Source organism: Girardinichthys multiradiatus, chromosome 21 (genome assembly GCF_021462225.1).
Source record: "Girardinichthys multiradiatus isolate DD_20200921_A chromosome 21, DD_fGirMul_XY1, whole genome shotgun sequence".
Classification (NCBI taxonomy): domain Eukaryota; kingdom Metazoa; phylum Chordata; class Actinopteri; order Cyprinodontiformes; family Goodeidae; genus Girardinichthys; species Girardinichthys multiradiatus.
This window is the reverse complement of record NC_061813.1, coordinates 34,040,096-34,328,453: the sequence shown is the minus strand read 5'-3', so window position 1 is coordinate 34,328,453 and position 288,358 is coordinate 34,040,096. Positions and strand designations below refer to the sequence as shown.

At 39.8% G+C, this 288,358-nt stretch overlaps 8 protein-coding genes across 16 annotated transcripts; 4 read left to right on the top strand and 4 right to left on the bottom strand.

Moving 5' to 3' along the window:
- Positions 1 to 30,319: 30,319 nt before the first annotated feature.
- ptchd1 (patched domain containing 1) lies at positions 30,320 to 51,415 on the bottom strand. 4 transcript variants are annotated; one of them, XM_047350323.1, is made up of 5 exons: positions 50,419 to 51,415; positions 49,663 to 50,330; positions 42,124 to 42,844; positions 33,386 to 34,089; positions 30,320 to 31,770 (listed from the first exon to the last, which is right to left on the bottom strand). In XM_047350323.1, exons 2-5 carry the CDS (start codon positions 50,077 to 50,079, stop codon positions 30,670 to 30,672), a joined length of 2,943 nt encoding a protein of 980 aa, XP_047206279.1. In that variant the 5' UTR covers positions 50,080 to 50,330; positions 50,419 to 51,415; the 3' UTR covers positions 30,320 to 30,669. The 4 variants fall into 4 exon arrangements, with proteins under 4 accessions (XP_047206279.1, XP_047206278.1, XP_047206277.1 ...); XM_047350322.1 differs by having other exon boundaries at positions 50,440 to 51,415; XM_047350321.1 differs by having other exon boundaries at positions 49,663 to 51,415.
- Positions 51,416 to 64,333: 12,918 nt separating this feature from the next.
- Positions 64,334 to 104,497, bottom strand: phex (phosphate regulating endopeptidase homolog, X-linked). The gene is made up of 22 exons (XM_047350325.1): positions 102,652 to 104,497; positions 95,401 to 95,457; positions 95,159 to 95,320; positions 93,676 to 93,759; positions 89,076 to 89,302; positions 88,087 to 88,155; positions 87,695 to 87,811; positions 86,529 to 86,612; positions 85,111 to 85,253; positions 79,212 to 79,305; positions 76,541 to 76,669; positions 76,323 to 76,424; positions 75,036 to 75,113; positions 74,313 to 74,416; positions 74,164 to 74,222; positions 73,838 to 73,892; positions 69,584 to 69,651; positions 69,356 to 69,486; positions 69,213 to 69,278; positions 68,933 to 69,037; positions 67,662 to 67,738; positions 64,334 to 67,581 (listed from the first exon to the last, which is right to left on the bottom strand). The coding sequence occupies exons 1-22, from the start codon at positions 102,773 to 102,775 to the stop codon at positions 67,479 to 67,481; spliced, it is 2,238 nt and encodes a 745-aa protein (XP_047206281.1). The 5' UTR covers positions 102,776 to 104,497; the 3' UTR covers positions 64,334 to 67,478.
- A 1,686-nt stretch (positions 104,498 to 106,183) lies between these two features.
- mbtps2 (membrane-bound transcription factor peptidase, site 2) lies at positions 106,184 to 122,463 on the bottom strand. 2 transcript variants are annotated; one of them, XM_047350328.1, is made up of 11 exons: positions 122,153 to 122,463; positions 119,754 to 119,902; positions 119,394 to 119,532; positions 118,385 to 118,488; positions 117,564 to 117,691; positions 113,948 to 114,066; positions 112,267 to 112,447; positions 110,898 to 111,004; positions 108,734 to 108,932; positions 108,368 to 108,443; positions 106,184 to 107,131 (listed from the first exon to the last, which is right to left on the bottom strand). In XM_047350328.1, the coding sequence occupies exons 1-11, from the start codon at positions 122,153 to 122,155 to the stop codon at positions 106,909 to 106,911; spliced, it is 1,428 nt and encodes a 475-aa protein (XP_047206284.1). In that variant the 5' UTR covers positions 122,156 to 122,463; the 3' UTR covers positions 106,184 to 106,908. The 2 variants fall into 2 exon arrangements, with proteins under 2 accessions (XP_047206284.1, XP_047206283.1); XM_047350327.1 differs by having other exon boundaries at positions 122,161 to 122,463.
- Positions 122,464 to 128,138: 5,675 nt separating this feature from the next.
- On the top strand, positions 128,139 to 147,829 carry smpx (small muscle protein X-linked). 3 transcript variants are annotated; one of them, XM_047350438.1, is made up of 5 exons: positions 128,139 to 128,233; positions 136,872 to 136,934; positions 140,169 to 140,255; positions 141,221 to 141,370; positions 146,742 to 147,829. In XM_047350438.1, the coding sequence occupies exons 2-4, from the start codon at positions 136,899 to 136,901 to the stop codon at positions 141,365 to 141,367; spliced, it is 270 nt and encodes an 89-aa protein (XP_047206394.1). In that variant the 5' UTR covers positions 128,139 to 128,233; positions 136,872 to 136,898; the 3' UTR covers positions 141,368 to 141,370; positions 146,742 to 147,829. The 3 variants fall into 3 exon arrangements, with proteins under 3 accessions (XP_047206394.1, XP_047206393.1, XP_047206392.1); XM_047350437.1 differs by lacking the exon at positions 128,139 to 128,233 and adding an exon at positions 128,837 to 128,979; XM_047350436.1 differs by lacking the exon at positions 128,139 to 128,233 and adding an exon at positions 128,871 to 128,966 and having other exon boundaries at positions 136,871 to 136,934.
- Positions 147,830 to 154,503: 6,674 nt separating this feature from the next.
- Positions 154,504 to 157,119, top strand: LOC124858383 (kelch-like protein 34). Its single transcript, XM_047350400.1, has one exon. It carries the CDS (start codon positions 154,573 to 154,575, stop codon positions 156,565 to 156,567), a length of 1,995 nt encoding a protein of 664 aa, XP_047206356.1. The 5' UTR covers positions 154,504 to 154,572; the 3' UTR covers positions 156,568 to 157,119.
- A 2,352-nt stretch (positions 157,120 to 159,471) lies between these two features.
- Positions 159,472 to 242,566, bottom strand: cnksr2a (connector enhancer of kinase suppressor of Ras 2a). Of its 2 annotated transcripts, none has more exons than XM_047350590.1 (24): positions 242,095 to 242,566; positions 208,929 to 209,092; positions 207,742 to 207,944; positions 199,726 to 199,813; positions 199,256 to 199,297; positions 197,373 to 197,492; positions 193,773 to 193,832; positions 193,445 to 193,513; positions 191,979 to 192,125; positions 190,604 to 190,716; positions 190,361 to 190,515; positions 189,889 to 189,981; positions 188,044 to 188,258; positions 182,270 to 182,321; positions 176,159 to 176,334; positions 175,421 to 175,494; positions 175,240 to 175,311; positions 174,926 to 174,993; positions 173,143 to 173,240; positions 172,583 to 172,801; positions 172,120 to 172,261; positions 169,782 to 170,006; positions 166,439 to 166,626; positions 159,472 to 162,635 (listed from the first exon to the last, which is right to left on the bottom strand). In XM_047350590.1, exons 1-24 carry the CDS (start codon positions 242,156 to 242,158, stop codon positions 162,414 to 162,416), a joined length of 3,069 nt encoding a protein of 1,022 aa, XP_047206546.1. In that variant the 5' UTR covers positions 242,159 to 242,566; the 3' UTR covers positions 159,472 to 162,413. The 2 variants fall into 2 exon arrangements, with proteins under 2 accessions (XP_047206546.1, XP_047206547.1); XM_047350591.1 differs by having other exon boundaries at positions 189,889 to 189,978; positions 242,095 to 242,563.
- Positions 242,567 to 249,780: 7,214 nt separating this feature from the next.
- LOC124858524 (toll-like receptor 13) lies at positions 249,781 to 269,530 on the top strand. Of its 2 annotated transcripts, XM_047350596.1 has the most exons (5): positions 249,781 to 250,017; positions 252,421 to 252,497; positions 263,217 to 265,771; positions 268,482 to 268,599; positions 268,822 to 269,530. In XM_047350596.1, the coding sequence occupies exons 3-5, from the start codon at positions 263,251 to 263,253 to the stop codon at positions 269,060 to 269,062; spliced, it is 2,880 nt and encodes a 959-aa protein (XP_047206552.1). In that variant the 5' UTR covers positions 249,781 to 250,017; positions 252,421 to 252,497; positions 263,217 to 263,250; the 3' UTR covers positions 269,063 to 269,530. The 2 variants fall into 2 exon arrangements, with proteins under 2 accessions (XP_047206552.1, XP_047206553.1); XM_047350597.1 differs by lacking the exons at positions 252,421 to 252,497; positions 263,217 to 265,771.
- Positions 269,531 to 273,110: 3,580 nt separating this feature from the next.
- Positions 273,111 to 280,668, top strand: LOC124858523 (toll-like receptor 13). The gene is made up of 4 exons (XM_047350595.1): positions 273,111 to 273,250; positions 273,409 to 275,987; positions 279,269 to 279,386; positions 280,336 to 280,668. The coding sequence occupies exons 2-4, from the start codon at positions 273,470 to 273,472 to the stop codon at positions 280,592 to 280,594; spliced, it is 2,895 nt and encodes a 964-aa protein (XP_047206551.1). The 5' UTR covers positions 273,111 to 273,250; positions 273,409 to 273,469; the 3' UTR covers positions 280,595 to 280,668.
- Positions 280,669 to 288,358: the final 7,690 nt, after the last annotated feature.

Here is a 288,358-nt window from a genome sequence, read left to right as displayed (position 1 = left end):
TGTTACTCATAAATAGGTGCCATCCCATACCTACTCTCTTCTGCACTCACCGGCTGTTAATTTTAGACAGGACATGGCGTTAAATTAGGAAAACAAGCCATTTTGTTTGGGTTTTGTGTAAATTCATACCATTTTAGGAGAATGGGATCAGGTTGACAGACATCAGAGGAAAGCAGGTCAGCTTTATTCCAGGACAGGTTGGTTGCCAACAGGGAGGACAAATCAGGAGCACCACCACACACCACTGAGGCAACAGAGAGCTCCGTCAGTAATGGTATTGGGATATTACAGGTCCTTCTCAAAATATTAGCATATTGTGATAAAGTTCATTATTTTCCATAATGTCATGATGAAAATTTAACATTCATATATTTTAGATTCATTGCACACTAACTGAAATATTTCAGGTCTTTTATTGTCTTAATACGGATGATTTTGGCAAACAGCTCATGAAAACCCAAAATTCCTATCTCACAAAATTAGCATATCATTAAAAGGGTCTCTAAACGAGCTATGAACCTAATCATCTGAATCAACAAGTTAACTCTAAACACCTGCAAAAGATTCCTGAGGCCTTTAAAACTCCCAGCCTGGTTCATCACTCAAAACCCCAATCATGGGTAAGACTGTCGACCTGACTGCTGTCCAGAAGGCCACTATTGATACCCTCAAGCAAGAGGGTAAGACAAAGAAAGACATTTGTGAACGAATAATCTGTTCCCAGAGTGCTGTATCAAGGCACCTCAGTGGGAAGTCTGTGGGAAGGAAAAAGTGTGGCAGAAAACGCTGCACAACGAGAAGAAGTGACCGGACCCTGAGGAAGATTGTGGAGAAGGGCCGATTCCAGACCTTGGGGGACGTGTGGAAGCAGTGGACTGAGTGTGGAGTAGAAACATCCAGAGCCACCGTGCACAGGCGTGTGCAGGAAATGGGCTACAGGTGCCGCATTCCCCAGGTCAAGCCACTTTTGAACCAGAAACAGCGGCAGAAGCGCCTGACCTGGGCTACAGAGAAGCAGCACTGGACTGTTGCTCAGTGGTCCAAAGTACTTTTTTCGGATGAAAGCAAATTCTGCATGTCATTCAGAAATCAAGGTGCCAGAGTCTGGAGGAAGACTGGGGAGAAGGAAATGCCAAAATGCCAGAAGTCCAGTGTCAAGTACCCACAGTCAGTGATGGTCTGGGGTGCCGTGTCAGCTGCTGGTGTTGGTCCACTGTGTTTTATCAAGGGCAGGGTCAATGCAGCTAGCTATCAGGAGATTTTGGAGCACTTCATGCTTCCATCTGCTGAAAAGCTTTATGGAGATGAAGATTTCATTTTTCAGCACGACCTGGCACCTGCTCACAGTGCCAAAACCACTGGTAAATGGTTTACTGACCATGGTATCACTGTGCTCAATTGGCCTGCCAACTCTCCTGACCTGAACCCCATAGAGAATCTGTGGGATATTGTGAAGAGAACGTTGAGAGACTCAAGACCCAACACTCTGGATGAGCTAAAGGCCGCTATCGAAGCATCCTGGGCCTCCATAAGACCTCAGCAGTGCCACAGGCTGATTGCCTCCATGCCACGCCGCACTGAAGCAGTCATTTCTGCAAAAGGATTCCTGACCAAGTATTAAGTGCATAACTGTACATGATTATTTCAAGGTTGACGTTTTTTGTATTAAAAACACTTTTCTTTTATTGGTCGGATGAAATATGCTAATTTTGTGAGATAGGAATTTTGGGTTTTCATGAGCTGTATGCCAAAATCATCCGTATTAAGACAATAAAAGACCTGAAATATTTCAGTTAGTGTGCAATGAATCTAAAATATATGAATGTTAAATTTTCATCATTACATTATGGAAAATAATGAACTTTATCACAATATGCTAATATTTTGAGAAGGACCTGTAGTAAATAACAAGTGATAACAATAAAGGCACATTAACTCATTCGATATAGTGATCCGTCGCTCGTGATTAACTTTTCCTTTTCGATGATGAGTTGCACAAGTTTACTGAGGGAGCAGCCTTTGACGGGTCCGGACATCTCCAATACCACCATGCAGCTGTAGAACCTGTACACCAGTAAAGAGAGGGAAATACTTAGGTTTATCTAATCTCTTAAATCTCAGCCCACATCAGGTTTTCAATGTGTGCAACATTCCAGCAACAGTCCTCTGGAAAAATGTTTGCCCTCTTACAACTTTGTCCTTTTTTGTCACACCTTAATGTTTAAGATAATCAAACAAATTTTAATATTAGACAAAGATAACCTAAATAAATACAAACTGCAGTTTTCAAAGAATGATTTTATTTATTCCGAGAAAAAAAGCAATCCAAACCAAACTGTCTTGTGTAAAAATAATATTTGGCCTTGTAAAAATCATGAATTACACCATGCCACACCCAGGCGTCATTCACTTAAATGGAACCTGTCTCACAACATGAAGTTGGCTAAAAGAGCTCAAAAAGCAACACATCATGAACCAAAGTACTGATGCACTGTACACCTGATTATCCTTTGTCAAGACTAAGGTATAATTTTAAATGAGTGAAGTCAAGATGCAGAGAGAGTTATTCACAGTCAAATGCAACAAATGAGAATATGGGTTCTGATTAGACTTGTTGGTCAGATTAAAAGCACCTTTAGGAAATAATAACTTTCAAGCAGGTATTAAACATACTTTTCATCAAGCCCACATTTCTGTATTAAAAATGTTTTTTTATTGGTCTAATATAATATTCTAATCTTAAATGCTTTGTTTTCATTAACTGTAGATGGAAAATCATCAAAATTAACAGAAATAAAGGCTTTAAAACATCAGTCTATGTGTAATTCATCTATACACCGGGTTTCACTTAGTGAAATGCGGTACTAAAATAAATTCACTTTTTAATTATATTCTAATTTATTGAATGGCAGCTAAGATATAAACTGCTTTTAACCTTTTACAGAACAAAGGAAATGTTTACCTCTGTGGATTCTTTTCCCCATAACATTCTAGGTGTGCGCCCTGGTTTAAAAGAACAAAGATGGAGGAGTTCAGATTTTTTTTATTATAATTAAGAGTTTAAAACAAGTTATTCATAGTTTCATAGCAGTAACATTTACCCTGTACTTTTGAATGATGTCTGAACAGTCGTCGCACCTGAAAACAAACAGTGGTTCTCATGTATAGTTGTAAACCGCATTTCATATTTAGTGTTCAGGTAATAATGGGTGTTCAACAAGTCCTTAATCTGAATACCTCTGGTTAACAGTACAGATCAGGACTTTGATGTTAGTAGACTTATATGTGGTCACTTACCGCGAGTCTGGATTGCACACTGACAAAGCATTGGGTCTTAATAACTGTCAAACAAGTTTGGAGAGTCAGTATTTAGAAGATATTTACTATAATGTATAGTTAAAGCACAATGGTTCTTACATACCAGACTTCTTAGGTGGGTAATTGTTACATTGTCACTGGTGATATTGATTTTTATAGCATAAAGCTGGCCTGAGAATAGAAAAAGAATGGATTATGACCTGAAATAAAGAAAAATACTCATATTTGTGCCATTTTTACATTTTCTCACATTACAACCATACACTTCATTGTATTTTATTGGGATTTTATGTGACAGACCAACTCAAGAAGTCAATAAAAAGTGTTAGGAAAATCCAACACTGTTTCAAATTTTATTGCGAAAGTTTTGGGCCATGCTATAGGCAAACTGCAAATGGGAGTTCCTACAGCTTCCTTTCTACAATAGCTTCCTTGTTACTGCTCTTCCAAAAAGATCGTTGAGGGAATAGCTGCTCTGTCAACAGATTCTCCCAACCGAGCTGTAGATCTCCTCCTTAGCTCCAGTTAGGAATTTTGGCTGGTCCTCTGGTTAATGCTGCCCTTGCCTAACCTTACAGTTTAGATGGGTGACCTTGTCTTGATAGGTTCCCATTCTTTCCATAGTCTTCCCATTTTCAGGTGATGGCTTGAACAGGGCTCTGTGTGGTGTGGTTGAGAGATTGAGCTTTTGTTTTATATCATTACCCACATAACCTGGGAACCAGGAATGGAGGATCTGACAATAAGTGACTGAACCATGGAGTATTTATACTGGGGAGTTTGATTCCTAAATGCTACACAGGTGATTAGATAAACAGATGAGGAACAGCTGTGGGAGAGTAATAGTACAAATCAAAAATACAATGTACCGGAATACAATGAAAATACAAAAATAAACACAAAATCATAACTAACTCTGATTTAACCTTCTCTAAAGCCTAACTATCACATACTACCCCAATTAAATACACTGACATTTTAATGTGACAAAGAAAACTTTACAGAAGTATGAACATTTTTGTAAGGCACATCAATTATCTTGACTTACTTTCAGTCTCACAAAAAGCAGAACAGTTGCAGAAGCGAGGCGCCTTCCCTGAGATGCAGAAGAACATAATGAGAAACATCAGAGGCAACATTCCACTTGATCTGGGAACAGTGTCAGAATAAACCATACAAACCATTGCAGGACTTTGTCATCTCTTGTGGAGCTGCCTCAGAGTTTGTCTCAAAGACAGAGCTGGAGAAGAAACACATTAAATAGAGTGTACAGATGTACATAGAATATACAGATTGAAATAGGAGTTACTGCTCACCATGTGACCTTAGTGGTTCTGTTTGACTGGCAGATTTCATCCAGAGAAGACGTGGACGTGCATCTCACAAAGCCACCACTAGAGGGCAACCTATTCTCACAAAGATTTCGGCCTGACGTAGAAACAAGCAGGAGAATGTTTGACTTCACTCAATTTTACATTGTTGTAGTTAATATATATATATATATAACATTCTTTTAGATTTAGCTCAATAGCTAGGCTGAATGTAATCTTACAAACATTTCTTATTGAATAAGTTGCATGTTTATGTGTAAATAGCTGGAGCTACTTTGTATTTACATAAAGGTGATTTTGTTTTTATGTTTGGATGTGTTTCCATTTGCAAAATTGTAGTCCACTTTGCATACATACATAATGTGGTACGTTATCTAGAGCTAATGCTTTATGTTTGGAGTTTGGAAAAGTGTGTGGCAACACTGGATCCCTCAGTAGAGCACAACCCATTTAATTTACTGTAATTTTCAGATATTCTTGCAGTTTCATGTCAATGTTTAAAAACACAAAATAGACCCACTATGGAAGAAGCGGTAGAAAATGACTGACTGATCCTAAAAAATATTTTCCCAAACTGTTAGCAAGGCCTCAGATGTTCTTTGTTGCAATTTCAGCTCAACAACTATTTCACTTTGAAGTCTCGCAACTGTAATATCTTCTGCATGTAATGCTCGATTTTCCATAACGGTCCACATTTATGAATAAATGAAAATAAAAATGTTATAGATTTCTTTGGATTAGGCTTATGTAATACAGTCTCCAAACCTTCTGCAATTATATCTTCAAATACAATTTTTTACATTGCTGAATGCTTTGCCTATGTATGTCTTTCTCCATCATGTTTAGTTAACATGTTTAATTCCACCTTGCAGATGCAGAAAAAACAACAACTCAAACAGAGGATAGTTCATTTGTTTACCCCTCTTTCTGGCTTTCAGTGGAAATTTCAAACATTTGCAAATCTCACCGACTCTCTCAATATTCCCTATGATGTTTGCTTGCACTGATATTCCGTCATACTGCAGTGCAGCCTCTCCAACACGCTGCAGATCACACGCTGAGATGGCATGGCTGAGGAACAGTAGCACATTGCACGCTGTTTGGCTGCAAAGCAAATATATAAAAATCAATTATGGGGAAATGCATGCTGGCATATTTGCAGAAGCTACCAGACAACTATATGGACTTCTTCTTACCTTTCAGTAGCAGCAATTTTTGCTTTGCATGACACTTCCACAACCTGCAACAAGAGAGGTAGAGATACACCCGTCTGTCAGATTTACAAGAAACACATTAGAGCTGAATAACAGAGAAGTGTTGCCATGTTTGTGGAAAAGTCTGACCTGAAGTTGTCCAGAAGCCTGACAGAAATCGATAAAACCTGCTACGCCATGTGCCGCCTTAACCCCGGTGCTGTTACAATCAAACGCTTTGGACACCTGAGTGAGAGATGGTGAGACAGGAGCAGACCAATGCAGATGCAGTGTTAATGACAATCTCAAACATTCAGTTCAAGAAAGATACATGCTTTTGGTTTCTCTCTGCAGCTGTGCACTTTGGATATAAACTGAAACAATAAGTCTAACAGATAAACCAGCAGGTTTTATGGTGGTTGCACGATTAAATTACGTTTGATCAGACATTATTTTCAGTATTTCCGCAGCTAGAGGATGTACATCTTCTCCAAAAAACAATACCAGTCTGGAGTGGAGGTTCAGGTGGAAGTTACAAGCAATGTCCGCAGAGATCCAGGTTTGTTCACCATTCCTGAACATTGTAATCCAATAAAGAGGAAATGGTTTTATTGGAAAATTCTTTCTTCTTTATTGAATCACAAAGTTGAATAAAAATGAAGAATCTGAGCCCTGCAGTGTTTTGTTTATATTGAGACTTTTGTCTCGCAATCAAATCATTCAGAGGTCCTCTCCTTTGAACAGAGGATTTAGGGAACTGTTGAACTGTTGTGTTACTTCCTGATGAGAACATAAGAGTGCACTGTCACCATGAGGTGTTTTCCCAACAGTTAAGCTTGAAAAGCTGAAGTTAGAAAAGGTGTTTGAAGCAGGTGTGAACTTTACATTTAAAAGTCTCTCAATAGAAAACTGGAAAGGTTTTCTATTGGATTATGAGTAGAGTGTAATAAATAAGATTTCCAACAACAAAATTAAACTATTAGTGATTTCAAATAGTTTTTTAATGAGTTTAATGAAGTTATTATAATAAGTAAAACATTTATTCCAGTAGGGACCTTAGCTCTCACTCTCTAAAGTCAATATTGTAGACTGACTAAATAAAAACATTAATGGGATATCTCCTAGCTTTTTGAAGTGAGTTTCGATGGAGAGATTGTGAGCAGTCAGTATCTTACCTGCAATAGGTAGATACTTACAATGCTTGCAAAAGATGTCATACTTGTTCTACCTTTTAACATTGGCCCTGTTACAACCACAAACTCCAATGTATTTTACTCTGGAGGAGCTGCAAAGGTCCACAGCTCAGGTAGGAGAACCTAACCAGTATTAGCTCTATACGCCACATATCTGGCCTTTAAGCAACAGTGGCAAGATGAACAACTTTAGTAAAAGAAAGCCTCAAAAAGTCCAGTTTGTCATAAGCTGTGCAGAGAACAGAGTAAACTTGTGGAAGAAGGTGCTCTGGTCAGATTAGAATAAAATTCTACTTTTTGGCCTACATGCAAACTCCATGTAAAGTGCAAAACTAAGACTAAAGACATCATCCCCAAGGTGATACAAGGTGGTTGCAGCTTCATGCTGTGTCTTAAGCAGATTTGATGGATTGATTGATTGATGGAACTAAATCCAGGAAAATTCAAGAAGAAAACATGTCACTGACCCGTAACATACAGCCAGACAACAATGAAATGGTATAGTTGAAGCATATACATGTACCAGAATGGCCCAGTCAAAGTCTAGACATATAGACACATTCAGTTAATTAGATTGTAAAACGTTATACCAGCTGGGAGCTCAGTATATTTATTTATCCCACTTAATAAAATATGTTTTTTTTTATTATTTTTTTGGTTTTTTTTTACACATTTTTACCAGGGGTGCAAACAAGTATGGATGGAAACAAACACACAGTCTCAACTGAAAAGGAGACACCGAATAGTGAATATCAGGGGGTGATGTCTGTACATTAGTGGTTACTGACAACGCGATGAAAAGTTGTCAGGTCACCTTAAAATTGCCTTTAAGCACATAACAGAGCAGTAATGTGCAGATGTTACGTGCTGATATGGCTCCGGTGAGACTGGTTTGTGAGAATGTGACATTTACAGTAATTAAATGTGTGATTCAGAGCAAGGATGGATGGACGAGGCATGCATCAGAAACCCATCAACACGTGCAAGGAAGAAGTTTTTATTCTCACCAATGTATGGACATTTTGTTCGGTTCTGTTGCTCTGTTGCTTTTTCACACTTATGGACATCCAGTAGTAAACACCTGAAGGAAGAAATATTAACGTGAGGTCACAAAAATACCCATTTTAAAGGTTCAGATTGGACAAAAGTGAAAGACTCTTACTTTTGTTGGAACATAATTGACTGATGTCACAGGTAACTTGGGGAGTTTCTGATAGAAAAGAAAACAGTTTGTTCTTTACATGAGTAACAAAGCTAAAGTCTCCTATTACACACATACAGAAATATGCCCTAAATATCTACTGAATGTAGACTAACCTGATGTGAATAATCCTCCAGATGTGCTTTTTACTACAGGCGGATCAGTAATTGGAGGAATGCTGGTGAATATTGTGACCTGATTGGCTGGACTGGTGTTTGGTGCTGGGGTTATCGTCAGTGGTGAAGACCTGATGTCTGGATTAACAGTATCTGAAATGAAAGAGGTCATCTGTCAAACTCTATTATAGTGTCTATTACAGCCCAAATACAGTCCTGTGTTTGCTCCATCACAGATTTAATTTGTTTATGCTTTTTATCTCACTTTTTTCCAAATGATAAAACAAATTTGCATGTCAGACAAAGGTAACCTGAGTAAGTATAATAAAGCAATTACATCAACCTGGCCTTATTGTATGTGAAAAAATAACCTCTGGTTGTCCAACCCTAAGGAGGTAACCACTGCCATCAACCATCTAGTGATGCGTCTTTTTTGCCCCTTCTCCCTTGCTCATTTATTTTAATTCAGTCAAACGTCGTTTTTAAAAATTACTGGTGTTTTTGAGGTCATGCTACAGCATCTCAATTGGATTTAAGTCCAGACTTTGACTAGGCCACTCAAAAACTTTTACACTTGAACTTAAGGTTGCCAACTAATGGCCAGGTCTTGAAGCAGCGAATCAAAACCAGATCATCACACTACTACCATTATTTTTGACCTTGGATATATTGTTCTTCTTTTACATGAGTAACAAAGTGAATGTCTCTCTTAACACCCCTACAGAAATATACCCTAAATATGTACTAAATGTAGACTAACCTGATGTGAATAATCCTCCAGGTGTGCTTTTTACTGTAGGCAGAGCTGTAATTGGAGGAACGCTGGTGCTTGGTGCAACCTGATTGGCTGGACTTGTGTTTGGTGGTGGGCTTATCGCCTGTGGTGAAGACCTGATGTCTGTGTTTGATGCATCAACAGTGTCTGAAATGAAAGAGGTCATCTGTCAAACTCTATAATGTCATGCTTTAATTTGATGGCCAGTTGAGCAGTGGTTTTCAAACTGTCGCAGTGATGCACTTGTTGACCAATGTCTTGCTGTTTGATCTAGATCATTCAGTCTACTCCATGTTGTTTAATTTGTTCATTTTATGGGATTGTTTAATTCTACAGGTCTGGTATTAATCACCCTTGGGTGGGACTGATGAAAAATACTCCGAAAAAAAATTTCACATTGAGACACAGGTTGATTTGGATAGATTTCTGGCCTTCGTAAATAAAACTATTAAATAAACTGCATATTGTATTTACACAGGTTATCTTTGTTTGATATTGAAATTTGTTTGAAGATCTAAAATATTTCATTGTGACAAAAGAGTAAAAACAAGAAATCTGTAGGTGGACAGACACTTTCATGGCTCTGTACCTTTCTCACTTCCTGTAGCAGCTAGCCATGCAGCAATGCTAACATTAGCTTGTATATAAAAAGAAACAATAGGTTTCAACTGTGCTATTTTTTTTTTCTTTACTTTTCTTTCAGACTGCTAAAACAGACAACATGTCGGTTACCATTTCACAGCAAAGAGAACAACATTTTTGTGGATTCTGGAACTTTTCTACGTTGCTATATCTGCTACCACTTCCTGTGCTGAATAGTGAAAACTGTTCAGTGGTCAGAACCAGGCTCGTCTCTGCTGTAAATCACACAAGCTGCCACAAAGAAAATACACCAGCTAATCAGTATTTAGTGAAGGAGTCATGTTCCTTTTCCAGGAAAAGAAAAAAAAGACAAATTCGGTTCTTATAACAGGGAATTTTGTTCTTGAAGCATCAAAGAAATAAAATAGTTATCCTAGGGCCATAAATTCTATCTTGCTGTTTAACAGAAAAGAAGATGTAGTTCCGATAGCCACTTTGTTTTCTTAAAAAGTATACAGATCAGGTATTTTCTCAAAGTGCAGATTTTCTCACGTTATTAACCTGATCCATGCTACTGGTGCCATCGGAACCGTGTGTTGACGCAGATTGTGGTACCATCCCACATATCTTTTACATGATGTTTACAATAACTGTAAGTATAGCAGGATGTAATATTATGGACTCCAGCAACACTTGCAGTAGAGGGAAAACACCTTTATAGGGGTGGGCGTACTGATCTAGATATCGATTGTATCTATACGAAGGTGAATATCAGTATCGGATCAATACTTTTGCTGCGGTTTTGTGAAAGGGTGGCATGACAAAACTGTAGTCTAAGATTTAAAGTGTAAACTATTATGTTTTTTTTATCAATAAAGTTAAAAGACAACAAACAAAAAACGTTAGACTATCCTAGGGCTGCCAAAGTTATATCTCCCAATAAAAAGCTTAAACTCTGCAGCACCAATTATTGCAATAAAGTATTATTTTTGTTACATTTTTCTGTATGCAGTCTATGTTTTGTTCTGTTTTGTTATTGTTCCTAAAAAAAATTTATTTTTTTATTTAAACCATCTCCAGAATAAAAAACGATGTGAACTGAGAAAAGCAGGAAGTGAAAAAAAAGGTCTTTGCAGAGTTTTATGTGGATGTGGCATTTTTCTGCACATGCACAGCTCATTCATTGCCAGCTGTAGCGAGATGCTGTGTGTGGTGACAGATTCAGCTCATTCAGTTCCTGATAGAAAAGAAGACATTTCTGGTCTTTAAATGATCAACAAACCTAAAGTTTGTTAATCTATATAAAGTTTGTCTACCTGTAACACCTTACAGAAATATGTGTTAAGTATCTACTGAATGTAGACTAACCTGATGTGAATAATCCTCCAGATGTGCTTTTTACTGTAGGCAGAGCTGTAATTGGAGGAACGCTGGTGCTTGTTGTGACCTGATTGGCTGGACTTGTGTTTGGTGGTGGGCTTATCACTAGTGGTGAAGACCTGATGTCTGTGTGTGATGCGTCAAGAGTGTCTGAAATGAAAGAGGTCATGTGTCAAACTTTATCACAGGGATCAACCATCTAGTGATGAATCAGTTTTGCCCCTTTTTCTTTGCTCAGTTGTTTTAATTCAGACAAACTTAGTTTCCAAAAAGTAATGCTGTTTTTGAGGTCATGTTACAGCATTTCAATTGGATTTAAGTCCAGACTTTGACTTCACCAAAAGCTCTCTAGATTTGGAGCTAGGCAATTTTTTGAATAAAAGTCAAGTAGGGGGTCTGAAAAAGCACTAAATCTGACAACAAAAGTGCTAATTTGGCAACATTTTGGTGTCGGATCCATACTAAAATTCCCAGTGTCGCCCACCCCTAACAGGCATAAATGGGTTGTCTTTGCGCTTTATCAGGATCATCACAAACACATATAAAAAATATCTAATCAAACAATCACATAATTCCACATAGATAGGCTGATAGGTGGTTTCTTACACATTGTGGCTGGAGTAGGGCCTGTTTAGATAGGTGATATGATTCATAGCAATAGAGTGAACAAACCAACAGTAATGCAAACTAAGGGCTTAATAAATATCAATTCCAGAAGAAAATCTGTTAGCTGCAAAAAATGCAATTGGGGCGAAGCATTTACCTTCCAACAGGACAACAGCCCTAAAACATACAGGCTGAGATATATGGTGATGGTTTAAATCGCTGCTTAAATTGCAGGAAAAGGTGATGTCACAGGGGACCGCTTGGGGGGCCTTGTTTATTTGTAAAAACAATGAAAGCCATGTTTTGTTTTCCTTCCACTTCAACTTTTCTTCATGTGCTATTTAGTCCTTAACCTCTAAATCTCAATAAAATGCATTACAGTTTAATGTTATAACCTGCCAAAGTGTAGAAAAGCACTGCAAATATGAACACATTTTTCTTTGTTAGTGAACAAAGAACAACCCCAAAAACCTGCTCCCAAAATGCATTTCCCTGAGCTAAACAGACATGACAAGATCCAGTGCATAAACAGAAATATTTTCATTTACTGCATCTTAGTCCTTTAACATGTCAATAGAAGCCTTGCAAAGTGCAGCACATAATTGTTTGAACATGCACAAACACTGAAATACAATCTAAATCAATCTCCTTCACCATTTTTTCACTTACAATTTAGTACTGTTGCAGAAATTCCCTCCAACAAGTTTTCAAAGCAAACTTTTACACAAACCAGTTAGCCTGTTTATGAACTCACTCATGTTGAGGCACACAATTGCCCTTTGTATAACGCTGCTGCTGTTGTAAAAATGGGAACAGACTTCTTTTATATAGAAACTCTTGTTCACAAAATAACGTGCTGTTTTCTAAACAAGTGATTGCAATAATGGTGGGAAAACTTAATGGTTGACATACATGCTCAAAAAATTATTCAAACCAAGTGGCAGCTTGATAATGCAACCTTTTTACTAAAGGTGTGCAGGTTGGGTAATTTGGAATAGAAATTTGGAATAGAAGTAGATTTCCCTACACACATGATATTTTGTAGGTAAGGTGAAAGACAGATAATATTAGGAAGGAATGAGTTGAAGTTAATGGTTAAGGTGAAGTACTGTGTGATGCTGTGTGAGAATAGGTAGATATTGTGTAAAGATGAGGCTTACCTGGAGAAAATGCACGACTGATTCCGGTTCCAACTACACTTGTGACTGCTGTAAGAGGGGATAAAGTCATTATGTCTGTTGCTTTCCACTTAAAGAAAGTTAATTAAGTCTATTGTTTCATATTTCTCTGTCGTCTATATGTCATGAAGTAATTTTGTTTAATACAAATAAAGCAAAGTTAACCTTAAGACTCATCTTATAGATATAGTAACAATGACCAGATCTGATCTCATATTAGTGTGTCAGATTACAAGCACAAACTGTAATATATTCTATTTATGCAATGATGAGTTATTGTAAAGAGAAAGGTAAAAGATACAAAGTTTTAGAGTCTTGTGGCATGCAAATGTATTCAGCCCCCTTTACGTTGGTACTGCTAAATTAAATCAAGGGCAAACCATTCTCTTCATCTAATTAGTAAACACAGTAATTTAATCATAGCTCGAAAGACATGGCAGTGCTAAACTGACAGGCCAGGCAAGGAAAGCATTAATTAGAGAGGCAGCCAAGAAGCCCATAGAGGAGTTGTAGGGATCCACAGCTTAGGTGGGAGAATCTATTAACAGGATAGCTTCTAGATGTAAGGCACAAATCTAGCCTTTATGGAAACGTGGCAAGAAGAAAAGCTATATAATAAGGATCTGCAGGAAGATGAGGCCACAACTGTACTTTTTGGCCCAAATCATTAAGTGCTTTTTAAAGCTAACACTGCATCATACTGAACATACCATTACCAGAGTGAAAAATGATGGTGACAGTATCATGCTGTGGGGTTGCTTCTCTTCAGCAGGGACAGGAAAGCTGGTTCGAGTTGATAAGAGGGTGCAAAAAACTTAAGTCCGAGGCGGAGGTTCGCCTTCCAGCAGCACAGCAATCCTCAACATACAGTCCGAGCTACAATAAAATCGTTTATACCAAACTATATTCATTTGCAGTGGTTATAATCCACACCTAAATAGTTCAGAATCTGTGGGAACACTTGAAAATGTATGTTTTTAGATGCTTTCCATCCAGTCTGACTGACTGTGGCTTATTTTGTAAAGATAAATTTGATTCTAGATGGCCAAAGCTGGTAGAGAGAGATTTACTACAAAAGACTTGCAGCTGTAAATCCAGTGAAAATGAAAGGGGATGAATATAAATGCACACCACACTTTTTAGATTTTTATTTGTCAAAAAATGTTGAAAACCATTTTTCTTCCACTTCATAATTAAGCACTTTGTGTTGATCTGTCACATACAACTCCATTAGGATACACTGAGGTTTGTGGTTGTATTTTAACAAAATATGAAAAAGGTTTAAGAGGCATTGTTACAAAAATATATATCAGGAAAAAAATGTATGAAAGCCAGTCACCTGAGCTCACACCGATAGTTGAGGCTGTGTCTAAACTACGTCGCCTCAATCGCTTGTGGCCTATAAGACACATAAAGACATGCAACATTCAACATGCTCTAGAACCATGCACTGCTAAATATTTAAAGGAGAAGACACAAAAATCAGTTCAGCGTTGCATGCAATGAGGTCTAAAACCCCAAAAATAATATGCAACAGTGTAGAGAAATTTAACGGGACTTCTAGGGTTTTTTTTGTTTTGTTTTTGGCTTTTCCTCTACAGCAGTAATTAAAAGTCTATTAAGTTTACAACACTTTATTTTTTATATTATGTTTAAATTAACTTGTTCCCTATTTAGTTTTCTGGCACCTTTTCTCTATTTTTGTTAGGGCTAGAGTGTTTTCAAGTTTGTTAGGAACTTGTTGAGACTAAACGGTAAACATATCTGACATTGAAAATGTTTAGTTTGCAAGCTAATCATTTAGTTTAGAGCAAAATATTTAGCTTGTAAACTAAATATTTAGCTTGTAAACTAAATATTTAGATTGCTAACTAAAAATTGTATTTGCAAGCTAAATTTTTAGCTGGTTAACTAAATATTTATTGTTAAGCTAAATATTTAGTTTGTAAACAAAATATTTAATTTGCCAAATAAATATTTTGTTTGGTTCTGTGACATTTATAAATGTATGAATGACACGGTGGAAATATGACTTTGAAATGTGAAGTCCCATTTTTTTCTCTTAAGACAGGCTAAGTAACTCAAAATATTAAGTTATTTTTCACTATGTTCACATATGTTCACATAGTTGTGTTAGGGACTTCATGTTTTAGAGTGTCTAGCTAGCAGTTTTAAGTTCCTACTTTTCCAATTTCCTTTAGCACCTAGCTGTGCTGCAATGCTAACACTAGCTCGTGCATCAATCAAAGCAAGAAGTTTCAGTTTACATCATTTTTTTCTTCTGCTTTGCTTCAGTAAATAGATCATAAACAGTCTCATTAGTCATTGCTTTACTTTTACTTAAATTATGATTTAAAATGTCTGCTTTTTTAACCAACTGAAACTAGCTAACATAATGCTAACCTGAACATAAATAGGAACAAAAAGAGTGGATTCCTCCTGAGTTAATAAACATGTTCTGCATTGTAACTTGCAAAATATACAATGAGATACATTATGGTGTGCAAGTGAGTGTCTGAATCAGCATTATGAATACAGTCTCAGTATTAGCTACTACTTTTGTCCTTTTCTTCAACAATGCTAGCTAATAACAGATTAGCTCACAAATCTTTTCACTAGTATGTCTGCTGATGAAAACATATGCTCCTATAAAGTTATCACGGATTGGAGCTGCTATGTTTAGCCATCACGTCCTGTGTTAATACAGTCATTGTAAAATGGGTCTTTTTATAAACTTGGGATTTGATTTAAAACTTTTAGAACCTGCTAGAGATCAAATTGTTAGGGCATACCATGGCTGTACTCTACATGAAGTCGTTGCCTTTATATCTGGAATTCATGAGTTCTAGTTATCATATATAAATATATATATATATTATTATCTAGTAATAATTTTAATTTATTTATGTCTAATGTCTCTTTGGTATCATCTGTTATAAAACAGTATATCAGAAAACTATTTTTCGTGGGTTATTTTTATAGGGCTTTTACTGTAAAAGCCAAATTTTAAAGTCTGTTTTATTTTGTCTTAAAGCTAAATCTTGAAAAAGTTTGAATGAAATAAGAAAAATGATGAAGAAACTGATTGCAAATCAGATGTCCCTCACATGAATGCTTTGCTTAACCTAAAACAGCATCTAATGCATTCATGGAAAATGAATTCATCAGAAATATATCCTGCATTCAGTAATAAATGCAGTTGAAACATTATTAAAGAGGATCAGTCATGCAAAAGATTCCATGCTAAAGTTAATAAATACACAAAGCAATAAAAATCATAAGGTAAAACTTGGTTTTCTTCCTTTCTGTCTCACCACATGGAAGAGAAGTGTCTCTTTCTTTGGCTTTGGGACGGGTAACGTCCCAGTAATCTGCATTCCAGCCAATTACAGTCCCGTCCTCACAGGACCTGTGTTCACCCAGATCTGCCCACATGCGAAAAAGGTACAGTTCCACTTTTCCCATCACAGCTCCGGGTGATTGCTTTCTTTGATGGCAGCCCAGCCACAAGGAACCAGAAGTAGGGATGGCCTGAGCAATGACCATCCTCTCTGCTACTATTTTGTCATCAACCTGGAACATTTAGACAGAAGGTGTTGATGGCCATTCAATAATTCTTTATGGTGAAATATTTGATCTTAACAACACTGCTATTAATTGTATCGATCAATTAATAAAAGTACACTAAAAGTTTGAGTTCATCTTATTTTTTTACTTTATTTTCTCAGACTTGACCCAAATGAAGGAGTTCCAGTATCTCTGTATCTGGGTCCCCAGTGATGGTGTTATGGAGCAGGAGATAAACAGATGGATGGGGACTCATTTGGCTTAATCGGGGCAATGCTCTGGTCTGTTATGATGAAGAAGGACTTAAGCCATAAGGTGAAGCTATTGATTTGTTGGTTTTCTCCCCATTCTCACCCAGTGTTATTAGATATGGATCATGACTATAAAAATGTGATGAGGACAAAAGCGGAATTACAAAAAGAAATCAGTTGAGGTGGTTTGTCCATCTGATTGAATTCAATTCAGTTTTTTTATACAGCACCAATTCACAACTCATGATTGATCCAATAGGTATTAAACAATGCAGCTAAGGTCTGTTTTACAATCAATTTTGTTTAAAAGTTTCGATCTAAGGAAATCCAGCAGACTGCATTGAGTTACTGACTTGCAGCATTTAGTTCTCCTGGACGAGCACTTAGAGACAGTGGACAGTTGCTTGCAGTGAGTCGTTGACTTTCTAGCCATCCTTCATACCGAGCATGCATATAGCAACAACGTAATGGAAAACTTCCCTTTAACAGGAAGAAACCTCCTGCAGAAGCAGGCTCAGTGTGAGCAGCCATCTGCCATGTCTGACTGGGGATTTGAGAAATCGATGCTTTGAGGACGCCTCCCTTTGGAGGAGTGTAGGCCACGTTTCTCTGGGATTGGATCTGGCGGCAAACCCAGAACTCGCCAGAGGAGCTATACATATCCCTTCTGGCAGGGGAATGTCCTTGGAATCCTCATGAGTAGCTTACCTTCTGGAATTAATATCAGATATGTAGAAGACAATTAGTGGATGGATAGAATTTAGCATTTAGATAGAATATGGGGGAGACTGACTTAGCACATTTTGGGCCCTGAGCCCAATGTGTACCTAATAAAGTTGCAGGTGAGTGGATATCACTAATAATCTTCAAGATTTACCATTAAATAAATAATATACCAGGGTAATTTGTTACAAAGATTATCCTCTGTGCTGTAATCACTGTGTCTGTGTAGGTCAGAGTGTATTCATGTTTGCAATTCTACCTTAAGTGTGCTTGTAAATGTGGTCTCCTTTACATGATGTTCTTATGTTACACCACCCATATTATGTAGCAGGACAAAAAGGTGATGACAAGTGTTACTGTTGGCATGCAATTTGTGTTTGTGGGTATATTTTATTGAGCCTGTTTTTTATGTGGTAAACTTCAGCACATATTTAACATATTTCCCCTTTATATTTCATTACCCTCCTTCTCCATGACTATTTGTGTTCTAATCACAAAAGATTTTCAACCATAATTTAAGACCACACAAATCAAGTTAAAACTAAACTGGTTAAAAGAAAAACATTTCTAAGGTGCGGTTTTTTTAGCATCTATTAAAGCATATGGACTTATTTTACTACCAGACCTACCGCCAGGCTGAAGGTATTTCTCCATACGTTCCTCCTTAGACACACCTTGTGCCATGCCATTGGGGACATCTTGAATGGAAATCTGTGCTGGACTTTGAGTAGCCATGCATAAATCGCTTCATTGTCCCCCTCCAGACCTAAATCTGGATTGAGTATCCGGACCGAGCTGTAAGAGAAGGCCACCCAGGGTCCAGGGACAACCACGTAAATATTCACACATATGGTCATCTGGGACAGCTGTGGAAGGGAGGTTCTGCCCTGAAGGGTCCAGTGGTCCTCACAGCCATTTATTACTGCCTTTATGCCTCCTAGGAAATATCCAACCACTGAAAAAGTAAGTAAGTTAAATGTTTTTTTTTTATAAAGGTCCTGTTACAGACACAGTCACAGAGCACTGTACAGGAAAATCACATTAAGATCTACATAAAATCATGACATGAAAGCCTAGTGGAACAAAACAGTTTTCAGTTGTTTTTTAAAAATCTCAGAGTTGGGCTGCACAGGCAATCATCCATCACTGTCCACGGCATAAAAAGGCATAAAAATGAGGGAGTTTTTACAAGGATCTTCTGTGTGAAACACAACGATTTAAAAGGCTTTCATCATTTGTTTTTTGCCAACTATAAAATCTATCTATCTATTTATGTAAAGCAGTAAATTGCATTGAATAAGCTTTGCTGTAATTCCTCATCAAACGTGTTTAAAGTATGCTAGCTGTAACATCTCTTTAACGTCAGGACTTCATGGTTGGTTTCAGTGGTTTTGTGTGCTTACAGGTAGGACGTTGCTGGCTCAAATCTATGCTGGATCTGTAACATGTAAATTTTCTCACTGTGCATGTTTGACTTTTTTTCTCAGCTCTCATCCCCAGTTATTTGTTACTGTAGAGTTCCTTAAAATGTAAGTACATGGTTGTATCATTGGTCTATCTGTTGGGCTTGCAATGGACTGCCAACCCCTCTAGAGTTTGGCCTGCGTTTGTCTGTTGACTGTTGGCTCAGGCTCCAAAAGTGTGGACATGGCTGACCACCCAGGGCGGCATGACAAGTGGGAGGGTTAGGCGTACGAGGCCTTGACAAAATCAGTCATTTGTGTTTCAAATAACTTATCTATTGGTTATCGGTGAAGAATAGGCACCTAACTATCGCTGTACATCCTGGGTGACCTATGGTCCCCAGTGTGTGTATCTGATTTTACAGCTCTGTTGTACAGTTTTTTGAGAAGAACAATTACAAGCTCACATGTTCTCTCCCAAAGGTATAGAGAGACCAATTAATCCAAGATGCATGTTATTGGGCTGTAAGAGGACTTGGAGAGAACCCATGCATGCATGGGGAGAACATGCAAACTCCCGGTGGCCCCCAGGCCGGGATTCAAATCGAGGACCTTCTTGCTTGCAAGGCAACAGTCGTGCCAGCTTAAAGTTTTAGATGCTTTTTGTTGTTTTAGCTTTTTGCTTTTGCAACCTGAACACCAAACAAGCATTATGTTATTTAGTCAGATGGTAGATGAATACTTTAAATAAAGAGAAAAGCCTTTTCTGGAACAGAATGATTTGCATAATATTCAAAACATTAGTATTATACAAATAGAAATATAACAGGTTTGTAATACAAAAATACCTTTTACCAATCTTTTTATTTGTAGATACTTTGTAGAAACCTTGGCAAATTGTTTACCTGAGGGTGGACCTGCTGCTGCCAGGAAAAACCAGATGACCTGAAGGAAACAAAGTTTCCATCTCCACTTTCCTTCAAAGAAAAGGCCACACATCCTCCTGAAACATAGGAGGATACAACATAGTTGTAGTTGTAGTAGTTTCAACATGTTTTAGGTCTGCTCTTCTTAACCACACAGTTTCATAGGCAAACACATTCAAATCAAGTTTTGGAATAGCTAAAACCATTCGTTCAGCAGCTTCCTCTTTTTTTCTGACAGTAGGCAGACAGAAAATAGGGGGGGAGAGAGGGGGAAGACTTTGGCAAAGGTCTCCGGGTCCGGGATTCAAACCTGGGACAGCTGCTTCGAGGACTGTAGCCTCCAAACATGGGTCGCGAGCTTAACCCCTACCCCACCAGCACCATGCCGAGCTTCCTCTTTTTAAGCAAGACTAATCTTTCTTCGTTGTATGCCATGTTTGTGGAAATGGCCGCAGTGGGTTACAGTAACAGTTGTGGGAAGCCTCTTTCACAGCTTGAAAGATAAAACGATTGAATATTATCCGGGCTTTTGTGCGTATGAGGGACTTGACTTCAGGGCAGGGTTGGGGAGGACACAGGTTGGATTACAGCTCACAACCTTTCAAAGAGACCAGTTATTGTTTCCAGGGCTGTTAGGCTGCTACATATATCTCAGTTCACACCTTTATTATAATACGAATTCGAGGTATTCAGCAGAGGACAATACTAATATTACACTCTTACAACATATTTGGTGTAACGCACTATGGCAGATATGGTGGCTTGCAAAAGTATTTACACGACTTAATTTGTTTTTACCATTAGTTACATTAAAACCTAAAACTTAAACATATTTATTGGGATTTTAGGTGATGGACCAATAGAAACTAGTGCATATTTGCAGTGAAGGGAAAAAGATGCATTTAAATTAAGTTTTTAAAATTATTTTACAAACAAAAATCTGAAAAGGGCAGCATTCATTTGTGTTTGACTGATGATGAGTCAAAACTTTGTAGAAGCACATTTGGTTCAATTACTGTTGCGATTTTCATCTAAAAACTGAGTTTTTGCCCATTCCTCTTTGCAAAATAGCTGAAGCTCTGTCATTGTCGTGCTGGAAGGGGAATCTTCACCTCAGACTCAAGTCTGTTGGAGTGTCAAATATTTTTTCTTGTATTTCTGTATTTAACTCCATCCATCAACTCTGATCAGCTTACCCGTCCCTGCTGAGGACAGGTGTCCCCTCACCATGTTTCACCATAGCAATATAGCGAAAAAAAACAAAAAAACAACTAGATATGTTTTGACTTTTTTCAACAATGGCTTTTCTGATGGCAGTTTTGCATTAATGCAAGATTTGTGCAGTACATGTCTAATATTTGTTCTGTGGATTTCTTTTGCTCTTCTGAAGTAAAGTATCAATGTGGGCGGAGGACCATGTCTGGGTAGGTTTGCAATTGTGCTTCACTCTTTCCACTTTAAAATGGTAAATTGAACAGAGCTCTGTTAGATGCCCAAAGATTGGGATATATATTTATATGCTAACACTGCTTTAAACTTTCTCCCTGACATTTCGTCCGTGTTCATTGACCTTCATGGTGTGGTTGGTTCTCTAATGTTCTCTAACAAACCCCTGAGATTAACACAGAATAGCTAGATATATACCAAGATTAAATCACAGACAGATGTGCACTTTTTATTTACTAGCTGACCTCTATAGATCGCTGGTTGCATTGAATTATTTTAGAGGAGTCATCATAAAGGGGCCTGAACACCAATACATGCCACACTTTTTTATTCCCACAGATTTGTTTGATTTTCCTTCCACTTAAGAACTACTTTGTGTTGGTCTATCACACAAATAAAAAAATAAAAAACACATTGGAGTGTGTGGTTAGATTGTGACCAAAGTTCAAAAGATATACATTTGCAAGCCACTGCAAGAATTATGAAAACTGTACTGACAAGCACTGTGATTTGTTTCTCTATCTATAAAAGTCAGTCAGTCAGTCAGTCAGTCATTTTCTACTGCTTATTCCATAGTGGGTCGCGGGGAGCTGGTGCCTATCTCCAGCATCTATAAAAGTATTATATCTATTTTTCTGGGGAACGTCTTACCATCAGACCCTTTTGTTAAAAGTGTCTTCCCTCATCAAGTTTCCTTAATAAAAACACAAAACATGTAGATTTACCTGTATTATCAATTTCTTTTTGCCATAACAGATCACTGAATGGAAATCGATTATTGTTACTGTGCATTCAGTGTGAAAGCCACTCTTTCAAAATCATTTTCTATTGTAATGAAAATGCAAATTTATAACTAATGACCCAGACACAGGATTATTGAACATACACTTAATTCTAGCAGGTTGAGTTCAGGTTAGTCAAGCTCATCAACAACAAAACTCTCTCATCCATGTCTTTATAGACCTTGCTTTGTGCACAGTGATGTTGGAAGAGGAGGGGGCATCTCAAAGCTGTTCCAACAAAGTTTTGGAATTGCCCAACTTTGTAAGTAGGGAATTGCCCAAAATCTCTTGGTATGCTGAAGCATTCAGAGTTCCTGGCACTGGAACTAAGGGGCCAAGCCTAGCTCCTGATAATCAAGCCACAGCATTATTCTACCAACTCTTCACCAAACTTTACACTTTCACAATACAATCAGACAAGTACCATTCTCCTGACAACTGCCAAACCCAGACTTATCCATCAGATTGCATGATGGAGAAGCGTGACTTATCACTCTATAGAACATGCCTCCACTGAATGAAGCTCTCTTCGCACTTTTCTTGAACTAATCTGAAGGCCACATGAACATTGGAGGTCTGTAGCAACTGACTCTACAGGTGTATAAAGTTTGTTGTGGACAAACGTAACTGGCCAAACCTGAGTCCTGACCTCAACCTTCTTGAACTCCCTTAGGATGAATTAGAGCAGAGCCTGCATTTCTGGTTTTCTCATCTAACTATGAACATACCCCTAAACCTTGAGGGAGATGTTTACTGAATAATTAAAGTTGTTATAGCTGGTAACGGTGGGTCTATCAGCTAATTGGACCTTAAAGATTAAGAATAGGACGTCATCAAAGGTCGTGTACATGTAGAAGTAGACGGACAAATACTTTTGTGTATGTAGGTGAGTCAAAAACTTGTCTAAATTGTCTAGACTTGAGAAAATTAAGATCATTTTTGGAACAAAATAAAATTGTTGTCTCCAGAGTTTAAGATAAATTAACATCTTGGAATTAAATTTTAACACTCTAAGAGTGATCAAATACAATTATTTAGAAAATAGGTCAGGCTGCCATTGGTTGGAGCCACTCCAAGCATTCAGCAACACAAGGTGAGTGAATTTTCATCAGTTTAGACAGAGAATCTGCATAGCACAGTATGACAACAAGTAACTTTATTGTTAGCATTTGTAGCATAATTTGAGAACCATGCGTTAAACATGTTGCTGCATATTTGCGTTAAATATGGCATCTGGGTCCTGTATGGATTTGATTCCAAATAGATGGGTGACTAGGTGGGACTGAGTACCCGAATGAGCTTCTTGTGTAAACCCCACTTGGGTTCACAATGTACAATGCAAACTCATATTAGCAAAACCCAGTGGGTACCATATGCATGTTTTAAATTGGTCTTAAATAGGCATCAAGAAAATTTGTTAACATTGTTCAACACATCTAGGATCCTACCTAGAACCCATTTTCAGCCCATTTTTCTGCCCATATGGGCCCATTTGTAAAAGTTAGCTGTATTCCATGTCACTATAATGCAGTACTTAAAGTACAGACCTTACAAAACTGACACCTTATGACAGGGCATTTAGTACATGTCATTTCATTCTCATGTTGTCAGACTTCCTAAGTCATATGGTTCTCTGCAGCCAGTTATTTTCATGCCTGAGCGCAAGCAAGCCTTAATTAGAGTCCCATCGCATCATAAGCAAGGTTAGTTGCAATGATTTACATTTTGTCTTGTTTAGATAGCTTGTGCTGGCTGTTCAGGTGCATTTGGGAAGATACATTATCTTTGGGGACAATTTGTTTTCTCTTAATTTGCCACTAAATTTGCTGATGTTTGTTAACACTGATAAGTAAGTGTTATAAAGCAAGTCCACAGAAATATGCAAAATAACCTAGATATAGTTGTTGGTTTGATCTTAGTGTCTTGAAGAATGTCTTTGACTTTTTTAACTCAATTTTGTATCATGTAATCATAAATGAAATTAATATTCAAAAACCAGACTGGCGTTATTCACTTTAATCAAACAAGTTAATAAGTCCTAAAATGCATGTAAATACAAAAGCAGTTGTATCAAATGATGATTTAATTCACGATGGCAAAAAAGTTTTCAAACCAAGCTGGCACTATGAAAAAAGTAATATCCCCTTAGTAAATCATAAATTGATTGTGCTTAAACACATTTTTTGGAAAGTTGATTCAATTTTACTTACAGTCATGCCTACTTTTTACAAGACCTACCAGAAACAGGAAATCACTTAAAGAGAATCCATATGGCCGCATGAAGTAGGCTAAAGGTCCCAAGAATCAGCACATAATGCACAGATCTACAGAAAAACAAGGTCCACAATTGGTCCAAAAAAGAACCCAGAATAACATATAAAGGACTGCATACCTCACTTGCCTCAGTTAAGTTCAGAGTTCATGATGTAACACTTGGGAAAAGTTGCATCTATGGGAGCTACAGAGCGCTATTTGCAAAAAGCAGTCGTCACAGAGACAGTTTCTTCCCCCAGGCTGTCTCTCTGATGAACACAATGAATATCTTACAGCCTGAGCAGTCAGCTACTCTGTAAAAATAACATCAGCTTCTGCGACAAAATAAGCTTTATTAGCACTATTTTAACCTGTCTTTAAAAGAATATTGGATGTACAATCATTTAAATGTCAGTCAGTACATATTGTTATTTTTTATCTATTATCTTATTTCCTGTAAAGTTTATATACTTGTCTCTACGCTATGATCATGTGAAGCCAAAGTCATATTCCTTGTTTGTGTGCACAAACTTGTGCAATAAAGCTGATTCAGAGTTCCAAGGGCGAAACCACTGCTGACCAAAAAGAACACAAAGGGCCATCTCACATTTACCCCCCAAAAAACAAGACTTTTTGGAAAGCATTTTGCAGACAGGCAAGTCAAAAGTGGACCATTTTGGACAGTGCTTCTTTTGTTACATCTGTCATAAAGGTTACAAGGCATTTCAGAAAAAGAACATCAAACATAGTGATGATAGCGTGATGATCTGGGGCTGCTTTGCTGCTTTAGGATTAAAACAACTTGCTGCAATTGATTGAACCATGAATTCTGCTGTCTATCAGAAAGGTCTGAACTAGAATCTTTAGCTATCAGTTTGTAGACATAAACTCAATCATGTTTGGCATATGCAGCAGGACAATGATCCGAAGCACACCCACAAATCCACCTTTAAATTGCCCTAAAGACAAAATGAAAGTTTTGGAGTGGTCCAGCCAAAGTCCGGACCTAAATCTAATTGAGCTTCAGTAACATGACCTTAAACAGGCTGTTATTCTGCAAAGAAGAGTGAGCCAAATTGCCAAAAGGGATGTAAAAGGTTCAAACACCTGTTGGCAGTTGTTGTTGCCAAGGGTGGCACAACTAGTTTCAGGTTTAAGAGGCAATTACTTATTCTCAGAGCCAGGTTAGATTGGATAAATGTTTTCTTCTTATAAATGAAATTATCATTTGCGAACTGCATTTTGTATTTACTCAGGTTATCTTTGATATTAAAATTTCTTTAAATATCTGACCCTTTTCGGTGTGACAACAAAGCAGAAAAAAAAGAAATCTAAAAGGGGGCAACTTCTTTTTTACAGCACTGTATGTCGACGACAAAAGACAATGTTTCTTTCATTTCTGAATTTGCATTGGTTGTCTATTTTTCCCTAAATTCCCCACAAACCTTCTTCAGTTTGTCTTTTGAAATACATGAAATACAAGGTTTTGTGTGTTTCTCTAATGAGGATTGACAGTCCGAGCAAAACTTTAAATGACTTACCTGATGCTCCTTAAAAGCATCTGTAGTCTATGGTTGTCTATGAATACCCGTGAACCCTACGGAGGAGAACTTTTCTTCTCTCAGATCCACCTGTCTCTCCATCGTTCCTAAAATCCTCTTTCATCCATCATCAGTCCAAATTTCACAACCTGCCTCAGCTCTGCTTTGACCCACTCCTGAGTTCTTTCTTGCTTTCAGTCAAGGCAACAGCATCCACGTGCGTCTACAAGGGTATGTTCAAATGATACAGTAGGCAGGTATGTTTGTTTGTGTGTGAGGTGCGTTCAGGAAATCAGAAGTTCTGCAATACAAAGTCTGCCTGCAGGACATTAGAGACGAAATAAGGAAACGCACCCACAAAGGTGCGGTAGGAGGGAGGAGATACAGAGACAAACAGGACAACCTGTTCATTGGTTTGTCTGTGTGTCTCTCTATTTTTCTTTATAATGACTCTGCATGACTGGTAGGTAACAGCTGCCAGTACCGGATGCAGGGTCAGGCCCTTCCTTCACAGAGTATTACCGTTTTGGTGGTATGTCAAAGTGTGTGTCTAACTGTGTGACGTCTCTGCTGTGTGTGTGTGTGTGTGTGTGTGTGTGTGTGTGTGTGTGTGTGTGTGTGTGTGTGTGTGTGTGTGTGTGTGTAAACTACAAAACCAATTAGAAATAAGGCACAAAAATTCCACATCTTCCCAAGTATGAAATGAAGGATTCAGGTTGTCAATCCAGTCAAACGTCTTCTATCTCCCTCTCTCTGACAAACGTAATGATGGCTTGGCAATGGACTTGAAGAACGGCATCAGACATCATCCATGAACCAAACCTAACAGTCAACAGCAGCTTTGAATTTATTGAGGCAATTTTAAAATCACTCCATGTCTTTGCTTGCCTGTGGCATGCTTGTTTGCAAAACTAGGAGGGTTCTGCTGCTGTTGACTCATGTTACTCCACAAGAGGGCAGTGCTGGGAGCAGTGTGTTTATTTTTTCCACTGTATATCAAGTGTCAGCCTTTGTTCGTTTTTACCAGGGGGAACAAAGCCGTATCAGATTAATGGAGCGCAGCAGAACTGCACGGTGTTACTGCACCCCTTCAGTGACTCAGCACTTTAAGATTTCTCCTCACACAGTTCAACATACAGCGCTGGTAAATTATTTGCCCCCTTACAGATTTGTTCGGTCTTTGCTTTTTTTTCCACACACCTTAGCGTTTCAGTTTATCAGATACATTTTAAATAATAATTTATTAAAGGAAATAAAAGCTATTCAAGCTATCCCTGGTCTTAAGTAAAAAAGTAACACCAGATGTAACATGACCCACACTTTCTAAAAAGTTCCACTCTTGTCTCATCAGTCCTCAGTATATTAAATTTTTTCCACAGAAGTCTTGGGAATCATAAAGAGGTTTTTGGTAAATAGGAGACGGGAGTTTATTTGTTTCTTTTGCTCGGCAGTGGTTTTATCAGTGAAACTCTCCCAGTGATGCAATTTTTGTCCAATGGCTTTCTTAATGTTAAATCATCAGCACTTGACTTTAACTTGAGACAAGAGCTTTAGATGTTGTTCTGGGTTCTTTTGCGACCTCCTGTGTGAGTCGCTTATGCGCTCTTGGAGTAATTTTGGTTGGCCGGCCATTCTGGCAACCACTGGTCCCTATTTTATCAATTTGTGGATAATGGATGTTACGGTGACTCGATAGTTATCCCAAACCTGTGTTTTATATTTACTCAGGGTATCTTTGACATCAAAATTCTTTTGACTATCTGAAACACGGAGGTGTTGCAACAAATTAAAAACACAAGTAATGTGTAAGAGGGTAAATGCCTTTTCAGAGTCCACAGCAAGTGTGGATTGTATTTTGTCATCCAGATTTTTCATTTTAATTTGTTTGGCAAATAATGATAAAACAATTGATCTGCCTAGCTTGGGGACATGCTCATCAAACAGTTAACTGGCAGTGAATCATGAGTAGGAAGTTTAGGGTTTTTTTCTTTCTGATGGCTGTACCGCCTTTTAAAAGCCTGAACAACAGTTTAATTCAAGAATGTGTCAAAAAGACATCAAGTCCCACAAACACACCTTCAACTTCAGCTACAAAATTCTGATTTCACCTGCAAAGAAACAGACATCAAAATAGATCAGAGCATGTATTCATGCAGAAACACTGTTTAGAGCAGTGATTTCAACCCTGGTCCTCAAGGCACTCTGCTCTACATGTTTGAGATGTTTCCCTACTTCAGCACACCAGATTTCAAATGATGGCTGACTAACAGGCCTCTGCTGAACTGCAATCATCTGAATCAGATATGTTAAAGTAGGGTAACTACTAAAACATGCAGGGCAGTGTGCTTTGAGGACCAGAGTTGAAAAACATTGATTTAGAAAATGGGAGGGACACACGCTGTGGTTTAGGTTATGCTTAAATGCCAGGTCTTTGCCAGGTAATAAGTCCTTTTAAATTAATAATGTCAGTTCTGCCAGAATCCTTTCAGAAGTTTGGTGATGGCTATAAAAGGTGGGTTTTGAGGGGCAACTTGCTAAGGGGTATAGAGCAAAATATTTGTGGGGGTAAATGTTTATGTAGTTTAGCCTTAATGGACAAATTCATGGTAGCTAACATCATTAGCATGACATTAAAGTTTTTTTTAAAAGTGGACACATTAATATAGTAAAGATGATTGGTACAAGCACTGAACCTTGTGGTACTCCATAAAATCCACAATAAATTCAAATTTTTGTACAGAGATTTTTCTTATTACTGAAGTTTCTGGTTGAATTCCCCACTGGAAATAGAAATGTTAAAATAATTTGATTCAATACAATTCAGTTTTATTTATATAACGCCAATTCACAACACATGTCGTCTCAAGGCAATTCACAAAGTCAGGTACATACATTCTAATTAATCCTAACCATTGAACAGTGCAGTCAGATTCAGTTATTTATTCAAATTGGATAAAACGTTTTTCTGTCTAAGGAAACCCAGCAGATTGCATCCAGTCAGAGACTTGTAGCATTCACTCCTCCTGGATGAGCATGTAGAGACAGTGGACAGTCACTGGCGTTGACTTTGCAGCAATCCCTCATACTGAGCATGCATGTAGTGACAGTGGAGAGGAAAAACTCCCTTTTAACAGGAAGAAACCTCCAGCAGAACCAGGCTCAGTGTGAGCGGCCATCTGCCACGACCGACTGGGGGTTTGAGAGAACAGAGCAGAGACACAAAGAGAACAAAGAAGCACTGATCCAGGAGTACCTTCTATAGGAAGGAAAAGTAAATGTTAATGGATGTAGCTCCTTTAGTCATTTCATCTAGAAAGAAAGAATAGATCAACTCTGAGCCAGTTTTCAAGGTTAGAGTCTGAAAGAGAGCATGTAGAGTTAGTCATAGTAAAAGCTCAGTCAATTGCCATGTCTAGGAGAGAGAAAGGGTTAAACACTGAAAAACAGGGCCATGTGGATCATCTGTAGAAGGTGTGCATTAAGTTGTTGCCAGCAGAGGCTTGGACGATGCCCCCCTCCAGAAAGGTGTCACAGGTAGACACAGAGTCAGGCCAGGTGTAGCTTCTAGGAAGAGAAAAGAGAGAACAAAGTTAAAAGCTGAAATAACAGCAAATAATGCAAAATTGGAGAGTAGTGTGAGAATGTAGCAAAGAGGGTGAAAGTGGTCATTATGTCCTCCAGCAGCCTAAGCCTATAGCAGCATAACTACAGAGATAGCTCAGGATAACCTACACCACTTGTAACTATAAGCTTTATTAAAAAGTAAAGTTTTAAGCCTAGTCTTAAAAGTAGACAGGGTGTCTGCCTCACGGACTGAAACCGGGAGCTGGTTCCACAGGAGAGGAGCCTGATAACTAAAAGATCTGCCTCCCATTCTACTTCTAGAGACTCTAGGAACCACCAGTAAACCTGCAGTCTGAGAACGAAGTGCTCTGTAAGGAACATATGGAACAATCAGATCTCTGATGTATGATGGTTCTAGATCATTAAGGGTTTATATGTGAGGAGAAGAATTTTAAATTCTATTTTGGATTTAACAGGGAGCCAATGAAGGAAGCTAAAATAGGAAAAATATGATCTCTTTTAATTTTCATCAGAACTCTTGCTGCAGCATTTTGAATCAGCTGAAGGCTTTTAACTGCATTTTGTGGACATCCTGATAGTAACAAATTACAATAGTCCAGCCTTGAAGTAACAAATGCATGGACTAGTTTTTCAGCGTCACTCCTTTAAATAAGTCATTAAAAGCTTGAAAGAATAGCACTATCACCTCCATGTTGAGTGTCTGTAAATGTCTGGCTGCAAATATAAGTTAGCATCTAATTGACCCTCAAGACATCCAGAATAGTGTCTTTTGAATATGATAGAAAAGTAGAGAAGTTTTTTGACACAATGGTGCACAGTGTATAAGAACAAACATTTTAAACCAATTGTCAAGCACAGTGGTGGAGGACATCATTACCGACTGCTATATCTTTATAGACTCAAATAAAACATGATTCCATCTAACATTCGAACCTTATATGTTACAATAAACAATGCAACATTGTGTTCTCTTATTCTGACTTTATTTGTCCAGCATTAAAGAAGAAATACTAAGTCATACAGAGGATCACCTCATGTCATTTAAGCTCAAATTGTGCAACATGATATGACCAAAAGAAATACAGCATTAGGCAGTAAAGGGTAAAATCTAAAGCAAGTTTTAAAATGAAAAGTGTTTTACATCCAGGCACATTTTCAATCCTGTGATTGTTTGGGAGAAAACTCATTTATACGCCACACAGTCCTACCTATAAGCAGGAAACCAAGGATACATTGCATTAAGGACCTGCCTTTCTCCTTATAATCTATGTTTGCTATTTTTTCTGTTTAATCTTCTTTATCTTTTAGCCTTCACATGTTCAAACAGTGGTAATCTGGTCCACCACTCTTGTGCTGTCATTCATTTCAACACACTCCACCTCCTGTCTCTGGCCCTCTCTCCCAGGCCGATGATCCCTGCTCTTGGAAGGGGGCAGGAAGGTGAGGAGGGTTGGCAGGAAGGCCAGCGTGTGCAGGGCCGAGCAGCCGGCCGTTAGAATGAGGCAGCGGAAAAGTGTGCGTGTAAGGTTGGAGCGCACAGAGCAGACAGGCACCAAGGCGGCGCTGTAGCACACAAGTGTCTGTAAAGAAGGAATGCCATGTCGTTCTAGCGCCAAACGAACCCAGCGAGTCCTGCTTTCACCGCGGCCTGAGGTGAAGCCACAGAGGAGGGGGCCGCTGCAGTCCGCCGAGTGGCCCAGAGCTGAGATCAGACACAGCACGGACACGCAGTCCATCTCCACGCCCCATAAAGTCATGAAGCCCAGAACCCCAAACTGGACAGAGAGAAGGGTGAGGCCAAGCCACAGGGAGACCAGCGGCTCCACAACGACCAGAGAAGACAGACCCAACAGGAAGAGCACTGCCAGCAGTGAGTGTTTGAGGGGGGAGCTGACCGCCGTTGCGTACCGGTCCAAGTACACAAAGGAGGGGTTGAATATCAGGAAGCGAACCCGAGAGGTTAGAGAAAGGCGGCGCAGCGTGTCCAGCAGCACTGACATCTCCTCGCGCTTGTTCTCTGTTGTCTTGGCGACCAAGAAGATGCGTGAGGCCGCCACGTCAGGCTCCTCCCCCTGGCCGCGCTCTGCGAAGATGATGTCGTCTGCAAAGTGGGCAAACTGTGGCTCACGCAGGAAAGAGTGGCGTAGTGTTCGGGTAAAGTTCTCACGAGGCTGGCTAGTGGACTGGTTGCAGTCTGATAGGTAGTTCAGGTACGCCTCCAGCCAGCTGATCCTCTGGAACCCTTTGGCATACTCCAACAGGTCGCGCTGCACTGAGTCGTTCCAATAGGGGGCGCTTTCATAGATGTAGAATCCAATCACTGGTGAGTAGGAGCTGAAGTAGCGCTGCTGTGTATGTGTGTACAATACTGTTGCTGTATCCATGGCAACCAGTGAACTGGGATCAGATCCCTGTGTCACCTGTTAGGAGCAGAAATATATTTGTTAGCCTGTGAACAGAAATATTCTGTAATTTGAGAAAATGTATTTATTGGGGTAAAAAAAACAACAAAAGTTGTGAAATGGTTTGAAAAGTTTCAACATTTCTAAAAACAAGAAGAATTTTTTTAATTTAAAGTTCACTTTTTAATTTGATCAGAGTGTCTAGAAGCTTTTAATTAGTTATCACTGACCTAATGTTTCAATGGGGGAAGAACATGATGTCACAGTGAGCCAATTTGTCTTTCAAAATAGGAAAGATAAGAAAATATGCCACTCAAGTAAGATCGGTGAATGTTGATCTTGATGCTTCAGAAAATGGCTAAAAAAATAGCTGCTTATGCCCATATGTACATATAGTCAGGGCATTAATTACAAGTTTAAAACAACAGGAACTGGGATAAACATGGCAGGACGAGGACTCATTTTTGTCTTGCCAGGTATAGAAATCCCCAAAGCTCACTGTCAATTATATATCAGCAACCAAGATTTTCATTCTGGGGCCTTCAAGTCTCAATAACAATCATTAGTCTCTATCCACCAACAAGTTGGCTGTAGATACCATGTACTTTCTGTCAATTAAAACTAACACTAACATTAACACTGACAGTTTCTGCAAGAAACATTCCTGGTGGCTCTGGAGTGAAACAAAGAATGAATATGCGGAAAAGCACCTCATGTCTGCTTTAACGTATAGTGGTACATCTGTGATGCTGTGGTCTAGTTTCTCACTCAAAGGCCCTGAGAGCCTTTTTAGAGTGTATGACATCATGAATTATACCAGGACATTTTACATACAAATCTCGTAGTCTCTTCTAGAAAACTGAAATTGGGTTGTCACTAGGTCTTTCAACAGGATCATGATCCAAAACATGTGGCCAAATAACAGATAAATGGTGCCGACACAAACTGAAGTTTCTTCCATTGCTGCCTTACCCCTCAGACCTAAGTCCTATAGAAAATCTGTGGGGTTTGCAAAGAGACGACCCAGGATACTAATAGAGAAGTTCTACAAAGAACAATGGCCAGAGATCCGTCTCTCTGTATGCTCTGAAACCTGTGAAACGTGTTTGGAAAAGACTAAGTTGCTGTCCTGTTGAAAAAAGGGAGTTTTAAGTGTTAATACTAAGGTTGCCTATAAGTGTGGCATCAGGGGAGTTTGTAACTTGAGTAGAAACAAACCAGGAAAAAATCAAGTTCCAACATCAACGCTGAGATATAAATGCCTTGGGGTTTTAACAAAATGACCTTTGTAGGACCTTTGTATGCTCCTCTAGCACAAAGCTGGTGATTCTGCTAGAACAATTCAGCACAAGATCAAAATTTATTAGTGACAGAAAACTGACAATAGTGCCATTGCTGTGTCTTGGAGCCGACAAAGCAACACTTAGACTGTTCAATGTAGCCCGCTACATCATCGGTTCTTCTCTATTAAAAGTCTACATGAATGTCCCTAAAATAAAGTTGTTACATTTTCACTTTGTAAACCGTTCTTAATAATCTTGATTTTCACCAACAGGTGTTAATAGATGTGAATGGGAGTTACAAAGTTTTACAAATCTAGCCCTTGTTAAGTCATAGTGTGTGTGTGTCTTACCTGGAGAAAGCCCATCAAGCCAAAGGAGATGTAAACCAGATACAGTAAAACCACGAAGGGTTTGACGTAAGTGTTAGTGATCCAGTCTCCATAACAATGCCGTACACATCCCAGCAAAAGATGGGAGTCCTGAGGATGAGGGTCCGTGACTGTTGTTGTTGAATGAGTGTTAGGGGGTGATTGCGTTTGTATGGAGTTAGCCACGTGTCCACGCACACCAGAACTGTTCACGGTTTGTGTTTCCACGTGAGTTAGGTTAGGATTTGGCACATGAGTATGACCAACTCCATGAGGTGGGTTGGTTGATTGCGTCTCATCCTGGTAACGAGTGTACATCAAACACCGGTACCAAGCCGGTTTTGAGTCCAGCTGATCTGGTTTTGGTACTCGCCGACAGAAGCAGCCATGTCTGTACCTTGTCTCCAAGTAGCCTGTAAACACCAGACAGGAACTGTAAAAGGACAGCATGTAAACGTAGCTGATGGTGATGGCAAGGGCAGCGCTGCGGCAGAAGAGCCGGACGGCCTCCATGTTTGTGAGCGGTGAGGCAGCCAGGCCCAACGTCATCAGGTGGATCATGGTGGAGCCAGAGAAACGCAGCATGACGTCCTCAAACACGCTCGCCACTCGCTCTTTCACATGCTGGTCCTCCCGAGTTCGCCTCCACGATGACAGCATCTCAAAGGAGCCAAAAAGACCGTGACCTGTGAAGAGTGCAACCGGAAATAACATCGATATCCAATTACACAAAAGATAAAAACAGAAATTGTAGCACTGCCTACTGTTAATCATGAAAAGTATACCTATGCACTGAATGAAAAAAAAACAGCAAAGAACATAGTGAAAAACATATTTTAAATTGGACTTTAAAACTCTTTAGGAACAGTCTGTCAAAAAGGCAGTTTGTTCCAATTTTCTTAAACTGTGCTATAAAAATAAATAAAAAAGATAACACAGAAACTAATATTCTAACTACTAATCTAAACGTTTATCACCAATAAGCCATCAGATAAAGACCTGGCATACAGTGGATGATACAAACTAAATAACACAGTAAACCAAAATAACAGTTTCACGGACAAAAAGGAAGATTTGAGGAATAACAAGATGATTCCAAAAACATTTATAGCTGAAATCTTTGCAATAGATTATCAAACAAGGAATAATTTATATTTTAGATCCAGTGTCATTGCTGGATGTCCTTTTGTTTAGCAAAGACACAGCTTTCACATGGCTCCGGGTCAATCTGACCCACTGACACCCACATTTCCTAAATACACATTGCTGTTTGGGCCAACATATTTCCATCTGCATACCTATAAACGGACAATTTTGTCCCAGTGTACCACAGCACTGCAATTGGTAGTATAACTATATTCATAAACAAATCAAAACAAATTACAAAAAGGCTGAAATCTCACATATAATTTAATAAATTGGATATTTTTTTGTTTTATGTTGTAAATTTTTCATTACCGTACAGTCTTTCATTCTTATTTCTGTTATATTTTACCTTGGGAGAATCTGTATGTTTCTGTTTTCCTTTCACTTTGCTGCTGGTACACCTGAGTTTCCTCACTGAGGAACAATAAAGAATATTTCTCTATTCTATTCTATGAATAGTGTTTGTGATCCCCATTTGAGTAAGTTAACTCAAATAGCAGGAGGCCGCATTACTGAGTGGCCTCCTGCTGGCAGAAATCATTTCTTGGAGTTAAATGATCACATTTTTTACAGTAAACTGATCACTGATTGTCAAAGATGGTACTAAACGGGGTTGTTGCAAAACATCTTTTAGCACAAAGTAGAAGGGAACTGTCGTACCTGAAAACGTTGTGCACGAAACCATCAAAAGTGCTAAATGGTAATTGGGGATGCAATTACCTGCCTCCATTTCAGATACTGTTTATCTCCGGCACTGGGTTTTAGGTATAGTTTAATTATTCTAACAAACAAAAAATGCTTTCCTGAGAAAAAGGTCAGATATTGGACTGAAAATAAGCAAGAAAGCAGCCAAGGTCCAAAGAAAGTCTTTAAAATACCTTCATAAAGCATGAAGAACTTCTGATGTAAATCACATTAAAAGACTACAAGAAAGTCTGGTTCTATGGAAACAAAAATATGTTAAACTTTGCTCTATAGTACTCTATATGAAGGGTAATCTTGCTCAGCTGGAAGGTAAAAAGCTGTTCACCAATAAATGTTATCCTTAGTGCCAACAACTGGTCAATAAGGTCGATTAAAGCAATATTACCTAGAACTTTGAACAGGTAGCATCAAAGCTTGCCAATACCCTGCAAGTTAGCCCCTCTGGACATTTTAGGTTCACTCTGGTTTCATATTATTTTAGACCAATCATAATGTTGCACCAGGAAGTAAAAAAAAAAACAACTGGGTTTCAATGTGTCACACCTCAATTCTGTTTGAAGCAGTGTGAAATGACAGATGTAACACACCATGAAATGCAGTTTTTACCACAACTTCAACCACGACTGAAGTGAAGCTGCAGCAAAATCTATTTAGGATACAGTCTAAATATAGTTTTATAAATATTGACACATTCAAAAACAATCTTTTAATAGAAGCCTAATGAAAACTTGTTCACTTTCCTAAATAAATCAGATTCTTTGAAATTGAAATATTACATTCAGTGTTAAGTTTTAATATTTCTACATAATCCATAAATTAATTTATGCCCAGTCTCACACGCATACATGCACATAAATATTTATACCGTATATGTGGAACAGATGGTTTTAATTGCCTTTTTTTTTACACTTTGGTTGCCATGGTGTCCGTGAGGCCCCGGTGACACACGGACACCCTTCTTCCTGCAGTGAGTTCACCATGGCAAAGCACTTAACACCTTAGCAAAGACACATTGTACTGACACTTTAATGTGGTGGCAAGGGAGAAAGTGAACCAACAAAGATCTGTAGAGTGTGTGTGTGTCAGAATGACCAAGAGGTGTTAAATCCATGTTTCCAAGAGAGACCAAAAGCACAAGAAGAAGATGAGGGACAGCGTTTAGCACAGAAGTCAGTTTTAAGCTGCTTCAAGTGGACACAAAAAGACGAACAAAGATGGCATTTAAACAGAGGACTGTGGGCAATTATAACATAAATTTTCAATAAAAACATTAGTAGGAAATACTTTCTATATGAATCTCTGTTTTAACCAATGTCATCAGCAACATAGTCAAAACAACTGAGCACACTCACTACAATAATTTGATTTGATTGCCACATACAAAAAATACTAAATAAATCATAAAAAATACAATGACTTATAAAATTACGGATTGTTTGAGATATGGATTGGATGGTGTTTAAAAGTGCATCTTCTCTAACTTCCTGTGATTCGATTGCAATGCTAACACTTGTTTGTACATAAACCACTACAAGTGAATATTGTTTTAGCCATCTTATTTATACTTTTCTCCACCTTCTATGCCCCCCTCTAGCAAACAATAATTCACAAACAACCCCACAGTCTTTGAAACAATCGTTTATAGGAGTATCACTGAAATATCACTAGCTGTAGCAGCTAGCTGTGTGCTAAAGTGCAAACATTAGCTTGTATGTAACCATTAAGGCACTGGGTTAATTTGTGCCCTCATTTCATACCTATGCCTTGCCATTTTGTCCCTTCCTACTTTAGTGTTATACCTACAAACAAACCATTTTTACCCATGAAATGAACCTATAGAGTATGAGTTTGGTTTTCACCATTATGTATTTTTTATGAAACATGGAGATAAATGGTCATAAGTCTTATGTGTAATTTAATGTTGCTGTGTATTGTTTTCTGAAAACATTGTATTACACTCTATTCCCATTTAATTTGGTTCTGATCACTGTTTGGCACACTTGACTCATAAAATAAAAAATTCATGGCTATTGGTCAAACGCTAAAAAGCAGCTGTTTTTCTAACTCCCTGGAGCAGCTAGCTGTGCTACAGTTTTAACACTACCTTGTCTGTAAACGGGAACAAATGGATATTCGGTTTCAGCTGTATTTCTTTTATTTCTGTCATGCTCTAAAAAGTGCTGAAGTTTAAACTGCTTTTGAAAATAATTATGGTTTTTGCTGCTGCTTCGGAAACGTTACCATTAAGTTAAGTTGATACATCTTCAAGACACCATAAGGAAGCTTGCAGCTCCAACAATTTTCTAATGACTGCTCATTTGTATCTCTTTCTAATCTTTCTTCTCACTTCATAACTAAATTAACTGCCAAGATAAGCCCCATCACAGCCTGCATTTGGATGGATTAATATGTCATGTAGCATTTCAGAGAAACTTCCTGTTTTTGTTCATGCATTTTTCTTGCTTATTCTGCTGTTGTTCAAAACCTCACTTTAGTATCCAATAACTTATTTTGTATTCTGTTCCGTTGCCCCCAATGTCATTTTGTAGAGGTAAATAAACCAATTTAGCATGTTAATTTAAGATCCAGTCAGAATACACTTTATTTGCCAAGTTTGTTAAACCAACAAGGAATTTGACTTAGGTTCCACTTTGCTCTCATTATAAATATAAATATATAAGGGAAATAAAAGTAGAAGGTTTTTATATGTACACATAAATAGGTACATCTCAAAAAAATTGCCAGTCATCTCAGAAAGTGAAACTCATATTATATACAATCATTACTCATATAGTGATATATTCCAAGCCTATGTTTCTTGTAATTTTGATGATTATGGATAACGAAAACCCAAAATTCAGTGTCTCAGAAAATTAGAATATTGTGAAAAAGGTCATTATTGGAAACTCATTGTGTCACACCCTAATCGGCTAATTAACTCAAAACACCTGCAAAGGTTTCCTGAGCTTTTAAACGGTTTCTCACTCTGGGTCATAGGTTACACAATCATGGGGAAGACTGCTGACTTGACAGATGCCCAGAAGGCAGGCATCAACACCCTTCACAAGGAGGATAAGCCACCAAAGGTCATTGCTGAAGAAGCTGGTTGTTCACCGAGTTCTGTTTCCAAGCATAATAACAGAAAATTAAGTGGAAGGAAGAAGTGTGTTAGGAAAAGGTGCACCAGCACCAACATTTGGAAATTAAGGTCCCAGAGTCTGGAGGAAGAGTGAAGAGCCACAGAATCCACGTTACTTTAAGGACAGTGTGAAGTTTCCACAGTCAGTGATGGTTTGGGGTATCATGCCATCTGCTGGTGTTGGTCCACTGTGTTTTCTGAAGTCCACAGTCCAGGAAGCCACCTACCAGAAAATTCTAGAGCACTTCATGCTTCCCTCTGCTGGCAAGCTCTAAAGAGATGCTGATTTCATTTTCCAACAGGACATGGTACTGGCCCACACTATCAGAGGTACCAAAAGCTGGTTAAATGACCATAGTGTTCCTGTTTTTATTTGGCCAGAAAACTCCCCTGACCTAAATACCATAGATAATCTATAAGCTGTTGTCAAGAGGAAGATGAGAGACATCAGACCCCACAAGGAAGATGACCTGAAGGCATTACACCTACGCAGTGCTGAATGCCTCTATGCCACGGCGCAATGATGCAGTAATTCATGCAAGAGGAGGCCCAACCAAGTATTGAGTGCATAGAAATGGGCATACTTTTCAGAAGTTTGACATTTGTGCTTAAGAGATTCTTTTTTGATTAGTCTAATGTGATATTAGAATTTGATCATGAATTCTGGGTTTTCTTTACCTGTAAGCCATAATCATTAAAATGACAATGAATAAAAGCTTACAATATTTTACTTTATGTGGAATGAATAACTATAAAATAACCGTTTAACTTTCTGAAATGACTGGCAAAACATATTGCACTTTTATGCAATATTCTAGTCCCTCTACAGTGTTTTTACAAAAGAGAAGGACAAAGCTAAATTAGTGCAAAATATCCATGTATTTTTAATAAAAGTCAAACAAAAGGAGCAGTGTGGTAAAAACTAATTTTAGCTCCCCAACATGCACTGGGAAAAAATGCAAAGGTCGACAGATTTAAGAGTTTCAGCAAGTTTTTGATCAGACCTTCAGGAGATGCAGAAATTGTAATAGTCTGTGATGTGTTGAGGAACTACATGCAGTGAGGAGCTGGCAACAGGTGAGAGGCAGGTAGAGTGAAGTGAAATGAATCCTAATAAAATGGCCAAGTTCAAAAACTTACAAAAGTAGAGAGCTTGGCAATGTGAAACTCAAATAAGCAACACAGAAGACCACAGGGTGCACAAATGAACAAACCAGGAGCAAGCAAAGGAGTTGACAAGGAGTGGGTGAAAACAGGGCACAAATATATGGGGACAGGGATCAATGGATGGAAAACAGGTGAGCGGTTACAAATGTGAGGGGAGCAAGAGGTTGAGGCAGCTAAAGAAAACTTGGAGAAAATGGCTTGATTCAAATAAACATGGGAGAAACTGGGATAATAAAAACTACACCTCCACAAAATAATGTAGACACAAAAACCAACAAATGTCAAACAAAAAAGGGAAAGACAAGGATCTAAAAAGCAGTGACTGAGCAGAACATTACTTAACCCAAGAATCACAGAACTCACAACCAAAATCTTTCACTTCATGATAGATCAACAATGCAAACAGCTGCTCTTAGAACCCTTTTATTATACCATACTGCACAATTGTCTTTAGTCCCTCCTTTCTTTCTTTACATTTTACATCCAAGGAGGCAGGCGGATTGACAGCATTTGTCTCAAATCGTGGTATCTTGTTCATAAGTGATTGTAGGATGGAGTGGGAGATGGATAGATGGACTGGGGCCTTATCTGCAGTAATGCGGGTGAAGAAAGATCTGAACAATAAACTCCATCAGCTGGGGGAGGTTCTGAACAGAGCTGATAGACACACGCCTCAAAAGACCCAAAAAGCTTGCAACTATACTTACAATGAAAGGTGGTTGTACAAATCTTGACTCCAGGGGACTAAATACAAATGCACAACTCATTTTCCATATTTTTGTTAATAAAAAAAATTAAATCATGAATAATGAATTGTTCATAATAAAACAAAACAGTGAGAGAGAAACCTCAAGAGAAAAAATTTAAAGTTGTCAGAGATTTTATGGTTCAAATATAATAAAGGGTAATGTAAGTTAGTGCATCAGAAAAAGGATCAGCAATTAAATTGTGTATATTATCCGTGTGCACACAGTACATCATGTTCATCCACTCATGTTTAATTTTCCTTCATTCGAGGTTTGACTGACACTCTGTTAATAATATCTGTCAATACCCGATGTGAGTCACCCTTGTTTGATGGTAAACAAACTGCAGCCCAGCTCAGCATGCAGATGACTGGATCAGTTAGTGGAGAAGTAAATATGCTGTTTACTCTGCAGGGGAACATCAAATGAGCCAAAAGAAGTTCAAACTTTAAACAATTTGAAACAATAAAACAGGAAGATGCAGCAAATGAAGCACAAAAAGACCTTTTGATCTCTGAGTGTGAGCTTGTGTGTTGTGCAGCAACATAATGGTGGTATATTATTCAAATAAATCTGTAAAACCTTGTGATATTTAGTTTGACTGTGTTCCAAACCCGTATTAAACAGCTGCAACGCCAGGACTCTGTGTTATGTTACCTTTACTTTTGTTCTGAATTTGTCTCGAGTAAGAAAATGTGTCATTTGTCCTCCACCCCCTCAGTGAGTTCCTGTCCTACAGCTTGTCAATCATTTTGATGAACTGTCCGCTTTGACACGGCTTTCAGCCACACGACTTTGCAAAATAAATCCCAGCAAGTTCTAGAAGAGGAATACAGGCTGAGCATTAATGTGCTGTGCTAGAGTATTATTGTTTCCTTGGATGTTTTAACACGTTACAAATACAAACCTCAATATATTTTATTGGGATTTTATGTGATAAACCAACATAAAGGTGTTCATATAATAAATGCTAACATATGAATATCGTCACAAAGTCTTAACTGGATTTGGGTCTGTGCTTTGACTGAGCCATCTTAACCTATGAATATGCTTTGATCTAAAGCATTTCATTGTAGCTCTAGCTGCATGTTAAGGGTTGCATCCTGCTGGAGGGTGAACCCGTCACCCCAGTCTCAAGTCTTTTGCAGCCTCTAACAGGTTTTCTTGCCGGATTGTCCTGTGTTTTGGTCAACCCACAAACTGCAAAGTGGACTTCTTATGGCTTTCTTTCTGCCACTTTTCAAAAAGGCCAGATTTGTGGAGTGCAAGTTCTGTCCTCTTGTCCCCGAAACAGATTCTCCCACCTGAGCTGTGGATCTCTGTAGCTCCTCCCGAGTTACCATGAGGCTGTTGGCTGCTTGTATAAATAACACTCTCCTTGCCTGGCTAATCAGTTTTCTTTAAAGGTTTGCATTTGATGATGCAGATCAGATGATGGATTCATCAGTGCTCCATGAGATGTTCTTCTCCACAACTTTCTTCATGACCTGTCTGCTGTGTCCCTTGGCATATATGGTGCTGTTTGTTCACTAATGTTCTGAGGCCTTCAGAACTGACACACAAGTGCACTTCATTCACTAATTAGGTAACTTCTAATAGTAAGTGGTTGAACTGGATTTTATTAAGGGGTATCAGGCAAAAAGAGATCTGAAAAAAATATTTTATGGGGTATTACATTTGGAAAACCGTGTATTTTCCTTTTGCCTTACAATTATGCACTACTTTTTGTGAGTCTATAACGTAAAATCCTAATTAAACGCAGTCTTTAGCAGTGTCAACCAATTAAACTTGTACAGAGTATAAACATTAAGACCTACCGAGCATGACGAAAGGGATTCCCAGGTATGTGGAGTTGTAGGTAGCTCCAGTTAGGTTCAGTATTCCAGCAGCAGTGAGGCCTGACAGAGCGACTGACAGCAGAGCCAACATTCCTAACCAGGGTTTGGACCTCACGCAGTCTCTCATAGAGCAGCAGAGGATGGCCAGCACCCCGCAAACTCCCAAACTTGCCAGCAGGGGGCGACGCGCCAGCACAGAGGAGAACTGGAAGTCTGTCCTTAACGAGGAGGACGTGGAGGGATAAAGCCCCAGCTTTGGGTGTAATGCTCCAAAGAGGCTTAGCTCGGAACAGAAGGCTTTTTCCCATCGACCAGCCACCCGATCCATCAACCCACTTCGGGATTGGAGGTAGTACGTGAGCTGCACCGCTTTTGCAGAACGGACGCCTTCCCCTTTGGCCCCCGTCCCGTGACCCCGCACCGCCCCGCCGGGGCCCCAACCCTGCACGCCACCCAACTGGTGGCCGATGTACGCTTGTCTCCCGTCCACCAACTGCGTGATGGGGTACTGCAGAATGGGGACGCTTTGGTTGGAGGTCCGGGCAGATTGGATCTCCTCCATGGCACGGATAATATCATCGACAATGCAAACGTTCTTGTCGTCTGGGAGGCAGAGGTAGGAGAAGGAATAGTTGAAGCTGGTGGAGCCCACTGTTGTAGCCGAGGCCGTCACCTGCATCTGGTAGATCTGCCTGTGGAGCTATGACAAAAACAAGAAACGGAAAGCTGTTTTTAATCGGCTGAACTGTAGCAGAAGAGAAAAGTTTCAGCTGTGAGCTTCTTGTTCTCCAACTTTGTGCTTCAGAAACGTGCGTGGGAACGTGTGGACATCTCACCAAAAGGAGTAACAATAGCCATCTCAGCCTTCTATTCGGTTTCTATGGCAAGATGACAACAGTGCCAGCATCCACAGTGCTGGTTACTAAGCAACAGCCCTGATGCCAGTCTCTGGCACACTGAGCCAACTACCACCACAGAGTGTTGCATCAACCTTAAAGAAAGAGTACCATTCTGCAGCAATGCCTCTTAACAAGGTCTTTGTATTAGGACCTCAGTTTCTAATGCATGTTTTAACCTGACTTGTAATGAGGCAAGGATTCTGTAAAGTCCTGGAACAATACTTCACTGAAGATCCAAAGTGTTTAATCCACAAGGCAGGATCCGTGCCATTGGCTGCCGAACATGAGATCAGGATTTAGTCTCTTCCAGGGTGCTGCTTTAAATAACTCCTGCAGGTGTCTAAGGACCAAGCTTAACTTTTAGATCTGTGTTTTGTGTGCAAATAGCAGGAGTTTCTAGATTTGCCATTGACTAATATAAAGTCATAAATAAAAGTAGGTAAACTATATTCAGTTCAAAGTTCATATCTATCAGAACAACAACAATCTTGTAAAAGCAGCAAAATACATTCAGCAGCAAAATCTCACACTGAATGAATTTGGAAAATCCAGCCTTCTATTTGAGTGCATTTATTCAGTAAGGGGAAAAAACACCTCAATAAGATGTTAATTTGTTTTTACAAAAATTAACTATGCCACAAATACTGCGGCCGCTTAAAATCCCAATAAAATAAATGGAACAGAAGCATTTTTGAAATGTGTGCTTCACGTTTTCAAGTTCACCACAGCCCATGAACTTTTAATTATTAATCCATGACGTCTTCACTCACTGGGGTATAAATATAAAATTAGACAGAGGGAAAGACGAGGAGGACTAGCCATTAGAGTGAGGCTGATACATGTGTTGATCTCGCCTAAACTTACCCTTTTCTACAGTCAGAGCAGTATCTAAAAGGCTTAAAATAAAAATGTACCAGAAATTGGAACTGGCCAGTTTTCTTTGATCAGCTCTAATCTGTGATTTTGGGGTCAAATTTCTATTCATGAAATGTATTAAAATAAAGAACTCCCATCATTTTTTGTCAATAAATGCATCAACTAACAGCACATGCTTCTATACATTTTCTGAGTTCAACAAAAATCCAATAAAAGTTAGAGACATATATATGCTGTAATGCATAAATGGGGGGAATCCTGCAATCCCTCCATATTCAGTCTCATTCAAAACTACCATCTCTTTCAAAGAATCTGAAATAATGACGTTTTTCTCTTTTATTACTCAAAACTGGAATCAGCAAGTGAGAGCTCACAGAAAAAATAGAAATCAAGATCAGCTGGGAAAAACCTGATCGGTTTAAACCATGTGAACTTGTGACAAACCTGAGTGGAGAAGAACCAAGTCATGCTACCCTTCACAATGAGCAGGATGATAGGGGAGGTAAAACAAATCCCTACAGCTCATCGTTTGAGAACTGCAGCAAAAGGTTCATTTTTGTTCCTCCAAGTCTCCAAAACAACCATTAGACACCCTGTATATGCCCACTGGTTGTTTGGGAACCATGCCAGGAAAAACTCTTCTCTGTCATACCATCACAAAAGTAAACACATAGAGTTTGCTAAATCCAACTGGGAGTTTAACTGGAACTCTGCTTTTCAGTCAGATGAGACTAAGGTTAGGGTTAGGCATTGAGTCTCCAGAATCAATTGGAACCTGACCTCAAGGTCAGTCAACGTTTAATGCATGCCCTTCCCCCACTCTCTCCACATGTCTACTTACTTAAACAAAATGTGAAAAATAAAGGCAGGTATTATATATGTGTAAAACACATTTAAAACAACGCAAGAATATGTGGGAAAGTATCTTATGCCAACTGTTAGGTACTATGGAGGATTTGAGATGTTGTGGACCTGTCTCTCATCCACATGTCCTGAGGACCTTGATAGAGGTAAATATGAAATACCAGGAAATTTAAAAAAAAGACATCCTAAAGGATCTTGGCAGGAAAGTGAGAATGGATCATCACTGGGTTTGTCAGCAGGATATTGATCCAAAACGTATGGCCAAATAAACACACAAATGCCTCACCTTAGACAAAATAAACCTTCTTTCATGGCCATCTCTTATGGAAGCAAATCGTTACCATATTTCAAATGAAAAAGCATTTCTGAAAATGCTTTTTCATTTTAAGAATGTGGCTGCATTGTTTGACTCAAAAAATGAAATTAGTTATCAATAATCCTATTTGCATTTTAATTTTCTTATTCAAGACTGCTCATTCTTTCACTTAATTAAAATGAAAAAGAAAGACATTTGAGATTTATTTTTCAAAATGTACCCCAGCAAATAGTTACCAAAATTCAATTTGAAATATAAAATTTGAAAATGAAAAAGCATTTCCGGAAATGCTTTTTCATTTTAAGAATGCGGCTGCGTTATTTGACCCATAAATAAAATTAGTAATCAATCATCCTATTTGCATTTGCATTTTCTTCTTCACGCCTGCACATTTTATGCCATAATCAAAAAGAAAACAAAGCAGACATTGCTTTTTCGTTTTCGTGGTCTGCCCGCAAAATACTGCCCAGAACTCGAAAACGAAAAAGCATTCCGAGCTGCGGGCGCAGAAGAGTGACGTCAGCAGCCGCTCTTCCTCAGCTCCCTGCTGACCGAGCTACCCATCTTGTTCAGTAGGGGGCGCTGTACACGTCTGCATTGCATTACATTGCAAACGTGCCGAGAAATTGATTGAATTGCAGCAGGACCGAGCTCAATTTGTGGCGGTGGCACAACCTGCCGCAGGGTGGCACGGGATTCCGCAAGGATGCCAGAAGGTGCCAGACCGGCCGTAAAAGCTTGCCAATGCGGTTGCCGCTGTTTTTGTGGAAGCTGATGCTGATTATCGGCAAATGGGTTGTCATTATTGTTATAGCCTGTTACCTTTAAATAATGATTTCATTATTGATTATTATTTAATAAACAGCTTTAGACCCATAACATAAGGTGATTGTATTTACTTGACATGGAAAATAAATAGCACTATGTGTATGTGTGACGTGTTGAAAGGATGACGATTTATTGCACAAACAGCCGGTTTATTATAGAGCACGAGCGGCTATTCTGAATTGTCACTCACAGAAAAATATAAATAAATGCTTAAAAACACGCTGGATGTCCCAGGCCATGAGGATGCCACCAGAACTACCAGTTCTGCCTGTCACTGCCACAAATTGAGCTCGGTCCTGCTGCAATTCAATCAATTTCTCGGCACGTTTGCAATGTAATGCAATGCAGACGTGCACAGCGCCCCCCTACTGAACAAGATGGGTAGCTCGGTCAGCAGGGAGCTGAGGAAGAGCGGCTGCTGACTTCACTCTTCTGCGCCCGCAGCTCGGAATGCTTTTTCGTTTTCGAGTTCTGGGCAGTATTTTGCGGGCAGACCACGAAAACGAAAAAGCAATGTCTGCTTTGTTTTCTTTCTGATTATGGCATAAAATGTGCAGTCGTGAAGAAGAAAATGCAAATGCAAATAGGATTATTGATTACTAATTTCATTTATGAGTCAAACAATGCAGCCACATTCTTAAAATGAAAAAGCATTCCTGGAAATGCTTTTTCATTTTCAAATTTTACATTTCAAATTGAATTTTGGTAACTATTTGCTTTGGCATATTTAAAAAAATAAATCTCAAATGTCTTTTTTTTTTTTCATTTTAATTAAGTGAAGGAATGAGCAGTCTTGAAGAAGAAAATGCAAATGCAAATAGGATTATTGATTACTAATTTCATTTAAGAGTCAAACAATGCAGCCACATTCTTAAAATTAAAAAGCATTTCTGAAAATGCTTTTTCATTTGAAATATGGTAACGATTTGCTTCCATAATCTCTGTCCCCAGATCTAATCTCATAGAAAACCTTCGGTGTATATTGGGGAAGTGCATTAATAAATAGATAATTAAATGCATGAAAAACATACTAAACTAGCTTTCTTGATATTACAACTGCATTTGAACAACAGAGAAAAACATCTAGAAACCATAATGTTTAACTTCAAATAAACAGGAGTATCTTCTGGCTGAGGATGTCAGAGGATACAATAAATTCTTTGAATGGGTATGAGTCACAACTCTTAATACCTGCAGAAAGCCGGTTAAGTTGTTTCCCTGACTCACACTGACATCACTCTCTCTGTTGATCCAGGCGGCTGCATGCAACAGGTTCAGCTCCCTTCTCAGAGGAACATTAAACGGCTTGCAGGGAAACGTTAGAACACACACTTGGTAGCGACTGGAGGCACAGAGGATAACCATTACAGAATCTTAGGCCTTGCAGACATCATCAGATTAGGTAACGGTGGACTTATCACTTTAGAGCTCCCTGCTTTATGCACCACTCGGTTTCTCGCAGCCCGTTAGCTGGAAATGATGCATAGCCATGTATCTCCACTATACTACAGGAATCCCCTGCGGTCAAGCCGTGTGTTCTTGCAACATGTAAAAGGGGTCACAGTCGTCATCTTTTGGGAAAAAAAACATCAGAAAGATGCATCTAGAAACCTACCCTTAACAAAAGATCTTGTTTTCTTGGAGGTTATTGGGCATTGTCCACACGTAGCCGGATCCTTCTAAAAACGAATATCTACCCCACAACGTTTTAAGAAATGGTATCTTACACAAGGACAATATTTTCAGAAAGGTTAACATCACCTGGAACCTGCATAAATACGCCACTGAGCATTGTTTTAAAGATGGCAAATGCATAAGGGGTAGTGTACTGGATAGATATAAAGGTTGAACTACTTTTAAATACTCTATTAGGTGATAGCATTCATTTTTCCTCCACTGCACGGACAAGTGAACAACAATGGTCACACATTATGTCAGCGCCACTGCGAGATGCGGGACCCTAAAACCGTACACACGCTAACACAAATACGAGATTTTCTCCAATCTACACTTTGGTCAGAGTTTTTTTAGTAAAGTAAAACTGAGTTTTTCGTGTGGATGAAAGGCCAAAACTGATCAAAATGTATTCGTTTTCCCAGATATTTGGCTATGTGTGGACAAGGCCTTCGTCTACAAATCATTTTTCCCATCATAACTCCAATCAACATTCGTGGATAGATCTGAAGGTCGAGGCTCCTCTGGGGAGTCTCATGATTGGTGGCAAGGAAGGAGACTCAGAACGGGAATTATGTCTCAGAAGAAAATTCCAGTTTAGGGCTGCAACTAATGATTATTTTGCTAAACAATTATTCTGTCAACTATTTTTTCGATTAACTGATTAATAATCAGATAGCAAGGTGCTTAATAGGAACTTTGCCACAGGAGTTGTACAAGGTGAAGCTAAAGCTATGTCACTTTATGAGTTCTGGTTAGAGCATTAACTTAAATCCTGGAGAAAAAAAAACTGAGTTGAACTGAAGGGAAGAAAGCATGAAAGAGGAACCAGGAATCTGGATCATCTGGAGAGATTTTGTATTGCCAGAGATTCCTCTCTCACTATTCTCTAACCTAAAATGTTATAGAGGGAACATTATTAAAAATGCCATATTAAATGTTTTATAACTAATCCAGATGAGGCAAGTATCCTTTGACATGCCTTTTGTCTGCTCTTTCTGAATACATATCCAACACTGACTCAGTTTAGATTTTTTTCACGACATTGTTAGACAAGAGGGGTAGTGAGGATGTAAGGATGCAAGGATTAAAAAAGCAAGGGGATCAGCATAAGAAACGTCTGCCGCCTGACTGAAACAACTGTATTAGAAGGCTGTCCCAGCTCTGAACCTAAAATTTTACACTAACCGTTGAATACAGTCAGCCTTCACGTTCCTTCACAGTTGGGAACAAATGGAATATGATTTAAATACTTTACAAATTTGAACAGGAATGAAATAAGAAAACAGTATGGAAAAATATTTGTATTTCAGTCACATTCTTTAAAGGTTGTATGAATCAAGCATTTTATCCTTTCACCTGTTTATCCTTAGATTCATCTGTCTGCTTATCCATTATCCATTCATCCATCTGCCCTTCTACCTGTCCAAACATCAATCTATTTGTGCATTATCCACCCATCCAGCCATTCCTCCATTTGCCCATTATCCATCTGTTTGTTAATTTTTCATCCTTCTTTTCACCCTTTCATTCCATCTATCCATACAATCATCTTTTTGTCCATCAATCCATTTGGCCATTCATGCATCCACTCAACTTTCCATCTGCCCCTCAATTATCCGTCCATCCCAGATCACTGCAGACATTTACCAGCAATAATAAGATATTATGGTTATCGTTATCAATAAAGACTAGCCAAACTGATATCCCCTATAGATCTGCATTTTGTGGATCATAATATGAAAATAATATTAACTGATTGACTAAAAATGGCAAAACATTTTGAGTCTGGGAAATCTAATTTTGACATGAAACATGTAACTTTGTAACCCTCACCCATAACTATTGCCCTTCACTGCTTTAATAAAAAATTACAATTTGTTTCCATGTAAAGTTTGGCAGGAAGTCATAGGTCATTTAGTTTGTTTTTATTCCATGTTCATATTTTGGAATTACTCGACTGGTTAGATTTCTCCTTCAGATTATTTGTTGTCAAATTTGGTGTTTTCTTAAAAGTCGTTGTTAGTGTGAAATAAAATGAAAATCTGCAGTGTGAGCTACCTGTAGAATGGTCTCCAGGTGAACCGGATCCAGCACGCTCCCCCTTCGGGCCGTGATGATCACGCGCCCGTAGCGTCCAGGTGTCTGCAGGTCAGAGTAGAGCGCATGCTTGGAGCGGTTGACGGGGAACAGGCTCTCCACCAGGTTGCCCTCAATCTTGGCCAGGCTGTGCTTGGGCGCAAGCAGGCTTTCCACGTCCCCCTCCACGCGGTAGCGGCTGAAGCTGGCCCCCAGCAGGATGGACAGCAGCACGGGCGTCGACGCGAAGAACACCGCGTGACGGGCCACGAACCGGCCCAACGCATGGAATGACGTCCTCAATCCCGCGTGCAACACCTGGCGCAGCATCCTACCAGCTCGCGGCCGCGGCTCGAGCCTCTCCCACCGACCGGAAAGCCCCGGAGCGCCGCCGAGCATTAGGGGCCGCCGGACGCATCGGTGGGCTCCGTGGCTGCGGGCAGGAGGCGGAGACCCCGGGCGTAGGGATAATTTTTCCCCCGGAGCAGGAGATCACCAGTCGGGGAGGATGCGAGCCAGCTCCGGTCCCAGCGGCGCCTCTGTTCCCGGAGTTCTCTCATCCGCTGAAAAAGCTCCTCCAGCAAACTGATGTGCTCGTTTACATTTTATGGCCACTACCTCGAAGCCTTCTGCAGGCTGCGTGATTGGCTCTGTGCGCAACAGAAAAATCTCAATAAGTCCTCATGATCAGACCTTTAAATATCTGCAAAAAAAAAAAAAAAAAAAAAAAATCCTGACCAAACAAACAGTTGCACGCACTTAGAAGGGCTTTGTGGAGCCCTAAACGGAGCAGCGAGGACCAGCTTTGTAGATCCCTTCGGATATGATGGTCCAGCTCCACCCTGCAACATCAAGTCACCACGCAGTCTGAAGGGTGGTCGACTTGGGAATGTGCTTGTAGGTGAGTGATGCGGTGCATGCAATAAAGGGATGCCGGCTGTATGAGCTGTTTTCCAGATCAGCCCGATGTAGATTTCCTCTGCAGCAGAAGGCTTTTTGTCGTTGATTTTCCCTTCATCGTGGCAACTCCAGCCCACCAAACCAGCCAGACATCTCTAATTAACACCCTTTAAACCTGAAATCTAATCTTGATCGGACTCTTCGCTGCTCTTCTGCTCCGCCTCCTGCTTCTCAGTCACTCTCTCTGATGCAGAGACACAAATAAAACTTGTGTGTCGGATTTCTCGGAAATATGGCGAAATCTAAGGATCTAGATCACGCAAAGTGTTGATAAAAATCAGTGCGAATTTATTCATCATCCCTTCCTTAACTGGTACAACTTTTCTGCAGCTGAAAAATATTTCTATATTTTGTTGCCTGTTGCTACGGAAACCAGCCAAATTGCTCGTTTTTTTTCTACAACATACCGTTACTATGGCAATGGTAATGCTACCCATTCCCCCCCCCCCCTTACTAAAGTCAAAACACACACATTCACACACCTGCTGACTCCCAATCTGCTTACAGCATGGAGGTGTTTCATGACATTAAACAAGAGAAGAGGTAGAAAGGAGACAGGGTATGGAGATGAGATGTAGAAATATCACACCACCTCATCTCTGATTGCTCATCTGTTGGGCTCACAGGGGACTAAGGTTTCCATCGTCCTCAAATGTGAAATCCTTTTTTTAAATAGCTGTTAAACAAATGAGGTTTGCAAAGAATGTCCCTGAAGCCATCCTTTCCTACCATATCAAAACCAAAATTAATCAAAAATACTTATTTATACAATTTAGGTGGAGGGTGATTTCTAATCTTGACCTTATAAAACCCTTAAATGTTGGATTCTTTAAAGCTTCAGTAGGTAACTTTTGCAAAAATGTATTTTTTACAAATTAATGTTACATAAGTTTTACATAAAATGTTAAAACTGTCACCATGTCCTGACAGAAGAATATAAAACAGAGGGTGTACTCACACCAGGAAAGTCCTTTGGTCCGCTTGTTTGGTCCGGGCCAAAAGCGAACTTTATTTTTTTCATTTGGTGCGGTTTGTTTTCACATTGTACTTTTTGCAAGTCAACTATTACTTTTAAAGAAAGCCACGTGGGTGACGATCATTGTTCCCATTGGACAGAAATGACAGGGGCGGGACAAAGCACAGACCCGGATATTTAGGAAAACAGCGTGCAGCACCTCTGTTCTGCATAATTGTGCCGTTATTACAGCTGCAATATTATTGTGAGGGTGAAGAGCAGCTTATTCAACACAGACTTTGAGACGTTCCATTTATAATTTTGGAACTCCGTCGGAGAATGCGTGCTGAACGCCGACGTTCTCTACGTGCCTTGTCCCGCAACAAGCCAGTAGCATTGCTAAGCAACACACAGCTTATCAGGTATGATTACCTTACAACACACACCTTTGCTACCGGCTACGGTGGCTTTTTATGTCCAAAGAGACGTACGCTTTTTGTAGTTGGTTCGGTTCGGGGCCGGTTTGTATTCAGACTATAAGCGAACCGCACCAGAGTCCGTTTGGAAACGGACCGAGACCACCTCAAAAAGTGGGTCTCGGTCCGGTTGTTTGGTCCGGACCAAGGGGGGAAACAAACTCTGGTCCGTTTAAAGCGGACCAAAAGTGGCAAGTGTGAATACACCCAGATTGTCTATGAAAAAAATTAAGCTCCTCTGGCTCCACCCAGTGGTCCTACTGCCATTTGGAAAAATACCCCCCGTCTGGCCAGAAACAACCAATCAGAGACAGGAGGAATGTCTTAGCAGTGTCAACACCCCTCCTCCCACACAGCGTGTACTGGGGCACTGGGTTTGATAGTGGAGCAGTTGGTATAACTGGTTTCATTAGAAGGCCACAGTACACTTAGATTAAGGATGGACACCCGCTACTACACAACCTACCAGATAGACACCACAATGGTGACACATAGTCTACTGATAATCACAGGGAGGGAACATCCATTGCATTGGAGTGCCAGATATAAAACTATATGTGACCTTCTATCGAGGCTCTTTGTCATCCTCTAACAGACAGCGACGGTGCGAGACGGGAGCCTCAGCGCTGATCTCTGTAATCATTCCTCTGCCTAATTTAGATTAAAGGAGCTAAAAGTTAGAAACTGTTTGAGAGTCGTTCGTCTTTAGATAGAGTGTGTGATTGCTTCCAGGGATCAAGGACCGCAGGAGCTCAGAGACGTCTGACCGCCAACAGGGTGTGGTAGCTCGGACAAGGAAAACCGCCAATTTCTTGAGAGGCACCTGCACAGAAAACAAAGACAGGTAAACAGAAGAAGGCCAACAACAAAAAGCAAGCTAAAAAGAAAGAATTAGACTGTGCCTGAAATAAAACGATTGTAAACGAGTGTCTGACTCCGCTGTGGGGGAGGAGCTGTGGAGGGAGCAGAGAGTAAGGGGGAGGGACCTGTAAGGTGTGCTTTTTTAAAATTTCAGGTTAAATGCACTGTTTTTTAGAACTCCCTACTGCAGCTTTAAGAGTGAAAGTTGTTTTTTTTTTTATTTACCCAAGTGGATTATTTGAAGCTGCCCTTGTGGTGGCTGAAAGGCATTGCAACACAACAGTAACTTTTACACAAGAACATCGTATTTTCTATTTATTTATTTATTGGCGTAACTCCCACCAAAAATATTGTTAGCTGTAATGCTTCTGGAGACCAGAAATAGGAAATAAAAGAGTTGATCTCTATGACAACGTGGTCGAGGTGCCACTGCTGAGGGCATTTAACCAAATACCACTGTGGGTGTATGAATACTTTTGAACTTGTGTGGATTGCAGAAAATCTACAACAAACTCAAGTCACATCGTTAAATGAATGAGCCCATTCTTTTATATATTTTAGAAATATATATATATATATTCTTTAATGAACCATAGCTGAGAATGGTTAATTATGACCAGCATCACACGACGATCATTACCTCAAGAAAGTTGAAGAAAAACTTAAAAGGTACAATATGAACATGTTCTAGTATGTTATTCAATTAATGCTCAATTAGCCCCTTAATCCCCATAACCAGTCCAGCGAGGACCGAGCGGTGAAGGAATGACTGATTTAATGCCTCCCAGGGGAGGAAGGAAGAGCAGGAGCTGAAAATGAAAGAATGTGGAGATATAAGTGGCTCTGGGGCAATCTCTGATAACAAAAGTTCTAATTAGTGCCGCTAAATGATTCATAGAAATCAGAAGAAAGACTTCAGAAATAGCGCATTTCCCCCTTCTTTCTGCCTCCATAAAGTTAAGGTAGGAGGGAATCCTCTTGGGGTTGAAAACTGCAACTGAACAAATACACTTAAAAACACAGACACACGTATACATACCATACATGCACATACATATATATATATATATATATATATATACGGTGGCGCAGTTGGTAGCACTGTTGCCTTGCAGCAAGAAGTCCTGGGTTCGATTCCCGGCCTGGGGTCTTTCTGCATGGAGTTTGCATGTTCTCCCCGTGCATGCGTGGGTTCTCACCGGGTACTCCGGCTTCCTCCCACAGTCCAAAGACATGCCTGTTAGGTTAATTGGTCATTCTAAATTGACCTTAGGTGGATGAATGAGTGTGTGCATGGTTGTTTGTGTGTTGCCCTGCGATGGACTGGTGATCTGTCAAGGGTGTACCCTGCCTCTCGCCCATAGACTGCTGGAGATAGGCACCAGCTCCCCCGCGACCCACTATGGAATAAGTGGTAGAAAATGACTGACTGACTTTATATATACACATATACAGGTCCTTCTCAAAATATTAGCATATTGTGATAAAGTTCATTATTTTCCATAATGTCATGATGAAAATTTAACATTCATATATTTTAGATTCATTGCACACTAACTGAAATATTTCAGGTCTTTTATTGTCTTAATATGGATGATTTTGGCATACAGCTCATGAAAACCCAAAATTCCTATCTCACAAAACTAGCATATTTGATCCGACCAATAAAAGAAAAGTGTTTTTAATACAAAAAACGTCAACCTTCAAATAATCATGTACAGTTATGCACTCAATACTTGGTCAGGAATCCTTTTGCAGAAATGACTGCTTCAATGCGGCGTGGCATGGAGGCAATCAGCCTGTGGCACTGCTGAGGTCTAATGGAGGCCCAGGATGCTTCGATAGCAGCCTTTAGATCATCCAGAGTGTTGGGTCTTGAGTCTCTCAACGTTCTCTTCACAATATCCCACAGATTCTCTATGGGGTTCAGGTCAGGAGAGTTGGCAGGCCAATTGAGCACAGTGATACCATGGTCAGTAAACCATTTACCAGTGGTTTTGGCACTGTGAGCAGGTGCCAGATCGTGCTGAAAAATGAAATCTTCATTTCCATAAAGCTTTTCAGCAGCTGGAAGCATGAAGTGCTCCAAAATCTCCTGATAGCTAGCTGCATTGACCCTGCCCTTGATAAAACACAGTGGACCAACACCAGCAGCTGACACGGCACCCCAGACCATCACTGACTGTGGGTACTTGACACTGGACTTCTGGCATTTTGGCATTTCCTTCTCCCCAGTCGTCCTCCAGACTCTGGCACCTTGATTTCCGAATGACATGCAGAATTTGCTTTCATCCGAAAAAAGTACTTTGGACCACTGAGCAACAGTACAGTGCTGCTTCTCTGTAGCCCAGGTCAGGCGCTTCTGCCGCTGTTTCTGGTTCAAACGTGGCTTGACCTGGGGAATGCGGCACCTGTACCCCATTTCCTGCACACGCCTGTGCACGGTGGCTCTGGATGTTTCTACTCCAGACTCAGTCCACTGCTTCCGCAGGTCCCCCAAGGTCTGGAATCGGCCCTTCTCCACAATCTTCCTCAGGGTCCGGTCACCTCTTCTCGTTGTGCAGCGTTTTCTGCCACACTTTTTCCTTCCCACAGACTTCCCACTGAGGTGCCTTGATACAGCACTCTGGGAACAGCCTATTCGTTCAGAAATTTCTTTCTGTGTCTTACCCTCTTGCTTGAGGGTGTCAATAGTGGCCTTCTGGACAGAAGTCAGGTCGGCAGTCTTACCCATGATTGGGGTTTTGAGTGATGAACCAGGCTGGGAGTTTTAAAGGCCTCAGGAATCTTTTGCAGGTGTTTAGAGTTAACTCGTTGATTCAGATGATTAGGTTCATAGCTCGTTTAGAGACCCTTTTAATGATATGCTAATTTTGTGAGATAGGAATTTTGGGTTTTCATGAGCTGTATGCCAAAATCATCCGTATTAAGACAATAAAAGACCTGAAATATTTCAGTTAGTGTGCAATGAATCTAAGATATATGAATGTTAAATTTTCATCATGACATTATGGAAGATAATGAACTTTATCACAATATGCAAATATTTTGAGAAGGACCTGTATATATATATATATACATATATATATATATGTGTGTGTGCACACAAGATGGACAGATGAAGGAGAAAAGTACAGACTGTAAAGAGAGGAGCGCCTCTTAATATTTTACTTTTCACAAGCTGTCATTTGGTGGGCATCCATATTTGGGTTGCACCTTTCTTTGACCTCCTGTTTGTCCATCTTCCTTCCATTATTAAAGAGTGCAATATGGATGAAAGTAGCCTTCAAGCCTTCTCTCCGAGTTCCCCAAACCCTCTCCTTTTTCCTCTCCTCCCATCCTCCCAATCCATCTGTGTTGGTGCAGGCCATGTATTAATAAAGAGGTCGTCATTTCATTTTCTATGTCCCCTCCTTCTGTATTATTTATTTACCCATCCATCACCAGCTATGGTGGGCAGACATGGCTTGGATCTAGTTGTTCCACCTTCTTCTTGTAAATGAGAACAATTTTACTGTGAGAGATGAAAACGTCAACTCAGCGGACCTCTCAGCCATAAAACTGAAATATGATCCATTGGTTTATGACTGATTATGCTTGAAACTGCCAAAGTAACAGTTTTTAATGCTTATTTATCAAATCTGCTAAATGTTGCCAACTCAGTTCATAATGTCGAGATTAACTTTGACAGTCCAGTCCAGAAGAATTGTCATACTATGGTGGTTTTAGTAGAAGAGAATATCTAATTGGTTTTTAGAGAAATTAATAAATATCATGACATGCACCAAGCTGATGTACTCCAAAACATCTACAAGACAAATGACATCGATTTAAACTGCAAACATACAGTATACTCAGAATACTCAGATTAACCAGAATTCTAGCATAACAAAGTACTAATAAAGGGAAATTAGAGGTAAGGAAAATTACTCATTAAATTCGAGACAGATACAGTTAGGCCTCAAATTATTCATACACACCCAACAACCAAACATTTAGACTTATCCACTTACAGCATAGGCATACTTGAGCTTGGATAATGAAATCACAGTGAGAAATAAAATTGCGGATACGCAAATTGGTCAGGTGGAAGTCCATAACCTCGTTTAGCAATTGCACAGCAAATACTGTGACGTAACGGTTCAAAAACGTAACAGAGGATAGACAAAGCTGAACGGCCTAAAACATATGACCCAAAAAGAATATAAAGATATCTATGCAGCATCGGGAGAGAATAAATTCAACATTTCTGCCCTCCTGCAGACTTTAAGTACACAACAAAATGTATATAAGGGCTAAAAAAGTTGATTTTGCATGATATGCCCCCCTTTACCACACCCCTGGGGGGCACCAGTACGTATTGATCTGGTACGGGAGAAGATGCTTCCTAGACAGCAGCAGGTGAGACTGGGGAGCATCTTCTCCCGCAGCAGATCTATAAGTACTGGTGCCCCCCAGGGTTGTATTCTATCCCCACTCCTCTTCTCCCTGTACACAAATGACTGCCCCTCAGCGGACTCGTCCGTGAAACTCCTGAAGTTTGCAGATGACACACCTGTCATTGGTCTGATCCAGGACGGTGATGACTCTGCATACAGACAGGAGGAGGATCGGCTAGTACACTGGTGTTGTCAGAACTACCTTGAACTCAACCCGCTCAAGACTGTGGAAATGGTGGTGGACTTTCGGAGAACACCACCCCCATACACCCCCCTCACCATCCTCAACAACACCGTGTCAGCTGTGGATCACTTCAGGTTCTTAGGAACCACCATCTCTGAGGACCTGAGATGGTCTTCACACATAGACACTGTTCGGAAGAAGACCCAGCAGAGACTGTACTTCCTGAGGCAACTCAAGAAGTTCAACCTTCCACAGGAGCTGCTGGTCATCTTCTACACTGCCATCATTCAGTCTGTCCTGTCTTCATCCATCTCAGTGTGGTTTGTTTCATCCACAAAACAGGACAGGTGCAGACTGCAACGAATAATCAGGTCTGCAGAGAGAATAATCAGGGCTGACCTTCCCTCCATCCAGGACTTATACAGGTCTAGGGTCAGGAAAAGAGCTGCTAAAATCTCTGCAGACCCCACACACCCTGCACATAAACTGTTTAGAGTTTTACCTTCAGGCCGCCGCCACAGAGCACTGTTTACTAAAACCACCCGCCACAGAGACAGTTTCTTCCCCCAGGCTGTTTCTCTGTTGAACATTTAATAGAGTAACAAACAACTGCATACTGAAGTCGCAAATGCACCTTTGCCTTTGTATATGTGTATGTTTGTATATATGTATTTAAGGACATAAAGATATATGCATAATATATCTTATAACGCATAAAAAAAAAAAAAAAAAAAACAGAGCAAAGAGTACCGGAGTCAAATTCCTTGTTTGTTTGTACGAACTTGGCAATAAAGCTGATTCTGATTCTTTAAGCGATTGGAAGGGCCTAACCAGAATCCCAGTCTGAATCTAAAAGACAATCGGTGGAGGAAGCTAAAAATTAGGGCAATGGCAACGAGGCCTTCCATACACTTGGAGCTCATCAACAAAGATACAAAGTACCAGTGGAAACATGCTAATCACTGGTCAGCAACAATAAGGAGGGTTTAATTCCTTTAGAGATAATAAAGATCTTTCCATAAACAATTTTTCTACATGCAATTGTTTGGAATAAAATGATTAAAAAAAAAAACAGATAAATAGTTTTTCTTTTAAACATTTATACACTTTTTTACAATTTTTTTATTGTTGTTTGAGAGATGCTTGTCTAATTTCCCATAAGAAACAAACTTCTTTATTGAATGCAAATCTTTTTTGTATCTAAATCTGACAAAGGTATGAATAATTTTGGCCTCAACTGCAAGTATGTATATTGTTATATTGTGATTTTATATTGTTCAAAGGTGAAAAATATAATCTTGGTATCAAAATCCCAAGTTATAACGTGATATAGCTCTATTGTTTCTTTTGCCTGGGTGGCAGCTATACAATCCCGTATTTATGAGACCTTTCCTTATTTCCTATAATTCTTTCTCTAATAAATTTATTTTAGCTCAATAGTACAGGCTAAATGTCACTTTATAAGTTGAAAACGTTTTTAAGTTATTTATCTTTTACATCCCAGATATCTGACATTTAAACAGGGGCGTGTAAACTTCCCGAGAGCCGCTCTAATCTTGTTATCATAAATTCTCTAAGCCACAACAATCAGAGTTTCTTTGTATGCTTTTAGTCCGGTGGTTTTCTATCAGGTGAGGGCCGTTTGGGTCTTTTTAAGCCTTCATCTTTAAAAAAGATTGAAGATGATTGTCAGAGCTGAAGTTCAAAGTTTAGGGCCAGATGTTTGTGATTTGTGGAGCCTGTACAGTCGTCATTAATAGCACGATGACATTGCGTTTATGTGAAAACAGCATTTCTCAGAAGATAGTGTGTTAATAATAATAAAATGTTAACCAAATTAATATTAAACATGCTTAAGCATTAATGTTATTGATGTTCCAGTAAATGAAGAAAATGTCCGGAAATTTTCTGCCTCCATTTTTTTAATTTTAGGGATTTCCGCTGATCTTGTCGTCCTGTCATCTCCATCTATCCACTTACAGCATTGCCTGTAACTGGATAGACAGTTATATCTATCTAATATAGAAAGATAGATAGATATTTATATCCTAAATGTCATTTAGGCATTAGCTTGAGAAGCCTGGCAGACTGCAGCGAGTGGAAATGATGGTGAAGGGAAGTGTTCAGGAGGGGAAATACAGTAAAGTCATCTTCAAAGCCTCTCAGAGACTAAAAATTGGATTACAGTAACAGGCCAGAAGGAGAGAGGACGGATGCAGACGGATGCAGATTTAAAAAGAGTTTCTCCCTGAGAAGGCGGCCGATAAAAAATGCTGGGAGAAGCCTGATTACTTCAGCAGCAGCGCCAGAGGGAAATCTTAATAGCAGAAAGGTCAGAGTGCTATATTTGAGGAGAGCTATTTCCACCTCACAGAGAGCTGAATCCAGTCTCGATAAAAGTCCTCCATAAAACAGTTTCAGGGATATTTCCCCCCCTCGACTTCTTTAATGACATAAGAAAAATAATATTTTCAGCTATGGAAAACCTGAGGAGGAAAACAAATATGTGTTTTAAATATGTATGAACATAAAAATCAGCTGTTCTGCTTTTAAAACACAATTCATTCCCAACAGTTATTACTTAGATGTTATTTAGAGCCTGTCTTCCACCCTCAGTGCTGTGGTCATTTCTAATCAGGAAATGATTCAGATGGCAACTCAGCACTTGGCTCATAGACGCCACAGCAGCCACTAAAGTAGATTTACCACAATCTGATGACGCGGTGGCACAAAGTAATGACCCTGGCTCCCTTTTAATGATCCTGCAAGCAGAACCAAGATGGTATAGAAGCCTTTGAAGCCTATAGAAGCATTGGGGTTTTGTGTCTGTAGCTTAGCAACAACTGAGCTGATGGCATCACATGCAGTGTCGGCAACAGCGGAAGGTGGAACGTAAACTGTTGCCAAAATAACACTCGTGAACTCTCTGGGTAAATAATATGGACGAAAACTTACTGCCAACAGTTCAATATCTGGACTGCAGAGATGACACTTCACAGTTACATGTCCTGGATTACATCATCTGTTGTTCACAAGTACTGCCAGTCCACCTCCTTTACATTTGCCGCTCCTCTTTAAATCTCTGTCTGCTCGTATGGTTAAAAAGTCCGGCAGAGAGACGCTGGAGTCGGGGATATGATCCTGCAGCCATGTCTCAGTAAAACACATAATACTGCATGCCCGGTACTCTGGCTGGGTCCTTTGTAGGGCTTGGAGTTCATCCAACTTGTTTCCCAACGATCTCACATTGCCCATCATAATCGACGGAAGAGATGGTTTGAACTTCCTCCTTCTCTCTTTTCTCTAAGCTCCTGCTCTGCATCCACGGCGTCTCCTTTTCAACTCATCGGGGATTTGGGTTTGTAGTTGAAGTATTATTTGAGCTTTTGAGATATTAATCAGCTGCTCCCAGTTGTAAGAAACAACCCCGTTGCCATGGCAATGCATCATAACAAATGTCCAAAAATAGAAAGTATTAGGAAAAATCCTCCAAGCTGCACAGCATCTGACACCGGAAAGGACAGTCGTCCAAAAAAAAATCAACTGTATCCACCACAAGAGGAATAGTTCCCAAAAAACAATAAATCAGAATCAAAAGTAACAGAGCTACTCCAACCTGCTGCCACCTTGAGCTTCGCAATTCTAGAAAGCAGTGGGCTTTTCACTGACTCCCTCTCCTGACCCTGGATACTTACAATCCTAAAGTTAGAAGGAAGAAAAAAAGTTGAATAAACAGAGAAACCAAGACCAAGACTTTTAGAAATATTTTTTATATGTGTGTGACATGAGAACTTCTGAACATACTTTATATTTCCTTTTCATATTGTCTCACTTTTGTTTGGCCTGCAAGGGGGTGACCTTCCCCTGTTGGCCCATCTTCTCCAGAATTGTCCTAAAGAAGCAAAAGGAAAGAGGGAAAACCAAAAGAAGTATGTCAATCACTGGATGGATATTTATGAAAGTTAGAAAGATAGGAGTTATTGAAACTGGACAGAAACCGACTGCAATGAATATTGTTATTGTAGTTTTTAGCTCCAGTAAAAAGGTGGTCATTCTCACCCCTGAGCTTAATAAACTGGCCCGTCTGCTCCTTTGTACCTAAACAATAAAAAAAAAAAACAAAAAAAAAAAACATCTTGCTTAATATAAGTGTAAACAAAGCCTTTTTTCATTTTACATTTGTCTTAATTTGCAGAACATATTAAAATATTTCTATGCAAATACCTAAAACAAGCTCTTTCAAACTTTTCACTTCTTTACTGAGATTTGCTTGCATTTGAAAGTGTATTTCTCTTCAGCTGTACCTGGAATCACAAATTATAATGCTAGCTGAATTATAAATATACTTTTAAAAACACATATAGCACATTTCTTCATCAAAAATGAATATTTAAAAGCTTATTTATTCTCAATCACACTCTCCAGCGATACAATAGGATTACATAAAATTGTCCATTTTCTCAGGTTAACTTTAATATTACCTGTAATGTCGAATCCACTTACATGAAGAAATGACACAATACAGCAGTGTTTAATGTTCACTGTGATGACTGGCAGTGGGAGCTCAGTACCGACAGTCCGGCGAGGCAAGCCGGCAGTTACTATCGGATCGGAAAACTCCGAACACGTCGGAGCACGTTTGAAATTAAGCGATGTCTTGATAAATCAAGCAGATTTTTCACATCTACACAGTTATATTCCCGCACTAAAAACATTGTAAAAGTTCATTTGTGTCACAGAAAATGTAATTTTTCACAGTTTACTCACAGCTTTTGCCACTGTGGTCCGCCATGGCTGCCCCTGTTTGACCAAACCGCTTCGACCCGCAATGAGTCATGGGAAAAGATGGACCGCGAAGGATTCTCACAACCACCCATCCTTCAAATTGGACAAAAGAAGGACACATTTGTCTGCCGCATTTGACAGACCTTCCGCGCCACGTTGTGATGTAATCAGCCCACAAGTAGGGACTTGAATGGATCAAGCCCCGAATTGGGACACACCCTCGGCCTGCACATGGATCCTCCTTCTTCCTATTTATTGACCAATAGTAGAGGAGCTGGAGAGAAGAAGGCAGTCCTCCTCATTTTTGCATAATGAAGGAGAAATGCATACGGTAAAGGAAAAAGAGACAAGGAAATGTAAAGAGAACAAAGGCATGTTTAAGGAAAAGGAAAAAGAAAATATATACATTTCTTGATTAAATCGCATGTGTAAGGAAAATGAAAAACAAAATATATATATTTCTGCTTTTATTTTTTATTTTGTCAGGATCGGTCCTCCATATACAGGAACCCCGAAGTAACAAAGACAATTACGGACTATACATCTCAGGTGGAATGCCATCAAATCTCCACAGGACTGTTTTCTTAATGCAACTCCTGCCCAGTATTTTCTACTTCGCTCCTCTTACCATCTCTCATTAAATGTGATGAAAGTATTAGGTTCACAGAAAATGTCACAGACTCGCCAGCTTTGATTTTTACTGAAAGGTTCTGCTTTAATACCTTTTCTTTTGGTTGTCTCCACATCATGGTTAGAGCTGTTTCCCCAAATTCTTGAATAGGTTTTGATTGACAATACTCTCAAGGCTGCGGTTCTCCCTGCTGCTGGTACACCTTTTCCCACCACACTTCTACCTTCCACTCAATTTTCTGTTAATATGCTTAAACACAGAATTCTGAACAACCAGCTTCTTCAGCAATGACCTTTGGTGGCTTACCCTCCTTGTAAAGGGTGTTGATGACCGTCTTCTGGACATCTGTCAAGTTTGCAGTCTTCCCCATGATTGTGTAACCTATGACCCAGAGTGAGAGACTGTTTAAAGGCTCAGGAAACTTTTGCAGGTGTTTTGAATTAATTAGCTGATTAGAGTGTGACACCATGAGTGTCCAATAATTAACTTTTTTACAATATTTAAATTTTCTGAGACACTGAATTTTGGGTAATGCTTACCTGTAAGCTATAATCATCAAAATTACAAGAAAACTTGGAATATATCATTCTATGTATTATAAATCTGTAAAATATACGAGCTTCACTTTCTGAGATGAATAGCAAAAAATGTTGCACCTTTAAGCAATAATCTAATACTTTTAGATGTATCTGTAAATTGGAGTTTCTGGTTGTAATGCAGTAAAATTATCAGATTATCACATATATCTATTTCTCCTATATTCTTATTTACAGATGTCATTGACTATCAATTTAAAAATTTAGGAAAAAAACTAATTAACAAACTCTTAAAGCATTTTGTTATATGGGAGGACGGAGCTTAGTAGAAAGGACAATATGAGCAACAGTTTCATCCATCCTCAACGGCAGTCAATACTGCTATTGCTAATGAATGTTTGGCTGCCAAAGGCTGGACATTGCTCAGTCATCTGTTAATCAACCGGACTCCCCATTGAGACGGACTCACACAATAACAGACCGGGCCGCTGGACTGCTTTTCCTAATTGGGTCTAAACCAATGAGACTGCAGCTGGTGTTGCTACAGATACATCTCATTACTGTTACCACCCCGCTGGACACTGTCAGAGCCACAAACACTCTGCATCAGGTTAAAGACCCGGTTGCCATGGGAACCGTTGATACAAATGAATGAGACGTGCATTGTAATAGCAACCCCAGAGGGCAAAAAAAATTAAATAAAATAAAAATTAATCCATGGACAAGCCTTTGTTGACCACCCATCAGCTTCATCCGTGCATTGTCTGTCACTGTCATCTGAGACTAGAGCTTAATCATCAGTTACAGAAACCTACAGGATACATCATGGTGTCCCAGAGTTTTATTTTAACCAGAAACAAGAAAAACAAAGAAAACAAGGAAACAGAAAAGGGTGAAACATGAACACTTACATTGTAGAAACACAATTCTTCACAGTAAGTTACAGAAATATGAAAGATTTAAAAAAAACAGCAGATAAAAATGATGATAAATATATTATGACTTTCATGACAAAACTAACTGCATTGTACAGCTACACCTGACTTGCTTTGGTTTTCTTTTAGAACAAAAGAGTGAGTCAAACATGTGAACAATATCTTCCTAAAATGTATTTTTTATCTGCTTAAAATCTTTTAAAATAGATGGAGCACATCTGGGTTTTCAGCTTATTTAATTAAGACATTTAACGCAGGGACCTCCAACAGGTCATTTATTACTGTTACCCATTTTCAGCTGTCATTAACTCCCTGAAGTCTTTTTTTTAATAACCTCTCCTGAAGACCTCTGTAAAGTCTTCTCCGTTGGTTTTTGATAATAAAGAAACTCCAAACATTTTTTTCTTGTGAAGATTGTTACAATGACATCACAGAAAATACCTTCCGACCATCTTGGAAAACAAATGTCTAGTTGAGTACCCGTGGGTCACAACTATTACATTTTTCTTAGTGATATAAAATGCGGAAACAATTTTAGTGTAATATTTCTATTATTTGCCTGCTCAACAATACACCAAATACACAATATTTGAATAAAACAAAGTAGCCTGATTATTGTAGAAAATGGATCCGAAACATAAAAAAGGCGCTAGCATGTTTGTTCTGTTTAAAAAGAGGACCAAAACAAAAAACCCAGAATACAATGTCCCAAGTTCCAACCACAAAAGAGTCAATTGTTCTCAATTATTTTCATCTACATTTTTTGTGAGCCACAAAAAAGAAAGTGCTTCATCCAGCTGTTTACTAAATGGTTGTACCCAAGTCTGCTTTCGAGTAGAAGTCGCTGGATGTTTGGGGTCCTTTTTACTATTAAGTGGAACTAAACCCGATGTGAAAGCATAACCCCGCCCCCAGAGACATTTTGAAAAGGCCACCAAAGTGGGCGGTGCCAATATACACTGAGGGGCGTGGCCAAGTGAGGGGATGAGCAGAGGGGGTTAAGTGGGGTTGTGGTCAGGAGGGCGAGGGAAAGTGGCAGTTAGCTTAATTTGACATATTGAAACATGGACAGTGAACAGAGCGACGCTGATAGTTTCACCTCAGATAGATCTTTTCAGGTGGAGGGTTTTTTAACCCACTCGTCAGCGGAAGTTCAACCCTCGTAATTCCAACTCCTGCTTCAATACAGGGATGAGTGTCTGAAGATGGTTTTATAGACCAACGCGGGGCTGTGACGAAGACACAGGAAAATTCACCCAAAGAGGGCAGCACTAAGACGGGTTTAGGACAAATATTGTAGAAATGTAAAAAAATTGCACAGTAACATAAAGATAGCCAACTTGAGGCCCAGTTTATACAGTTTATCTACAAAAACCTTGATTTAGGGTTTAGTTTCACTTCAAATAAAAAAAAGGCAAAAAAAACATGTTTAATAAAAGATTAATGGCTTGTACTCGTACTCGTCGTCTTTCGCTTATCCGGGACCGGGTCACGGGGGCAGCAGACTCAGCAGAGACGCCCAGACGTCCCTCTCTCCAGACACCTCCTCCAGTTCCTCCAGGGGGAGCCCAAGGCGTTCCCAGGCCAGCCGAGAGACATAGTCCCTCCAGCGTGGCTTGTGTTTTTCCTTAAATTGTGGATTTCAAGATTTTAAATTGTTTGCATATTTTTTAAAGCTTTGCATCTGTGGAAAATGTATCCGCATTAATTTGAATCATGGTCGTAGTCAAGGCCGCACAAAATAATTTCGAGTGCCACAAATGCCCCTTGAATGAACTCACATCAGATGCTTCAGAGCAAATGTAGTCTTAAACATGGCTACCAAACATTTCATACATCAGTAATGTTGTCAGTAAAGCACACCAGTTTGGCTCCAGTAGAAAAAAAGGAAACATGGCTGATTTAACCAGCAAGGTGAGCATTTTCCTTTTTTCAATTTACATGTTAGAATGATATGAATCGTTATGCGTCACAACAACCACATTCCTCCATTTATTGATCCCAATGTGTGATAAAAAACAGAAAATTATGAAATGTTTAATCTCATTTGTTTGTCTCTGATTACTTCTGGTACAAAAATTATTTCCAGATTAAAAACAGTAAATGAGTAAATGACACCAAAATGTACTAAAATATTTCTAATGCTATCATTTATAGATGTTTGAGTGTTTTTAAGACATTTAGAGGTGCAGATAGTTTAACTGTTAACTTTTATTTGTGTCTTTAAAGAATCACAAGCATTCAAACTATGCTTAAACTTTCCTCTAAAATTCGAAGTTCACTTTGCGTTCCAGTAATTCTTTGATTTAATTAACTTCACTCCAAGCTGCACAGTAAATATAGGAGCCAGACACAAGACCGAGATATAAAACACGAAGCACAGAAACATGATAAAACCTAAAACCTCAACACCAAATACATTTTTGGCCCTGTATAATAATAATAATAATAATAATAAAAAACATGTATACCTGCTGTTTGACAGTTTAAGTTTGAAAAATATTCCAGAAAGTTTTTTTTATTGTTTCAGTGTTGATTTTTCACATAAAGAAATGCACAGAGAAAGGAAACATTTAGGCTCAAACATGAATTGTCTTTGGTTTACAGTGTTTTTAATCTAATGCCATACCCCTCTTCCTTCAGTTATACCCAGAATGCTTTTTAATTAGTATAAAAGTTGAAGACATTGTATAATTACATTAATATATAGATTATTTGATCAATATTGATAAACAGTGTTTTTATTGCATAATCCCTAAATAGTGGTCCTTTAAAGATTGATTCATTTAGGAGTTTTGCAATAAAACATTTAAAAAAATATTCCAAACTGATTAAAAATGGCTTTACTATCAAAATGTTTCAATTTTTTACCTAAAACATCCGTGTATCTGACAAGTTTAGATTTTTACCCGAACACGACTCACTTTTTCGCTGTTCCCTCATTGTATAAACTATTTTGGCAACGGCATCAGATATTACCACCCCTTTCAACTGACAGCTGGACCCTGGTTCAGGGCTTCAGAATGAGGTCAGAGGTCACCACACGCGGCAGGACTGCGCTCCTCGGTTCATGACCGACGACTGGGGACAGTTGAAGGCTTTCCGAAACTCCTCATAGTTGCTCATCACTCCGATGACTCTGGACGGTAACAGTAATGATAAAAGGGAAGTTTGAAGGGTACACTGAGTTACTTTTGTCTGCAAGGTTTCTGTACTCACCTGTATTTAGGAGGACTGTGAGCTCCACTATGGATCTGCTCTCTGGCTGCTTCTGGTCTGTATGAGTTACATCTAACCTGCAGGGTGGAAATATACTGAATTAAGTATTTAATTAACTCTGTGATTACACTATATTACAACAAGTATTTGCTAATCTGCCTTCACATACATTCGACCTTGAGCGACTTCCCATTCTTAAGCCATAAATCCTTTCTTCCAGAAAACTATTTGTGAGGTCAGACACTGGTGTTGGGCATGAAGAACTGGCTCACATGCTCCGCTCCAATTCACCCCAAAGGTGTTCTGTTTGGTTTAGATCAGGACTATGTGCTGACCAGTCAAGTTCTTCCATACCAAACTTGCTCATCCATGTCTTTATGGACCTTGGCTTGTACACTGGTGCAAAGGCATATTGGAAAAGGTGGGCCCATCCCAAACTGTTCCCACAAAGTTGGAAGCATGAAATTTTCCAAAATGTCTCGGTATGCAAAAGCATTAAGAGTTTCTTTCAATTTGTTATACTACTGTTAACAGTTGATAACATACACATGTGGCCATGAAAGTGGCTGTTCCACCTGAATTAAGAGATTTAGATGGTTGAGTGAATAGTTACTTTACTTGGACAGACAAAGGTTTAGTGACTGAATAAACATTTACATATCACATCATTGCAAAGGCACCATCATGTTATGAACTTAGAGCAGTACGATGTAACAAACTGCAATCTTACGATTTCAATATTTAGAATATCACAATCGCAAAGGGCTGCTTGGATGCAATATGGGGTTGGGTATAGTAGTTCAATGACTATGCATTAAAACTCTGGTTGTCCAGAATAAATACGGCCATTTGGATGGTCTTTGACCGTTCATAACACCCACACGTTAAGATCAGAAAGCTCCAGAAGAGTGAAGAGTGTAGGGTAATGTTTTGATGACTGAAAAGAAACACACTAATGAGGAAACTGTGGGTTTATCGCAATAAATATTGCATCGCAACATTTCACAATATTGTCCCCAAACACTACCACATCCTGAACTAGATTAACTAGCCGAGGACCAAACATGAATACATTCAAAGTCCTAACTATAACCTTTCTGTAAGCTTCATACTACACTAATTATTTAGAAATAACAATGTCCCTCCCCCAGCTTATATGTCTGTGTTTTTCAGAATAAACTGAATCGTGGCACATAATTGACACTGACAGAGTAGAAATGCTAAAATATATTAGGTGTAGTGTGTGTGTGTGTGTGTGTGTGTGTGCCCACATGTGCGTAGCTCAAGAAGAATAGCTGATTGTTGTTCAGTTCAACTCCTGGCAGTAGAGGCTCCTCCACGCCACCTCTGCTGTTGTCCACCCACCGCCTGTAGGCCTAAGCGCAAACAGAAAAAAAAACATCCACTCACCACGGCTGCCAAATGACGCTGGATAATTTGAGGCAGGAGTGACTAATCATAACAATTATGTATTTGATACACAACAGGTTCAAATGTCTGTACTTAAAGAGGTCTATTAAGCTCATATTGTCCTTGAAACACAAGTATTACCCTGAATGCTTCTCTTATTCCCCCGTTGTCTGCTATATTTTCAGCCAAGGTCCTCTTACCGCGCACCTTTAGAACAATGGACTCACATTAATCTGCACCTTGACTAAATTATTTTATAAGAAAGTTTGGTTCTGTTTACTTACATTTAGACCTGCTTCCTTCCAGTAGTATTCATTATACTGATCAATCATACACTGAGTTTTCTTGTTAAAGGCAGTTACAGATGAGTTACTCCACCACTGGTCCATATTACCATTTTTGTCATATTTGCGACCTTTTCAACATAAAAAAAAGAAAGAAAAAAATCACAACAAACCAAATGTGTAAGAACTCGCTTCGATTCGAAGTCATTTTGGCTCATTAGCTTTTACCGTTGTTGTCAAACCCATGAGTTAGCTCGTGTCCGACTATCACCCCGATGGCACCGTAACTTAAAGATCTAGAAACCACACAGATAAAAGTATTTAGCATCAAGAGGTCAAGAATAATGTGGGAAAGTAACATATTTAAGTGAAGTACCAAGAAAAAAATAACATTTAGAAAAAAAGAAGTAGTTTAAGAAATAAAACGTTTGACCATAACTTCATTTTAGCTGCCAAGCTGACCATTAAGATACAAGCAAGCATGTGGAGATTTGTTTAATAATTATTATTTAGTTCATATTAGGTTCCAATTTGAGGCCAGTCAGTTAAAATAAAGACTACAATACAAATGCAAAGCTTTTAGAAGTGTTGCTAGCATAGCATTACAGCATGTTCCTAGCAAGCTTGAAATGCACTTTCTAAACGATGAATGCTACAGAAAGCACCCTCAACAATTATTGGCATCCCTGAAAAAATATGCACAAAAACTCTATGATAAATATTTTCATTGCGATATTTAGACAAATCTTGACTAGGCTATACAAGATTAAATACTGAACATTTAAATCACAGTCTGTGAATTTTGAGTATTCAGCTTTTTATATTTTAGATGATTTGGAAACTCATCCTTTTTTCTGTATTCAATTCAATTCAGTTTTATTTATATAGCGCCAAATCACAACACATGTTGTCTCAAGGCACTTCACAAAAGTCAAGTACATACAGGTCCTTCTCAAAATATTAGCATATTGTGATAAAGTTCATTATTTTCCATAATGTAATGATGAAAATTTAACATTCATATATTTTAGATTCATTGCACACTAACTGAAATATTTCAGGTCTTTTATTGTCTTAATACAGATGATTTTGGCATACAGCTCATAAAAACCCAAAATTCCTATCTCACAAAATTAGCATATTTCATCCGACCAATAAAAGAAAAGTGTTTTTAATACAAAAAACGTCAACCTTCAAATAATCATGTACAGTTATGCACTCAATACTTGGTCGGGAATCCTTTGGCAGAAATGACTGCTTCAATGCGGCGTGGCATGGATGCAATCAGCCTGTGGCACTGCTGAGGTCTTATGGAGGCCCAGGATGCTTCGATAGCGGCCTTTAGCTCATCCAGAGTGTTGGGTCTTGAGTCTCTCAACGTTCTCTTCACAATATCCCACAGATTCTCTATGGGGTTCAGGTCAGGAGAGTTGGCAGGCCAATTGAGCACAGTGATACCATGGTCAGTAAACCATTTACCAGTGGTTTTGGCACTGTGAGCAGGTGCCAGGTCGTGCTGAAAAAATGAAATCTTCATCTCCATAAAGCTTTTCAGCAGATGGAAGCATGAAGTGCTCCAAAATCTCCTGATAGTTAGCTGCATTGACCCTGCCCTTGATAAAACACAGTGGACCAACACCAGCAGCTGACACGGCACCCCAGACCATCACTGACTGTGGGTACTTGACACTGGACTTCTGGCATTTTGGCATTTCCTTCTCCCCAGTCTTCCTCCAGACTCTGGCACCTTGATTTCCGAATGACATGCAGAATTTGCTTTCATCCAAAAAAGGTACTTTGGACCACTGAGCAACAGTCCAGTGCTGCTTCTTTGTAGCCCAGGTCAGGCGCTTCTGCCGCTGTTTCTGGTTCAAAAGTGGCTTGGCCTTGGGGAATGCGGCACCTGTAGCCCATTTCCTGCACACGCCTGTGCACGGTGACTCTGGATGTTTCTACTCCAGACTCAGTCCACTGCTTCCGCAGGTCCCCCAAGGTCTGGAATCGGCCCTTCTCCACAATCTTCCTCAGGGTCCGGTCACCTCTTCTCGTTGTGCAGCGTTTTCTGCCACACTTTTTCCTTCCCACAGACTTCCCACTGAGGTGCCTTGATACAGCACTCTGGGAACAGCCTATTCGTTCAGAAATTTCTTTCTGTGTCTTACCCTCTTGCTTGAGGGTGTCAATAGTGGCCTTCTGGACAGCAGTCAGGTCGGCAGTCTTACCCATGATTGGGGTTTTGAGTGATGAACCAGGCTGGGAGTTTTAAAGGCCTCAGGAATCTTTTGCAGGTGTTTAGAGTTAACTCGTTGATTCAGATGATTAGGTTCATAGCTCGTTTAGAGACCCTTTTAATGATATGCTAATTTTGTGAGATAGGAATTTTGGGTTTTTATGAGCTGTATGCCAAAATCATCCGTATTAAGACAATAAAAGACCTGAAATATTTCAGTTAGTGTGCAACGAATCTAAAATATATGAATGTTAAATTTTCATCATGACATTATGGAAAATAATGAACTTTATCACAATATGCTAATATTTTGAGAAGGACCTGTACATTCCAATTTATCCAAACCATTGAACACTGCAGTCAGATTCAGTTATTTATTCAAATTGGATAAAAAGTTTTTCTATCTAAGGAAACCCAGCAGATTGCATTGAGTCAGAGACTTGCAACAGTCACTCCTCCCGGATGAGCATGTAGAGACAGTGGACAGTCACTGGCGTTGACTTTGCAGCAATCCCTCATACTGAGCATGCATGTAGCGACAGTGGAGAGGAAAAACTCCCTTTTAACAGGAAGAAACCACCAGCAGAACCAGGCTCAGTGTGAGCGGCTATCTGCCACGACCGACTGGGGGTTAGAGAGAACAGAGCAGAGACACAAAAAGAACACAGAAGCACTGATCCAGGAGTACTTTCTATGGGAAGGAAAAGTAAATGTTAATGGATGTAGCTCCTTTAGTCGTTTCACCTAGAAAGAAAGAACAGATAAACTCTGAGCCAGTTTTCAAGGTTAAAGTCTGAAAGAGAGCACATATAATTAGTTACAGTAAAAGCTCAGTCAATCGCCACGTCTAGGAGAGAGAAAGGGTTAAACACTGAAAGACAGGGCTATGTGGATCATCGGTAGAGGGTGAGCATTAAGTTGTTGCCAGCAGAAGCTCAGACGATTCCCCTCTCCAGAAAGGCGTCACAGGTAGACACTAAGCCAGGCCAGGTGTAGCTTCTAGGAAGAGAAAAGAGAGAACAAAGTTAAAAGCTGAAATAACAGCAAATAATGAAAAATTGGAGAGTAGTGTGAGAATGTAGCGAAGAGGGTGAAAGTGGTCGTTATGTCCTCCAGCAGCCTAAGCCTATAGCAGCATAACTACACAGATAGTTTCAGTTCAGATTATTTAGTTAAACGGTGCTTATTTACAACAATGTCGTCTCAAGGAACCCCACAAAGGGTCCCAATGATGGTCATGGTTATACTAAAAACCACAAGGATTGGGGATACCTCTCTCTGTCAGACTGATTATAACCATTGGAAAAGAGAAGGGGTCATACAGGTAGCAGAAATGGAGTGTGTGTTTGCACCTCAACCATAACTGAGCCGGTTTAGGCTAAACCTGACTCCCCCTTACTCCATCCAACAGGGAGGGAGGAAGGCTCCCTCCCTGATAACCTAAGCCACTCTACGTATAAGCTTTATCAAAAAGGAAAGTTTTAAGCCTAGCCTTAAAAGTAGACAGGGTGTCTGCCTCACGGACCAAAACCGTCAGCTGGTTCCACAGGAGAGGAGCCTGATAACTAAAGGATCTGCCTCCCATTCAACTTCTAGAGACTCTAGGAACCACCAGTAAACCTGCAGTCTGAGAACGAAGTGCCCTTTTAGGAACATATGTTATATTCAAGAATTATCTGTCCTTACTTTGAAAATGATAAAACCATTTTCAGACCATTCAACCCTATGTACTATTTATTAAACTAACTTATTTACTATTTAGAAATCAATGTACAAAATAAACCAGTCTTATATTACTAAAATCAATTTTGGAAAACGTTTATTACATTTCTGGTCTGCGACATACATTACAAAATTAGAAATCAATTTGTTGGCACTGATTTCCAGTTTGCTTACTGGTCTGACAAGCTGATTGTGAATTCTAAAGAATAAGTGTAAAAATAGTATGTAAAGTCAAAGTTTTATGTTAATCCCATTAAAGAGAATGTTTACATAAATCAACTTTCAAAGCTGATATAAATAAAAGTATTTCACTACTTGAAGACAAGGATGGTAGGAGGCTTTTCTATTTTTTTTAACTGTCGTTTTGGGTTCCTTGCAGCAGCAAGTATGAAATTTTACACTCTGGACAGGTCAGATTTTCTATTAGAAGCTCATGTCATGAAAATTCAGCAATTACTTTTACTGAGTAAAGCGTGAGGAGGCAACTCTGTGGTCTGCTAGCAGAGCATGTCAGATTTATTTAACCTCACCTTGGATACTCCCTTCCCCAGAAGAAGGGCTTTTGAAGCTCTCCAGCAGGGAATCCTGCAAAAATATATAAAAATGCATTTTTACTAAACACTCTACACTCTACCTGTGGTTTTGTCCAGATAGTCTCTATAGATTTTTAAAGTCAGATCATTTCACCCCCTGATGATAGAGACCTTTCAAATTCAGGAAAGGGATATAAATATAGTTAACTATGTTTTTATTTAACTTGGTCTAGACCCTTATTTACAATCTGTCAGGACAATGTGTCTGGTGAGACAAATATCTCCCTTAATAAGCGTTTTTCTTTAACCGCATCACATCTTACTGATTTGATTTGTGGATGAACTGTAGAAGGCATTCACGGTGGTTGGGTTTGTAAACCATCTGAGAAAAGAAAAACAAAGTATACACAATAAAGTGTGTCAGGTAGGATGTAAAACAACTAAAATAATCATGTCGCTAGTAGAGACTCACTCTGTGCGTGGGACGCTCCTTCGAAGCCAGGAGATGTCTGACTGGGCAATAAATTTCAGTGTCTGCATCACGTTGCCATAGTAATCCTTTTCATTGAACTCTAGCTAAAACGGACAGAAATGCAAAAAGAGACTGTTAACTTTTCACAAGATGAGCAAAATGGAAAAAACAGCTTACTTTATTACTGTTTTTACTAATTAGGGAAAGTTTATTTATGTTTTGGATTTATAATTGCTTAACATAAAAAAAGCAAGTGCGGTTAATGTCAGATGCCACTTTATGTGGCTGTTTAAATTTAGTCCATAATTCACACTAGTTTTCTGACGTGCTTTGTAGTTTTTAGCATCACTGAGTCTAGATGAATGCTAATGACTAACTTTGCAGTTTTAGGACCAAAAACAGAACGTCTTTTGACCCATCCACTCAGTGATGTGGACACACTTACTCTGTAATTATAAAGGAATGTGGTTGTGTTGTGGGTCACTAGTTGTGTGTCATTAGCATAGATATAGTAAAATATGTTATAATATTTTACAATTTGAGCTACAGGGGAGCATGGAGCAGTTTAAAATAAAAGCTGTGCAAGGATGGAGCCCTGAGGAACTCCGTTGGATCTCTGTTTGCTCTCATTCATAACTGATTTGATTTTAACCAATCATTTTTTATTATTAAACATAAACAAAATAATCATAATTACACATCATTCATTTGTGTGTTACAAACCTGTTTTAAATCTTCAGTGAGGTAGGTATCATTCAAAATAAACTCTGGGTACCCAACCTTAGCCAGGACTGCGTGAGCCTTGAGAAAGAAACACAAGCCTTAAACATGTTTGCATATTAAAGGATGTGGAAAATTCTGAACAGCTGACCTTGAGGGTAAATAATGTATTGATTTAAACATCTCTAAAATAAAAAATACTTAAAGTGTCTTGGAAATCTAGACAGCAGTTTTACATGAAACCCATTGAGAGATATAAAGAGACAGTTTTCTACTACATTAACTAAAACTTTTGGTTTGGCTTTTGGTTCAACGTGAAATCACTGAATGAATTTCACCAACTCAACTGAAAACAACTAAGGTTTTAACATCAAAAAGGTTTTTTTGGATGAAACTTTAACACACAAAATCTAAAAATAACACTTGTGATTTTTGACACAAAAAGGAAGTAGTTTCACATATTCTAATTCATAGAATAAACAAACATGTGAATTTAGGTAACCAGTAGTTAAAATATATCACATGTTCAGAACCAGTGAAAGATTTACTGTGCTAGTAGCACCACAACAACCAAAACTATTTAATAAAAAAATCCACATGAATGTACTGTATAAAAATACCCTGACAACCCATTTGCTCTCTTAACTGGTAACCAACTATTTTAATCTCCGCCCCACAACATCCTTCATGTGGAACTATTAAAGCTTTGGACATCAGCCTGGAAGTTAAAGCTTGGGTACCAATGGGTCTTCCAACCAGACAATGACCAAAAGCAGTGAGTCAAATAAGTTACAAAGTGGGTTACAGTAAGTGTGTGAACTGGGCAACCTACAAACCTGTCTCAGATACACCGGTTCTCTCTGGAGCGATGGGCCAAAATTCTAGCAAACAAGTGTTACCATTTCTGCTACCTGTACGACCCCTTCGCTTTTCCGAGGCTTATAATCAGTCTGACAGAGAGAGGTTCCCCCAATCCTTGTGGTTTTTAGTATAACAATGACCACCAGTGGGCTCTACATGGACAAACTATCAGTTTATTATTTTACTTAGTACCCCTACACATAGCCCATTCTAAAATGGCCAAACTCTAACACTCAGTCGTTTATTCTAACCTCCCCAACAACCCCGCACCATTCCAAACCCTTTGTAAAGTGCCTTGAGACGACATGTGTTGTGAATTGGCGCTATATAAATAAAACTGAACTGAACTGAAGTGTTAGAAGCTCATGGAAGAATAACCAAAACATTTTAAAAGGTAATTCTGGACTGTTTGTGTTTAATGTTTCTTACCTTTTCTATGGCTTTCATCTTTGTTTGTTGATCCATCCAATCATTTTCCTTCTCCAGCATGTTGATAAAAGCCCACCGAATCCCCTCAATTAGCTCTTCCATCTGAGACATGCAAAACATTAATGTGCAACACAGAAAAATAAACGTATGCTGTGTCAATAAAAGGCAGGGATAGCATTTCACTGCATCCCATTAAACAACTTCAACAGATCAGGAACCATGTGTTTCTTGTCCTCCTGGAAGTGTGTGTCGATAAAGAGGCGCCCAGTGGCATAAACCAGGGAGTTCTCAACGTAGTTAACACACTTATCCCAGCGTGGAGTCAGAGAGGTAGTTCCTGTGGTGACCTGGTGGGGGTGCCAGAGTCAGAGGTGCAAGTTAACATTTCTACTTTTTAAAACACTAATCTTTATTTCTAAGCAGAGTTCAGAATGTAGCAACTCAGCTTGAACATCTTCATAAGGAGGACGACACAAGGTACTTCATAATTTTAAAGTAAAGGCAAAGCTTGCATGGTTTTCAAACATTTTCAGCTTGGCATGTGGTGTGCATATGTATTAAGACAACCTGACAACTATTAGGCAAGGCAAGTTTATTTATATAGCACATTTCAGTTGCAAGACAATTTAAAGTGCTGTACGTGAAAAATAAGAAAAAGAGACATAATAGGAAAAGTACATTGCAGTGGCATAAAGGTAATGAAAAAATTAAAGAATAAAAAATGAATAATTAAAAAGATAATAATAACAAATAAATAAAAAATTAATGATAAAATGATTGAAAAGAAATTGAAAAATGAAAACGTAACTAATAATGTTTAGATAGTGCAGTCAAAGGCTACTCTAAACAAATAAGTTTTTTATCTTGATTTAAAGCAATGTAGGGTTTCAGCGCTTTTACCGTTTTCTGGGAGTTTATTCCAGATTAGTGGAGCATAAGAACTAAAAGCTGCTTCTCCATGTTTGGTTCTGGTTCTGGGCATGCAGAGTAGATTTGAGCCAGAAGACCTGAGAGTTCTGGATGGTTGATACACTTACAACAAGTCTGTAATGTATTTTGGTGCTAAGCCATTCAGTGATTTATAGACTAACAGAAGTATTTTAAAGTCTATTCTCTGAGCTACAGGGAGCCAGTGTAGGGACTTTAGAACCGGGGTGATATGCTCCACTTTCTTAGTTCTAGTGAGCACTATTATTAGTTCAATCCTGGTCTGAATCTGGCTTTTATCTCAGTTACAAAAAGAAACCAACTGATGAGGGAAACCCATAAGAAGTCTTTGATGCCAGTACGCCACAAGCCATATAGGGCATGGAGCAAACATGTGAAAGAAGGTGCTCCGGTCAGATGAGACAGAAGACCCCATGGTGAAACCTGGTGGTGGTAGCATCATGCTGGGGAGATGCTGCAGGGGAGTCTGGATAGAACTAAATACAGAGCTATCTTTGAGGAACACATTTAGAAGCAAAATATCTAAGACTGGCATGAAGGTTATTCTTCTAGCAGAAGAACAACGTTAAACCTACAGCTAGAGCTACGATAGATAGATTTAGATCAAAGCATTCATGTGTTAGGACGGCCCAATCAAAGTCCAAACCTGCATCCGAATGAGAACATGTGACAAGACCTGACTTCATCTTGATTCTTTATCCAATGTGACTGAACTTAAGATATTTTGCAAAGAATGGGCAAAAATTCCAATCTCCAGATGTGTAAAGCTGGTAGAGACATACCCTAAAATATTTCAGCTGAAACTGCAGAAAAAGGTGATTTTACAAAGTATTGACCATTGGGGGCTGAGAAAAAAATTTCAGATTTCTATTTGTTGAACATTTTAAAATCGTGCATCATTTTCCTTCTGTTTTACAATTATGAACTATTTTGTATAGAAGTTTAGATAGAAATTTAAAGTTAAATAAGATAAGGTACGAAACGTTTTAAGGGGTGTGAATACTTATGTAGGGTAGATTATTTCATGGCCATATATTTAGCAAAGTCCTGGCTAGGTTGTAGCCGTCCCTTTTTTCGTTCTGTAATATTTTCATTCATAACTTTCAATGTTGATGGGGTCTGAGGTTAAAACTAAACAAAAGCAAAATATTGTCTTTAGCTAACAAAAGTTCCAGCTTATGCAGCTGCATTTTCTGCGTGTGCTTTATTGTTGGAGAAAAGCATCGTCCTGCCCCTGCAACCCTGCATGGGTTAAGCTGTTAAAAATGTATGAATAATTGAAACAGACTGAAATGTGGTTGTTGTGCAAATTATTTCTTCTTCGTGCATCCCGCAGTTTAGTTTAACTGAAAACTATGTAGTGCAGTTTTATCAGCCATCTACTGACCAGGCAGATAGAGCCATCTATTGGTGGGTCCAGGTATCGCATTATGTTAGACATGCTGGTTAACTGGAAGGATGATGGAGTATCAATTAAATTAGAGACTTAATAAACAAGAAATCTAAATGTAGTTTTGTGTTTTCTGTAAAAATGAAGCATTTGGCAACAACTGAAAAAAATAAGTTCTTCCAGGCTTCCATGAAACCAGTAGAGGGCAACTCCAGGTCTACAGGGTGGTGCCATGGCAGTTTTAGATGTGTTTCTGCCCCAAAACAGCTAATTTAAATGACTAGACTGTCAGTCTGTCATGAAGTTCTACAGGACGCTGCAAATGACCCGGTTCTTTTAAGAAGGTCTGTTCAATCAAAAAAAACATCTAAAACATGAAAGACCCCGGCCTACAAGGACTGGAACTGTCAACACCTTCAATGATCCACACCACAGTTGCCTATTTTTATGACTACAAAACATGTATCTACAAAATGAAAATGCTGTATGCTGTTTACAATTCAACTAAGCTACAATTTAAGTAAATTCACAGATATGCAGAGAGTACAAACCCGAGCAAAGTCGAGGTATCTGTAGAGAAAACGACGACTCAGAGTGGTGATCTTAGAAAAGACTGTCCGCCACTGGATGTAGTTAGCTACTGTCCTAAAGAGACAGAGAATGATTATTGAAGCCTGAATTTAAAATAAATGATGAAATACTTACAAGAGAATAGACTCCTCAGGGCCGTGTGGGTCGGCTCTGATGCCGCATGTATGTGTGCACTTACACAGCTTACTTTGTTGACCTAACGTTGCTCAACATGTTCCCAAACACAACTGACTGAGTAGGAAAACAACTTTCTTACTGATAAAGTTTACTGTACGGCTATAGTAGACATAGACTGCTGGTGGACACACTTCACACTTGTCATGTTACAGATCACCAAACAAGTTATATATTTATACTAATATTAGGCAGAGATAGCTGAGGAAATACAAACTAGGCACTGAGCAGACAGGAAATGGGCTGGAGAAAGGAGGAAGACATGCGGCAAAAGTCAATGGGCCAGGACTCGAATCTATGACAGCCACGCCGAGGACCAAGGCATCCTTACATGGGTCGCACGCGGGAGAGAAAGTAGTTTTAAATTCTTGCCGGTACTTAGGGGCGGAGCTAGAGGGGAGTGCTGTGGAGGCACTGGGGGGATATATATAGATATATAGATATCTATATATCTATAAATCTATATACAGATATATATAGATATATATATATATATAAAACGTGTGTGTGTTTTAATTGTTACTCTCATCTGTGGCCCCCTCGAGATCTCTCTCTCTGTCTCTCTCAGCAAAGTCCAAACTCAAACTAATTAAAACATATTATTTTAAGCCATTCTTCTTGCAGGATAGTGGCCAGGTCACTTCGTGATACTGGTGGAGGAAAACGTTTCCTGACTCGCTCCTCCAAAACACCCCAAAGTAGCTCAATAACATTTAGATCTGGTGACTGTGCAGGCCATGGGAGATGTTCAACTTCACTTTCATGTTCATCAAACCAATCTTTCACCAGTCTTGCTGTGTGTATTGGTGCATTGTCATCCTGATACAGGGCACCACCTTCAGGATACAATGTTTGAACCATTGGATGCACATGGTCCTCAAGAATGGTTCGGTAGTCCTTGGCAGTGATGCGCCCATCTAGCACAAGTATTGGGCCAAGGGAATGCCATGATATGGCAGCCCAAACCTTCACTGATCCACGCGATGCTTCACTCTGGGCATGCAACCGTCTGGGAGGTACGCTTCTTTGGGGCTTCTCCACACCGTAACTCTCCCGGATGTGGGGAAAACAGTAAAGGTGGACTCATCAGAGAACAATACATGTTTCACATTGTCCACAGCCCAAGATTTGTGCTCCTTGCACCAGTGAAACCGACGTTTGGCATTGGCATGAGTGACCAAAGGTTTGGCTATAGCAGCCCGGCTGTGTATATTGACCCTGTGGAGCTCCCGACGGACAGTTCTGGTGGAAACAGGAGAGTTGAGGTGCACATTTAATTCTGCCGTGATTTGGAGCAGCCGTGGTTTTATGTTTTTTGGATACAATCCGGGTTAGCACCCGAACATCCCTTTCAGACAGCTTCCTCTTGCGTCCACAGTTAATCCTGTTGGATGTGGTTCGTCCTTCTTGGTGGTATGCTGACATTACCCTGGATACCGTGGCTCTTGATACATCACAAAGACTTGCTGTCTTGGTCACATATGCGCCAGCAAGACGTGCACCAACAATTTGTCCTCTTTTGAACTCTGGTATGTCACCCATATTGTTGTGTGCATTTCAATATTTTGAGCAAAACTGTGCTCTTACCCTGATAATTGAACCTTCACACTCTGCTCTTACTGGTGCAATGTGCAATCTATGAAGACTGGCTACCAGTTTTACTTGGGGAATTGTAAAGGAGGTCTGTCAATATACACTGCTCAAAAAAATAAAGGGAACACTTAAACAACACAATATAACTCCAAGTAAATCAAACTTCTGTGAAATCAAACTGTCCACTTAGGAAGCAACACTGATTGACAATCAATTTCACATCCTGTTGTGCAAATGGAATAGACAACAGGGGGAAATCTTTGGCGATTTGCAAGACACACTCAATAAAGGAATGGTTCTGCAGGTGGGGACCACAGACCACTTCTCAGTATCTATGCTTTCTGGCTGATGTTTTGGTCACTTTTGAATGTTGGTGGTGCTTTCACACTCGTGGTTCATGAGACGGACTCTACAACCCACACAAGTGGCTCAGGTAGTGCAGCTCATCCAGGATGTCACATCAATGCGAGCTGTGGCAAGAAGGTTTGCTGTGTCTGTCAGCGTAGTGTCCAGAGCCTGGAGGCGCTACCAGGAGACAGACCAGTACACCAGGAGACGTGGAGGAGGCCGTAGGAGGACAACAAACCAGCAGCAGGACCGCTACCTCTGCCTTTGTGCAAAGAGGAACAGGAGGAGCACTGCCAGAGCCCTGCAAAATGACCTCCAGCAGACCACAAATGTGCATGTGTCTGCACAAACGGTTAGAAACCGACTCCATGAGGATGGTATGAGGGCCCGACGTACACAAATGGGGGTTGTGCTCACAGCCCAACACCGTGCAGGACGCTTGGCATTTGCCAGAGAACACCAGGATTGGTAAATTCGCCACTGGCGCCCTGTGGTCTTCACAGATGAAAGCAGGTTCACACTGAGCACATGTGACAGACGTGACAGAGTCTGGAGACACCATGGAAAGCGATCTGCTGCCTGCAACATCCTTCAGCATGACCAGTTTGGCAGTGGGTCAGTAACGGTGTGGGGTGGCATTTCTTTGGAGGGCTGCATGGCCCTCCATATGCTCGCCAGAGGTAGCCTGACTGCCATTAGGTACCGAGATGAGATCCTCAGACCCCTTGTGAGACCATATGCTGGTGCGGTTGGCCCTGGGTTTCTCCTAATGCAGGACAATGCTAGACCTCATGTGGCTGGAGTGTGTCAGCAGTTCCTGCGAGGTGAAGACATCGAAGCTATGGACTGGCCCGCCTGTTCCCCAGACCTGAATCCAATTGAGCACATCTGGGACATCATGTCTCGCTCCATCCACCAACATCACATTGCACCACAGACTGTCCAGGAGTTGGTGGATGCTTTAGTCCAGGTCTGGGAGGAGATCCCTCAGGAGATCATCCGCCGTCTCATCAGGAGCATGCCCAGGTGTTGTAAGGAGGTCATACAGACACGTGGAGGTCACACACAATACTGAGCCTCGTTTTGACTTGTTTTAAGGACATTACATCAAAGTTGGATCAGCCTATAGTTTGTTTTTCCACTTTAATTTTGTGTGTGACTCCAAATCCAGGCCTCCATTGGTTAATAAATTTGATTTCCATTGATGATTTTTGTGTGATTTTGTTGTCAGCATTTTCAACTTTGTACAGAACCAAATATTCAATGAGAATATTTCATTCATTCAGATCTAGGATGTGTTATTTGAGTGTTCCCTTTATTTTTTGGAGCTGTTTATATATATTTCTGTTGTTAAAGAACTGCCATGTATAAAACAATGATACGCTATTTTCTGATGCATAACTTTTCATCTTCAGTTTACGTCTTTTCTTTTGAATAAATAAGTTATTGTTCTCTGCATTGTGGTCAAGTTTTGATTTCATTTAAATAAAAACTTTGACAATTCGGCTGTTTTCGTGTTTTTTATTTAAAAGTCTGTAGATGGTAAGTGATTTATTGTTCGTACTGTCCTAATGCAAGCGGCGTTTTTTTTATGTCTGTGCACCACCTGTGTAAAATCTCCCAGTCCATTAAATCGAACGCACCGATCTCCTTGGCAACCGCTCTGTTAGGAGGTAAGCGCGCATGCGCTCTCGTGTATTGTATGTGAAATCTCTGGTCGTAAGCGGTGTTTTCGAGGTGTACTGTGTTGTTGTAATTCAGCAAAATAACATGAAATACAACTAGTTTCTCTCCCTTTGCTTTTAACTGGGGTATTTAGCAGCGAGCAAACAGACATTAAACGTAGCGGTGCTTGTTTTAAAGGCTGGCCGTTCATAAAAGCCTCAAGCTCTGAGGGGAGAGAAGTAAAGCAAGAGCATTGAGGCTCCAGCATAGCAGAACAGTTCAGAAACTATTTGGAATGAGGGGAAATAGCTACATTTATAAACAGATTAAGTCGTGTTTTAGACTGCCTATTGGTAGCGGATCTGATGTTCTGTGTGCTTGTGAAATTTTGCAGCCGTAACTGGTTCTAGATGACGGCTTCATAGCAGACAGCCGTTCTTCCGTCTTCCCAGTACTGCGTACTGGCGCAGAATCTTTTAGTGGTACACAGTACTGGACCGTACTGGCTCACTTTCACCCCTGGTTGCAGGCTTAACTCCTGCACTACCGCCTTGGCCCAAAATATTTAGTTTTTAAATGATGATATGTTTTATTAAAGGGAAAAAATCAATCCTAAACACCCTGGTCCTGTGTGAGAGAATATAATTGCCCTTTTTGTGAATAATCACATATTATTTGCAACTAACCACATTATTTAGTCCAATTTTGCATGTCACTCCCAGGGCAGATCACATCTAACAAAGCAGTGGTAGCACTATTGCTCCAGCTTCCTCCAAAAACATGACTGTTGAATCTAAGCCATTTCTACGATTTAGGGACACCTTGAGGCCACCTTGAAAGCAATTATCCACCAATGGAGAAAACATGGAACAAAATTACCAAAATTACTTCAAGAACATACCAGAGTCATCCAGACGGACACAAAAGAACCCAGAGCAACTTCACTTGCCTTAAGATCAGAGTTCACAATTCAATTATACGAAAGACACTGGGCAAAGTAGTATCCATGGGAGAGTTGCCAAGGGGAACATCACTCATCACTGTTTGCTAAAAGCCCCTTAGAGTGGAACTTTCTGAAATGTGTGCGTCTCACCACATCTGTAATAAAATTAGTCCGAAAAAGAACATCATAACGACAGTTTGAGATTGTGGGACATTTTTTTCCACATAGGGTCAGGTTGGTTTAAAAAGCTTTCCCATGATAAATGAAAACATCATTTGGAAACAAAATTTTGTAGTTGCTCCAATTATCTTTGTCAGATATTTATTTTTTGTTTCATGTTGTGAAGCATCAAAAAAAGCAAAAACAGAAGTAGATATCTGTTCACCTAAAAAGATATCCACCTAAACAATTGTACATACATTAAAGGCTGGATGTTTCTAATTCTTTCGGTGTGAGATTCTGCTACTAAAATACAAGATTAATTTACAAGATTAATTGTCTTTCAAAAGAAGAGTTAGCGACACGCCTAGCTAGGTACATGCTAATGATGCTAAGCTTACAACAGCTCATAAAGTTTTTTATTTCCTTTTCCTCTGTTTTGTTTGGTTTTGCTTTATTTATTATCTTTGCCTTTACTTTAACATCTTGCCATCAGGGCTAACATCACTATGTTCCAAATAACAGTTACTTAAAAAAGAAACATCTCCTCATGCTAGCCGCTGTCATGTAGCCTTATTGTCATCACGGAGCTCTCCAGGAATCGATATTTTACAGTGCAGGTCCATCCACAAACCAAAGTGCACATTCAGTTTGTAAACAGATCTGACGCTGGTTTAGACGGGCATCAACTCTGCATCCTCCTTTAACCTGGAAAGGAATGAAGAAACTACAACAGGTTTGCTTCTAAAAGCTGAAACGAGTTTCTGTTTATATATGTCTACTGTCCACTATTTCCCAAAACTGACATTTTATTAGCCGTGTTTACATTCTGCATTCTCAGTCAAAGCTGAATTTACATTTCCTTGGTTATTTATCCGTAAAAACTACTAAAGTTGGAGTGTCCTTGTGTACTGAATGTTGTTTAAATAACGTGGTAAGAAAATGAAATATTTTGCATGTTTTTCAGGTGTTGGAACCTGGAATCTGTGCTGTTGATGAGCTTCATGAGGTCCTTGAAATACTTTGGTGTTCTGACGATGACGGGCTCAGAGGACGAAATAGAGAGACTTGGATCATCTTTAGACTCAACCACAGCCTTTACAAAACCAAGCCAATCAAACTAGAAAGACAAGAACATACAAACATTTGTTACACAATATATATATGTACACTGGTAGGAAGAACAAAACTACAAAGAAAGTACATACATTTATGACAAAAATTAAGGAAAAAGACACAGCTAAATTAAGAAGGGGTGAACCAGGTGTACTTAAAATGAGAAAGAGTAAAATAAAGACAAAAATGTTTAAAAGAGTACAAAAGTTAAAGTCAAGAATAGTCCCCAGGCACTGCCCAGGAAAGAAACTAAGCTAAACAGATAAGCACTGGCTTAGATGTACTTTCCATGGAAAAGAAAAAAAATAAATAAAGTTATTTCACTGAAAATTACAGCATCATCAATTGCTCTGTCAGGAAAGAGACAGAGAAAAACAATGAATTGAGCTGTAATTTATATTTCCCGTTTTCTTGTGTTTTATTAATTTGGTTCTAGTTGTTTAGATGCAAACTGCATAACATTTAGGCTGTTATGTATTTTGGGGGAATTTCCATTTTACATGCCTTTTAAACTATATAGATACAATCCATGTCCATTCGGCATTTATGCCATTGACTCCTATTCAAACATACAAACACCTTTTTGTGAATACATTACTATTGCAATTTGTTTTCTTTGTTAACATTCTTTCACTCTATAGCGTTATAATTCCTTGAAAATGTGATGTCTTGTTTTCCACTACATAAAGATATTTTATGCACTGTAAAGCTACAAATATGCATATATCAGATAAAAAAATTTACTTTTTTCACAAAAATTGAAAACTGATTAGACCACTGTTGCTACATTTTTTATACACTCAGCCTCAAATAATACCCACAAAAAATCATATCTGAATATATGGTGTGAAAAAAACCCAATTTGACTAGTTAAATCTTCGGAAAATTCCTCAATATTTGCTACGTATGGTGAGAATGACATTCAGAAAAATTATGTTGATACATAATTACATGAGGTCTAGCATTGTTTTTCTGTTAAACAGTATAAAACATTGATTATAATCAGTTGTGATGCCACTCCCGGGCTTGGTTGGTAAGTAATCCAATTAACCAATCAGACAAACCTTACTTTTTGTGTTTTTTGCATTCAGGAGTAAACATTCAGAAAATTACTATATATTTTTTCTAGTACATGGTGAAGACTGAAGTTCAAAAAGGTGTTAGTAAAAGAAATATTTGGGGAATAAATTTAGATAAATCATTTTGTTGCATGTGGAGAACAAAATGAAGGGACTCCAGACAGTTAATGGTTTTGCAGGTGGGTTTTCCAATACATTACCTGTGGCATGGAGCGCTGCAAGCGAGAAAGACTGTATCTGTTGTACATGTTCTCACTGGTACGGTTTTCATAGGGAATCAGAATCTGCAGATACAACAAGACAACTTGTTTTACAACTATTTTTTATGAAAACTGCTGGACGATCAGCACAATTTAAAGTTTATGCTGCTTTTTAAAGTGTCTGTGACATCAAATTTTCATGATAAATCCACTTACATTTATGGGAAGGAAACATTGATAAAAAATTTTCAAAAGTAAATTCATGCCACTTAAATGAACAGTTGTTAAGATATATGGACATAAATTTCACTAAAAAGGCATTTCAAGAATACTCATTTGCGATTTTGTTGCGCTCTTTTATGACGTCAAGGGGTTCCCCATCACATAAACTGACTGCTGCTACAATGGCAGCAACACAGACAGTAGTGAAGAATCTGATGTTTCTTCAGATAAATTTCAGTCACTATCAGAGACAAAGAAGTGTTCTTACCTGCTGAGCTTTGAATCGTTTAGCAACAACAGCACCAACCTTTTCTTTGGCGATCTTTTCACATCAGATGCTCTAAACAACGTGGCTATAGCATCTGCTTCAACATTCTCTTTCATCTGTCAGACTTCCTGACCCCTGACATCATTTCTCTTGCGAATTCAGAAGTTTCTTGTTCGAAGCAGTTTGCTGAAATGTCCTCCAATCACAACTGGCTGTGCTTGGTGAGACCAGCCCATCTGTTCCTCATCAGTTTTCCAACTCTGATCCAGGAAGCTCTGATCCTCTTTGCTTCAGGAAAGTAGTGCAGAATAACGGCTGCTGTCGTAGTGTTGCTGCCACCACCAGCAATGCACAAATTTCTTAATATTAACGCTGTTTTTAACGCAACTTGGCATCTACCTGAACAGTTTATCATTGACGCTAACACAATGAATAACTGGAGAATTCCCTGTGGATGTCACTTCAGGGCGACTTTGGACTTGCAAAACTTTACAATGACATATGCTTATTTTGTGTCACAATTGTCTTTTATTGTGCCTTTAATCCTAATATCATGTCAATTGCCCAATTCCTTCAATATATATTGATGTTTTCTCTCAATTTCTGCAGTGTCACAGGCACTTTAATGAGCTCATAAATCTCAGATTTATTCAGTTGATCTGTATTTTGTTTTTACATGAGCAATTTTGGTCTCAAAGTCAAGAGCCTTTTCCATCTGGGCCTTAGCTGCTTGCTTTGGGGCACCCAACATGACAGCCATGTCCACCATCAGACTCAGCAATGCAGCTCGGTTCTGGAGAGAGAGAGAGGGAGAGACACAAGGGGAGAAGACGGAAAACAGAAAAGATATTTGTAAGACTTAAAAAGACGTAGCTTATTAGTCATCTAACGGGGCCTCACATCTGTACTCCCTCAGTGTTGTACTGTCTTAAAAAGTATTTTGTTCTAAGTGGCAAACAATATGTTTTTCTGTTAGTCAATGGAAAGAAAAACAAGGAAATACTGTGTTTGGTTGTAGACTATGGTAAACCCTTAGCAAGATGAACAAAATATTAGTCAGAAACTAACCTCCTGAGCAGCGGAAGTGTTGGTGGTGTAGTCCTCCTTTGAAAAAAGAGACAAGGAAGCCTGATCGAGCTACGGGAACAGAAAAAACAGAAAAAAACGCCTTAATGTTCTGTTTTTTTCTGCTTATCTAAGTTTTGCTGCAGCAATACATATTTGTTTAGCTGGATCATTAAGCACTGATTCTAGATTTGCATAAAATGAGGAACTGATCCAGTGATTCAAATAGCTGCAGCCTGTATTAGCTCAAACTCTGAATATCATTTACTCTATCTGCATCTAAGTCTAAGTTTAATTCACAAAGCACATAACATTGATTTTAGATTTATCTCAGACATACTGCTTGATGTCATCAAAAAAAAAAAAAAAACAGTAACATAACACAAACAATGAAAGACAAAAAGTAACTCAAAAAGCAATTCAACTAAGCCTTACATTTTTTTTTAAAAACACTCATTATCTGTTCCAGTGTTTCCAGAAGCCTGAAGAATGCCATGTGTTTAGTCTTATTACAATCAAATATTATAATATTCCTTGAATGGAGCAGATGAATTCATACATAAAGTTCAGTGAGGTGTAAAAGATGAAAACATTACTAAAAAACTTACAATTATGTAACAGACATGAACATATATGTTCATGTCTGTTACATAATTACATGTATATATTTATGTATATACACAGAGACACACATATCTTGATGGCTATTCAGGTTAGGGACATTTATCAAATATTACTGGGGTGCGTATGTAACATTTTCTTTTTTTTACTTTTTTAAACAAAATATTGAACCATGTTTTATTATAGGTGCATCCAGTTCGGATGTATCATTGATGTAACATCAATGTTAAGAATAAGTCTATGTAAACTTCTCTTGGCCAGAACAACGTTTCACAAACAGTGCTGGTCTTTGACTGTTGTACCATTTTTACCCTGACTGTCATTTACATAAAAACACATAATTATTGGGAGCTGATTGGTGAATATCTGACCTTAATGATGTAATACGAGGAGTTTTTGTCATCAGGGGAGATGTACAGGCGAATAAGGACGCTCTTACTGTGCTGGTTCCTTATCTCTGCTAACGTCTTCAAGAGACTCCACTGACTCTGTGACCACTGGTACTCCCCACCAAGCTCATCCCCCACCACAGGCCACCGAAACTCAGGCTGTCTGAGCATTTTTAGCAGAGGTCTGGTGTCCAGTTCTTCCAGTATGCCTTCATATGGAAATAATATGTATAATGTTAAAACAGAATAGACCTTTGGCTTTCTTTTATAGTTTATACCATTACTGACTTAGCTTTTAATGAGGGCTACCTGTCGTTTTTCATCTCCAAAGACAAAGATCAGCTCATACTACAACCCTGGCAAAAGTTATGGAGTCACTAAATGTTGGTAAATGAATTAGTTCTTAATTTGCATTTTAAAAACAAACACCTGCACAAGTCTAACCATGCAAATGAGTCTAGAATAAAAAGAGTACTTAATAAGCTGTAGCAGAGGTTTGAGTGAAAAGGAAACATGGCTCCATTCGAAACAATAAAAATCCTTAGAAAACTCCTACAAGAAGGTAAATCAAAAATGAGAGGAAGAATTGGGACCAGTGGAAACCTGGATTAATGTAAAAGGGAGGAATCCAGAAAGACCAGAAAAAAATATCGATGGATTAATGAAAAATACAGGTAAACTAATGAAAAATCTAGGTATGTTCTGTAGATGAAAAATACAGGTAGACCAAAATAAAACTTGGTAGATCAATGAAAAAATTTGGTATGGTATGTGAAACAAATGTAGTCTGTCACAGCTTTCTTTTGTTTTTCCTCTTTGCTACACTTAAATGTTTCACCACCAAACAGGTATTAATATCAGACAAAAATGTTGAATATATAAAGCTTTCAAATATTTATTTATTTACTAAAGTTAAAAAGCTATTCAAACAAACCTGACCCTCTGGTTAAATTATAAATGTACTAGCGATGCTTGATATATCAGCATTGATATCGGCCCGATAAGTAAAACTGGATCAATATTAATAACCAATATTTATTACCATCTTGGTGCTGTTTGTGTTTCTGGAGGAGGAGGGGAGGGGCCACGTGATATTTGTTTGGTCATGTGACAGTGATGGTGCTGCAGTGCAGGACTGTAGGATGTGTAACTAAAGCAGAGAAGCAATGTCAGCAGTGTGGTCGTTTTTTCACAGTGTTGAAAGGGTAGTAAGATACAGGTCCTTCTCAAAATATTAGCATATTGTGATAAAGTTCATTATTTTCCATAATGTCATGATGAAAATTTAACATTCCTATATTTTAGATTCATTGCACACTAACTGAAATATTTCAGGTCTTTTATTGTCTTAATACGGATGATTTTGGCATACAGCTCATGAAAACCCAAAATTCCTATCTCACAAAATTAGCATATTTCATCCGACCAATAAAAGAAAAGTGTTTTTAATACAAAAAACGTCAACCTTCAAATAATCATGTACAGTTATGCACTCAATACTTGGTCGGGAATCCTTTGGCAGAAATGACTGCTTCAATGCGGCGTGGCATGGAGGCAATCAGCCTGTGGCACTGCTGAGGTCTTATGGAGGCCCAGGATGCTTCGATACTGGCCTTTAGCTCATCCAGAGTGTTGGGTCTTGAGTCTCTCAACGTTCTCTTCACAATATCCCACAGATTCTCTATGGGGTTCAGGTCAGGAGAGTTGGCAGGCCAATTGAGCACAGTGATACCATGGTCAGTAAACCATTTACCAGTGGTTTTGGCACTGTGAGCAGGTGCCAGGTCGTGCTGAAAAATGAAATCTTCATCTCCATAAAGCTTTTCAGCAGATGGAAGCATGAAGTGCTCCAAAATCTCCTGATAGCTAGCTGCATTGACCCTGCCCTTGATAAAACACAGTGGACCAACACCAGCAGCTGACACGGCACCCCAGACCATCACTGACTGTGGGTACTTGACACTGGACTTCTGGCATTTTGGCATTTCCTTCTCCCCAGTCTTCCTCCAGACTCTGGCACCTTGATTTCTGAATTACATGCAGAATTTGCTTTCATCCGAAAAAAGTACTTTGGACCACTGAGCAACAGTCCAGTGCTGCTTCTCTGTAGCCCAGGTCTGGGGAATGCGGCACCTGTAGCCCATTTCCTGCACACGCCTGTGCACGGTGGCTCTGGATGTTTCTACTCCAGACTCAGTCCACTGCTTCCGCAGGTCCCCCAAGGTCTGGAATCGGCCCTTCTCCACAATCTTCCTCAGGGTCCGGTCACCTCTTCTCGTTGTGCAGCGTTTTCTGCCACACTTTTTCCTTCCCACAGACTTCCCACTGAGGTGCCTTGATACAGCACTCTGGGAACAACCTATTCGTACAGAAATTTCTTTCTGTGTCTTACCCTCTTGCTTGAGGGTGTCAATAGTGGCCTTCTGGACAGCAGTCAGGTCGGCAGTCTTACCCATGATTGGGGTTTTGAGTGATGAACCAGGCTGGGAGTTTTAAAGGCCCCAGGAATATTTTGCAGGTGTTTAGAGTTAACTCGTTGATTCAGATGATTAGGTTCATAGCTCGTTTAGAGACCCTTTTAATGATATGCTAATTTTGTGAGATAGGAATTTTGGGTTTTCATGAGCTGTATGCCAAAATCATCTGTATTAAGACAATAAAAGACCTGAAATATTTCAGTTAGTGTGCAATGAATCTAAAATATATGAATGTTAAATTTTCATCATGACATTATGGAAAATAATGAACTTTATCACAATATGCTAATATTTTGAGAAGGACCAGTATATACGATCTATAATATCGGTAAATATCCGTTATTGGCTATAACAGCGATAGTAATATCGGATATTGATGTCGGTCTGAATTTTGATATCGCGCATCCATAAAATTAACTGTGGTTAACCACATGTCCTGGTTTAATTGCACTAGTCAGACCTACGTCTGGTTACTGCCAGACCTGCAGAATCAAGTAATTGTTGAAATATAACCTATCTGACAACATGAAGTAGGCTAGAATATCTAAAAAAGCAACATGTTGTGCCTCGATCAAAAGAAAGTTAGCAAAAGATGAAAAAATAAAGTAACTGACTATCAGTTTGGAAAGGGGTAGAAAGCCATTTCTAATGCTTTGGGACTTCAGTTGCAGGCCTCACGAGCCTCAGTTAAGGTTCATGATTCAACAATAAGAAAGAGAAAATGGGCAAAAATGGCATCCAGGAGTGAGTTCCAAGGACAAAATCACTGGTGACCTAAAAAAAACACAAAGGCTTGTCTCACATTTGCCAAAAATAATTTTGTGAAAATATTCTATAAACATGGTGGTGGTAGTGTGATGGTTCAGGGCTGCTTTGCTTCTTCAGAATCTGGACAATTTGCTGTAACTGATAGCAGAAAAATCCTGATGGAGAAATTAGACTGTAAATTCAAGAACACTTGAAATCTGCAGCAGGCCAGTTATCCAAGGCATATCCGCATGTCCACCTCCAAATGGTTTAAAGAAAGCATGACAGGTTGTAGAGTGGCCTTGTAAAAGTCTGAATTTAAATGCAATTCAGATATTGTGGAAGGACCTTAAACATGCTATTTGTGCTAAAAAACCGTCCAAAGTTTCTGCAAATGCCTGCTGGCAGATGAAAGACAAATGTGCAGAAACAGGAGTCTGTGTTTTTTCATTGTGTTTAAGCATTTGGCAGATGCTTTTACACAAAGCAACTCATAAATGAAGGTGAAACAATGCAGTTAATAAAGCTTACAAAAAGCTACTTAAAAGGAAGACCATTAGTCACGTTTTGTTGGAGGTAACGGGTGAAAGTGTAGTTATAGAGGGTGGGTACTGAGGGCAGTGCAGAAAGAGGGGCTCTGAAGAGCTGGGTCTTCAAAGGTTTCTGGACGCCCCTGTTCTGGTAGTACTAGGCTTCGAGTGAACTATAAGAAATCAGTTGAAGGAAATCGGATTTACATCCACAAAACCCATCACTCACTCTTAAACAGACGAAAACAAGGTTCCAGGGGTCATGGATGGTGGATGATTGAATGAAATTGGGATTCAGTGATGATTCCTTATTCTGCAATGGCCAAGAAGATGATGCTGGAACGTTTATTTGGTCCCATCCCAAGTACGTTTTCATATTTCATTAACGACACAGGGTAGAATAGCTTGTACAGGAGCAGAGACAGTCATAACCTCTGATAAGACATCCCAATTTATTTCTCAGGATATTGCATTTGTTCATTGAGCAAAGTGTTAAAACTTTTCTTCAATAAAGGCAGATCAACACAAAGACATGAAAAGCAAACAGTCTGGATCTCGATCCATGTAAGAGCTCTAGAGCTTATGACAAAGTCAAACAACTGACTGAAGTTCCTGTGATAGCAATGATCCCATATTTATTGCCAGGGGTTCTGTCACTTTCACTTTCACTATCAGTAACTTTATGGGAACTGCCAGTTTAGGAGTTCAGGTCAACTTACAGGAGCTGATGATTAGATGTGACTAAATACTGTGTTCAAGTGCAACAATTACACAAACACAGCCCTCATAAACCCTTTGCACTAAGCTGGATGCAAGAGTACGACTTACTTTCATTCATACAGGAGCGATACAGGATCTTGGCTTTGGTCACAGCCTCCAGCTCTTTTGCATCCGAAGGAGCCTCTAACAAGTCTGTAAGAGAAAAACTAGTGTCAGTTAACAGTTCATTTGTCTGGTATATGTGGCTTTTTTGTAAGACATTTGTGTCATTAGAAATCCCTGGCTAATTGAAACACGCATCTTTGTGTTTTTCTGGCTTCTGTTTCAGGTAGGGACCTGAAACAAATTTTTACAACTGCCCTAATTTGATTGTCAAGTTTCAGGTCTGCATCCATTTTAAGTCCTAGGTTTGTGATGATCGGCCAAACATACTGAGACAAGTTATCAAGATTTATGGAGGAGTTCTCGAATGTATTACCAAAAACCATCCCTTGTGATTTTTGTTCATTCAGATGCGGAAAGTTCAAGGCCGTCCATGCCTTTATATCAAGGCATTTAAACAAAGAATTTAATGGGTTACTCTTTGCCTTTTTAAGGGGGAGATTATTTTAGATATCATTTGCATAACAATGAAAGGAAACTCCATGTTTCCTGAAAATGGAGCCAAGTGGCAGCAGAAAAATGGAAAAAAGAAGAGGGCCTAAATGAGCCCTGTGGGACTTAGTGTAAACCTAGGTTTAAAGGGGAAAATGGTGGATTTATAATTGTTTTGCGTGTTGAAACACCTGTTTTTACACACAACACTCCAGGTGGGTCTGGTGTGAATCACAGGAGGAATATGTGGAAAGGAACCTTATGTCCACAGTTGAGTATAGTGTTGGATATGTGATTCTGTGGCCCTTTTTCCTTTTCCAAAAGTCCTGTGAATGTTTGTAGAGTCCACAGTACTATGATATTAAATATTTTAATTCCCAGAACATTTAAAATACAAATTTTGTGACAGAAACCCCAAACAGGGTCATTGTTTGGTGTTTCAGTAGGATAATAATCCAAAACATGTCAACAAACCAAGACAGAAATGGTTCATAAGACTCAAAATTATGGGTTTTGTTTGAATCTTAAGGCTCAGTAATGCCAATCTTCGTCAGGTCATAATTTAACAGGGCTGTTTCCACCTGCGTTTGTGAATCTATGCAGTTTAAGGACCTTAACTCATATACTGAACACTCTCAGTGGGGTAGTTTAACTCATCAGTAACTAGACCAGCTCAGTTGGTCTGCCCAAAAGTGTTGAGTTTCATTGTTTTAATACTTTTTTATATCTGACATTTGTTTTTATTTTATTTTAATGTACCCCTCTTAAACTTATGTTGAGGTGTTTAGCTTATGGGTCGGGTTCTAAAGTTTAAACACTAGAACCTTAGTAACTATATCCAGGCTTCCTACACATATGGACGGACGGATGGACGGACGGACGGACGGATGGATGACCTCTAAACAAAGTATTAATATTAACAGAGATCTTCCTCAGCTCAGCCTGGGTACTCTCATATTCGGAAACATGTATATTGAAAAGTGAGGAAGACTCCCACCTTTCAGTCTTATGTCTACATGCTGCCTCAGCCAGGGGTAGATGCCGTGTGAAGACGAGTCTTCAGGAATCGGGTTGTCCTTCAACCAACCGCCACAAGAGAACGTGTAGAAGTCCTCACAGGGGTTGACAGACCCGTCTAATTTACTCAGTATAGACCCCGCTAAAAAATAAAAGAAAAATGTTCTGATCCAAACAGCTGAGCACATAAAGCTAATGCAACAGTTGAGAACTCTTCCTCACCTGCTTCAATGCACTCTGGGGAAAGACAGAACTCCTCTTGACTGGATTTGTGAGAGACTGGTGGAGAAAAAACATTTCTATTAGTCTTATTACCTAGAATATAAAAAATCTTAAGAACGTTTTTTCAACAGTAACAAATTTCTTTGTCTAGTGTATTTGCGTAAAATTTATCTGCATTATTATTGTATAAGACTCTTGATTATGCAAGAAGTACTCAAATCAGAGGGGAGTGTCAGAGGGGCGTTTTTAATCAAACTGGGTCAAAGTCAGACCACAGTTGAGCTGATACATCTGGAGAGCTCTCACACAGAGCAAACAGTTAAATGAGTTTGGACCAAGCAAAGGGACACTGCCCAGTTACTGAGTATGGGACTTGTTTCATCTAAACATAAGCAATCTTACACAAATGGAGTTTCTAACTTATATGGTGTGCATGGATTCTGAACGGAGGTGTAGAACCACTTTCTGCAACAATAACTCTCAGTAGTGAATTTCCATATGACTTTCAATTTCTCAAATCTCCAAAACAGCATTTTCGTCCAGGCTGACATCTGGGCTTTGACTGGGCCATTGAAACACCCTTTTCTTCATTTTCAGACTTTCTCTTAGAGATCTGCTGCTGTGTTAGCTATAGTTGTCCTGTTGATGACACTGTTTGGGCCACACTTCAGCTGTCAGACAGATAGAATACCTTAGTATACACAGGAGGTCATGATTGATTCGATGACTGCAAGGTGCCCAAACCATCAGCCCCCCACCTCTTCCTATACAGTTGGTGTGAGTTACCTCTGCTAATATGCTGTGTTGTCACCAAACATCTCTCATTTGGTCCTATCTGTCCAAAGGACCTTTTTTTTAAAAAGATCTTGTGGATCGTTCAGGTGTAAATTTGCAATCTTGAATTGGCAGCTCTTGCCAACATGCCACACTTGGTCAGTTATTTTCTAATTATACTGTCCTGAAATTGAACAGGTATTAATTTTTGAGATGGATCTCTTGTTGTTTGGCTCTTTCTCTGAACCCTGAATGATCTGACCTTGAGATAAACTTGTTGATGTTTATCCCTCTTGGCATTGTGTTAACTCACACCTGTGTAATCCAATCCAACAAACTGCAAAAACTCCAGCTTTAATAGAGGTGGTCAGACCTGCTAATGATCCATCAAGCACATTTGATCAGCAGCAATGGGATACTTTGAGTGGGAATGTACTTAGTTGTTCCCTATGGATGGAAACTTTTTTCCCATGACGGTTTATTATCCTCCTCAGCTCTGCTGTAAGGTATGATTACTTAACACACTTGCAGTAAGGGTAAGCAGATCAGTGGTGAGGATGGTCATAGCACACTAAATAAGACCCAGTAAACCACACATTGTTTATTCTCCTGGCAGAACGACCACAGGTTTACCGGTTCCGTTCCATTTCTAGAACTTTCCTAGAAGGTTCGACATTCCAGCATCTGGTGTAATGCAGTTCTGTGTTTAACAATGGCTCCAAAAAAACGCAAGAAGTGAGCCGGCAAACTGTATTTGGAAACCAAACCCTCATTGTAAATGGATGAGGGGAGTGGGTCTGAGCTGCGCCGTGATGTCTGACCTCAGTGGGTCACGTCTCTTGCTGCCGGTCTGGAGGTGCTTTCCAGAATCACTCCATGTTGTGGTCACTTCTGATCCAAACATGCATTAATGACTCCGTAAGCGCTGTGGTCACTGAAAACAAGTCACAAAAGACCCGACGATGGTGATAACTCACATCAAAGAGTCTTTCCTAATTAATAAACCCTAAACAAGTCAAAGCAGCCAGAGTATCTTCACTCAAACAGTTGGAAACTTGAGGAGCGTTTCCATTAGAGTGGGAGCTTGGAACTGCATGCATGGGCACATAAGATAATTGCTCCTCAGTATGGCCACAAGAATGCTGCTTTCCCTCAATAACAAAAAGACACAATACACGCCCCACCCAAGACCGGCGCATGAGCCCCTGCAGCTATGACCATCCTCACCACTGATGCTGCTTCCATGCCCCCAAAATCCTCATATTGGGAAATTTAATTGTTTCCAGTGGAAGTGGACAGCTCATTAGCTTTGCTCCACATTAGGACTTGAAATAGCATGCTGAGCGTCCAAAAGAAAATGTTTTTTAAATACACTCATCAGCCTTTAAAGGCTTACAGATGAACATGCAATATTGAGTTTCATCAGTTGATAAAAAAAACAACATATTTCAATTCAATTCAAAAATACTTTATTAATCCCAAAGGGAAATTAAATGTTGTTATAGCTCATATTATGAAGGTTTCCTCAAAGAGCCATTGTAGATGCTGATGGCTGTGGGCAGGAAGGATCTCCTGTAGCGCTCCGTCTTACAGCAGATCTGAAGAAGCCTCTGACTGAAGACACTCTGTTGTTGTAGGACAGTCTCATGAAGAGGATGCTCAGGGTTCTCCATAATGTTCTTCATTTTATGAAGAATCCGTCTTTCCACAATGATCTCCAGAGGTTCCAGAGGAGTCCCCAGAACAGAGCCAGCTTTCTTTATCAGCTTGTTGAGCTTTTTTAAGTCCCTGGCTCTGATGCTGCTTCCCCAGCAGATGATGGCAGAAGAGATCACACTCTCCACAACAGACTTATAGAAGATATGCAGCATCTTGCTGCAAACACCAAAGGACCTAAGCTTCCTCAAGAAGTACAGTCTGCTCTGTCCCTTCTTGTAGATGGCTTCACAGTTGCATCTCCACTCTAGTCTGTTGTCCAGGTGAACACCGAGGTATTTATACTCCTCCACCACCTCCACCTCTTCTCCCATGATGGAAATAGTTTTTGACTTAATCCTGTTTCTCTTAAAATCTACAATCATCTCTTTTGTTTTAGTCACGTTCAAAATGAGATGATTGTTTCCACACCATGCCACAAAGCGGTCCACCACCTTCCTGTACTCAGCTTCTTGTCCATCTCTGATCCACCCCACGACTGCAGAATCATCTGAGTATATCTGCAGATGACAGGAGTCTGTCTTGTACTGGAAGTCTGAGGTGTACAAAGTGAAAAGGAATGGTGAGAGTACAGTCCCCTGTGGTGCTCCTGTGCTGCTGACTACCTGGTTAGACTCACAACCCTTCAGTCTCACAAACTGTGGTCTGTTTGTCAGGTAGTCTTTGATCCAGGAGATTGTTGAGGCCTCCACCTGAGTCTTCTGGAGTTTCTGACAAAGCAAATCAGGTTGGATTGTATTAAATGCACTGGAGAAATCAAAGAACATGATCCTCACAGTGCTACTGGCTTTGTCCAGATGACAAAGATGATTTCTGTATTTTTGAACTTTATTTTTGTGGAGAAATGATCAGAAAGAAATGCGCACAGGACACATTCACAACAAGCATATTTACTTAAATCTCTCATTTAAAGAGTAAGTAAAAAGCAAACTCGGCAACTTTCTGATTCTGCTGGAAATGTGGGAACATTTTAGTCTCTGACACAGCATGCTGTTCTTGCTTCTGTGACTTATGCAGTGCAGCATGTCCGAAGGCTGGTCTGATGACTTGATCACTTCCTGCACTGAACATAAATGACAACAAAGCTATTTTCAAAGAGCTATAGGGTCAATCGTTCATCACTTAGAAAGTTGGGTATTCAAACAGTAGGTACTCCTCACAGGGGTGGTGATCCAAGCAGATTTACATAAATTTAAGACAAGACCTCTGAAACAAAATCCTTTCAATCGATGAGATCCATGCCCATGATGCAGATTCATGCATTGCTTTAGGGTTTCTTTCCAAGCAAAGGACCTTGCATTCATCGAGTTGAACAAAGCATTACTGAGCCAAAAGTAGGGCCAACTGTCCGACAGGTAAAATTAGGCCCCCCATTGGGACATTAACCAGACAATTATTATAAATCTAAAAGGGACCGTCGGAAAATGTGAAGAGTCAAGGAGTTGTAATGGCTAGATGGCTAGTTTTTATTTTAGAGGTAAGTATCTTTTCTCTCAAGGTAAGATAAGTTTATTTATATAGCGCTTTTCAGTAACAAGACATTCAAAGCATCATGATGGGTTTCTTACAGCACATAATACTGACAAACTTCATATAACCAAAGCAGTGGCAGATCTAGAAAACTTTACATGCAGGAGCAAATGAGGCACAAAAGGTCTAGGCAGGGTGGCAATGACCTCATCGTTGAAGTTCATTGATCTAAAAAATATATAGTGACAATTAGAATGATCTAATACAGTTTTCACTGCGTTTCTGCGTTGTAGGATTTATTTTTATTATGACATCAAATTATAACATAAATTGACTACATCTATGAAGCCTGGACTATCTAACGCCGCCTGTATACTTGTGCAAAAATGTTATTCATTGAAACATCTAATTTCTCTGCACTGGAATTTATACAGAGAACAAATTCACACCAGGTGGTCCAGCTGGAAAAGCTGGATTCCCTGACTCCCCTCCTTCCTTCTCTCCTTCATCCGTTTCCTCTGTCTTCTTTCTTTCTCTCTAACTCTGAAATCTTCTCATCTTCACTCATTTTTTCACCTGTTGCACTTTCAGTGGCCTCCTTCACTTGTGACCCTCCTGGTCTCTCTGTCATTCTTCCTTCACATCCCTCACTTTTTTGCCAAAGAAACTGGAAATGTTTCCACTTTTAAATTTCCTTTTCATTGTTATCTGCAATATGCAAGCATTGATAGTTGGAAAAAATTGCCCATTTATTACCACAAGAAGTCTATAACAATGTAAAACCATGATCACATTGACACAGGTCACACCAGCAGGTATATTTAGAAATCTTATTCTCTTGGCAGCCAGTTTATTATTTTCCCGATCTGACCGACCGGATGTAACGTGGTTCAATTGTGCCTCATTTCTGTGATATTGATCATATAGTGATCAGCCCCTAAAAAAAGCACAACCGAACATTTATATTCATAGCTAAACTTTCCGTTAACTCTTATCGTGCTCATTGTCAGTTAAACTAACAAGGGAAATATGATAAGTCACTGTTGTTAAACGTTTAATAAACGTATCACACCGTGAACGTTGGTCGATTCAGGAGATATTTCATTCATCACAAACTTAAGTAGCCTTTTCACCTGGACAAACTGGGTTTAACTACAGAAACCTGAACAGCTCAGTTGCTCCACTCTGCTGGGCTGCAGACAGACTGCCTCGTTAATGGGCCTGAGATAAAAACGGTGTATGATGCAGGGCCGTAACTAAGATTTTCAGGGACCTCAGAATATATCTACAATTATACATTTTTGGTAAATTAATGTTCAATTTGAAGGCTGTCAGAGGCTTTTGGACAAACAAGCGATTAGTAATTCCAAGTAGTTTATGGACACGGAAGTAGGAGGGCAGCTGGGGGTACAAGGCTCTACAGTAGGGGTTCCTGGCCCCGCTACCCTGTAGATTTGCCCCTGAACTGAAGGATGAATGGAGAAATGTTATTTATTTTAGAGAATGAAGTAAAACTGCTAGAACTAAAGATCAGATCCCATAGAAAGGACCTTCAAAACCTTAAAAATTTGAAGACAGTTTGTGTGGAAGAATGGGTCAAAAACACACCTGAGCAAGCCATGTGACTAGTATCTCCATACAGGAGATGTCTTGAAGTTGTCATTACCAGAAACAGCGTTTCCACAAAGTATGTGTTACAGTTCTGTGGGTGTGTTCAATATTTATGTCTGTTTTTTTTTTTTACCCAGAACTGTTTTTGTTGACAAATTTATAGATCAATTTCCTTTGATTTCCTTGTATGCGTGGCCTGTATTTAGTCTTTAGTGTGTTTCACTGGGATTTTATGAAATAGACCCCAAAAAAGCAGTTTGAAGTGAAAGGAAAATGATTCATGGTTTTCAACAATTTCAGAAAGTGTTGCATACATTTTTATACAACTCTCTTTATTTTGATACCCCTAAACAAAACCCAGTGCAATCAGTTTTCTTTAGAGGTGAGTAAATGCCAGTAAAATGCCACCCCCTGTAATTTATTCTCAGCATAAAAACAGCTGTTCTGTGAAGGATTCAGAGGTTCCATAGAGAACGTTAGAGAACATCTAACAGAGTGTTGATCAATCACCTATCTGCAAATGTAAAGAGTTTGACACAAACTGCAAACACATGGCCGTCCATCTAAAGTTAAAAGTTAGGTAAAAAGACCATTCATCAGAGATGCAGCCAAGAGGCCCATGTCCACAGATCTGTCTTTTACAGAAGAAGAAGAAAGCCACTGTTCAAAACGAAAGCCTGGAGAAGTCCTAAGTAATGTTCTCCACAAGCTTTGCAGGGGACGGAGGAATCATTAGGACAAAGGTCCTCTATTCAGATGAGACCAACATTTATCTTGTAGACCTACATGGTAAATGCAATGGGTTTTAGAAAACTAACACTGCACACCATTCTGAGCATACAATTTCCATGGGGAAACATGGTGGTGGGAGCATCATAGTAAGGGGCTCCAATTCTTTAACAGGGTAAGATAAGAGTTCATAAGAAGATGGATGGTCAGGAACCAAAAGCAATTCTGGAGGAAAGCTCGTTAGAGACTGGGACTTGAACTGGGGCGGAGATTCAGCTTCCTGCAGGACGACTTTAAAAATACAGAGGAATGGTTTATATCAAAGCATATGTGTGTTAGGGTGGCCTATTCAAAGTTCAAACTTAAAGCTGATGGGTTTGCTGTAGCAGGGTACACATAGATATTATTGAATTCAGTATGTTATTTTCTCTTGATGTTTTTCATTTCTCCTAACTTCTCCTGAACCTAAACCTGGGGCTGCAGATGGAAATAAACTGCAATCTGGTTTACCATCTGACCGTAAAGCTTCCTGTACAATGTCCCAGATAAATAAGCAATGAAGATAAAAATAAAGACACTCAAGAAGTAAAAAAAATCAAGCTACTCATTTAAAATGGCTTTTTCCCTGATTTTCATGGTTTTTGTTATTTAAATACACAATCCTACCTGGTAATATTTAAACCAACTCCTTTTCCACAAAAGTCACCCTTTCCTTTGACTCACACGGCGTAATGGACACTATGAACATGTGAAACCTTATGTGACCCAAAAATAGTTTGACTCATGTTACCCTCCAGGACCCAGCCACCAGCGTGCTTGCATGTTATGGCACTCTGCATGGGCTACAATTTGAGGACATGGACCGTTCTGTACCATACATTAGATTCCCTACAAATTATAATGTAGGATAAAGGGTAGAGTGTGTGTGTGTGTGTGTGTGTGTGGACTTACCCAGTATGAGACCGAGCAGAAGAGCAGCACAGAGGCACACACACATGGCCAGAGCAATCTTGTAGAGGCGACTGACGGCCCTCTCAGGTTTAACCCCCCCACCTCCTAAATGCTCCAGCTCCATGGTTTACTATACAACACACACACCTACAAAAAAAACCTAAAACATGGACAAGCACACAGGAGATGTACTGAAAAGCCCAAAAAAAGTGTTGGAAAGTTGAAGAGTTAAATAAATAAACACTATAAAACTATTAAAATGTTCTTTTTCTACAGAACTTGTTTTTCAACAAGTCTAACAGCTTCTGTCTTTCTCCATCTGTCAAAAGTATGTGCAGCTTCCCAAACTTCACTCAGGCTCCTCTAACTGTTCCTCCTTCCATTCCCAAACACTCCGCCTCTGCCACAACTCTCCTCCCTCCCTGTGATAAATCCAGGGACCAGTCCTCCCAGGGAGATGAGCAGTAGTCCTTGGTGTAAAACCAGACCCCTTATCTGGTTGCACCTTTGGTGTGTGTTAAGGAACAAAGCTTGATGTTTAATGTGCCTAATCTCATGTAGAGAACAGCAGGGAGCTCTGCAACACTTTATCAGATCAGAGAGTAATTGGACCAGAACAGAATCCGGATCACGTGCACTGGAAGTCTGATTACAGCACATTAATGTGATGGGCAGGTTAAAGCCCGTCACTGTTTCTGCTTTCCTCTGAAGGCCTAAAAGGTGGCGACTGCAGTGACACCAGCGCTCCCCCCTTCCCAGGTCCCCAATCACTGTGGTCACATCTCTTTCTGCACGTGCTCATTAGGGTTTGGGGCGTCAGCCACAAAGTCCTTATATAGGCGTGACTTCCTCTTCTCCTAAAAAAAACAACCATTAATCAAGCAGAAGCTCTGACCATCACAGCATTGTTCTCCATCTGGACTCGCAGCTACTTGTGTCTTGTTTATATCTCATTGTGTGAAATCTCCCAGATCGACGCTCTAATTCTTAACAAGAAGGCCCTACACAAAGAGGCACATGGTTGTGCAGGAAAGGTTTTCCTGCCAGGATTTCCACAAATTCTTCGCATCATAAATCTTTACTTTTGCAGATACTTATTTCCAGAGATAGAAGGAAGGAAGGAACGAAGGAATGAAGAAGAGACACAATGAAGGGACAAAGGACACAAGGAAATAAATAGGGACAAAAAGAACAAAGGAAGGACATAATGAAAGAACAGAGGTAGGTCACAAGGAAGGAGGAAACAAGGACACAAGTAATGAAAGAGGACACAATGAAGGAAGAGGAGACAGACTTATTGACTTCATTTCCGTTAAGTAAATGATGACAGAGTGGAACAGGCTGTTTGTGTTTGCACACTAGAGATAAGATTAAAATACAACTGATAGCTGCTAAAAACCAGACCAGGTTAATACCTGATCCTTACAGCTCTGAATCTGAATAGGGGGAGGGGGTGTACTTTCTTTTTACCATGCCTGTAAATCAGGGACATGTGAAGCATTAGACAGCAGTAGATAGCTGCCTCCTCTTCATCACCCTCCTGTGTCTGTTTACACAACGCTCCAGGCTATCCTCAGCACGAGATAAGCAACACAAAACACTCATACAGGCTCAGATCCATCTGTTTTCAACACAGACGGGGGAGAAGAAACCAAACAGCTTTCTAAGGATCCGATCTTAAAACAAACACACTCAAGACACAAAGTCCTGGAAGACGGTCCCCTCCCGTCCTCTTACACGCTGAACCTGTTATTGTCCTGCAATGAGGCCTTCTGCCTCGCTGAACCCGCTGACAGCAGAGTCTGCTGTTTCTTCGGTAAACACACCTCTGTTGCTGAGGTGAATGCCACACAGTATTTACATGTCTGAGGGGAACACCCTCCCTAATTACCATGTGTCATATCTCATGCCCGCTCATGCAGGAAGTGTAATCACAGCCAGACTCCTTCATAGCCGAAGAGGCTCTGCGGTTTGGAGAAGTTCTAAAAGTGTAGCCTTTCTGCTTCGGGCCCGGCGTCTGAGAAAGACAATATGTTGAAGAAGCTGCTCTGTAATCTCAGGAGAATCACCAGGCTCCCTGTATGTGATATTTTCCCACAGACAACCCAACGGAACCACAACCTTTACTTGGATTATTATAGTTTGCTACATCTGTTTTTTTTGTTAGGGTGTAATACTAGTGCTGGTATGGGTATAATCACACTCATGTCTATACAATTTCTTGGCTAAATCAGTCGTGCATGTGCTGCTGAAACAAGTTTTTAATCAGTGTAGATATTTCTAACTGGGCCACCACCATGAAATTCACATCATGCTGTTGGTAATGACCCAAGATATCTACACATGAAAAGAAAGCTTAACCAAATAAGTCCATGAATGATGTTATGGTGAATGTATTTATGAACAAATCAGCACCACCAGGCCCTCTGACCACAGCAGGCAAGGTGGGTGTAGTTTCTTACCCAAGGACACAGCGCTGACTGACGGAGAGGGAGTTTGACCCGGCAACCGACCGGTACAGGGAATAAGCTTTAAACACGACTACTGACATCTACCAAGTACTTTATAGAACAGCCTGTTTTGGTCTCCTCCGTGGAGAAACTTGATCAGGGGTGATATACTCGTTTTAAACATTCTTTATCTGTATCAGTGGCACCGACAGTCAGGCCCACTGGAGCATTTCAGGAATTTATCTAATTTTACCCCTGCAGAACCAGTGCTAGATAAAGTTTTTCTTTGAAATGAGGAATTGAATATAAGGAAAATAAGGAAGACTGGACAAGGCATTTGAAGCGTTGCACGTTTTTGTGCCACTTGGCATTAGGGCCAAACATCTCTAGGCTTTCTGTTGGAAACCCTTCTTAAGAAGCCATACTTGTTTAAATTCTTAGGATTTCAGATAAAACATATTGCACTCTATTGGACTTTGACTTGGCCATTTGCTGCTGCATTTGGGATCGTTGTTCTGCTGATGACCCAGTTTGGGTCAAGCTTCAGCCGTTTGACTCTAGAATACTTTGATATATTGAAGAGTTTATGATTTACTGAATGACAGCAAGATACCTAGGTCCTGTGGCTGCAAAACGAGCCCATACCATCAGCCCTCCACCACCGTGCCTGAAATGCTGAAATGTCGTCGTGCATCACAGGGAAACATCTCCACTTTGGTCTCATCTGTCTAATGGACTTTAGAGGTTTGTTGGAATGTTTCTGGAAGCTGTTTGCTGATGTTTTTCTACTTGGCATTGTGTTAGCACATCTGTACGGTCCAGACAGGAAACAACAAAAACACCTGCTTTTACTGAGGGTGTGTAGATTTCCTTTTCTAGAGTATGGAGCTAAAAGTTTACATCTGTTAAAGGTGAATCTATGCATTTGATCAGCTGCACTCTCCCGCTCCCACTGACAAAAATGTCTTGTTTTTGTCCAATAATATCTGCGGTGCTGTTGTACACTTCATTTCCCCATTTCTGTATTTTACATGTCCTTAAGAGTCAAATGTGTCACATTAACAAGACTGAAAAACAGCAAATAAAAAAAAAAAATAATAAATGTTTTACTCCACATTTTTGACACAATGAACTTTTACAACCAGACTGCAAACAGTGAGAGGTCAGAAGGAAACTTCAGGAAAGGTCAGAACACAGTGAACACAGAAGGCTTTTTTTCCTGCATTAATGCCTGAAGGAGATAAAGACACTTGATTCGACCCAATAAATCTGTACAGTCCTCTGGTTTACATCCTGAGGTAGACACAGGTCCACTCAGATAATTGTAGTACCCAAATGTTTTCATAGGGATTCTAATAATAATAATAATAATAATAATAGGTAGTGCAATTTCTCCACCAGTGATATTGTAGACCATGATACTGCCATGCATTCACTGAAACAGAAGCTCTTAAAACATTATAGAACAACATTATTCTTCGGTTTTTATCCAAATTCAAACACCTCACACATTTGAAATTTTTAAAACAAATATGTTTTTGTAAACGGCCACTTGGAACAGTACGTTACAGGAAGTGCATTCTTCATGTTGTGTGTGCTTTCGTACATATGGCGGCAGCGAGGCAGGAGAAACTGTCCTCATTGGTTGTAGCAGATAAAAGGCTGAGGAAAAAACAAAAAAAGAAACAGTCGGCACAAAGTAGCAGCGCTGCTTTGGTGTTGCAGCCTGGTTCCTGCAGGTTCACAGTTTACTGGTCTTCAGTGAGACGCCGGACGTCCTACCATTACATTCCTCTGGTTTCTGCCGCTACCGCGCCGTCACCATCCACAGGCCGAGCGCCACATTGGCTGCCAGCAGGGCGCTGCCCGCCAGCAGGAGGAAGAAGCCGATCAGCTCGCGCTTCTGGCGGTCCGTTACCACGGCGACCAGCGTGGCCTCCAGCAGGGCGTTGAGCATCCATTGGCCATCCAGGGCGAAGCAGGGCACGGAGTTGACCACGGCTAAGGCGCCGGAGAGGGACACCACGTATCTGAGAGGCGGAGCGGCTCAGGACAACACTGAGTTTTCTGTCCTTTAAATATAGAGGCTCAAGCAAAGCAACATGTGCTCTCATCAGCAATGGATTTTTAAACAGTAGTTATCCTCACTATTGTCCTTATCGCCATAAACACCAGAGTATAGAGATAAACCTTGTTCATTGTTATTGTTCTGCTTAAAAATCCAACTGTATGCAATTTCCGACCTTATGGCCCAAACTGTCGCGGCAAAGTTTGGAGAAGTCCAGGTGATGCTTTTAAACCTGAAGATGCTCTGGGAAGGTTTGGTGCATGTCACAACTACCTCCAAATTCTTCAAACTTCACCTAAAATCAACAGATAAATGGTTGAAACTTGGACACAGGTGGGCGATCCTTCATAAAAATGATCCCAGACATAAAAACTGCTGGAATGGATGAAGCAGACTAGCATCAAGCTACTAAACCGCTTTATACTCAACCCTACTGAAGATTTGCAGACTATTTATTTAATGCCGGGTCCTTTTTAGGAAACCGACCGCATAAAATGGACTTCACCAGTTCTATCAAGAAGAACGGTCATATATCCACCCAGAATGATGCCAGAAGCTTGTTGATGGCTCCAAAAGGCCTGTGTTCGAGATACAATTCACTAAGGAACATTTATCCAAATATTCAGATTAAATTTGACCCTGTGCAGATTCAAAAAAAAAAAAAAAAAAAAAGTCAGAAAATCCTGATTAAACCGAAGCCCTGAGTGGCTGGATGAACAGATGCACCTTTTAGACCAATGGGATCACAACTAAAAATTGTGAAAATTCACATTTTTTCCCCACATTCTTTAGTTTCTTTCTCCATATTTTTCCAAACCTGGAGACTTTTCCACCTGTCCAGGCAGCAATACACTCATGTTAAATTCAGCCTTCTTTACAGGCCAATGCTGCTGAACACTTGATCTTTACACCGCTCTGTTTGTGCATTTTATCTTTCTGACTTGTGCTTCTTCTGATCTGAAGTGACACCACATTCAGTCTAAAACACAACGGTCCAGTCAGCAGATCTGAACTGCAGCATTAAAAGAAATGCTGATAAATTGGTTTTAAAAGTGCTGATCCGCAGAACAGGAGCGACCTAAAGCCTTTCATCTGTCTGTAATGTGCTCCTTATCTTTAAACTGTGGTGAGCAGATGCTTCAAACGGGAGCGTTTACATGTTTTCAACACTATAATAACTGTCAATAAAAAAGGATACTTTAGGAAGGTCTCCAAGAAGATGGGCAGGTCCCGGTGGAGAAACCCAAAGCGGGGCACGAAGTTGGTCAGACCCACTGAAGAAGACAAAACAGGAAGCAGAGAGGTCGCAATTTCATGAATCTGTTGCAATTCTCCTCTTGCTCATTACAGGAGTCAGCTCGACACCTACAGAGCCCAGTCAGCAATAATTACCTGGAAAATACTGTTTACAGACCATTGTAAATGTTGCAAAGGGTGCAAATCCCAGACTTTACAGACCAAATAGAAACATTTTTCAACTTTAACCTCTGAAGCTCATCGTTTTGTATAAAGTAGTTTGATTTAAGCCTAAAGTGAAGCAGAGAGGTAACGGCGCTGTACGTACCAGCGTACTGCAGGTGTGGCGGGTAGCCCACAAAGAGCATGTTTGGGCTGGGAAGATGCGTGACGCGGATGAAGCGGGTCTGGTTCTCCAGGGACGGGGTGACGCACACGCTGGCGGCGGCGGTGTGCGTGGCGCAGTCGGCGTCGGAGCGACACGTCGCCGTGCCCGTCACCATCTTCCTCACCGGCATACAGGCAAACTGCAGGAAACGAGGCTCGTTTATTTCTCCCTTTGGTTTAAACAATCTTTAATGACGCATTTTAAAATCTGAAAACAGCTTTGTCTTATCAGCAGCTAGTCGGGACACGATGTCTTCTCCCTTTCTTTCACTCTTTAGCTCCAGCATCAAAACCTCTGGCATCAGATGTTTGGTCATCAGAGAAGCATTTTGTTCATTCCCTGAGTCACAGGTTACATCAGCATTACAGACCTAAAAGGAAGGTTTATGAATACCTCCTTTCATTTAACCTTACATTATGAACCTCCTCCCACCAGGAAGAACTCCAAGTTCCTCTTTACTCCAAACTAAAGGCCAAGAGAAGAACATGTGCACATTTTGTATCATTACAGCAACAAACTTCAATGTGATTCATTGGGAAACGGACAAAAACCCAAAAATGTGGCAAACCTTTGTATTCAGCAGCCTTTACCGATAGCCGTCGTGTGTGTAATTTAATCTCCGTTGATAGGACAGCTATTAATCATAATCTCCACAAAAATTACACCTTTTAGCTGTCAGGCATGACAAAGGGATCACGCTGTGTGGGTGCTTTTCTTCAGCAGTGACGGGGAAGCTGCTCAGACGTGATTAGAAGATGCATGGAGCTAAACTCATCCTGTTCGATGGTGCAGGAGACTTAAAGCTGGGCAGGAGGTTCAGCTTCCAGCAGGACAACAACTCTAAACATACAGGCGGAGCTACAAGGGAACGGTTAACATCGGATCATTTTAGTGTGTTAGAATATTCTAATCAAAGTCCAGACTCGAACGTTAAGAAGTTGCGACTGAGACTTGAAAGTTGATCTTCACAGACTGTCTCCATCTAAACTGACTAAGCAGGAGCTATTTTGCAAAGGTGAAAGGACCAAAACAGGAGAAGGGAAGATCGGCCTCTAGGTGTGCAAAGCTGGTAGAGATTTATCCCAACACCCCTGCAGCTGAAGATGCTTCTACAGAACCCTGACTCAGGGCGGCGGAATATAAATACATGCAACACTGTTAAATTTTATTTGTAAAAACATCTGAAATCTGTGTATTACTTTGGCAAGACAGTGTGAGCATATAGAGTGCTTAAAATGCAGGTTTAGCAGCACCAGGCTAATAGCTGTGAAGTTAGTCACATCATCTTCAAGGAACGTCTGCTGCAGACGTTGGCAGTTTAGATCAAATCTAAAATCCAGACTTTTCTCGTCTTTTGAATTTTTCAGCCGATGTTTGCAGCTGTTGATGTCCAAGCTTGTCCAAAGGTTAAAACCTAAATGTACTGGGAAAGGAAGGATGCAACGCTTAAGAACACAAAAATAACTAAACTAATTCTGAAAAACTGTTCTACTGGTACAGGATGTTTAACCTGAAGATTAATGTAGCAGTTGAACCAAAAATGGACATCATGGTGATGATAAAATGTTTGAATAAAATATTAAATGTGAAATACAGGAGTAAGTTGAACATCAGGAAGGAAGGTTTTTGTGAGGGGTGTCTGGAGATTGAAAGGATTTCATCCAGACCAGTAAAACACTTAAAGCAAATCACATGTTTTTCCACACGCTCCAGGACTGGGAAGGAAGACTGGAAAGATGTGGACATGACGCCTTCATCATGTAGATCATTATGATTATCAGCCTAGAGTCGGTCAGTAAATAACAGGAAGCAAGTAAAAAAACGTCACGCATCCAGAGCTCAGACGCCAAAGGAAATAGATCCAGGCCTTTTTGATTGTGAACGCAGCTACAAAGAACCAAGAACAGAGTCTCCTGCTCTGATGATGGAACACGTAGAGAGAACTCTGAAGAAACCTGTTCTGGTTTTTTGCACAGCATTGTAAAATTAGACTCTTTCATTCCACACAGCACTGATTTAAGGAAGCAATCTAAATTTTCCTGGTCACATGATGAATCTGCCAGGAAAGCCTGACTCTGTGTGTGTGTGTGTGTGTGTGTGTCACCTCTCTCTCCCTGCTGTTCCTGCCCTGTGGTTTGATGTAGGAGAAGCAGAGGTCTGTCAGGCTGTTGTTGCTGCAGCAGTCCATCGTTCCATCCAGACGCTTGAACGCTACAAGAAGCAAGAAATATTTAGCACCGACTGACCCGAACAAAACAAACCTTCTGATCCAGACCTTGCATTCATATACATAAATAAAATGAATCCTGATAAAAATGAATCAAACTTCATCATGTGACTGCATTTCAACTTTGATGCCAGTTGTGGAGAAATGCTGCAGGAAGGTATGAATGTTTTTTTTGCACACAGCGATGGCTCCTAGTCATGCTCCTGCAGCTCGCCCTTATATTCCTGAGGTTGCAGCAACAGGTAGATTGTTTTTCTCTAGTTATTGTCTAGTTGAATCCAGCCTAGCTGTTGACTGTCTAAACGACGGTCTGACTTCTGTGGCAATGACTATATTTTTGAATCTTCAGGACTGCCATATGTTTTCCCACCCGTGTTGGTTTTCACCAATTCCACGACACGGAAACGGATGGATGGATGCACAAAAAGATGTATGGACAGACAAACAGAGAAAATGAATAAATGGATGAATGGACAAAGTGGCAGTTGGACAACCAGATAGGTGGAGGGTTGGACAAATGGGTGGATTGATGAGTAGAACAGAGAAAACAGATGAATGGATAAAAATACAGATATGAACAGATGCCACAACAGATGGACGGATAAACAGAAAACAGAGGAATGAATGAATAAGTTCACGTCCTTGATACGGATGGTCGGGGTTCGAATCCCAGTTGCACCAGTAATGGCGTCTGGCGTAAGATGTTGCCAAGTCTGTGTCCAGAAGACAGTGGGGGAATCCTACAAATCAGAGCTGTTCTTCTGGTGCTTAGCTGTTTTCCTCATTAGGATCATAACCAGGGAATCAGAAATCTTGATTTTAGCATGAGAACAAGAATAATGCAGACTGAAAGGTGTGATACAATCCCCTGACTTGCACCCACGTGACCCCATGTGTCAGACAAACACAAAGCTGTGCGTAATTGGGAAGTGGAAGTAAAATGGCGAGGTTTTCAAATTTTTTTTTCCAAAATAAAATTTGAAAAGTGTGGCATGCATTTGCGTTTAGCCCCGTTTACTCTGGCACCCTTAAAGAAAAGCCGGCTTTAAGAAGTCACCTAATTAGTAAACAGGGTCCACCTGTGGGGAATTTAATTAACATTTGCTGCTCTGTGTTGGCCAGTCACATTAATTCCCAATAAAACACACTGAGGTATGTGTGTAACGAGACAAAACGTGTGAATACTTTTGAAAGGCATTATAAGGTCGTAATGTTTTATTTTTTTAACGACAGAGCTGTCACTTACGTCTGCCGTGAGCCCAGCTGGGCTGCAGGCTGGTGACCGGGACGCAGTATCCTGTCTGTGGTGTGTGGGTGAGGTGAGACAGGCAGCTGGTCCAGTCCTCCACTCCCCGAACAGGACAGTCCTCCAGCCCCGTCACGATGTCCCCGACTGACAGACCCCTGGGTCCGTCAGCTGCAGAGCCCTGAAAAAAAATAAATAAAACAACAACATGGTTCAAATGGGAATAAATGTCACAAGAGATCTTTGTTGGACTCTGTCCTGCAAGTTTCAGTTGTTAGGAAACTCTGGAAGGAGGCCAACTCTGACCAATACATTTCCAAACTGCAGCAGATGAGCAGAACCATTTCAGCAGGCAGCTTCCTGATTTAACTGCCAGAGCAAAACACAGCAGAGCCTTGCCATAATTTTCCACTGCTCAACAGGTAGCCTCTTATTGTCACACAAACATAAAACTCTGAGTTATCTGCAGGCTGCAATACCGTTAAACATGATGTTGAAAGGAAACAACCGTTCAAGAGGGGCTCAATGCTGCTCACGGTGATTCTGCAGCCAAGTGATGCAACGCAAGCAGAAAAATGCTAATATCTGCACCACTTTGGGGAAGGAAGTTTGTGTTGTTGCACAATTGTTTATTTAATAGTAGAAAGTAGAGTATAAAACTCATTCCTTTCACAGACACAGTCAAGTGTAAAACTGTTTACATTGAGGAGTCCCCAGAACAGAGCCAGCCTTTTTTATCAGCTTGTTGAGCTTTTTTAAGTCCCTGGTTCTGATGCTGCTTCCCCAGCAGATGATGGCAGAAGAGATCACACTTTCCACAACCGACTTATAGAAGATATGCAGCATCTTGCTGCAAACACCAAAGGACCTAAGCTTCCTCAAGAAGTACAGTCTGCTCTGTCCCTTCTTGTAGATGGCTTCACAGTTGCATCTCCACTCTAGTCTGTTGTCCAGGTGAACACCGAGGTATTTATACTCCTCCACCACCTCCACTTCTTCATTATCCACAACTTTACGATGGTCCATTACATAAAATGCCCAAGTTTGAGGTTGGAAGGAGACAAAATGTGGAAAAGTGAAGAGAGGTATGAAAATGGTAAATGGCCTACTCTTGTATAGTGCTTTATCAAGTCCCCAGTCAGTGTGTGGCTACATTGTAGCCACAGCTGCCCTGGTGCACACTGACAGAAGTGAGGCTGCCATACAATCAGCATCACAGTGCCCTCTGACCACCATCACCAGCCAAGGTGGGTGAAGAGTCTTGCCCAAGGACACAAAGACTGAGACAGGTAGAGCGTGGGTGCGAACCGGCAACCCACTGGTTAGAAAACAAACGTCTACCACCGTCGCCCGTTTAAGACGCACCGTACATCGCTATTATGTGGGAATGGTTGAGTCCTGGGGGTACGCTGCCTATAACCCACTGACTACTCTTCTACAACACTGGGAGTCAAGCATGTAGGAAAACATGAATGGAAAGATGACCATGTGAGACGATCAGTTACTTAGAGTGAACTGTTTAAATAAGGCCAATGACAACAAGCCACATTCACTGACAGATATTTGCTAGCTGTTCCCCATTTTCTAATGTAAGCTCACAAACGGCGTGACAGCAGTGGTATTACTTCGCTTACCTAAACCAAAGAGAGAGGTTATTTTGAGAGAAACCTGCGGGACTCACCTGAACAACCTCGGTAACCAGAGCTCCGCCTCCGGTGGTGTACGCGGGGAACAGGAGGACCGGCAGCAGGAAGAGGAGGCCGAGCGCTGCCACACACAGAACAAAGTTGTGCCAAACTCCTGGAGACAGATAAAAACAGGATGATGTTTAAACCCTTGAGGTTATTTTCAGTTTTAAAAGAAATATATGCTTTAAATAAATATTTGCTGCAAGATCAGTCTTTCATTCAGTACAGTGGATATCTTAATTGATTACAACAACCTCTTATTAAAAAGAAGGAAAAAACATGAATTTACTTGCACCGATCACTTCCTAGACAGAGGTTGAAATATTTAATTGAACAGAAAATAAAAGCAAATAAGATTTATCAATCAAACCGTATTTCCTTCAAAAATCAGATTTTTTTACTGGCACTCATCTTCTGCTTATCCAGGACCGGGTCGCAGGGCCAGCAGTCTAAGCAGAGACGCCCAGACTTCACTCTCCCCAGACACCTTCTCCAGCTCCTCTGGGAGAAGCCTGTGGCGATCCCAGGCCAGCCGAGAGACACAGTCTCTCTAGTGTGTCCTGGGTCCCCCGGGGCCTCCTTCCGGAGGGAGGCATCCAATACAAATGCTCGAGCCATCTCAGCTGACTCCTCTCGATGTGGAGGAGCAGCGGCTCTACTCCGAGCTCCTCACCCTATCTCTAAGCATGCCTGGACACCCTGTGGAAGAAGATCATTTCAGCTGCTTTGATCCGGGATCTCGTCCTTTCGGTCATGACCCAAAGCTCATCCCCTAACCCTAACCCTAACCCGGCTCAGGTCTCGGGTTACCAGTTGGTTTCTTCACCACAACGGACCGGCACAGCGTCCTCGTTACTGCGGCAGCCGCAAAGATCCGTCTGTCGATCTCCAGCTCCATTCTCCCCTCCCACTCATGAACAAAGATCCCAAGATACTTGAACTCGTCCACAAAGATCAGAGCTGATAAATGAAAAACTGGCAGATTCCAGTCTCTGGCTGACTGACTAATGCATCTCTACTGATTAGTGGTCAGTTTTGTTGTGTTAATAGCTGCCTTCCCAGAACAACCAAGAACAATAAAAGAAGGAGCACAAAGAACACTTAACTCACCGTTTCCTGTATTTACGTTGAAATAAAAACATTTGAAATGCTTTCAATTATTTGAAAAACTCCAAAATATTCAGTTTGTGCCCTGAGAAATGAAAGAAAACCAGCACATATAAACATCCTCCTGCTTTACAGACAAGAAGCTCTAGAGCACATCACATGAATCAGAGTCTCTCCTCATTATTCAGGAAAAATACAGCAAGTTTACTGCAGGAACTAAAACAACGGCGTAGCAGCCAGATCCTCCCTCCTGAATGTTCTCTGCGTATTCTAACTGTTGGATGTGGAGGCCGAACAGAAACCGCTGCTCGCTATAAATAGCCTTCAGTACCAACTTAATTATGCAAGACTTGGAACAACAAGGGAAAATGTCTCAGGGTCTGATGAGTTCGAGGCCCGACTTATATATATATATTTATATTTTAAAGGAAAATCCTGGGAAAAAGGAAATTACTCTAATACCAGGAAAATGCGGGCTACAGTTAAGTGCTTCATCATAATAAGATGAAAGAAACACACTGTTAATTTCAGATCTACGTGCATGCATAATCTGATAGTGTTGCACAGCGTAAACAAGCCATTAAACTTTGTCTGCAGGAGTAAATAATGTATTTGATGTGAAGCCCCCTGATGTAAAGGCCAATCTCACGCAGAGATGCAAACAAACACTTCAGGCTGTTATGTCACCACCCCCCCCTGATGGGAATAGTACCCTCCTCGCTCCGGTGTCCACACGTCTCGGTCTGGTGTCTGTTATCCTCTCGTCAGAAGAGCCACATGTTGGTCACACACAGATAAATAATCAGACAGGCTCTTGTCTGCCCTCTGGAGGCTAAGAAGTGCACCTGCAGGGTTCCCATGCTTGCAGAAAAATCATGCAGATTTCCCAGAGGTGAGAAAAAACATCAAATGGTCGGAAGGATTACTCGGTGTTAAACACCTGGATATAATGTTTTGGTCATTTTTAAGGGTTTTACAGGACAGTTTATCCAAAAAACAAGTTTTAAAGTCGTATTCCCTCTTATACATCTTTTGTTCTTTAGTCATTTTTTCAAGTATTCACAACCTTTTAACATTTTTGTTGAGACTGAAATGTTCACCCATTCGAACTCAGTCTGGAAGAAAAGCCTCCATGAACATCAGTTTTCTAGTCTTGCCAAAGATTCTCAACTAGATTTAGGTCTGGCCTTTGACTAGGCCATTCCAACAGAGTAAATTTGATCTAAACCATTCCACTGTAGCCTTCATTGAATGTTCAGGACTATTTTTGCCACTAGATGACAAACCTCTCCTCCAGTCTCAAGTCTTTTGCAGTTTTTAACAGGTTTTCTTCCAGGATTATCCCGGCCTCTTGGTTGCTTCTCTGATTAATGCTCTTCTTGGCTCCCAGTTTAGGTGAACAGCCATTTTTCCATGTTCAGGTTGCTTTATAACCGAACTCTGCTTTATACTTCTTCACAACTTTCTTCCCTGACCTGCTGTGTTCCTTGGTCTTCATGATGCAGTTTGTTCACTAATGAATAAACCTCTGAGGTCTTCAAAGAACAGATGCATGAAAAATATTACATTTTCCTTCCCCTTCACAAATATGAGCTACCTTGTATTGCTCCTTCACATAAAATTCCAAAGACATGTTAATGTTTGTAATTGGAATATGACAAAAACGTGAAAATAATGAAGGGATATGAAGATTTTTTCGAGGTACTGTAGATCTAAGGGGTTTATAAAGGTTATGGTAGCACTGTTTATGTTTACTGTTGATTTAACCCTCAGCAGCAGAGTTCGGAGTTTAAATGTTATCTCCTTGTCTCTGTTGGGTAATTCCTGGATAACCTGTCAGAACAAAGCAAATTTGACCAAGTTTGCAGTAATTTGCACAGACTAAGCATTCTTTGAACTGCAGACTCACCTGTTTTTCTCTGTAAAACTGCAGTCAAATTACTCACTTTCATCAGCTCCCACAGACTCACTCGAGTCGGTGTGAATCAGTCCCGTTCATGCGTGGCTAATGGCTTTTCTCCGCCAATCAATTCATCAAGCTGCTTTTATCCTAATTGACACCGAAAAGATTCGATGTGATGCATCTGTCGGCTGCTCAGAAATAATCTGATTGACCTTCAGAGCCAAAACAAAGTGCTTCAAATAACTGATTAATAGATGTGACTACATTAGCTGGAAAACAAGCAGAGGGCTGCTGTACAGAGTTGTGACAGCAGGGGGCGCTCCGAGAAAGTGCACCAGATAAGGAGAGCTGCGGAGTGGGTGGGTAGGCAGGGTAAATAAAATTAATATTAAACATAATTAAATTAAAAGAATTTAAATGCTTTAAAATTTTGTTATTTTTTATTCTAAAAAAAATGAAACATGTAATAACATAAATAACAAATAACATGTAAGGAATACAATTACACTGAACAAATATAATGAACTTAAATAAAAATAAATAACCAAATGAAACTGGTACCTCGGTGGCGCCACTGATGAGAAGATGAACTCTGTTACCTGCACAGAAGATTCGGAGCTGCTGAGCAGGAGATATGAGGCTGAGGTGCGTGGTGAAGAGGTCCACGAAAGCACCGGGATACATGACGAAGACAAACACGCCAAACCCGTTCACTCTCACAGACTCCCTGCAGGAGGAAACATTAAACACAAAGACAAGATAGAAACGGATACAACATGTTGAACACAAAAACACGACTAAGTCAGGTATTTATAATAAGCCTTTCAGTTAAATTCCTTCTTTAAAAGAAGAAATTTCAACTAATAAAATCGTTCATATTTTACGACACAAGGTAACACACTGTCCTGAAATATCCGCAGACACATTTATCGTTCTCATCTTCTCACACTGGATATTTGTTCAATTGTAAATCTCGTTTGATGACGACGCTCTGAGAATATTCATTATAAAGGATGACTGCAGATGGTAATAAAAGCATCTCTGAAGCCTTGAATGGGAACTCTGCTCGTCGTGAATTATTTATGAGCCAGTTGTCTTTAATCAGAGAAATAACATCAAAAATGTGTGTTGTGAAACATTTTGAACTTCATTTCCAGAGCTTAAACAAGCCAAATGATCAGTTTAACTCCTCTCTGACAATAATACTGGAGAATGAAGGCTTTACAACGGGTTTGTGAAAAACTCATCAAATCCCTGCAGAAACATTCAATTTCCACGGAAAGCACCAAACTACATCTGATGGAAACATCTAGGACAGATGGTTAAAGACAAAATATCAACATGTTCGACAGAAGCAAGTACAACTGATGGCTGCTGGTTGTCACAGTAACCCTGTGTTGGAGGTGTGAGCGTTCAGTACCTGAGTGCTGCCACAGCGTGCCCCAGCTCATGAATGACTCCGCTGAGCAGCAGAGCGATGAAAAAGTAGGCCAGCTGACTGGTGGGCAGGTTCACACCCGGGACCTGAAACACATGAAGGGCCAAAGAAGGAAAAAGTCACAGAAAAACACATCATCCTCAGGAGAATAATCAGCTTTACCAACATTTATTGAAATATTTTCCTAGACATTTAACGTCTTTTCTTCCTGCCCGCCTTTTCCCAACAGTTCCTTCAAAATTTTCTGCTGAACGAGTGTTTCACTGCATTCTATTATCCGGCTGTCTGAGCCAAGACTTTTCTCTCCTCTGAGATTCATTCTCAGATATTAAGATTCTGCTAATAGCTTTCCATGAATCAAAGCCACAGGTCTGAAGGGAGCTGGTGCTCACATTAGTGCACGCCTGTTTGACATCGTGGATGATGGAAGGAAAAAAACTGAGCAGGAAATGAGTTTCTTGTACCCGACGACACATCAGGATTCTTACACAGTTTTTCTTCTCAAATTTCTCTGTCCTTTTTAAACTATAAATACTAAAGTTTACTTTGAATTAATGGCAATTAATTCTATAGTGGTCAGACTTTAAATCTGAAACATTTTAAAACCAGACAGAGGAAGTATGAAAGGAGAGGACAGAAAGCCAAACAATTGGACAGATAGATGGACAGAAAAACAGAGGTAGGGACAGACAGGCAGGTGAATGGATAGATGGATGCATGCGTGGTGGGCCAGACGGAGGGATGGATAGACAGAGGGACACGCGAAGGAATGGATGGATAGATACATGGAGAGACAGATGAAGGGACGTGTGGATAGGTGTAAGTATGGCTGAGCAGACTGGTAGAGGGATGAACAAATGGAAAGAACCCTGGTAGACTTTGATTTAGTGCATACATATAGTACATTAGTACTACATGCTGTAAAGGGTTAATATTTTCCTTGCTCAATGCTGGTTGGAAGTTAACTTTAACAGCTCATAAATAGACGTACCACCACCTGCAGACTCTGCTGACCCCCTATCCGAGGGTTGTCGGTGGTCATCTGAGCATACGTCTGCTGCAGCGTCTTTACCAGCAGCACCACTGATCCCACCATGGCAGCGATCCCAAACACAAGACCACTGTTGAACCTGAGAAACACCCAACTCACATCAATTAGTCCATGGGGCCATTTAGGAATGCAATGAGATGAAGGCTTGTATCTGACCGCCGGAAAAATAAGCAAATAAGGAAGACAAAAAGTTTTATACTGAACTGATAACACGTTTTTAAATACTTAAATGGATAAAAGTTAAGAGAAGAAGCACGAGTTGCTATGTTCAGAATAAGTTGATGGCGCTGGGGTCCTCACCACAGGTAGAGGGCTCGAGGGTTGATGCGGGCACAGTAAGCAAACAGCCGGTTGAACATGGTGGTCTGCCATCTCACATGGAAAGGAGACAACATCAGCCCTCGACTGGCGAGCCACGACTCGTAGCGGATCCGGTGTGTGACAGATGACTGCAGGAAAGTAGGAAAACCCATGTTTTTTTGTTTTTTTTAATTGACAGGTAAATACACTAACCCCAAACATTAAACCTATGCGGTGCCTTTGCAAAGTTACACATTCAAACGCTGGCAGCAATATTTTGGGTTATTTAGTTTGTCATAAGAAAACAATAAATGGAGGTTCATTTTTCAAGGTCATGTTTTCACCATGTCATTCATACATTTATAAATGTCTCAGTTCCAAACTAAATATTCAATTTACAAGCTAAATATTTTGTTTTCTAACTAAATATTTAGCTTGTAAATTAAATTTTAGTTTACAATCTAAATATTTAGTTTGTAAATTTATGGGAAGAAACTTGTGCCATCAGAAACTGAATTTGAATTGCTCAGACTGAATCTGTATTTGTGTAATATGAAATTAAATGCGTGGGTTTGAAAATGAATTCCACTAAACTGAAACTGGATATAATGGTTTAAAACTGAATTTGTTTGCTTTGAAAATTGCTTTGCTTTGTATTGAAAATTCAGTTTGATTGCTTTCACTTTCAGGTCTGAAATTCAATTTAAGCTCCAAAATTCAGTTTTTTGTGTCACACATCCGGGTTCTTGAAGCCAGATTAATCAAACACAGATTTACTGATTCATGGATGGCATTCACTATTGCTGTGTCCAAATTCAGGAATGCATCCTTTGAAGGACGCATTTGTAGGCCAATAACGTCCTGGATGAGAAGACGCTGTCCAATCTCCAAGGTTCCAACAAATGCGTCCTTCTTTTCCCGTGTATCCTGCGTGTCCCATGATTCATTGCGGGTCGAAGTAGATTGCTCAGACGGAAGTAGCAAAGGCCGGAGAGAGAAAAGTTGTGAATAAAATTATATTGCGCATTCTGTGAAACAACTGAACTTTTACAATGTTTTTAGACGAGAATGTAGTTGTGTAAACCTAAAATATTTGATCAGTTTATCAAGATATCGCTTAATTGAACAAATGCGTCGATGTGTTCGTCCGCTGCCCCAGCAGCTGCTCGCCTCGCCAGCTGTCAGCTGACCGGGTGGTTGAGGTGAGCTGAACCCCGAGAGAACAGCTGACTCCCGGCACAATGTTTTCAAAATCCCGCTGGGTTTCCCCAATGGGTGGAAGTTAGACAGATATAATTCAGTATGAAATCTAATATTAATGTTTGGTTTATATGCAAATAAACTGATTTAAACTTTGTTCCTAAAGTTAATATGTTAGAGTTTAAGTTGTTGAAAGCTTTACAAATAAATTAAACAAATGGTATTTGTCATCAATGTATTTTATCTAGTGTTAGATTTTTTTTTAAATCTATGAACACAAAAAATATGTTCAACATTTTAAATGGCTGGATAATGAACAAGATAATAAAACAATAACATTTTAAACAAAATAGGATTATAAGCCATCAGTAATATGTAAAGGGTTAAATAAAAACCGTGTAGTTATTTACAGTAGAAACAGCGTTATTAACCTTCAGGCTCCATTTGTTCGGCTTCACAGCTCTGCCTTCATGCTAACACGGTTGCTAGGCAACAGAAGTTACGCAGAGGTAAAGGCAAGAGAAACGCAGACTGACGTAACACCGGCGGCACTATGCTAATCTGGCATGTTTAGCTAACAGCTACAGGTAGCATAAGTTTTACTGTTTGACCATCATTTGTTTACATGACGTTTCTTATAGATGCTCATTTAACTTGGTGATTGACATCCGCTAAGCTCATGTAGCTGCACTGCTCCAGTTCAAGGAAGTTTAACCTGATGTGAAACGTAAATCGATGAATCTGTGTTTGATTAATCTGTGGCTATCCTCAAGGACCTGGATGTGACACAAAAAACTGAATTTTGGAACTGAAATTGAATTACAGACCTGAAAGTTGAAAGTAGTCAAACTGAATTTGTAATAAAACAAAATACATTTTAAAAGCAAATGAATCCAGTTTCAAACCATTAAATTCAATTTCAGTTTGGTAAAATTGATTTTCAAACCAATGCATTTAATTTCAAATTACACAAATTCAGTCAGAGCAATTCAAATTCAGTTTCACGATGGCACAAGTTTCTTTCCATATTCATAGTCCCAAAGGGTAGTGAAATAGACCTTTACTATGGATGCTAACTTCACGTAGTACGTAGCTAACAGAGGCCGCTAAACACGACCTAGCCCCACTTCTTTTCTTAAAAATCACATATGTCATTGTGTTTCACGAGAAGTAGCTAAATTAAATACAAATAAAGTTACCATCTCACCCTGAGCAGTGTGTCGGCCAGGTAGACGGCACACCAGCCTGCCATCACGAACACCAGCAGGGACACAGGGATCATGGTGCAGCTCTGTCAGCGGACTCTCCGCGAAGCCGTCCAACCGAGCTGCAGCTCCTCCATCGCTCCTTCCGCCCGCCGTTTAGCACACAGCAAGGCCGCGGTTAGGCGGCTTTAAAGCTGCGAAGGAAAGCCGGAATTTTTCTGTTAAACGTTAAACAGACGCTACTGAGTTTGTTTACAGGGGATATGAGACACAAGCCACCGGGTTACTCTTCTTCTGCTACGTCCGTGGCAAAAGAACAGCAGACTACCGCCACCTAGCGTTGGGTTTACTTTTCTGCTAATTTCAGATGGAAAGATGCTGAGGGTAAAATAGAAATGAAGTGTGCTTTAATAGAAAAAAATACGTATAACACGAAAGGTCGATTTTCGTTACAAAAAGTCAAATGTAAAATTTCTAATTTTTGTTCACATATGATTTTACACTGGCAGATGGATTATGACTTGGAGAAAATGTGGGAACTCTGACTTACTTTTTTACTTTTCTATAAAATTTTGTCTTCATTTGTTTTCTTTGCTTTATAATATATCTGTTATGTATAACTACTAAAACTTGTTCTGGTGTTGTCACATTTTAACCACCAATTTCTGTGTTTTATTGGAATCTAGTGTAATAGACCAACACATAAAGCGTAAAGCGTAATTGTAAAACAAATGTAAAATGATGTATGGTGCATATCATTTCTTCAACCCCTTTTAATCTGATACCATCAACGCCTCTGGACTGGCAGACTGGGGTGGTGGTCCCCCTTCATAAGAAGGGGGACCGGAGGGTGTGTTCCAACTACAGGGGGATCACACTCCTCAGCCTCCCTGGTAAGGCCTACGCCAGGGTATTGGAGAGGAGAGTCCGACCGATAGTCGAACCTCAGCTTCAGGAGGAGCAGTGTGGTTTTCGTCCCGGCCGTGGAACACTGGACCAGCTCTATACCCTCTACAGGGTGCTCGAGGGTTCATGGGAGTTTGCCCAACCGGTTCACATGTGTTTTGTGGACCTGGAGAAGGCATTCAACTGTGTCCCTTGTGATGCCCTGTGGGGGGTGCTCCAGGAGTATGGAATCGGGGGACCTTTACTAGGGGCCATCCGGTCCCTGTACGAGCGGAGCAGGAGTTTGGTCCGCATTGCCGGCACTAAGTCGGACCTGTTCCCGGTGCATGTTGGACTCCGGCAGGGCTGCTCTTTGTCACCGGTCCTGTTCATAACTTTTATGGACAGGATTTCTAGACGCAGCCAAGGGCCGGAGGGGGTCTGGTTTGGGGACCAGTGGATTTTGTCTCTTCTTTTTGCAGATGACGTGGTCCTGCTGGCCCCCTCTAGCCAAGACCTACAGCATGCGCTGTGGTGGTTCGCAGCCGAGTGTGAAGCAGCTGGGATGGGGATCAGCTCCTCCAAGTCCGAGGCCATGGTACTCGACCGGAAAAGGGTGGCTTGTCCTCTTCAGGTTGGAGGGGAGTTCCTGCCTCAAGTGGAGGAGTTTAAGTATCTCGGGGTAGGGAAGAATGGAGCGGGAGATCGACAGACGGATCGGTGCGGCTGCCACAGTAATGGGGGCGCTGTGCCGGTCCGTTGTGGTGAAGAGAGAGCTGAGCCGAAAAGCAAAGCTCTCAATTTACCGGTGGGTCTACGTTCCTACCCTCACTTATGGCCATGAACTTTGGGTCATGACCGAAAGAACGAGATCACGGATACAAGCGGCTGAAATGAGCTTCCTCCGTAGGGTGGCCAGGCACTCCCTTAGAGATAGGGTGAGGAGCTCGGCCATCTAGGAGGGGCTCGGAGTAGAGCCACTGCTCCTCCACATCGAGAGGAGCCAGTTGAGGTGGCTCGGGCATCTATACCGGATGCCTCCTGGAAGCCTTCCTCGGGAGGTGTTCCAGGCACGTCCCACCGGGAGGAGGCCCAGGGGACGGCCCAGGACACGCTGGAGGGACTATGTCTCTCGGCTGGCCTGGGAACGCATTGGGCTCCCCCTGGAGGAACTGGAGGAGGTGTCTGGAGAGAGGGACGTCTGGGCGTCTCTGTTGAGTCTGCTGCCCCCGCGACCCGGTCCCGGATAAGCGGAAGACGACGAGTACGAGTACGAGTACCATCAACGTAATCCACTGTGTGTAATTTAATGTCACTATAAATCCAGTTCTTCTGTGAAGGTATCAGTTGCTTGTTTTTTTTTTTGGAGAACATTAGTGAATAAAAAGCATAACGAAGACAGAGGAATACAGAAGACAGGCCAGGGAGAAAGATATGGAAACATTTAAAATAGGGTTGCACTAGAAAACAATAACCTAAGCTTTGAACATGCCATAGATTACTGTTTCATGCATTATCTAATAATGAGAAGTATACAGCACCACAACTGCAAACCTGCAAAGACATGGTTGTCTATAGGGTCAGATGAGATCAAAGTGAAAGTTTTTAGCCTATATGCAAAAGGTTTTGAGATGAAAAACCAATACATTTCCCTAAACACACTATCCTCATGGTAAAATGTGGTGGAGTCAGCCTTACGCTGTGGGGATGTGTTTTTGCTAATGCAAGGAAACAAATCAAAGTTGATTGGAAGAAGCTGCAAAACATTTGACTGGGGTGTAGTTTCACCCTCCACCAGAACAACAATCTAACACATGAAACCAGAGCTACAATGTAATAGTTTAAGTGATATTAAAAATGTTCATGTGTTAGAGGCCCTGTCAAAGTCCAAATCTAACGTTAATTGAGTTCAAGACTTGAAAGACTAAACAAATGCATTCCATCCTAATCTGACAGATTTTGAGCAATTTAACAAAGAAGATTGTGAAAATAAAATCTGTCTTTATTTGCAAAAGTGTTAGAGTCATATCCTGAAAAAACTTGCAGTGGAAAAGTGATTCAGCAAAATATTTACTCAGGAGGACTGAATACAACTGTGGTCTGCGCTTGAGATCCTTACTTGTAAAAAAAAAAATTCTCCACTTTACATTTATGCTTCACTGTGTTGGTTTATCACATAAAATCCCTAAAAAATACATAAAAATGTTTCTGGTTGTAATGTGACAAAATGTGAAAAGGTTCAAGGGGAATCGATATTTTTGTAAGGTACTGTGTTATGGTACTCATGAAGTCACTCCACATAATAAGGCATATCATCAGCTTAACTGTTCTACATTGTCTAGTTCTGCTGTTAGATGAGTAACGTTCTGAGGTGAAATGACCTGACATATCATGTCTCTGAATTCACAGAAAGAAACCAAGAAAGAACACAGCATAGAACATCATGCATAGTACAATAAACTACAGTAAATAATTGCCTATTTTGACTGAGCTGTGGGTACAAATATGAACATGTGAGTTTTGAATATTAGATTTCTTCTTTTCAAAAGGTCAGGGGAACATACGGATCTTGTTAAACATGGTGATAGTGTAAGTCGGTCGCAATAAGGAAACCAGCTCAGACTCTGACTCATTAAGCCATAAATGTAATCAGTGAAACATTAAACTGCAAGTGGACCAATGTCATTTGGTTTTGTCACTTTATATCCTTTCTGCACTTCCCAGCCAAATACACAGAGCCTTCAGTATGTAATGGAAATTCATTTTGGGACTGGCCCAAATCACAGATGCACAGTACACATTTACAGTCTTATTAGAAATAGACACATTTATTACAGAAGTGCACAGCATACAAACTACTGAAATAAAAAGGACGTTATAAGTTCTTCTTCTTGTTCTTGTAAGGACTACTTCAACATATTCCTTGACTTAAGAGTTGATCAAAATTGGAGAGAGCTTCAAACAGAAAACTTGTTTCAAGAGAAACTAAAGAAGAACATTCGCTGTCAAAGGTGGTCCAAAGTCTTACTGGGCCTTAAGCAGAATTTGATTTGGGGCCCTTCTTCCTGTTATGGACATCACCATAACTAACAGTGTTTCAACACAGATTTGGTGGAATCTGGGAAATGGGGCCAAGTTTAATTGGCTGAGCTTGAAAACAATCACGGAGAGTTGGTTATTATTTGCTGAAATGTTTTATGAACAAACCAAGCTCAAACACAATCTATGCTAACACAATGACCAAACTAAAAATTATTTTTCTTTGCGCTCTTGGAAAGTAAATGGGACAATTCCTTTAAATCTTACATTTAAATTTTAAACAATTTAAAATCTTTTGATTTTATGCTGAAATTGTCAAATCCGTTTTAATAAAATTTTCATTTTCAATAAACCAATATACAAATTTTATATTTACATTCTGTGTTCAAATTCAAGCATTTATGGGAGATCCCTGATGATTTAGTGTCCCTAAGCAGTGACTTAACTTGCTTTTACCCTGTTATTATCCTATCTGACAGACTGAAAGTCTTCTCTTTGGAATCTCACAGTGTGCTCCATTTTCCTTTAAAATCCAATCTTGCATCTAGGAATTAGACCCAACTAAACTGTACTCTACTAACAGGAAAAATCTGTTGGATTTAGTATTTTCTATACTCATGGATCATCCTAGCAACTCAAGCCCACATCAAGGCCTTTATCTAAATATTCTACCTTCAAATGTGAGATTAACATGTTAAAGGTTATCAAAGCACTGGGTGCGACTGATTTAATTACATACTAACCATCAGAAGTGTACAAGTAAAGAGTTGATCAATGCATTTTGTACCAGTGGTGGCCATGATGGATTTTGAAGTTGGAGTCAGTGGAATGCTGCATTTGTAGCTAGAATTGAATGTTTCTGAGTCTCTACTTGGATAAATCCTGTGCAAGACCATTGTTCAATTTCTGAAATAAAAAATTGGAGGTTTCTCACCAAGCCAGACCTCAAAATACAATAACTACTCCACATACAATAACTGGTGACAACAGTATTAAATTGCTAGTTTGTTACAGTTTTATCTATCTCATTTATCAGTCATGCACATAATTGTGTACACCCTTTTGGACTGAATTTGTTGCTACACTGTTTGATTTGTATAAAATGCTGACAGATACAGTACTTACTTCTATTGCTAATATCAGTTAGCCAAGTAACAAAGCACAATTATTGGCAAATACCTAGATAAAACGATTAAATTGGGTGTAATGCCATTTCCACGTCCAAGTTCTGATTTGTGAGTAAAAACAAGACTCAGTAAAATTGCTATCTTTTCAGAACTTCTAATACAATGTGCAGGCTAATCATTCCATCTGTAGGTTAGCATGGTGTGCTAAGCCGCTCTTAGCAAATCATTTCCACCTCTGAATGACTCAAAAAAAAAAAAAAAGGTTATGAAATGGTCTAGTCAAAGAGAACCTGAGATGCTTTGGCTTGACCATAAACCGAACATTCAAACAAAAAACACTGTTTAGTACTGTACTAAAAAGCCAGGAGGAGATGGAGTAATTGTTTACTAATAAAAACTTCAAGACACTTTGATAAGACTAAATTATAAAAATTCCTATGTTTACATGTATTTTATACCAGGGGTGCCAATAAATGTGGAGGGTGCTGTATCCAGTCATGAACGCCCCATCAGGTAGCCAGCAACCCTTCAGCAGCTGCAGCGTGTTTTCCATTAAAAGCAGGTTAACTCACTCTGTAGTGAGAATGTTTATCTCTAAAATACCCGACTTTCCTCAACAACAGGTGTGGAGAGCACGTGGGCTGTATTTGCATAGTTTGGAATATATAACAAGACTGCAGTTTAGGGCTTCTCATTTTACTACCTAAACATACAGCAGCTCCATCTGTCAGGCAGGACTGACCCTAAAGGATCTCGGCAGTTTGATGTAATGAATGTGGATACATTTTGACAACCCACCCCCCCCCACCCCCCCAAAAAAGGTAGGTGAAATACACTCAGCAGCGCACACATTGACAGGCAGGCTGAACACTCATTTAATTTGTCTAATGCTGGGTCGGGTTCCACACTTGGAGGAGTCCCGTGTCTCTCCGAGCCAATCAGGACGAGCAGAAACAGGTCAGGTAGCTGAAGAGGACCTCAGAGAGAGCGCGAGGCAGGCCAGAGCAGCCACGCACAATAGGAGGTAAGACAGCACACACACACACGATCACACACACCTTTAACTCTGCAGGATCACATCTGGGGTTGTGCATCAATGTAAATTTTAAACCTAAAAACATTAAGCGGCTCCTATTTTTGTCCGGGTTTCAGAGCAGAATTAGGCCACAGCCTTTTCAGCTACTTAGATAAAAAAGAGTGTATTAATATGCATGTCATCTTAAGCACATTTGAAGTTCACACTTATATTTTCAGGTTTATTCCTCAGGAAGTTTGGTTTCTATTTAAATGTTACAAGGCAAAGCAAATAACAGCGGCCTATTATTAACTGCGACATGTAAAGCATGTCACATCATACTTAAAGTAATTAAAATTTCAAAAGAAATGTTCAAATGTGACCTCTTGTTTATGATTATAAATGAACCGACAAGTTGAACCAAACTGCAGTTTAAAAAAAAAACAGTTTTAAGTAGTTTTTCGTGCAGCTGTTTTGCTGCGTTTTGATCCATCTCTGCGCTTGTGTCCATGTGAGTGAGTGTGGATAGAAAGCAGGTCCCTTCTGTGTATCACTCGTCTATTTATAGTGAGAACAAATCCCAGATATGAGAGGAATCCTTCTGCCTCAAACGAGGCAGCGGCTGCAAAAGAGAAAGGGCAGAAAGGAGAAGCCAAAGAGAAAGAGAAAACATATGGAGAGCTGAGAGGTGGAAAAGGTGTGAAGGCAAGGAAGCCACGCAGAATTCAAGCTTTAGACTGTTATTTCATTAGGTGGTAAGTTAAAGCTGCTTCCTGTTTTACATCAGTGCGCAGAAAACTTTTAGATCCTAACTGAAGTCAGAGTAAACGCAGTAACAAACGAATGAAGGTAACATCAATATTTCACTCTATTTTAGCCCTGATTTGATCTTAGTGTGCACAACATCAGCAAATATTTTCCAAATTTTAAAAAAAATGGCAATGCTTTATTTTTTCTTAAATTACATTGGATAATTGATGTGCTTTCGCATTTTGTAGGCTAAGCTAGAAGGTGGGGAATGTTTGGACATTAAGGTGGTGTGGGAAGTCAGAGCTTTTGCTTGTTTTTGTGGAGCTTTCAGCAATAAAAGTTTATAACATTGTGCAGTACTCTGTGTGGCACTGACTGGATAAGATCTGAACTGTCCAGAGTGCTTATAAGCATTTATACCTGTGGCTTTCGCTATGTTTTATACGTGTGGTAGTCACATTAGATGCTAAATGAAGGGATGCACTGCAACATCCAACTTTTCTAGGTAGATTCCGACTGCAGGAGGCGTTCTTGTTTTGTGTCCATCTTCAAACGTCTGAGTAAAAATATAATTCACCATAATCTAACCTGACAAACAGCAGTAATATGTAGTTGGAAAGCTACACTCACTCGTCACTTTATTAGGCCCGGCTTCTATGATGCTAAGCTTCCACATCTCACAAGTCCACACAAATGCAGCTAATAGACCATTTTATTTAAAACTAAGAGATAGTTGCTCATGAAAATCCCAGTAGATCAGCAGACCAGCCCATCTGTCACCAACAACCATGCCACATTCAAATTCATTTATATCCTCTTTCGCCCCATTTGGATGCCTTACATTGCTTCAGCAATTTGTCTTCACGAGGTGTAGATGCCCAAAATGCCTTAAGTTGGCGTGTGTTTGGCTGATTCCATATTTTTGTTAATAAGGAATGGTTCAGGTGTAACTAATAAAGCAGCTGGGGAATGTTTATTTTAGCTTTAGAACAGGGGTCACCAACTCCAGTCCCCTAGATACATACCTGCTCCAACAAACCTGAATCACATGATTGAATTTCCTCTTCAGCATGCCATCAAGTTTGACAAAGGCCTGGTAAAGAACCATGCGTTTGATTCAGTTGTGTCGGAGCAGGGATGCATCTAAAAGCTGCAGGATAGCGGCTCTCGAGGACAAGAGTTGGAGACCCTTGCTTTAGAATCAAAACTTATTTAAATCTTAATCTTTTTACTAAATGCTAATTAACATGTTAGGACTTTATTGCTTAGCCTGACATTTGTTTTGTCCTATTCAGTTGTTCACCCTCCTCCATCCATTTTGCATCAGTTATGCTGAGTCTTTCCAAGACTGGGATGAGTCAGTAATATTTCTGACACTTTTCCAGGAAATTTGTAACTCTGAAATACCCTTAGGGACATTGTCTAAACTCCCTGTTTATTGTTGAAATAGAAACTTATGTAGTTGATGAAAATATGTGTAAAAATGACTTATTTGTTATACACATCCCATTAAGACTTCAATGAAAAGTGAATTAACAATAGTTATGTATCTTGTACAACAGCAAAGGTTTAATGCACTACTGTGCTTGCAAGCTGCTAATTGGCAGTAATCTAATATGGATAACTTTAACTGACATCACTTGTAGCTGATGGAGAGATGCTAGGGCAGAGTTTCTTATTAATTTCATTGTTTTTTGTTGATTTTACAGTGTCACATCACAATAATAATAAAGTACAATAAGAGCATGTGTGAACACATGCTGCCACTCTTCCATATCAAAAAGTCCTGTTTGTGCACAACTGGTTTGACAAAAAATATACTCCACTTGTGCACAGAAAGTAAAAGAGAGACATTATTAGGAAGCAGCTGCTACTCGTCACGTAACATCCCACAAGCTTGTGCATATTTCGGGGGGAGTCGATGAGTGTTTTTCCTTTGTTGTTGTAAAACAGCTCCCTGGTAACCAAAGGAGGCAAACTTCTCTGCTCCTCTGAGCTACCAGCAGAGTAGATAATTAGGCCATGAAGACTTCTACGATCTGGACAGTGTTGATCTGTAAAGACGTTAGTAGAAAGGGAATAAATACTTAAAGCTAACTCACAATTAATGAGGAAAAGAATAAGAGCATCTGTGATGTTTATGCTTCTAGTGGTGGAAATACAGTTAGACAATTATTTAAATGTTCATTTATTTTAGTAACTCAATTCACTAAGTGAATTATATAGATTAATTACCTGCAGACTGACTTTTTAAAGTCTCTATTTTCGTTAATTATGATTTTCCACTTAAGATATTAAATCAGACCACTAACAAATATTTCAATACAGGAATGTGGGCTTAATGAAAAGTATGTTTTTTACCTGTTAAAAGGTTATTTTCTGACATACGAGGCTCATCAGAATGCATATTCTAATCTATTAAACATGACTGTATATGTGCTTCCTTCCTCTTAAATTATTATTATGTTGTTGTGGAGGTCTACCTAAAAGAAAACTGTAAATTTTGCTAAAAATCACTCAGTCTTTCTCCATGTGTAGCTGTGAATTTTACGTCATCGTTAAGTTTAAAAGAAATAAACTCACAGCTGAAGAAAGAATAAATATTCAAATCATTTTTGGTTTGTAGCCCTATAAAAATGTATTTAAAAAAACATTTTTTTGTGTTTTATAATTTTCATTTTGAGGTCTCTACTGATTCTATTGGTTAAAGTGCAAGCTAGTGTTAGCACCATAGAAAAGCTAACTACTAGTTAGAAAGTTAGCAGTTTAACACCTCTTATATTCTACGATATAAAAGTAATGCAAATATTACTGAGCAGGTTATTACTTAAGAGAAAACAGAGGGCTAAAACAGCAATGTTAATGTTTTTGTGCAAGCTAATAGTACGTAGTTTAGCTGCAAAGCTAACTGGTACAGCAAGGTTTTAAAAAGTTATGTGACACTGCTTGAACATGAAGACATTAATTTAAAAGCAGAATAGAAAAAAATCACATTTTAAAGTATAAATAACACAAATAAGACAGTTTTAATTTAATTCCTCTTGTTTATGTTTACATACAATCTAGGTTTCATTCTGAAACAGACCTAGCTGATGAAGGAAGCTAGATTAGCAGTATAAAACCTTTAATGATTCATTGCATCAAAAGCAAGACAATGGCTTATCCAATTATTAATGATTGGTTTATCACTCAGGGAGAATAAAATAACTGAATCTGAACCCATTTAGCCTTGGGTCAATTTGCCCTTTCCCTATTGCCTTTTCTTACCTCTACTTTTCTTTACATGTAAGCATGTTCTTAAACCATGGTCCATTTTCTGTTATCATTATGTACTTTCATGTACTATGAAGATAAATGGACATAACAATACTCAAGTCTCACATATAATTTTATTCATGCTGCGTTATCATTTAAAAACCTAATCTGTTTTCATTTCATTTGGTAATTATGCATTTTACCCCTGTGCCATTTCATACCTTTGCAGTTTGGTTGTTTAGTGCTGGACTTTATTGGTTACAAAATGTTGCCATCTACTGTAGAATGTTTAATAAAGATCATACAACAGTTTGTACTGGACATGAGGGTGCTTTGTACCTAGTTTGACAAGAGTTTATTGTATTTTCCTCTCTTTTACTTATGATCCTGTATAAGGATAGTTGTTTATGTGAGCTCAATGAATAATGTAGTAGTAGACGTTACTCCAGCTAGTGGCGTAATGGGTTTGCTGATGATATGCAAGCAAGATTTTATTTTCAAATCATGTAGAAGCTAAATTTGATTTGGAAACGTTGGTTTTCTGCACTTGAACAGATTGGTTGTCGGTCTTTCTCTAGAAGTTTACTGCACTGTGTTTAAAGTACAAGCCTAACATAAACAAATCACTCAGGGAGCACTTTGTTTAAAGATAAATACAGTGAGGAGCAAAGGAGATTTACACAGAATTGTGACAGAGCAGATTGTTGCAGTGCTGTTAAGCTGAAGCAGCAACAGCTCATTTTACTTCATGAGGCAACATTAACTCATTCTATTTACAAGAACATTTAGCAATTTTCCTATTTTTAATGTTATTTTATGTCTGATTGTGAATCTCACCTGAGCCTGCAGTAGGACTGTACCATTATTCCATCCCTCCAACACATTATTTAGTCAGAAACATTGCTGGGTTTATATATTTCTGCCACAATTAACATCATATAGATGGAATTTCAGTTGCCACATAAGCCTCATCTAACAGCTCGGAAAGCATGACAAGATTTCATGTGCCTTTGTATTTCACCTTTGTTTTTTATGCCCTAGGAGCCAAACATGATCCATGTTGAATACCTGATATTTGCAAAAATAGACTTCAGGCCAAAATTAACACATGACGTTGTACCACAATGTATCATGCAAATTAAACTGGATCCACAAGTAAAGACAGCTGCTCCAGTGGAAGTAGCAGTGGGCTAATCTAAAGATAGAGCTCTAATCAGTGAGTTCTTGATTTACTTTGTAGGCACAAGCCAGCTTAATACATCTGTTTAATTTCTTGTTAACAAAAACAATGAATCAGCCAGTCACATGGCAGCAACTCAATGCACTTAGGCATCTCTACATGATGAAGATGACTTCCTGAAAATCAAATCGAGTACCACAATGGGAAGAAATGGGATTTAAATTACTTTGAGCATGGCATGATTATTGGTGCCAGATGGCCTGGTCTGAGTGTTTCAGAAACTGCTGATCTACTGGGATTTCTGTGCACAAACATTTCTCAGCTTTGCAAGGAATGATCCAAAAAAGAGACAGTAAACAGTGATCTGCAACTGTGTGGATGAAAACGCCTTACTGAGGACTGAGCAGAATGGTTTTAAATGATAGACAGGCAGCATTAGCTGAAATAACCACTCACTACAACCAATGCCAGGGGAGCACCATCTCTAAACACTCAACACGTTAAACCTTGAAGCAGAGAGGCTACAGCAGGAAAAGTCCACCCTAGGTGCCACTCTCATCAGCTAAGAACAGGAAACTGAGCAGGAACAGGAACAGGAACGGAAACAGACTGGAAGAACATTGCTTGGTCCAATGATTCTTCATTTCAGCTGCAACATTGAGCTGATAGTGTCAGAATTTGGCATAAACAACATGAAAGCATGGATCCATCTTTCCTATATCAGTGGTCCAGGCTGGTAATGGTGGTGTAAGGATGTGGGGGACATTTTCTTGAGAAATCATGAGCTACTAAGTACCATCTGAGCATCCTTTGAAGACCACCTGAATATTGTTGCTTCCAGATTGTTGCATCCCTTCATGACAACAGTGTACCCATCTTCTGAAGACTGCCTCAAACAGGATAATGTACTATGTCACAAAGCTCAGACCATCTCAAACTGGCTTCATGAATATGAGTCCACTGTATTCCAACAACCTCCAATTGAGCTCCTTTGGGAGGTTATGGAATTGTAGATTCTCATCATAGATGTACAGCTAACATATCTGCTAATACTGTGTGATGCTAGCATGTTAATTTGGACCAACTCCTCTGAGGATGGTTTCCAACACTTTGTTGAATCTATGCCGTGAGATTTATGACATTCCTGAAGGCAACAGGGAGTTCAATCCAGTACTATGAAGATGTACTTAATAAGATGGCCAGTTAGTGTATATCTGCAGCACAGTTTAATTGCTTTCATAGTTTCCCAATATTATGAACACTTACAGACCCATTGATGAAGAAACGTTTATCCTGTTGCCTATTGTTTATCAGTTTTAAGCTAAGTGCTAAGCCACACATATTTTGAAAAATCTATCAAGATCATCACAACAATGACTGTGGGAATAAATGCTTGGTGCATATCAAAAATAATCATCATGACCTAGTCCACAATTTCTGAACAGTTTCTAAAAGTTTTAACCCCCTGCTTTTCTAAATTCCTGCAGCAGCTAGCGGTTCTACAGTAGTAGTCTTGCAGGAACGAGTAGAGATTCAGTTTCAGTTGTTTTGGTGTTTCTCTCGTCCTCTTGGTTTAATGCATAAAATAAAAATAGCAATTTCTTTATAATTCGTGAGCAACATAGGTGGTGTGACTACCATCAATGCTGTGATTTGACAGCAACAAAGGACGGAGGCCTTCTTGCGTAGAAGTACATACATGTGTTTTCCCCAGGTACTACAGCTTTCTTGTGTATTGGACAAGCATGCAGATTAATGGAAGATTTTGAATTGCTCTTACGTGTTGGTGTGTGCATGTGAATAGTTGTTTGCTGTATGCGACTTTTCCATGATATAATTGTGTCTCTGGAGATAGGCTCGTCTGAGCCCGAGCAGGATTGAGTGGGCAGAGAAAATGCATGAATGGATTTTTTGGTTAAAGGAGAATCTGATATCAGAGGTCTACGAGCAAAAATATTTGTGAATGACGCCAACTTTGTTACGTGTGCAAATATGTGAGAACAATGGTTTCAGTCTTATCCATATTCTTGTGATTAAAACTTCCAGATAAAACCAGATATTTACTTACACTGTATAAAAAGGCATTTTTCTTCTTTTGATCTTCACTCAGTGAGGAATAAATTATGTTCCTGTTTCTGGTCAGTTACGATTACCACAATTATTTAGATTTGTGAAATGCCAGAAAAATGGGGAAAATTTTATTTTGGCGAATTTTTATTTTCACATTTTTCAGATTTAAAAGCTTACATACTATAGGATTATTATGCCTTTAAACAGTTTTCAGAAGCCTGGATTATGACATCAGGGCTTTGTCATCTACTGATAGGTTTATTCACAACATTTGAGTTAGATGGAGTTTCAAATCTGGGTGTAAGACCAGGCAAAATTTCAGGGAGTGATTTGTGGAGATCTACAACTCAAGGAAGAACTGGTGCACTTCACAGAATAGAAGGCATCATGAGGAAGGAACGTTATGTGTAAATGCTGAAGCAACATCTCAAGACATCAGCCAGGAAGTTAAAGCTTAGGGATAAATGGGTCTTCCAAATCAATAACTCCAAGTATACCATCAAATTAGATAGAGAGTGGTTCCAGGCAAAAAAAGTCAGTGTTTGAGAGATTCCATCTCCAAACGTTGATCTCAGTTCAATAGAAAATTTGTAGGCAGAGCTAAAAACGTGTGAGCAAGGTGGTCCACAAACCTGACTCAGTTATACCAGTTCTGTCAGGAGGAATGTCCCAAAATTCGAGCAAACTATTGTGCAAAGTTAGTGAAAGGATGAGAATTACATCTGACCTAAGTTGGACAGTTTATAAGCAGTTCTACCAAATACTAAGGAAATGCACAAAGAAAGTAAAAACAATCTCTCTGTCATTGCTGGGAAGATAAATAATTTTTGTAAGCCTAGCTGACCTAAAACAGGACAGGTTACGTCTGATTTAATGTCAGATAGTGAGGAAAAACAGTGTTTTGGTCTTTTTAAACAATGTATGTAAATATCTGGTTTCAGCTATTTTCATGGCAAAACTTATTGAGGAAAAAGGTTTACATGTCCTCTAATTAGCTGGAAGCAATGTTGGAGAAGTAAATATTTATTCTAATCATCAAAACAGTAATGACATCAAGTTTAAAATGTTTTTACAAAATATTATTTTGTTTGCTTTGATTTTAGTTATGATTGATTGATTAGAGAGTGACAAATATTCCACTCCATGCATCACTTATTGCAGCACAATCTGATGGTGCTTCCAAAGGTGAAGCCGGTTAACTTTTGTTTTGACAGCATCTCTGTCTGCCTCTCATGAAAGATTCAGAGAACAGTTTCTCTACCTGGTTTTCTTTGTAAGAGTCGCTAAGCAACTGTAATGGTATCCTGTTCCCCAAAAACTGCCGTTCCAGTGCATCCAGTATCCTTACGCTTAAAAACACATAGCTGAATGTGTGCAATTTGCCTCCTGCAGGTCAGCGGACTCACCGAGGGGGGGATTATGTCCAAACCTTCGACCAACGTGAAGGCCTTGCAGGTAAATGAGTTTCATCTCCGTGCATGATAACATGCTTTACTGCAAATTTAAGGAACTCAACCTAGGAGAAGAAATGAGGATTGAGTTTTTCTCACATGAAAGTTTTTATTAGGGAAGGCATATACAAGGTTCAAACAGTGCATTTACAATATCAAGGCTTGTTTTGTGCAAACTTGACAGCGAGGCAAACATATGCAGAGCTGCTATGGTGGCTTTAGATGTCAGAAAAGTTTTTTTTTTCGCTAACCCACTTCTCATTGTGCTCGTTTTCATCTCTAACCATGGAATAGGCATCAGCACATAAGGTTTTACATACAAGCACAGTACAAACAGGAGCTTCATAACAGCTGTACAACTGCACCTTATAAATAAATAACAAAAAGAAACTTCTGTAAACATATTGCCATGTCAGTGGCTTTGCATATTAAAATTATTTAGAATAAATAGTCAATTCTATTTTAAACATTTTCCAAAGAATGTGGTTATGTTAGTTTCACTCTAGCTAATAACAATAATTTTTCAGCAATGCACTGAGAACTAAAATCAGCTGTTATAATTCATTCTAATACTAGATTTAATTTAGCTAAAAGACTGAAGACAATGTTAAACATCACAAATCTACAATCATAGCTTCACTCTGAGCTCTATTTACTTTTGATTTTTCCAACTTAGATGTATGTTTTGACAGCGCTATTCAGAAATATTTTCCAGAAACAGAACCAGGGTGGCATATTGAGGCTTGTTCATTTGAAAGTTGTGGAAAGTTGTTTCTGTTGTGGAAAAATGTCTCATTATGGTCCGAGACACAAAGTCAATCTTAGGAAGAAACTCCAAACTAGGGTGTTCGATTGTGGGTAAAGTAGTTGTTTTGGACTGACAGGAAAAATATATGGAATCACATAATTATCACTGCTTTTATAAACAATAAATATGAAAAAGTAAATTTTTTTTTACAATCAAAAATATGTTTTTAAACAGAAGGTCATGTTGACCAGTAGGCCTACAACAAAAGGGCTCAATTATTCAAACCTATTGCTAAAATTAACAAAACAGCTCACAGAAATGAGCTAAAACCTAATCAGGCTAATTTACAGTAAGATGTTATCAAATTAACACATGTAATTTGTCAAACCTTGAAAGTCATTTCTGTTTTATTTAAGTTTATATTTTAGTTTTTATTGAGCAGACCTCTGAAACACAAATAAATAAAAGGCATTAATTTAGGCATCAATGATTAACTATCAAAAGCATCCAAATGCTAACATTAGCATTAGCATGCTAACACAAGGAGCGTTATTGGTCAGTCTCAGAGCAGCTGTGCTACTTTACCTTATAAATATCTGAGCCACACAAAATAAAACCTAATAAGAAATTTTAAAAAAATAAAACTTTCTGTAAATAACAGACAACAAAAGTTAATGCTAGCATTAGCTTGGTTATCTCAGGTCATATATAGTATATTTTAAGTGATGTGATGTACATCAATACTTTTATTGTTTTAAGTGGCAAACTTCAATTACAGTTTAAATATTGGCTGACTAAAATTAATGCAGTCGTAGAAATAGGGTTAGGAGAGAAGCCCTAACCGGAGGTGGAGACACCATTATAATTTCAAAACATGGAACTAAAAGAAAAAAAGGCAAATTAAAAGTCATAGACGGTAACACAAGCTCCTTAGGAGTCTTGTGGGAGAATAAAAGAAATGTTCAAACACTTTGTCATGGTGTAAATCCCCAAAATTAAAATTAATTGAAACCTCTAAATGAAGAGTTATGTTCCAGGGGTCTACGTAAGACACCTGCTTGTCCGAATGAACATTCAATTGACAGTTTTACAATATTCATGTAAGCAAAGACCAACACTTTTAAGGTTATGTAAACAACCAAAACAATTAATTTTAGGAAAACCTTATGCTAACTATAAGCACAGTGGTGGAAGGGTTATTATTTGGGATTGGTTCATTAGTAATAGGGATTTCACAACTAAGGGTAATTAAATAGGAAAATATTTCAGCATCATTTTCAAGAGGGCTTGAGGAAAAAAAAGAGGCCAGTTGTCTAAAAGTTTAACCAGAACTAGTTCTCCCTGTGCATGTGTGGGTTCCCTCCAGGTACACCGACTTCCTCCCACAGTCCAAAAATATGACGTCAGTTTAATTGGTCTCTAATTGGCAAAGCATCCCCACAGCATGATACTGCCACCACCACCACCACAGGAATTATCACAACGGGGACCTTCTGTTAGCGTGGCTTTATTCTTGCCACTTTTCCATAATGGCCATATTTGTGAAATGTAAAAATTAACAACTGATTGGACTGGACTTTATTTAGGGGTATCAGATAAAATGGGTTCAATACAAATTAACATTTTTATTTCTAAAACAATTGCAAACATCTTTGTCTTTAACTTCACGAATACGCACTACTTTGTGGTCCTATTACATAAAATCCTCATAAAAACATCAATGTTTATGGGTGTAATGTAACGAAATGTGGAAAAGTTCAAGGCTTGGGAATACTTTTAATATTTATGGAAATCTGCACATTATTATATCTTCATTCTAAAGCCCAGGGTTTGTTATCCATTACATTCAGTGGAGGTCAATGAGTTTTCAAATGAATCTGCTGTTTCCAAACATTGTTAAATGTAATAAACCTCAACAATATGGGGGAGACTGAGACTTTTCAGCAATAATGGCTTCTTTTTGGGTGAAATATTCCTTTAATCTTTGGTAGTACTGATGAATTCGTCAAGTAATGTTTTGCTGAAAGCACTTTAAGCATAAAGACAGCAAAGGGTTTCAGCCAAAGCAACATTACAGTAATACCAACATCCGGAAACATGCTGCAGAGAGTAATTTTTTCCCTTTCAGAGTCAGTTTCCAGTCTTAAAACCTTTAAAATATGTAACTCTATTATAGAACATCTACTGATATCAGTAGCTACTCCAACTTTGTACAGCTGTACAGTGAGCTTATATACAAATACAGTACAAACATCAAAACCCAACAGACAGGCAGAAGCTGAACATAGAGTTAGCAGGCAGCTCCTAATTTATCTCACTGTGTGTGTGTGTGTGTGTTAGGCCTAATTTTCATAAACACACAGGTTGGTTGTGAGGGATCGGTAAAGACCAGGAAGCAGTGGTCATTATTAAAAAACGAGGAGTTTTGAGGATAGAGCAAGCGCAGAGACATTGAGCTTCAGTCATCCAGGCGTTCTCACTTCCCACCAGGCTAATCTGAACATCCCGATGGGAGCTCTGCGTCCAGGGGCGGGACTTCCTGTCAAGAGGAGAGAGGAGACATTGGACACAGAAGAGGTGAGACTTTTGACAGGCGATTAACGTCAATACTCCTCAGGGCTCTACATTGAAAGCTTTAAATAAAATATGCTTGTCTTAGTTTGTGGTGTAGATCAGGTCATAAAGCAGGTCTAAACAGGTCCAATTGTGGGCTCACTGGTTCTATTTGCAGTGTGAGTGCTTATATTTCCCTAATCAAATGAAGATGAGTCATTTTGTAAACCGCAGGTGAGAGCCTTGCATTGTGGACTGTATAGAACAAACACGGCAGGTAGTGAAACCATATTTCTCAGAATCTGTGGTGAGTTTCAGGTATCTGCTGCTTTGAAGAAGAACATCTCCATCGCTCACTGTTCGTCTGCTTTTAGATGTTTCCAGGATTTCTACAGGCTGGAAAATTATGGAAATTGAAAACAGAGTATGGGAAAATGTTTGGATTTCCAGACCCTGTCCTTTTTATCTTAAAGTTGAATCCATCCATCCATCCATCCATGCATCCATCCATCCATCCATCCATCCATCCATCCATCCATCCATCCATCCATGCATCCATCCATCCATCCATCCATCCATCCATCCATTGTCACTGGTACATTGTCTGTCTGCTGGATATGGAAGATAGTAATAAAATAATGAAATTAAAGATGTTGACCATGTAACTGATTAATTACCATTCCTGTTTTTAAAGGGATAGTTTGAAGGTTTTCAGAGGGATTCATTAAGGTGATTTTCAGTAGCTGCCAAGTCAAGATGTGAATGATAGACTCTGACCAAGGAAGACCGAATGTTCAAATTAAGTCAAAAACCTCTTCAGCGAGAAATAATTAAAGGGTATGCATACAACCAGGATCTTGCAGCTCTACTATTATTTTAACTCTAACATGTTTGTTTGTTTTTCAGCTGAATTAAACAGGATGCGTTTCACATGATGTTATATTCATGATCAGTGTTTCTGATGCAGTGTTTTTTGTTGTTTTGTCCAGGGTCAACCACCAGAACCACCAATGCAGCCCGTGACACCAGAAGAGAGGAAAGCTTTACCGGGTGCAGTGAAGTTACCGGGCCCGGCCGTTAACCTATCAGAGCTACAAAACAAAAAGAGTGAACTACGATGGGTCACCAAGGACTAGCATGTAGGTTTTCTCTGTGGTTGAACTCAATTAATAATAAAAACTACAGCCCATTATGTCCAGAAGAGCTGAAGCCATCTTTGTAAAAAGAAATTGTAAAATATTGTTGGTAAATATGTGAAAGAAAAAAGAAAGAACTATTGTTGTTAAAAATCACATTTATTTATAATGGTGATTGTCGGTTTTAATACAGTATTGAAGAAAAAGCTGAAGAAAAAAGATAAATACAATAAAAATGTAATTTAATTAAACTAAAATGCAATAAATTACAATTCCTAAAAAAAGTCAGTTTGAAAAGAAATAAAAGATGAATACTAGTTTGTAAAAGGAGTGTTGACCTGGTACTGACTATATGAAAAATAAAATAATAATATGTAAGTAGATAAAAAAAACAAAACAATACACTAAATTAAACTGAAATATATATTAAAATTAAATAAAATAAATAACTAAAATAAAAAAGGAAAACATAATACATTAATTTATTTTTTCTTGGGGCAACACTGAATTACTAAGGAAAAAGAAATACTGATCATGTTACAAAATAAACATTCGCCCTAATAAAAAGCTAAATGTTTTGTAAAAGCACATTTATTAATAATATATTCAGCACGGACCAGAACTTACAGTTTATAGAAAAATAATTACGAACTGAACTGGAAATAAACTGAGCAAAACAAAAGGAAAATGGTTGTATGCTAAATAAAGTAAAATAAAAGGGTTCTTTTCAGTGTTGCTCAGTGCAAACAGGTCACCTAAGTCTCCTAAAACAAAAACTGATGCAAATAAGAACCAAAGCACAAAAAGGAATAAGAGGGGTGTTTGTAAATCCTCTCACGGCTTCATTGTGAATAATGCAAATTTAGTCCAAGTGTAAGAAAATCGTAAACAATTTTCCAACATAAACGCAGCTGTTTGTTAACATGCAGAAGTGTGATCACAGGTGGGAGTTACAGCAAAAAGTCCGGAGCTGACAAAAACAGTAACCAAATCAGCAGTCTGGAATAAAGAAACGTTTAGTTTGACCACAAACGCAAGCCTTAGCTGTAAAAAAGCCTGGTAGAAATATTTATGGTAGAAATATTTTATATATGCGCAATCTTTAATGTCAAAGATACCTAAAGCACTGAGTGAAGCGTTTAGTTACACTTCCTCAGTTCGCCACAAGAGGTCACTGTCAGTCACGCTTCCTTTTTTTTGGATCAAGCCGGGTGTGTTTAGATGTCTGTGTGTGTGTGTGTGTTCGTGTGTGTGTGTGTGTGTGTGTGGGCTGGGAGGGCTGAGTCATGCACTATATTTGTACTTTATATTATTATGTGTGTGTGTGTTTTAGGAGTGTGAGCAATGTGAAGCAGTCTGTGCTGTGACTTTGTCAGCAGGACACAGAAACCACAACACATAAACACCAAGACTGCTCCACCCTGTCAAAGAAACGCTGTAGGAGCCTTCAGATAATAAAGGAACAAAAAGTTAAAGCATCTTCAAACTAAAACCAAAATTTACATTTGCATTTTTAAGAGACATTTTTTTCCAATGATATAAGAACCTCGATATTTTTTATGAGGTATTTATGTGATTGACCAAAACAAAGTAGCATATAGTTCTAAAGTGGAAGGATGAAGATACGTGGTTTTTAAAAATACCAACTTTATTTATAAAGCACTTTAAAACAAACCCAACTGAAACAATGTCCTGCACAAAACTCAATACTAAAAATTCAATACAATAAAACCTATTATAACAAAAACGGTCTCGCTGAGGTTGAAAGCCAAAGAATAAAAATGGGTTTTAAGAAGCGTTTTAAAAGTGAAGGAGCCTCTCTGATATGGAGGTGTAGGTTATTCCACAGTTAAGGAGCAGCATTGTAGAAGGCCCTGCTCCCTCAAAGCTTCCTCCTAGTCCAAGGGTCGGCAACCTTTACAATCCAAAGAGCCGTTTTTGCCTTCAGTAAAGTTTAATATAGTGTGTTCAGAGCTGCGAATGCTACACGACCTTTTGAACAAAGACAACCTTTAACTTTTGATAAACATCTACTATGGGTCGTTTGTTGTAATGTTCAAAGAACCATTTATGTTTTTAGGTTGTAAAATAAAGAAAAACATAAAACTTTTGCAAAAAGAGGACAGAGGACATTTTCTTCTGTGGGATGTTGATATTTGTGGACAAATTATGTATACTGGTGCATTTAGTGTCATATTGTTGTGGAAATTCAATGCAATTATTCCATAAAAGAACCTGCATTTGTTATTATATCTATATTTAAAAACATTAGCTAGTTCTTTATCACATTTAGCTAAAGTTATTAAGGTGCAAAGAGCCACTTCCACAGGTTGCAGACCCCTGTCCTACACCTTGGTGCCAGCAGAAGCCTCTGTTTAGCCGACCTCAGGGACCGAGAAGGTAAATAGGGTTGAAGAAGCTCAGAGAGATACGGCGAGGCAAGATCATTGAAACATTTAAAAATAAAAATTTTAATTTGAACTCTAAAATGCACAGACAGTCAGAACAGGGGTGATGAGTTCAGTTTTTTGAGCACCAGTTAAAAGAGGTGCAGCAGCGTTTTAAACCAGCTGCAGACAAGAAAGCAAAGACTGACTCATTCCGACATGAAGTCCGTTCCAGTAATCTAAGCATGACGAAAATAAAAGCTTGGACCACTGTTTCAAAAAGTTGCCTGGCAAGAAAAAAAAATAACTTTTTGCAACCAAATGATAAAAGCAAGGCTTTACAACTGCATTTGTAGTCATCCACCTTCACTCTGATACCCCTAAATAAAATCTAGTGCAACTAATTGCCTTCAGAGGTTATATAGTATGTTGCACAAAGTGGCCTCCTATGTTTTATTCAGGTGGTGCAAGTTCTGTAGTGGAAACAGAAAATAGGTTCAAGAAGGTACCTGGGTCAAAATGAAACTTTTTGACCTACATACAAAACGCTGTGTGTGCAGCAAAACACCATCCACACTGTGGAAAACGGTGGTGGCGCCATCAGGCTGTGGGGAAGATTTTCTTCATGAGGGTCAGGAAAGATGTTCAAAGTTGGTGGAAGATGGATGGAGCTAAATAGAAGTAGTCATGGAAGAGGATGGAAAAGACATGAGACTGGGGTGCAGGTTCACCTTCCAACAGGACAACAACTCTAAACACACAACCAAAGCTGTGATGCAATGATTTAGATCAAAGTAAATGTATGTCTTAGGAATAGCATAGTCAAAGTCCAGACCCGAACTCAATTCAGAATCTGTGGCAAGACCTGAAAACTGATGTCCACAAACCCTCTCCATCCAGTCTAAGTCAGCTTGAGCTATTTTCCAAAGGAGAATGGGCAAACATTTGAGTCTCTAACTGTGTAAAGCCTGTAGAGACAGTCTTGCAGCCATTATTACAGAAAAAGGTGGTTCTATAAAGTATTAAAGCAGGGGCGCTGAATACTAATGTACGCCACATTTTTCACGGTTAAATTTTTTTTTTTTTTGTAAAAGCATTCTGAAACGATGAATCCTTTTCCTCCCAATTTAAACTTAAGCACCACTTTGGGATGATCTATCACCTAAAATCCCAGAAAAATGAATTAAAGTCTGTGGAAGATGACAAAATGAGAAAAAGTTCAATAGTCCTGCAAGGCACTGAATGCTGTTATACTCCTTCTGAAATATTCCCTGCTTTTATTAAGCCCCTAGAAAATCATATCTTCAAAAGTTCTTATCCTTTAACCCCAAAATTTGACACCATCTATGATGTGGTTAAATGACTGTGTCAAATGAGAATAATATATGGTTCCCCTTTTTGTCTACACTTACAAATTTAGACTTTAAACTTCTGTCCTTAGTCAAAGTTTTCCTGTTAGATATTGGAAACTGGTATCAATCCTTGTCTCCATGAAATTTGCACAATAAAGCTGAAAACTGATCAGTGAGCTGCCTCTGCAGAAAGCCCATTAGGGGCTTTATTGAGGAAAATCTGTCTCATGAATACATCTCTGTGTATTTTCGGTTGGAACAGGAGGGGAGATTACCCAAACTAGTGCTACAAACCTGTGATTAGGCAAAGCTGCCTTCATCTGCCAACACATATCGCTAATAATGAATTTGTACTTCATCAACTGACATCAATAGTAGTAGGTAAACTTTTTAATGTATTAGGTGAAAAATAAGTTATCCAAACCAGCCTGGCCCTATGTGAAATAGTAATTGCACCCTAAGACTAATAACCAGTTGTGTCACCTTTAGCAGCAACAACTGGCACCAGGTGTTTGTGATAAAGGTTTATTTATATAGCCCATTTTCACAGACAGATGTCACAATGTGCTTCACAACAAGGCTAACCCAAAAATATACACAGCAATGTTTAGAGAAAACAAAACACAATACAATCATACATCCATTTCATAACAACTCAAGTCCAAGGCTTCTTGGAATAAAAATATCTTTAGCTGCTGAGTCCAAACTCCATAAGAAGTCCTCGAGCTGGTGTGGGGGACCACTGAAAGGTTTTGATTCAAGGACCTCAGACTACATGACGAGGTATATATATTAATTAAATCCACAATATAGAAAGGAGCCTGTCCTTCTAAAGTCCTGAAGGTTAAGACTAAAATGTTAACTTTAAAACAGGGTTATATTAGTCAGTGTTGGACAACCTGAAGATGAGCTCCTGTGGTCATTTTGGTGGTCCAGCTACTCCTGGGAAGGTTCACCACTGATCCATGTTTTCTCCCAATTTGTGGATAATGGTCCTCATTGTGGTCCAAAGGTGTCCCAAATCCTTAGAATTGGCTTTGTAACCCTTTCCAGGCTGATAGATGTCACGTGTCAATGATTTTGTTTCTAATATGTTCTAAAATGTCTTTAGATTGAGGAATAATGTGTTGCCTACAAGTGTTGATCTTTTTGGCCTACTTCATGTTGTCATACAAGTTCTATTTAAGTGATTAAACAGATTCTACAGATCAGACAATAATCAAAACTCAAAACAATAATTTAACTCAATTTTCAAGATGCGCAAGAACCAGTTTGGTTTGGTTCCTTCCCCATGACAAATGAAATCATCATTTGAAAACTGCATTTTCTTTTTAACTCAAGTCATCTTTGTCTTATATTAGATATTGTTTTATTAATGGCACAGTATGTCACCAATGTAATTATTGCCATCAATCCACGTCCTTGTCACAAAAGTTTCTTATTGACAAGAAAAAAGACAATTATGTTGCAATATGCTTTCGAGCAAGACATACAAATATGAAAAAAAGAAATGTATGAAAATGTAAGAAAAGAACAACTACTTTTTCTCCTTGAGATCAGCATCATTTGAGTCCTGCTGATTCTCATTGCTCAGCTGATAGCTCACAAATAAAATCTGTGTCTGTTCTCCTGCAGAAGACTCGTGCCTGCCGGAGAGGATGAACGATAATCTTCACAAACTCAGACTTGCCCTCTGCCGCTGAAGAGGAGAAACACTGCAGCCTCAAGATATAGGGGAAACCCTAACAGTCTGTCTAAAGTTACCTTTAAAAACTCTCCTGAGTAGATATTTCAAATTAAAATACACAATTAAGAAGATTTATATTAGAAAAGTCTTGGACTCATTGAATAGGATGAGGGTGTGAGAAATTCTTTAAGTATTTTAAGGTTTGTTTAGTTTATTAGTTTAAAATGAAACACATTCAAAGAATCCTCCTCTATCCCAAAACAAAATAAACTAACATTGTAGCAATGAACCAATAGACACTTCAGCTTTTTAGCTCTGCTTCCCATTAACTGACCTCTGAGTAAATGTTGGTCATACTGTAGTAACTGAAGGACCCGTTGTATTCTGTTGTTTTGGGGAGGGGTCATATTATTATTACTTGTTTTTCTGTTGTTTTTGTGATTCTTAGAAAATGAATATTGTCACAATATAACCTACAAAACAGAGACCTATTTCATCACTTCCTGTTAAACTAAAGAAGAATGATCATGTGTTGGTGGACCAGTCTATAATGATAACTAGAACATCAGTTATAGAATCAACATTGTATATCAAAATTTGACTTTATAGATTGGTGTAGATTCTCAGTGCTTAAATAAAAGGCAACAGGATGATAAGTTGTAGTCAGAACAATCACACTAAACAGGCTGTTAAGGTCACTAAACAGAACGGAGGGTAGGGCTAGAGACGAATGTGACCTTAACGGCCCTATTGGAGCGATTTTTCTGACTACAACTTACAAGCCTGATGCTTCCTACCTACGTTCAGAACTGAAGAAGCCTTTTGGATAAAAGGTGACAGGTCTTCAAGAAATCACAGAAGACATCCAGTTACCTTGTATTTGAGGAATTGTCTTTATTTTTCAGTATGGTGTCTATTTTATTTTTACTTCTAAGATCTTTATTCATTTTTCGAGTGTTACCATATTGTTTAAATTTGAGGGCATTTGGTCAATGTCAATGGATTGTAATAAAATAAAGTGCTGATATGGTTCCAACAGTGTAACAACTTGTTTTACTTTAGATCTCTAGACTGAGACTTCATCAATCCTCCATTGATCCCTCTATGTTTAACACATGTCCGAGACAGGTGATTAGGGTTAAGGGGAACACACATTGAAACTGCCATGATGCATCTTGTTAATTTGTCGTCCACATTTAGTGCCTTTACAACACATTTGACATGTCCTGCTGAAGTGTGCCAAGACAGAACAGCTTACCAGACTTCAGCTGTGGGTAGTTTATTCAAAGGCATCAATGTTTCTGTTTAGGTCTGGTTCCTGTAAGACTGCTGGGCACAAAGCCTTGGCATCCAACTAGACGACCGGACATTGCTGGTTTGGTCTGTTTAACGGAAAACAATAAGGTTGTATTTTTTGATCTACATCTTATGCTGCTAATGTGGATTGATCTTTAGGGTTAGGGGTGGTGTTAGAGGAGACCCACCAAGTTCCCTTTCCCCAGCTAACTATTATCTGGGTTGAACTCTGAAGGATTCCCAAGCCAGCTATGAAAATAACATTTACCAGGAAACCCAGGGGCCATTTATTCATTTGATCAACCCTAACAAATTTCATCCACATTTAGACACCAATAAACGTCTTAATCTAGACTACCTTATTCCTTTCACTTTCCAACAACATATGGACCATGTTTAGAACAGTGGTCTCCAAAGGTGTTCCTCAGGGCCCACTACCCTTCTTGCTTCAGAGGTTTAGCTGCTCTAGCTTACCTGATTCAAATAATCCGTTTATTCCCTTGGAATGCATTAGGTTCTACAGAAACATGTTAATGACACAGTTATTTAAATCCTCTGTTCAGGAGATTGATATAGCAAAGATATGAAATTGGTTTAGAAGGGAAAAAAATACCTCCAGGCAAAAATTAAATAACCTGAGATTCCTCTCAATAGTCATTTTCAGTTTTACTGATCCCCAAAAAGAATAAAATCTGTCTCCAGACATAATTATTCTTCCATTTTTTTAATGTTTTCTCTTTAAGTTAAAAAAAGTCTCAACATCTATCTGGTTAGGTGGAGGACACACATACCTACCAGGATTACAGCACAAATCCATCACCAAATCACGTGTCTCTTTGCACATAGATAAACGCTCACACATGGCAGCTGCAGCTAAGTTTAGACCCCAACACGTCACAGTGGAATATTCAGCCAAGCAAACACTGCTGACACTGAGCAGGGAAGATTAAAAACTCTTTGCAGCTTATAAAAGATAAAAAGAACACAAGCGTGTTTTTCCTTCCTTGAGTAAGCCATGTGCTGAATTTTGATTTCAATAAGACAAAACAGCCCCAACAAAAACATGCACACAGCATCTGGGCTTAAGCCAGCATCTGTTCTGGGATGGGGATCATCATTCACAGCTAAATGTCCTCCCTGAATCCACTTCTTGTTTTTAACACCATGTGGTGTTTTCATGTATGAGGCCTTACAGTAGCATGACATTAATCAGACACAGCTATAAACATGCTGGGAAGCTTGTTGGTGTGCTTCATCTCCCTCCCACCACCCATATCCTTTTGCTGCATAAAAATAATACATCAACATCCATCTCTGTGACTCTGAAACTCTGCAGGTCAGAATTAGGTTAAATACTTCCCCAAAGAGCACATATTTCCCTAATACCAACAGCTATGGGCTACTTTTAACACCTCTGAGGAAAATCCTCAGATTTACTGATATGCAAAAATTTTAAAACACCCTTAAATCTGTTACATTTTGCTTCCAAGCAGCAAGTCTGGTTTACAATCCTTAAAGTTCTTCAGGGTTTCTGAAGTTATTTAAAAGTTTTTATTTGAACTTTGATTAGTTTTCTACTCATTCTTTGTTTGGTGTTTGTTGCACGTTGTTATGAAAAAGAATGGTAAATGGGCTAAACTTTATTCCTAGATCACAAAATACATTACACAAATTCTGTTGACAAGTTCTTGTCTGCCATGTCGACATGTGAAAAGTAATCTCTGGCAAAGCAAATAAGGACAAAAAACATGTACTTTTACACAAGGACTGGGATAATATCTTCATACCAGTTCCTTCATCTTACAAAGATTGGGGTAATGACCTGAAGAATCTGGATCATATACTGTATACCATCATATTTATCTGCCTAGTCGACTCCTCTGTTGCAGACAAGTTTAGAGGTAAAAACATCACTGATAGGGCAGGAGTTTGACCATTTTTAGGTAATCATTTTCTGTTGTAGGTTGAGGATGCTGTTAGGACGGGAAATCACACCAGATCTGCTCTCAGCAGTGCTGGTAATCCTTTTCAGATGCTGAGATATCTTCTCTGGTAGTTGGTCATTGCCCAAGCAGTGAGGTAAGGATTTTCCTCCTCTGTGGACTTCACAAATAAAAAGGGCACACTTGCAGTACTCTCTGTGGTCGCTTTAAGTTTGGATTCTTCCGCCACATTCCTCTTGATTCCTTTCCAAATGACAAAAAATAAAAATAATAGCTCCACTACTAACCAGTTGATTTAAATATAAAGCTCCCTATATATAAACAAACCACAACTTTGCTGCAGCAAGTACCACCAGGAATAAGGTGGATATAGTGCATTTCTTGTAGTTTAATGAAGAAGGAGGACACACAGGGGACAAATTAAGTGTTAGGGTTGAGAACGTATCTAAAGTAGATGAACAGTATCTAAAAAGTATCAAAGTAGTCTTTGGTCTTTATCAAAATATTGTCCAATGATTGTTATCGGATTGGCTGAAAGTCCTTATCCACCAAAAGCAGTTGGTATGAAACTGTCACGTTTATTTCAACAGCACTTGCAACACTTGCTGTGAAACATTAATAGTTCAGGTATTACTCCAGGGGGTAGAGAAAGAGCTACAAGGCCGATTACAATAAGTTCACAAAGATTAAACTAAGAGTGTGCAAGGTGACGAACCAAATTTTAGTGTAAAGTCCTAAGTAAGGGTCTGTAACTCCAGTCCTCAAAGGTTAATATCCTGAAACTTTTAGGTGCATCCTTGCTTCGACAGACCTGAATTAAATGATTGAATTACCTCCTCGTTATCTCATCAAGTGTTGCAGAGTTATTCGTATGATTCAGGCGTGTTGAAACGGGGATGTATGTGAAGTTTTCTCTCTGGATGACTCACTCATCGCTGGGATGGAGAATTTCATTTTCATTGCCTTTTGAGGTGCAAATTTTCTACATCCTTACCTCCACCTATGGTCATTAGATGTGGATCAGGACCGAAACAAAAAGATCCAAGATACAAGGATCTGAGATTATCTTCTGTACAGGGGTTCTTACATATTTTTCATGACAAAATGCATTCTTTTCCAAATTAAATTAAATTAAATTAAAAACTCTGGACATTTGAATACAAAGTATTAACTCTGAACCTTGAATCAAGTCTGGTTATCTGTAAATTCCACAAAAAATGAAACAACAAAATATTATAATTGGTTTCTGCTGCTTTTGTGGCATCAGGATCAACTTGGATCAACTCAAATTCATTGTAAGCTCTGGGATTTTTCAAAGAACGAATTGGGTTCTTTATAGATAAAATCCAGGTTTTCTAAAGCAGAGTTTGTGAACTTAGCAACCTTTGTTTTATTGATCAAAATCAGTAAAGAAAAATAGCAGCTTGGTTATTTGATGGCATTTAGACCTATTTTTAGGACCACAGGACCAATTTAACCTCAATTTAAAGTTGTCTGGAGAGCAAACGGTAAATGGCCCTTGTTTGATTTTTAAATGAGCGTGTATTCAGCCAGAAAGTCAAAATCCAAAATACTGATGAGGTAAAATGTTAAAATCATATGACGAGGCAAATCAAAGACAAAGCATGCCAGTTTCATGTAAATATATGAGGCTTTGGTAGAACTTTTTTACTTTTGAAAATGGAGGAAATCTCTCAAGAGGTCTGGCAAACAAAGCCTCTGGTATATACCAGAGGCTTTAGAGATAAGGTGAGGCCTCTGTCATCCAGGGTGAGTTCAAACTGTAGCTACTGTTCCTCCACATTGAAAGGAGGAGGTAGTTCAGAGGTTGGGACATTTTCCAAGCATTGGAAGGAGATCCCAGAGAATGATGCAGGGAAGATATATTTCTTCTCGCCCAGGATCTCAGAATGAGATGGAGAGCATTGCTGGGAGAGGAATGTCTAGGTTTCCCACCTGGTCCTGCTGAATCCACGACCAGATCATAGAAAAGAAAAATGAACGGAAGGACAAAGGGACGGATGGACATTTGGAGCTATATGATCCACAATACCTCCTCCCTTCTCGACCCTACCTAGCAGACACAATGTTACCCAAGGTGGATAAAAAACGTTCATCTTTGGGGAATGTTACTGGCTTAACTACAGATATTAAGAGTTTTAAGGACTGCCCAATGTCACTTCTTAACCATGTGGCACATTGGATAAGTGATGATATACTGCATATATCTTTAATAAAATACGTGCTGTGGTGTGTGCCCAGCAGTTTCACAGATCTCTGTGGAGCACATATGCTCCACAGAGATCCGCACAGAGTAAAAGAGTGGTGGCCTTGCCCCATCTGCTGCTGCACACTTCCAGAGAACAGCTTTTCCCTGGCTTACAGCAAATTCAGCTGTATGAAAATAGTTCAGATAGCAAAAAACACAGAGCCAATCAATGTTGTAATGATCCTCAGGTGTTAGGTGTTTGAATTTTGGGTTTTGTGTTATATGTCTGTTTCTTCTGTGTTTGCTAGTTGCTGCCATTTAGTTCATTTGTTGTAGATTAGACTCTTCATTCCTGTATTCATTTTGTATTATTTTGTTGTTAGCGTTCCTCCCTGTATTCCTCTCTAACTGCTCCTGTTCGTTCTCTCTCCATTCATTGGTTCCAGCTGTTGCTCATTCTCACCTGGTTTCTCTCACCTGCTTGTCATGCCTTCTCCTCACTTCTCTTCTGTATTTAAGGTCTCTGGTTTCTTCTCTTACTGCTGGATTCTTCCGTTACATTGCTCTATGCCTATGCTCTATGTCTCTGTCCTGTTCTCATGTTTGTGTAAGTTTACTTTTACAGTAAACATTTATATCCATTATCCGGCTTCCAGGTTCCCGTCTGCATTTTGGTCCTGCTGCAACCCCACAAAGCATGACAGTGAAAGATAAAATAATAACTGCTATAATCAGCATGTGCTCTATTATTTTCAGTTTATAATAAAAGCAATCAGGTTATGTTGTATGTTTTTGTGTTGATACTGTATTACCATGAAAACAAAAACAAAAAATCACATTGTGAGGGTATCATATCGGCCCATGCTTTTTATTGTCTCAAATTAGTATCTCGGACACAAAACTCTTGTTTGGGACATCCCAAAGAAATAAAGAAAACTGCAAAGACCTGACACAGAACCTGAGAGATGCATCATCTTTGTGTTGATTAAATACTTTATGCAAAGTGTTCTGCTAATTGCCCCTTTTGGAATTACCCTAATTAAGGTGAAATACTGTTTTTTGTCATCATATTTTAGTATATCTGAATTTCTTCTGGTAGTAACAATGTTTCTGTCAGGATTTGGAGTTCTGCTGCCTGCTGCTTACACCTTTTCGACACTAGGTGCCGCCAGTAGGAGTGTACCTGAGGCGACAGGTGTTGTGCATCTACTCATCAGCTGGGAAGCATATAGAGGAAGGTTGCCAACACCTTGGCACTTGAGTGTTTTTGTCTCCATGGTAATCTCTGGCCAGCTCTGAAATATTTGCATGATTTTTACCATGGATATCTTTTGAAGGATCTGTTGTTGCGAACTCTAACTTGCTTTGTTACCTGTTCCAGGTGTGAATCCTACCTGATCTGTTCCAGTCTTTCGTAGTGGCTAAGGCTACTTCCTGATCTAGTCTGTGCATGGCAAGCTGAACTCCTTTCCTGACATTTATTCTCTCCCTGGCGGGTTATTCCGGAATCTCCAGTAAGATACGTTTATGTTGGTTCATGTTTCTGAGGTTCAGCTATTTATCTTTTCTCTTTGTGTTTTCACAGTAAGGAAGATTAGACTCATCGCTCCTGTTGTTCCTGATCAATCTTTCAATAAAAAAGTATTCCTTTTACAAAGTTCTCTGAGAGTCTCTGGATGTGGGTTAAGTCGGCTGTAAAAATCATGACAGTTTCAAGAGATCAAATTAATATTTGCTCAATCATGCCTGATTAGGCTCCTAATTTGTTCAGCTTAAACAAACAGTAAAACATTCACCTAAAAATGGCATGTTAGACTACTGAAATGAGAGGAAAAAGCAGCTAAAGTCCAAAGAAAACTTTAAAAACTATACATAAAGGACTAGAGAAGTATCGATAAAAACCAATTTAAAATATTACAGTCCAGCTTTCACAGAATTGTCCTTCCATATTAGTCCTCTAAGCTGTGTTTCTATTCCTGACAGAAAGGTGTCTTATCAACTGTGCCCATTGGTTTCCTAAATGCCTCGACTGCAGCAGCTGTATTTAAAGATGAGTTCATCCTCAGAGATAGACACTAAAACCCTGCCTGGCTCCCGCTCTGTCCAACTCTGTTTGACAACACAATGTTTGTTGGTTGATGTTCAGTTGGACACGTGCATCTGGGTGATACTCCCTAGAGGACTCAGAGTAAAGGGCAGCTGACAAACACAAAGCCAACAGCGCCAGTATCCCAGACAGAGACAAGAGAACCAAGTTTCAGCGCCAAAGCGGGTTGGGCCACAGGGTTGTGTGGATGTGTGTGTGCAGGGGGCTGTTATTACCTTCCTATCATGGTGTCAGATAACAGCTTCTGCAGACAGAGGAGTAAAACACAGATAAAGAGAGCTCAACTGAGGACACACTCTCTTCCAGTCTTCCTTCTGCAGATATCCATGACCTCTTTTTCATTAAAAAGATCCTATTTTACATCCTTTCTTCTACTTGACAGAGATTTGTTTAAACATTCCTCTTTTACCTTTTCCCTATGTATGGATACCTACTCGATCCTCTACAGTTCCTCCCACAGAACCGGACTCCTCTCTGGTTTCCAACGTTTGCGGGATGAGAAAAAAATGTGCGATGTCGTCCTGGAAGCAGGTGGTGTTTCCTTCCCATGTCATCGCACTCTGTTGGCCAGCTCCAGTGACTACTTCTGGGCCCTTTTTGGAGAGACAACCGCAGAGAGATCAGCAGACTCTATCAGCCTCCCGGCACTGATACCTGAGGGTTTAGAAGCCATTTTGGATTTCTTGTACTCAGGGTGGTTGAGGATTTCTTCCTCTACGCTTCCTATTGTTGTGGAAGCAGCTCGGTACCTCCAAGTGGAAGCAGCCTTGTCGATATGCGAGCAATTTATGGTGGATGACTTAACCGCTGAGAACTGCTGCTACTATGCTAATCTGGCTGAGCAACACTTCCTCTTGAATGGATTTGAGTCTGCAAATCAAACCATTGCCAAGAAAATGGTGGCTCTGCTACAGAAAAGAAGGGCTGATCTCCTTGGGTTGAACTTTCCATCGCTGATGGCGGTGCTCGATACAGATGAGATACCTGGGGTCAAGGAGGTGGACCTTATAAAGCTTTCCCTAGACTGGTTGGGTGAGAATGGGCCCCTCCCACTCCTAAAATCAAACCTACTGCTGAGTCGTCTACGCTTCGGATTGGTTGCGCCTTCTGACCTTTCTGAACTTAGCCACGGAAACAGGGCTATGGCCACTCCACTCATCAGAAGTCAGATGACTCGGGCCCTCGAGTACCACCATATGGGTTCGGCTCAGCCAATAGGGCAGAGCAGGCAGTCAACCCTCAGAGGATCACCTAATCGTGTGCTTCTTGTTGGTGGTGGGGCTAGCACTGATTTGCCAGAACAGCAGATGTTGGCGTTCAACTCCAGTAGCAGGACGTTTTCATTGCCAGGTTTTGTTCTACCTCTGAGACTCAGAAATCCCTGCGTTTGTTCAGTGGGAGGTTTTTTGTTCGTGATCGGGGGTGAAGAGGGAAAAAATGGTGATGATAAGGAGAAGAAGTCTGTCACTGTGTTAACATCAAGCCAGGTCTGGAGGTACGATCCACGCTTCAACCATTGGGAAAAGATGGAGTCCATGCTTGAGAAGCGGGTACAGTTCACTTGCTGCGTGGTGGAGAACGTCATTTATGCCATTGGTGGACGACACTCACAGCCGGACTCCAATACGTATACTTCTGTAGCTTCTGTTGAGTATTACAACATGGCTTCAGGAGCATGGAGGAGAGCTGCAGCAATGCCTTCCCCTCTTCATGGCCACGCTTCTACTGTGCTTGACAAAAGCATTTACGTGTCAGGAGGACACCCTGCCCACCAGGGCAGCATCCATGGCAGTAACCAGGATGTAAACAGGGAAATAAGTAGGGAATGCCTCTCCTGGGACATAAAGGGCAGAGTCTGGGAAAAGAGGGCATCCATGTCCATCCCAAGGTTTGGTCATAGATTGGCTACTGCCCATGGCTACATTTACGCCCTGCTCGGGATGTATGAACCTTTTTGTGATATCGAACGATACGATCCAGAGTCGAACCACTGGACTCGCCTCAAACCACTTGCAAACGGCTTGTTCAACTATGGAATACTATCCATGGCATGTGGGAATCTGCTGGTATTCGGTGGGACAAGGTGGAGCGATGGACAACAGGTGACTGTAAGGAGTGTGCTGGAGTATGACACAAAGAAAGATCGCTGGAGAGAAATCGCCAAGCTTCCAAGACCTCTGACTGGGACTGAGTGCACTCTGCTGCCTCTGCCAGACTAGTAGACCCAAATTAAAATGTATGTAAAAAGATACACTTACCGTTGAACACATTCAAGTGTCATGAAGAAAAAGAAAAAAAAACAGTGCTGTACTACTGAAAGCTTCAAGGCCAGTAGTAGAAATGAGTAATAAGATGAGATTTTAATCAACCTTAACACCTTTACTTTCCACCTTAAAATGATTTTTTCTATGATTTTGATGAGGACATACTTATATTCCCTAACTTATATTTTGTCATTTAGCTTTTTTTTTTGCTAAATACATACATACAGCACTATTACGCTGGAAATAGTGCTTACTTTTACCTGGTTTTTATTTTTATTTTAACAATTTGTTGTATGATTTAATTTAGGGGAATAATACAATAACCGTTGCTCGTGCTAGCTGAGCTAAATATGAGGATCAGAACCAAGGATTACCTTACTACCTTACTATAAAAACACTTAATTATTTGTAAAACCATTCATTTTTGTGAAATTTATAGATCAATTTATTTTATAGTGCCCTGAAAATGTATTTTCCATATTACAGATTTCTTCTATTCCTCTTGCTTTGTTGCCACACTTCAAACTTAAATAAATGTTGCAGATAATCAAACACGTTTTAATATGAAACTTAATATGAACTCCCATTTAGTGTGCTTTTTAGTCAAGCAATGCTCACTTGATGTATTTTATAATAAATTTTAAATTAACTGACTGCATCAATAGTTTAGTATTCCCAATTAAAATAAATATATAAAAAATTGACCTATACCTCTGTGTACAAACAATTCATGATAAGAATTTCATTTATGAAATTTAATGTAATTTTTGAACTATTTTAACAGTTATAGCAATTTATTTCAGTCATTTCAACTAAAGTGAAAATAATGTTAATTTCTAAACTTTTTGTAAGTAATAACTTCATCCATCCACCTGTAGGATGGAAGGTTGAAATTATTATCCTACAACAGGGTGTACCCTGTAGGAAACCCGGTTTACCCGGTTATCCTACAGGGTACCCCTTGACAGGTCGCCATCACAGCCATGCACAGACGTTGTCATAACTAAGGACAATTTAGAGAGACAAATTGACCTTACAATGACGTACATTAAAGCTAGAGCATATGGAGAGAACCCCCTCATGCACGGGGAGAATATGCAAACTCCATGCAGATTCGGACCGGATTCATGTTGCAAGGCAACTGTGCTACCAATTGGTCCAGTATAATAAAAACATGTCTGCGTAACCTCCAACCCTAAACAGATCAAGATTGGTGTACGTGTATGGTGGGGGTTGAACAACTAAAAGAAATAATAAACTAATTTGCAATTACAAACTAAGCAGAGAAAAATATGCAACTAATCCATGTAAAGATCTAATTATTATATTGGTTCTTAAGTAATCTAATTTTAAATGTAAGCTGTTGAGTACAGAAGGCCACACTGTATAAAGGTTGGACATTTTTATTTGACACCAACAGCATGTGGATCTTCTGAGATCCTTTGACCTAAATAATGGTTAAGAAGTGTTGGCAGCTACAATGCTCTAATAAGAATATTTACAAATTTGAGGTATTTTTTTCTTTTTTTGTGACACGTAAATGATTCAGATCATCAAACACATTTTAATAACAGATAACCAGAGTAAATAGAAGATGCTGTTTTAAAATGATAAGTTAATTTATGAAGGGAAAAGGCTTCCCCCATCAAGCTAACCTTATGTGAAAAAGTAATTCCCCCACTCAAATCTAACTGTTTGTGCCACCAGTTAGTTAAGTATTTGTGATAACTGGGAATTTGTCGTGTACATCGCTGTGGAGTACGTTGGTGGCCAGTTCTTTGCAGATTGTTTTAATTCAGCCATAGTGGTGGATTTTTGAGCAACAGCCGCCTGTTTAGGGTCTTGCCATAGTATCTTAACCAGTATTGAGTTTGGACTTTGATAAGGGTGCTTCATTTTGTTGTTTTGTTAGCTGTCTAGAGGTTAACTTACTGGTGTGCTTAAGATCAATGTCCAGCTGCATAAGCTAAGTGTGCTTGAGCCCAACTTTGTCATAAACTGATTATCGGACCTTCTCCTTTAGGCCTTTCTGACAGAAAGACAAATCTGTGGTTCTTTGTGTTCCTTTTGATCAGAACTGGTTTTGGCCTTCAAACTAGGGATGCCACGTTTACCAAGCCTGATAGATGACAAGACAGTATAACCTTGTTTTGATCCGCTTTTGAATATCTTTAAATCGTGGCATGATGTGTTGCTTTTTGAGATTTTTAAGCCTACTTCATGTGGTCAGGTTCTATTTATGTGGTTTCTTGATTGAATGGACAGGAATCAGTTTGGGTAGTGAAAATGTGAATAAACATAGGTAATTCCAGACATAATATAGATGAAGCCTATGTGGTTTTTGGTTGACTTTATGGCAATGAAATGATTATTTACCGCAGATTGCAGAAATAAAGTACAAAACTGACCATGCCTTAGATATTTTATTGTTGACAAAAGGCATCTAAAATGTTTTATTTTTTATATATATATTTTAGCAACTTTACTCATCAGATCCAATTTGAACCAACTCAAAGTCCACCTGCATTTACTTTTACATTCTACTTTAAATGCACATGAAAATATCATCTTAAAGATGGATTATAACAGTAGTTTTCTGACATATTCTTTGAAAATTTCCGAGAACCTCCCCAGTGCAGTCCTTTGGATTTTCAGACCCTGATCCAATTTATGCTTGTGATGTCAAAGGAAGTGGAAGCGTAGATTTTGTTGCTAATAAGTAATGTTTGCAACAAACTAACAACTGAATGTCGTTTTTAACCGTATTTAAATTGTATTACATTGTTCAGAATGTCTCTGTCTCTCTTGCTAAGAAAAAAATCCAGGTTATCATGATAGACAATTAAAACCAGCCTCTAATCCAAATGACTAAAACTTTATTAATCCAGTCTCATCTTCCAACGAAACACGAAGAATGAACACATAAATAAATACTTTTAACCATAATTTATAGATTTAACACTAAACATTCTTTGCACAATGAAAGTTTGCAAAAAGAAACCCTGATATATTTAAATAAATTCTTCCAAGATAGCTTACACTCTATAAATAGAGATCTACTGTATCTATAGATTTTAAACACAAAACATAAAATGGATATTGTGTTGATCTACAGCAAAAACATGCTACTACAACCAACCACGGGCAGCAGCATAAAAGGAGCATACAAACAGAGTGTTTGTCAGTGCAAGTAATTATATATTTATGATTGCTTTCATAGTTGGTGTAGTGTCTGAAATACATTATTACATCTTCTGGAAGCAGCATAGAAATAGACTAATATTTTAAATAGACCCAAGTTTAATTTTCTATGCAAATATTCCTCATATCCTCAATGTCACACGCCTGAAAAAAAGCTAGAGGAAAAATCCACCCCTTTTAGACTATCACAGGAAATTATTTCATGATAACGGATATTCTCTACTTGCATGTAGAACATGAAAAACTATTTTATCTATGGATTTATTAAACAAATCCATTGATAAATAAGTCATTATTCCATATATTTATGTGCGCATGTTTCCTTTATTAAATAGAAACAAAACTATTTCTTCAGTAATAATTTTTATTAGGATAAAGGTATATAAAAATACATATTTTATTCAAGTGAATAAAACAACTGGTGCATATAGGTAAGTAATATTTTCACATTTTGTCACAATATCTGACAAACTTCAATGTGTTTTATTATTTTATTTTATTATATGTAATATTTGGCAAATACAAATGTTTTATGCATTCATGTTTAGCCTTCTTGAGTCGTTTCATAGAATCACCTTTCAATCAAATTTTAGCAGCGAGTCCTTTGGGGTACATCTCTACCAGCGTTGCACATCTAGACTGAGGCTTCATAGAACAGCTCAAGCTGAGTCAGATTGTATGAGAACAAGAATTTTAAATCCTGCCGCAGATTATAACTGGAATTAAGTGTGGACTTTGACTAGGCCATTCTAACCCATGCATATGCTTTGATCCAAACCATTCCATTGCAGCTCTGGTTGCTTATTTAGGAATGTTGTGCTGCTGGAAAGGGGAACCTCAGTCTTCTGCGGCCTCTAACAGGTTTTAACCCAATTCCTCTCCATTGTTCCTTCTAGCATTCTTTCAAGAAAGTTTTTCTTCTCACCAGTTTTCCATAAAGGCCAGATTAGTGGAGTGCACAACTAATAGTTGCATTGATGACAGAGCTGTGGATCTCTGCAGCTCCTCCAGAGGTACCAACTCTGTAAGATGTTCAAAGGAGGTTGGGGTATTGTGTTAGAACCTAAACCTGCATTAACGTTCTCCTGTCTGCTGTGTTCCTTAGTCTTCATGATACTGTTCAGTTCTCTGGTGTTCTCTAACAAACCTCTAAGGCCTTCAAGGAGCAGCTGAATTTAAACGGAGGTTTATTTACACACACAGGTGGAGTCTGATTACTATAGGTGACTTTTGACTTCTTACTATAGGGATCAGAGTATATAGGGCTGAATACAAATGCAAACCACATTTTATAGATTTTTATTTGTACATTTCCCTTCCATTTTACAATTATACACTACACTATGTGGGCCTACCATAAAAATATCCAATAAAACACACAGTTTGTGGTTGTGACGTGACACAAATGTGAAAAAATTCAAGTTGTTTCAATAATTTTGCAGGGCACTGCACATCTAAATTACTTTCATTCTATTTTTTTCAAAACAGATTTTGTTCATAGTAAAACTGTGTATTCTTTGAACCATTCTGTGATCAATGAAGTAATTTAAAGGTTTAAATACATTCAGAAAGCCTTCTTTAGTTGAACACTATAAGTATGCTTCTAAGGTTTTCTATGACAAATGATTCTAATTATTTAATTATAATTAATTGAAGTTTATATTTGTGTCATCAGAGTAAAAGTAATTTTCATTAGTTTTATTTTTGGTTTATAATATTCTCTTAGATCTGTGACATAGATATGTTATATGATTTAATATAGAGAACTTTTAACTCTGTAGGTTAAAATACATGTTTTATATTTTATGCAGTATTTCTCTGATCATTCAGGAGAATCAGTGCGAATATACAGTAGAAAATGCATTCAGCTGCCTGTGGTTTTTAATACAAAATTCAGTTTGTTTGTTTGTTAAAAGATGTGTTAAACTACTTCAGGGTGGATTTTCCTCTTAAATGGCTCGTGTTCCAGAAGAAGGGTGCATGCTTCAGGTCCAGCCCGGCACTGTACGTAAATCTACCAAATCTACACAAACAAAAGCCTCTCAATCTAGATGTAAAAACAAGAATACTGAGTTTAAAAAAAAAGATCTAATTGTGGTCAGTTGTAACACTCACTGTACAGGTAATATCAATATTATCCAGTATAAGGCTTATTGGAGTAAAAAGCATGTCAACTTACTGGATATAAGACACTATGCACTCAGTGTAAACATGGCACAACAAGCTGGATGAGTAAAGATACATTCTTTGATTTTACTTTTTATGGAGATGATGGAAAAAATACTTCACAGAAAATGATGATGAGTTCTTTGAATGGAATTTCAAGGGAGAGTATTTCAGGTACAGAGCACAAAAGCTAACAAGTAATACTCAAGAATTAGCACATCGTCCTGCCTGCCATCAGCTGGAGCGGCTGAACCTGACAGATCGTCAAATCAAATGACATGAGGGGCTCCTCGGTAATCTGTCGTGGTGAACTTATTACGCTGAGGCAGCTGAAAACACAACTCAGTCCATCTCTACGCGATTCCCTGTGATGCTTTCTCCTGATTAATCAGCCATCTTACTCAGAACCAGATGAAGAGTTTGTTTTAAACAGGTCAGACGTGTGTCTCAATGTAGGAATGCGTGTGGGACAGTGAGGGGGTGAGGGGCGGCGGCCCCGGGTCAGCGGGATCGGGTTCTGGTTCAGGTTCGGCAGCTGAGTTCTGCTCCTGAGTGAACAGGTCCTGATAGGCTCTCTTCCACTCCTGGAACTCTGCCGACGACAGCTGGGGATTGGCCAGCAGCCTGTCAATCAGCGCTAGCTCCCCCTCCCTGTCCTATGAGGATGCAGAAACACAGGAGGGGTGGATCACTCTTAAAACTTCTGTCACTACTCTGACAAACGTAGACACATGGAAAGAAGGACACAGACGTGACTGGATACACTTAGATTGGAGAGACTCAAGATTAAAGTCAATAGATTACTGGACAGTTGAGTGACTTTGACTGCAGGATCTTGTGACTCCTTTTAATTACCACACAAACTGGTTTGTTAAAAATTATGTGAAGAAATTTAAGAGATACTTACAAGTTATACTTTTAGTTACTTACTGCACTTTTAGAAGAAGTTTAAATACAATAAATGCCAACATGCTTACCTCCGGTTCCAGTTTTGGATATATAGGCATAGGTAAGACTAAATGCACCAAAATATTCATTATGAAAGATTGACCTTTAGTAATATTAGCAGAACATGCTTAATTACATTGGATTTTACACAGGATTGTGGCAAAGTTTTATAATTACTATTTTAGCATATTACCGCCAAAATTGCCTTTTTTACCCCGCAAAGTAACAAAAAAGTTAAATCAAGTTTTAACAGAAAAAAACATACTTAATTTTTGCAATTAGGTCATGAAGTATATTTATGATTAGTTAGTATGCTACCTGAAGAAGACAGAAGTTAAACTGATTGAAAATGGCAAATCAAGCAGAAAATTCTCACAGAGAACTCAAGCTAACAGTTGCTTTGGCATACAACTACTCACGCTAACAGCTAAAACTGGTGAGGTTTTCCGCCCGGGAAAGTTGGAGCCTGACAAGCAACCTCGAGTTTAGTTTCCAGTTCGGCTGTGCGCATGTAAAATGTAATGAAGTGGCTGATATAAACTGTTTGATCGCACTTATGATGGTCGGTCTTTCTTTAAATCAGTGGCACACATAGTACTGTAAAATATCTATGTATACAGATAGTAAAATTAGGAATTTATCACTGTTGACTTGTGTGGTAATATTAGCTAGCAAGCAGAACAATTACCAAATTCCACCGTTTTCCAACGTGCAGCTACAGTGCAGTTGCTTAACAGGCTAATAGCTAATTAAGGTAAGTGCTGCTCAAGCTAACTTACTTATGCATACAGCTACTAATGCCAGTAGCTACTCAGACTAAGACCTGGTTAAGCAAACGGGTGCTTAAGTTAACAAGACGTCACGGTCACAGCTACTTAAGCTAACAGTTACTCATGCCGGTAGCCTTTCAAGCTAATAGCTATACATTCTAACAGCTGCACAAGCTAATAAGCAAGCTAAAGAGTACTACCTATTCAGAGTTAACTGCCACTTAACTCAGAGCTGCCTAAATAAAAAGCTTGTACTGGAATTTGTGTTTATGTTCTGAATTGAATAGGATTAAAAAAGATCACCGGATGCCGCGCCTTGAAGAGTTGGTCGCTGACCAGATTCTCATGCCGTGCGTCGTTTCAGAAAATAATAATAATAAGCCTATTTTTGATGTGCGTTTGACGCTGCCACTGTGTGTTGCTCTCCAAAGTTGCTATGAGCTTATGAGGTAAAACATTATTCTAGTGAAGGCTCCTCGAACAAATCTCTAGCACTGAAGCCTTTAAAAACAGCACTTGAAATGCCTTTAAGATGAATAACTGGGATTTACAGAAGAAAAAGATCATTTTCTCTTCTAGAGCAGGGTGTTCCTTGTTATTTTTGTCAAAATAAGCCAAGATATTTGTCTACATATTTACATATAATGTTTAAAATTGGTTAAAATGTCACTGGGCCTCAAGTTTTAAACTGACATAACATCAACTCAAAATTAGTTCTTTGAGTACATTTAATCATTTAAAGGTAACAGAACTAGAATAGCAATCCACCTCTATCATTTTCCCAATCTGCCTCAAAAGAGATATTCTGCTTCTCTCCACCTCTCATCTAGACTGTATCCTTCTGTTTTGATCCACTGATCTTAGATGTTCAGGTCCTTGTTGTTTCCACAGCAACCACTGCAGATTTGTTAAAATGTCCAAACCAGCAGCTTTGTTCTTTGGAGAAAGAGGGCTGTAAACGATACTGTCTAGTAGGGTCACTGTTATCACTGTACAATATTTTTAACCAAATTATCCCCAAAGCTTGGTATATTTGTTTCAGAAACACCAGACAGAGAACAAACACTGAAGCTAGTTGACTGAGACAGCCAAAGCCACAGATACTTAGAAACGAAAAGTCCTTCTGGAGCATTAAATGACAAAACTCTTGTGCCATCTCCAAAAATCAACAAAGATACAAACATTGCAGAAGAGCCATTCAGGCCAGAAGTGTTAACAATGCTCAGACAACATGAAGCCACAGATAGTTGGATGAATGAAAACTTAAACCAAAAAGGAATGAGAGGTGTAGTGATGAAACAGGCCAGACAGTTATCAGAATATGCTCATGTTTATGTGCATATCAGAGTCAGACAAAATATATATAAAACTATCCATGTGGAAGTTTAGAGGAACAAGGTAAACAATTTTAGGGACATCAATTTCATTACTCTGAGGTACAATTATAGACGAAACTGAGATGACCATTGAGTCCAGTAATGACAAAAATTTCCTATTTTGTAAGGTGCTAAACAAGACTTTTTTAGCTATCATGAGATTAAAGCTATGGGAGTTAAAGAAGCTAACATTAGCTTATGTGCTACTGTAAGATAAGAATTGGTACAACCAACATTAGGGATAGGACTAATGTTGGTTTTATTTGCTAGCAAGCTAAACATTGCTCTGGGAATGGGCTTAGCTAAAATTGGATATATTATGTAGTTGAAGTAGTACTTTATCTGTAATATTTTTATAACTAATGTTTGTAACCAATCACATTTTAGTAAGCTAAATAGCTAATTAGCTTTTAAATCACTGCTCAAGACTCCCACAAAATATTTATTTAAAACATCTTGTAAGTCTTCAAATATTCATTTTGCCTGCCATCCTGACATGATAAATAGCATGTTAGCTTAATTAGCTCAAAAGCTATTAACTATTTTGCTGTTTTTAGGCAGCATTTTCCACAAACTCTTAAAAATTAGGTCTACTGGCATTTACGCAAACATTAGCTATAAGATCTTGAAATGGTAACATTAGACCTAAAGTTAGCTTTTTTCACATGTAAGATAATATTAACTTTAAGACCTAAATTAGAAAACATTAGCACAAATGTTACTTTCAATTTTGTTATATATTTACGGCCAAATGGTAGTGTTAACTTAAAATAGTCATAGAAAAAAGTTTGTTTAATAATTGTACAGTATCATAGGTTCATTTCCCCGTTTCTAGTTTGGTTCTTTACACACGGTTTACTTTTTACCCACCCTTTTAAAAGCACCTTTGATTGTTTTTGTTTTTTTGGATTGGCCAACGTTTTGAAGTGCACAGAAGGACTTGTGAGCTGTAGTGTCTTAAATCAAAGTTGGTGTTAAGAATAATGAAAAAAAACAAATCTCACAAATTTGGGTTAGATATGTAAGTGTGTAAAAGTGTAATAGTCCAAAGGGCTTATATTGAGCTTTCTGGAGAATATTATAATTAGCAATGAGCTTCATTATCTCCGATTTGTAGAAATAGTTAATTACTGCTGTAAATAGTTACTTGGTCATACTAACAGGCAATGTTGTGAGTTGGCTTTCTGTAAATTTTATTATATGTTGTATGCGTCTCTACCTATTCAGTCTGTGCAAGCAAAGAACTGTACATAAAAAAACATTATGTTCAAAATATTAAACCTTCTACAGTCCTGGAAGCTGTGCTTTGTGTCCTCTCATACAGTATCTTTTCACATCTTTGTGTCAATGCTGGAGTGGACGCACCTTTAGTGTGGAGGTCAGTATGCGGAGGCGGTGCAGGCGCTCGTTGAGCTGAGGATCTGCGGCCCGTCGGAGGAAGGACTGTCTGAACTCTGTTTGGCCCTTGGCCTCTGATCCCCGCCCTAAAGGACACACTCCGCCTTGTTCGCACGCGCGAAACAAGTCGCCCAGGGACGCACCTTCACTGCTACCTATAACAGAGGAAACAGACGTTTCAATCTGAGCATCCAAGGAGGCAACGTCGGAGATTCATCTAGCACAGCAGCAGATGGTATTCTACCCGGTGTAATATCTTGTCCTATCCACACAGAGATTATTAAAGATGACAAAGCCCCCATCTCTCTTCTGACAGCCTCAGGGACATTCTCTCCTCTGTGGCAGTTTTATTCCCTCCTGCACATCAGTATTTATTGTTCAATCTGTTTTTCAAACAGAGCTCACATATATATCTCCTGATTACAAAAACCTGCTTTATTTACTATTTCAGTCTGACACTTTCCTTCTGCCGCCAGCCTTATCCTGGCAACCAGAGCACCACCATCTCATTAGCCTCGTTAGAACAGAGCCTGAGTCCAGAGTGTGTTAATAGGTACTGATGGTGACTTAAATGGATACATGTCTGATTGAGAGCATTTCTGGATCTGCAACAGCTAGTAACATCAACCTTATAAATGATTTTAGTCCTTTGGTTGTTAATTATGATAAAATACACTTTCTGTTCTTTCTCTCTGTTGTTTGACTCTTACAAAGATGATAATGAGCAGAATATGTACAAGCCAGCACAGAAAAATAGGAATTGTTGGTGTGTGGTATCAGCTCGATGTCACGTATAAAACAGTTCAATGTGATAAGTTTTTCTATTGCAAAAACTACAGGATACGTGTAGAGTTGGATCATGGATGAAGGAATAACCACCTCTTTTGAATCAAGGATTTTAGGAGTGAGGACATGATAAACATAAATAGGTATTTTCCAGGTTCTAAAATGATCTGAATCCAACCTCAATGTGCAAAACCCCACAACACAGATTTTAACTGGTCTTTACTTGTAAAAATAAAAAAAATCCAAAATATAATAGTTTGTATGACAAAAAGTATATTCTATTGTTTCAACTGATTTTAGAAGAGATCCACCGTGTTGATGACGTATAACCTTTTGACTCTAGAATACTTACTATACTTACACCTATATACAGAGGAGTTCATGCCGATAAGGTGCCCAAATCATCACCCCTCCACTAACACGCTTAACAATTTTCATGAGTCTTTTTATACTGATTTAATTTGCTTCTCCAACCACGGTGCTTTGCTTTAAATTTTAAAGACACCTGCTCTAGTCTCATCTACACAAACATCCTGTGCTTCAGTCAGATGCAGCTTTGCAAACCCAAGTAGTGTTGCTGTTTTGAAGGACTTCTGGTACCATGTTCTTTGGAAAGACGAAACTAAAGTATTGATGTCTGGCCATAAAGCCAAACAGATCGTATTAGCATAAGCACCTCATACCAACCTTCAAGCATGGTGGTGGTGGGGTTGATGATTTCAGCTTGTTTCAAAGCCACTGGACCTGGGTACCTTGCAGTTAACCAAGATCACCCTGAATAAGTATGCTAAAGTCACATGTGAAGCCAGCTGGATCATCAACAGGACAATGAACCCAAACACAGCAACAAATCTACAAAACAATGTCTGAAGAATAAAAGAATCAAGGTGTTGCCATGGCCAAGTTATAATCCAGACTTCAACCTGATTAAAATGCTTTGGTTTTTCATTAAAAAAAAGCTGTTTGCAAACAAAGGTCTGCAAATATCAGATGAAGACAGCCAGAGAACACTCTAAAGTTTGTTTAGAAATTCTTCTTTACTACTAAAAGATTCAGGAAACCAGTTTATTGGACTTCTCTCCTTCCTGTTTGACTGCATGTTTTTAAAAAAGACCAATTGATACAAATATTTAAACATGTTAAAGAATTACACACAAGTATTATGATTACAATATCAAACACTATAGTAGATGTTGAGCTACGAACATCAGTCATTGTTTAAAAAGAATTATAGGAAGAAATAGCAAACCGTGAAAGCCTGCATTCACAGAGGAGCTGCAGGAATGTTGCCAAAATGCTGAACCTGCCAAGCAGCTCATATGTTTTAAAACACTTATCTTTTACATAAGGTTAATTAGCACTTTGGGTAATATAAAAATCAATGAGTAGCTTCCTGTGAGCTGTGTGGTTTAGGCTTGTGATAACATTTCCATGTTTTGCAGCTTTCTCTATTCAACATCACGGTTCTGCAGATACCTAATCCATCCTTTAGTTTTACTATTACCTATCCTAGACTGACAATGAAAAGCAATCTGTTTTCTGAAATACAGTTCTAAGGCACAAAAAATTACCAACTAGCTTGGGCTGAATGAAAACCATTTTTTTTCTTTCTCTTTCTACAGCTCCTAATGTGTCGGCTTGTTTTTCTACCTCTGCTGTAATAATTATGGACCTTAAACAGGCCACACATGGTGAAAGACCATCCAGTGAGGCTAACTTAAAGCAATTCTGTAAAGAACAGTGGGCCAAATTTCCTCCACAGCAAGTTGCAAACGCTTGATAGCCAATAGTGGCACAACGAGTGGCACTTTCTTTTACATATATAGGGACAGGTTGGTTAAGCTATCTTTTTTTCATTTGATATATGTAATCAGAATCAGTCCTTACTAGGGTTGTAACGGTACAGTACAGCCCTTTCAGTTTGGTATTCATGCATACCCAACAAATAGAACGTTGTTTTAAACAGACACCAAAACAAAACTAAGCAGAGAGAACTCCTAGTGATCTCTAAAGTCTAAAGGCTTTACATCAGTGTTTCAGCAATGATAAGGTATGTACTGCAGCTCCCTCTACACTGAACCTAATTACACACCTGAAACTACTTCAAGCAGATGCTGGAGAAAAATCAGCTGATGTCTAAATCAGCCCAAACTTTTTACATCCTATAAAATGCAAGTCGGAGGAGATTTTCCCCAACAGTTGCTCATGCTGCATTCAGGTACAGCTGGAACACTAGGTTATTGAAATATCAAACACACCCACAGTCATTAACACATGTTTTATTCTCAAATATATAAATTTTTGATCAAATTAATTTCAAAAATTGAAAAAGACTTGTTTACTAAAAAACGTTTTTGAAGCATACCAAAAACATACCGAACCAGGAGTTTTGTGGACTGTTACACAGCGTTTTACTTCCTGTATTACAATTTCTCAACACTGTATCCTTTCAGTCTTACAACAGTTTATTTTTCACCGTTCGTCATGCATTTCATACTAAATGTGTGCACTGTACTGAACTCACAATTATGTGTTTGCTGCTCTTCTTTCATAGGCAGTGCAAGCAGTGTGTGCAGGTTGCTGTCACGTGGTAGCGTGAAGCTGCGGGGTTTCCCTCCCTGGGTTGTCATAGGAATCAGCCTCTGCATCGCCACTGGCAACGGGATGTTCCTCTGTGGAGGAAGAGTGTAGACGGCTCCAGCCATCATCGAACCTCCTCCCAAGCCTGGCTCAGCAAAAACAGCGTCCTCTGTGATGAAGAACAAGAGAAAAAAAAGATATCAGACCGATTTATCAACACAGCATGACTCAATTGTTTTCAAAAGGGGAAGAAAAAAGAAACTTCCACAATGTTTATTTTGGTGATATAGTTTCGACAGGGTCACCGAGAAGCATCTCCAGTACAGCTAAAACAATTCTATCAATCGTAATTCAGAAAGAAAACAGTGACTTCTTGTCTCAGTAAACCAACAAATAAAAAACTAACAGTAAGAAACAGTAAAGGTCTTGTGAGCTCCTGCACATAAAGCTGGTTGGCAGTTTTCTTAAGGAAATACATTTTCAGCAAGTTTTAGTCAAAGCTGTTCAAACTGACCTCTGTGGACTTTCTAAAATAAACGTGTGTAGAAAAGTTCTGCTGCTTTTTTAAAAACATCTAATCCAGTAATTTCAAACTTAATCTAAGCAGAAGTCTCAATTAGTTTATTATCTGTTTGTTTTCTATATTATACTGTTCCAAAAGGTCTGGTATAAGAAAAACTGGACAATCCAGCACACACAACACATCCTACATCCTATACAGACTGTTAAAACATCCATGCAAATAATTTCAAGAGCATAATGGAGACTAATATAAAATGCAGCAAGATTATTTATACACTATTTATTTTAGTCACAATACCTAAAGAGTATGACTTTTCCTCTGCAATAATTTGTTATTAGTTTGACATGAATGTAAATGTCTCTTGTACCAACTCTCTATATGGGCAGCGAAAGTAAAAATGGTGCTTTATCCATGCACGAGTGTTGATATATGATGTGAGTGATGGGAACCAAAGTCAAATTCCTTGTTTGTGCATACCAACTTGGCCAATAAACCTGATTTGGATTCTGAATTCCCATACAGACCCATGTAAAAAAAAGAGCAGGAATAAGGCATCAAACTACATTGAAGGAATTTTTCAAAACTTGCAATTATAGAAATTGTTGGTACCATATTGGTTCCAGAACTTGACATTTCATTTGCAAAGTTAAACTTTATAAAGTGCATAGTTGCTCAACACGAGGTGTATGGTGGCGTAGTTGGTAACACCGTTGCCCTGCAGCAACAAGGTCCTGGGTTCAAATGCAGTCCTTGGGTCTTTCTGCAAGGGGTGTGTCAACATGTTCTCCCCCTGTATGAGTTGGTTCTCTGGGTACTCTGGCTTTCTTCCACAACGAGACTGTTAGGTTAACTGATTACTCTAAAATTGCCTGTTTGCATGAGTGTATGCCCGCAAGGTTGTTTTGTCCTGTGTGTCCCTGTGTTGTCCTATGATGGACCGGTGGCCTGTCCAGGGTATCCTCACCCAATGACTTCATCATCTTGAAAACTTCCATAGCACAAAATGATGGATGTATGAATATTTAATTTCCAAGTGGAGCCAAAGAATTGTAGAAATAAAAGTTTCTCTCTTTTATTGTGGTTATTTGCACCCATTACTGGCTTTATGCGGCTTAGCTGTTGCATACTGAGTTATATTACTATGGATTGTACTTTTATTCCATAGAAAGTACAAGTGGGCTCAGTGCTTCTGCATTTAGCTGTGGTTCTTTTTTGTACGAATCCATTAATTGAGCTCTGTTTTCTTTGCCATGCAGAGTTATCTTGGCTTTGTTCTGTGTTTCCTGTGTCTGTTTTCTGTCCTTTCAACCCCCAGCCAGACACAGCAGATGGACACTTATACTAAGCCTGGTTCTTGTTCTATTTCCTCTCCACTGTCGCCACATGCTTGATATGGAGAGGGATGTTGCAAAGTCAGTGACTGCAATCAGCTGAGCTACCTAAGATAACATTTTACGTTTGGCATTAAATGATCAATTGAATTTGACTACATTATATTTTAATTTGGATTAATTAGTCTGTATGTAGTTGGATGTAAACCTGATTACATGCATTTATTACATCAGAATGAGTTTGATTGGCCTAAATTTTAACTTAATTGGATTCTATTTAAATGGATATGAATTGGACTTGTAATGACATCTGTTAGTTGGTGCGACAAAAATAAATTTAATTAAATAATACATAAATAAATAACAATCCTAAATGTCACATTATTTTTTATTTGAGAATTAATGTAATGAAATTGCTGAAAAGTTACCAAGCGGTCCAGTTTGCAGGTAGTGCAATCCAGCCTCAGTCAGCGGAGTCTCAATCAGGTCCTGCCAAGACCGTCTCTGCGAGGACGAAGAACGGCCTGGGGACCCTGTCTCACTGCTACCCCCTGCCGGACTGGAGCGGTACTACATGGAGCAGGAATTAAAACACATTAATGGAGTCATGAACAGCTTTCAAATACATCTAAGATGATACATTAGCAGTAAAGATCTTCTTGTTATTTACCAGAAACTCCATGAGAAAAGTAAAATAACCTTACTAAAATCAAAGTGTAGTTGCCCAAAAGGGAGAAATGAAAGTAACTTTATAAGTCTTGGTTATTGTATCTTTTTAGTGTATTTGCATTGACTGGAGCATTAATATATATAGTTATAATACCTAAAGATTTTTACTATGTTTGTCTTGTTTAAAAAACGAAACGTATCGTTAATCTTTGTTACAATTACCTCCACAGGATCACATCTGTATGGCACGTCGCTGCTGCTGCTGCCCAGTGGCTTTCTCCCGCTGTGTGTGGTGCCTCCCCCCAGAGGGCCTGGATGGTACTGCGGTTCTGCAGCTGTCACAGGGGGCTCACTACACAAGAAGTCCTCCTGAGAAGATCGAGAGCGAGACGTCTCGGTGGAAGACAGGCGTGCAGTCCGTCCTTCCAAGTAAGCGCTCATCTGACAGAGAGTATAAAGATGTCAACTGAGGCATGATATAATTCAACCATTACTGCGAACTTTAAGAGCTTAGTCCAGTAAGACAGACAGATGGCAGGAAAAGAGGAATGTGCGTAAGCTCTTTAAAACATAAAAGAGGCTTAGTTTATCTGTTGTTTAAAGACCAGTTTCAGGTTCCTTTATAGCAACAGTTATAGCTAAATATAACATTGCTATTCACTGAAGGCTTAACTAAAGACAATTTAGACTTCTAAACCGAACAGTTGAAGAGAACTGAGATGGATTTTGCTGGGTTGTATGAAATAAAGTGTATCACAGCTCTGATGTAGGTAATGACTCACTGATGGAGGCCGTGGGTAGGTATCATATGGAGGTGGGGGGCTGTCCTGTTTCGGGCTAGAAGTGGTGTCCTCCTCATGTTCACTTTCACTCCAGTAATCTGCAGGAATCATAGGAACATATTAGATCAGAGGCACAAAAAACTTTTCATTCTTCCATTAACTAGTTCTGTTAATGCATAAATGAACCACAAAGACCATCTCAGATCCTGGGAAGTGGTGATTCCTAGGAACCAGAATTGATCCACAGTAGATACACTGTTGTCGGGGATGGTGAGGGAAGGAAGTGTGGGAGGTGTGCTCCGGTCCACTGTCTTGAGCCGGTTAAGCTCCAGGTAGTTCTGACCGCACCACTTGATCAGCTGATCTACCTACTGTCAGTATGCAGACTCATAATTGTCCAGATCAATGACAGTAGTGTCATATGTGAACTTCAGGAGCTTTACAGATGGGTCCGCTGAGGTGTGTACAGAGATAATAGGAGTGGGGAGAGAACACACCCCTGGGTGGAGCCGGTGCTAGTAGTTTTTGCGCAGGAGAAGATGCTCACCAGCCTCAGCTGCTGCTGCTGGTCAGTGAGGAAGCTGGTGATCCACTGACAGGTGGAGACTGTCATTCTCATCTAAGTGATCTTCTGATGGTGGACGTCTTGGCTGAAGGCTTTGAAGGCCGAGCTGAAGTTCAAAAATAGGATCCTGGCTTACATCCCTGGATAGTCCAGGTGATACAGAATGAAGTGTAGGCCCAAGTTAAATACATCATCTTCTAACCTGTTTGCCCAGTAAACAAACTGGATGGGGTCAAGCAGCGTGCCTGTAATGTCCTTCATATGCTTCAACACCAGTTGCTCAAAGGATTTTAGTTTGTTTCTTGCCTGCCTATAGAAGGCCCAGTTCCCGCTGCTTTAAGCCTCTTTTTTCATCCGATGCATATTCTTCAGATGTGAAGTGAACCATGGTTTATTGTTGTTGCATGTGTGAAAAGTCTTGGTCTGCACACACATGTTCTCACGAAAACTGATGTGACGGTTTCAGCAAGCTCATTGAGGTCAGCGGCACCAGATTCAACAATACTCCAACCAGTACAGTAAAAGCAGGCCTGTAACATCTGCTTTGACCCATCAGTCCCCTTCATAATAGTCTGACCCACAGCCTAAGAGGATTTCAGTTTTTGCCTGTAAGGTGGAATGAGATGAAGCAGACGGTGTTCAGAGAGTCCTAAAGCTGCTCGGGGGACTGCAGATACTGTATGCTTCTGTTAGAACTGTGTAACAGTGGTCCAGAATGTCTTAAGACTCAGTCTCGGAAGTTCGTTAGAGAGGTTTGTGCCATCCATCCATCCATCCATCCATCCATCCATCCATCCATCCATCCATCCATCCATCCATCCATCTATCTTTGGACTTACTGATATTACATGAAGACATCTGTAAACCTGTATTTCAGATATATAACTTATCATTCATTCCTCCTAAACATCATATTTACCAAACATTTGCCAAAACATTGCTGCTTCAACTCAGAAGCACTTTCAGGCAGACGTCAGCAATTCATACATCAGAATATTCTGCAATTTGACATAACTGTTTGAGAAAACCCAATGAACTAAGTCGATTAAATCAGGAAAAGATCTTCAGGCAAGAGAGTTTGGTGTCTAGGTGTTTGAGCCATAAATAGAAATGAGTGGCAGGCTCACTTTTTTCCAAAGGGACTCTTAAGGCAATAATATACTCATGCAGTAAAGTAGGTGTAATAGTAACAGCAGTATTGTTGAAATGAAGTCTCACCCTGCTCCTGGCGCATCCTTTCTCGCTCTGCATAGCCCACAGCTGCCATGTTGAGGCGACTCAACCATCTACCAAACAAGAGGAATGCTCAAATAAACTTATTAAAACAAAGGTTGTTTTGTGGTACAACAAACAGCACAAAATTAAGTCAAGCTGAACTACTTGTAACCTTTATGTAATATTTATTTTATTATAAAATCTTACTTTCTTTCTGCACTCTGAGGCAATCTGAATTGCCTTTTAATTTTGCCACTCAGCTGAGACAGCTCCCCACTGCATAACCTTCCTCCATGTTTAGCGCTCGCTGCCTTTACCTGTTCATGTCGTCCACTCCATCTGCTGCAAAGTAGAAACTCTTGACCTTGGGGTGGCACGCTTTGAAAGCACTAGAGAGACAGAGAGAGCTATTTTTGCCCACACACCTTCACGCATTCAAGAGCACACAAGCTGCACATAAGGAAAATAACATAAATAGTAAGTACACCAGGCACTTACTACTTCTTTCGACATTCACTTGCACGGTCAATCTTAAACTCTGGAAGACTGACGAAACCCTCCGCCTTCTCGTCCTGAATGGACAAAAAGAAAGACTCGGAAAATGAGCTGAAATAAAGACCAAAAGGCAATTATTATTGAAAATTGCAGTTTACTTTACTAAAGCTATTGTGGCAGTATGGGTCATGCATATTTTCTCGACCTCCTGGTGTTAAAAAATTGACCAATGGTCACAAAATGAATTGCAGCTTGGACCATTTATCTAAGTTGACCAGCAATGAGGCTTGTTCAAGTGTGAGGATGCAGGTAATGTGTTTCTGCTAAAAATAATTAACAATTTAGATATGAAATTCTAATTTTATGTCCTGTTTCGCTTCACCATTTACACAATGTCACACTTCTCTATTTAACATTTGACACTTTTGTCAATAAGTCTAAAAACTTGCTTGGCACAGTTTTAGTCAACAGAATCCAAAGTTCAGTACTCAATTACCTTCCCAGATATTTACATACACTGTCTTAAAAGACACATAACCATTTTCTTGCTGTCTAATATCAAATCAGATTAAACCTATCCTGTTTTATATTAGTTAGAATTCCAAAATAATTTATTTTAACTTCCTTCCAATTCAGAAGTCTACACAGCTTTGCAATTAGACATTCAAAACAAACTGATTTCCAGATTCAGCACCCAAGCACGTGAAAGAAAAACAAAGTTTTAACTGACAAACTCCGCACCTCCTCATTGATGTACCAGTACAAGCAGTTGTCTTTCAGCACAAACCAGTACTTCTTCCATTTCTGAGAGAAGTAACCTTTGGCATCCCTCTTTCTCCACAGCCAGCCCTCGCAGTCTCCTCTACCGAGCGCCTTGCAGGAAACACGCCTCCGACTCAGCGAGGCCAGACTTCTCCCTGCAATGAGACAAAGGAAACCCAAGGGGACGATGTTTATGAACACAGAGATGATAAAACCAAAACTGGAAGAAAGGAAGAACTCTGAAAACACAGAGTTGCAGGACATTCTCCTGAAGCTGCTAGAACAACAGTGCTGTAGAATGTTATTTTCCCTCCTAAACACTTCTTCTCTTTAAGCTTTTTTACCTAAATGACATAAATCATAGAGATATTCAAACCAACATGGCCCTATGGGAGGTTTTACTTTCCTGACCCGGACCTGAATGCTGCCTGACTTGTAGAATCAAGAAATCATTTCAGTAGAACCTGTCTGACTGCATGAAATAGGCTAAAATATCTCAAAAAGCAACTTATTGCTTTAACTGGAAAAAAAAAAAAATATTCAAGAACAGGAGAAAAACTGTTGTAGAAAAAAACACATTTTACCAAGACAGGGACCAATGATTGTCACTCAGAATCAGCTTTATTAAAATCTTGCAAGAGAGAAATATTTGTACAGCATTGGACATGTGCTCAGGAGTGCTGCCAAATCATCCAGACTAGACAAAGAAAAAGTTCTCCTTATAACAGCTTTCAAGGTGATTCTCATGGGACCCAGAGTCACAGGGGAGGCTGATAAGGTGAAAGCTGTTGTAATTCTCTCCTAGACATGTTTACAACGGAAATTGAACCGTACAGTGTGGCATACATGCTATCTCATGTAAGTGCTCTGGAGAAGACGGAGGAGCCATCTCTCTAAGACTAAACAGAACCATCTGTCCTAACCCTTGCCATGGATGAAGTTAGAACAACACAGAAAGGGTCTGAATACTTTTATCAGGTCCTGCCAAGTATCAAGTAGAAAACAAGGCAAGGCACTAAAATTTTCTTTAACAACAACTCATCCAGGAGTTCACAAAGAACCCAGAACAACATCTAAAGCTATACAGATCTCACCTGCCTCGGTAAAGACCAAAGTTCATGATTTTAAAAAAAAGAAAGAGATACTAGGCAAAAATGCCATTCATGGAGAATTCCAATACAAGATCCACTGCTGAACGAATACAAACAACGGACCATCTCACATTTAGCAAAAAACGTGTCGAGTTCGACGAATTTAGGGACAAAATTCTTTGGATTGATGAGACAAAAGTTTATCTTTTTTATACTTGTGTGCATCCCGTTACATCTAACACAGAATTTCAGGAAAAAAACATCATCCCAACAGCCAAATACGGCAGTGGTAGTATGATGGTCTGGGTCTGCCAAACGTCTTCTGGGCCTGGACAACTTACAGTTATTTATGGAACTATGAATTCTTATGTCTATCAGAAAATTCTGAAGGAAAATGTCAGGCCATCAGTTTGTGGCTCAAGCTGACCTGGGTTATGCAGCAGAACATTAACCTTGCTAAAAAGAAAAGCCTAGTCCAGACTCAAATTTATTGAGATGCTGTAGCATGACCATAAACAGACCGTGGGTCAAGATATCTGCACAGTCATGTAAAAATCTAATTACCAGGTATCACAAAAGCTTGATAACAGTTGTTGCCACCAGGCATTAGACAAATTAATAGTTTTAGGGGGCATTTTTTCGCATAGGTCAGATTGGTTTGTACAGCTTTTTTCCCCCTTAATAAATAAAATCAGTTTTGAAAACTGCACTTTGTATTTATTCAGGTTCTCGTGGTCTGATATTAAAATGTATTTACTGATACAAAACATTTAAGTGTGATAAAATAGCTAAAACATAAGAAATCCATTTTCACAGCATTGTATAAGTGTTCACTCTTTTTATTTTATGTCACTCAACATACTAGATTTCAGAAAACGCACAGAGGCGGAGCTATAGGGGTGGCCAGGGTAGTATTGGTCCCATCTGGAACCTGATTGGACACCCTGGGTGCTACACAAGGTGACTGACAGGTCACTTCACCTAGCATTAAAAGACGAAGACAGACAGGATTTATGGTTGCCGTTTCTGTTCATATGCAAGGCGACACGTGCGATACGCGCACCCATGCTGGCTATTTTGGGTGGCCGCTTGTGAACTGTTACATCCCCATGTAACAGGATCAGTTTTTATCAGCATATGCACAAATGAATAAAAACACAGAGGAAATCATTAATGTCAAATGTTTGATAGACTTATAAGTTGCACTTATGAGGCCAATCTCTGTATTAGGGATCCACTTCCTCTTTAGACTCTTCTTCTCCTCCCAGTTGTTGAATACAGGCAGATTTTTATGTTTTTGGCCATTTTGGATCAAAATGCAAAGCATGACCCCTGTAACTGAGAGAAGGCTAGATGCACATGGCAATGCTAAGCAGAGAGAGACACGTGTCAAGAAGGCTTGTTCTTTAGGTACCAGGTTAGAGAAACTGAAGATTTTCCTTTTTTAGCATACGAACCCCCGGATGATAAAACTTTACCCACCCTCTGGCGCCACATGCTAATGTAGAAACAGCTTTTTCCACGAGCTCAGCCTCCTGATCCGAGTGTTTTAGAAGTGGTTGGTAAGAAGTGCTTAATAAAAGCGGTGCTTTTCTTTCTGGCTTAAAAGTGCTGCAACAGTGTTCACAGTGAGCTTCTTATTAAAGATAACTGGAGCAAATTTGGCTTCCAGGTGAGGCTCACAAAGAAACTTCTTCTGCTCTGCATGAAATGTCTTTTTAACGAGGACCGTAATCCAGTATTCCATTTACCTCTTTGGCAGCCTATTTCTAAAGGAAACAACTCTCTTCTAAAGTGGTGACACAAAAAACAAAGCTCCAGCATGCAATGTGAAAAGGTTTTCAGCTTAGACATAATTAACCATTTATATTCCTGAATGAAAGGGTAATATTTTTTTAAACACATAGAAGTGCTCTCAAATAGTGATTGTCCTCATTGTGTTCAACCACCTCAGGTCATTAACTAATGCTATCACAATGCTCACAAAAGAACCCACTATGTTTTACTAATTACTAATATTTTGATAAATTAGCTATTTAAAGTAATCAGTTAATTAATAATATCAGATTATTTTAGAAACATTGGTTTAATTGCTGTAAACAAACAGAGACGTGTGCAGATGGAGCTAAAGCTTTCGACTTTCTCACAACAGCAGATGGCAGAACAAGTGATGGGACTGTGGAGAAAAAAAATGAAAATCTTCCAACATGTTGATCTACGATTGTGTGGAAAGTTTGTCAAAGAGGCAAAAGCACTTATGTCAGAGTGAAAACAAGAAATATATGGAAAAATGTTAACAAAGAGCTTTATTTTGAAAAAGTAGATCAAATTAACAGAAATAACAGAGATACCAAGTGCCATTCAATTGCACTGCTGAATGCTCTCATAATGAGATCTTCCTTGTCTGTGGCACAATGGAAACATTACTTTATAGGCAAATCTAAAGATGGAGCAGATCCAGTGTCTGCCCTGGACCTTATTTTGGCATCATTGCCAGACTGAACATCAGGCTGAGGCCACGGAAAAGGACCCATGGTCCTGTGTTGCCAAAACGTCCCTTTGGTTAATTTTACTATGGAAGTTTAAACTTACAGACCTAAATTGTTGCACATTTAGATATTAAACTATACATGACAGTCCTGTTTTCAAAACCTCTAAAGTTTTCTGTTGTTCCTTTGGTTTAAATAAAAAAATGCTGAAGGTTTCATTTGAAAGGAGCAGAGTAAAACAACGCTGCCCCTCCCCCACCTGTTGTTCAACAAAGATGGTTAGCTCGCTGAAGGATGCCGACTATGCTTTTCCTGTGCTTACAAGAAAGACAATGTACTTACGAGCCAATTACAAATGATTCATATGAAAATATAAACAAGCTAACATTAGCCTAGCACTGAAGCTAACTGCTGAAGATGAAAACATCATCAGCAGGTGCAGACCTAAATTCATTTGTGACAGTAGCTGTATGTGCCGAGGCAAATATATGTTATAAACAAACAAAAAAACAATGAACCTATTACATGATGCATTTTCAGAACATTACAGTACCTTTATTACCTTAGCTAACCTTGGTTCAGGACAGCATATTGAGGCTGACCTGCAGAACCTGTTTGGGACCGTCAAGAGAATAAATCCTTATTGGGACATTTGTTAAATGAAAATAATAAATAAAAAATGTGAAAGAGATATTTTCGCAAATATACACTAAGATAACTGTGCTTTTTGCAGTTTAGAAAAGACCACATAATGATGTCATAGCTTCACAACATTTGGGCTAAATGGAGTCACACCTGTGAATGTATTTTACAGCAACACCTCAGACACACAACTTACTTTTATTAGATTATTGAAAAATCAAAAGTAATCGGGCAAGATCTACTGACCTGCACAACTGCGGTGTATCCTTGGGCACAATTTTTGGAATGCCTGAAATAGCCACATATGCAAGTCTAAACACAAAGGGAACATCCAGCCATCATACCGTTCAGAAAGGAGAGAGGTGATGTCATCAGAGATGATCGTAGCTTGATGTGAAACATGTGCATCAACCTCAGAACAACAGCAAAAGAGCTTGTGAACTTCCTGGCTGAAGCTGGTAAGAGAGTGTTACCCCTGTTCCTATATGAATGGGCTTAAAGGCCGCTCATCAAGGTGGAAGCCATGACTCCAAAGGTAACATAGAAAGCTGGATTGAAGTGGGGACAAAGCCTTTAATGTTTGGAGACATGTCCTGTATTCTGATGACACTAAAACTGAAGTGTTTTTCCATAAAGACGATTGTTACATTCAGGACAAAAGGCTAAGCTTGCAAACCTGACAACATCATTCAAACTGTGAGATAGTGGCACCATCTGTGGGGGTCTTTTGTTAAAGGTGGGACTGGTGAACTTCACAAAATAGAAGAAAGAACATAATGAGAAAATACTGAAGTAACACCTGAGGACCTTAGCCAGGACACAATGTTGAACACAAATTAGTCTTCCAAATGGACAATGACTATGTATACCACCAAATTAGTTACAAAAAGGACAACAAAGCCAATGTTTTGGAGTAGCCATCAGAAACCCCTGATCTCAGTTGCATAGATACTTGTAGGCAGGTAAGAAAAGGTTTGTTTTAGCAAGGCAGACCCAAACTACAGCGAGAAGATGGTGGAAGAAACGTTTGACCCAAGTTATAACGTTTAAAAAGTAATTCTTCCAAATACTAGAGAAGTTAAAGTAAAAAAAAAATTTAAATCATCCAATTGTTCTGGCATTTAGCCCAAAGTTTATTAATTTTATGTCAGACAGTGTGTTTGATTATATCTGGTTTTAACTGTATGTATTGTATACAGATACTACAATGTATAAAACAGCATTTTTGCACACCATTATTACATAGTGAGAAATACATATCAGACTATGCCTAATACATTTTGTGCCTACAACGTTTTTGGTGCTTGAGGACACCATAGACTGGATTAAAGTAAGTTTTCATTCATGGTGTGACTTATTTATACTTGACTGCAGGGATTTCCAAGCTCACTTTGACTAAAATCACCCCGAAGTTGGAATTCCCAGTGAGACATAAAATTTTAAACGAGGTTTCTCACCAACCCTGACCACAAAACCCAATACGGCTGCCGCATGAAAAAAAATGTAGTGAAAGCTGCAGAAATAAATAATTTTTTTTCATTTCAGCTTCACATGTTTAGTGAAACTGTTGCTGCAGTGTTTAAATAAAGAGAAATACATTATCAGCCTGTTGCACGTTAGACTGGTCCAGGAACTAAACAATAGCAAACCCACTGGTTTCCCAGTAACTACAACATGATTTAATCCGACGTGGCAAATGGAGGATCGTCCTGTAAACAAGCAAACAGCTTCCAGGAATAAAGCAGGAGTTTCTTAAAGACATAATAAATCTTATCCGCAAATTCCTGACCTGAAAATAAACTATTCCTCTATGAGTGACCACAACTGGCAGCCTCGGTTCAGGTCGAGAAGGTGCCGAGCCTGCTTACCTTTATTCTTCTTCCTGTTCTTCGACTGCAAAGAGGACGACTGCTGGTATGTCTAAGGAAAGAAGAGCGAGACAGAGACAGAGCATGCTGTCAGGACGGATCAGTGGCCTTTGTTTGCTGCAGTGAATCCTGGGATATAAAAGATGACAGATCTTAGAGGCAGCAAGACACAAGAAGAGGAGGCTGAAGACAAACAGACACAACGAAAAACATAAAATCTCTTATTACATCCTCTCACACATAAACACAAACAGTCAGGGGTGGAGGAGTCAGAGCGAGCTGCTTTCACACGTCTAAACATAGAACGGAGGGTTGAGAGGTGGCGTACTGGTGCCACAATAGGACGTCCAGGTGATGAAGGAAGTGAGAGGGAAACAGAGCCCAGGAGGAGCTCCATAAATAAAGAACAGCTGACCATTGTGGAGGAACACCCAGATATTATCAGTTATTTTCTAAAGTGACAACAGAGGGACAGACAGAGGCTACAGATTGGAATAATATAGAAGACTGATATGGTGCAGATGTCTTTCATTTCAAATATATGACCTACAGGTGAAAATAATGTTGTTACTCAATATAAAGCTTTTAACCATAAAAAAAAGAACTAAAAAGACTAGTGTGTGTAATGTATGGTTTTATCCAGCTGGTAGCGTTTATTTATGATTAAACCTTAAAGATGGTTTTGTTGCTTAGCGAATGGTTCTCTGGTTTGAACCTTGACCCACTTTAATCGTTTTTTCTCTAGATCATCCCCAAATGACCTCGGAAGGCCAACGGCCTAGTCAAAGTAAATTCATAACCTGACAGAGGGCATCCAAAGATCTAAAAAACGCGAGGAGGAAATTACTTTGTTTATTATTGCCACTGATTGTAAGTGCACTTTGAATCCCAAAAAATATGCCAGATGCTTCTCCTTTCTTATTTTAATAAGTAACACAGATTGAACCTTAAAAGCAAGTATTTACTTCTTCAGAAAGGTTTAGTGATTTATGAGACTGATCGATTTTTGAAATTAAACATAATTAAATGTAGTTTAAGTGTGTCATGCTGTACAGCACATTTAGAGATCTGAAATAAAAGACATTATGAATATTGGAGATAAATGGCTGAAAACATTCCCAGGAATACTTAAAATATATGTTTTTCTAACTTCTCTGTTGACGTTGCTCAAAGTTCACAAAATAGGTCAAAGTTTTAATGTGGACATTTACTAAAAGACACATTGGTACGATCTTGCATGCAAGGTAGAGGTTGCAGATGTTTTCTTGCATATGTTTTTACTAATAGCAGCGCTTTGAGTGTCTCGTTGCTGAAAAGCGCTATATAAATAAACTTACCTTACCTACCTTACCTTAATATTTTCCTTTAAAGAGCAAAATTCAGTATGACACTTTTCAAAGGATTCTTGCAGATTTCCCAGACTTAATGTGACTCATTTCACTATTTACAGCATTACTGACTTCCTTGCTTACATACTTTACATATAGTTGTTAAAAACAGGGTGTCTATATTTCTTTCAAGCCCAAATGCTGTACAGTTTAATGACTTCTGACCATGAATGGAACGGACGGACGGACGGATGGATGGATGACACAAACCCAGTAGGACCGTGGATGAATGAATAGATGAATGGATAATATCGTAAGGAATAAAGTCTGCTCATATTCTATATTTTCTTTTTCTATACTCATAGATCTGGAAAAGACTTATATTAAATGAAATTCTTCTTGAGACTACCGAGCTAAAGTAGGCCTTTGGCTTGAAATTAATTATTCAAAGGATATTTTTTTTGTAAACCTTTCATTTCCTTTCCTCATCATTTTCCCTTTAAGTCATTCTGTTTATTATTCATAGGCCAACTAACAGATGCAATAAAGCCAAACTTCTAAGATAATAAGTTGAAATTAATATTCAGATATCCAGTGGTACTTATTATTCTTCCAAAGACAAGTGAAGCCACTTCTCTCATCATGGTGTTTTGGGTTTCTAGTTCCAAATGAAATTTAATACTTACGGTGAAACTTTGGAATACCAGATATCTACAATGCTAATGTTTGAGTTACATAAAAATTATATGTACCAACAAATGCATTGGAGATGCCTAAAATGAGAGTTTATGTTCACACAAATTGTATATTAAACATCTAAAATTTGTATTGCTGACTGGTTGAATAAAATATCCGAACATCTGGAGCTCAATTGCCCCAAAAGCTTCAAAGGTCCTCTGGATATTTAAATTGTTGGTTTTTATTTAAGAATGTCTGCAATAGCTATCTGGTAAAACCATGAATGTTATTTTCATTCTTATTAACGTGTTAATTTTGACTGTTACAGATCATCCTTTGCATGTCTTTAATTTGACTTCTGATTAGTAAGAATATAGTTCACAGTAAGAGGCCTGGGTATTGATTAAATGCTTTAATTGCCAGCCATACATACATTATACAGATTGTGTTAAAGGTTTGTTTTATTTATTTGTAAATTAACGTGAGTGACAAATGTTTCTGAATACAAAGTGGGCTAATTTTTTAGCACATCCTCACAATCCTGACCATCATGTTTAGATTCAATCTCTGGACGGATCAGATGGGGAAACAGACCAGCTCTGATGTCACAGTATTACACATCTCAGGAGCCGGAGCTCAGCCACTCACAGCCCCAGGTTCAGTGGGACAGATGACAAAGCCCTCCCACTCCCACCGACACGCCATCTGCCATCAGATCATCACGCCTGCTGCATAAACACATAAACACACACACACACACACACACCGCTGCTGCTGCAACACAGGCACAATCCAGGGACAAAACATGCAGATGTTTGACAAGATGGAAAGGTCACCGCCGGCCAAACCTGCCAATATGGACCAGGGAGCGCACAGCTCAGACAGACAGACGGGGCCATCACATGCCATTAAAGTGACGGGGGGTAATAATGAGTCAGCACCTGCCAGAATAATACTTCACTGGAGCGCCTTTCTGTTGTGGTCAAAGCTCAAATGTCTGTCAGAAATGTTGGAGATTGACTGTTCAGTTCATAATGAAAGGAATTAGAAGGAGACGTTTGAGGGCTGAGGATGGTTTGGATCCACAGTGTGCAGTTGTATTTGTGTATCTGTGCACAATGCTGACACCATTAACTGTAGAAATAATCCAAGAGTTCAGAACTGGTCCACTTTATATCAGTCTCTGCTGGCAGAAGACAGAAATTGGACCCATTGGAGGATTCTCGAGCCTGAATAGCTTGTTCAAGGTCATGCTACAGCATCTCAATTTGACTAAAGTCCAGACTTTGCCTGGACCACTCCAAAACCTCCATTGTGCTTCAAGATCATTGCTCTGCTGCATAATCCAAGTGTTATTGAACTAAAGGGTACCAATTGATGGCTGGACATTCTCTTTCAGGGTTTTCTGCTAGAGACTCATCCAAGTCATCCAGGTCCTGACAAAGAAAATCAGCCCCAGACCATCATACTACCGCCAGGTCCGACTGTTGGTACAACGTTCAAAGACCAACACTGCCTTCCAGAAATGTCCACTTTGGTCTTGTCAGTCCACAGGATTTCTCAGAAGTCTAGGGGATCAATGAATGTTTTTTGGTAAATGTGAGACAAGCCTTAGTTTTCTTTTTGTCTTTTTCTTCTTGTTGATTAATGATAACTGATCTTAACTGAGGCAAGTTAGGTCTGCAGTGCTTTAGATGTTGTTCTGGGTTATTTTTTGACCTCCTGGATGAGTCAACGTGTTCTTGGAGTAATTCTGGTAGACTATCCACTTCTGGAACAGTTTACCACTGATCTGTGTTATCTCCATGGGTGCAAAATGGCTCTCACTGTTGTTTACTGGCATCCTGAAGCCTTGGGAATGGTTTTGTAACCCTTTGGAGACTAAAACATGTCTAGGACATTTTTTTCTTATCTGCTCTTGAATTTGTGTAGATTGAAGCAAGATGTGATGCTTTCTGAAAGCAATTTGGCCTACTTCATGTTGTCACACAGGTTCTATTTAGGTGGTTTATGGATTCATAAAGGTCTGGCAGTAATCAGGTCTGGGTGTGGCTAGTAAAACTGATCTAAATAAAAAAAATTTAAATGCGGGGAAAAAATTTGCTTCTTGACTACTATTTAAAACAAGGAAAACAATACATGGTAAACAAACCTTTTATTAAATTTTGATTGTTTTGATTCTTATGAGACAATGATTGGACTCTCGGTAGACACAGTGTAATGTTTGACGTATCTAAACAACCAGCTTGAAGCTGAACTCACTCAAAGTATTTCTGAGGTAATATTATTATTACTTATAATAAATAATTATATGACATGATAACTTTGACGTACCTAAAAAGCTGATTTATTGGGAAGTCTGACATTAATGTGATTCAGAGCTTTAACTGAATTAAAAAATAAGATATTTTACCAAAATATGCCAACTAATTTCTCTGCTGGAAACTTTGAAAGTCACTTTGTGAGGCAATCAAACATAAGTTTCCTATGTTTTTCTAACCACCTTATTCCTTTCTAGACTGGATCGTCTTTTGGTCAAACAATGATGACAGGATTTCTTTCTGCAAAAAGGGTTTAAAGCTTCTGGGGGAGTGGGGACAGTGTTGAGAATCAAACATTACCAATGTATTGAGCATGCATAGTATTTAACTTTAGGGTGTCAGACATCTAAACCCCATACCTTACAATGCAAACTATACAGGCAACAAGCTCAAGTTAGATCAAAAGGGAAAACTTGTCAGAGTGATCCATGTCATCGGCTGGTCATTCGAGCATGCCAGTAAAAATAGTATTCATTATTTCTCTGTTGGTTTTTGCTATTAGTTTATTTTTACCTAATTTCTTTTTTAAATGTTTACGTTAACTACAGCTTTCATGGGTCTGTTTTGTGTTTGTCTGGGTTTTATCCTCACACCTGCCGTGGTTTCCTGTGGACTGAGGGATTAGGTCAGCGTTGACTGTGGGAAGGAGTTTTACCCGACACTATCCTTCCTGGAAAGGCTAGGCATCGCCACATTCTGACCCCTTTCTACAAAAGTAACAAATAAAGAAGGCGGCGCATACTAACCATGTTTTAAATGTAATAGAGAGAATGTGATCATAGGTCAATTCCTAAGTCAACTACCCTTTGAAGACTGGTGGACATGGATAAGCTGATCAGAACTACAAACAGCCTAGGTTCACATTCAGTTACATATTTTGCATTTTCAGTCTAGTTATAAAACATTGCAGTGAAATTCAGTTTATTATGCCAAATGGTAAAATAAGTCCAGCCAGTTGCATCAAGGCATTAGGTTTGCAGATATTCCTCCTCCTGACCAAGCATAAAGCAAAATTGCAAAGGAACAACTCTCTTTAGACAAGAGGAACCCACGAGCAGAACCAGGCTCAGTTTGAGCAGCCATCTGCTGTGACTGAACGAATACTAAAAAATCTACCAGTCTATGGTAGATTTTAGTATGAACTCTAAACCATGTTGGTTGGATAGCTTTTCTACCCCAATAAATTAAATTCTGATTTAAAAACTACAATTTCTATTTACTCACATTTTCTTGCTTCTTGCATTAATAATAACATTTCTTTGATGATCAAAAATATTTAAGTGTTAGACTTTGTGTTTGTGGAGTGATTTATGTGTAAGGTTCAGAAAATAGGAGCTCATCAAGAACAAAGCAGCAAAGATGCAAACAATGAAACCCTGAATGAGTAATTCAAAAGTAACACAAAAAAGACAAAGAAATATGGCAAAAAGCGGAAGAGCAGATTTACATGATACATGGACGTTTGGTCTCGGGGAGGCGATTCCCTCTGATTCGTCTGGAGAAGATAGTGGGAGGGGCTTTGGCTGTGGTGGCTCCGCCTCTTAGCACGCTTGGCCATGTCATTGGATCGCTTATTTGGACGAGCCGTGTGGGAGGAGTAGTCCTCAGAGACGGTCCGCTCATCCCCAGTGGACAGTCCCACGTAACGCATCAACGAGGCATCTGTAAAACAAAAAACACCAAACCTTTAACTTCTCTGGTCCTATATTCAGCATCAGTGTCATTCTGTTACTTTGCCTTCTGCTTTTCACTCTGTGTTTATCAAGGATGAATATGTTTGGGTTTTCTGGATTAATTCAACAAGGTACAAAATAAAAGAGTCCCAAAAGGTCATGTTATTCAAATTTTAACCTTTAATCAGAACATACATGCTGATTAATCAGGTGTCAAATTAGATCAGTAAGCCTTCTTTGTGATCACATCTAAGCAGGAACTTAGATTTTTGTCTGGGCAGCAGATAAATTTGCTTTCAGTAGCTTTCAAAACCAAACTCTTGGAGCGTTTCTGCCACCTCTTTCTGTTATCTAAGAATTGACGATGCAGTGAAGATGTAAACAGGTATGAGAAAGACTGCAGTCAGCAGCTACACTAAAAACAAAGAGGCACAAATCCCCTCCAGGCAGCTGCTCTTGATGAGAAAGACATTAATCCCAAAAATGCATCTTTCAACCCCTTTTTAACGCTGCCATGTGGGGTTTTAGAGGAGCATACAGCAACAAAGCCAGCAAAAATATAGAAACACACCAATTAAAAGTCTTTACTGCAAGTAACAATAAATTCTGCTGCAGCAAACACAATTATTTTATTCTGCAAGGTTGGAGCCTACAGGGAGATGGATCTTTGATTGTTTGTACAATCTGTCTAGATTGTCTACAGTCCAGGGTCTTCTCTTCTGCTTCCTTCAGATTTTTATTGAAAATGTCCTTCAGAGTTCATAATGCCCTGCACTCTAACAAGGTTAGGCAGGGGCCTGCAGCATCACGGATCTTCTACTGTACTTAACACTGAACATTAGGTGCTTTTCAGTCATCCTTTGTTTTGTGTTAGACCCACCTCAGCTCTCTCTCTCTCTAAAAAACTGTTTATTGTTTAGTGTTTATTATTTCAAAATTTTCTGTTCCAGTTTATATAAGTTGCAAGCCATGCCAAACATGATTTGCCAAGTTGCCAATAGGTAAAATATAGTTCAAAAACCATATAATAAGGTGTATTAACCTGAGTTTAGCATGTTTGACCTTATACAAATGCCAGCCATATACAACAGTGGTGTAATTTGTCATGACTACAGCTGTTCACGTGGTTAGCTCTGCGCCACCTTTTAAACTTGTCTCCACCTTCTTTCCAAACTGAGGTTTCCATTCCCTCTGCGGTTTCGTCCCTTCTGTCCTTTCCAGGGTTGCTAAGCAGCGGCCGGAGGAAAGTGAGAAGCTGTCAGCGTCTCCATGGAAACTGTGTGAGTGATTCAGGTGGAGGTCAGAGAGAACTTTCTCTTTTTTATTCCTTTTTTTTGTCTGTTCTCATCTTCTCTTTTTGATTCTTCTATTATTTTTTCCATTCATGGATGCCTCTCATTTCCTCTACCTTTGTGCCAGCTGTCTATCTCTGTGTCTCTTTCCCTCCTTCGCTCCTCATCAGCTTTTCTTTGGTTCCTCTGTGATGCTAATGACGGGGAATTAGAAAAGAGGCACACAAATCCACACATTCACTGATCGCTTTATAATTCGTGCAGAGGGGAACGTTTAACTGATATCCAACCTGCTCATCTGGAGACACAAAGCACTCGTGCACTCACCTCTGCGGGTTTCTCTGTTCAGCTTGGCTGGGTCTTCGTAGTCGCCCACCCAGTTGCACTCCACAGGCATTGAGATGGGCCTCAGCCTGCCTGCTAGTGCACATTGGAATGAAAAATCCTCATTATTCGCTTTGCAAATCGCTTGTTTATTCAGAAGATTTAGTTCTAAAGTGCTGGAAAAGTATTATCGCCACTAGTGTAATTTGTATGAATTTGGCTAAAAAAAACATCATTTTGTGCTTCTTTATATCTTCAACACCACACAGATTTTTTTTGAAAAATTGCAGCAAGCACAAACTTTGTTTAAAAAAGTAAAGTAAGTATTTTCCTGCATTTTAAAAAGCTCCATTTCTGTCTGTTGAGTGGATTTCCACCCTCATAACAGTTTTTCTAAGTGGATCAAATCAACAGAATGAGCCTGAACTCGTTCCCCCTCACTCGTACTGACACATTATGGGTAAAACTCACGCACCGTATGTGGGCGTGGTGCAGTACACTGGCTCCTCCTCTTCTCGCCGGTGAGACTCTTGATCCAGAAAGGAGTTTGGGGATTCAGAGCGCTTGGCAGCACTGATGCCACCGTGGTTACGAGACGCTTCTTCTCCAGACAAGACTCCTGTCTCATCTCTATGGCAACACCAGAGGCAGACGCTCATCAGAAGATATATGAATGTGGAAGGCTATAGTTTGACTTTAAAAGATGCAGGGGAAGTACCTGGGAGTGTAGGGCTCAGCAGGTGGAGGCGGGATGTAGAGGTCCTGGAGGGCGGAGCTCTTGGTGGGTGTGCCTGAGGGCGTGGCCGAGCCACTGCCTGGGCTTCTGGTTGGCTGGATTACAGAAAAAAGAGCAAATTTCAGCAAAAATCAGATTCTGCGCTCTAATCTTTCCAGGGCTGTTGAAAGAGAATCAGGCCCACAGCATCACAGGTCCTCCACTGTACATAACAGCTGACAAGAGATGCATTTCATCACATTTATCCGTTGCATGTTTCATACACTAACAAAGTAGATGGGGCCTTTGGGAGCGTAAGAACGTACTGTTAATTTTATTTACATAGTGTAAAATCTAAAAGACACAAACACAATATACATTAAGTTAAAATTATCTCTGCAGTTAAAAAAAACAAGGGGTAAACAGGCCTACAGCATTGCACACCCTCCACCGTACTTAAAGGTAGTCAGACCCACTTGGAAACAACCCACTGGAACATAGATATAGTCGATGCTCACTGTGGTTTAATATGGGGAAGTTTAGGTGAATATTTTCTAGCAGCCATTTCCTGACTTATGAAGCTCACCTCTGTCTAACTCAAAAGGCATGTTTGCTTGTTTTTCCAATTTGAAATAGTGGCTATGAAATAGATCGCATCATACTTATGCCCCAGGGAAAACAGCAACTGTTTCTTGCACTCTTATGTATTTAAAAAGGCAAAGAATAAATGAAAAAAATTCAGTTAAATTTAATTTAGATTTTAATTTGAAATTTGTTTTAATTTTATAGTTAGCATTGCTAATTGTGGCACAAAGGATTTAGTTAAAACCAATTATTTCTTAACAAAGGGATTTTTTCTCTACTAAATAAATGTACTTAAATTAACCTCTCTGTGTAATATTATGCCACAGCAATAAACGCTGAAATAATTTTAAGGCTTTCTTTAACAGGAGTGCCAATAAGTGTAAAATGTAAAATAATGAAATCTTTCAATGTTAAATTAATGGCCATGTCCAAAAAGCATAACTCTAAATAAAGTGTACCAGGTAATAGTGGATAAAAATACAAAAAGTAAGTCAAGTTTTGATGAATGAACACTTTTCCTCCTTGTTTCCTCATGTTTGTGTTGCTAATTAGAGATAATTAGTGGGGGAAATATCCCAATTAGTTGAGCTCAGGGAATGTGGGTGGAAAGCCATTCGTTTTTCCTTCCCATTTACTCCATTCGGCCGGCTAGCGAAGCCCATGCTGAGCCACAGCTTCGTGACCTAATTACACGCTTTGACTGCGGCCGAGCGGGAGGAGGAATGCTTTGGGGAGTCGATGTGGGCCAGCAAGGCACTTTAATAAAGTCTATAAAAGGTAGAGGCTGTCCCACCTGCAGAGCCAGGGGTTTCCAGCGCATGTTCTTCAGCAGCGCAGGGGCAGAGCTGAGCGTGCTCTGTGGACGCTTCTTCAGGGTCAGGGACACAACGCCTTTATCAGCCCTCAGTGAGCCGACCAGGTTGCGTAACTGCCAGCCCACCTGTAGAGCGGAGAGGATGGAGGGTCAGAGAACAATGTTGGAAATATCATCCTCTGTAAGGAAAAAAAGCTCACTCATTTATGTTCCACTGAGGATCATTTGCATGCAGGCTGAAGTTTGAATCCAGTCCACATCGTGATTGCCTGTTGAGGCTTCTGAGCGAAGCAAGTAGGTGGCGAGGCGGTAAATCTATCTATAGAGGCTTCATGTGATGTAACCTGGCCTCATTTCCAAAACAAAGGCAGCTTATCATCCATCTTTTTTACATTTTTACTCAACATGTGCTAAAAGCCACACCTACACCTCTTGCCTGCAGCGCATCTGCGAACGAAAACAAACTGTCAACAAACATGAAACTGCCCACCGGGATGAGATACTCGCAGCCTTGTAATACCTGGGCTTACCGAGCTGACCTGAGACCCGTTCGTGATCAAAGAGAGATGGCTTTTTTAAAGTATGCAGGCTCTGAAACAGCAGCAGGCAGCAGCAACATGAGATGAACATGGGATTTTTGTTTGCCGGGGATGTGCCTCTCTCCTTTTCGCTGTGAAACTGTAAAGATCTATATATTTTTTCTATCTTACTTGGATCTAAACATTTTGACTGTCTTGGGTGACATTTCTCCAAGTTAAGCGTTCCCACACATTCTCATGTCAAAATTTCAAACTTTTCCAAACATTTCCAGAGTTCTCCATCCTTTGTTTACTTTTATTTCAATTTAGGGATTTCTACAAAGGTAGTTTAAAAAACACAACAAGTAGGAAAGAGAACGGATGGTTGGGTGGCTGACATACAAAAAGGGACAAAAGGACAAATGAACTGATGCGCTTCCTGTCCCTGTTTAAGAAAACTTCTGCCACCACCATGTTTCACAGCAGGGACTGTGTTTTCACTGAAGTCCAGTGTTAGGTTCCTGCAACACATTGTGCTTCACATATCACTCAAAAGCTTCTGCGCCTTTCCTTCCTTCCTCATGTTCTTCTGACTCACTTTCAACAATAACTTTTTCTTATTGTTACTCTTCTAAAGGTAGTGTGTGATTAATGATTGTCCTGTCAACAGATTCTCCCACCTGAGCTGTGGATTTCTGCAGAGTTACCCTGTTTGTTATCTAATGTTTTCTAGCAAACGTCAGAGCTGTATTACTTAGAGATTGAATTCCACATAAGCGGTTTTAGTTTAGGGTTAACAGAATAAAGGGGGAAGAACAAAATTACGGGTGACATTTTTCCGATTTCATCGTTTCCCTCCCTTTTTACATGTATTCACCACCTTTGTGTTGGTCTATCACATAAAATGAAGACTCATTATAAACCTACCACAGTCTGGTGGTTAACTTGAATGACTTCATCTCCTGCATGGATCTTCTTACAGCGGTCAGCCGGAGACTAAAATCACAGAAGACACAAGGAGAAGATTAATAATCCATCTGAGCTTATTGATCACTATCTGACACTTTTTGGGAAGTTTCACAGCAAACCCCACTTAAATAATTGATGCCGTAGAGCAGGGAGCCATGCAGAGTCATCCATATGGAATATGATAGGCTGTTGTGGAAACTGATGTTGACAGATTTGCTGACAACAGAATTTTATTTTTAACAACCCATGATGAGGTGAGAATCCACTCCCAAGAAAATCCTCTCACCCCTTCAGTGGTTCCTGTGATCACATGGAGACCGTCATAGGTGGACTTGATGTACATCCCCTGATGGACAGATGGACAAAAGTGAAAGATTAAAAGGTGAAACCACAGAAACCAAACTGGAGTTTAAAACCCAGACGAGACAGAATGTTGCAGCAGCTGGTTCTGTTCTCCACGGTGGTTCAATGTTGATTTTCTCTTTGAATAAAAGTCCCCAAATGTCTCCAGGAAAGACTTTTCAACCCATAAAAAGACTCAAACATCCAGTTAGTTTCTCTGCACCAACAAAACATTAGTTTATAGCGAAGATTTGTTAACATTTAAACACATAGTCTTAAATTTCTTCTTCTGTTGGGGTTTATTTGCAGCACCGGATACTCAGTGAAAGCAGAGAATACTCAGTTAATCAGTCCAACTTTTGCAGAACATCTGCCTTGCAAAACAAACCTCTTCCTCTTCTGGGCCATTTTCTGTCAAAGTTGGTTTCAGCGCAGAGTTTAAAGATTTTTGCACTGAAAAGTGAAACTGCTCTTGACAGGTTGTTGACATTTTGGGTTTCAGCTATATTGTTTGTCTGGAGAAATTTCTATAGGAATACTGAAGCTGATTTATGCAGGCTGGTTGTGACAGGAAAGAGCTTGCTATGCAAACAACTGTTTGCATCTAATAAAGCACATCCACTTTCTTTTAAAAAAGGGTCGGCAGCATTTCTTTACTGGTTTATTTTAAACCCTCTCCTTGAAGTGGTTGGGTTGCACAGCTTGATTTTTGAATGGAAAAAAAACCTTAAAGAAAAAAAAATCTAATTACCGTATTTTCCGCACTATAAGGCGCACTGGATTATAAGGCGCACCTTCAATGAATGGCCTATTTTAGAACTGTTTTCATATATAGGGCGCACCGGATTATAAGGCGCATTGAATAGAAGCTACTGCAGTCAAACGTTTGACTGGGGTTGCGTTATGCATCCACTAGATGGAGCTGTGCTAAAGAGAATGTCAACAAAACAGTCATATAAGTCAGTCAGTCAAACTTTATTAATACACTACAAACCAGCGTTCTGATAACTCCATTCACTCTCATGGTAAGGTCTCCTCTACATAGAATTATATTGAATAGAGCCAACCACACGTTAGGAATGCATTGGAGTCTATGAAGATGAAGTTGAAATCAAACGTTAGTTAAAACGTGAAAGGGAACTTTTCCCTGATTCAGTAAACACGTAAAAGAAACAGTTTGATGCACTAAATCAAACGTTAGTACATTCACAATATAGTAGTGTTAACTGTTAAATTCTCTCGCTGCTGCTCTATTCCCATGTTCGACTGACAGCCTTGAGTTTGAACTCAGCATCGTAAGCGTGTCTCTTGAAAGGTGCAATTTTGGGGTCGTTATACACACACAAGTGGTGTTGGACTAGGATTAAGCACAGTACAGGTGTTTACCGCTATTACTTCGGCGACGCCCCTGACTACGGTAGCCATAATGCTGCAAGCGGCGCGGCTTTGTAGTTTACCAGTCGTACTGAAACATTTTGACAGAGCGCCGTGTACAACCAGTATGGATCAACCAATTAACCAATTGATCCATATATAAGGTGCTCCGGATTACAAGGCGCACTGTCATTTTTTGAGAAAATTAATGGTTTTTAAGTGCGCCTTATAGTGCGGAAAATACGGTATTTAAAAGTCTGACATTCAATCCACCATTGTGACAGAATTTAATCTGGATACAGCACCAAGGAAAAGTATTTGCTGCCTTACAGTTTTTTATTTTATTATGCTTTTGTGTCATTTAATGTTTCAGATCATCAAGCAAATTTTAAATCAGTCACAGATAACCTGAGCAACTACAGCATGTAGTTTCAAATGAACATTTTGTCTCGCAGAGATGGACTTGATGGTCTGCTTTGGGTCATTGTCCTACTGCAAAGCCCATATGCACTTGTGTGCTACTTGCTAGTAGGGAGCAGAATTTATGGTTTCATCAAATATGGTAGGCTGACCAGGTCCCAAAGAATAAAGGCAGCCCCAGACCATCATACCAACACCACCATGTCTGACTGGCTCTATGATGTTCTTTTTCTGAAATGCTGAGATAGCTTCACATTAGATGTATCAGAACGCACACCTTAGATGTTGTTTTTTGGTAGGCTGGCCTCTCCTGAGAAGGTTCAACAATGTTTTTTCCATTTCTCAATAACAGTTCTCACTATAATTCAAAGCCCCAGAAATGGCTCTATAATCCCATCCAGACTGATAGATGTTTAGAACTTTTTCTCATCTGCTCCTGAATTTCTTTGTATCGGCTGATGCTCATTTTTGAGATCTTTTAGCCTACTTCATGCTGTCAGAAAGGTTCTATTTAATTAATTTCTTGATTCTACAGGTCAGGCAGTAATCACGCCTGGTTTGTATCTAATCAAACTGAACCCTAAAAACAGGTATAATCCCATTTAAATGATGATTTAACAATAGGGAAGTGGGTTGGACTATTTAATTTTCAGATAGGGGTGGGATATTTTCACATTTTCATCGCTATCTTCCTTTAATGATTGAAATCATCATTTGAAGCCTTGTTTTTTTATTTACTTAGATTATCCATCCATCTTCTATACCTGCTTCTTCCATAGAGGGTCACGGGGAGGCTGGTGCCTATCTCCAGCAGTTTACGGGTGGGGTACACCCCGAAGAGGTCGCCAGTCCTTCGCAGGACAACACAGAGACACACAGGACAAACAACCATGCACACATTCATTCACACCAAAGGTCAATTCAGAGAGACCAATTAACCTAACAGTCATGTTTTTGGACTGTGGCAGGAAGCCGGAGTACCCGGTGAGAACCCACGCATGAACGGGAAAACATGCAAACTCCATGTAGAAAGAACCCAGGACCTTGTAATGGAAAATTCTTTTTGATGCTCTGAACTTCCCTTTACCTCACTCCCCTCTGACCTCTGTGTTTTATTACTTAAGAGGAGATGGACTATAAATTCATTATCAGGGGAGTTTTATGGTTAACACTCCCTGAAGTGGTGTATCTCAAGGGATGGTAGAGGGTTGTTCTCATAAATAACCTTGTTACCTCTGACCCGGGGTGGGGTCTAGGGGCTATATTTCCAAACTCTTTTAAGTTGAGATAACATCCACATACTGGTATAAATACTGTTTGTAAATTCTGTTCGGGGCTTTGTTTCTCTGACTAAGTTCAGTGACAGGGTCTTCAAATGCTGTATGCCTTAGAATAAACTTATTCCGGTCTTTCTCTTGTTAATGAGTTGTCTTCTCTCCCACTTTGATAAGAAAATCCACAACAACCTTCTTGCTGCAAGGCAACAGTAATACCAACTGCGCCAGCATGCAGCCCCTGCATAGGTTATCTTTGTCAATATTAAAATGTGTTTGATCTGAAACAATTAACTGTGACGAAAAAGCAAAAATAATGGAAATCTGTTAGGAGGTGCATACTTTTTTTACAGCGCTGTCGGTAGTAGTGTCATATTGCTCTTACTTAGAGGCGAGTGACATGATATAAAATATTTCTTGCTTAGCTATCTAGATGACAAAAACACAAACTCAGAAGGACAAGTGGAGGACAGTACCAGGCCTTCAGAGGGTTTGGTGTTTGTGAGGTGAACCAGCTCAAGGTGGGCAGACTGGGAAACCAGAGGGTCCGATGATACGCATACGATGTGCTCGCAGACTTCAGACAGAGTCTTACACTGATGAAGAGAAGAATAAAAAAGAAGAAGAGGATTTATTGACCAAATGTTTCCTTATTGTTATAAAAACACGAGAAATAAAAATCTATTTGCGGCTTTTGTTAATCAGATAAAACTCAGGTATGAAGGCACACGGCTTGCAAGAACCTCGTCAAGTTAATCCTATTGTTATTTATCAATTGAGCACTTCAGTAAACCCCAATAACTGTATCCAGCCAGATATAATGTAGGTGAATTTAATTAGCAAAGCTTTTTTTTATTGGCAGACACAAGAAATCTGCTCTGACTGCTGCAGCATTCGTCATCTTTTCCATAACAGAGAGAGGTTTGAATAAAAACTGCTGACTCCATTTTTGGATCCGCCACAGTAGAAGTCACTAAACTTTTCCATGAAAAGTTTCCTGCCACGTCAACATTAAAATCCCTGCCTACTAAAGATATCTCCTCCAAGAACCTTCATTTATCACTGCTTAAATTTGCAGGCCTCCATTTTGAACTCAAAGTGTAATTTCTCTGAAAATATCTCAGAATGTCGAAAGCCCTCTCGGCGTAATCGTGCTTCCATTTCTTGATTAGTCCCAAATGAATCAGACAAATTGGTGCTCCTCACAGCTGACATGTTGATTTGTCATAACAATAAAAGGCCGGTGTGTATCTAATGGAATTAAACATGGCTTCACTCCATTAGTCAATGATGCAAATAGTCAGACAAGAAGACGGCAAATATCTGCTGTGAAAAAGGTTAATCAACATTCAGCTGACATTTAAGTCTGGATGTCCAGTGTTGGGAAGTCTTTACTGGAAGCAGATCTTACTGGGGACTTCCTTTAATGTAATTTAATAGCCTTCAAAAAACCACATCTGCTCTTATTCGCTATAAATAACCTAAACTACCAGTCAAAATATGGACACACCTTTGTCATTTAATGGCTTTCCCTTATTTTTATTACTATCTATATTGTAGATGCATACTGATGACATTAAAACTATAAAGCAAAAGTATATAGAAACATCTTTTATATTTTAGATTGTTCGATTTGCTTCAATTAGTGCTTAGTGCCTTTCTCTTAAAGGAGTTTGCACATCTTGTAGTGTATATCAAACAGTGCTATTTGCGTTTTTAGTGTCTCATTCTCAATACTGTATCTAAAACATGAGCTAAAACGTTTGTCCCACCCCTCAGCTACTTCGTACGTTCAGTACTTTGGATCAAATATTGAACCTTGATCTGTCATTAGCTTGACTCAACCTTCTGGCGGCTGTCGGTATAATACTGACTTCTCATAACTAGGTCCTCAGTAGAAACCTGTCGGCAGGGCAACATATCTGAGTCAACTGACACAAAATGCCCTTTACTGTTTGATAAATGCAAATTATTTTAAAAAGGAGATGATCAACATGTTAACACTGTTTGTTAACTGGTAGCAGTATCTACAATTTACTTGTTTGTAGGAACTCAACACTGATTAGACTAACTTGTAAAAAGCAGCAAAGTAAAGAACAGAAAAAATTTATATTTCCTACAGAAACAGACATTAAAAGTGGCACCACTGAAGAGAGAAAAGCTTGCTTTTCCCCCCTGTTACTAAGATATGCTAATCACCTTCAAATGTAGCTTGAACATTTACCAAACAGCATTAGGGCTGCTCATCTCCAGACACTAGAATCACACAATTAAAACCGGTTTAAGTTTGTGCTTTCATGGAGTTAATTTTCAGTGGGATTGAGACAGAAAAACAACATCTGGCTAAAAACAAACTCACCACATGAAGGATTTTGTTCTCCGTCTCAAACACCGTACAGTCCTGAGGGAACAGAGAGGAACTTAATGTAACATGAGAACATCTTGCCATGCACACGCTCATCATCTCATGCTGCTAAAGTGTCTCTGTCTGCTTTCTGGGCCTCACATTACTGAACCCCAGCCACCTGCAGAGTATATACCACCGCAGATACAACAAACACCCACACGTACAGACATGCATTCATCTTTTATTTATACACACATCAGTCATATAAAAGACAGGCTGAAAAAGACGTAAATAGCAAAGAATCGAGTCTCGCTTAAGGATGCAGACTCTGAGGTTGCTGCATCACACCCACCCACACACATGCATACACCACACTTGGGCGAATATGTCAACCCCGGCAGCTCCCCTCAGCCTCGCGCTTCAAGCACAGCAGTATAAAAGCCATCAACCTTCCAAACATGCACACAAACGCTTCCACACACCTGCTGTACAATGGTGGTGAGCTCCAGGCAGAGCTGAATGACATTATTTCGGGTAACTGAGTAGTCTGCCACAGCAGCGAACGGAGACCTGGGAGGAAAAGATAACACACCAGTGAGTCTTTTAGTGTCACTGCTGCACTGGATGATGTTCAGGGGAGATGGACAGGAGCATTGTTGAAGGCAGAGGTAAGCAAAGGGGAGAAAAAATGCTACCATGCTGTCATGGTTATCACAGGGTTAATTTTTATTTTTCCACCTTAAACTTTCTCTAAAACAATATGTAGATGAAATTTTTTAGTTGTTCTTGTCAACCTTTAGCGCTTTCTACACAGTTGATCATAGCGTCCTAATTGATAGATTGAAAAAGACAACCTTCGTTGATTCAGTAAATAGTGGGGTTCCTCAAGGCTCCATTTACGGCCCACGTTTATTGAACTTTCACCTGATTCCCTCAAGTGCAGATTGCAGCATACTTTAATATCTCTTACGTAATCAATCCTGATGACAAACAACTTTATATTTCTGTGTCACCCCTTGACCATAATTCACTGCAGCCACTAAGTAAGTCTGACCAAAATATACATGAGTGGATGGCTAGACATTTCAGAAAAGACAAGTGTCATTGTTTTTTGGTCTAGAACAATCTGAAGTTAGAAATCAGCACTCAATTAGACTCTATAGGTAAAACAGACATGTTATAAACTTCAGCATCATCATGGACTCAGATTTTAATTTTAACATCCACATAAAGTGTATTACTGAATCTCTCTACTTCTATCTTTAAGATCTATCTTAAATATAGCCAAGCTAAAGAATTCCCTATCAAAACAGAACATAGCATGCTTTGTATTTTCTGTAGTTTAATTAATTGTGTCTATATAGATCTCGGTAAAAATCATTCAGTTATCTGCAGCTCATCCAAAATGCTGCTGCTTTCAAAGTTTTTACAATTGTTCGGACTGACTGACCTTCATATCTTAAAGTAATGATGGCCACTCGTTTTTCTTGACTTAGCTGCTTTTTTCTTGCCATAATACAAATTCTAACAGTCTATTCAGTAGGACTATCAGCTGTGTACTGTATCCACCTCCTGCACAACACAACTGATGGTCCCAACCCGATTTATAAGGCTTGAAATCCCACTTATTAAACCTGACAGGGCACACCTGTGAAGTGAAAACCATTTCAGGTGAGTACCTCTTGAAGCTCATCAACAGAATACCAAGAGTGTGCGTAGCAGTAATCAAAGCAAAAGGTGGCTACTTTGAAGAACCTAGAATATAAGACATATTTTCAGTTGTTTCACACTTTTTTGTTCAGTATATAATTCCACATGTGTTAATTCATAGTTTTGATGCCTTCAGTGTGAAGCTACAATATTTATGGTCATGAAAATAAAGACAACTCTTTGAATGAGAAAATGTCCAAACTTTTGGTACTACAGTACTTTCTGTACTGTAAATATATATATTATGTTATTTTGTACTTATTTGTTAGGGGCCATCAACCTGTCCAATGGACAAAAGATGAAAGTTAACCTATGGATATAGTCTTGTAATTTTGTATTTAATTTGTAAATATATACTGTAATAAGTAATATAATTAAAAAAAAATATGTAAAAGAACCACAAATTTATTTTAAAGTCTTTTTATTTTCAAACTTCAGTTTAGTCTCTACAAAGACTACAACTTAAACCTAAAGTGGTTTTACTGCTGTATAAGGATTTTATCATTTTGACAAAATCAAACCAAATCTGGAGTTAGTCATTTTTTCTTTATGCTTGAACATTTGGCTAATATCTATTGTGAATGTGCTTGTTGCTCTACGTTGAAACACAAAAAAGGTTTGGACATTTATAACCGGAACAGGTGCGTAGAAAAATGAGCCAAAGCCAGAAGCCAAGAAAAGGGAAACTCCCCACAAGGTTTCGGTCGAAGACTCATATCAGGCACACATTCAACAGTGTGCAGGAGTAGAAATTTGATGTTTTAAGGTGACAAACACCAGGATTTTAACAGCATTATTTGTTCCCAGAGGAAAAGGAAACAGTAGCTGGATGAAAGAAGCTGCTGTGCTGAAGGTGAAGAGGGCATTTCATTTCAGAGAGAACCAATTTTCAAACCTTATATGATTTGGATTCAGGTTTTCAAGGCAAACAAATGCAACAACCTCTGTTAATATCTGGATGTTTCTCTATAAACTGCTTTGTGAGCCGAGCTATTAGACCAGCTTGGATTTATTATGTTTTCTTGCCCCGAGCTCTGTTAGCTCACAGTGTCTCCTTTGTGTCGGTACACTCAGTTTCCACTCAAGCACACTGTCCATTTTGTTGACAAGTCTGCTTTCCTAAAAAAAAAAAAAAAACATTTCCCAGTGAAAAACGGGTCTACAAAGCTCCCATTCCAGCAAACACAACGCTCATAAATTAAACCCTGCGTGTGCTCAGGTGTGAGCAAGGTGAGAGTGATAAGGAGCCTGGTGGAGTTAATGAGGCGCTAACGACTGCACCCAGACAAACTGACCAAAAGAAATGCGGTGCTACAGATAACACCAAACTTAGCGCAGTCATGACACACATTAGGATGGCAGCAGGAACAGGCACATTTCCTTCGCTGTTCTACAGACCCAGATAAAAAGTCAGCCACAGCCTCTAGTGTATGATTTATCAGTGGTTTGTGTGATTTGGGTCATCACTATTGAGGCTGACTACTATATATACATGCACAACCTAAGGCTGTACAGGAAGTCTGCTAACCACCAGGACACCGCCCTGAAAACAACTCTTTGTTTTTTAACTTTGGCTATCAGTTTAGCAAGAAGGAAAAACTTCAGGATATAAAACTCTGCATACCACAGACAGAGTTTTTAGAATAATTTGGTTTTCAGCAAACAGAAGTTCTGATTGGATAAATTTCCTAATCTGACTGGACCCCACCATACACCTTGAATGAAATGTTAAAATTCTGTAGGTGTAGGGCTGGCCCTAAGGTCTTATGGGGCCTTAAGCAGAATTGGATTTGGGGCACTTTTTCCTGTTAAGAACATTCCCACTATTAGCGGCGCTTCCAAACAGATTTGGTGAAATCTGGGAGAGGGGGGCCCAGATTAATTGGCCAAACTTAAAAACAGTCACTGAAAATAGTTTTTTATTTGCTGAGATGTATTTGTGAACAAACCGAACACAAACACAAAGAAAAGATTAAACTCATAGCATCAGATTGTATCTATGTTAACATATTTCATCTATGCTGAAATCATCAAATCAAAATTAACAGTATTCTTATTCTCAGTAAACAAATATAAATATTTTATATCTATGGTCTGTGTAAAAATTCAAGCGTTTATGGGCATCCCCTGATGGTTTGGGGGCGCTAAGCAGCATTTGGTTAAATATTAATTCATGTAATCCTTATTTATATTTTAAGCACCATGAAAACAGAGAGTGCAAAAAGCTTGTTTTCTGTTACGTTGCTTTTCGTTTGCTTAATTAGAACTGGGATGCCTCGGTTGCTCAAATTGTCAGAAAACCAGTGAGATGACTGATTATTCTCAATAATGAGAGAGTGATCAATTATTAGCAATGCAAAGTATTTTATGCACTCAAACACAACAGCAAGGACAGTGTAGTGAAAGAGTATTTGCCGCCTTACAGATTTATTCTGTTTTTGCTTTTGTGTCACTTAAATGTTGCAGGTCATCAAACTAATTTTAATATCAGCCAAAAATAATTTGAGTAATTACAAAAAGCTGTTTTTTTAATGATGATTTTATTTATTAAGGGAATAAAACTATCCAAACCCAACCAAAGTAATGGCTCCCTAAACCTAATAACTAGTTGTGACACTCCTGGCACTAACAACTACCATCGAATGTTTATAATGGGAGTTTTACATCACTTTGGAGGATTTTGGGCTCACTCTTTTCAGCCACTTTGGAGACTTTTCCAGCATGAGCGGTCTCTTTAAGTTCTTTCCACAGCATCTCAATTGGAATTAAGTCCAGACTTTGACTAGGCCAAGACTTGCTCTTCTGTTTGCACAAGTGCTTTGATTGTCTCCAACAGGAGGAAAGCCCGATATTTTTTGGAATAATTGAGCTAATTATTATTTGAACACTTGGGGGCACTCATGGGCTATAAACAGAGAACAATGAACTTTCATCCCAAGGTGGTCAGGCAATCATACTGTAAAGAATAAAGGGAAAACTAGCTGAGATGGTAACATCACACATGAAACCAAATGACTTAGAAATAAGCATAAGTCAGATTGAGGCAAATGGGTGATATAACCAATGGTGTTAACTATAATAATCCATCGACACATATTTTCAATACATTTATCATTTTTTATTTCTTAAATGTTTCAACAAAAATAACAGTTTTCACTACATGGCTGTGTGTTTGTAGTTGTCCCTGGCTCCAGTCTGTTGAGTTTAGTTCCACCCATCTAAAACAATCATGGTTTGAAAAGCGCCTTGTTTAATGGCGGATTAAGTGGGTTACAATTGTTTGTTTTGTTGTTTTTTAGGTTTTAGAGGCCTTAGGGGATGTAAAGTTTTAAAGTACTTCAAGTTGAGTGGTGATTGAAGGAAGATTTGTAACAGATGCTAATGATAAGTTGACAGAAAAGATGACACCAATGTACATTTTTTATGTTAAACAGGTTTCTAAAACGGGTTTACCCGACACTGAAATATCCCTTCTCACATAGGTGCAGGAAGTCTTGTTCATGCATTTGTTACCTTCAGGTTGGATTATTGTAATCCCTTATTAATAAGAAGCCAAAAACCTTCAGCTCATCCTAAAAATATGACATCCAAAAAAAATATGACATCTTCAATTTTAACTTATTTCCATTGCCTTCTTGTTAAATCCAGAATAGAAAAAAAATCTCCTTATGTAATATAGAGCCCTTAATGTTTTCAAATACTACTATACAGTATAGTATTAGTTGTCCCTTTCTGTTTAAAACAATTAATCTTTTTAAGGACTTCCTTTTTAAAAGTGCAAGTCCAAGCTGATTGGTCAATTCTGGGTCAAAATTGGTGTCAGATGCTAAGTAGGTGTTGACCAAACTGGCCATTAGGCAACATTAAATGCAAATTTCATAGATAGAGAAAAATGCAAATGTTTTGAAGCTACAACTTTGGCATTTCAGACAGCTAACCACTGTGCTGTTGGTGTTTTGACCTTAAGTTTTATATATAAAGAAAAGGGATGAAAACATGGCTTCTAAAAGTCTGCTGATTACTCTGGTTGAAATAAAGAAACATTGTCACAGATACTGCATTTTGTAGCTATCAACAAAATATATGACACATGAAACGCGTTCTCCGTGGCCGTGTTAATAATTCATGTAGCGGGTGCTTTGAAACGTTCATAAAAACAAGGAAATTACAAGTTCAAAGAAACAAGCGTAGAGTTCAGCTGATAAATTCTGACAAAATGACAGCAACATAAAATATATAAGGAGACCTAAGAATCTCTGAACTTCTGCTGTTATTTCATGCATAAAAAAGGTCGCAGAATGTCTTTTCAAATCATCCCCACAGAAGCCTACGCTCTGCCTGAGAGCTCAACGGCCACTCCTTCTCTGAGGACCCTGATAACCAGCAATCAGACAGATAAAAGCTCAGTTTTGCTCCAATTTGTCTCTCTTAGAAACTTTCTAAGGAGAAGTCATGAACAAGATATGCTAACCTTTATCCCCACTATTAAACCCATACACATCATTACTCGTTGTTCCCTGGCTGCAGAAATCATCCTTACAAGATGAGATTCCTACACCGCTTTGCCTATATGAATGGGGTGCACGGATGCAGATGGAAAAACTGGATATTTTCTACATGGTTGCTGTTTTCTGTTCATCATAAAAAAGACTGACAGGACAGCAGACGTCCATCTTGGGAGTCTCAATGTCACTTCGCCACCTACAGTCGCGTGCGTGTGTCACCGCCTGCTGATGTGAGTGGAGTGCGCGGGTGGAGTGGGCGTCTCTGTGGGTCTGCGGCTCGGTGCGTTCGTGTGCGCTCGAGGTCGAGATGGCCTGAGGACAGGTGTGGGTGTCTGGCATTTCAGGAGCCAGTGTTGAAGACCTTTAGCTCTGTATCTGAGGTTTGTGTGCTGCGGGCGGGAGATCGTGTCAAGTCATGAATACGAGAGGAGACACAAAGAAAAGGGTAACGAGTAAGAGAAAGAGAGAGACATGGTGAGGGCAGAAAAAAAGGCTCTGAAATGAAAACATATTTCCAAGCAGCAGGAGACGAGTCTGTTTTTTTTTTTATATCGAAGCTCTGATGGTGAAAAGATTTACACTTTATGATCACATTTAGGCTGCAGCTGAGGACTCTATGTAAAGAATTTTATATCAGGGTGTAATTCAATCCACATTTTAAGAAGATATAATAAAAATTCAAATGTTCCTTTTCTTAAAAAAATACACATTAATATTTATGTTCTGAGATCAAATCCAAGCATATGAAGGCGGTTTGGCTTTAATGAAGCTGAAAGAGATTTTTCTTCTTTTTAACAGCCACACTGTATAAAAAGACACAAAATCTATTTTTCTCACTGTCTGACATTAAATCAGACTAAACCTTTCCCTTTGTCTATTTGCCACAGGCCAAAATAATAAGTGACGTGTGCTTTTAGAGAGTTCTGGGTTTTGTGCATTTTAGGCAAATTCACAACAACATTTGAGATTAAAGGAGCCTGTCCGAAAATTTATCTGTTCGAAAATGTCTGTGTGAGCATAAACATACAGTTCAGCGGGTTCTGTCTACCAGAGATGCTGGTATTTTGATGCACAATTTGTGTAAGAACAAAAGACCTTGTAGAGATGCTGACTGAGGCTGATAAGACGTTGTTATTATCCACAGAGAAATGAGTCCTGTGCCTAAAGGCCACCCAGAGAGGAAGAAAACAATATTCTAAAAGCAAAATTAAAGCCAGATTACGTTTTGCAAATGCACCCAAGCACAAAACCTTGATTTTTGGAGACATGTTCTGTGGTCTTATTAAACTAAAATTGACAACTGTGAAGTACAGAGGTGGCAGCATCATGTTGTTTGGGTTTTTAGCTGCAGGAGGGACTGGTGTACTGCACAAAATAGATGACAACATGAGTAAAGAACACAATGTGAAAATATTGAGGCTACTTTTTCAAGACATCAGCCAGGAAGTCAAAGGCTGGATTCAAATATGTCTTCCAAATGACCAATGGCCATATGTATTCTTCCAAGTTAGTTACACAGTAGCTTCAGGGCAACAAAGTCAGTGTTTTGGAATGACCGTCACAAATCCCTGAAACACAAAACATCTGAAACAAGACATACAGTTTAGAAAGCAAATACTAAGGAAATGTTTGTAAGCTCCTCAATTTGATAAACAAACAAAAGATTCTCTCATTAATTTGGTATTTAGCAAATAGGAATAATTTAGCTAATCCTAACAGACCTAAAACAGGAGACATTTAGTTTGACTTAACATCACAGTGTTGAAAAAAAAGGTTACATATTTTCATAGTGTATGTAAATATATGGTTTCAACTGCATAAAAATATGCAACATTAAACAGTTGAGTTTCTGTGCTCCTTTTTCTCTCTGCATCCAAGTTAGCAGCAGTCATATCTGCTGTGAGCATATTAGGCATCTGATTGGTCAAAATCAGACATTTGCAATTTCAGAAAAAAAGATTTGATGATTTCTGAAAACCCAAAACCTGCTAGTATGATTGAGTTTGTTACTTACAGTTTAATGTTTCTTTTCCACTGTTGGTTCCATGAGGTCATCAACAAATACTTTAAAATATAGCTTTGGAGAGCATTGCCAAAGCAAGTTTGGCAATGGATCCTAAGTATTGATTTGAACTCTGACCTAAACTGTAAATGTAAGAGTTTCTGCCAGCCAAACAAATATCAAAAAAGCTCTACTGCTAAACAGTCCAACCAGGATGTGCTCTCCTTTGACTAAATCTACTCTGCAGAAAAGATCAATGTAGAAACCAGAGGAGGTACAACCTGTCCAGCCACGCCAGCAGGCTCTTGGCAGCGGTGATGAGGTCAACCACGGAGGTCAGCAGATCATTGGGGAGCCGTCGCGAGGTCCTGCTCTCCAACTGGCTGCTCCGCCGGCGGCTGGAGATGAAGTTCTGCAGGTTCTTGGCCGAAGCGCCGAGCTTGTGAGCCAGCGTCCTAACGCTCTCGGTCTCCAGACCAGAATTCTAGAGGTGAAGAAGGGTAAACTTGCAGAAAAACCAGAAAGCAAAACACTGTGGAAAATAAGCATTCATTGACCTGCTCAATGAAAGACAAGCACAGCTTTAGTTGTCTTGTTCTCAGTTATGATAATGTTTTTTTGTTTATTGTTGAAAGATGTGACTGACACCATAATTGACTAGAATAGGCCGAATCATTGAAGAGTGCAAGAGGTCAAAATGGGGATGACGACATATCATGAGGATGATGGCATTTATATTTTCCAATTTCAATTTTTCTGAAAAAAGAAGACCTGTGTTTCTAACCGTCGTAACCTGCTGGCTGAAAATTCAATTTCAATTCAGTTTATTTATATACCACCAATTCACAACACATGTTGTCTCAAGGCACTTCACAAAAGTCAGGTACATACATTCCAATTAATCCTAATCATTGAACAGTGCAGTCAGATTCAGTTATTTATTCAAATTGGATAAAAAGTTTTTCTAAGGAAACCCAGTAGATTGCATCCAGTCAGTGACTTGCAGCATTCCCTCCTCCTGGATGAGCATGTAGAGACAGTGGACAGTCACTGGTGTTGACTTTGCAGCAATCCCTCATACTGAGCATGCATGTAGCGACAGTGGAGAGGAAAAACTCCCTTTTAACAGGAAGAAACCTCCAGCAGAACCAGGCTCAGTGTGAGCGGCTATCTGCCACGACTGACTGGGGGTTTGAGAGAAATGACACAACATACTTATTCATTTCCAAATCCATTAATGGTAAGGAAATAGTTCTGGTATTTAGGCAGGGACTCTCCGGAGTTAAATCGAGGCAGCCCATCTTTTATTTGCTTTAGTGACATGTAAAGAATTGATGCAGGACACAAACAATTTACTCCCAGTGAGCTGTTACTCTGTGCACTGAAGCAGAGCAGAATACATTACAGCCACAACTTTATAGCTGCCTAATAGGAGTCGGGAACGGCACTGCAGCACAGAAACACTCACCAGAGCACAGAGCAGGTCGACGGCCTCCAGGATGAGCTCCTGGTGTCCGATACGAGACACTCCGAGCTCCTCGAGTTCGGCGTGGCTAATCCTCAGCAGTCGCTCCCCGGACACACCAGCCCGCTCAAACACGCTCACATACTGCTGCAAGCAGTCGTCCAGACCTAAAACATAAACACACCGAGCTGTAGATGTTTGTCACTAAAATCACCGGTCTGCTGGAGAGGGAAAAGGGAATGCAACCTGATCGCAGCAGACCAGCAGCAGCAGCACATGTTTACACACAAAGCTGTTAATAGTCCCCTGGCGCTTACAGAGTTCACAGATCTGCTTTAAGCATTTATGTCGAACAGCAAAAACATGGCAGAATACCTGAATAAAAATGTTACATCAAAAAACATTTATGTGTTCGCTGGTTCAAATCCCCACTCTGTCCGTCTCAGTCGTTGTGTCCTTCAATGCTGTGTTCTAAGGTCCTGCAGTCTTGACCTAAACCCCCTTGAACATTTGTGGGATCATCTTGGGTGGGCTCTTCATGCCAGAGTGACCAACACAACCACTTTGGCTGATGTGTGACAAATGCCTGTTGAGTGGGACGGCATCCCACAGCAGTTTGTGACCAAGATGGTGACCAGCTTGAGAACGAGGCACCGGGATGTTGCAATCAGGCAACTTTATCTGACATTAATTAATTGTTAACCCGCCACCATATCTTATTTCTTCAAAGCTTAATCATCTAATCCAATAAATGACGCCAAACAAGTGTCAATAGCAGAATAAAGTCTCATGATAGGAGTACTTGGCAAATTTTCCAACTCTCCTCCAAAATCCACAAAAGCATTTTGATTCAAATGTGGCACATTTAACAGGAAATAAACAGATTTTTCAATATATAAACAAGATATGCTGGCATAAGGGATTGTATCCACAAAGAAAGAAATCACAGACCAAACACAAATTTTATTCCTATTTATGCACAAAATAGGTTGAAAGTAAGCATAGAAATGAAATACAAAATGCCCAATACAAAAATGTGCAAAAAGAAATATGAGCATAAAAGAGAAAGAGTGGATATGTACAAACAAAATACTGTTTACATACAAAAACTAAATATATGTAATCAATATGTTCATTGATGTACGTCTTATTTTGTAAATATGCAAAAAGAAGACGTTCATCAATAGAAATACTACAGAGGTGTTGACCTATGATAGCAAAAAAGCACAAACTGACAGTAATCATTGAGCAGATATTGTTCACCACAGGTAGAAGAAATGAAGCTTGGGTTCTGTCTCTGCCATTGTTTATTACTGTGTTTACTCTACCCCGCTCCACAATGCAACACAAACCTGGCTACAGCAAGGCGTTTGGCTCAAGCTTGCAGTTTACACCCGGTAGCTGAGTTGGATTGAGGTCCAGTTACATTTACACCATAAACAAACCTTGAGTAAAGTCGGAACTGTACCAAGACCGTTTGAAGGTGTGGTACCGGTACGGTTGTTTTGGTCCTTGCTGTGTTCACATCTACACAGATGAACCACACTCAGTGGGGAAATGAAGCGCAGTTCGTTTTAAACAGACTAAACACCTCAGGTGTGAAAACACCCTTTGAGATGTTAAACAGAACCTATTCAGTGACAAAACCTATACAATTTCCTCTTCACACATATTGTCTCTCGGCTGGCCTGGGAACACCTTGGGCTCCCCCCGGAGGAGCTGGAGGAGGTGTCTGGGGAGTGGCACGTCTGGGCGTCTCTGCTGAATCTGCTGCCCCAGCGACCCAGTCCCGGATAAAGCGGAAGACGACGAGTACAAGTAGATATTATCTCCTGCTGAATCCTCTCTGTGATCAAATATTTATAAAAATCCTAATACAGTTCGATGTTATTAGACGAACAAAAATGACTGCAGGGGACTCCCATCTTAACAGCACTTTTACTCCCCAATGTGTTAATTTTGCAATCACTAAACCACACCCAGCCCAAATTACAAACATAAGGCTGCAGTCCAGACTTCCTAATCAGCTTTCGGTATCATGCTTTCACTGGTAGTTTCCCTCATCAAACTGTGCCTGCAGGGAGGACGGATTCCTCTGCGCTTAAACTGCTGCTTGTTCCAGTTTGTTCTCGGCACTACAACGGCTGCTGTGTCACGTTTTTCTGGTGATTTTTCTTTGGTTGCAGTTTTGTATACTTCCTGGCTCTTTTAATATTAAAGCAGAATATCACAGAGGTTGTGTCAAGAGGCGCCTGAGGGCCTGAGAAGCCATTTCAGAATGAAGTTTGTTTAATGTGGTAGTTTTAGACTCGTTCTAAAAAATGGGAAAATGTCAATAAAAACAAGCTAAGAAACTGTCTTTATCGTTTTTTGCTCCAGACTGATAAACAAACCGATATCTACCAGATAACTGTTCAGCAGAGCCCCCCAGGGTTCCTACACACGCTTCCTGTAAAAGAAATCCATACTTTGAAACATATAGCAGCTTACAAAAGTATTCATACCTATTGAATCATTCCATGTTTAGTCACGTTAACTCAAACGTTTTTGTTTTAACAAGGCTTTATGTGATAGCCTTTGACTTGGCCCTTCTATGACATCAATATGCCTTGATCTAAACCACCCTATTGTCTCTCCAGCTGTAAGTTTAGGGTTGTTATCCTGTTGGAAGCCTCAGCCCCTGTCTCCAGTCTTTTGCAGCCATTTTTTCCAGCATTGTCCTGTATTTAGCTCCATCCATCAACTTTGACTAGATCCACTGTCTTTATGGAAGAAACGCATCCTCTCAGCATGATGCTGCAACCAACATGTTTCACTGTGTGTGTGCGTCGGGGGAGGGCTGGGGGTGTATGGATTGAGGTACTGGGTTAGGGTGAAGGGAATTGTTAGTTTTCTGTCACATATAATTTTTTACATGAAGGGTCAAAGGTTTAATTCACTTTTATCTGACCAGAGCCCCTTCCGGTTGCTGTGCACCTTGCATGGCTTGTGGCAAACTGCAAACATAACTTCTATTATTCAGCTGTTCATCAGTTTTACCACCTTTCCATTAAGAGCAGATTTGTGGAGTGTACAAATACAATTTCTCTTCACCTCCTTCAGTGCATGGCATGGGCCTCTCTTTGCATAGTACTGTAGTACTGCAGTAGTGTAATATTCTATTTTCAGACAATAGCTTGAAAGTGCTTCTTGAGATGCTGGGAAATTGTTTTCTATCCTAATTCTGCCTTAAACCTTTCTAAACTTCATCCCTGACCTGTCTAATGTTCTCTAACAAACCCCCGAGGCCTTCACACAACAGCTGGATGTACAAATTAAGTGAGAATATTGGATACCCTGAATTTTATTTCAAGGTAAGAAAGTAAAAGGGGCTAAAAACAAATGCGCACAATATTTACTGATTTTAATTTGTAAAAACCTTCGAAATACATCATCATTTTCATTTCACTTAACAAGTAAGCACTAGTTTGTGTTGGTCTTTCAGATAAAATTAATTGCCCTAAATGTGCAAAGGTTTGAGGGGAATGAGGGCTTTTGCAAGGCACTGTATACATTGCAATATAATTTAGAAGCTTTCAGGACAATAGATTGTAGAATTATTTAAATTTTAGTTGGACAACAACAGTCACTGTAAAGTTAAAGGAAAAGCAGGAGAGGGCATAACATGTTTCTTCATCTTCTTCCAGCTTTTAAAATAAAAAAGTTTGTAATTTTACTAAGAGTGAATTTGTTAATTAATAGTAACTCAGAAAATGTTCAGTTAATGACTTCAGAAGCTAAGCGAATTTTAGTTTTAGTTTGCACTTCTTTGTTTCAAAACCTACAGATCCTTACAAGGGAATAGAAAAAAAAAATTTTAGTTTCTGAATCTTTGTAGAAATATAACTGTTTCCTGTCAGCAATATAAAAAAAATCAGGTTGAGTGTCTGAAGGACCCAAAACAAACACTGAGCAGGGGTCAGGATGCTAAACTAAAATGAGTAACTGAGTAGCAATCAGGCAGGTTAAGACTTCGCTCTCTGCTGGATTGTGTAACATCTGTGAGAATGTGTGGGACGATTATTGACCTACCAGAGCGTAAGTATTTAAGTGTGTGTGTGCATGCACGGTTTGTGCCTGCGTCTGGTCGGAGAGCGTTTGCTGAGTCAAAGGAAAGCAGATCAAGACAGAGCGGCTCAGCTGCAGCCCCTGGCTCCCAAAACAATGAATGCAACCAGCGTCTAACTGCTCGACAAACAGGCTATAGCAAACACACACACTTACACACACTTCTCTGAGGAAGGAGCATTAATTTCCCTCATTTCAAGTCCCAACTTTATAACACAGTCATCTATCATAACCACACTAACAAAGATTGGGAGGAAAGAAAGGCAGAGGAAGGAAGGACAAGGAGAAGAAAAAGTGCAGGAAAAGGAAAAGCTCAGAAGCCAGCTGCTAAATTGCTTTCAAACCCTTTCACACACACACAGATTCCTTTGCTCATCAGCGACAGGCAAACAGACTTTCTTTCTGCCTCAGCACCCTCCCTACACTGTCACCAAATCTGAAGTCTAAATGAAGCGTTCAGTCCCAGAACATATCGAGTTAGGAGGAATAAAAAAGTGCTTGGGGCTGCAGTCCATCACAAGTTTAAACTACTCTGAACCCTGCAGAAAATGTAAACAAATGCAGATTATGTGGCGATAAAATAAAAAGGTACTAATACATTTTAAAGATCATATATTCCCACTTGATTTTTATCTTAATTTGAATCAAAACTTGAAAGGATAACTACGATCTGGATCTCCAAATACTTCCATAAGTAATTTATTCAGAGCAAAAGTCTCCGCTGAGACACATGAAAGGACGAGATAAGAATAAGGCCAACTGTTTTTATCATCTGGTCACTTGAGGTCCAGACGTTCTCTGAAGACTAACGAAGCATTTTGATGCAATGATTTTCTGTATAAGTGCAAGGGCTTGCTAATGTCCATAGAACGAAAATATATTCCTTTCGGAAGCTAGTTATTGCAATTTTTGCATCATTAGTTGTTATTTTTTGGGCAAAGTGCCTCAGAAAATATATGTAAAAAAGACAAATTAAATGTATTACTACTACTACTACTACTACTACCAATAATAATAATAATAATAATAATAATAATAATAATAATAAATAATAATGTTAAAAATTAAATTACAAAATGTGTTACTAAAAACAACATTGAGTTAAATGACATGTTTTCGCTACATTTTCCAGATCTAGCTTATATTTATTTATACATTATATAAATATATTGTATCTTATGTTAACTGCCTGCCTGTATAAATAAAAAAAAGTTAATAAAATGTATTTAAATTCATTTGAGGAAACAGATAAAGACATATATAAAAGCTGAAAAAACAAAATATCTTAAAGATAATGACCTGGATATATTTTTGAACTAAGAGAACCTGAATATGTTGTTATTTTCTATTTTAATGTTTAAGTTTATCCATTAGTTAATGCAGTGTAATTCGCTAACCTGACTTTAGGGTAAGACCATCTATTCGCTCAACTCTTTGCCGACAAAAACCTTTAACTCTTCTATCCAGTGAGAATAACCGCTAGCTTGACTCTAAGGAAACTATCCATTAGCTTGGCTGTCTGGCAAGACTAGCTGTTAGGTTGACTGTTTGCTAAGGCTAACCATATGCTTGATTTTCTGGTGCCACTGTTGGCTTAACCACTTATGGAGACTCCCTTTTTGCTGACCCTCTAGTAAAACTATCCATTAGCTTAATTTGAATTTCTGGCAAGACTAGCAGTTAACTTAACTCTGGTGAGACTATCCATTAGATCAACTCTGAAGTAAAATTAGCCATAAGCTTTTATCCCTGGTTTGAATTTGATGAGGTTATCTGTTAGCTCAAGTTGAATCTCTGGTGAGGCTTGCAGTTATCTTAACTCTTTGATGAGATTAATAGTGCATGCCACCTTGTACTAGGAAGTCGGAATTTCTGACCTCCGAGTAGGAAATTTCAACTGGAACGCCCCGCCAAAGTCGGAATTACGAGTCAGAAAGTCGGAGCAAAAGACTTTCGCATTCAAGATGGCTCAGAGACGCCATAAACTGACTTCCCTGATATAGGATTCCACTTAATGAGGATTCTTTTTCTTCAGAAATATAAAAGAGAAATAAAACTATTTTTGTAAAGATGTGCAGTGTTTTTACAATAAAGAACGACATGTTTGAACTGTGCAGATGACTGTTAAGTGTTAATCTGAGAATCAACCTTTGTTAGGAAACTGTCTCTGTGGCGGCTGGTTTTTGCAACTAACGCTCTGTACCATAATCGTTGAAAGCAACTTGACAAAAGCCCACTTGAAGAAGTCTGAACTATCTAATACTTCCAGTCTTGGACTGTAGAAGTTAGCTTAAACATCTGAGATGGTTCCCGGCTATCCAATTAGTGTTGGGAAAATCTTTATGCGGCAGTCTTGTTTTTGTTCTAATAAGAGATTGGTCCCCTTTTCCCAAACCAACCGAACTTGCAATGTGATGACTGTTAATAGCAGCAGAGTTTTAGCATAAGTGAAAGAAGTGAACCTGATTAAAACAATTCTGGCTCTGGCAGGCAGAGTGTTACTCCTGCTGAAAAGAGGCACAGAAGCAGAAGAGGAGAGATGTACTTTGTGGCGAAAGTGCACCGATAATCAGCATCGCTTATCGCTGGCAGTGAGGGAGAGCGTGAATGCCCTGAATACTGATGAGTCAAATTGTAAGTGGCATCAGCAAGCACACATGCCCACACAGTATGCAACAAAAAAAGTAAAGCACTGTCATGGTTTACAAGATGATGTCTTCTCTATGGTATTCATTTTATTCATCCAAAAAAGACAAAACCTTTACCAGCTTAAGACATCCATTGTATTTCCCCAATCTTAAGGAGTTCATTAGCTATCAATTTTAGGCTTCAAATCTTTACTTTTATCAAACCATTTTACCCATGGCTGCCAACTCATACAGTGCCCACTTTTATCTCTTTCTCACAGCACACGTGCATTTTCCTGCGCAGTGCAAAACAAATTTGAACGTCATAGAATCCCGGGATAAAGAAATGCCCTTAGAAATACAAGCAACAGCAGCACAATGGAACAATTTAACTGTGTATCAACGGCCAGTTTTACCAGACAATAGGGAGAAAATTAGAAATATTCACATATTCACATTTGCATGAATAAATATCCATGAATTCTGCTCAGAATGTCCTATCTCTTTGGCATCAACCCATCTTAGATTATTTCTTTCTGCCTCAGAGGCATGTAACAGGCATGAGGGCTTCAGTGGTTCACAGATTCCTGCCTGATTGGGCAGTATTAACAATCTGTTTAAAAAACAAAACCTGATGCAGTAAAAACATCCAAAGTATAAAGTTCAAATGATTTTTGCTTTTCCTTACATTTCTGCTAGACAGCTAATCTGCCCAGAACATAACATGTTTTGTTTTGTAATAGGTGTTTAATGTAGGAGGATTATTATGGTCGCAGATTGCATATCTAAATTGTAAACAACCATCTAATGCAAACCTGACAGTACTTTAAAGGTTTATCAAATAGTTACTGCATGAGCTGCTATATGACTTAAAAGGCATGTTTTAGAGCAAAAAAAGTCAAATAAATATCTAATTAAATAATGATTTGCCTTTCTGTTGGTTTTTGAAACAAATAACTGATTTTATAACAATTTAAACAGATTGTTTTATTTGAAAAAAAAAAAAACTTTTAATAGAAATGTATTTAATACATGTGCGACCTCTTATTGGCAAGAAAAAAAATGATGTTGCAAGTGGTTTTGCTACAACGATAATTTGTGCAGGAAATACCGGCGAACACCACGAAAGTAAACAGGTGAGGAGTGAATATCTCCTCCTCCACCAAAAACAAAAGGACACAACACAGTTCAGGCCATACCTACAAACGATAGCTAGAGCAGGGAGTAAACAGTCAGACCATCGAGGAAACCACAGCAGTAGGTTATGAGCATAAAGTTTAGCAGGAAAGAAAATTATCCTTTTACTCAATTATTAACTGAAGCAGTATAATTATTGCAAATGTTTTTAAATGAGGATAAGAATGTTTGACTGCAACTACCGTCTGAGTATTTCAACTTCCCTCTCATTCATCACATCTATAGCCTTAGTTGAAATTACTTAGTTTTCAGGGAGAAACATCATGTGAAAAAACAAACTGTAGATTGACTAATAGAATTTGAATGACGTGACAGGGGTGTCCTTGGAGTAACGTTTTGAGAGCTACAATATTATGGTAACTTTCATGAGCAAAACCAGGACTTGCACAATCACCGCATGGCTAGCTAATGCTAAGTATAAACTTGGATGACGTAAAATTTTTTGCTTCTAAATTCAGACAAGACAGAAGTTGTCGTCTTTGGACCGGAGTCTTTAAAAAAGAAACTGCTTAGTCAATCACTTAACCTGGATGGCATTAAATTGACCTCTGATAATAAAGTAAAAAACCTTGGCGTTATTTTTGACCAGGACGTGTCATTTAAATCCCATATTAAACAGGTTTCTAGGATTTCCTTCTTTCATCTCCGGAACATTGCCAAAATTAGAAATATCCTATCTAGGAGTGACGCTGAAAAACTAGTCCATTTGTTACTTCAAGGCCCCTCCTTGAACCGTCACCTTAACGTGGTGGAGGGGTTTGAGTGCTCAAATGATCCTAGAGGCTATGTTGTCTGGGGCCTAAATGCCCCTGGTAGGGTCTCCCATGGCAAACAGGTTCTAGGTGATTGGTCAGACAAAGAATGGTTCAAGAACCCCTCATGAAGAACACAATATCGAGGCACGTGACGTCGCCCGGTACGGCGGAGCCGGGGTCCCACCCTGGAGCCAGGCCTGGGGTCGGGACTCGTCGGAGAGCGCCTGGTGGTCGGGTTGCTCATCGCGGGACCCGGCCGGGCCAAGCCTGAACGAGAGACGCGAGGCCATCGCCCAGTGGGCCCACCACCTGCAGGGGGAACCGTGAGGGACCGGTGCAAAGAGGATTGGGTGGCGGACGAAAGTGGAGACCTCAACGGCCCGATCCCCGGATGCTTAGGCTGGCTCTAGGGACGTGGAATGTCACCTCGCTGGGGGGGGAAGGAGCCTGAGCTTGTGCGGGAGGTCGAGAGATATCGACTAGAAATAGTCAGGCTCGCCTCCACGCACAGCGTGGGCTCTGGAACCCATCTCCTTGAGAGGGGTTGGACTCTCTTCTACTCTGGAGTGGCCCACGGGAAGAGGCGGCGGGCTGGTGTGGGTTTGCTTGTTGCCCCCCAGCTCAGCCGTCTCGTGTTGGGGTTTACCCCAGTGGATGAGAGGGTTGTATCCCTGCGCCTTCGGGTTGGGGAGAGGTCTCTGACTATCATTTCAGCCTACGGGCCGAGTGGTAGTGCAGAGTACCCTGCCTTCTTGGCGTCCCTGTCGGGGGTGCTGGATAGTGCCCCTCCCGGGGACTCCATTATTCTGCTGGGGGACTTCAACGCCCACGTGGGGAACGACAGTGACACCTGGAGAGGCGTGATCGGGAGGAATGGCCTCCCCGATCTGAATCCGAGTGGTGTTTTGTTATTGGACTTCTGTGCTAGTCACGGATTGTCCATAACGAACACCATGTTCAAACATAAGGGTGTCCATCAGTGCACTTGGCACCAGGACACCCTAGGCAGGAGGTCGATGATCGACTTTGTTGTCGTATCATCAGACCTTCGGCCGCATGTTTTGGATACTCGGGTGAAGAGAGGGGCTGAGCTGTCCACTGATCATCACCTGGTGGTGAGTTGGATCCGCTGGAGGAGGAGAAAGCCGGACAGACTCGGCAGGCCCAAGCGCATAGTGAGGGTCTGCTGGGATTGCCTGGCAGAGCCCTCGGCCAGGGATGTATTCAACTCCCACCTCCGGGAGAGCTTCGACCAGATCCCGGGGGATGTTGGAGACATAGAGTCCGAGTGGACCATGTTCTCTGCATCTATTGTCGATGCTGCTGCCCGTAGCTGCGGCCGTAAGGTCTGCGGTGCCTGTCGTGGCGGCAATCCCAGAACCCGGTGGTGGACACCGGCAGTAAGGGATGCTGTTAAGCTGAAGAAGGAGTCCTATCGGCTGTGGTTGGCTTGTGGGACTCCTGAGGCGGCTGACGGGTACCGTGAGGCCAAGCGTGCTGCGGCCCGGGCTGTGGCAGAGGCAAAAACTCGGGCCTGGGAAGAGTTCGGTGAGGCCATGGAGAAGGACTACCGGTTGGCCTCGAAGCGATTCTGGCAAACCGTCCGGCGCCTCAGGAGGGGGAAGCAGTGCTTTGCCAACACTGTTTATAGTGGGGGGGGGAGACTGCTGACCTCGACTGAGGACATTATCGGGCGGTGGAAGGAGTACTTCGAGGATCTTCTCAATCCTGCCATCACGCATTCTGTGGTGGAAACAGAGGCTGGGGACTCGGGGTTGGACTCTTTCATCACCCAGGCTGAAGTCACCGAGGTGGTTAAAAAGCTCCGCGGTGGCAAGGCTTCGGGGGTGGATGAGATCCGCCCTGAGTACCTCAAGTGTCTGGATGTTGTAGGGCTGTCATGGTTGACACGCCTCTTCAACATTGCGTGGCGGTCGGGGACAGTGCCTCTGGACTGGCAGACTGGGGTGGTGGTCCCCATTTATAAGAAGGGGGACCGGAGGGTGTGTTCCAACTACAGGGGGATCACACTCCTCAGCCTCCCTGGTAAGGCCTACGCCAGGGTATTGGAGAGGAGAGTCCGACCGATAGTCGAACCTCGGCTTCAGGAAGAACAGTGTGGTTTTCGTCCCAGCCGTGGAACACTGGACCAGCTCTATACCCTCTACAGGGTGCTCGAGGGTTCATGGGAGTTTGCCCAACTGGTTCACATGTGTTTTGTGGACCTGGAGAAGGCATTCGACTGTGTCCCTCGTGATGCCCTGCGGGGGGTGCTCCAGGAGTATGGAATCGGGGGCCCTTTATTAGGGGCCATACGGTCCCTGTACGAGCGGAGCAGGAGTTTGGTCCGCATTGCCGGCACTAAGTCGGACCTGTTCCCAGTGCATGTTGGACTCCGGCAGGGCTGCCCTTTGTCGCCGGTCCTGTTCATAACTTTTATGGACAGGATTTCTAGACGCAGCCAAGGGCCGGAGGGGGTCTGGTTTGGGGACCAGAGGATTTCGTCTCTTCTTTTTGCGGATGACGTGGTCCTGCTGGCCCCCTCTAGCCAAGACCTACAGCATGCGCTGTGGCGGTTTGCAGCCGAGTGTGAAGCGGCTGGGATGAGGATTAGCTCCTCCAAGTCCGAGGCCATGGTACTCGACCGGAAAAGGGTGGCTTGTCCTCTGCAGGTTGGAGGGGAGTTCCTGCCTCAAGTGGAGGAGTTTAAGTATCTCGGGGTCTTGTTCACGAGTGAGGGAAGAATGGAGCGGGAGATCGACAGACGGATCGGTGCAGCTGCCACAGTAATGGGGGCGCTGTGCCGGTCCATTGTGGTGAAGAGAGAGCTGAGCCGAAAAGCAAAGCTCTCAATTTACTGGTCGGTCTACGTTCCTACCCTCACCTATGGCCATGAACTTTGGGTCATGACCGAAAGAACGAGATCACGGATACAAGCGGCTGAAATGAGCTTCCTCCGTAGGGTGGCCGGGCACTCCCTTAGAGATAGGGTGAGGAGCTCGGCCATCCGGGAGGAGCTCGGAGTAGAGCCGCTGCTCTTCCACATTGAGAGGAGCCAGTTGAGGTGGCTCGGGCATCTATACCGGATGCCTCCTGGACGCCTTCCTCGGGAGGTGTTCCAGGCACGTCCCACCGGGAGGAGGCCCAGGGGATGGCCCAGGACACGCTAGAGGGACTATGTCTCTCGGCTGGCCTGGGAACGCCTTGGGCTCCCCCTGGAGGAGCTGGAAGAGGTGTCTGGAGAGAGGGACGTCTGGGCGTCTCTGCTGAGTCTGCTGCCCCCGCGACCCGGTCCTGGATAAGCGGAAGACGACGAACGAACGAAATTCAGACAAGACAGAAGTTGTCGTCTTTGGACTGGAGTCTTTAAAAAAGAAACTGCTTAGTCAATCACTTAACCTGGATGGCATTAAATTGACCTCTGATAATAAAGTAAAAAACCTTGGTGTTATTTTTGACCAGGACATGTCATTTAAATCCCATATTAAACAGGTTTCTAGGATTTCCTTCTTTCATCTCCGGAACATCGCCAAAATTAGAAATATCCTATCTAGGAGTGACGCTGAAAAACTAGTCCATTTGTTACTTCAAGGCTGGACTATTGTAATTCGTTACTATCAGGATGTCCACAAAATGCAGTTAAAAGCCTTCAGCTGATTCAAAATGCTGCAGCAAGAGTTCTGATGAAAATTAAAAAGAGAGATCATATTTCTCCTATTTTAGCTTCCCTTCATTGGCTCCCTGTTAAATCCAGAATAGAATTAAAAATTCTCCTCCTCACATATAAACCCTTAATGATCTAGCTCCATCATACATCAGAGATCTGATTGTTCCATATGTTCCTAACAGAGCACTTTGTTCTCAGACTGCAGGTTTACTGGTGGTTCCTAGAGTCTCTAGAAGTAGAATGGGAGGCAGATCCTTTAGTTATCAGGCTCCTCTCCTGTGGAACCAGCTCCCAGTTTTAGACCGTGAGGCAGACACCCTGTCTACTTTTAAGACTAGGCTTAAAACTTTCCTTTTTGATAAAGCTTATAGTTAGAGTGGCTTAGGTTATCCTGAGCTATCTTCCTTATTTTTTTACCTCCGTCTTCTTCCCTCCCTGTTGGTTGGAGTAAGGGGGAGTCAGGTTTAGCCTAAACCGGCTCAGTTATGGTTGAGGTGCAAACACACCCTCCATTTCTGCTACCTGTATGACCCCTTCTCTTTTCCAATGGTTATAATCAGTCTGACAGAGAGAGGTATCCCAATCATTGTGGTTTTTAGTATAACAATGACCATCAGTGGGACCCTTTGTGGGGTTCCTTGAGACAACATTGTTGTAAATAAGCGTCGTTTAACTAAATAATCTGAACTGAAACTATCTGTGTAGTTATGCTGCTATAGGCTTAGGCTGCTGGAGGACATAACGACCACTTTCACCCTCTTCGCTACATTCTCACACTACTCTCCAATTTTGCATTATTTGCTGTTATTTCAGCTTTTAACCTTGTTCTCTCTTTTCTCTTCCTAGAAGCTACACCTGGCCTGGCTCTGTGTCTGCCTGTGACACCTTTCTGGAGAGGGGAATCGTCCAAGCTTCTGCTGGCAACAACTTAATGCTCACCCTCTACCGATGATCCACATAGCCCTGTCTTTTAGTGTTTAACCCTTTCTCTCTCCTAGACATGAAAATTGACTGAGCTTTTACTGTAACTAATTATATGTGCTCTCTTTCAGACTCTAACCTTGAAAACTGGCTCAGAGTTTATCTGTTCTTTCTTTCTAGGTGAAACAACTAAAGGAGCTACATCCATTAACATTTACTTTTCCTTCCCATAGAAAGGACTCATGGATCAGTGCTTCTTTGTTCTCTTTGTGTCTCTGCTCTGTTCTCTCAAACCCCCAGTCGGTCGTGGCAGATGGCCGCTCACACTGAGCCTGGTTCTGCTGGAGGTTTCTTCCTGTTAAAAGGGAGTTTTTCCTCTCCGCTATCGCTACATGCATGTTCAGTATGAGGGATTGCTGCAAAGTCAACGCCAGTGACTGTCCACTGTCTCTACATGCTCATCCCGGAGGAGGGAATGCTGCAAGTCACTGACTGGATGCAATCTGCTGGGTTTCCTTAGATAGAAAAACTTTTTATCCAATTTGAATAAATAGCTAACTCCGACTGCGCTGTTCAATTGTTAGAATTAATTGGAATGTATGTACCTGACTGTTGTGAAGTGCCTTGAGACAATATGTGTTGTGAATTGGCGCTATATAAATAAACTGAATTGAATTGAATTATAATGGTGACACAGTTGTTTGGAGGAATAGGAAAGCTCCCATTACTGGGCATCAGAGTGATAATGTCAGAACTGGAGCAGAAATTACCTAATTTATGTGGATGCTGCCAGAATTTTTGTGTTGACTTGATGAATTAGAGGTTGACTGGGCTCATCACACAGCTTTTAAATCTCACCATGGGGTACCGTTGTGTTACATCTCCAACATACTGCTCTCAGACAACACTATACTGTTTTAAGAACTACTTTAAAAGTTTTTGATAATTTAAAATTTTGACATTTTTTCGTTGTTGTTGGAATTGTCTAAAAGTAAGTTTGAATGGGTTTTCTCTGGAATGTATCTTTGTAGGTTTTGTGTGGAGTTTCTCTTCCACAGTATTTTAAAAAGATTAGATTTTTGTCTGTCCTTTATATTTGTATAAAAAAAATTAGGATTCACTATATCAAATTTAAATAAATGTTGATATGAAAGGTACCGTAAATAAATATATAAAAAGTCGCCTGTTTAAATAACCTTTTAACTGTTTAAATATGTTTCTGATAATGAAATTAAACCAGAGGGTCCTGTGAAAAGCCATGCATGCACATAAGAAATATGCAAACACCATGTGAAATGCAGGCAAATATACCATTATATCTACCTGATGATTTACTTACAACACCGACAGTGAATTTGATCCAACCTGTTTGTTTTAATTAGATGTTTATTCAAGACTTTTCCCTCTAGACTCACTATTATCATTCTACTAATGGAAAAGCTTTGTTTTTTCAGCTTGTTTTGACCTGAAGATGCAACTGATGACTAATTGTTGATCTTTGAAATAGTTTCTCATAAGTATTGAGAGCTAGTTTTGTTTTTCATTAAACTGTAATTCAGAAATTTTTCTAATTTGGTGAGCTGCTCGTGCTTGCTTGGTCCTCCTCAAAGCTGCAGAAAAACTGCGCTCATTACAAGAACTCCTATTGTAGAAAAACACAGGCTTTTTTTCCAGCCATGTTTTTTATAAATTGACAGAAAATCACTGTATATGTCTGTGTGGGTTTGTGGTGTAATGAGCCAGTGCGGTCATATGCTTGTACCTGTATTTCAGTACGTCCATGTGTGCGAGAGACTGAAATCATACGTGTGCTTGTGTTGGACTGTTAGAAAAAGAGTGATTCATAGCTGACTCACATACTTAACTCCCACAGTAGCACACTTTTCACAACAGCAGGCGAGCCAAACTCCCACAAACACCCTCTTTCTCTCTGTCATACGCACGGCTAATAAAATCAGATTTTGCACTCGCTCCGGAGATGTTCACGAATCCGATAAAAGAGCCCAGTCGGGTTATGTGTCATCTGGTACAAGCGCTGTAAAGCTTCAGTAGCAACAAAAGCTAGACCAGCAGCTGTATCTGTCTCTGTGGTTCGAACAGGCAGGATAGTTGTAAAACAGCAGCTCTTGGAAAATGGCTTCAACCTGAAACCTGTCAGATTAAAACCCAGTGCTGTGTGAACAGTCTTAAAATTTAGAAAATACTCAGTAATACTGGAATACAAAAAGATAATTTCTTCCCCTCCCATATCTGCATTTTGTTTTGTGGAAAAGTCACCATATATCTGCAATGTTTTATGAAAGTACTAAAAATTTATCCCCGTAAATGTTTGTTTTAATGATTAAAGTCCTCTTCTCTCATTGTTTTATTTTTATATTGGAAGAAAATCCACAAAACATATCTTTCCTCATCCCAAATGTAAACTAACCTTTTTAGGAGGGGAATGTCAGTCAGTCATTTTCTACCGCTTATTCCATAATGGGTTGCAGGGAAGCTGGTGCCTATCTCCAGCAGTCTATAGGCGAGAGGCGGGGTACACCCTGGACAGGTCACCAATCCATTGCAGGGCAACACACAAACACTCATTCATACACCTAAGGGCAATTTAGAGTGACCTATTAACCTAACAGGCATGTCTTTGGACTGTGGGAGGAAGCCAGAGTACCCAGTGAGAACCCACGCATGCACGGGGAGAACATGCAAACACCATGCAGATGGAACCCAGGCTGGGAATCGAACCCAGGACCTTCTTGCTGCAAGGCAACAGTGCTACAAACTGCACCACTGTGCAGCCAGGAAGGGAGTGTATGGAAGTAAAATAGTCTCATTACAATCAGCCATTTTTTAGACATTGAATTTATAACACTGAATTTTTATGCTGTGCAATTATGTGATTTTTTTTTTTTTTGTACTTAAAATTTGCCAGCAAAAATTCACCTGCAGAAATTCACCAGCAGAAATTCCCCTCCAGAAATTCGCCTGAAAAAATTTGCTTGCAAAAATTCGCCTGCAAACACCCACTTGAATCTCATCACTGATCTTCATTAACCCACTATCCAGCAAACTGTGAAGAGACTCGCCTCTGCCCAAGGCAATGGTGTGTCACGTGATCAGATAAGCATAATCTGATTGGCTAAAAGACGCTCGACTCGATCAAGTGCTGATTGCTGTGGCTTGAGTCACCAGAAGGTCAACACATTTGCATGTGAATTTTTGCATGTGAATTTCTGCAGGTGAATTTCTGCAGGTGAATTTTTTCAGGCTAATTCTTGCAGGTGAATTTTTGCTGGCAAATTTTAAGTACAAAAAAAAATTCACATACATAATTGCACTACATAAAAATTCAGTGTTATAAATTCAATGTCTAAAAAATGTCTGATTCTAATGAGACTATTTCACTTCCATAGGAACGTCTGATACATTTAAAATTTTAGTAGGAAGTAGTATGTTAATTACTTGCTCTCCCTGTGCCAGTCAAACCAATACCTGGCAGATAAATAAAGTGTCTTCTAATTTGTTCAACAAATGTCATTATTAACCCCAGTCTACATAACATGATACATTTTTAATAATGTCTTTGAATATTTCACCAGTTAAAGGCCTGCTTTAGTATATATAAAAAAAACACAACAAATCAAAACTAAAAACGTATTTTTTTCCCTTAATCCTATATCTGCAAATTGGATAATTTTTTCCATAGGCATCTTCCAAGCCTGGGACCGTCTCTTGATATTTTCAAATTATCCCCCTTGGGTCCCAGATATTTTATTTGATTTTATTTATTTAATCTGTGCCTGAAAGTGCCGAACATTTCCTAAACAGCTGTCTCTGATAATGGCATATTATTTTGTTCAAAATCAATTTAAAGTTGTCAAAAAGTATTTTTTTTTACATTCTATTTCTGCAGTTTAATGGATAACATCAAATGAATAAGTAGTGGAAAAGAAAACAATACATTTTGATGGGTTCTTAACAAAACAAAATGAATACAAATTAACAAACAGAAATCAATTTGCACTGGTGGTGAATTCAAAAAATCCATTTTGAATGGGAGCTGATGACACAAAAAAATACCAAAGAAACAGATTTCAAATTTAATCTGAACACACGAAAGACCTGCTTTATACATACAGGGGTTGGACAATGAAACTGAAACACCTGGTTTTAGACCACAATAATTTATTAGTATGGTGTAGGACCTCCTTTTGCGGCCAATACAGCATCAATTCGTCTTGGGAATAACATATACAAGTCCTGCACAGTGGTCAAAGGGATTTTAAGCCAATCTTCTTGAAGGATAGTGGCCAGGTCACTACGTGATACTGGTGGAGGAAAACGTTTCCTGACTCGCTCCTCCAAAACACCCCAAAGTGGCTCAATAATATTTAGATCTGGTGACTGTGCAGGCCATGGGAGATGTTCAACTTCACTTTCATGCTCATCAAACCAATCTTTCACCAGTCTTGCTGTGTGTATTGGTGCATTGTCACCCTGATACACGGCACCACCTTCAGGATACAATGTTTTAACCATTAGATGCACATGGTCTTCAAGAATGGTTCGGTAGTCCTTGGCAGTGACGTGTCCATCTAGCACAAGTATTGGGCCAAGGGAATGCCATGATATGGCAGCCCAAACCATCACTGATCCACCCCCATGCTTCACTCTGGGCATGCAACAGTCTGGGTGGTACGCTTCTTTGAGGCTTCTCCACATCGTAACTCTCCCGGAAAACAGTAAAGGTGGACTCATCAGAGAACAATACACGTTTCACATTGTCCACAGCCCAAGATTTGCGCTCCTTGCACCATTGAAACCGACGTTTGGCATTGGCATGAGTGACCAAAGGTTTGGCTATAGCAGCCCGGCCGTGTTTATTGACCCTGTGGAGCTCCCGACGGACAGTTCTGGTGGAAACAGGAGAGTTGAGGTGCACATTTAATTCTGCCATGATTTGGGCAGCCGTGGTTTTATGTTTTTCGGATACAATCCGGGTTAGCACCTGAACATCCCTTTCAGACAGCTTCCTCTTGCGTCCACAGTTAATCCTGTTGGATGTGGTTCGTCCTTCTTGGTGGTATGCTGACATTACCCTGGATACCGTGGCTCTTGATACATCACAAAGACTTGCTGTCTTGGTCACAGATGCGCCAGCAAGACATGCACCAACAATTTGTCCTCTTTTGAACTCCGGTATGTCACCCATAATGTTGTGTGTATTTCAATATTTTGAGCAAAACTGTGCTCTTACCCTGCTAATTGAACCTTCACACTCTGCTCTTACTGGTGCAATGTGCAATCAATGAAGACTTGCTACCAGGCTGGTCCATTTAGCCATGAAACCTCCCACACTAAAATGACAGGTGTTTCAGTTTCATTGTCCAACCACCAAAACACACTTGCTTGCCAGCTTTTGTTCCATTCCAATTAAATAAAATAAAATCTTCATGGACCGGAGAGGGATCATTTGAAAATAACATCACTCTGAAACAATAATACCAACAAAAGGATAAAAAAAGAAAAAAACAACAAAATGTCAACAAAACGTCTTTCAATACTCAATAATATTATGATAATAATTGTTATTATTACAAAAATTCAATATTGCTTTAGTCAAAAATGAGAAAGCAGATTAATGACACATCCAAACAACTACTAATTTCAGTTTTATTTATGCTTATATTTATTGTTTCTGTTACAGTGTTATGAATGTTAAATTTAGATTCATTAATATTGCAGAATCGTATATATTTTTATTTGACCTGAATCAGGGTTTGAACTTGCTCCTGACAGTCAGTTATTTGTTAATTCAGACATTTCAACAATAAAAGCTTGAATCACTCCAGTTTAGATTGATGCTAGAAGCACATTCATCGTTTTAGCTCCAAAACCTTAGCTTAATGTTTGTTCTGCAAAGCTTAGGTTTATAGCAGGGAGGGTAGTAGGACAACCATGCATGAAGGAACACAACTGCATGCTTAGGTTTCCAAACTGAGGTTGTGGAAACCCCACAAACACCACAGAGGAAGGCTTCTAGTTAGCCTTAATACGGTACTTTGACCACTGAGGAACAACAAATCATCATCCCAAGCCTAAAGTATGGTACTGGCAGCATCATGCTGTGGGGTTGTTATTCATTGGTAAAAAAAATAAAATAAAATAAAAGGTTGTAGTTGCTAAATCCAGTCAAAACCTGTTGCAATGTTCAAGTGGATTTAAACTTAAAAAAATCGGTCATCATTTTAGTTCAATGTTGACCCAAAAAACACTCCTAAAAAGTGAAAAGGAGAAATATTTCAATATCTTAAAAAAAACAAATTTAAAGGCCAAAATCTATATTCTTTGGTATGATTTAAAGATGTTTTAAATAAGTCGCACAAAAGTCTGTTTTATTCACATTTGTATTAGGTTTTAACTCTCTCTTTTAAATGTAATGTCATTAACCTGTCAAAGGTCTACAGATGACGGTTATCCCACCCATCTCTAGCCTGTCAAAAAGCACCAGAAGAATCAGAGTCCATATTTGCTAAATGGCAGTTTTTTAAAATTCATGTGGCAGCAGACGTGTTTCAGTCTGTTCAGAGGGTCCGCTTGGACAAAGCAGTTTTGTAGCGGGTTCTAGGCAGGTTCATCTTTGTTGATTCTTATCTAAACACATATTAAACTGAACATTTGCAGCAGCGTAGTTTAATGAATCATTAAGATAAATATGACAAATGCAGATGATGAGGGAGGTGTTTGGGTGCATGGAGAAAGATGAAGAGTCAACTTCCCAGCAGTGTATCCAGGAAGAAAACTTCAGTTTGAAAGGTTCAGTAGGAATGGTTAACTGGGCCTAACTGGTCCTGGATGGTTTGTTGATCTCCAGCTTAAAGTCCTGGAAATACAAATTTTCAGATATTTAAAGTCAGATATTTAATGAAAACCCAACAATGAAACCCAAACAAAAAGCAGTGGAGTACCTGCTTTTTGTTTGGGTTTCATTCATTAAGGCAAAAGATAAAATTATACACAGTCTCTTCTAGTAAGAACTCATGATGGGCATAAATGTAGTATTAGTATTGGTATTTAACTGATTTGAACTGTTCCTCTTTTTGATTTTAAATATTTACCGAGCACCCTACTACAATGGTTTTTGTCATTTTTTTGCTGTTGTTGCTCATACCTGTACAGCTGCATCCCTTCACATGTCCTGACAACTGTGTTAACATTCACTTAATTGCTTTCTGTCTAATCTCCATTCCTTACTAAGAAACCCTCTTTTGTTGCCTTAGATGTGTGAGTAAGACTTTTTCCTTAAACATTTTATTAAATAATGTTAAAACAAAAACCTGTATAAGTCCCAAAATCACATTCTACAGCCGTAAATAGACAACACATTGAACAAAACGGCATAGTGCTGAGATCAGGCCTTTTAAAGCACTCCCCCAAGTGGTTGCAGCATTATGCTGGGGGGCTGTTTTGCTGCACTGCACATAGTGCATGGAATAAGGAAGAAGGATCACTACCTCCAACTTTTTCAACTGTACCTCAAATAAACAGCTCGATGATTACCACTTGACACAAGTCTTAAACTCAACCTCGTTAAACAATTGCTAACTATGCGTGAAAGGTGGGTCTCTGCCAGGAAACCAACCAATTTAAATAATGTCTACAAATTCTGCAAAGATGAGTGGTCAAATATCTAGCCAGAGTCACACCAGAAGCTTGTAGAGGGGGCCAAAAACTGTGTGGTCAAGGAGAAAATAGTAAAATTTGTATCCCCATCACCTTATTGTGTAAGTTCATTTCTATGGAGAAGGAAGAAGCATTGCTGCAGGAAAGTGCATTTAAATATGTAGCATAAAGACTAAACTTGGCTTGTACCTGACAACTGAAGTGAAACTGAAAGCATGTCTTACTTTCTGATTATTTTAGCTGACAATTATTTGACCTCTTGGGGGCACTCAATTGAAATTTTATTCCTAGATGGTCAGTTGAGCCTTCAAATAAATAAATAAAATGAGCCGCTGACATCATGACAAAAGCGCCCTGTCCTGACACAGCTGAACACTGTGCTTTCCCCACTCTTGATCCCAATCCACACACACTATTCACAACAGAAGCGTATATTCACAACAGAAACACATATACATCCAAGATGTGACAGGGCTTAATTTTCCAAAAATCACACTTAGTTTTCTGATGTTGAGATATGCATGATGCCAGTTTTTCAGTGCTTCAGCATAAATGGCAAGATAGGTATCAAATAGACAGCAGCTACAAGCACAGCTGTTGAGAGACAGGCTATGTATTTTTGCCAGTGGAAGCTATGATTAGAACAGGTCTGAGGGGTAATTTTTGGAGATAATGAAGAAACTGCTTTAGAACGTCAATTGCTAAAGGATGTTCTGGCCCACGGCGTTTGGAGATCAAATCTAGACATGTCATACCTGTAGTAGCCTTAAATACGAACAATTTGGACAATCCAGCATGTACGGAAAGCCAAAGGTGCCACAATATAATACATTAATAAAGTCCCAAAATTTATATTTATGTGAAAATTTAAATAAAACTGGAGAGTCATGCCTTCAATAAATTAATCTATTTTTATCTTGATCAAATAAATAAAACTGTCAGTCGGTAGCTGAGTTGCTGTGATGTTAACCAGTTTCTCTCAGTTTCCATTTTTTCATAATTTACTGTAGCGCTGAAAATAAAAAAAAGTATGGAAATATTTATGTATTATTCTGCCATATTTTGATAAAATTCATAACTTTATTTATATTGTAGAACCTTAGAATATATGAATATTTATTTGACAAATCTATTTCCATATTTTATTCTGATTATTACATATAACAATGTATTTAATAATGCATTTATTTTGGGGATTTGTGTCACTGTTACCCTTATATGGCAGGAATATCATCCAGACCCTGCTTTAAGGAGGAAAACTCAAAAAATTATGGAGTAGAAATGAGGAGGAAGCAGGGAAGATGAGAGTAAGGAGGAAGATGGAAGGAAACTGGAGGCACAGAGCACCATCAGCAATGTCTCTGAAAGGTAAATACTAATTTTCTACCAACAGAAGATCGTAGAGGTGGGCCCATTTCAGATGATCTTGTCTGAAATGGCCCCACCCATTTGTCTGAAAAACAGGCCAGCTGTCAGCTGGCCTGTTTTCACTGAAGTTGTTTGATGTACATTCACTAAAGAATCTGTTTATCTGTGCGTTCTCTGAAGACAGGTTCAAATGCATCATTAATAGCTCGAAATTACATATGACATTCATGACCATGATAAGTAAACCTTTTACTGGAACTGTAGGCAGTTTCCTATCTCGCCAGTCATGATTACATATTTTGTCATTTTCTAGTGACACCAAGTCAGAAAATCTCCTAAATCTTTGCTTTAGTTACATTTCTGAACAAAAATCCATCTTTAATTCAAAGCACAGTGGACCAAATTACTCTGACTTCGTCTGCGGTCTCTGTTAACCACAAATGGATTAAAAAACTGAAATCAAATGAAATCCATCACCAGAGGCAAAGTTATCTTGAGGCACATACTTAAAAGTGTTGTAAATTAAACTGAAATAGTAACCCTGAACATATTAGTTGCACAGATCCATCTTATGTGAGTATCTCTTTAGGTCTTCAGGTAAACAATTTTCCAGAGAACCCATAAATAAATTGATTCTGCTGTAAACTATATCAGCTTTATCCAAAAGCTATCAAAACTCCCAAGATTTAAAAAAAGTCCTGTAATCCTGAATGCTGTGACTATTACTCGGTTTGATTTCTCTTGTGACCAGCAGTGTCATCCCGCGCACCCTACTGCTGCACGCCATTTTCACTGCCGATTTCAAGTCAGGCGGTGAAATTTATCCAAAGGGAAATGAGGTGAGATTCTTCCTGGATCACAGCGTGAACAGATGACAGAGGAAAAAAATTCCTGGCTGTTATACCGTTAAAGAGCCCTGCTCATTAGTCGCTGCACCGAGGCAACAATGTGGCAGCCTTTTGGCCCAGAACGCCTGCTGCATGTGTCGACTGCACGTTACTGTACACACGCACTCACACACACACATACAAAAATACAGTGTATCACGTTACCCTCCGTCGCCATGGACACACCCCAGAACCAGCGCGAACTGAATACCAAACCAAGGCGAGCCATGTGTCTGAGCGGATTTCAGTGAGTGTGTGTTGGTGCAAATGTCCGAGGACTCGGGTGGGGCCTTCTGTTTGGAGCCGGTGTGTGAGTCTGTCAGCTGTTGAGCACAGACGGCCGAGACCAACAACCCACCACCCACCCAGACACATGTAAACACATGCAGTATGAGCATGACCAACAAAGATCTCCCCTGTAAACAAAGCTTTGTCACCAACGGCATTTTACTTGAACTAACAAACCCTCTGACCTGCTTTTTATGCACTGAAATGATGAAATATGGACATGACATATGGACATGACGAATAACAAGTGTTTGTTTGTATCACTCATTTGTTCTGTAGAGAGTGGGTCGTGTGTTATCTGTGCCTGATGAAAAAAAAAGCAATGACGACAAATTGGTAAAACCAGGAGAAAAAATGCCAACGACTGTCCTGAAGCACGGTTTCAATAGTTGTCCAATTTTCATTAGTTTTTACTTTTATTTATTTTTGAGTTCAGATTTTCAATTCTATTGTAGTTTTAATTAGCTTTTAGCATTTGTTTGCTAGTTTAGTTTTTATTTTTTTTAAATGCTTAGTTTCAGTTTAGTTTTTATTTATTTAGTTTTAATTATAGTTTTAGTTAGGTTAGCCGCTTTGTGCTAGCTTTTTAAGTGAACTTTAAGGTTCGTGGGATTGTTCCCCTCTAACAATTTGCCACATATTTCATCTCGTTCCAATACAAGACACTTGCTTTTATCTAAAGCACAGTCATACTCAAATCCCAAATTGGACTCTGCTGTTTTCTCCCGAGTTTTGCTGACATGACGTTATGTTTGGACAAACCACGGCAACACAGATGACTTGACTGACATACCTGCCATCTGCTGGCGTAATGCGGCACAGCGAGAGAAAAAAAACAACTAGACTTCATACTAATGCATGAGACACACAAACGAAAACTAAGCACATTGTTGGGACCACAGCCATGGTTACAACGTGAAAGGCCAGTACAGACTTTCCTGGAACTTTCAAAATAAATTGCATTAACCAACTTCCGGCACAGCCAGGAAACAGGGTAACTGCGAACTTCCTGTGACGTCACTGTCCACATAAAAGCACCGCTCTTGCTACATCCTGTCTCTTCCACACGGCCTCCAGAGGGACCGGATAGGGGGGACAGCGCGTTAATGTCTCTTTGCTGGCAAAAAGACATAAACTCTTCAAACCGGATCCAAGGGTATCATAAGATCACGTGATCATATGCACAAGTACTGATGAATTGCTGTTGAAAGAATCCGGTATTCATTCATTCATAAAAAGGAGATTGAGGTATAAGCATTGCTTTACGTTCTCTCTGAGACCTGTAGAAGCAAACTGTGTTCCAGAGTTCCCTGCAGAGACGCGGTCTCTACGAAGCAGAGTGGAGCGGTTTTTCCCCGGTCTGAAAGGACAACAACAGGAGCCGCATCATCGTGGCAACGTGCAGTGTGGTCAGCGGACAGAACAGGCCGCCCAGCCACTGCTCCGGAGGTTAGCTAGAAGCTAACCCTTTGTTCACAGAGCTTTCTTCAAACTTGGTCGTCGCCCGGACAACTCAACACGTTCATACGGGGTTTGGTGTTTGGGCAGAGTAATAGAGAAAGATTTAGATAGAAATGATCTAAACGTTTTTCATTTTATAAAGTTTGGTTTTGTTTGTGTGAAACTCAGCTATTTTAGTGCTAGCACGATATCTTCAGCACACGTGCTCAGGTTGTGTTCTGCGTTTGTGTTTTTTTAAAGTTAAGAAAAACTTTATTTAAAGGGTGATTTTAAACACATAACGCGCCCATGCATTTTAACCCTTTTATTAACAATATTTTAAAGGTGTGTTTGATTCTTGTGCTAAGCTATCAGCTTCTTTGTTAGCTTTCACTGCTAACAAGCTAAGAACATGTGCTTGCTACTAAAGAATATTTAACACAAAGGTTGTTAGTTTTCAAGCTAGTAAATAATAGTCCCTAAACATTATTTTACTAAATCTGATAACCAAGTAAACACCATTAAGCCCCATTTCTCCAGAAAGATTTGGCTCTTTTCCAAAATATTCCCTTAATAATATTTCTTTAAATATTGTATTAATAAATAAAGGCAGCAAATTAGATGCCGTTGAGAATTAGTCATCCAGAAGGTTGGTTTTATTCAGCAGATCATTCTTAAAACATTATTTTATTAAAATAATATTTTATCTGATCTTGCATTGTGAATGGTTGTCTAAAGGTATGATGATTATTGCCTAAATTAGTTCCAAGACTAACTTAACTTCATTTCCAGATTCTTCAAGATAATCCTTGGTTCTCAAACATAAACATTGCATGGTAATGTTGCATCACTCTTTTGGTCATGGTTCTCAATCATCTTTAATCAACTTGTTTATATTGTACATAGCCCATTAGTCTTCCCTAGTCTTTAATCCTGCTTGGTAGTTTAGTTGGATTGTTTTAGCATAGTAAAGACTTTGCTGATTGAAATATGTTTGACTTTGAGTTGACTTATTTTTGTTAATAAATTCTTGTATTTTAAGAAATTGTGTGAATTCATTCCATATATGTGCAGAGTTTATGCTGTTCAATAATGTCAGAGCTCATCTCACACCTTTCTATTTTGTCCTAATACCATCGCCTTACTGGGCTGGTATTCACAGGACAACCCTAAACAAACCGAAATATTATTTGATAAAATATTAAAATATGAATATTAAATATTAAATAATATTCTCAGATTCATAATCACAACAACATTATCTAAATAAATTCAGTTAATTTTTGTTAGTTTTTCTTTTTTTGTAAAGTCTCGTTTTTATATTTATTTCAGTTAATGAAAATGTTTTTTTAATTCCAGTTTTTGTTATTTCGTTAGTTTTCGTTAATGATAATAACCTTGTCCTGAAGAGATGAAAGAAGTCAAAATGCTTATTGATATTATTCAATATATACAAAAATATTTTAGCGAAACCATAAAGGTGTGGCGTGCATTTGTGTTCAGCCCAATTTACTCTGATACCCTGAAATAAAACAATCATCTACCTTCAGAAATCACCTAAATAGAGTCCATCTGTGTGCAAATTAATCTCAGTGAAACATTAGCTGTTCTGTGTAGACATCTGAGATTTGTTAGAGAACATTATAGAACAAACAGCCTCATGAAGACCAAGTAACACAGCAGACAAGTTAGGTAGAACGTTGTAAAGAAGTTTCAAGTAGGGTTAAGTTATAAAACAATATACAAAGCTTTGAACATCTCACAGAGCTCTGTTCAAACCATCATCTGAACATGGAGAGAGAACTGCACCCCTACCTGAACATGATAGTCCACCTAAACAGACAGGCTGGGCAGGAAGAACATGGACAATTTCAAGGAGCTGCAGTGATCCACAGGACAACTGTTAGTCATGAACTCCACAAATCTGGCTTTTATAGGAAAGTGGCAGGAAGAAATCCATTGTTGTATGAAAGCCATTAGAAGCCCCATTTAAAGTTTGCCACAAGCCATGCAAACAATGAGGTGCTCTGGTAGCTGGGGAAAAAACTGAACTCTTTAGCCTACCTGCAAAATGCTATAAGTGGCAGTTTCTTGTCCTGAACACATCATCCACATAATGAAATATGTTGGTGGCAGCACCATGGTGCCGGTATGTCTTTCTTCAGCAGGGCCACAGTCCAAAACATGACTGGGCCAGAGTTGATAGAAAGATGCATGGAGCAAAATTCAGGGTTATCTTGAAAAAATTACGTTTTAGAGGCTGCACACGACTTGAGAGAAGTGAAGGTTCACCTTCCAGCTGTAGAATGGCCCAAAACATACAACCAGATGCAATGAAAAGGTTTCTGTGCTACAATGGCCTACTCAAAGTCCAGACCTAAATCAAACTGAAAATCTGTAACTTGAAAATGCTCCATCCAATTTGATTGAGCTTGAGCTACAGTACTGTGCAAACATTTTATGCAGGTGGGAAAAAATGCTGTAAACAAAGAATGCTTTAAAAAATGGAAGTGCTAATCATTTATTTTCATCAATCAACAAAATGCAGTGAATGTCCAAAAGAGAAATCTAAATCAAATCAATATTTGGTGTGACCACCCTTTGTCTTCAAAACAGCATCAATTCTTCTAGGTACACTTGCATATAGTTTTTGAAGGAACTCGGCTGGTAGGTTGTTCCAAACATCTTGGAGAACCAACCACAGATCTTCTGTGGATGTAGGCTTTCTCACATCCTTCTGTCTCTTCATGTAATCCCAGACACCAGCGATGATGTTGAGATCAGGGCTCTATGGGGCCCATTCCATCACCTCCAATAAGTCTTGTTCTTCTTTACGCTGAAGATAGTTCTTAATGACTTTGGCTGTATGTTTGGGTACGCTCACTTAGCATTTTGTAAATCGATAAAAATAAACAAAAACTTTTTATATTTGTTTACAGCATTTTTTCACACCTGCCTAAAACGTTTGCACAGTATTGTATTTTCCAAAAAAGCTACATACCCCGAAAGACTTGGAACTGTAATGGCAGAGAAGAATCTTTCTACAAAAGCCACACTTTTGTACAAAAGCCAAATTTTTCTGATTTTTATTTGCAAAGAATTTCAAAACCTGTTTTTTCTTTCTTTTTTTTTGTCCACTTCTTAATTGCGCACTACTTTCTTTATGTTTAGTCGATCACATTACATCCCAACAAAACAAATACAAAATGGCCTGCACTTATGTAGTACTTTATCAAGTCCCCAGAGACCCCAAAGCACTTTACACCACAATCAGTCATGCACCCATTCACACACTGAAAGTGGTGGGCTACATTGTAGTCATAGCTGCCCTGGGGCAGACTGAAAGAAGTGAAGCTGCCATACATTCGGTGCCACCGGGCCTTCTGACCACCATCAGCAGGCAAGTCTGGTAAAGTGTCTTGGCCAAGCACACAACCATTAAGACGGACAGAGCGGGGGTTTGAACCAGCAACCCACCGGTTACAGGACCAAGTCCCACCACCTGAGCCACAGTCAGCAGAAAGCAGAATGCTACATTTCTTTTCACTAACAAAATGGAAATTAACTCGCCAGAGAAACAGGACAGACAAATAAACCACCCTTGCTAGTAAAGATGCTCTAAAGTAGCAGACTTTGTACAGCAAGTCAGTGAGTTAATTTTAGAAGTATATCAGCAAGCCATAGGAATGTAAAATTAACAGCTTCTAACGTTTTACAGGCCTAAACTGGCCTCTAGTTGACTTTAAGCCCAAACTGCTTGTGCACACCAGACCAGATAGTTTATCTAGTCATAAATGACCTTCACATTTATCTTTATTAGTCAAACTGAACACATATCACTCTCTTAAGGGAACTGGTGCTTAAAACGTAGCTTGATAGTAAAGAGTTGGCAGCTGATTTGAGCCTAGATGATAAATGTGATTAATGTATTAGTCCTTAGAGTTGGCAGATGCCTTGGGGATGATGGGTGATACTAATGCTGCATGTGGAGCCAAAATGAGTTTCTACCAACGTGCATAATGTGTCAGAATAACTCATGAATATTAACACAAAAGAAAAATGAATGGCAGCCAAAACGCTGACCCTAAAGAGAAACTTATTTAATTAATTACCTCACAACTAACTGCATTATTATAGAACGTAGAAGTTAAAAAATAAATTGCATTTCATTTTTTGTGGAAAAGTGTTCTCCAATGTTTACTAAGGACTGAGAGTACAAACCTAATCAGCCAGGCTGTTGAATTATTCATGACCTAATCTCTCTTCTGATCACTGCCAGGTATCACAGAATCCCCTATAAACAAAACTCAACTATATTGTTAGATAAATAAGCCTGCTTAGATTAATCTGTGTGCATAATCAGAGTATTTTTTTTTTTCATTTTTAGATCATCTTCCCGTCTAAGAAAGATTGGAATCATATCTTTAAATGCTGCGGTTGGGCTAAAAGCTAAGTTCAGTGCTGCTCTGTTAGGGCTTGATTATTGCATTGATGCGGTGCATTGCAGTAAAGTCTCCAGGGTGAGCCAAATGATTAAATCTGCTGAACTTTGACCAAAGTTTAAAGCTGCAGACAATCACAGTTGGCCAAAGTTTGAATAGTAAAACAAAGAACTGCAGGAACAATTACATTTTAGCTGTTTATTCTTCTGGCTGGATACCAATTTGCAAAGACAAATGCACCAACCACCGCATGGTTTAAGACACACCAACAATCAAATAAATAAGATAACTTGCAGAAACCAACATAAATTATGTGCAATGTATGTCCAAAACCCTCTGAAATGGTGTACAGGGTTCACAGATGGGTGGACGGACGGACGGACGGAACAACCAATGGATGGATGGATAGATGGGTGGACGGATGAATGAATTATGCACACATTTTAAAGTAATTTCTTTGGACTTATTGCTTTAGAAGCAGTACAGCTGAATCTAACCACAAGATATACTACCCTACAACCTTCAAACAGTAAGTTCCTTAGAACTTTATCTTTACATAGTTTGGGAAAATGTTAAAAAACCATACTTTACATGAAAAATGGAAATTTACGGAAGAGGCCTACACCTACAATTGAATCACAATTTGTAGTTAAGAAACAAGAACGTTCCCAATGCTCAGTTGTAATATTAGGGATGGGTACAGATTTCAGTACTTTTATAGGTATCAACAAGATTCTGTCAGTACTACTGAGTACCGATTCACGTAAAATCAAATGGTATCATGTTTGGGTACCTAAACGCATCATTTTGACTCTGAGGGAGTAGAAGAGTGGGCAATTTTCCATGCCGGACATGAACACAGCATTGAATGCACAAAAGTGTACTGACGTCAGTAGCCGCTGGTACCGTCAACAAAGCATGTCTGATATGTAGAAAGCGCTCAAAAGTATGGCTCCACCTTTCAAAATGCAATGCACCGTTAGTACGCCTGCATTTGTTAGCAACTCATTGTCTGCAGCCGGCAACATGGCTGGGTTTTAATTTGTGCATTGTTAAGAAAAAACACAGCGTAGTCAGTTAAGGGTTTTCATGTTGAAGAAATGTTTGAAACAACTGCGATGTTACATTACAAACAGCTGGATGTTGTTTTGATATATTCATTAAAGTTTATATACTGAGAAATAAATATGTTAAATTGAAAATGTTTGAGATTTTATTATTAAACAAATTAACATTTATTACCACATAAACAGACACAAAATTGCCGAAAACTGGTACCGTTGAGTAACGGTATGGATTCCTAGGTACAGAGTATCAGTACCGTATTGGTTCAGATGTGAAAGGTACCAATCCTTGTTTAATACTAATGAAGAACAAAGTGAAGAACAGCAGTGTTTAATAAAGTGGAAAACTGTTAACATTTTAAAGTATTTAAAGTAAGCCTTAAAACCTACCTGTCAGCCACTTTCCTAAGTAAACCTGTTAAATAGCTTGTTAACACAAACAGCAAATCAGCCAATCACACGGCAACAATTCGACACATTTAGACATCTAGAAATGGGGAAGACAACTTGCTAAAGTTCAAATGTAGTATCAAACTGGGGAATGAAGGAGATTTAAGTGAATTTGAGCATGGCATGGTTGATGGTGGCAGACAGGCCTGTCTGAGTATTTCAGAAACTGCTGGTCTGCTGGGACACAAGGCGTTTTTGTCCTCACATCCAGTCAATAATTCAAGTCAACAGTAACTCAAATAACCACTCGCTACAACCAGGGTATGCAGAGTACCCTCTCTGAGTGCACAACACATTGAACCTTGAAGCAGATGACCCCCACTGGGTGCCACTCCTGTCAGCTAAGAACAGGAAACTGAGGCTAGAAGTCAAACAGGATTACTACTATCGGATAATAACAGATTAGGAAAATGCCGCCAGGTCTGATGAGTCTAAACTTCAGCTGTGACATTCAGATAGTAGGGTCAGAATTGGGTGTAAATGGCATTAAAGCATGGACCCATCCCATGGCTTGTTCTGAGAAGAACAGAAAGCTTGGAGAAGACAGGCGAACACAGCAGACAGATTGGGGACTACGTTGTTGAGAAGTTTAAAGAAGGGTTAGGTGAACATCTCACAGAGCTCTGTTCAATCTATCCTCAACAAGAGAAGCTGCAGATATCCACAACATGTAGAAGGTCCAGTTAGAAGAATCTGATGTCACCAATATTAGACATGACCTCCACAAATCAGGCTTGTGGCAAGAATAAAGCAAATTGTTGAAACAAAGAAGCTGTGTTCCCCGTTTGACAGAAGCCTTGTAGAGCACAGAGCAAACAAGTGTAAGAAAGTGCTCTAGTCGGTTGAGACCAAAATGTAACTTTTTGACCCACAAAAATCTATTTGTTGTGGATGTACTTCAACATGAGACTGCAAAAGACTTGAGACCGGGGCGGAGGTTCACCTTCCAACAGGACAACCACCCTAAACATTTAGCTAGACCTACTACGAAATGATCAGGATCAAAGGATATTAATGTGTTGGAATGGTCCAGTCAAAGTCCAGACCTAAGTCTAATTGAGATTTATTTGGCAAGACTTGAAAATTAGAGCTTACAGTTACTCTTCATTCAATCTGACTGATCTTGAGCCACATTTGTATTTGTAAAAAAGTTTTAAACCATATCTCACTTTCCTTCCACTGTACAATTCTAAAATACTTTGTTTTGTTCTGTTACAGTAGTGTCCAAACTTTTTGTTTCTAAGGCAAAAATCCTAGTGTTTTAAAAACAAAAAAACACTAATAATGAAATCACTGGATGTTTGTGATCTTGCACACTATGAAATTAAACAGAAAGCCAAACACGTAAAAGATAAATACTTTACTCTGTGTATCACACATTCCCAACCTGCCAGATAGATAGATAGATAGATAGATAGATAGATAGATAGATAGATAGATAGATAGATAGATAGATAGATAGATAGATAGATAGATAAAGTTCACTGTCCCATAGGGATAATCTTGTTCACATGTCAATTACATATTTAAAGCTGCAGATAAAGATAACTTAGGCGTCTCACAAAAAGAATAGCATCACAAATGTACATAGCAACCAGATCAAAACAGAGACACACAACCAAGCACACACCTATTTACACATAATGGCAACTGAGAGAGACCAATTAACCTAACAGTCATGTTTTTGGACTGTGGAAGTACCTGGTGAGAACCCACACCTGAACGGGGAGAGTATGCAAACTCCATGCAGAAAGACCCCACGGCTGGGGAGTCGAACCCAGGACTTTCTTGCTGCAAAGCAACGGTACCAACAGCACCGGGCAGCCCTTCTATCAGAAACGATCCAGATAATTGCATTGCAGGTTTGGGTTATAACTTGATTTACATTTTAGCAAGGCGGCGTACTCAAAACCACTATGAGTGTACTCCCCCCCCCCCCCCCCCCCCCCCCCCCCCCCGCCCCCGCGCCCGCCCCCCCAAACCCTAACCCACCCACCCACCCCGGCCCGACAGCGCCTATGCTCGCCCCTGTTGGCAGCAGAGAAGTTTGTCTGTCTCTCCTGCTGCCAGTTTCACTGCAGGCTGCATCATCACCCACTGATCATCAGGTGCTAGGATGAGACATGGACACTCTCCCGCGAACACACATCCCACGCAACATACATGCATCTACTCCTATAAGCCCCTGCACCCCCGTGTTTATCTTCATGCGGTTATTTAGAGAGTTTCTGCGTGTTTCCAGGTGAGTTAATAGTCACACTGCTATTTTAATAGCCTACCTTTCATCCACTCCACCACCTGGTTCGAACTCCATTTGCTCACCGGCTCCATCACCAGCGCCATCGAGGAAACTTTGCGTGGACTCTCCGTTGCGACCAACCTGGTGTCGTTACCCCAAAACGCAGAGCCCCGTGAGGCGGACACACCACCTCCTTCTCCTCCTCCTTCTCCCTTGGTCCCTCCAGCCCTCCTCCTCCGTCCGCAGCCAAGTGACTCCTTACTTATTAAAACTGGCTACACTGGTCCCGGTCCAGGTCCCGTGTGCTGTTCGGTCCCGTTACCGCGGCAGTTTGAGCCAGCAGAGTCCGGTACATCCCTCTGCCGGAGCCTGTCTGACTCCTGTCGCCTCTCTTTCTCTCTCTCTCTCCGTCTCTCTTCCCTCGTTCCCGTCTTTCCCTCTTCCCTACAGTGCGTCAGTCCCGCTGAGTGTGTGCGTGAGTGTGCGTGACAGATCTGGGGAGTGCGTGTAGGTGTGCGCAGAAACAGCAGCAGCGGTGAGAGTAGGACAGATAAGTCACACAACGCGCAGCATCTCTCTCTCTCTCTTTCCCTCTTCAGATATGATTAATCCACGCACGAGCCAGGTGGGTGGCTGCGCGCGCGCACGTGTCGGTGTATTTCCCACAGGAGCGACAAAATCTTGTAGGGATGATGAAGATGGAGATGATTCTCAAAGATATTCATGATTGGGAGACATTAGAGACTTGGAAACGTGGGATGCCTGCTTCAGCTGCTGTGATGAAACCTAATGAGTCTTCAGCCTCCAGCTGATGTCTCTTCTCCCCAACTCGGACCTATAAATCAGGTGCAATGCTGCACCTGAGCAACAAAACTCATCTCTCTTTTGAAGCGTCCCTCTGTGCAGATGTTTGCAGTTATCAGCGAGGTAAATGGCTCTGAACGTTACAAAAGCATTCGTGTTATCCTGTTAAAACAACAAACGCTAAGCAACACAAAGTAGAGCATAAATGTGAAGTGGAAGGCAATGATACATCGTCCTCCCCGCCCAAGTTAGTTCTTTGTGAAATCCACCTTGAACTGCAAAGAAGCAAGTTCTTCTTGTCTTCTCTCTACCATCTTTACAGGTCTTCAGATTGAAATATTCTTCTATCTAAATAATAAGCAGTTATATTGGAAGGAGAGTGTCTGTGAAAACGGGTGGTTCTGACACAGTTGGAGCCCCTCCATCTGCCCCCATAGAAGGAATAGAATGAAGGTTCCATCCGTTTTTGTCTGTATTATAAGCAACATCTAGTTAGTGTTCAACTACCAAGTTAAGGTTGGATCAGACTATGTATTTTAGACTTTTAAAAAATATACCCTAGATCCCTTACAATTGTAAAAGCTCGCTTTGACTAGACAGAATCTGGAGCTTCTGATCGTATACCAACTTCAGTGAGTAGCCTTTCCAACAATATTTTCTAATATGCTTACACTAGACACAACCCACTCACCATTGACTGGATACGCATGTAAACAATATAACTGGTGCTTGTTCAGGGCACCAGTGCAAAAATGATTCCCAAGTGCTTGTGTCACCCCTGCAGCATGCCACCCTGGGCAGTGAGCCATATGGCCTCTGAGGAAGATGTAAATAGGCTCTTTCAGCATCAGAAGACCAGGAAAGCTTCAAGACCTTATAGCATTTCTCCCTTATGCCAGAAAGTCTGCGCTGACCAACTAGCCCCCAACTTGAACAAGGGACGTACGGCAGAACCCTCTTTATTTGGACTTCAACTCGGCCTTCAGTGGCATCAACCCAGACATCCATCACCAGAAGCTTACCCTGCTCACATTGCTAGTCTCCACCTGTCAGTGGATCAGTAGGTGAGGCTGGGGAGCATCTCCCGCACAAGAGCCACCAGCAGCGGTACCTTCCAGGGGTATGTTCTCTCCTCACTCATGACAGTCGCAGATGCAGGTCTGCAGGGCAGATAATCAGGGCTACCTTCCCTCCATCTAGGACCTCTACTGGTCTAGAGTCCGGATAATAGCAGCTAACATCTCTGTACACCCCACACATCCTGGACACAAACAGTTTAGACTTACCTCTAGGTCAGCGCTACAGAGCGTTATTTGAATAGTCATCATAGAGACAGTTTCTTCCACCATGCTGTCTCTCTGATAAACACAATGATCACCTTAGAGCCAGACTACTCAGCTACTCTGCTGTAAAACAAAACAGGCATATAGTATTTGCACTATCACAACATGCCTTCCATCTTATACAGGTCCTTCTCAAAATATTAGTATATTGTGATAAAGTTCATTATTTTCCATAATGTCATGATGAAAATTAAACATTCATATATTTTAGATTCATTGAACACTAACTGAAATATTTCAGGTCTTTCATTGTCTTAATACGGATGATTTTGGCATACAGCTCATGAAAACCCAAAATTCCTATCTCACAAAATTAGCATATTTCATCCGACCAACAAAAGAAAAATGTTTTTAATACAAAAAACGTCAACCTTCGAATAATCATGTACAGTTATGCACTCAATACTTGGTCGGGAATTCTTTGGCAGAAATGACTGCTTCAATGCGGCGTGGCATGGAGGCAATCAGCCTGTGGCACTGCTGAGGTCTTATGGAGGCCCAGGATGCTTCGATAGCGGCCTTTAGATCATCCAGAGTGTTGGGTCTTGAGTCTCTCAACGTTTTCTTCACAATATCCCACAGATTCTCTATGGGGTTCAGGTCAGGAGAGTTGGCAGGCCAATTGAGCACAGTGATACCATGGTCAGTAAACCATTTACCAGTGGTTTTGGCACTGTGAGCAGGTGCCAGGTCGTGCTGAAATATGAAATCTTCATCTCCATAAAGCTTTTCAGCAGATGGAAGCATGAAGTGCTCCAAAATCTCCTGATAGCTAGCTGCATTGACCCTGCCCTTGATAAAACACAGTGGACCAACACCAGCAGCTGACACGGCACCCCAGACCATCACTGACTGTGGGTACTTGACACTGGACTTCTGGCATTTTGGCATTTCCTTCTCCCCAGTCTTCCTCCAGACTCTGGCACCTTGATTTCCGAATGACATGCAGAATTTGCTTTCATCCGAAAAAAGTACTTTGGACCACTGAGCAACAGTCCAGTGCTGCTTCTCTGTAGCCCAGGTCAGGCGCTTCTGCCGCTGTTTCTGATTCAAAAGTGGCTTGACCTGGGGAATGCGGCACCTGTAGCCCATTTCCTGCACACGCCTGTGCACGGTGGCTCTGGATGTTTCTACTCCAGACTCAGTCCACTGCTTCCGCAGGTCCCCCAAGGTCTGGAATCGGCCCTTCTCCACAATCTTCCTCAGGGTCCGGTCACCTCTTCTCGTTGTGCAGCGTTTTCTGCCACACTTTTTCCTTCCCACAGACTTCCCACTGAGGTGCCTTGATACAGCACTCTGGGAACAGCCTATTCGTTCAGAAATTTCTTTCTGTGTCTTACCCTCTTGCTTGAGGGTGTCAATAGTGGCCTTCTGGACAGCAGTCAGGTCGGCAGTCTTACCCATGATTGGGGTTTTGAGTGATGAACCAGGCTGGGAGTTTTAAAGGCCTCAGGAATCTTTTGCAGGTGTTTAGAGTTAACTCGTTGATTCAGATGATTAGGTTCATAGCTCGTTTAGAGACCCTTTTAATGATATGCTAATTTTGTGAGATAAGAATTTTGGGTTTTCATGAGCTGTATGCCAAAATCATCCGTATTAAGACAATAAAAGACCTGAAATATTTCAGTTAGTGTGCAATGAATCTAAAATATATGAATGTTAAATTTTCATCATGACATTATGGAAAATAATGAACTTTATCACAATATGCTAATATTTTGAGAAGGACCTGTATATTCATCGAAAAGAAAAGGAAAAAAAACACACACACTTGTACATACTGTTCCTTGCCCTTATCTATTTATTTTTGCCCAATGTAGATGTTGTTTGAACTGAAGTCAGATTCTTTGTTTGTGCACATAAAGTTGGCCAATAAAGTTGATTCTGATTCTAAATCAGCGGTTTCCAACTTCAGTCCTTAAGGACCAGTGTTCTGCAAGTTTTAGATGCAGGACATTGGTCCTGGATGACTGATCTTAGACATAACTAACCCAATAACAGCTTCCATCTTAACATCTATGCTAACGAGCTTCCCTGTCTCTACTGAAAAAAAACACCCCCACATTTTGCCTTTTTGTGTTACACTTAAATGTTTCCGGTCATCAGTTTTTTGTGACGATAATATTATTTATTAATTTAAAAAAACACGTATTTAGTCAGTCAGTCAGTCATTTTCTACCACTTATTCCATAGTGGGTCACAGGGGAGCTGGTGCCTATCTCCAGCAGTCTATGGGCGAGAGGCGGGGTACACCCTGGACAGGTCGCCAGTCCATCGCAGGGCAACACACAAACAACCATGCACACACTCATTCATACACCTAAGAGCAATTTAGAGAGACCAATTAACCTAACAGGCATGTCTTTGGACTGTGGGAGGAAGCCGGAATACCCGGTGAGAACCCACGTATTTATTAAGTAAAAAAAAAGAAATCACAAACAAACCTGATTACTGCCAGACCTGAATCAAGAAATTTGTATGTAGACTGATAGATGTTCCTGAATGTTTTTACATCATGGCATAACTTGTTTCTTTTGGAGGTCTTTTAGCCTACTTCGTGTTGTCAGATAGGTTCTATTTAAGTGATTTTTTGATTCTACAGGTCTGGATGTCGATAGTGACCTTTAACCAAAATAATGTGGTTAAATCAACAAATTCAACTGTTGAATTGACCACAACTGGTGCTACTGGTTCTGTATTTTCACATAGAACCAAGTTGGTTTGGATAGTTTTTTTTTGTTTGCTAAATAAATAAAATTATATTTTGAAAACCGCATTTGTATTTACTCAGGTTCTCTTTGTCTGATATTAAAATTTGCTTGATGGTATGAAACGTTTCACTGTAGTAAAAAACTAAAGAAATCTTTAAGAGGATAAATACGTTATTTTACAGCACTGTAATGTCGATTAAAAACTGCTATGTCACTTTTTGGGGTAGAACAATGAAAAAAAGAGAACAAACGCTAAAATCTGAGCAATCAACGGCACAATCGACCATCTTTGTTTTCTTTTTCCTATATTTTCTCTGTTTTATGTGATGTTATTGTCCCAAATTAGTGGCAGAGCTGTCTTGGGGCAGCTGGTTCATAAACAGCAGAGCATCGAGACGCTGAACATGTCTGTTCGACAAGGAGCAACAGAAGGTTTTGTTGCTATAGCAACAGTCTCAAAAAGCCACAGAGACGCTGCCATGAAAGAGCCACAGTTCTTTTAAATCAATATCAATTTCTTTGGAAAGTTTATTCAGGATCAAACATAGCGGTACTGTACAGACAAAGTCATGGATGTTTTCCTCTACGAACCAGAACCCTTTTGTTTTTTATGATATAATTAAAAACTATACATTTAGGGACAATCTAGGTTGTGAGCCATAGTTTGTCTTTTGACCTTTCCTCCAGAAAATATTAGAGACAAATGTCTAGAAATTGCTTCCTGCTGTTCATTTTCACATTTTCTTTTGGTTGATCAAACCTAAATGTACTTTACTTTGAATCAAAAATAGTCCTACGGACACCGTTTTTAAATGTCGCTTTACTCCATTGTTCCTTTAGGATCACAGCAATTATAAATGTAATGAGATGCTGCAGTGAATGTAGATGTTTCATAAAAACTGTAGGAAAACATCCAAATTTACATTTCAAAGACCTGAGTCATGTGATGACAGGATTTTCATTTAAATCATGCAACTGATTCAGTTACAATAGAACAAGGAAAGCTCTTTCAAATCCATACTACCACTATGACAGTCAGATCTGTTTTTTTTATTTTTATTTGCCTAAGTGCTGCATCAATCAGCAGTTGCCACTATAGAAGTATGTTATGCAACGCTCTCTTCTGTGAGAGGGCAAGGACAGTTTTCCATTCAAACAGAGACCTCTGCTGGTCACAGTTGCAACTCACAATGATTACATGAAAGGCTGCAGATTTCTGCAACAAAGTAGGAGGAAATTTTCACATTTTATTACATTTCAACCACACACTCCAGTGTATTTGACTGAGATTTTATGTGATAGACCAACACAAAGTAGTGCATTTTTAGCCCTCCTGAGTCAGTACTTGTAGAACCACCTTTCACCCCAATTACAGCTGCAGGTCTTTTGGTGTATTTCTCCACTTGCTTTGCACATCTAGAGACTAAATATTTTGCTCATTCTTCTTGGCAAAAACAACTCAAGCTCAGTCAAATTGGGTGGACAGCATCTAAGAACATCAACGGTCAAGTCTCGTCATGGTTTTCTTCTTTGGATTTATAAACGGACTCTGACTAGGCCATTCTAACACATGAATATGCCTTAAACCATTCCATCATAGGTCTGGCTGTATGTTTAGGGTCGTCCTGCTGGAAGGTGAACCTCTGCCCCAGTCTGAAGTCTTCTGCAACCTTCAACAGGTTTACTTGATTCTAACTACTCATTATCTACCTTTGCCCCAGTAGAGAAGTGCTAATTCCTAAGATACCTAAATAGAGGAAATAACAATGGTTTTACTGGTTTGAGCATTACTATGAACCACACTACAGTGACAGTTTACAGTTTAATATCCTCAATAAATAGAACTGAGCGTCTATAAACCAATAGCTTATCATATATCATGGTTAGGAAATTACTTTATATTTGAGCGCAGGTGCAATATATGATGCTAAATGTTAATATAAATTATTAGAAAGAGGGCTGGTCACGAGCAGCAGATGGAAAAGCATAGATCAGATCTAAACAACTTTGTGTGATGCGGTTTCTGCGAGAAAAAGGGAAGTATCCAAATGTAGAACTAAAAGGAAACTGGACATCACAACCGTAGACTTAACCTGACTGATACATAAAATAAAGTATCTTCAAAGCAAGAGCTTCAAAACACTAACACAGGAAACAGAAATCTAAAGGTAGCCAAACTAAACATGAACAGACTAAACAGATGCATGTGATAACCTGGTGAACCACAGAGAAAACCAGAAAAGAATGTAGACTCTGGCAAAAAACAAATAAAAAGCAGGCATGCCAAAAAATTAAGTGAGTCACGCTGTCCATGTAGCTTAAAACAAGACTGTCTGAAAAAATCTGATAGAATAACAGGAAAATGAAGTAAGATAACAATGACCACAGAACCGAATAACATAATAAAACATGTCATAAATGCCTCAAACGTACAGAAATCTGAACAAATATGAACTGAGAAATAATACACTATACCAACTTTTCATAACTTCCCTAAATTGGCTCTAAAGACAGTTTTCTCATCAGGATAACCTTTTGAACAAAGTTCTCTTAAAGGGTTACATCTATTTTTGTGAGGTGGAGTTTTTCAGAGTAGTTATTTGCAAACAGCAACTTACCTGTATCAGACAGAAGTCAGAAAAAATGTATTTAACAGAATTAATTTTGAAAGTCAATCTAACAACACCTCAGGCTAATGACTTCTTATGCTAAAAGTAGAGATGGGTAATATGTTATTGTGTGCAATATACCTTCAAAGAAATTCCCCATGGTAATAATTTGTCATATCGCGATAAAAATGATTAATTCCCACCTCGTATACTATGCGAAACACACCTTCAGTCCAACTCACGTGCGAACAACGTGCAAACAACAAACATGGTAGAAGGTGGAGGACAGGTGGCCGTTACACCGACACAGAGCAGAATGCAGTAATATGCAAATTTTGCAGACAACCAGTCACAGGAAAGGACAGCAACACTACAAATGTATTTCACCTCCTAAAACACAAACCAGAATATGATGCTAGCCAGAAGGTGCGCTACGATGCAGCAGAAGCATCGGCTTCCAAAGCTTCAGTCAACTGAATGTGCAACGGGCACTCAGGTAAAACAATGGCGGAACAGCAACGGCGAGGAGCCGCAAGGGTAACGGAGAAGTTTAGCGCAAGACCAAAACATTCAAAAGCATGGGAGCATTTCACAGAAAACAAAGCCGCCAAGTCACTGACTTGAAGGCTGTACAAAGTCAAACTAGCATATCATGGTAGCACTACGGTAGCACCTGAAATGCAACAGGCACTTGCAATGTTTGTTTAATTCAATTCAGTTTATTTATATAGCGCCAATTCACAACAGGTCGTCTCAAGGCACTTCACAAAAAATCCATTCATTCTGATCAAACATACATTCAAATTGATCCTACGCACTTTAATATAATATTATGCTTTGTGTATAATAAAACACACAAATTAAGTAAATAATTGTGTTTTCTACACCTAAATATACCCTAAACACTTTGATTAAGTTCAAATTGGACTTAAAAGGTCAGTTGCAATGTGCACAGCAGCTTGATTTATTTTTAGCAATAAAATAAAATAATCGTTTGATTACCGATTAGTCGACCAATCGAAAAAATAATCGCTGACTAATCGATTGTTAAAATAATCAGTAGTTGCAGCCCTATTTAACATACAAAACACCTATATGAACAAAATATTTAATGAGGATGGCTATCCAGATGTACAACACCTCTATTTTGTTTGCTTATTTTATTTTTATTCAACAGTTCTACTTGCATTTAATTGCGTTTTAGGTCACAACTTATTTTCTCTATGGATCATTTTTGTTCATTCTTCATGCGCACCAAAGTAGTTCTAATCTAGTCTTGGCGTCCACCGTTGCTAAGCAACAGCTAATGTCACTGCTAACAAAGTTGAGAGGTTTAACAAAGCGTCAGTTAAGAGCATTTTTACCTAGGTTAACGGTTTTTTTTCTACTTGTTTGTCCTTGTGTTCGTGTTAACTTGAACAACTCAATCTCTCATTCATCTCTCTTCCTTTGAATGAATGGAATGTTCTTGTCGGCGTGATTAACTAGATTTGCTTTTTCACCATTGTGTTATGCAATATGACCACGGTTGATGGCACTGTCGTCCAATCAGAAATTAGGAAATCGATCAACTGACAGACATAATATATATGACACAGATCTGGAAAAGTGTATGAATTATCATTTATTGTTTTATTTGGGTGTTTTTTTTTTCACATAGAGAATCATAAGGGACAGCGGGATTGATGTGGGAGTCAGTAAGATTGTCAACTTGTTTTCAAATACCTGGAAAAGGCAACGGGCTCTTAAAGCTGCACAAGAGGAGCTTGGATTTCCTCAACATAAACTGGTGACTGAATCCCCTAAACGATGGGGTTCCATGCAGATGATTATTCAGCGGCTTCTTGAACAAGAAAAGGCCATGACGCTAGTCTTTGCTGCTGAATGGTCAACCAGGCATCTGGTGCTGAAGTGGCAGGACATTGACGTCCTTGATGCTGTCAGCAAGGCATTAGGACCTTTGCTTGATCTCACAGATGCCCTCTCCTCAGAGAATTATGTGACAGTGTGATGCCTAAAGCCTATTCCTAACATTTGCAGTAGCAAGCTTCTACAGGAGAAGCATGAAGATTCAGATCTAAGAAAGACCATCAAAAAATCAGTAATGGACTATCTGACAACAAAATACAGTGACCCAGATGTTGTGGAGCTAGTTATTTACTTGGCCAACTGCTTACATGGTGGAAAATGCATGAGGTGAATTTCCCTCTGATTAGTCAGTTAGCGAAGAAGTACCTGTGCATTTTTACACAATCTCGCCGTTTATTCCCAAGAAAAAAAAGTCATGTTTGGATGTACTCAAGCAGTTCCGAAATGAGCATGTAAAAGAACAGGCACCAAAAAAGATTGACCAAAAATGTTTTGATTGAAATAACATTTAATTTGTTAAATGAATATAAACAAATGGCAATTAACACAGTTTAAAAAAAGCATACCTTTAACTGTTATGCTCAGATATTGTTGATAAAATTACTTTTACAGATGGGAAATGACCCACTGTACTTGAAACCCTCAGAAAATAATCCACGGCAAAGGTTACAGAATTCATTATGGAAATGATGGAGAAGTAAAATTGTTGCTTCCTGGTTGAACTTCAACTGAGGAAGTTTACTCCAACCTCCAGTATGTCACACAATAAAAAAGAAAAAAGGAACAGAAACAAATTTATTAGATTGTTTGCCGTGCCATACTGAGAATCTGGACTCTGAGGTTTAAATGTGAATACAATGCTTTTGTCAACAATACTAAAACCCTCCTTGCATTACCAAAGGCAGCTTTCACTTCCTCACTGGCCATAGAAAGGGGACAGACATCAGAAAGAAGAAACGTTTCTAATCCAGCAAAATTTTAATCATCTGCTCTTCGTACTAATGAAGAATACTCTGTTTTGGCCCTAAAGGGTTGTCTTTCATCAGCAACTGAGAAAAGCTCATCATGAAATGAATATTGGTGATTGGTGGGCTCTTGTTTTTCACGGTAGGTTCCAGATATTTGAAATGAGAATTAGTTTTATTTTGATTCATTTTTGTATGCAATAAGTTAAAGTGTAACATTTTTGTGATTTTAGTAAAATTCAATTCAATTTCAGTATAATTTATTTATAAAGCACTCTCAACAACATGAATGTACTAAAAATGTTGAGCTAAGGACGTTCATCGGTTATAATAATGGTTTGCAAAAAAGTCATTACAAGACACTGGCTAAGCAGTGGCACTTTGAAAACAAAACAGTGGAGAGAAATTATGAAGTAAATCTACTTGATGGAAAAAAAAACATTTGCCATTTGAACAACGATGGAAGAAAATAAATCTCTTGTCCACTCAATCATCAGCAAATCTCTAGAATTATTGTGACTTAATTTGGCAATTGTTCTTCACAAATTGTTCTTTTGTTTTTTGTTTGTGACCCTAAGTGCTTAACACAATAAAACAAGAAACATTGTCATAATAAAACTTAACAAAAAACATGCAAATGAAAAAATACAGTTAATAAAATAGCACCAAGATGAATTATTTCAAAGCTTTTTCCACCTTTAATGTAAACTATAATATATATTCAATTCTGTTTATTTATATTGAAGCACTGATCCAGGAGTGCTCTCTAGAAGGAAAAGTACAACATTAATGGTAATGGCTCCTTTAGTGGCATCATCTAGGGAAGAAAGACAGCTTCATGTAATTCCCAGACACATTTGATGTTGAGATCAGGGCTCTGTGGGGGCCATACTATCAGTTCCAGTAAGTCTTGTTCTTTTTAGGCTAAAGATAGTTCTTAATGACTGGCTGTACGTTTGGGTTTGCTCACTTAGCATTTTGTAAATTGATAAAAACAATCATCTCTCTGAAAGCATTCTTTGTTTACAGCATTTTTTCACACCTGCCTAAAACGTTTGCACAGTACTGTATATATATATGTATACTCGTACTCGTCGTCTTCCACTTTATCCGGGACCGGGTCGCGGGGGCAGCAGGGACGCCCAGACGTCCCTCTCCTCAGACACCTCCTCCGGGAGGAGCCCAAGGCGATCCCAGGCCAGCCGAGAGACATAGTCCCTCCAGAGTAAACTTAGATGAGACCGTGCTTTTACTGTAGCATCTTTTCACCCTGGCCTTTGACACATTGTGAAATGTTGGTTTTTACTGATTTTTATGATTTTCTCTATGGCTTTAAAGGGCTGTTACTTGTGTATTATGTGTTTCTATGTTTTTATTTTGTTCTTATTTTAAGCAAAACTGTTACATTTTTCTGTTTTTAAGCAGTTCACTGAACAGATTTGCTTGTGTACCTTTTTGAGTTACTGACTGTGATACTGCTACCCCACTGTCTACAATAGATATATAGAAGATCTGCCGCATAAAGCTGCAAGCACTTCCTCCAGAAGCACAGTCTGCTCTGTTCCTTTTTATATGCAGCTTCACTGTTACGTCTCCAGTCCAGTCCATTGTTCAGGAGAACACTGAGGTTTTATACACCTCCACCTCCTTTACCTCCACTTGTTTCTCCATGATGAAAATCTTTTTTTGTTTTGTTCACATTCAATATCAAATTATCGTTCCCACCCCATGCCAGAAATTAGCATGTTGTCCATCTCTGATACACCAGACACATGCAGTCATCTAGTGGGAAGTGTCTTGGGCTGAGGACATGAGAGAAGGATGCTGAGCTTGGTCTTGAACTGAGCCTTTTGAAGAATATGTTCACTTCATTGGCTCTGTCCAGACTTCATCAATCGGATCGTCCTTCTGCTTGAAGCCTGTGGTCTTCTTTGTCGCTGACCACACATCTCTTATATTGTTCAGCTGGAGCTCTCTCTCCAGCTGCAACGTTGTTCTTGTATACTCCTTCAAAATCCCCTGCCCTCTTCATTGAAAGCTTTTTTTTCTATTGTTAAGCCGTTCCTTCAGGTCACTGGTGATCTAGGGTTTGTTATCGGGGAAGCATCTTACTTTTCTGATGGGGATGGTGTTGACCACAGAGAGGTTTATATAGTCAGTGACAGTCAGTTAGAGTACCTCCTAGTCTGTAGTAGAGGGTGACACGGGAGTGGATTTTCTCTCCTGTCACATCCCGCTCCCACAGAAAAATGTCTTGTCCCATTCCAATCCCAGGCCAGCATAACGAAAAAAATCCTGTTCCGTCCCACTCCTGGTAAATTGACTCCCATTCCCATCCCGCTCCCATTCAGAACGACTCCCACTCCTGTGCCACTCCCATTTTTGTTTTCTTCATTTAGTCTTTTGGCAATTTCTTTATTTGAAGGACCAGTTAGGTCCCTGTTTTTAGCTGTAGTAAAGGCCAGTTAACGTAAAAAGAATAATAATGAAGAAATAATAAAATATCAAACAAGGAAACAGACCATGCCTATCTTAGCTGAATAAACAAAATGCACATACAGGTCCTTCTCAAAAAATTAGCATATTGTGATAAAGTTCATTATTTTCTATAATGTAATGATGAAAATTTAATATTCATATATTTTAGATTCATTGCACATTAACTGAAATATTTCAGGTCTTTTATTGTCTTAATACGGATGATTTTGGCATACAGCTCATGAAAACCCAAAATTCCTATCTCACAAAATTAGCATATTTCATCCGACCAATAAAAGAAAAGTGTGTTTAATACAAAAAACGTCAACCTTCAAATAATCATGTATAGTTATTCACTCAATACTTGGTCGGGAATCCTTTTGCAGAAATGACTGCTTCAATGCAGCGTGGCATGGAGGCAATCAGCCTGTGGCACTGAGGTCTTATGGAGGCCCAGGATGCTTCGATAGCGGCCTTTAGCTCATCCAGAGTGTTGGGTCTTGAGTCTCTCAACGTTCTCTTCACAATATCCCACAGATTCTCTATGGGGTTCAGGTCAGGAGAGTTGGCAGGCCAATTGAGCACAGTGATACCATGGTCAGTAAACCATTTACCAGTGGTTTTGGCACTGTGAGCAGGTGCCAGGTCGTGCTGAAAAATGAAATCTTCATCTCCATAAAGCTTTTCAGCAGATGGAAGCATGAAGTGCTCCAAAATCTCCTGATAGCTAGCTGCATTGACCCTGCCCTTGATAAAACACAGTGGACCAACACCAGCAGCTGACACGGCACCCCAGACCATCACTGACTGTGGGTACTTGACACTGGACTTCTGGCATTTTGGCATTTCCTTCTCCCCAGTCTTCCTCCAGACTCTGGCACTTTGATTTCCGAATGACATGCAGAATTTGCTTTCATCCGAAAAAAGTACTTTGGACCACTGAGCCACAGTCCAGTGCTGCTTCTCTGTAGCCCAAGTCAGGCGCTTCTGCCGCTGTTTCTGGTTCAAAAGTGGCTTGACCTGGGGAATGCGGCACCTGTAGCCCATTTCCTGCACACGCCTGTGCACGGTGGCTCTGGATGTTTCTACTCCAGACTCAGTCCACTGTTTCCGCAGGTCCCCCAAGGTCTGGAATCGGCCCTTCTCCACAATCTTCCTCAGGGTCCGGTCACCTCTTCTCGTTGTGCAGCGTTTACTGCCACACTTTTTCCTTCCCACAGACTTCCCACTGAGGTGCCTTGATACAGCACTCTGGGAACAGCCTATTCGTTCAGAAATTTCTTTCTGTGTCTTACCCTCTTGCTTGAGGGTGCCAATAGTGGCCTTCTGGACAGCAGTCAGGTCGGCAGTCTCACACATAATTGGGGTTTTAAGTGATGAACCAGGCTGGGAGTTTTAAAGGCCTCAGGAATCTTTTGCAGGTGTTTAGAGTTAACTCGTTGATTCAGATGATTAGGTTCATAGCTCATTTAGAGACCCTTTTAATGATATGCTAATTTTGTGAGATAGGAATTTTGGGTTTTCATGAGCTGTATGCCAAAATCATCCGTATTAAGACAATAAAAGACCTGAAATATTTCAGTTAGTGTGCAATGAATCTAAAATATATGAATGTTAAATTTTCATCATGACATTATGGAAAATAATGAACTTTATCACAATATGCTAATTTTTTGAGAAGGACCTGTAGTTGTATTTTACTCATTTATTAAGTGACTGTTTCCTTTGAACGATGACATTACTTTTATGTTTCAAGTTGCTGAAACGAAAGAAAAATGCACCTAGCAAGAGAAATGTACTTGTTGAACAAAAGGACAAAAAGGCATTACCTTCATAATTTAGAAACTGTACCTCAATGGTTCACAGCCCTGGTCCTCAGGGACCCCTTCCCTGCAAGTTTTAGATGTGTATCTGCTCCAGAACACCTGATTTAAATTCTGACACGACCTCCTATACAGGCATCAAGAATGGAGGGTCAAACTGGACAAAATTAAAATGATAAAATCATAATTAAATAAATAAATGTTGTTAATGTCCCATAAGTGAAGTAAATGTAACATGAAAGAAATGTAACATTAAATGTGCCATTAAATTAAAGGTACCATTTATTTATTTAATACATCATTAGAAACAATAAATGTACCATTATATCATGAAATGGACTATTATGCAATTAAATGTGCCACTGAATAATTAAGTATAATTTTAAAGACGACATGATGTAATTACCCCTCCTTGAACCGTCACCTTAACGTGGTGGAGGGTTTGAGTGCTCAAATGATCCTAGAGGCTATGTTGTCTGGGGCCTAAATGCCCCTGGTAGGGTCTCCCATGACAAACAGGCTCTAGGTGATGGGTCAGACAAAGAATGGTTCAAGAACCCCTCATGAAAAACACAATATCGAGGCACGTGACGCCGCCCGGTACGGCGGAGCCGGGGTCCCACCCTGGAGCCAGGCCTGGGGTCGGGACTCGTCGGAGAGCGCCTGGTGGCCGGGTTGCTCCTCGCGGGACCCGGCCGGGCCAAGCCCGAACGAGAGACGCGAGGCCATCCCCCAGTGGGCCCACCACCTGCAGGGGGAACCGTGAGGGACCGGTGCAAAGAGGATTGGGTGGCGGACGAAGGTGGAGACCTCAACGGCCCGATCCCCGGATGCGTAGGCTGGCTCTAGGGACGTGGAATGTCACCTCGCTGGGGGGGAAGGAGCCTGAGCTTGTGCGGGAGGTCGAGAGATATCGACTAGAAATAGTCGGGCTCGCCTCCAGGCACAGCGTGGGCTCTGGAACCCATCTCCTTGAGAGGGGTTGGACTCTCTTCTACTCTGGAGTGGCCCACGGGGAGAGGCGGCGGGCTGGTGTGGGTTTGCTTGTTGCCCCCCAGCTCAGCCGTCTCGTGTTGGGTTTTACCCCAGTGGATGAGAGGGTTGTATCCCTGCGCCTTCGGGTTGGGGAGAGGTCTCTGACTATCATTTCAGCCTATGGGCCGAGTGGTAGTGCAGAGTACCCTGCCTTCTTGGCGTCCCTGTCGGGGGTGCTGGATAGTGCCCCTCCCGGGGACTCCATTATTCTGCTGGGGGACTTCAACGCCCACGTGGGGAACGACAGTGACACCTGGAGAGGCGTGATCGGGAGGAATGGCCTCCCCGATCTGAATCCGAGTGGTGTTTTGTTATTGGACTTCTGTGCTAGTCACGGATTGTCCATAACGAACACCATGTTCAAACATAAGGGTGTCCATCAGTGCACTTGGCACCAGGACACCCTAGGCAGGAGGTCGATGATCGACTTTGTTGTCGTATCATCAGACCTTCGGCCGCATGTTTTGGATACTCGGGTGAAGAGAGGGGCTGAGCTGTCCACTGATCATCACCTGGTGGTGAGTTGGATCCGCTGGAGGAGGAGAGAGCCGGACAGACTCGGCAGGCCCAAGCGCATAGTTAGGGTCTGCTGGGAACGCCTGGCGGAGCCCTCGGCCAGGGATGTATTCAACTCCCACCTCCGGGAGAGCTTCGACCAGATCCCGGGGGATGTTGGAGACATAGTGGACCATGTTCTCTGCATCTATTGTCGATGCTGCTGCCCATAGCTGCGGCCGTAAGGTCTGCGGTGCCTGTCGTGGCGGCAATCCCAGAACCCGGTGGTGGACACTGGCAGTAAGGGATGCAGTTAAGCTGAAGAAGGAGTCCTATCGGCTGTGGTTGGCTTGTGGGACTCCTGAGGCGGCTGACGGGTACCGTGAGGCCAAGCGTGCTGCGGCCCGGGCTGTGGCAGAGGCAAAAACTCGGGCCTGGGAAGAGTTCGGTGAGGCCATGGAGAAGGACTACCGGTTGGCCTCGAAGCGATTCTGGCAAACCGTCCGGCGCCTCAGGAGGGGGAAGCAGTGCTTTGCCAACACTGTTTATAGTGGGGGCGGGAGACTGCTGACCTCGACTGAGGACATCATCGGGCGGTGGAAGGAGTACTTCGAGGATCTCCTCAATCCTGCCATCACGCATTCCGTGGTGGAAACAGAGGCTGGGGACTCGGGGTTGGACTCTTTCATCACCCAGGCAGAAGTCACCGAGGTGGTTAAAAAGCTCCGCGGTGGCAAGGCTTCGGGGATGGATGAGATCCGCCCTGAGTACCTCAAGTGTCTGGATGTTGTAGGGCTGTCATGGTTGACACGCCTCTTCAACATTGCGTGGCGGTCGGGGACAGTGCCTCTGGACTGGCAGACTGGGGTGGTGGTCCCCCTTTATAAGAAGGGGGACCGGAGGGTGTGTTCCAACTACAGGGGGATCACACTCCTCAGCCTCCCTGGTAAGGCCTACGCCAGGGTATTGGAGAGGAGCGTCCGACCGATAGTCGAACCTCGGCTTCAGGAGGAACAGTGTGGTTTTCGTCCCAGCCGTGGAACACTGGACCAGCTCTATACCCTCTACAGGGTGCTCGAGGGTTCATGGGAGTTTGCCCAACCGGTTCACATGTGTTTTGTGGACCTGGAGAAGGCATTCGACTGTGTCCCTCGTGATGCCCTGTGGGGGGTGCTCCAGGAGTATGGAATCGGGGGCCCTTTATTAGGGGCCATACGGTCCCTGTACGAGCGGAGCAGGAGTTTGGTCCGCATTGCCGGCACTAAGTCGGACCTGTTCCCAGTGCATGTTGGACTCCGGCAGGGCTGCCCTTTGTCGCCGGTCCTGTTCATAACTTTTATGGACAGGATTTCTAGACGCAGCCAAGGGCCGGAGGGGGTCTGGTTTGGGGACCAGTGGATTTCATCTCTTCTTTTTGCGGATGACGTGGTCCTGCTGGCCCCCTCTAGCCAAGACCTACAGCATGCGCTGTGGCGGTTCGCAGCCGAGTGTGAAGCGGCTGGGATGAGGATCAGCTCCTCCAAGTCCGAGGCCATGGTACTCGACCGGAAAATAGTGGCTTGTCCTCTTCAGGTTGGAGGGGAGTTCCTGCCTCAAGTGGAGGAGTTTAAGTATCTCGGGGTCTTGTTCACGAGTGAGGGAAGAATGGAGCGGGAGATCGACAGACGGATCGGTGCAGCTGCCACAGTAATGGGGGCGCTGTGCCGGTCCATTGTGGTGAGGAGAGAGCTGAGCCGAAAAGCAAAGCTCTCAATTTACTGGTCGGTCTACGTTCCTACCCTCACCTATGGCCATGAACTTTGGGTCATGACCGAAAGAACGAGATCACGGATACAAGCGGCTGAAATGAGCTTCCTCCGTAGGGTGGCCGGGCACTCCCTTAGAGATAGGGTGAGGAGCTCGGCCATCCGGGAGGAGCTCGGAGTAGAGCCGCTGCTCCTCCACATTGAGAGGAGCCAGTTGAGGTGGCTCGGGCATCTATGCCGGATGCCTCCTGGACGCCTTCCTCGGGAGGTGTTCCAGGCACGTCCCACCAGGAGCAGGCCCAGGGGACGGCCCAGGACACGCTGGAGGGACTATGTCTCTCGGCTGGCCTGGGAACGCCTTGGGCTCCCCCTGGAGGAGCTGGAGGAGGTGTCTGGAGAGAGGGACGTCTGGGCGTCTCTGCTGAGTCTGCTGCCCCCGCGACCCGGTCCTGGATAAGCGGAAGACGACGAACGAACGAACGTAATTAGTGGTACACTTAATATTTAATGATGTATTAAATAAATTGTACATTTAATGGTACATTCAATTTCTTTCTATTTCACCACATATTTAATATCTTCCCTTGATGAAGCCTTTCTAAGGAGTCCGCGAGGGGGCATGGGGAAGTTTTTGTCTTTTGCTCCCCACGCAATACTTTTGCGTTCTCACGCAATAGTCTTTGCGTTATCTCGCAATACTTTGTGGAATAGTTTCCAAACCAGATAACTGCAAAAATGAAACAAACACTACACCCGTTTTGAGATTTATTGAGTTTTATTTTGAAATCTGCCTTAAATAAAATTATCTTCAAATCAGACTAAAAGAGTTTTTATCCACAAGCTGTCAAACTACTGAACTCTGAACCATAATACTACACAAAACCGCAAAAATCTGTGACACTTTATTTGCTTATTGTTGCTGCATGATGTGTACTTTTTTTTTTGCTGTTTGTTTTATGAGCAGTTTGTCATCTGTGCTGCTGTTCCAAAATGCCGAACGCAAAAGTATTGCGTGGGGACGCAAAAAAAAAAAAAATTCCCCCATGTCCCCTCACGGGCTTCCGTATCTTACCTCTTAAATCTTTAGTGCACATGCAGCAGTTTTGTTGGTCAGATGAGACTTGACACATGATGGTACTTTTGGTTTGATGAATGAAGAGATGCAGGGTTGATTTAATCCAGAATCTGTTTTACAAGTGTCCCTTAATCACTGGTGAACTTGATTACGACTAAATACGTTTTACAAGCGTTTAACACCGCTACATTCAACTCTCCTGAAGTTCGGTAATATTTGCAACTTTCCTGTCAGCTCTATGAGTTTAATAGATAAGTCCTTACCTCTGACTTTACGTTGCAAATCCAATTTTACCACGTCCAGTTCTCCACCTGCGTTTGCTCCCTCCATCCTGAACGCAGGTGGAAAACATCGAGCAGAAGCACTGTTGGCTTGTGGGTCGTGTAGTTCGTTTGACTCGCATTATAGTTTATGCTTCTTGGAAAAAAACTACACAATGGTGTCAATCCAAGTTTTTTTTTCTTAAAGTTTATAACAAAGTCTCAGTTTTACATTTCCAAGGACAATTGATCCAAGTTTATTTTCCCTCCTATTGCTTAGCTCCCGCTCCCGTCTGCTCCCGTTCATTTTTTATCCTGTACCGTCCCAATCACGGGATCCTTACTGATGCTGTCTCCCGTCCCGCGGGATTCCCGTGGGACTCCTGAAAAAATGTCAGCCTCTAGTCTGTAGCCTAAAAACAAGCCAACAGAGCTTTCTTAGCTTGCTGTAATAATTTTCTAACACTTCCTCATCTCATAGGTTGCCCCACAACAAGAGGTTGAGCAGAGTAAATTAAAATTTTGATCTGATTTGCAAGAAGCAGAGATGTATGCAACCTTAAAATTTGCATTAAAAAATCCCACATTTTATTTCCTCTGAATGAGTAAGTGTCAAAATATCGGTGTAGTAGTATGTGTGGCAAAAAATCTACATATTGCCACACCTGCATTGGGGCATTGTGTCTGTCTATAGCATAGCAACAACTAAACCAATGGCATCACATGCAGTGTTGCAAACAGCCGATGGTTGCCAAAACAACACTATTGAATACTCTTGGTAAAAAAAAAATATCGACAAAAGTATTCTAATGACAGTTCAATGTCTGGGCTGCAGAGACAACACTCTCTCTGCAGAGTGTTGTCTGCAGAGAGAGTCCTAGATTTTACCATCAGGCACTGCTAATCCCCCTCCTTTGCTTTTGCTGCTCCTCTTAAAATCTGTGTCGGGTCTTATGGTTAGAAAGTTGGGGAGAAAGATGGAGTCGGAGATATGATCCTGCAGCCACATCTCAGAGAAACACCTAATAGTGCTTTTCTGATACTCTAGCTGGGTCATTGTCAGTGATTGAAGTTTTATCCATTTTGTTGGCCTGAGATTTCACATTACCCATTATGACCTATGAAGTATTTTTTTTAACTTTTTCTTCTCTTGCTCTGCTTTGCTCCTGCTCCGCATCCACAACACATCATTTTCAACTTATCTGGGATTCGGGGTCATAGTTCAGTGATCATTTGAGGCATTGAGATGGTAATTGATGCTCCTAAAAAGGTCTTGTTGCTATTGTTATGCATTATGACAACTGTCCAGAAATAAATTAAAAAAAAGGTAACAGCAAAAAATCCTTCCAGCTACACAGTATTCAAAACCAAAATGAAACATTTCCAAAAGGAGGAAGAAAGGTTTTTGAAAAAATAAACCAGAACGAATGGAACATAGCTAGCTTAAAACGTTGTGTATACGTGTAAACAGAAACAGAAGAAAAATTTCATTTTCAATAGACTGTCATCATGCTAACAGGGCCTAAAATTCTAGATTTAGCGGATCACTATGCACTGCATTTACTTGCACTTGGACATCTGATATTTATTTATTTAAACAGGATTTTACACATATGACATGTAAACATTTAATGTGTTACATTTGGCCATCTAAAATTGGGTTCATATGTGAACACTTGTCCCACCCCAGGCCACCACACTGGCACCACCCTTGGTGGAATAAAATGTGTTGTTCTAATTATTTGACATAAACAGATTAGAAAAACTGCACTCACACACGTGGAAAAAGCTCTGAAATTATTTTGCATAATTTCTTTCCTTTACATCACAACAACCTTTGAATTTTTCAGGGGTGTGTAGAGTTTTTACATCTGGTGTATAAGAAAAATCTAAATGATCTTTCCAAGTTTGAATTTCTGTGTGCACTTATATACTTTTTTGAATTTTCAGGAATACCAGGATTTGCTTGCCTCAGGAGTTAAAAATGGGTTTGGAGGAGGACAAAACAGCACTGATAGAAGGATCAAACTGTTGTGATATTAGCATTACTATTCTCCTAATTTACATGATTTGTTTTGCTCCTCTGGTCAGTGGATTTTCCCTAAAGAGTTGCAGAGTCAGCCAGAATGAAGCCTTGTGTATGGACAGTCAACTCAAATTTGTTCCTCAAGACATTCCACAAACTGTGACAGGTTTTGATTTATCTAAAAACAAAATCTCAAGAATACAACCCTTGAATTTCACAAATCTACTAGTTCTGAAAGATTTAAACCTTCATGAAAACCATATTTCAAAGATAGACTGTGCAGCTTTTGCCAATTTGATTTCCCTTCAGAAGTTGACTCTAAACAACAACAAACTCGTTAAACTTGAAGACGGGGCTTTTGATGGGTTGAGCAACCTCACTGAGTTAAGACTTAATACCAACAAAATCACACTAGTGTCATCCACTGCTTTTCAGTCCTTGACGAGATTAAAACTTTTGGATATTTCTAATAACAAACTTGAAACGATGAAAAATCTTCATCTGATGTTGCAGCATATGCCACAACTACATGAGTTTGTGATAAGAAAAAATTATTTAAAAAGTTTTCATTCATGGGAACTTACAAACCGCTCACTAGATCTCCGTGCCCTTGATTTGTCTCGTAATCCCATAAGAGACTTCAGGATAACTGCCAATATCTTTCCAAATCTGACTCGTTTTATCATCGGCGACCCTTTCAGTTTCATACCAATGACATGGGACGTGAAAAATAAGACTTTTCTAAGACAAGTGTTCAGTCTTGATATCAGTGGGCTTCATACAACTCTTGAAAACATGGAAGTATTACTCGGAATGATGAACTCATCACTAACATCTCTCGCGGTGAACAGAATAAAACGCAATTGGAGAAAACTAATCAACCTCTCTTGCTCCATTCCAACGTTGTCCAAATTGCAGTTGCGCAGCAACAATCTCAGATTCATCTTTACAGATTTATTTAAACTGTGTGTTAACGTGATAGAATTGGATTTATCAGAAAATCATATCAAAACTATCTACGAGAATGCCTTCACATCTATGGCAAATTTAAAGATTTTAAAACTCAGTCAGAATAAACTTTCATCTGTTCCTACTGCCATACAGACTTTGCAGAATCTTTCCAAGCTTGATCTCAGCAAAAACATCATCACCACTATCAAGTGTCAAGATTTCTCCAATCAGACAAAGCTTAAGGAACTAAACCTGCAGAATAACTCAATCTTAGCTCTAACTGACTGTGCTTTCAAGGACTTGGTGCAACTCCAAGTCCTCAGATTACAATCCAACCAAATTACTGATTTAAAAGGAGCTTTTAAACACAATCTTCCAAACCTTAAACGGCTGCATTTGAATGGAAATAAACTCACTGCTATTGGGAAATGGGAATTTAAAGGACTGAATCCTCTGTGGAATCTGTCACTACATCAAAATCAAATAAAGACACTTGATAAAGACTGTTTTGTTGGACTGATTCATCTCACTGACGTTCAGCTTCAGTCAAATGTACTTACAACCCATACCTTAAAAACAGGGGCCTTTAATGCTCTTGTTAATCTAAAACGATTGGATTTAAGCGATAATCACATCAAATATTATAACAGTACACCTCTGAAAGAAACACCATTTTCTAATCTTTCCCATTTGGAAGAGTTGTCTATTGATGGCCAGCACCACAGGGGAAAGTCTTGTCTACCTTCTAACTTTCTCCGAGGTTTAACAAACCTTTTGCGTTTCAATGCTAGGAACTGTCAGCTTATCTGCCTCAATAAAGACACATTTATGTACACACCTAAACTGGAAAGACTTGATATAAGCTCAAATGATTTGGGAACTCTGTCTCCGCAACTGTTTGCCCCGATTCAAAACCTTAAAAGCCTCTACATATCCAGGATTTCTCTTCAGTCATTAGACTTCCTCATATATGCCAACCTAACCAAGCTAGAGTTCCTTCAGGGAAGACACAATCAATACTCAGTCATCACAAAAGATGTAATACAATCCCTTCCATCTCTTGTGTATGTGGACTTTAAGTATAATAGTTTCTACTGTGACTGTGATAACGTCTGGTTTCTTAACTGGACAATAGCCAGTAAACAAACACAGGTTAATGATGCATACAACTATTCTTGCAACTACCCAGATGAATTCAAAGGCAAAAAGCTTTTGGACTTTAACTTCAAATCCTGTTTACAGGATAACGGCTACATCTGCTTTGTGTTCACAACATCTATGATCTTCTTTGTCATGATTGGATCCTTCGCTTATCATTTCATGAGGTGGCAGCTGTACTGTGCATACTACCTATTCTGGGCATGGCTCTTTGACTCGAGGTATAAAAATAAGCTAGTTCCTCACCAGTACGACGCCTTTATCTCATACAACTCCACTGATGAGCCCTGGGTGATTGGAGAACTGGTACCCAAACTGGAAGGAGAGCAGGGCTGGAGGTTGTGTCTGCACCATCGAGACTTTGAACCAGGTTAGATCATTTCTACATTACATGGTTATGCTGTTTATATGTAGGCCACAAATAATCTACAAAACATCTTGGAGTTTTTAAACTCTTTAAAATGTAATTCAGATCAAGATGTTGCAATTGCTATTTAAAGGGCTTATCCTATTAAAGAATAGCAAAACTATATTTCCCTAAAACAGGAGCACAAAATAAGAGTTCAGTGTTGTGAGGAACAGCTGACTGTGGCTGTTTATGATGAAATTATGTTCTTTGCACTTATGTTCTTTGGAAATTATGGTCCCAACAGAGCTAGCTGGCACATACAGATGTTTAGAAAAACCACTGTCATCATATTTTGCAACAACAAAGTTGTGGAGGTTTTGAAAAGCTCTTCGCTTACCTATCAAGATATGCTTCTTGTGCAATACCCTGATTATTAGAAATCTCTTTAACGGCCATCAAGAAGACTAAAGCCGCCATTATTCATTTGCACTAATGGGGCAGGATTGCTTTCTTAATATTGACAGATTTTAAGTGGTGTCTTGAACTTTCTACACCTTTAGCAGTATCTATTCTTATGTGTTTAATATTTACAGTTTGTGTCAGACCACTGTATTACGGGGTTCCTGCATAAGTCTTGAAATGTCTGGAAATGTACAGATTTAGCTTTGATCATTTTCCACATCTGGATTAAGTATGGAAAAAAGAAAACTGAGATTTTCTAGAAGTTTTTCCTTCTTTCATTTTCTAAACAGCAAACATCTGCTAATGTTAAATACATTTTGGTTCTATGCTGATTTATGTTAAATTGGCAGGCTTTATCTTTTGTTTGCCATAAAAAATGTTTATTTAAAAAATGTAAGCTTTAATATTTTAGCTTTTAACTTACTGGCTGCAAACACATTCAAATATTTGAAATAACTGCCACCTATTTGATCTCTAAAGAGTTTATTCAGGTTGAACCAGACCTCTGACTGTTAAATTGGGTCTGAAATGCCAACTAAATCACAATAACTGCTATTATTGGCAATTTGAACAAACCAAATAAAAGATAGCAAAGTTTACAAACTGTGCGTTAATGAATCTGCATTTAGTCAGAGTTTTTTTTTTTTTTCTGTATTTGAGAGGTCCAAGACTTACAGGTTTTTAAAATAGAGCTGATCTAAGTCCACATTCCATAAAGGTAGTGCCATTTTCCACAGTCTGAAAATCAGAAGCCAATTTCAACAGTGTTGTTTCATTATTTGCTGAACCTTCATACATACAAGACTAGACTATCAAAGAGGTTTTAACAGAAGACGATTCTCCAGAGTTAAAGAGGTAATACTTTCTACTCAAATGTCTAGGATATTGTTTAGAAAAAAGGCAGAAGGCAATTTAAAGAAATGATTCAGTAAATGGATGACCAATGTGTGGCAAAACAGAGACACAATTCAGTACTTTATGGAGGACCAATCCTGACAAAATTAAAAGCAGAAATATATATATATTTTGTTTATCCTTTTCCTTACACATGCGTTTTCATCAAGAAATGTAAATGTTTTGTTTTTCCTTTTCCCTTACACATTCGTTTTTTATCAAGAAATGTAAATGTTTTATTTTTCCTTTTCCTTACACGTACTTACGCTTGCAGTCTGCAGCCTTTGGTAGTGCTTCTGAAAGAATGGGTCGCTCTCAGGAGCTCAGTTAATTCCAGAGTGGCTCTGTGATAGCATGCCATCTGTACAATTAAGCTCATCTTTAAATTTCTTACCTCTAAATAATCGATAGTCAATAGCTACAGACCTGCAAACTTCATGTAGTCTTCAGATTAGCTCAAGAACAGCACATAGAGAGCATTATGGGTTTCCATGGACAAGAAGCTGTATCCAAGCCTCACATAACCAGGCGCAATGCAAAGCTGGGATGCAGGGCTGTCACTTGTCTCCAGACCTGTGAAGGCATGTTCTTTGACGTGACAAATCATGCCTCTCTGTCTGGGAATCCAATAGATGGGAATCCAATTGATAATTCTGGGTTTGGTAATTGCTAGGAGAACAGCACTTGTGCATTGTCTCTTGTGTAAAGTTTGCTGCAGAGGGGATTGTAGCATTGGGCTGTTCTTCAGGACTTGGGTTCGGCCCCCTAGTTCCATTAAAAGGAATTCTTAATGCTTCAGCATACCACAAGTTTTTGAAAGTTTCATGTTCCCAACTTTGTTGGAACAGCTTGGCAATTGTCCCTGCATGTTTCAGCATGACTGTGCACCAGTGTGTAAAGTAAGGTCCACACATACATGGACGAGTGAGTTTGTTCTGAAAAAACTTACCTCACCTTCACAGAATCTGGATCTCAACTGATAGAGTATCTTTGAGTTGAATTAGAGTGGAGAGAAGTTGGATGAGAAAGCCAGGCTTTCTCATCCAACATCAGTGTCTGACCTCACACATGCTCTTCTAGAAGAATAGACAAATATTCTCATAAACACACTCATAAACCTTGTGGAAAGCCTTTACAAAAGAGGTCAAGCTGTTATATAAGGATCTTACAATTGAATGTGTGTGTGAAGGGAGGCAAGTGAATACTTCCGGCAATTAAGTAAAACAGTCCGTTCGCCACACAACAATTTGTCTGTGGTGCATTTTCTTAAGAAAAAACTAAATTTCAGCTGTACTGCAGAGGGTGCGACTGCACTGCTCCTGTTGGAGGTGTTTATGAACCATGACCGACTCTTTTTGCATGCATTTGTCTCTAGGAAAGCCAATCACAGATAACATCACAGACGCCATCTATGGAAGCAGGAAGACCATCTGTGTCATCAGCCGCAGATACCTGGAGAGCGAGTGGTGCTCCAGAGAGGTCCAGATAGCCAGGTGTTTCCTGTGTTTAAATTTGTGTTCTTATTTTGTGAATAGGTATTTTACTTTGCCTCACTTTGCTGTTTTTACTGTATTGGCTCTTAAGACTTTAAAGAATAACCAATTTATAGGTTTCTTATTTCTGTTTCTTTTACATTTACAGATTAGAGCTTTCTAACCTATACCTTCCGTTATTTCTTGTTCTAAAGCCCTTCTCGCTTCTTCTTGTCTCCACAGCTTCCGTCTCTTTGACGAGCAGAGGGATGTGCTGATCCTGATTTTTCTTGAGGATATTCCCACCTACCTGCTGTCTCCTTTCCACCGCATGAGGAAGCTCCTGAAGAAGCAGACCTACCTGAGCTGGCCACGAGCCGCAGACCACCCGGAGGTGTTCTGGGAGAAGCTTAGAAAGGCTTTACAGACCAGAAATGATCCCAGTGAGGACAACGTCCTCCTCAGTTTAACAGATACCCAGTGATGAGAAGGAAGCATCTTTACTACTGGAGATGTGCTCTCGTTTTGTTGTAAAATATTAGATTAGCAACAGAAAAGCTGCAGCAAGAGTACATTTGGCTAATTTCCTTACAGCTTCTTTGGAAACTGACATAAAAAGTGTTGAACCAAAGGAAAACAAGAACTCTGAAAAAACAAAAGCCTATGGTTAAGGTATTATGTATATGAAAATAAGTATATTTTGTATGAATTTTGTATTATTATTATTATTATGCTCTATATGTGTGTAATCTGTACATGTGTATTTGTCAACTGTATTATGTTGCTCTTCGTAAGGCTCACATTTAGTGTTTTTTCCATTGAACTTTTAGCTGTGTTTTTAGATTTAATGGAAGGCTTATTGTGTTAATCTGTAAATGAAATGTGCTTCATAAATAAATTTTGGCTTTCTTTTAACTCAACTCTTTTTCTCAGAAATACGTTTGTTTCAACAAACTCGTAAAGCCGCAACAAAAAGTTCCTTTTTTATTGTTTTCTGTAAATCAATGCAATGTCTCCATTTGACATAAACATGAGGAAATATAAAGGTTTAATCATGATTTGTCCTGTTCTTCTTAAGCAATAGTTTAGATTTGTTTAAAATTGTCTTTGTTTTTTAAGTTTATTCTGATTTTTTTTTTTTTTAAATAAAGCTGAGATGTCTTTACAGACTATTTAAAGGAAAATATATGACAAATTTTCATAGCAGCCTCTACTGCTTCAGGAAAAATCTGTTCATATTTTTGGCTCCATGTGTTTTTGAAGGGGTGTTAATCTGTTTTCAATAAAGATTATGGTAACCTTTAATAATGTATGGAAAATAACCAACTGCCTATGGCTAAGACCTGACCGACTGGAAACAACTACACCACTGCTAATGTTCATCCCTTAAACAACAAAATTGATAATTTACAGAGCACGTTCTCACAGCATGTAAATCAGCAAGTGTAATACTTCTGTGTTTTTGCTTTTTGACTAACTCCATAGGAACATCTTTTTATCCAGCTGTATGTAATAACAAGCTGGTCTGCTCTGAAACCTATATCCTGATGCCGTGATGAACAAATGAGTTAAAACCCAGAGTATTTTCAGAAGTAGTGAGGACTATCACCTCCGATTGGCCAAAGTAACGGTTGCTTATCATAGAGACAGTGGTTACAAAGGAGTCACACACACTTCTTATGCACGACCTCCAGCGGTTCGAATGTCAACAGATGTGACAGATGCTGCTCTGCTTCCACGTGCTGTTTGATCTTCTATATTTAAAGGGATCCCTTTAATTTATTTTTGATGTTCTCACAACAAGAGAAACACTGTTTGGTTCATTGTATATTTTTAAAACATCAAGTGGCAATGAACTACTTACGACCTTTGAATCTATACTTTACAACAAAAAGTAAGGGTAAAAAAAGTGGGATGTTAGTGGCCTTCATTAAGGGTTTAAACTAAGTTAAAGGCCTGTGCTTCATCCTGTCCTTTTGCAAAGCACATGATGTATTTATGAGTTTCTAGAGGAAATAGACAAGGACCCAAATATAGAACTAAATATATCAATGTCTTCTTTAACTGATATGATAAAGGTCAATGTTAAACAGAAACTAAGGTGGGGGCTAACGAGAGCAGAGAGCAAACCGAAACGGTCAATACAAAATGAGGAAGTGACAACAAAATTTTGTTTTCTCTTCATTTTATGATTCTTGGTTTTGGTGGTCATGTTTGAATCGATCTTTTTCATGCCAACAAAACTCCTTTTCAGTCTTGGAGACATTTTTTTATATTTTTTAAGATGTTACTAATTAACAGATGATGGAGCCTTGGAAACTAAAGAAACCTAGCATTTATCAACTTTCTTTACGTTTTACTAAAATCTTGCTTAAAATCCATCCATCCATCCATCCTTGCAGGGTGTCTAGGGGTTAATGTCTTCCTCCAGCCATAATTGGGTGAGAGAAGAGGTAAATTTGCACATACAGCTGCAGGCTTCAATAAACACGCATTTCGCCTGATACTTCTTCTTCGTCTGATATTTTTAAATGAAGGTGTTTGCTGAGGTGCGTTAGCATGCTTTCGCTCTGTTTTGATATGACTCTTTGATAATTTGGTTGGCAACAGCTTTCCAAAACCTCAAGAAAAAAACGTTTTTGTCCTGCTTCATATTCTTAACACTTTGCTTTGAATGTTGCAAAATGTAATATCTAGTATTTAGTCAAAGCCCTGGTTGAGTTGAGGAGATCGACTTCACCATAGTTAGTTGGTGATATTTTCCTCCAGTGCTTGCACTAGTTTCTGTTTTCCACTGGGTACCTAATAATTTGGCTTCCTCTAAACAGATGTTTGATCCCTCCATCAAATGATCATACTGCATGGAGCCTAGCCTAATATCCAGCGCTCCCCTGTTTCTAAAGTTATGTTTTTCCTCAGTAGGTTTAAGTCATACACAAAATAAAAATCCCAGGGACCGAGCCCTACATAGGGTTGCAATGAATCTGAACTGAAGGGGAATTCTCCCTGATACTGTTAAGCGATTTTAATTTCTCACGTGAGGCAGAACAAAATGAACCAAACAGAGGTTGGAGTTGCCGTTTAGGTAAAAGACTTGTGAGAGGAAAGCTTCCTGACGGACTGACAGCAGCAGGTGAAACTGGGGAGCATCTTCTCCCGAACCAGATCAATAAGTACTGGTGCCCCCCAGGGGTGTGTTCTATCTCCACTCCTCTTTTCTCTGTACACAAATGAATGCACCTCAGCGGACTCGTCCGTGAAACTCCTGAAGTTTACAGACGACACCACTGTCATTGGTCTGATCCAGGACGGTGATGACTCTGCATAGACAGGAGATGGATTGGCTGGTACACTGGTGTTGTCAGAACTACCTTGAACTCAACCCACTCAAGACTGTGGAAATGGTGGTGGACTTTCGGAGAACACCACCCACATACACCCCCCTCACCATCCTCAACAACACCGTGTCAGCTATGGACCACTTCAGGTTCTTAGGAACCACCATCTCTGAGGACCTGAGATGGTCTTCACACATAGACACTGTTCGAAAGAAGGCCCAGCAGAGACTGTACTTCCTGAGGCAACTCAAGAAGTTCAACCTTCCACAGGAGCTGCTGGTCATCTTCTACACTGCCATCATTCAGTCTGTCCTGTCTTCATCCATCTCAGTGTGGTTTGGTTCATCCACAAAACAGGACAGGTCCAGACTGCAACGAATAATCAGGTCTGCAGAGAGAATAATCAGGGCTGACCTTCCCTCCATCCAGGACTTATACAGGTCTAGGGTCAGGAAAAGAGCTGCTAAAATCTCTGCAGACCCCACACACCCTGCACATAAACTGTTTAGAGTTTTACTTTTAGGGCGCCGCTACAGAGCACTGTTCACTAAAACCAGCCGCCACAGAGACAGTTTCTTCCCCCAGGATGTTTCTCTGATGAACATTCAATAGAGTACAAAACAACCGCATACAGATGTTGCAAATGCACCTTTGTATGTGTATATATGTATTTAAGGACATAAAGATATATGCATAAATATATTTAAAAACTCAGAGTGCAAAGTGTACCGGAGTCAAATTCCTTGTTTGTATGTATGAACTTGGCAATAAAGCCGATTCTGATTTTTACGGCAAGACGTTTTTTTGTTTTTTTTAGGGTTTGACTGAGGCAGTCACACTCCTCACACCAGAAAATAAACTGGCACTGACAGTTATTTATTTTATTGCAATTTTGAACAAAATTAAGAGGAAACTGAGGCGAAGGTGTTAAGTCTCATTTCTTAAGCTTAATTTAAAATGATGATATAAAAAAAAATAATGCATCTAATAATGGATGCAACAGGAAACACAGTATACCTAAAAACACATTTCATAAACACATAATTTTCTAAGAAAAAACAAACATTAATAGGGATAATATATTGCAGGTCTTAAACTGGCAACAACCAAAATTACCCTCCTCCCATCTCTGGAGGCAGCTATACTTCCTCGTTGAGTTGCAGAAAAATGACTGAGGCTCCAGGAAGACAACAGTTTCTAATCTTAGCAAGATTTTTTTTTACTTCATCTTGCAGTGTATAAACCTAATCACTCTTTACAGAACAGATTTTATCAGCAGATGAGTTGGTACATCCATTCGTGAAGATTGCTGGTTTGTGAGCTTTTCTTAAAAAGTAAGTGTCTTAAATTTGTTTGAAGAATATTTATTGAAACCTTTGCAGTCGTTCAATGGTCCTAATTCACAATATTTGCTTCAACACATATGGCAAAACTTTTAGAAATATTGTAAACCTGCATATTTTATACACTCTTCTGCTAACTGAATTTTCAGGCATCCTGGATGCAGATATACTGACCCAAAGGCTGTTTAGAAGCAAGGATTTGATTACAAAATGGGATCACCGGACCGAACTAGACCAAAGGGACAATCAAGATGTTCTAACCACAATTTGATCTTTCTCTTTACATTTATGATCTGTTCTCCTATTCCAGTCAGTGGATTTTCATTGCAAAACTGCCAATTGAGCAACAACAAAGCCATATGTGTGAGGAGGAGACTGACAACTATTCCTAGAGATATCCCCCCAACAGTTACTGGCTTTGACTTTTCTGTAAACAGGCTGACAAGAATACAAGCATTGGATTTTACATCCTTACCTCTACTACTGTGCTTGGAACTGAATCGCAACAGGATTTCGCAGATTGACAGCGCTGCTTTTGCCACTCTTACTTCCCTCCAGAAGTTAAATCTGAACAACAATAGAGTTTTTAAACTGGAGGAAAGAGCTTTCTATGGGCTGAGTAACCTCACTGAGTTACGGATTAATCATAACCAGATCAAAGTTGTGTCGTCAACATCTTTTCAGTCCTTGAGGAAATTAAAGCTTTTGGATATTTCTCACAACAAACTGAAATGGATCACAGATCTTCATCTTATATTGCAGCATATACCCCAGCTACAGGAGTTGGTGCTAACAGGAAATAGTTTAGAAACTTTTCACTCATGGGAACTCACCAACCGCTCACTCGATCTTTGCATCCTTGATTTGTCTTTTAATCCTCTGAAAGACTTCCGGATCACTGCTGATGTCGTCCCAAATCTCACCCGCCTGAAGGTCGGCAACCCTTTTGGCAACAAACCAACAACGTGGGATGTGAAAAACCACACTTTCCTGAGCAGAGTGTCCAGTCTTGATATCAGTGGGCTTAATATGGCTCTTGATGACATGAAAGTAGTATTTGAAGCAGTAAACTCCTCACTCACCTTTCTACGGATGAACAGCATGAAGCGCTATCAAAGCCAACTTGTCAGCATTTCTTGCTCCATCCTAACGATGTCCAAATTACAGTTTCGAAGCAATAAACTCAAGATTATCCATTCAAATTTTTCTGAACCATGTGTTCATCTGACTGAGTTAGATTTAACAGACAACTCAATACAAGTTATCCACGAAAATGCCTTTGCAACTCTGAAAGGTTTAAGGGTTTTGAGTCTGAGTAAAAACAGACTCACATCGGTTCCCAACGCAACAAGCAAACTGGAAAATCTTTCCAAGCTTGATCTCCGCAGCAACAATATCGGCTCAGTCACATGTACAGATTTCTCCAATCTGACAAAGCTCACAGAGCTAAGCCTGCAGAATAACTCCATCCCAGCTCTGAGCGACTGTGCTTTCAAAGATTTGCTACGACTCCAAGTTCTCAGATTACAATCTAATCAGATAACACATTTAAATGGATCCTTTAAGAATCATCTTCCAAACCTCAAACGACTGTATTTGAATGGAAATAAACTCACAGAAATTTCACCAAAGGAATTTGGTGGCTTGATGTCTGTCCTGAACTTATCATTACATCAAAATCAAATAACAAGTCTTCATGAAACCAGCTTCGTAGGACTGACAAATCTCACTGATATTCGCATGCAGTCAAATAGTCTCACAAGAAAGGCCTTAAAATCAGGTGCTTTCAATGCTCTTATGAATCTAAGAAGACTGGATCTAAGTTCCAATCACATTAAATATTTAGACAGTGGACCTCTGACCCGTACGCCATTTTCTAATCTCTCCCGTTTGGAGGAGTTGTCCATTGTTGGACAGCACTGTTCTGGAAAGTCATTTCTTCATGTCAATTTCCTGCTAGGTTTAAACAACCTGTTGAGTTTCAGCGCCAAAAGAATTCACATTACCTTCCTTGATAAAGACATGTTTAAACACACTCCAAAGCTAGAAAGACTTGATATTAGCTCAAATGATTTGGGGACTCTGTCTCCGCAGCTTTTTGCCCCGATTCAAAACCTCAAGAACCTGTATATACACCGAACAGCTCTTCGGTCATTAGATTTCTTCATAGATGCTGACCTGAACAAGCTGGAGTTCCTGCAGGCAAGATACAATCAATACTCAGTCATCACTGAAGATGTAATAAAGTCCCTTCCATCTCTCATGTATGTGGACTTTACTAATATTAGTTTCTCCTGTGACTGTGATAATGCCTGGTTTGTGAACTGGACAATAGCAAATACACAAACACAGGTTGATGACGCATATACCTACTTTTGCAACTATCCAGATGACTTTAAAGGCAAAAAACTTTTGGATTTTGACCTCACATCCTGCTTACTAGACAAGGGTTTTATCTGCTTTGTGTCCACAATGAGCATGATTTTCCTAGTCATGGTTGCGTCCTTCACTTACCATTTCATGAGGTCCCAACTTTACATTGCCTACTACCTGTTCTGGGCTTGGCTCTTTGACTCAAAGTATAAAAATAAGCAAGCTCCTCATCAGTACGATGCCTTTGTCTCCTACAACTGCAATGATGAGCCCTGGGTGATTGGAGAACTGTTACCCAAACTGGAAGGAGAGCAGGGCTGGAGGTTGTGTCTGCACCATCGAGACTTTGAACCAGGTAGGATGATCTTTACATTAGATGATCAGTAAAAAGCCTTGACATTTGCATAAAACTGTTTGTGTGGTACATCTACTCAGGATGAGGGCAGAGTACAGGTCCTTCTCAAAATATTAGCATATTGTGATAAAGTTCATTATTTTCCATAATGTCATGATGAAAATTTAACATTCATATATTTTAGATTAATTGCACACTAACTGAAATATTTCAGGTCTTTTATTGTCTTAATACGGATGATTTTGGCATACAGCTCATGAAAACCCAAAATTCCTATCTCACAAAATTAGCATATCATTAAAAGTGTCTCTAAACGAGCTATGAACCTAATCATCTGAATCAACAAGTTAACTCTAAACACCTGCAAAAGATTCCTGAGGCCTTTAAAACTCCCAGCCTGGTTCATCACTCAAAACCCCAATCATGGGTAAGACTGCCGACCTGACTGCTGTCCAGAAGGCCACTATTGACACCCTCAAGCAAGAGGGTAAGACACAGAAAGACATTTCTGAATGAATAGGCTGTTCCCAGAGTGCTGTATCAATGCACCTCAGTGGGAAGTCTGTGGGAAGGAAAAAGTGTGGCAGAAAACGCTCCACAACGAGAAGAGGTGACCGGACCCTGAGGGAGATTGTGGAGAAGGGCCGATTCCAGACCTTGGGGGACCTGCGGAAGCAGTGGACTGAGTCTGGAGTAGAAACATCCAGAGCCACCGTGCACAGGCGTGTGCAGGAAATGGACTACAGGTGCCACATTCCGCAGGTCAAGCCACTTTTGAACCAGAAACAGCAGCAGAAGCGCCTGACCTGGGCTACAGAGAAGCAGCACTGGACTGTTGCTCAGTGGTCCAAAGTACTTTTTTCGGATGAAAGCAAATTCTGCATGTCATTCGGAAATCAAGGTGCCAGAGTCTGGAGGAAGACTGGGGAGAAGGAAATGCCAAAATGCCAGAAGTCCAGTGTCAAGTACCCACAGTCAGTGATGGTCTGGGGTGCCGTGTCAGCTGCTGGTGTTGGTCCACTGTGTTTTATCAAGGGCAGGGTCAATGCAGCTAGCTATCAGGAGATTTTGGAGCACTTCATGCTTCCATCTGCTGAAAAGCTTTATGGAGATGAAGATTTCATTTTTCAGCACAACCTGGCACCTGCTCACAGTGCCAAAACCACTGGTAAATGGTTTACTGACCATGGTATCACTGTGCTCAATTGGCCTGCCAACTCTCCTGACCTGAACCCCATAGAGAATCTGTGGGATATTGTGAAGAGAACGTTGAGAGACTCAAGACCCAACACTCTGGATGAGCTAAAGGCCGCTATCGAAGCATCCTGGGCCTCCATAAGACCTCAGCAGTGCCACAGGCTGATTGCCTCCATGCCACGCCGCATTGAAGCAGTCATTTCTGCCAAAGGATTCCCGACCAAGTATTGAGTGCATAACTGTACATGATTATTTGAAGGTTGACGTTTTTTGTATTAAAAACACTTTTCTTTTATTGGTCGGATGAAATATGCTAATTTTGTGAGATAGGAATTTTGGGTTTTCATGAGCTGTATGCCACAATCATCCGTATTAAGACAATAAAAGACCTGAAATATTTCAGTTAGTGTGCAATGAATCTAAAATATATGAATGTTAAATTTTCATCATGACATTATGGAAAATAATGAACTTTATCACAATATGCTAATATTTTGAGAAGGACCTGTAGATATTGCAGCGGTTGGATGCTAGAATCTATGAGTATCTGAACATAAACCTTGTGCAATCCTGCTAGATATTGTAAAGAGAGCACTGTTTGTCAACCTACACCTTTTACATCTGAGCATTCACTTACTCAGTGGGTCCATATTTGACTCCATTTTGCAACCCATATGTTGAGTAATTTGATTATTTGAACACCAAAGCTGATCTAAACCCAAAAATTAGACCCCCATTAAAATTTCTCAAGGACTAACATGGCTGTCTGATGTGTCTATGAGGCATCCTTTGTGTCTGGTGAAATTTACCTACTGTTCGGTCTTTTTGATAACACGGTTGGTGCGCTGGTGATACCATCACTTATGTCCCTATATACTGTCAAGGATCTTCTTAATCTGGTCACCTCTGCAGAGGACGACATTGTGGGTAAATTCATTACTATGACAAAGGTCAATCAGATACATAAAAAGCTCCTCAGTAGCAGGCAGGCAGTGTTAAGACGCTGAAGCCTCTGGAGACAAATTAAATGAGAACAGCTGAGTGAGGAGACCAGAGTGCAGAGACACATGGGAACTGATGGAACAAATGGCAGAACACAAACTAAACACACAAAGACCACAAGCTAGAAGACAGTAAAATCACAACTCATCATGAGAGGGACTGAAACACAAAGACAAAAGGAGACGGAGTGAAAAAAACAGTAAAGAGAGCTCAGGACAGAAAGGACCAGGGTAACCAAAATAAAACAATGAAAACACTAAAGACTACAACTCAAAATGCAAGAAAACGAACCATGTAACAGAATAAATACAAAGTGTAACATTTAACGACACCTCAAGTTATGTGGAAATGGCATTATGACCTTTCCCAGATTGACTGGAAGTTACAATTACTCATGCAATGTTCTGTGTACCTTCACATTGGGTTAAAACAGTTTTTACTGAGATGTTCATGTAAGCGGGCAGTTTGTGGATTAGCAGTTAAGAGCTGAAGCATCTCCAAACTTCAGTGGCAGACCTATTGTGTATTTTTGTCATGTGAACGGCTGCAGTCTTAGTTCCATAACCAAAATATACTTGTAAACATCGCTTTGGCTGTTTCACATCCTCTTTTCAGACTCACATGTATGACGTGTCCTTCCGTGCTTTTTATGCTGCAGAAGCTGAAATATTTTGCTATTCAAAAACTTTGTGGCTTTTCCAGGTCTTTCTTTCCCTGTTGCTACAACAGGGATCTTTAGATCAGTTACGACGTTGTCCACCCAGTGTTTTTGCTTGTGCTGTATGATTATAGATGATCACACATATCTAAGAACTATGTTGTCACAGATCCCAAGTTGCATATGGTGCCAGTCAACATTGTTCCACTAACATCTGGCAACAATTCAAGCAACCTGTTGTGATCCTTGAGGCATTATTTATACAAATTCAGTATAAATTCCCAGTCTGCAGAGCAGAAATAGTTTCTTCCAGTGAGTGCTGTAATGGCACTAGCACCCCAGATGATGTCGCTGTTGCATATTAGCCAAATGTATGCCTGATGCATTATTGAAATCCTCTGTGGTTTGTTGTGCTCCTCTGCAGGGAAACCCATTATAGACAACATAACAGATGCCATCTACAGCAGTAGGAAGACCATCTGTGTGATCAGCCACAGATACCTCAGGAGCGAGTGGTGCTCCAGGGAGGTCCAGACAGCCAGGTAATGCTGATGGTAAAGCGGAGTATAATGCTGTGTAAAACGCCTTACTCTACATAAAGATTTCTTCTTATTTTAAATTTTTGTGACAATGATAACAATGATTACGATGAAATATCAGATTAAAACTCTGTATGGGTACATTATTAGATGACCCTTACATTTTTGAGACCTTATTGGGCTCAGAAATCCTGCTGATGTCATCCCTAGTTCTCTAACAAACAGATTTCTTAAAGCAGAGTATGTAATCTCAAACCTTTAACTCTCACTGCTAGTTTTGACATTAAGACCACATGAAGCCCAAGCAGTCTAAGATGATCTGCATTATTATACATTAATTACAGATTATTTGAAAAAAAGTTTCAGATTAGTCAGTCAGTCATTTTCTACCACTTATTCCATAGTGGGTCACAGGGTAGCTGGTGCCAATCTCCAGCAGTCTATGGGCGAGAGGGAGGGTACACCCTGGACAGGTCGCCAGTCCATCACAGGGCAACACACAAACAACCAAGCACACACTGATTCATACACCTAAGGGCAATTTAGATTGACCAATTAACCTAACAGGCATGTCTTTGGACTATGGGAGGAAGCCAGAGTACCCAGTGAGAACCCACACATGCACAGGGAGAACAGGCAAACTGCATGCAGAAAGACCTGTGGCTGGGAATCGAACCCAGGACCTTCCTGCTGCAAGGCCACAGTGCTACCAACTGTGCCACCATGCAACCTTTATTCTTAAAAAAAAACTTTTTGTCATTTTTGCAGTTTCATGTCATCTTTAGGAAGTGTACAAGACAAACCAGACCAATTCAAATCCACTTATATCAAAATATTTGACCAAATCAATCCATTACAGACTAAATTTCAACTACCTACAGCCCAGTTCAATAGTTGTTATAATACAGTCAAATCAACACTGCTATCCCAAACCTCCTTCTGCCCCTCACAGCTTCCGTCTCTTTGACGAGCAGAAAGATGTGCTGGTCCTGGTCTTCCTGGAGGACATTCCCACCTACCTTTTGTCTCCATTTCACCGCATGAGGAAGCTCCTGAAGAAGCAGACCTACCTAAGCTGGCCACGAGCCGCAGACCACCCAGAGGTGTTCTGGGAGAATCTGAGGAAGGCTTTGCAGACTGGAAACGATCCGAGCGATGACAAGCTCCAGCTCACTATGTATTGGAAATATGAATCTGAGAATATTATTTAATATTTTACCAAATAATATTCCGGTCTGTTAAGGATTGTCCTGTGAATACCAGCCCATTAAGGCGATGGTATCAGGACAGAATAGAAAGGTGTGAGACGAGCTCTGGCATTATTGAACAGCATAAACTCTGCACACATATGGAATGAATTCACACAATTTCTTAAAATACAAGAATTTATTAACAAAAATAAGTCAACTCAAAGTCAAACATATTTAAATCAACAAACTCTTTACTATGCTAAAACATCTCAACTAAACTACCAAGCAGAATTAAAGAATAACAAAGACTAATGGGCTATGTACAATATAAACAAGTTGATTAAAGATGATTAGAAATCATGACCAAAAAGAGTGATGCAACATTACCATGCAATGTTTATGTTTGAGAACCAAGGATTATCTTGAAGAATCTGGAAGTGAAGTTAAATTAGTCTTGGAACTAACTTAGAAAATAATCTAATCAGCAAATGTTTAGACAACCCTTCACAATATGAGATCAGATAAAATATTATTTTAATAAAATAATGTTTTAAATAATGATCTGCTGAATAAAAACCAACCTCCTGGATGACTAATTCTCAACGGTGTCTAATTAACTGCCTTTATTTATTAAAATAACATTTGGAGAAATATTATTGAGTATTTTGGAAAAGAGCCAAATCTTTCTGGAGAAATGGGGCTTAATGGTGTTTACTTAGTTATCAACTCTAGCAAATGATGTTCAGGAACTATTATTCACTAGCTTGAAAACTAACAACCTTTCTGTTGACTAGCCTTAATGCTAGCACACGGGTTCTTACCGGCTGGCCGTTGGGCTAACAAAGAAGCTAGCTAAAGTGCTAAGCTAGAGATAGCTTAGCGCCAGAATCAACACATACCTTTAAAATACCAGGGTTAAAATGCATAAGCGCTGACGGCGCGTTATGAGCAATGTTCTGGTTAAAACCACCCTTTAAATAAAGTTTATCTTAACTTTAAAACATACAAAGAACACGAACCGGCCTGTGTGCTACAGGTAGCATGCTAGCACCAAGATAGCCGAGTTCCACAAAACAAACTTCATAACATGAAAACGTTTAGATCATTTCATCCTAAACCAATCTGTTAATCTGCCCAAAACCCAACCTCTGACCCTGTCGAGGGAATGTTGTCCAAGGGCGAAGTTTGAAGAAGATATCCGTCATGAACAAAGAGTTAGCTTCCCGCTAGCCTCCTCAGTTTCTCCCGATCAGAAGGTGACCAGCTGTTCATTACCGTAAACACGTTTGCGGGCCGTAGTCTTTCCTCCAGACTGGGCTTGTCGAAACAGCTTCTCCACCGGGGCTTCTCTTGAACACCGTTTGCTTCTGTGGGGCCTCGAAGAGAAAATGTAAGCAACTCTTACACCTTAATTTCCCCGTTCATGAATGAAAATACCGGATACACAGACAGTATTTCATTCTACTTAACTTTGCATATGATCGGTGATCGTATGCTCCGGATCCAGTTGAATCTATATCTTTTTGCCAGCAAAAGACATCAGCGCGCTGTGTTTCTCTCCTGACCGGTCCCTCTGGAAGGCCGTATGGAAGAGAAAGACTTGTGGAAAGGTGGGGCTTTTATTTGGGTAGTGGCGCCACAGGAAGTCCGCAGTTACCCCCTTTCCTGGCTGTGCTGGAAGAAGGTTAATGCACTTTATTTTGAAAAGTTCCAGGAAAGTATGTACCGGAGTTTTAGTGTTGAAACCCATGGCTGTATGGTCCCAACAGTAGTAGAACCACAACAATGAGAAGGGAGTGCAAGATCAAGGATTTACTACTGGATGATTTTGAACATTTTTATAAAATATGCAAAGAAAAGAGCAGTTATCTTTAAGAACATTTTTTTTTATTAATCAATTAAAAATCTTGTTGTGCGAGTTTAGCAAATAGTTCTGTCTTTTGAGCCTTTTATCAGTTTGCACAAATTCTCTGAGTATAAGTCAACTCCTGGGAAGATTAAATGATGGACATCATGTCATGTTTTTGTATGGAGGACCCAAGGCTAAGCAAATTAAAACCATAAACAGAGACTGAAAACCAGAAGCATGAAGGAATGACAAGACACAGCAGAATGAACTGGCAGAGAGCAACATATACAGAGAAGTGATCAGTGGAGACAGGTGAGGAGACTAATTAAGTGAGAACAGCTGAATGAGGAGACCAGAGTGCGGAGACACATGGGAACTGATGGAACAAATGGCAGAACACAAACTAAACACACAAAGACCACAAGCTAGAAGACAGTAAAATCACAACTCATCATGAGAGGGACTGAAACACAAAGACAAAAGGAGACGGACTGAAAAAAACAGGAAGTAAAGAGAGCTCAGGACAGAAAGGACCAGGGTAACCAAAATAAAACAATGAAAACACTAAAGACTACAACTCAAAATGCTAGAAAACGAACCATGTAACAGAATAAATACAAAGTGTAACATTTAACGACACCTCAAGTTATGTGGAAATGGCATTATGACCTTTCCCAGATTGACTGGAAGTTACAATTACTCATGCAATGTTCTCTGTACCTTCACATTGGGTTAAAACAGTTTTTACTGAGATGTTCATGTAAGCGGGCAGTTTGTGGATTAGCAGTTAAGAGCTGAAGCATCTCCAAACTTCAGTGGCAGACCTATTGTGTATTTTTGTCATGTGAACGGCTGCAGTCTTAGTTCCATAACCAAAATATACTTGTAAACATCGCTTTGGCTGTTTCACATCCTCTTTTCAGACTCACATGTATGACGTGTCCTTCCGTGCTTTTTATGCTGCAGAAGCTGAAATATTTTGCTATTCAAAAACTTTGTGGCTTTTCCAGGTCTTTCTTTCCCTGTTGCTACAACGGATTTTTAGATCAGTTACGACGTTGTCCACCCAGTTCTTCCTTCCTTTTTCACCACAGCTGTATGCTCCAGCTGTGCAGCTTTTTTAGTTTCAGCTTGTTCTTGTGGGACTCCAACAGTGTTTTTGCTTGTGCTGTATGATTATAGATGATCACACATATCTAAGAACTATGTTGTCACAGATCCCAAGTTGGATATGGTGCCAGTCAACATATCCAACAATTCAAGCAACCTGTTGAGATCTTTTTATGCATTATTTATACCAAATGTGCATTATTTATACCAAATGTGTATAAAGTTTGTTTATTGCTATATTTCTATTTCAGGCGTATGCCAAAGATTTTATTTTTAATAGAATCAATTTTATTTAAGAAGAATCGCATAAAATCATGACTGCTGAGAGCAACGTGAATGGATGACTCAATGGAGCTATGACTATGTGTAAGTTTAGCAACTGTACTAAAAAGGAAACCTAGAATTATTCTTATTCTCTTCTATTAATGATGAAAAATAAGCTGTTCTAGCTTGGCAAAGTGTCTTTTTAAACCACAGTAGACTATTTTTCCAGATTAAGCAGATTACCTCTAGGTGTGTAGAGCGCCATTTTCTCTCCAATTTTCTAACATTGTGCTTTAAAGTACGCAGCCCTGAATTAAACCAGGGAGCCTGCCTCCTATGAATAATTACCTTCTTTTTCATGGCGGCTCCATTGTCTAATGCACCACGAAAAATGATGAAGTAACACTGTGAACAAGAGAATCAATTTGGGAAGGGGAAGACACAAACATGCTGCCCTCCACTATGCTTTTCTGTGATAATGAGGAAATAAAAAATGGAACAGATTCTTTAAAGGTTGTTACAGCATTGTCTGATAATGATCTACTATAATGAAATTTTATCTCAGGTGTGGAGAACTCAGTTACATTTAACATAGAGTTAATTTAAAAAAAAAGTAGTGGGCTTACTTCCCCTTTACCTGGCGTTTGTTCCCAGAATTATAACAGAACTGGGTCAGAGAGCATCTAAATACGCTGCCCCCCGCTCAACCTGGAATGATGTTTTGCAAGAGTCCAAACTGATAGAGCTAATAATACTTGGTAAGCTAAAAGCCCTACTAAAAGATCTCAAATGGTGCTGCAGTCTTCCCAGGTCCTGCAAAGAGATTTTAAATGTCCAAGAGGGTTTATCTGGATAAATAATTATTCTGTACATTAAAGTCCGACGCTGAGCTGTGCTCGGTCAGATTCTGTTTCTGTTTCAGTTTTGATCAGAAGTTATTCAGTAACTTTGATTTCATTTTTCAGCATTGGTCATCTTTAATAAAACACAAAATAAGGAAATGAAACGTTATACATTTGTAAAAGCAATTTACTAAACTTAGTGAAAGTTCACCATTTCATTTTCTAAAGAGATGTAGGCAACCTGTTTACAACAAACCTGAAAAAGAAAATATTTTCTTAAATTAAAGGAAATAAATTTTACCATCTTGCCAGTAATGCTTGTGATATCTTAGCACTGCATGTATTTCAGTAACATTTTCTTTAACATTAACATTTCATATTATATATCATCATGTCAGACTGGAGTCACAAATTTAATTCGCTTTTCAGCTCAGCTCTCTCTTCACCACAACGGACCGGCACAGCACCCCCATTACTGTGGCAGCCGCACCGATCCGTCTGTCGATCTCCCGCTCCATTCTTCCCTCACTCGTGAACAAGACCCCGAGATACTTAAACTCCTTCACTCGAGGCAGGAACTCCCCTCCAACCTGAAGAGGACAAGCCACCATTTTTCGGTCGAGAACTATCGCCTCGGACTTGGAGGAGCTGATCTTCATCCCAGCCGCTTCACACGAACCGCCCCAGTGCATGTTGTAGGTCTTAGCTAGAGAGGGCCAGCAGGACCACGTCATCTGCAAAAAGAAGAGACGAAATCCTCTGGTCCCCAAACCAAACCCCTCTGGCCCTTGGCTCCACTTAGAAATCCTGTCCATAAAAGTTATGAACAGGACCGGTGACAAAGGGCAGCCCTGCCGGAGTCCAACATGCACCGGGAACAGGTCCGACTTAGTGCCGGCAATGCGGACCAAACTCCTGCTCCGCCAGACGTTCACAGCAGATCCTCACTATGCGCTTGGGCCTGCCAAGTCTGTCCGGCTTTCTCCTCCCCCAACGGATCCAACTCACCACCAGGTGGTGATCAGTGGACAGCTCAGCCCCTCTCTTCACCCAAGTGTCCAAAACATGCGGCCGAAGGTCTGATGATACGACAACAAAGTCAATCATTGACCTCGTGCCTAGGGTATCCTGGTGCCAAGTGCACTGATGGACACCCTTATGTTTGAACATGGTGTTCATTATGGACAATCCGTGACTAGCACAGAAGTCCAAAAACAAAACACCGCTCGGATTCAGATTGGGGAGACCATTCCTCCCGATCACGCCTCTCCAGGTGTCACTGTCATTTCCCACGTGGGCGTTGAAGTCCCCCAGCAGAATAATGGAGTCCCCGGGAGGGGCACTATCCAGCAACCCCGACAGGGACGCCAAGAAGGCCAGGTACTCCGCACTACCACTCGGCCTGTAGGCTGAAATGATAGTCAGAGACCTCTCCCCAACCCGAAGGCGCAGGGATGCGACCCTCTCATCCACTGGGGTAAACCCCAACACTAGACGGCTGAGCTGGGGGGCGACAAGCAAACCCACCCCAGCCCGCCGCCTCTCCCCGTGGGCCACTCCAGAGTAGAAGAGAGTTCAGCCCCTCTCGAGGAGATGGGTTCCAGAGCCCACGCTGTGCGTGGAGGCGAGCCGACTATTTCTAGTCGATATCTCTCGACCTCCCGCAAGAAGTTGCAAATCCACCTTTTTATATATGTATATTTAAGGACATAAAGATATATGCATAAATATATTTAAAATATATTTAAAAACTCAGAGAGCAAAGTGTACCGGAGTCAAATTCCTTGTTTGTATGTACGAACTTGGCAACAAAGCTGATTCTGATTCAGATTTTTACAGCAAGACGTTTTTTGTTTCTTTTTAGGGTTTGACTGAGGCAGTCACACTCCTCACACCAGAAAATAAACTGGCACCGACGTTTTTTTTTTTGTTTTTCTTTGCAATTCTTTACAAAATTAAGAAGAAACTGAGGCAACGGTGTTAAGTCTCATTTCTTCAGCTTAATTTAAAATGATGATTTATTTTTTAAATAATGCATCTAATAATGGTGCAACAGGAAACACAGTATACCTAAAAACATATTTCATAAACACATAATTTTCTAAGAAAAAACAAACATTAATAGGGATAATGTATTGCAGGTCTTAAACTGGCAACAAGCAAAATTACTCTCTTCCCCTTTCTGAAGGCAGCTCTTACTTCCTCAGTGAGTTGCAGAAAAATGACTGAGGCTCCAGAAAGACAACCAGTTTCTAATCTAAGTAAGATTTTTTTACTTCATCTTGCAGTGTATAAACCTAATCACTCTTTTCAGATGTTGCAAATGCACCTTTTTATTTATAAATGTGTATATTTGTATATATGTATATTCTGTAATGCAGAAACAAAACTAGAGAGCAAAGTGTACTGGAGTCAAATTCCTTGTTTGTATGTACAAACTTGGCAACAAAGCTGATTCTGATTCTAAAACATCGGACCCAGGAATCCAAGAAAGTAATCTAAGCACAAGAAAATAAATAATAACAAATAAATAACAGCTGAATAACAGGAGTAGGGAAAACAGACAAAGAACTCCAACTCAAAATCTAACACTGACAGATCATGACGGTACTGGACGTTTCTTTTTGTTTTGGTTAATATTTACTGTAAAATGCAACATCAGCACAGATTTTTAGATGTTTTTAAAGTTCAGTTCCTCTTGCTGTGTAACCTTGAAAACTAAAAGACCTTTAAAAATATTGTTTTTTAAATTTTATCAAAATTATTATTACTCTGATTAAATTACACATTTTCCCTTTACATGGGACTTGACTCGAGTCTTAGGTGGAAAGACTTGAGACTTAATTGTGCAATACAAAGAACTGGTCCCACATCTGGAAAACATTTTTGCCCCATACATATTTCTTTTTATCACATTTAAATGTTTCATATTATCAAAAAAAAAATTTGTCAGAAAAAGATAAATACAAAATTGAGTTTTCAAATGATGACTTCATTGATTAAGGGAAAAATATCTTCCAGTACATCTGTGAAAATGTAATTGCCCTCCTTGTTTTAATCATAAATTAACCATGGTTAACCACATTTTTTGGAAAGCTGAGTTTAATCTCAACATGCACACACAACACCACGACTGACATGTAAAAATTAAGAAATTGCTTATAAGGAATCTTACTGACACAAAATAAGCTGAAAGATCTTAAAACAGCAACACAATACGTCCCAGAACAGATAAGGAAAAATGTTATTGAGATCTATCAGTCTGGAAAGGCGGGTTGCCAGTTCAAACCCCCGCTCTGTTCGTCTCAGTCGTTATATCCTTGGGTAAAACATTTCACCCGCCTTGCTTGTTGCTCATGGGGTCAGAGGGCCCGGTGGCGCCGATTGTATGGCAGCAAACAATTTCCTTCAGAAGTTACCTACTAACAACATACAGTCCAGCTGTGAGTAATTAAATCTCAGTATGAATCCAGGTGTTCTGTGAAGGCCTCAGAGGTTTGTTGGAGAACAGTAGAGAACAAACAGCACCATGAAGACCAAGTAACATGGCAGACAAGCCTGTGGAGAAGTTTACAGCAGGGTTAGGTTATTAAACAATCTCCCAAGCTTTGAATATCTCACAAAGCTTGGTTCAGTCCATCACAGCTGAAAACCTACCAAGACATGGCCGTCCACCTAAACTGACAGGCAGGGCAAGGACAGCATTAATGACACAAGTAG

Coding starts and splice junctions, on each gene's coding strand:
- mbtps2 (XM_047350327.1), bottom strand. CDS start 122,235: ATGATCCCTGTGTCCCTGCTGGTGTTCGTGATGGCAGGCTGGTGTGCC. Junction 119,533..119,753: donor CCTCGAGCCCTCTACCTGTG/GTGAGGACCCCA, acceptor GGTGTTTCTCAG/GTTCAACAGTGGTCTTGTGT. Junction 111,005..112,266: donor CAGCTGGGCTCACGGCAGAC/GTAAGTGACAGC, acceptor TGCTTCTTGTAG/CGTTCAAGCGTCTGGATGGA.
- LOC124858524 (XM_047350596.1), top strand. CDS start 263,251: ATGGGTTTGGAGGAGGACAAAACAGCACTGATAGAAGGATCAAACTGT. Junction 265,772..268,481: donor CCATCGAGACTTTGAACCAG/GTTAGATCATTT, acceptor ATTTGTCTCTAG/GAAAGCCAATCACAGATAAC. Junction 268,600..268,821: donor AGAGAGGTCCAGATAGCCAG/GTGTTTCCTGTG, acceptor TTGTCTCCACAG/CTTCCGTCTCTTTGACGAGC.
- phex (XM_047350325.1), bottom strand. CDS start 102,775: ATGGAGCTGGAGCATTTAGGAGGTGGGGGGGTTAAACCTGAGAGGGCC. Junction 88,156..89,075: donor CCTCGTATTACATCATTAAG/GTCAGATATTCA, acceptor CTGTTCCCGTAG/CTCGATCAGGCTTCCTTGTC. Junction 87,812..88,086: donor ACACTTCCGCTGCTCAGGAG/GTTAGTTTCTGA, acceptor CTCTCTCTCCAG/AACCGAGCTGCATTGCTGAG.
- LOC124858383 (XM_047350400.1), top strand. CDS start 154,573: ATGGTGTCAGATAACAGCTTCTGCAGACAGAGGAGTAAAACACAGATA.
- smpx (XM_047350438.1), top strand. CDS start 136,899: ATGTCCAAACCTTCGACCAACGTGAAGGCCTTGCAG. Junction 136,935..140,168: donor CCAACGTGAAGGCCTTGCAG/GTAAATGAGTTT, acceptor ACTTCCCACCAG/GCTAATCTGAACATCCCGAT. Junction 140,256..141,220: donor AGACATTGGACACAGAAGAG/GTGAGACTTTTG, acceptor TGTTTTGTCCAG/GGTCAACCACCAGAACCACC.
- LOC124858523 (XM_047350595.1), top strand. CDS start 273,470: ATGGGATCACCGGACCGAACTAGACCAAAGGGACAATCAAGATGTTCT. Junction 275,988..279,268: donor CCATCGAGACTTTGAACCAG/GTAGGATGATCT, acceptor GCTCCTCTGCAG/GGAAACCCATTATAGACAAC. Junction 279,387..280,335: donor AGGGAGGTCCAGACAGCCAG/GTAATGCTGATG, acceptor TGCCCCTCACAG/CTTCCGTCTCTTTGACGAGC.
- cnksr2a (XM_047350590.1), bottom strand. CDS start 242,158: ATGGCGCTGGTGATGGAGCCGGTGAGCAAATGGAGTTCGAACCAGGTG. Junction 207,945..208,928: donor TCGACCTGCTCTGTGCTCTG/GTGAGTGTTTCT, acceptor CTTCACCTCTAG/AATTCTGGTCTGGAGACCGA. Junction 192,126..193,444: donor AAGTTAACCACCAGACTGTG/GTAGGTTTATAA, acceptor TCCGCTCTACAG/GTGGGCTGGCAGTTACGCAA.
- ptchd1 (XM_047350321.1), bottom strand. CDS start 50,079: ATGCTCGGCGGCGCTCCGGGGCTTTCCGGTCGGTGGGAGAGGCTCGAG. Junction 42,845..49,662: donor ACCTGGAGACCATTCTACAG/GTAGCTCACACT, acceptor TTTTTGTCATAG/CTCCACAGGCAGATCTACCA. Junction 31,771..33,385: donor GCTTGATGGGCTTTCTCCAG/GTAAGACACACA, acceptor TGCTCCTAACAG/GTGACACAGGGATCTGATCC.